The sequence below is a fragment of the Sciurus carolinensis genome, chromosome 7 (genome assembly GCF_902686445.1).
Source record: "Sciurus carolinensis chromosome 7, mSciCar1.2, whole genome shotgun sequence".
Taxonomy (NCBI): Eukaryota; Metazoa; Chordata; class Mammalia; order Rodentia; family Sciuridae; genus Sciurus; species Sciurus carolinensis.
Window position 1 is genome coordinate 131767592 of NC_062219.1, and position 288358 is coordinate 132055949.

The 288358-nt window shown below is 36.0% G+C and overlaps 2 protein-coding genes and 2 pseudogenes across 6 annotated transcripts; 2 read left to right on the plus strand and 2 right to left on the minus strand.

Annotated features, from left to right (window-relative positions):
• Positions 1-13741: 13741 nt before the first annotated feature.
• Positions 13742-219328, minus strand: Exoc2 (exocyst complex component 2). 5 transcript variants are annotated; one of them, XM_047557923.1, is made up of 29 exons: positions 219198-219299; positions 196085-196500; positions 172974-173137; positions 169270-169446; positions 166088-166214; positions 154104-154217; positions 152534-152658; positions 142843-142923; positions 132750-132895; positions 132534-132615; positions 131699-131801; positions 127439-127557; positions 111150-111275; positions 97184-97308; positions 88823-88888; positions 88508-88665; positions 87982-88103; positions 86780-86841; positions 81232-81312; positions 80716-80775; positions 79984-80045; positions 76632-76698; positions 73365-73481; positions 60401-60542; positions 24430-24485; positions 22538-22660; positions 17404-17465; positions 14655-14714; positions 13742-14113 (listed from the first exon to the last, which is right to left on the minus strand). In XM_047557923.1, the coding sequence occupies exons 3-29, from the start codon at positions 173089-173091 to the stop codon at positions 14020-14022; spliced, it is 2775 nt and encodes a 924-aa protein (XP_047413879.1). In that variant the 5' UTR covers positions 173092-173137; positions 196085-196500; positions 219198-219299; the 3' UTR covers positions 13742-14019. The 5 variants fall into 5 exon arrangements, with proteins under 5 accessions (XP_047413879.1, XP_047413877.1, XP_047413878.1 ...); XM_047557921.1 differs by lacking the exon at positions 196085-196500 and having other exon boundaries at positions 219198-219328; XM_047557922.1 differs by lacking the exon at positions 196085-196500 and having other exon boundaries at positions 172974-173134; positions 219198-219304.
• LOC124988453 (ras-related protein Rab-7a-like) lies at positions 62329-62987 on the plus strand (annotated as a pseudogene).
• On the plus strand, positions 105347-106305 carry LOC124988429 (mortality factor 4-like protein 1; annotated as a pseudogene).
• On the minus strand, positions 191176-194877 carry Hus1b (HUS1 checkpoint clamp component B). The gene has a single exon (XM_047557928.1). It carries the CDS (start codon positions 192210-192212, stop codon positions 191376-191378), a length of 837 nt encoding a protein of 278 aa, XP_047413884.1. The 5' UTR covers positions 192213-194877; the 3' UTR covers positions 191176-191375.
• Positions 219329-288358: the final 69030 nt, after the last annotated feature.

The following is a 288358-nucleotide window of genomic DNA, read 5'->3' on the forward strand; positions in this document are numbered from 1 at the left end:
AGCAATAAAAGGCACACATTTCTCTTCAAGTGTTTAGCTACATCCCACATTTCAATGTGAAAATTTTCATTATTAATCAGTTCTCGATTTTTCTCATTTTTGTGATGGTTTCTTTTTTGACTGGCGTGTTATTCAGAAGTCTGTTTAAAAATTTCCAAATATATGCAGCGTTTTAAAAGTTATCTTCTTGTTACTGATTTCTAGTATAATTTTATTGTGGTCAGAGAACTGATAACAGTTGTTATTTCTTGAGACGTGCTTTGTGGCTAGTAGTAGACAATTCCCTAGTTAAATGTTGAAAGGTTCTATAAATTTCTGCCCGATTAAAGTTGCTAATTGTTTTTCAAATTTTCTTTCAGTTTGATAACTATTTTGCTGGCTTAATCCATCAATTCTTAGAAAAGTATATTAAAACTGTAAGTATGATTATGGACTGTAAATTCAAACAATTTAAAAATTCTATATCTGGAGACTATATTATTAATTATATCTCTCTTTAGAATAATTTTATCTTTCTGGAAAATTATTACTTTTCTATAAAATTATTTTTATTATATTGTATGGTAAGTATTTATTCCTAAATGCTTTTTGCCTTCAGTTGTCTTCTGTGAATTATCAGTCCAGGACCCTCAGATTTCTTTGCATGAATATTGCCCTGGCATACTATTTCGTGTGTGTGACATGGGGGACCAGGGGCTGGCATTGTTTTGCTTCCAATCTTTCTGAGTTGTTATATGTTAGGACCCAGAAATAACATAAAATACCAGAAAGATGGACTTTTTTTTCTTTTTTTCTGGGAAGGGGTTATCTAATCTGAGGATCTATTTGGTCTGAAAACATTAATTTATTTGACATTTATTGTGCCAATTTACTTTAAAATATTTTTTATCCTCTGAATTTGCATTTTCCGCTTACTTTCTTTTTTATTTTTACTATACTTCACATCAATTACTTCTATTGTTTTAGTGTTTCTTTTAGTTAACCAATACATTCTGATTTGAAAGTTTTCTATCCCACACCTATTCTTTTTAAAACATCAAAACACAACTTTTCACTTTAAATTGACCTAAAAAAGTTTCAATAGTTAAAAGAATCTCCACATTCCTTCTCTTTCCCCCAAGTTTCTCCAAATATAAATATCTCACATAGCCACAGCACAATGATCAAAACTAGGAAATTTCATTAATACATTATGAATTAACCTGCAAATTTCATTCCAGTTTCACCAACTGTCTCACTGATGTCCTTTGCCAGTGTGTCCAGTGCCACACTGAACGTCATGTCCCTGATCCACTTCTCCTTGTCTCCAGGATAGTTCCTTCTTCAAGTCTGTCTCCTGTGACCTTGGCAGTTCTGAAGAGTACTGGTCAGGTATTTTGTAGAATATCCCTCAATTGCACTTGCCTAGTGTCTGTGATTAAATTCAAGTTGTGAGCATTACTTGATGTTTTTGCCAAAAAAAATAGTAAGTTAACATTCCCTGTTCCAGAAGTGTGAAATATCAGCAAATCAGAAATGTTTCAGTTACAACTGCTTCCTCCTCCAGGTAATGTTTTCATCAAACACTGTCTATCCCAACCTCCTAATTTAATTAATGGACAGGAGAGTATTTACTTAGGTCCAGGTGCCTGCTGAACTTCAAGAGGTAGTACAAGATGGTCAATAAGCCCAAAGGAAGTTCCCTTGACGGCTGTTGGGGACGGCAAAGTGTGAGGGCATATTTCGATACTATTTAGAAGGAATAGTGATTTATTTATTCACTTCAAAGCATAGGATTTTAATGAGGTGTTCCTCCTGGATGTAAATTGTCATTTTAAGAATCCAAGTAACTTTTAGAAAGAAACCTATTTTCACAAAGGTAATGGGTAAATCAAGGATGCTTTTTTTATAGTAGTCTTACCAGAACTTGTTTTGTGGCAGAAAACAATTTGGCTTTGCTCAGTGTCTGACTTTTTTTTTTTTTGTATCAGGAATTGAACCCAGGATGCTCAAACACTGAGCCATATCCCCAGCCATTTTTTTTAATATATATTTTATTTTGAAAGAGGGTCTTGCTAAGTCATTCAGGGCCTGCCTCATCAAGTTGCTGAGGATGGCTTTGAATTTCCTATCCTTCTGCCTTAGCCTCCTAAGCCACAGGGATTATAGGTGTGCAACACCACGGCCCCACAACTGTGACGGAATCTTAAAAATAATGCAGATCACTCATATGGAGAAAACAGACCTGCAAAGATCATGATTTTCCAAAGACCTCAGGAGCAAGTCAAACAAAAACCAAGCTTGGGACTTCTAACCTCTGGTTTGTAGTCTACCTACCTGAATATATTCCCCCTTGCTTGATAAAGAACACTAATTTTTTGAGTTACATCTTTGTTTATAGTATATATTCTTTTGAGCATTAAAACAATACAAATTAATCAGTGTTATAGATTGCAAAAATAAATACTTGGATAAGTGACCATGTCTTCTTTGGGCTTCATTTATTCAGCACATTTATGGAATAATTGCCAGGACAAGTTTATTTTTAAAATTCCAGTATTTTTGCTCTTCTGCTTCTACAAGCAACAATTTGAGCTCTCTGCACCATCAGAGTCCAACTGTCCTTATCATACAGATGAGTAAACAGAAGCAGCAAGAGGCTCAGGGATTTGCTAGCATTATGAAGAAGAGATGAGAAAGTTCATGAGAGAAATCCAGCACAGCACCTTTGGATTTCATTTTCTTTATTGTTTATGCATTTTCTAGTTCATTGACTTCTTCCCTATTTTTGTTATTTCTTTCATTCTCCCTTAGGTAGACCTGGGGTTCAATTCCCCCATCTTTATTAAGTTCTTAAAGAGGAACCACTTAATCGTGGATCTGTTTTCTTTCTGACACAAGTGCACAAGGTTACAAATTTCCCTCCAAGCACCCATTATCCACATCCTTCAAATTTTGATATGCCATTTTACTTTTCATTCAGTTCAAATATTTTCTATTTTTTCCTGGTGTTTTCCTCTTTGATTCATGGTTTTATTTATTTTTGTGGTGCTGAGAATGGAACCAAGAGCCTCATGTATGTCTGGTTAATGCTCTACCATTAAGCTTATTATCCAGCCTACATGGATATCTGAGTGTGATGTTTAATTTCCAAACATTTGAGTTGTCTAGATACTTTATTGTTATGAACTTCTAATTGTTCTCAGTGATCTCTTGTCTGTAGTGTACAGTTGGGTCATATTTTTTATCCATTCTGACAACCTCTACCATTTAACTGAATTGATGTTTAATGAAATTACTCCTATGGTTAGATCTATCATTTTAATATTCATTTTCTATTTGTTCTGTTTTCTAGTTTTCTTTTCATGCCTTTTAAGAATCATATAGCTATTTGAAAAATCAATCATAATTTTCCTATTGTTTTTTTAATTACACTTCTCTGCTATTGTCTTGGTGATCGGTCTGGCAATTACAATATATATAATTAACTTTTCACAGTCTGTCTGCAGTTAATATACCACTTCATGTAAAATGTACAAACCTTGTAATCAGGTCCATTTCTGTCATGCCTTCTGTTACATATGTGTATGCTACAGGGCAATACTATAATATTTGATTGAAACAATCATATATAAAAATTTAAAGAGAAAAAAAAGCAAAAAAAAAAAAGGTTCTATGTTAACCCATTGCTGTTACCTCAGTTTTGGATTCTGTGTGTTAATCCTTTTTGGTGTCCACTGAGCATCATGAATCTGTAAATTTGTCTTTCAATTAAAATTTGGGCAACTATCAGTCATTATTTCTTTTTTCTTTTCTTTCTTTTTTTTTTCTTAGTCATTACTTCTTTAAAGAGGTTTTTCTGCTTGATTCTGTCCTTGTTCTTCTCAGGCTACAGTTCCACCTGTTAGGTCATTTGATTACATCTACCAAATCCCAGTAAAAGTATATGTTCACTTTCCCCCCCAATATTTCTTTCTATTCTTCACATTAGATAATAGCCACTGATCTACCTTCAAATTCACTCACTTATTCTTTCCTCAGTAATTGTAGTCATGCTATTTGTCCATCCAATTTTTTAAAATTCAGATATTTTTCAATTAAAACTTTTGTCTATTTTTTGGCTGAGATTTGTTCTTACTTTATTGCTAACATGTTTTGATTGTGGATAGTTATAACAGGTGCATTAAAATTCTTGTCTGCTAATTCCAACATCTGGATCATCTTGTGGTTGGTCTAGGTTGATTTTCTATTCTCTTGAAAATGTGTTTCATTTTCTTTGTTCTTCAGATGTCAAGTAATTTGGGATTTTATCCTTGATATTATGAATAATAAGTGATGGATAACTGGGATCCTATTTGTTTCTTAGACTAGTAGGGAATAATCTTGCTTAGATTTTAACTGCAAACTTAGTTTCCTGAGTAGAACTTTGAATCTCAGATAAAATTATGGTCTTTGGCTGAACTGTTCTGTTTTTTGCAGGCATTCTTCAGGGCTCAGTCCAACAATTTAGGCAGAGTTTAGGGATCTAATATTCTCCCATTCTCTAGTAGCTGCAATTTCCTGGAATCAACCTTTGGTTCCCAAAGGCAAAAGGATGGCAATTTTTCCATTGATGCCCTGCCACCCTTAGCACCATGCCACTGTATTTTGTTCTAGGTTAAAAGCTACAAAAAATGAGATATCACTCATATACCTTGGTCACTGTGTTGTGGACTCTGCCTGCTCTGTTCCTGCTCAGGGTCTTCAGCCAGTTGCTTTATGTATAGGCCAGATTTTATGGTTGTTATCTGCTGAGTGTTAGTCTGACAGGATTTTACCCAGCAGAGAGAATTAGAACTCAGTTCTTTTTGAAATACTAAGCTTTACTGACTATAGTAATTATCTTCTAAAATACTAACACTCCTATTATGATTAAAGGAAAATAACTATTTTATATGTAAAAATTACCATTTTTAAAGTGATATCCTTTTTCTGGTATTTACTTGTAGAATTATCAGTGATAACAGGGAAGGGAATAAATGTGTCCTCTTCTAGGATACATTCCCTGCTGTTATAGCAATAACCATTTCCCATCCTTATTTAGGTTATCACAAGACCATAGCTATGATTTCTCATGAAGTGGTCTAAGAGCACCACAGCCTTCTGTCTCTTGTCCATGTGTGAAGCCCACTGACTCTTCATTCACCTCTTTCTAATCAAGAAATGATCTGACATTAGTTACATGCACTTGTTTAATTGACTCTAGTATATGTAAGGTGGGCTATTCAGTTACAATCATGTCATTTATAATGAATCAAAAGATAGAAGTAGAAGTCCTTCAGTATCCTGGTTCCAGAACCCCTTGCAGACATCAAAATCCACAGATGCTCAAGTCCTTTATAAAAAATGGCATAGGATTTGCGTAGAATCTATGCTCATCCTCCTGTGTACTTTAATCATCTATGAAAGACTTGCAATACCTAAAGCCATGCAAATGCTTATAGAAGCAATGGTCATACCGTATCGTTTAGGGCATGACTATAAGGAATAACATCTGTATGTGTTCAGTACATTCTAGTTCACACAATATGTCAGCAAGTCATGAGAGTGAATGATGATCAAACAAGTGCTACAGAGAGACTGAGAATCTATGAAACAGTGAGAGGCTACTGTAGGGCATGTCTTCATATTCCTTCTTCATGTGGATTCAACATAGTGCTTGGTGTATGACAAACTTTGAGTTTTGCTTTTTGGAACTTTCTGGATTTTTCTTTTTGAATATCTCCTATCTTCAGTTGGTTAAAACCTTGGATATAAAACCAGGGAATTTACAGGGCTAAAAAATTTATATATTTCCCCAGTACTTTATTTTTTAGAGAAATTTTAGGTTTACCACAAAATTGAGTGTAAAATCCAGAGTTCCCATTGATAGCCTGTCTCTACACATGCACAGACACTCCAATTGATATTCCTGACATATGGCACAATTGTTACAAAAGATGAACCCCATTCACACATCTTTAGCATTCACACTCAGAGTGTACAGGGTCCCCATTTTATGGGTTTTGACAGATATCTGATGACTTATCTCCACCACTGTGTTATCATGTAGAATAGTTTCACTGCTTTAAAAATTGTGCTCTGTCTATTCACCTTTCCCTCCACTCTAACTCCAGGAAACCACTGACTTTCTTATTGTCTTAATAGTTTGCCTTCTCTAAAATGACATAAAGTTGAAATCATGCAGTATATAGTCTTTTCATTTTGGCTTGTCAGTCAGTAATATGCATTTAAGGTTCTTCCATGTCTTTTTAAAGTCTGATAAGTGCTTTGTTTTGGGTGCTGAATAATATTCCATTATTCTAGACCTATTGAAGGTCATACTGGTTTCAACTTTTGGCAATTATAAAACAGTTGTTATTAAGTCAAAAGTCATTACTCCAACCAAGGTCATCTAGATTTTTTTCTGAAGCAGTTTTATAGTTTTTCATGCTATATTTACAACTACAATCAAGAAGGGTGAAAAGTCTATCACTAGATTCACTTTTATGCATGTGTATGCCTAGTTGTTCTAGCACCACTTTTCCCCAATGTATTGTCTTTGCTTCTTTGCCAAGGATCATTCAATAGTTGTGTGGCTCTATTTATGGGTTTTATATTCTGTTACACTGATTTATTTAGCCTTTTTTTTTGCAATGATATACCTGCAGCTTTAAAGTGACACCCTAAATGACATATCGTGTCACAATTAAAACATAATTAATCTAAACATCATAATCACATACATTTAAATATTAACAATTCCTATTACCAATGTTTAAATATTGATAGTGTTTCATATTTTTAATTATTAAAATAATATCTTGGTTTAATTAAGGATCCAAATAGCATTCATACAATGTCATTGGTTGATAGATTCTTAAAAGTATCTTGTTATATAAGATCTTCTCTGACTTCTCTCTCTTTCATTCTCCTTTTTATTTTCTCTTCAATTTCTTTCTCAAAGAAATGTGATGGTTTGCTTTAGAGTTTCCTGCGATATTAATTTTGTTTAATGTCTACAAATATGTCTTTCTACTCCTGTACTTCCTTCCTATAAATTGTTAAATAGATCTTAATGCTGAGGTTTGATTTTTGGCAAGAAGATTTCATTGGTATATTTTAAACCTAGCTTTTAATTGTGGTATGAAAGATTATTTCTGGCATGCTCAACTGGACAACTTCGGCAGCTGCAGATATGGAATGAGTTCATAACAATAAATGGCCTACCTCATTAATAATACTCTTTCTGATTTCTAAATATTGCAGTAAATTTCCCTATCTTAGGACAAATCTGAAGACTATGTACACGTAAACACTCGTGGTGTTATGAACAAGTAAAATATACAAACAAAAAGTTAATCTGAACTTTCAGTTATGGATGGCAGATTAAAACCACATATTAACCTTTGCTCTATAAAAACTCTATAAAAATGACAGTACATGGGAGGGGTGTGTGTGTGTAATATATGCAGGACGTATCTTTTATATAGTCTATACACAGTGTATACACTGTGTAACATTTATACACATACAGAAATTAACAGCTAAATATATTTAAAAGGCACACATAAAGAATAAGAGAATAGGAGAGGAATCAATGGCTAGAAGAGTCTGAAAGCTGTCAAACAGATGAATAAGTGGAAACTGATTCACAATATCTAGACAATTTAGACCCCAAATTGACAGTATTAAAAGCAAAAATGCAAGATTTGAAGTTCTCAATGCAAAATTCCCAGAAGGCTCAAGAATTTGTAATACAGAAACTTCTGGAAGTGGGGCTAAAGTTGGTGTTAAAACCAAATGATTAGGGATGGGAAATGTAGTTCATTGTTGCCTAGCATGCAGGAGGTCCTGTGTTTTGTGCTGGAGAGAAAAAAAAAGTTAGTCTGAAGGCATTTAAGAAACAGTTAGGTGTTCCAGGCTTCTTCCTCTTCCCCACACAACTGGGCACTGCCCTTGACCCTCCTACCACCATAAAAGTTACAGCCTTATTCTTGTGGCAGGTCGAATGCAGAAGGTTAAAGAATATCAGATCCAGTTGAGAGCAGGGATACTCTCTACCCAAACTGACCGCCAACTCCTTCTTCTTCCACTCGCCTCCCAGAGTGCTGTTAGCTGTTTATACCTTCGAGGAATGAGATTGGAAATACTTTGGTTAAGTGTGAGTATATAAACAAAATTCACTGGAAATATATAAGTTTATGGAATTTACTCTTATGTATAAGAATAAAGCAAACTAAAGACCATGCAACCAGAAAGAAAAACTAATAGGTTATTATTATTACCAGAGAAATAATAAGACTCTATAAATAGAAACATTCAGAGAACAAAAACCTTCTTGTGAGCTTAAAAAAATTAGCAGAAATTAAAAACTCAATAGAAAGACTGAATGGTAAATGAGAAAAAAATTTCTCAGAAAGTAGAATAAAGATAAACAGAAAACATGAAGGAAAGATTTTTAAAAATCTTGACCAAGAGGTCAAGGGAATTCAAAAAAATAATTCAAGAAAATTTCCCAGAATCCAAAGGCATTCGACTTATAACTAGGAATAAAAGGGCATCATACCCATAACAATATTATAAACTGTCAGAAACCTAGGAAAAGGATAAGATTCTATAGCAGAGAGAAAGATACAGGTAGAGAGATTGGGAGAGTAACACTACAAGGCTTTTGAATTCCGAGGGAAAAAGACTTCCAACCTAGAATTCTATATCTAACCAAGCAATCGATAAAGATTTTCTTTAGATGTTCAAGGTCTCCAAGAAATTAACCTCTTTCACTCTTTTCTCAGGAAGTTACCAGAGGCTGGGTTCAACTGAGTGCGGGAGCAAACCAAGAAAGAGGAAGACCTGAGATACAGAAGTGGTAGATCCAACACAGACAAGCAGAGGGAAATTCCAGGTTGATGACTATAAAAGGAGGGCTCAAACAAAAGGCCAGTCCAGGGAGCAACCAGCCCAGATTATGATGGGCTAGAAAGCTCGAGGGAAGTTGTAAGAAGATAAACTTGGTAAAAAACGTATGTGTGTGAATATATCATATAGACAACTGCACATTTTGGATGAAAGGAGTTTGGGGATGAAGGAAAACAACACGGAATACACAGAAAATACAAAAAGCTCCAGAGAATGCATCAAAGTCTATACTGGCTTAGCAATGAACAGCATATACACAGGAACGAGAATGTGGACAATGAACACGGACACAACCAAAATACACACGCTAGGAGTAAAATTCAGGGAAGTGTGTGTGTGTGTGTGTGTTTAAAAGAGGCAAATTTAGGGAGAGCTAAATTCTCATTTTCTATTATAGAAAGGTCATAGTGCCCAAAACTTAAGTAGCAGCATTATAAATCTGTTAAGGAATGACACAGAGGCAAATACCAGAAGACTACCTGAGTTAAAAGAACGAAAAGTGGATGGCTTTAGAGAACAGGCAGAGTGGGTAAGAGGGACAGAGGGACTGTCCACAACCAGTTCTGTGAAATCAACTGATGCTTTACATATATAATTTTAAAACATGAGAAGATTCTCTGACACATCTGCTAACAATTTCATCAATTACATTCAACAGCTATTTCCTAAGGAGTTATTCATCACCAGTTGCTGAGTTGGGACCCAAGTCCCCATATGAGGGTAGTCCAGTGATTACTGGATGTGGCACAGTGCACAGCAGTCCAGGAGAGCAGGGGATAGGAAATGTGGCTACACAGAACCCAACCCTGTGACATGCTACTGTTTGTACTCACCTAGGCACAGACTGATTCCAGGAGCTGGGCTGAGACTCAGTGAAGGGTTGAGCATGAGCATCTGTAATATTCCAAAAGACAAAGAGGCAGGGGCAGCAGGAAGTGATCTGACACCCAGGAAGAGAACCTGAGATTAGAGAAGCTAAGGAAAGACCTCAACACAGAAGTTTCACTTTGGTCCTTAAGGCCAGGATACTCTGTGACACTCAAGAAAGAGGCACTTGTCTTAAAAGCCCCTATTGTAAGATAAGAGAACTACTGCACAGCAGTATCTTCCTCTGGCCTGCTTTATTACTCTCAGTCTAATCATTTATAGTTTTCTAAATGCCAAGTTTATTGACTATTTCTCAGTACTCATCTTTTGACACCTTACTCTTTTGACCTTGCTGATGGGTCTTAGTTCTTGGGGCTCTGTGCTTAGCTACAGGGTTTATGGGCAGGTGGGACATGAACAATGGTTTAAAAATGTGAAGAGATAATAATGCTAAAACCATGACAATATCAACAGTGACCACAATAATACAATCAGTGGGACACTAGCCACTATTAAAACACAGGGAGAGGGGCTGGGGTTGTAGCTCACTGGTAGAGCACTTGCCTAGCATTGGGTGAGGTACTGGGTTCAATCTTCAGCACCACATAAAAATAAAATAAAGGTATTGTCCATCTATAACTTAAAAAAAATTATAAAAAAAAAAACCCAGGGAGATACACAGGACTGGCTCCAGTGTTCACCTTGTCCAGGGACAAGCAGAAGGACATTCTGACTTCCTTCTGGATTTCACTGGCCAACGTAAGTACAAGTACACCAAAGACCCGGGTCCTGTCCATAAGATTTTGAGGGGGTGGGGTGGGGGGTACCCGGGATTGAAATCTGAGGCACTCAACCACTGAGTCACATCTCCAGCCCTATTTTGTATTTTATTTATAGCAGGGTCTTGATGAGTTGCTTAGCACCATGCTTTTGCTGAGGCTGGCTTTGAACTCAAGATCCTCTTGCCTCAATCTCCTAAGCCACTGGGATTACAGGCATGCACCACCGTGACTGACCATAAGATATTTGTTATTTATTTATAACCTGACCAGTAAAAAAAGGCTTTCCAGAGTGATACATAGGATACAACTCAAATGTGGGTTTAGAGGAGTAAGATCAGCACACAAAAGGCAGGATGGCATATATAATATACATATGTATACATATATACATATATGTATATATATATCCTGTGTATATATATATATCTTTTTAAAAACATGTACCAGTATTTAAAGCAAAGTGAAAATCATTACAGCTGCTTCTCTAATTGAGGTACACTGTCAAGTATTCAAAATCTTCTTTAGATTTTCAGACCAGTTTATAAGCCCAAATGAAAATCTTTTACAATATACTGACAGATAAATGTTTAAGGACAAAAATGTATGCAAGTTTCAGTATTCGTAATTTCAGTATTCATAAATTTGTTAAGCATACAAATGTGAAACCTAATTATTTTAATATAATTATTCTAATTATTTTAGAAACCTAACTTGATTTAAAAACTATTTGGAATGTGTAACTTTACAGAAAACAAATTATGACACTCATAGACAACTACTAAACTATCCTACAGCATATATTCGAAAGAGAAACACATTCCACTATTTTGCACTCAAACCAGAATTAAAATATAACTATTTTTATTCATTCTTTTAAAGAAAAATTCATGCAAGGATGACAGAGAAGGGGGAATGAGTCAGTAAGCTGTGCCTACAGCAATTATGCTTGTTTTGCAATGCCCAAATCATTTCTAGAACATGCCACTTTCATGGTACACTGATATAGAAAGTCTTAGTAAAACCAAATTATTTCTAATAGTCCCTTAGTATTTAAATTGAGGCCTACTTAGCTAACTCACATGAAGCCATGCTGACCCACACAGACATGGATCTGTTAAAATAAAAATGCTACCAGAAGATGAAAGCCCTTGGATGCCTCCAATTATTTTCTCAGCTGTTTCTTTGTGAAATTGGTTGTAGGGCCTAGTTTGTCTGTCAACTTTCTTCTAACTTATGTTCCTCCATCTCCTCTTAACCACTAAATTCATCTTCTGTAACGCAAGTAGCTCTTGAAATTCCCCTTTCTTCCAAGAAGTTCCCCCCGACTACTTGGAATAGTTGTCCCTGAACCCTCATTTGGGTATGGGGTTTATATGCTACTATGGTTCTCTGAGCCATAACTTATTCCTATGTGCTTCCCTTGAACTGTGTCTCCAGTGGAAAGATGGCAGAAATCATGTTCAGCTGGGAGGAAGAACTGGGCTATTAGTAAGGCAGTAAAGAGGTTGAAGAGCCAGGAGCCAGACAATATGAGTGTGAACATGGGTCCTGCTACTAACAGTCTTGTAGTCTCAGAGAAGTCACCAACCTCTCTATGTTTAACAGGACAAAGGAGGTAACCCAGCCTATATATATCTATCATAAGCTGTTGTGAGGATCAAATGAGGTAATGTAGTACAATAACAAACACACGACAAGTTCTCAACAAAAGATTTAGTAGGGTACCTGATAAATGTTTGCTGACAATGACTTGACAAACATAGGGTAAACCAGCATTTCAATGTTTATTATTTTAAATTAAAACTAGACATATAAGCAGTTTTATAACAAATGAAAATGTTGAAATAAAGAAACTTAGGGAAAAATGTTAACTAAAGTATACCTCAGAGTGAAGATAGATTCTTTACTGGCCAAATGTACTATACTAGATATTTAACACAAACATGCAGGATTGCAGTCTTATAATTTAATTCACAGTCATGCTAGATACAATGGTTAACACACTCAGGAGAAACAACATTCTGCATACTTTTTCATGGCTTTATCAGGCCACATTTGTAAAACATTAAACTTTTAACTTCCAGTTATTGTGGGTCCCCCCAAACACCAAATTAACAAACATAACATTTACTTATTCCAAATAATACTGTATATTACTATACTATGTTCTAAAATTACTTGTATTCACAAAGACATTCATTTCAGAATTGAAAAAGAGGACTGTATATAACCCATAGAAAATTTTGAAGACCCTGGCAAATAAACTACAATTGGAAACAATTTTTTGAAACAGGATAAAATGGAGTTAGGTGAGGGAAGCTGCTTTGAGAGATGTCACAGTGACCTGAGCCTACTCTGGTAAGCCCAGTCAGTAGTGAATCACTGCTTGCTGACGCAGGGGTGTCTTGAATCTTTGGAAAACACAGACTATGCCAGAGCAGCATCCTCTCAGCTCCGGGGTTAAGATTTTTCAAAGGTTAAGAAGTGGTAGAGAAAGTAAATCACTAGAGTAGAAAGAAATAGGAGTGCCAGCTGTCCTCATGTGACTGGCTTGTTCTTTAGGTGACATTGAAGACTATGCTGTCCTGACAGTGCCTACAAGTTTGGCACGGAGTCTGGCATCCACATTCCATGAGAGATAACACAGAGGTCCTCAGGGACCAGCAACATGCTGAAGCTAAGTGACACATCACACACATCAGATCAAAAACAGTGAATGAGAACAACAAGAAGAAATTTGCAAAAGGTGCTGAATATTAAGTACTATGAAAAATAAAAGTTGGACAACAAAATGGAAAGTTAATTCATGGACCACAAAAAGATATCCTGATTACATAATATTTTAATGGAAGACCACAAATTCCCCCCAAACTCACTTGATTTAGGAGATATAGGGTCATTTGTATGAAATAAGGTTTTAAAGTACAGCTGTGCAGTTTAGGATAAAGTTCCAAAGATGTCTAGCTATAATTTTCTAAATTTCTTATCAATCTCTTCATGAGTCTTATAAACCACTGACATTAAAAGTCTAGTTAATGATACATGGAGAAATGCTTTCAGACACACCATGTACCATCTCAAAACATTCCCTAAAGAAGCTGCTCCTCCCAGAACACTCACCAGGAAACATTTAGCTCAGTGGGAAAAAAAAAAAAAAAAAAAAAAAAAAAAAAAAGCCAAATAGTCATATAGGACCTTATTAACAGAACAACAACAACCAAAAAAAAAGGTAAAAAAAAAGTACTGCTTGGGCATTTCAAATACTGTCATTTTGGTTGAGATAAAACATACATTAACATCTTTCTAAGCTTCCAAGTTGATTGGGGGGGGGGGATAAAGAAATTGCAAACTTAGTGCTTTATACACACCAAATACCTTTAGGGCACTTAGGAAAGAGAATAGTCTTATTACTTGTTATCTTTCTGAGCTGCCCTTTTTTTTTTTTTGCAGGTATTTATGTTTTCATCATGGTTGAAGAAGCAGCTTGGAAACAGGTAAGCTGCAAGTGCATACTGCTCTTGAACTTGTTCAGCAGCTCTTCCAGTAACCTGCAGGGAGGAGACACTATTTCACAGTCTGACAGTGAGGATGGCCTAGCAACCCAAGTAAACACGCAAGAAGACAGCTTGCCCAACTCTGCCTTCTGCTGTTGTTTTTAGAAAGAAGCTGAAAAAATCACTATCTATTATTCCTAAGAACAGAAACAAATCAATCAAGGAAGCTGGTATAAAGAAAAAAAATCACCAAGTTCTGCATTTTACTATTCTGCCCTCTTTATTATAGTCTTAAATATATAAGCCAATAATATATTACATAGAATAAGTAAAATAAGATTTCTTTTGACATTTTCAGTCACTTAAAACTAGAAAAAAAACTTAATTTCTAAATTATCTTAAACCTAAAATAAAATTCTTAACTTATTCCATCACTTGAAAGACAAGCAAGGTACAGGTAACTTGGTGCAGCTATTAAATACTACTCCTCCTTAAATTCATATCAGCAGCAGCATCACTTTTTAAAGGTTCTTTGGATAACAAAACCTTGTTCAATACAGCTAACTAGCTTCTGAAGACAGTACAGAGAACTTACTTCTTATCTGATCCACTTGTAATCTGAGGCAGGGCTTCCAGGGCCTGTTTAAAACTAGACCTGGAACAGAAGGATAACACTGAAGCCCAAACAATTCAGAGTTCTAAGGGAAATCAATTAAGAGGATCACTTAAAAATTCTTAAACATAGAGAAACTAATATAGGCAGTGAAGCAAGTGGAAATATGAGAAAAAGTAAAAGTGAAAAACAGAAAAGAAAAAGTGAAAGCAAAAGTGAGGCCATGGTTACTAGATGGAGGCTTTGAAGGAGCAGGGTCAGAAAGACTCAACTGGGAAATGAGACATCGCCTGAACAAAAGAACACTTCATGGGAGATGTGGGCTTAGTGTGGACATGTTCTAAAAAACTGATCTTTTTTTTTCAAAACTGAACTACAGATAAAGTAACAGGTACAAGAGGAAAGAACTACAAAGAAATGGGAATAAGCTTGTAAAATATTACACAAGCAAGGACGCTTATAGTATTGCAATGGTATAGGGCTTGATTTACAGTCAATATAATAACTAAACATGGTCTTCATAGGATTTAGCTATTATATTTAAAATCTGGAGGAACATGGAGAGATGTTTATATACTTTAAAATATAATATCATTTCTTTATGAAAAGGGTAAAAGGAATACATTTAAAACCCACCTATTTGGTGTGCTTAACTTTTTTTTTGGTATTCAGGGAATTGAACCTAGGGACACTTTACCAGAATCACACCCCCTGCCCTTTTTATTTCTTATTTTGAGACAGGGTCCCCTTAAGTTGCTGAGGCTGGTTTTGAATTTGTGATCCTCCTGCCTCAGTCTCTCAAGTCTCTGGGATTACAGGCATTGGCTACTGCACCCAGCTTGATATGCTTAACTTTTTCAAGTAGAAAATGTCAGAAAAATCACTGAACCAAATGAAAAACATGTTAGGGGAAAATATTTGGTACTAACATGTACTGTTCACTAAGGAACAGTTCTGAGGCTTTTCAAATCTCTAGTGACTAATGAGGAAATAAATTAATTGTTACTATTTTAAGGTGGTCTGTGATGTGTTATAAAACACCTCATCAATCTACCACTAAGTACGTTTTTTGAGCAACGTTTCTTAAACAAGGGGTAGGTGTTACAGAAACATGTAAAGAGAAAGAGAAGTTCCAATAAAGTCATAAAAATGGGCACTGGGAATCTTTGGTTGTAACTGGAAGAGACAGGGGTAGGGACTGGAAGGGGTGCTTATTGGCACGCTCAGTAGCCTTCCCAAAAGTTAACTGGTTCTCCTCTTTCCTTGGATGATGGGAAGGCATTGCTATTATCTCCACCATCATCTTGTTTCTTATAAACCTCTTCTAAAAAAAATTGAGAGAAATGTAATACTATTGTTCTTCATTATCACTGTGAATATAATGATGGAAAATGATAATAAAAGTTATACTACCTATTATTTGTAGAGACACTAACAGTTTCGAAGGTAACTTGATACATTTTGTTATTTAATCTTCTTAAAACTTTGCCTGGGGATGAAGGTTGAGCATCCCCAGTCCAAAAGTCTGATATTCAACATGCTCTAGAATTTGAAACTTTCAGCACCAGCGTTATGCCACAAGCGCAAAATATTAAAAAATTTATATAAAATTACTTTCAGGCTATGTTTAAGGTATATATAAAACAAATGAATATCATGTTTAGACTTGGGTCTCATCCCTATGATACCTCATTACAGATATGAAAATATTACAAATAAAAAACAATTCTAAATCCAACATGCTTCCAATCCCAAGCACTTTGGATAAAGGATACTCAACCTGTATTATCTTCTTTTTCTAGATGAGGAACTTGGCCTCTGTAATGTTTAGCTCATGGGGAAAAATAGGTACTCAAAACAAGCAGATGTGGACTAGGTGCTCTCATCTAGCACTTGGAGCAGAAAAAATGATGGTTGGGAAAAGGTGTGGTTATACATGAACATGAGAGTCTTCTAGAAATGAATTCTGGTAAGCCATGACAATCAGGAATAAGAAGCTAACTTCATTTAATAAGAAAAAAAAATTTAAGTCTTTTCAGGTATAATGATGTCAGTAAGAATGATGGCATAAGCCATCTTACCAACATGACAAATGAATTAATAAGTATATTACAGTGCTCTTAAATATTTGATTTGCATACAACTCGGTTTCTCAGTCACAGTAATCCAGTATTTCCTAGGTAATATTGCAAGTGTGGTAAATAATTTTGTAAGGGCAAATACTAGCTCTGTTTCACTTCATCTACTGATATTTCAATGGTAGGAAATCCTGACTTTCATTCAAAACAGCTAAAAATTATCATAAAATTTCCACTACAAAATTTTGCAGAGAAACCACAAGGCTTCCTCTTATGCTGATATTTACAACACTTGAGCTGTCCTTCTAATCTACTATGAATAGAAGAAACCTCAATTCTTATTCTCTTTTTTTTTAAGAAGTATGTAATTCTCTGCTATATTATTTATGATAGTAAGATTTATCAGTAATGAATGAAATGCATAAATTATTATTTAGCCCCTTCCCTTTATTTTGTACTACAAAGAAGTGACCTGGAGAGTACTTGGCTTATTGTAGGCTTATACTGTTTAGCTAAAAAATTGATCAAATATAAGCTTTATCACAAGTTTATGAGCTTTAATCAGCCATCTTTACAAAGGACATAATACACTAGTAAAACAACCTTTTTAAAAAAAAAAAAATAGAGCCACATGAGAACACTTAACATCTTACTTGCTTTCAGGTGTCAGGTAAATGGCCACAGTATCCCTCAAAGCACAGATTTCAAGTCTTGCCTAAAGATTAAAAAAGGACAGAGACACAATAGGAAGTTGTGTTGATTATCAAATATGTACAAGTACCGAGGGGAACAGTTTCTCCAGTCTACTAACCATAGGACAGGGTGGGTATGGTGATAATTAATTGCAAAAGACTTTCTAAAATCTGTATAAAGAAATTGTACAAAAAGATCTTCTTTTAGCCAAAATTAACTTGAGTCAAGTATGGTTATGTACAGACAAGGAGCTTGATACCTCACATGAAAAGTACAAACCATGCAATGATTTTCCAGCAATCAGTATTTACTATCTGACTTGTAATTTGCCTGATAGTCTGGTGGTGACAGGAAGGAAACTCTGAGACAGTGGCCCTGAGGGGCCCCTCCCCCACAGTGGGGGAAGTCATAGGGCTTGCTTCCTCAGCTTATGCCCTTCCAGGCATACTGTCTCCTCTCAAAAGTTAAGCTGCGCTCTACAGATTTAATGCAATCCCTATTAAAATCACAACGGTGCTTTCTTAAAAATGGAATTTAACAAATTGATCCTAAGATTCATATGGAAGTGTAAGGGACTAAAACAGCCAAAACAATCCTGAAAAACATTAATACATTTGGAGCACTCATACTTTCTGATTTCAAACTTACTACTGAGCTTCAGCAATCAAGTCAGTGTGGTATCAGCACATGACAGGTACAGAGATGAAAGGAACAGAACTGAGGGACTGAATAAACCATTACATTTATGAACAATTGGTTTTCAACATGGTACCAAGACCATTCAGTGGAGAAAGAAGAGTTTCTTTAACAAAGAATGCTGGGACAACTGGATATTCACATGCAAAATAATGAGGTTGAATTTCTTCTTTAGTATAAAAATTAACTAAAAATAAATGGTAGACCCAAATGTAGGAGGGAAAACTACAAAACTCGTAGAAGAAAATAGGAGTTGTTATGGTTTTGAAATGAAGTATTCCCCAAAAGCTCTTGTGTGAGACAATGCATGCCATACACATTTATATGAAATTTTCAGAACACATAAATCGTAGAGGTAGAAAGTTGTTGGCTGTCTGTGGTGGGGAAGGAGACATAAAAAAATGGTGGGAGTGATGGCTAATGGGTCTGGGGTTTTTTTGGGTGGTAATGAATATTGATTATGCTGATGACTGGGCTACTCTTCAGATACACTAAAAATCACCAAATTGTGTATTGTGTATTCTTTTCATATAATAGGTAAACTGCATGAATATATTTGCATGAAACAAAACAAAACAAAAAAAAAAGAAAGAAAGAAAAGTCAACCTAGGGTTCACTTCTATACAAAGTATAAATGTGTGACCTGACACATAAGCCAGGGTTCCCTGGAGCTCCAGAACTGTGCATCCTTGCACTGCTTTCTCTAACTTCTCTGTCTCAACAGTGGGGGTTGGGGGGCATTTAAAAGAAAAAACCCTATTCTCAGGAGTGTAAGAAATGTAAAAGGATAGCAAAAGGCATAGTTAATTTATATAAGATACATTTTATTCAGTGACTTTCTGTTTGGAAAGCACTTGTTTGGCTTCATTTTGCAGAGCTTGTAAAATTAGAATGCATTTATGATAATTTTTGTCTCTACTGCTTAAATTCTAGTATAGGCAAAAAACAACAACAACAACAAAACAAACAAACAAACAAAAAAACTACAAACAGTCCTAGAGGAAAATACCAAAGAGAAAAAAATATGGTAGAATGTTTAGCTGAATAGCTTAGGAGACAGATTAAAATGCTGTAAAACTAATCTTCAGGTAGATATTTTATTCAATCAAAGTGATAGGGTATTTCAATTAACCTATGAATTATGACAATTATAAAAGCTATAGCTATTTAAATAATACATATATAATTGTAAGCCAGAAAATGCCACACTAAAATAACAGCCAAACTCACTCTCTTCTGGCTCTGGGGAAGGTTCTGGATATTGTCCCATCCTATCTAAGATACCTGTTCCAGAGAAGGAAGGTCTAACAGTCATTCTTAACAGGAAAGGGTGAAGGGGGGAGTTTAGACTGACTTGAACTTTTTCAAAATATAAAATGCCTGGCCCACTCCCTAAGAGGGATTCATAATGTCAGAGAGTAGAACAGTTATAGTAGCCAGTAGTCTGACATGTGCATCTCAAAGAAAACTCTCCATCTGATGTTAATATCTCTCTTTCAACCTTTGCCTGCTGTATGTCTGTGGGATTTAGTCACTGAGTAAATGGACTGCAGAGGTAATTTGCACAGAGGGCAAACTTTTGTTATTATTCTAAGACTGCTGAGGGCCACAGTAGTTACTGAATCTTCCTTCAATACTACACAATTTATCTACTAATCATAATAATCCTGATCTTTCAACTTATACTATAATATCAAATGGCTGATAAATCCAATTTTTAGGGAAAATTGGTAGCAAATGTTAACGTAGTATAGGTTTTTGTAACAGATTTCCCTCTAACTAAATTAACAAGTGTTGTCTATTCTTTTCCCCAAAAATATTATGAAAATTTTCCAAATGTACTGACTTCTAAAGAATTTGATAGTGACTACTTGTACAGTCATATTAACTTTCCTTGATGTACTGAATGCAGCACAATGTTCCTGAGATTTATCAGTAGTTTTTTTCTCTTTAATGCTAATGGGCATTTGGTTGTATGAACATACTGCAGTTTGTTTATTCTGTTGATGGACACTATGGACACCTGGACAGTTTCCTGTTTAGGGTTATTTTGAATAAAACTTCTATGAGTATTAGAACATGCTTTTTAAATTTTATCTATTTATTTATTTTTTGAGACATATATTTTTAGTTCTAGTCATCATAAGGTTGAAATGGCTGGGTCATAAGGTATTCATATGTTTAGTTTTAAAAAAAATTGCAAGACCTTTCCCCGGAGTTGTAGTGATTCATACTCCCTGCAATGTGTGAGTCCCAGTTCCTCCACATTCTTGCCAACATTTGGTAATGTTACTCTTTAATTTTCTTCATCTTGGTGGATGTCTACTGGTATCTTTCTGCAATCTGAACTTTCATTTCCCTGGTCATCCTTTCAGTGCTAACTGTCCTTCAAATCTAATTACATGTATGCTGAACCTTCGACACTGTCCCAGGAATTCCTGGAGTTCTTTTTATTTTTTTCCAATTATTTTGTGTGTGCTATTCCCCTCTAGTAGATTTTTAAAAATTCATTCACTTTTATTTTTCCATTCCAAAATTTCCATTTAATTCCTTTTTTAGGGTAACTGCTGATATTTCACACCTACTGGTTCATTATGAGCATATTCTCCTTTATATCACTGCACATAGCTGCTTTAAAATTCTTGTCTGCTAATTCCAACAACTTGATTATCTTATAGTTGGTCTGTTGATTTTCTTTTCTTTGTGTTATGCTTTCCTGTTTTGTCAATTTTAATTAATTTTAAATTTGTATCCTAGACATTGTGAATGTTTTGTTATAGAAACTTTGGATTCTATAATATGTCACTAAAGAGTTGAATTTTTGTTCTAGAATGCAATTAACTTGTCTGGATTCAAACTAAGCACACTTGGCTCTTGGGTAGCAGTTTCATTCTTACTTCAGTTTTTCTAGCCTTAGCTGGGCTGGTTAGAGTTGAGTTTAACCATATATATATATATATATATATATATAGATGGCTAAACAGAATTTAGGAAATGTGAATACAGAATCTGTGGCACTTGCTTTCTTGCTCTCTGGGATACTTCCCTCACTTTCCTTTTGGTGGGGCTGCCCCAAAGCCTATTCTTTAAACCAGAAAGAGCAGATTTTGGATTGGAGTTTTTGGTAACCCTGGGCCTACTGTCAGGCTAAAATCCATAAAAATTGGAGAATTCATTTATGTGCCATTTCCTCAAGAATCTGTTCACTCACTTATAGCTGATCTATCGTGTCTTCAGGTGTTTTATTGTTAGTAAATTTTAACAAATTAGATCTTATTCGCATTTACAACATTATCTTTAAAAGGCTGGCCTGAGAGAAGCTTTCTCAGCCATTAGTAGGAGAACTGCCATTGTTTTGTTTTGTCTTTTGGTGAGTGTGCCTGTGCTGAAGATGGAATCCAGGACCCCTACCCTCAGTCACAAACCCAGCCTGCAACTGCTATTTTTTTCCTTTCAGGTTTTTAAAATTGCTTTTATTTTTTGAAAGTTAGTATGTGTATTACAGGAAACAAAAACATAAACAAACATAAAAGTAATCAGGTCACAAACAGCTCAGTAGGATGTGTCCTTCCAGGGTCCTGTGTACTCAGACACCCCATTCTCTGTGTTTGAGATCATTTTGTGTACTATGCTTTTCCACACATCAAGAATATTCACCAATTCAAAACCCCAAAGCTATAGGAGTTTTTTTGATAGCTAAGAACACACTGTTAGAACTCAATCTGTTACAAAAAAAATTGTAATCCTGTCTTTCTTGGAGACAAAAATTTCAATGAAGACAGAAATGGTAACGGGTCTCTAGACAGAAATACTCTGCCACTGTTTTTCTATAATACCCTCCCAATGCTCCAGGTACACAAAAAGCTCATAGTAGGGAGCTTCTCTCCCATATGCCTGTATATCTGATCTCCTTGAAGTTGTTTTACATGCACACCAAGAATCAACTGATTTGTTTAGAGCAGTTGTATTTGTTGTAATTATAAAATTAAACAAGTAGGACATAAATCAATGGAATATGAGACAGCTATTAGTGCTTTCTATGTATACTGCATTGAATGCTTTGAAATGACTTATAAATAGGTTGCTACAATTTTTCTATAAAATTGAATACAATGAAGACACCTATAAAATAAAAAAAATCACAAAAGTTTGAAGTGATCTGCATTCAGATAATTTTAAAACTTGATAGTGTTTAAGGTTTTGCTCTAATGACTGAAACAGAAACTTGAACTTACAAGGCCTCAATAGATATGGCTCATGTAAGAAATATGATGTATCTGCAATTAGTAAAGACATTTGAAAAAAATCTACCTGTATGTCATGAGATGGACAAGTTAAAATACATTTGCATATTTTAAATAAAAATAAAATTTCAACATGAAATTGAATTTTTGGTACCTGTAATGCTCCATTTTTGCTGAAGGAAGAAACACACTGCATCAGTCGACTTAGCTCTTCAGAAACTGCTTCTACCACCTTGGACAGTACCCGAGGCACCAATTCTTTGGAAATAGTAAACACCTGATGGGAGATTTAAAATGAGAAAAAAATAATGCACTCTGGGGATTTTCCTAGCCTGAATTTGTTAAAATCAAAGCAACATGCAAAACAACAACAAAAACCCCTAAGTTTTCTTATTTACTTATTACTTTTGGTTGTGGAATTTAAACCCAAAGGGGCTCTTACCACTGAGCTATATTCTCCAGTTCTTTCCTTATTTTTTATTTTGAGACAGGGTCTTGCTAAATCACCTAGGCTGGCATCAAACTTATAATTTTCCTGCCTCACTGAACCCAGCTCTAAGTCATATTTTTAATAATCTTATTTAAAAATATAATATAGGCAATTATAATTTTGAAAGTTATTGTTGATACTGATAAACTAAAATTTGATTTGAAGTTTTTTCTCCTCTTCCTACCCCTTTCACAAGAAATAATTTCTAAAGAAGAAATTAGAAAAATACACTCTGGATAAATATTTTGCCATAGTTTAAATAATCACTGAGCCCTATATGGTGATGCATGCCTGTAATTCCAGCTACTTGGGAGGCTGAGGTAGGAGGATCACTTATGCCAAGGAGATTAATGCCAGCCTGGATAACAGGAGTGATACCAGACTCAACAAAACAATACAAAAACAACCCTGGGTTAAACTCCTTAGAACATGACAAACAACCCTACGTGCTGGGTCCTCTATTATGCATTGGACAAGATTCCCAGCTCTATTGCTCACCTGCCACCAAAATATTTCTACAATGTTTCATTTGTTTTAATATTAAAGGAAGCTAATAAGAAGAAGAGCTTTCTTATAGTCTTCATAAAATCTCAAATGTGATAAATTCCTGCCTGTGTTATATCATATAAGCCTTAAAGTTATATTGCTTCCCTTTTTTTTTTTTTTTTTTTTTTTTAAGTTTACCTCAATGGTCTGAGAAACTTCTGGATAGAGGAGGCAAGTATAAACCTAGAAACACCTATTTAGATACATACAGGTGAGGAGGCTCTTGAGCAACAGTGGTAATTATCTAATGGTAACCTCTTTGCTTTGCCCCATTTTATCTGGCTTCCCATCAGTCTGTGAGCCATAGCCACCCTGAAAGTGTTGGTGAAGCAGTGAGTAATGGACTATGAAACGACTGAATGAGAACAGGTCGTCACAGTGGTGACAATGGTGGCAGCTGTGGTACAATGGTGGTAGCTCAATGTTCCTCAAAAGGGCTCTCTTCCACAACTAAAGATGTTAACATGAAGCTTTAGATGGCGACACTTCAAGTGAGGGCAAACTTCTGTGTGAACCAGAAGCAGCAACATCTCCAAGTACCTACACTCTTGAGACTATCTGCCTCATTCTAACATCAGATTCCCCTGGGAGTCTGTCTTTCTAACAAACTTCTGCTTTTCTGAAATCTCCAGCACTATGTGAGCTCATACTGCAACATGAATGAAACATAAATGTTTATTTTTATTTTGGCTAACAAAAGAATAATTAAATTTCCAAGTTAAGGAACTTAACATTCTTTAAAGGAAAAATACTTTTTCCATTCTATTTTTTCTGGAACTTCCAATATTACTGAATTTAGTTTTAGTTATCAGAGAAAACATATATAATTTCGAAAAAAGACACACACACACACACACACACACACACACACACAGAGCTCAGCTTTATTTTATTTATATCCAAATACCTGAAGGGGAAGAAAAGATATCACCATTAAAATCATCAAATTTTCCACTTTCTTTTTTTTCCTAGTCATCCACATTTCTTAGGAACATCTAATGATAGCTTACCTCTGCATGCACAGCAATTATATTCACCAATGCTTCTTTTAAATAGTTTCTGACACCTGAAATCAAGAAGGGGGAGGTGAAAAAGCATTTAGTGGGAACACAAGCCAGTCCTCTCCCCTGCTGGCAGGAGTGTACACTGTGCAGCATGCTGCCTTACAGTGTTCTGAAGAGAAACAGAAAGTAACACCACACTGTCAATTTCCTTTTGAGAACCAAATGGTGAAAGGATTATTTTCAAACAGGTCATTTTTAAAAAATATTAGAAGTTTTATATTAGAAGTTTTCTTTCACTGTTTTTCATTTCTATCACTATATGTTCTCTATCAACTATTGGTAATTTGACCTCAAAATTAAAATTTTTAATAAATGTCCTATTTCTTCACAAATATGAATAATAATACAGAGGACAGAAGGTAGATTTTATTAAGGCTTATAAGATATACGTTAAATATCATAGCACTTAACTTTCAAAGGTAAAATTCGAATTATTATGCAGACTGACTATTCTAATCTTAAGGAATCACTCTGAGGAGAAAATTCTCACAAAACCACATTGAATCTGATTCTGTAAAGCAAGTTTATGCCCAGACAAAATAAAGATTTCTGATTCTAGGTATAGGATCAAAGAGCACTGCTTCACTCAATAGTAGTACTCACCAGATTTATGAGTACAGGGTCTAAAGTTACTCTATTTTGAATCGAACCCAAGTTTCAACACCTAATAGCTGTGGCTTTTGGAGAGAAGACAGTGAGCTCCAGTTTTCTATCAAATGAGTATAAAAAGTGTACCCTCTCTTGTCATGCTGTAATGTGGATTAAAGGGGATAATGCATGAGACAGGTATTCACATGGCTCCTTAACAGCTTTCATGATTATTATTTTTCTAGAAAATACACAAGAACAAAATGCTATTTTATTGTAACTCCAAAAACCTTTCATTTAGATGGACTATTTTAGAATGCACACCCAGAATTAACTGCACACCCTGAGAATACTTCCACTACATAAGAAAAAATGTTCTGTATGCAAAATCATGAATATTACCAGTAATGGCATTAAGGATAATCTCTCAGAATGTTTGTTATACACACTTCTGAATATTTAGGAAAGTTGAGAAAGAGATCATGAACTAAAATCAATGTTTTGAATTGGCATTTGTAGACTTTTAATACATATCTGGATTTTGATTTTTGCCATATACTATGCTATAAAAATAAGTGCACTGTGTTTCTTTTGAAAAGCCAATTTCATATGTATTTCTGTATGAGACGAAGGTTCAGATGTTGCTGATAGGATCGCTGAAAAAGCTGAGTGAAGAGTAATTACGTGTAATCCAGAAATTAATTCTTCCTGAGAAAAAAAGGATAATTGTTAAGGGAAGAAGTTTTATGTGGGAGGTAGGACGGAAGACACAAGGAGTCTATTGTATGTGAAGGTGTAAATAAACAAACGTGGGGGACCAGATCAGCAATCTTCCTGTCAAGGAAAGTCACACCACAGAGTTTCCTTACACTGTTCCCTACTGCACTGAGGGCACCAGGGGTCCTGGCCTACTCTGATACCCACTGTCTCACAGAATTAGTATGGGGTGCATGGAAGCCCGCTCTGGCTCCAAAGTCTGTTATCACTGTCTCATGTCTATTGCCTTTTAACTGCAATTCCTGGGGAAGACTAGTTCATATATATTTATATATCTGTGTATCTAACATGTAAGTCACTAATACTATAAGCACAATACTAGGTTGGTGATGCTGTAAGGACCCAAGGGTCTCTAGACTTGATGAAAATCAGGGTCCTGTTAATGGCACTATAAGAACAAATGTCAGGAAGTTCTTGGTGTTCTAGCAATGGTGCCTAGAAATATGAAGGTAATTTTTAATTCTTAAAATTCTTAAATGTAAATGACAAGTGGGGCCACAGTGGTGACTAAAAAGTCAAAAATGAAATTCAGAATCAACCAAGAAAATATCACATGCTCTGTGACATCATATGCTATGAACTCAACTCCCACTCTGACCTTAATAGGAGAAACATTTCCTGGTAAAAACCATTAGACTAAGCATTACTAATAAAACACCCTTTAAAAGGGACAAAACTAAATTAGTCAATGCAATTCTAAAGACTTAGCTGTGAATTATAAGAATAAAAGCAAAAGAACCATATTTCTGAGAGAAAATCTGAAAAAAACCTCTTAACCAAAAGAACCATATTTCTGATAGAAAATTTTAAAAACAATCAAGCTTCCCATTTTAGGTTGACCACATGGATAATAATGTATTGTAGGAAGCACTTTGGATAAGTTAGAGAACTTTGGATTTCTTGGAGATTTTTTCATTACAGACAGGAGAGAAAAAGAGGAAATACCTTCTCCCCCCACACAAGTGACAACTGCTTCAAGGGTAAGTGGTGATATTGGGAAAAGTGAAGAGGAAATATATGGTTCCAAGAATGGACAAAACAGGGCTCCTACTCAGACTTCAGGGCAGGCCAGTAAGGGTCAGACAGCATGAAAACAAAGACCTCTAAAAAAAGGCACACCAGCTTGATGAGGAACTTCAGAAAGCATCATTTATTTCCCCCTCCCCCAGGCAATGCTGGAGTTACAACAATAAAATATTTAAAATATAAAAGATTGCCTCACTCCAAAAAACCCTACCCAATGTGTTAAATACAGAAGTATTTTTTTATTGCCTGTTGGAGTAACACTGTTGTTCATTCTAAAGGAGTGACTAAAAGTTTTCATTTATTCATTAATTGTAATTTACTGAGACTCACTACATAGTGGCACCATTAAGTACATATCAGGGGCAGTCAGGAATTAGGTCCTTCATGCAGAGGATCCCAATGTGCTCAGTTATTACAAGTTTGACTCCAATTTATTGTGTTTATATGTGTGTTTATATTGTATGTAGCAGATATGTACAAGATGGTTATAAGAATGTGCTTGACATTGCAAAAAAACTATACTCTGATTTAAAATAAGTTAAATAAAATAAGTTAATAAAATAAGTTAAGTGAAAGATCTTTACTTGCTGTCTTTATTTTGTGACATTCTTAATTGGTTAAAGAACAGTACTGGAGTAGGGGTAGATAAAGTCTAGGCAAAGGGCTAGCTAGAAAACATGCAGTATCTGTGTTTGGGAAACTCATAAGATCTCTGTACTCTTCCTTTCTTTCTACACTCCGACCACTGCTGGGTAGCAAGCAGCCTAACCAGTTGTGCCATATACTCCACTCTTTCACCTTCCTTGCACACACTCAGGAATCCACAGTGAGAAGACACAATCTTAAAATACTAACCTCTGAAAAACCTCTTGGTTTTAATTGCCCACTGAGTTGTCTGTTTTAAAAAGCTCAAAATCTGACAATGGGAGGATATCAATTCTTTCAAAGACCTGTACCTAAAAGCCAGGTGCTATTGGTCCCCTAGCTCACTTGCTCCATGTGGCACTCCACCTGGTGGTAAATATGGCTAGCAATAAGGTGGTAATGTACTTTTCCAACTGGACAAACAAAAGTACAGTTGGTCCTCTTTTTCAATAGGCTCTGCATCTACAAACTCAATCAATGGTAGATTGAAAATACCAAAAAAAAAAAAAAAAGTATATGGATGTGTACATACTTTTCATTTGTCATTATTTGTGAAGAGCGGTGACAGAAGATGGGAGAGGAGTGACTGAGATTGGGGGTCTCTGATGACCTCATGGCTGTGGCATGCCCAGGGCCTGGGAATGTTTCTGTGCCAAGGCACAGGATGCCTAGCTGCTGTGGCAATGCCCTGCATGAGCAGGCTCTGTGCAAGAGTCCTATCAGCTCTGATCTTGATCTCAGGCACACAGCTCCCAGGAAGGAAGGAATTCTTATTCTAGACAACTACAATGTTTCAGCAGCTCTGCTTCTTCAGTTTCTGCCTGTCTTATAGTAACTTTTAACAATGGACTTTCTTGAGAGCTACAAAGTTCCTAACATAGCACTTTGCAACTGTGAACTGCAACTATAGAAAAGCTACATAGGATATCCTAGTTTCTGTAACTTTCCTGAATACAAAGAATAATGGTTGCATAGTCTTTAACCTGATAATGAGAATGAGATGTATATAAAGGTTGCTGACGTAACTCTTTAGATCTGCATCTCCATTAGAGAGTAGAGCTCCACCTGATCCCAGCTTAATCTCCAAGATCTGTGTCTGTGAATCTTTATTTTCCAATCCCCCTTTGCTCCTCACTGAACCCAAGAGTTTGGTCGTGCTGGGACAATTATTCCTAAACAATACAATACAGCAACTCTCTGCATAGCATGTATTCCGTATTAGGTATTATAAGATATCTAGAGACTATTTAAAGTATATGGGCCTTGAGCATCAGTAAATGCTGTCATCTGTAGGGGATCCTAGAATCAATTCCCCCACCTCCAGAGACCAAAGGGCTATTGTATGTGCAAGCCACAGTGAAAGAATGGAAATCCAAACACTGAGAGGTGACTGAGACCACACTTGGGCTTGGGAAAGTGAGGCTGGGTCTCCACTATGGTCTCATGGGCACTAACTGACCTCTTCCTTCAATGAGAGAACTGGATGAAAAAAGAAAGACAGAAATGCTGAGGAAGATGTCACCTAAGAAAGACACAGATGATGCCAGGAAGTTGTACATGCATCTGTTATAACAAATATCCAAGGCCTAAGTAGGAGGCAGAATGAAGTGTAATGTGAATTTCAAAGGACCTTGGTTTTCACACCTGGAGACAGAACCAGAATAAGATTTTTGGTGATGGCACTATCTTCAAAGGGTCTATGATTGTGTCAGAAGGACCGTATTGTGGTTAATTTGGATGGTATACATTATTTCCCTTTCCACTGTATTTATTCTAATTGTAATATTATTAGTATTGATGTTGACAATTACCTTTAAGTTCACAGAAGTAAGTGACAGAAAGGATACTTGGAATCTAAATTCTGGCTTACTTATATACTACTTATATGACCTCAGAGAACTCAATTTACTTTCCAGACAACTGCCAACTCTGTGAAATACCAAGATTATAATATCTTGTTCTTCAATATTTGTGCATCTAATATGTGATAGGTACCTCCAGGTGGTGGTATCCCAAAGTAAGCAAAACAGATGTAACCTCCACCCTCTAGCCCTAAAGGAGCTTAGAATTCAGTGGGAAGAAACATTTTGTCATGAAAAGCAGTACACATATTACAGGGGTTAATTTTTAAAATAAAGGCATTAGTAGTTGACTAAAAGACACAGGACTAGAAAAAATACACTAACTTTTCTTTCTAAATCTCATGATCTATATGTTTGCACAATGTAATCCATTTTGACTCTCATCTACTTGTAGGTAGCACAGAAATTCCTTAGCAGTTGAATTTGCACATAATGCAGGATAGCAGCAAACAACCCAGACACAGCATCAAATGTGACTGTGGCATGATTAACTGGAACTATTTGTCTTTGACAGTACTCTAATTGTGCTGGCTTCACACAATGTTCATTAGAAGTTGGAATTTTAGTGGAACGCTTGTATGATACCTTGCACTGGCTTTGAAAAGAATAATGGAATATCACATACTAATAAGAGTCCTATGATAACATCTGAGCCATGACCTGAAAGGGGACCAGGTGGACACAGGAAGACTTACACCATGATCTCAAATGCACAAGCTACTTACTACTGTCACCTTGGGGCAAGTTCCTGATCTGATGATTTCTAACTTTCTCTTTCATTAAAAAAAAGATAACATTGATAAAATGGAATAATATTGGTAAGAGGCCAAGAACTCACTTGCCAAATAGTGGGCAGTCAGCAAATGGGAGATGCTATGATTGGTTCCAGTCACGGGCCCCACCCTGCAATTCCATGTGCACATGGATCACCTGGAACATCCTCTCAGAACACTCTGTACCTTCCTCCCACTGAAGCAGCTTTACATTTATTTTTGTGACTACTCCATTAATATCTATCTCCTGTACTGGACTATAAATTCCACAAGCATAGAGATCACACACCCTTTTTCTTATCTTTGCATCCTCAGAACCTATCACAGTGGCTGGCACACAGTAAGTGTTTGGAAAATATTCATGAATGAAGAAATAAAAGGAGGTAAAGGCCATGTCTGCTCTGCTCACTACTAAGTTCTGAGGACTAAACCATCTAAAGAAATTGATAAGTCAATGAGTGAATAAATATGTTAGAGAAAAAACTTGAATATGTGTAAAATTCAATAATGTCCACAGTGAAATGACACTTAAGTCATTCACTAAGAAGGTAAGTAATTGGCTCTGTTTATGTGTGAAGGAGGTGTTCTCTGGTAAAGTGTCTCTTACTTCTCTTAACATATAGGAAAATGAAGAAAGTCTTTGTAATTAACAGTCAGGATCTATTTGGAAAATACAATTTGACTAAAGGAAATACAGCAGAATAGAATGTAGCTGAGATTAAATCTATTTGCTTTTCAAACATGCTTTATTTTTCTAGCTATATTCTTAAGCTAATCGCTTGTTTCAAATAATAAACCATTTAAGTATTTGCTGAATGCTCACTATGTGCTAGATACTTAGGGAGATGCCTATGTATTATAATAGAACATAGTATGTGAACATTTGTCAGGAAACCTGGGTTTTAGTTTAACGTGTGGTACAGATACTATTAAGAAGGAACCATCAGTGTGGACAGAGTGTGCAGAAAAAAAGCAAATTGCCCTGCTTCTTAGAGTTATAGACAAATGTTACATTATTATGATGTAGTAATAAGTACTGTTTTTAAAAAGGTACCCTTAGATAAACCCCCACAACTTTCCATGTGATTTAAGTGAGGGAATGAGAAATAGCTTCTAAGCATTTATAATATATATCTTTCTACTCTGAATATGAAATTAGAATGTGTCATGATATTTGACAAAAAAAAGTGTCCCCACCCACACAGTATCAACCCAGACTATCACTTAGCAATTAATTTGGTAGCCCAGTGTGGAAATTCCCCATGGAGAAAACAAAGCTTATTTCTATTCTGTGCAAGGCTGCTTCTTGCAGGGTGGGCTTCCTGTAAGTCAGCCAGTACAGAGTAACATCTTCAACACCAAGAGCTGTTTTCACACATCAGAATGGAAAGAAAACCTTCTTGTTTGGTATATTTGGGTTTGTTCTTTCAATCAAATAGGGAGTCACTTGATTTTGGAATAGGTGCACTACTAAAAATATCTATTGTGTACTATTACTATTTCATGCCAGACACTATTCCAGGTGCTAGGGATATGGCAGTAACCTAAACCTACACACAACAAAGCCCCTTCCCTCATAGGGCTTACACTGGAGTGGGGACATGCCCATATTTAAAACAATAAATAACTATCTTAAATATAGAAAAAAGGAGCCCTAAACCATTCCAAAACAGCACAAGTAAGCAAGTGCATGACAAAAAATTGTTCAGGGAAATGGTAAAACCTGCACTGCCAAAGACAGGGCTTCTGTTTTATTAGACTTCTCAGTACTGTCTCTGGGGTGGGGGGAAAGCTCCATTACTTGTTGAAAAGATGTTAGTCTTCCTTTTGTGTCAGTTTTATGGAAATAATTCCTACCAATAACTTTTAACAGATAAGGTACAGCTGTGTATTAGAATGATTTGGATTTAAACCTCAGCTGGAAAATCAGTTATTTCACTTTAGCTTCAGGTTTTCCTTAATGTATGGGAAAATTCTTTGTAAACATACAAATTGAAAAGTATCATACACATTTGATTCTTATTATTAATAATTTGGACAAATTGCTAGGTATGTTGCTATAGAGGAATGTCCACATTAAAGGACAGAATATTGGCCAGGCACAGGGGCAAACGCCTGTAATCATAGTGTTGAGAGGCCAAGACAGGAGGATTGTTGAGTTCAAAGCCAGCCTCAATGAAAGCAAGGCACTAAGTAATTCAGTGAGACCCCATAACTTAATAAAACACAAAACAGGGCTGAGGATATGGCTCAGCGACTGAGTACCCCTGAGTTCAATCCCTGGTAACCAATAAAAATAATAGAATATTGAACATTTTGGGTTGACCAAGTGTTTGTTCTTAAGTTTTTAGTTTGAAAATTAAAAAACTACCCATTGAAAAGAAATTAAAAACCATTGAAGTGTAAGTTTACATAATAACGAATAAAAGTCCAATAAACTCTTCTTTCATCCTCCCCAGGAATAATCACAATTGACAGTTTGGTGTACATTCTTTCAATCTTTTCTGATGTATATAATTTTTTTCTTAAAAACTGAGATTATACTACACATTTTCTTCCTGAAACTTGATTATGTCAATCTACAATACATCACAAATATTCTTTCAAAAATATTTACACCCATTTGTTTACAATAAAAAAAAATAAAAAAAATTTACATTTTAGAGCAGTTATGTTCTCACCAATACTGAGCAGAAGGTACAGCAATACCCATGTACCCCCTTCACCCACACAAGCACAGCTGTCCTGTTATCACCATTTCCCATTAGAGTGGTACATTTGATAAAATGATGGATAAGCAGTGATACACCACAATCACCTGAAGTCCACAGTTTACATTAGGGTTCACTCCAGGTGTTCTACATTCTACAGGATCAGACAAAAGTACAGTGACATGTATCCACTACTATAAGTACATGCAGAATATTTTCACTGTCCTAAAAATCCTCTATGCTTGCTCTGCTTATTCATCTTTCTTTCTCCACTAATCCCTGGCAACCACTGGTCTTGCACTCTCCTCACAATTTTATCTTTTCTGGAATGCCATATAATTAGAATCATATGGTATGTGACCTTTTAAGTTGGCTTCTGTCACTTAATATGCATTTAAGTTTCCTTCATATCTTTTCACAGCTTGACAGTTGATCTCTTGCAGTGCTGAATGATACCCTATTATCTGGATGTACCAGTTTATTTCTCCATTCACCTACTGAGGGGCATCTCTGTTGCTTGCAAGTTTTGGCAATTATGAATAACACTGCTATAAACATCAGCCTGTAGGATTTTAGCACCTTTGGGTAAATGCCAAATGATGTCACTGCTGGATCTTATGATAACAGTATATTTAGTTTTGTAAGAAACTGTTCAACTGCCTTCCAAAATGGCTACACCATGTTGTGTTCCTACTGGCAGTGAATGAAGTTTCCTGTTACTTTCTATCTTCACCAGCATTTGGTGGTGTTGTTCAGTGTCCTTAGACTTTGGTCATTCCAATAGGTACACAGTGGTATCTCACTATTTTAATTTGCATTACCCTAATGACATAATGTGTGAGTCATCCTTTTCATAGGCTGATTGGCCATATGTAGATTCGTTGTCAAGATCTTTGGCCCATTTTAAATTGGGTTGTTTGTTCTTGTATATACATATATCTACCTGATAATTTTCAATGGCTACCTAGTATTTTATCATAGTTATATCATAATTAACCGTTTTCCTACTGTTGGATAGTTACCTTAAGTAATAATGCAGTGAACACAGACTCAAGCATTCTACTAGCATATTTATGTAAGATATCTTCCTGGAAGTGGGACTGCTGAGTTCAAAGATTTCAGTTTTGATTGATTCTCCCAAGCTGACATTCAAGAGGCCACAGAAAATTATATTTCTTTTTTATTTTACCCTGGATTCTCTGGTTGCTTTAATTAATAGTACCTCCAATATATGCTTCTCCTCACCCATGACAATCCATTGAGAATCTTCTTAAACAGTTATTTGACAAAACTTTCATTTAAACAATAAAAGAAAATTTTAAACAAATACAAAAGTCAAAAGGAACTTACTAAAAGTTACACAAGACATTCACTTAATTTGACTGTATAAAGAGTGTAAAAAAGAGTTGAAGAGGAAGAAAACTGTAATTACAGAAAATAACCGCTATGTACCATTTGAATCTATACCAAGAATGCAAACTTTTCCATGAAGCACTTCCTGTCACAAATGAACAGACGACTCCTTTAAATGCAGACTGAGTTCAAGGTACTCTGCCTAATGTTGTTTTGAAACATGACACTCTTCAGTCAATGCTATAAGAAATCAACCCTGGAAACTCTGGAGATACTGCCTACCTTATAAACCACATTTCCTGTTTTTAACCCCTGTGCCCTAAATCAGTTTTCACTCCTAGTCTACTGATAAAAATAGATTGAAAAATACTATAAATATCCCACAATGTACTTTTTTATTGTCAAACTGAAACAATACATAAAAGTATTTTCGGCTATTTCTTTTTCAAGTAAATTATCTATTCAGTTATATTCTGAAGAATGCCTATTTGAAAAAAAAAAAAAAGTAACCAGAAACCATATCAATATTAGCAGAACAGATAGACTCAAATATTTTGTAATAAAATTTGCTTTTGTTGGAAAAGAGAAGGGGTTTTAATTAACAAGTCTCCATGTTTTAATGTACTAATTTCCAAATTTATAGCTTTTGCCATGTAACAGGTTTTTAAAAATGTATATCTGAGGACAGGATACTTTCATATGTAGTATGCAAATAACTTCAGCCTCTACAATGTTCTACTTTCTATTCAAGGATTTCTTTTTCATTAATCAATATGATATCCTGTTGATCAATATGATTAATCTGAATAGGAGACCTCAATCCTTTTGAAAAAGAAAAATATCACCAGCAGTGAAAATAGCAATGAAATGATTTCATAGCTTATTTTTTCCATCTGTAATAAAAATTCATATTCCTGAGTTTAGTATTTATAAACTTCATGAACAGCTCTTAAGATTTAAATAAAGGTAAGGCAAATATAAATCCCTGTCCATTTCAAAAGTTGAAGTCCGATGTCTAAGACCATTAATTATATATACAATATTATAGAATACTTTATACATTTTACCTAGAATATCAACTTCCTCATTTATAAACTTGATACACTGAATTTCAGACTTAAAGGTAGAAAATTAGCCAATTTAATTCAAACTAACCAATTAAACTCATTTGTTCAATTTAATCTTTTGACAAAAAAACATTTTTTCTATAAGAGGGCAACTTCAGTTGAAAAAGTGAAAGTGACAATAGAATTCATTCTATAAACACAAATGAATATATTTCATGTCTACTGTATAGCATATCTTTTCTAGGTATAATGTTTCAAAAACAGATTTGGGGTAAAATGTTCAATTTTCAAACTCTCAAGGAATCTTTTAAAAAAATAAGAATGATTTCAATGAAACTGAAAGTAATGTCATGAGAGAAGTAGGGCTGTGAAGCAGGTTATTTAGCTGTGTGGCCTCTGTGAACAATGGAAAGGACTTCTATTTATTATCTGGCACTGTGTGTATGGTTCAAAAATGTTGGGTGGTCCCATTGCTATTATTGACCAGTCAGTGCATCTCTATGACTAGAATTACTACTGTGGAGCACAGGAAAGAAGTAATCAGGTATTGTCCCTATTCTTGATTTACGGCTCCAAACTCAATTTAAGAAAGAAAATCCAATCATTGTAAGTTTCAGCCACTAAACCAAAAAGAAGGACCTTGAAATTAAAAACAAGCTTGAGTCATAATAAAATTGAAGGCAGATAAAAATGTGAAAAGCCAATCGTTACCTGGGAGTCTTACTTTTAGTAACAACTCCAGGTAGAAATGCACATCTTTCAGAAGAAATTGACACATATTTGCTCAGAGTATTAAAACCATAAAGTGCTGGGCTTGTTTCCCTGTTGAAACTGATGACATTGAAGGAAGAGGTCAAGGAGAAAGGGTGGGACAGAGGCATTTGGGTGTGAGTCCCCAGCTTGGGCAAGCTGTCTACGTGCATGAGTGTGCCTTTGCATAGCTGTATTAGAAGTTCTTAAGAGTTGGTCCCAATGAGGACTGTTAACAGGAGGCACATGTCTCAAGGAAGGTGCAAAGTTCAAGGGAGCCTCATTTAATTCACGGAAGATCTCTGTAATGAGATCTTCGAATACCTAAATTCTAAATGGCTCATTATATCTCTTGATAATTTAATTAACAATTACTCAGCTGCTCTTCCATTTTCAATAAGAATGCTTGCTTTTTGTACTCTATCACATGTATTTGCTTAGTACAGATTCTTAATCCAAAAATAAATGTAAATGTAAAGGGGTTGCCCTTACTCTTCCTGGTATTTTTAATTTCCTAGAGACTTTCTGGTGGGATCCACAGGTGACTATGGTATGTTGCCTATCATTAGAAAGCACAGTCTTGGAGATGAGGCTTTAAGTTTACTGGATTGTACAAATAATAGGTAGACAAATTTTGCAACTTCTTAGTGGATACATGTGTATTTACATATAAATTTAGAAGATTATAACATGAGATAAATACAATCTCTATAAATATCATGTTAGCAAAATGTTAATACTATCTGTATATTATAAAATATATGTAACATAACAAATGTATAAAACACATGCATAAATATATTATGTATTTTATACATTATAAATGAGAAAATAAATTAGAAAGTGAAGAAATAAAGAGGAAGTAAAAATTATTTTATTAGTCTAGATAAGCTAGGTTATGCTAGTTGAAGAACCCCAAAATATCAGCAGTTTACGACAATAGACAATGTACTTCTTACTCATGTGATATGTCCAGTGTAGGTCTTGATCACTGAGATCACTTGGGTTTAGGATTATGGAGGCTCCACCTCAACATACCTTCTGTGATCATAGAAGTAGAGGAAAATGCGAGAGGTAGTCTGAGTTAGTTCTCTAGGCTCTGGCTGGAGATTATCAGGCTACCCCATAGGCCTAGCCCTGACTTCAGAGGGTAGGGCAGAAAAACCCTTTCCCTGAGAGGAAAAAAAAAGGGGGTTTTGGTGAATAGTAATACAATCTATAATTATTTAGAGTAGATTTTTACATATACAGTACAAAAAAGTATTTTAGAATTGAAATTAAAATGATTTGAAGGTCTGATTCTAAGTTCATTTTATTTTGATACTTGGATTTAATAGCTTTTGTAGTTGAGAAACTACTACATGAAAAAAATATAGATATATTGGAGAAAGTATATAATGGGCTGCATTTTAAACCGTGATCAATCAGCTGTCAGGGTCTTTATAAGTTTACAGATATGAGTGTTTCCTTCACCTTTAAAATTAAGTATAATTTACATTTAGAGAACTATGTAACTCCTATGTATAAAACATGATGATTTTAAAATTTGTGTATGTATACACACAGCCAGATCAAAATATAGAGTTATTTATTTTCAGCAAACTCTGATGTACTCCTTTCCTGTCCAAGGAGTAAACACTATTTAACCTCTATCTCCTAAGATCAGTTGTGTTTGTTTTAATACAAATGGAACACTGAAACTGGTATAGAAGCAGAGTGTTGTTTTTTTCTTTTTTTTTTTTTTTTCTGTTACCAGGGATTGAACTCAGGGACACTCAACCAGTGAGTCACATTCCCAGCCCTATTCTGTATTTTATTTAGAGACAGGATCTCACTGAGTTGCTTAGCACCTTGCTTTTGCTGATACTGGCTTAGAACTTGAGAGCCTCCTGCCTTGGCTTCTAGAGTCGCTGGGATTACAGGCGTGCACCACAGCATCTGGCAAGAATAAGGAATTTTTTTTGTGTGCTGGTTTCTGCCTTTCAATATTTGCGAGAATAATCAAGTTGTTGCATGTGGAAGGTTGGATCATTCTCATTGCTATATGAAATTTTACTGTACCACAACTGATCTATCATAAAATTTGTTTCCAATTTTTAGTTACTTCAAATAGGGTTTCTATGAATATAGTTGTTCACATGTTTTGGTAGGCATAAACAACAATTCTCTTAGAAAATCTACTAGACTGGAACTGGGTCACTGGAAACATGTATGCTGATCTTTCATGCATATGGCAAGTTCCTAGTGGGAAGTACCACAGGAAGGACTGCAGGCCACAGCAGAATATAAAAAAGCAAGCTATAGCACAAACCATAAAAGAAGGGGAAAAAAGATCAAGTATATACACCAATTTTTCTTTTCACTAATACAATCCAACTGTAGAGTACAAGAATATTAATTTATTTCATACACATCATATTTAAAGTCTATGAAGGTTGCTTTCTGTGATTTCATAAAACCTATTATTAAAGTTCTTCAATACACAAACTTGCTAAAAGTCGTATGCATTCTACATATAATTCTTAAAGCCCTTGTTACTATAATGATGGGTTGTCACATCATTTGCAATCAGAAATGACAGCAATTTCAAAAAAGAAAAATGGGTTTTCAAGTATATCATATTTATGAATTTACTTTGGTTGTCATTCAAACATTTTGATTATTAGTATGAGATATATCAGAAAATTGAAGTAAATTGATCCAAAAAATAATTCATATCCCAAGTAAATATCCTGTACCATATAAAGATTTTATTAGCATTGTCTTTAATTTGCTCAGATAGAAATAAACTGCTTCATTGATGTCTATTGCTCCAAATACTTAAAAAAACTAGACACAAACTGAGTTTTTATTCCAACTATTCTATTTTAGATTGTTAATATAGGCTAAGCACATTAATTAGATTGTGGATAAATGACATATATATGTTGAAAGTGGTTAGAAAGCAGAGAGAGAAAGAGTTCTAGATCAGTGCTCCTCCATGGTCTTAGGTAACATTTCATTTGGTCCTCGGTTTTCTCATCTATAAAAAAGGTGCATGTTACTCTCTCATCCCCATTCCATCCTTTTATTGTGGACTCCTAGGAAATACAGAAGACATTATTTTTAAAGTACTCAGAAGTTTTCCACATTGATGTTCAGAATAAATAGTAATCAAAAGGTCAACAATTAAGCTGTACTTAAAGTATTTGGGGGTTGGCTTTTGCTGCTTATTGAGAGAAAGTAGTTAAGAAAGTGGGAGTCCAACAAATATTTACTGAATGCCTCCTATTTCTGAGGTTCTAAACTGGTGTTGGAAGAGACAGATGGTGATGGCATTCTGAAGACATGCTCTGGGGTTTAGCATTCTTAACAAATTCTCTCACATGCTCAATATATATAAAAATGAGTAAATCTCTGCCTCCCTCACTCCCTGAGCACAGGATTTGAGCTCCTGGTATTCATCTGATGGTTTACTAAGGGTTGCAGGTAGATTGGTGGTGAAGATTTACTCCTCAAGGGTTCTCAGGAAACTCACCCCTGGAGAAGAAATTCCAGGGATGAAGGACACCCAGGGAGGAGTCCACAATGGACAGAAAACCAGGAAGAGAGATGGGCTAGGCACATAGGAAACTTCCATTAGAGGAGTGTGGGGTAGGAAGGGTAGAGAGAGATGTCAAGTGAGGGAAATGAGTTCTTGAAAATGTTTTAAAGGGAGCCAATAACCAGATTTGCATGTAAAAACAAAAAACAAAAAACAAAACAAAACAAAAAAACTTAAAAGAGAGGGATAAGCTGTGGAGGCTTCACTCTAAACCAACACTATTAAAACTTTTCTCTTTCAGTTCTAACCACAATAAAAGCATTTGAATGGTATTGCTTTTTGATGAAACTATGATCCTCTTCTGTTTTATAAAATAACACACCAGAAACAAATTTATAACTTTGTAATGTATAAAGGAGAGGATTCTTGGATTATATATTTTTCAGCTCAGCTCTCAGAGTTACTTTTCCCTTGCCCAAAGTTAGCAACTAGTAACTATAGTTTACTTCCACCTCACCCTACACTCAATAATACAAAGAAAAGCAAAAAAGTTTTAAAAAATAACCACAATACTAGGAAAGTAGGTTAGGGAATGTGGGGATTAGCAGTGATTGAATATAAAAATCTCTTTTCATCTTTCTATCATTTCCACAGTCTTCTGTCCTAACATTCCCTGTCATTCCTGTCATCTCTCTTGCTGTTTTTGAAGTCACAGAATGTATGTATCACAGTTGGATGCAAGGTTCTCCAGACAGCTGCCTGGTCTACCTAAGTGCCAATAAATTAGAGTTGCTATGTAGCCATTTAGACCCCAGGTGTGCTGGGAAGGATAGGGCACCACAGTCCAAGGAGGAAATACCTAGTAAGAATGATTGTAACGAAGTAACTATTTTCAATAAAAAATGAGAATGAACATACACGTACATACACACACACATACCACATGTAGGTATATGTGCTGAACACAAAGTGGCTTCCAGGGTTTCTTTTAGTCAACTTGTCTGCCCTGAGTCTCACTATTGTTACTCTAATTCCTCAGATTCTGCAAAACAGGAACTAAATTACCAAGGCACATTTGATAATGACTTTAAATTTTGTAAGAAAAGTCCAAATATAACATTTGGAAATCATCTGAACCTCACTTTCTGTTGTGATGCATGTTATAAATAACTGGAAAATCATAGTAATTGTTAGTTTTCCAGTTCAAAGTAACAGTCTGGATTGCCTACATCACTATACTATTCCAGTGCACCCCACTTATCTAAACACTAAGGCAATCCTCAAGTGTTTCATTAAATTTCACCTATAATGCAAAGTGCAGAGATATTAAAATCAGTCCAACAGTTTTGGGCTAACTGTGGACTTCAGTGCCCCATTCTGCCCAGAATATTTAGAGACACTAACTGGTTCATATCAGCTCTGAAGCTACTGTTGGCATTTATGTGGCTACTCTCCAGTCCAACAGGCTAGGACAATAAAAACTTCTACATATGAACCAAGGTTTTTGTTTAGAGGAGATATCAGAATAGAGGCAAGGTAATTCCAATGATAAACTTAAATAACATGGAGTGTATACAGTAATCTCAACAGAAATGCCCTCTGTACAAACAGCCATGTGGCATGGCTGCCTGAATTATGTTCTCTCTGTTCATTCAGTATAGGGGCAGCAGAGACTTCTAAAGGCTCCTCAGGAAGGCCTGAGTCAAAGAGATCAAAACAATGGCAGCCCAATGCCCTTCAAAGGTTTTCAGACAAAAGCATTTAAGACAAATACTTATTAAATTTAGGGCTCTCACTGACCCTAAATGTAATGAAGTTCATTAAGTAATAATAAAATTATCTGGGATAGAGAAAAGAATGCTGAAACAGTGGCATATATACAAGAATTTGTTATTTTATTACCTTGGTGTTTACCAGTATGCACAAAACTGTAGTATGAAAATGAGTTTTAGAGAAAAGTCTCAGATCTATGAACAGATGGGCAAAAGCAGGAAAAGTGAAGGGGGGGAAATCCCTTCCATAGAACTTAGAAGCTTAAGTTCCCCAGATTCATAATACAAATATAAAACAATTACAAAACACACATGCACACTTTATTCAATGCCTTACTGATTGGAAGAGAACCTTTCAGAAGTCAGGGATGCAATCCATCATTACCTGTCTGGAACAGTATGTTCTGGAATGGCTCAATGAATGTTGACTTACAAACCGAACTGATGGTATTGAAGGAATATAGGTAATGTTCCTATTGCTAATGTGGCTCATCCAATTTGAGAACAGACTTTTGGATAAGATTTTCTGGCAGTGAGAGAGATTATAAGTCACAGGGTTGATGGGGAAGACAGAGACACAGTGTGAAAGACTAAAACTGAGTTAAAGGGAAGACAGAGACACAGTGTGAAAGACTAAAACTGAGTTAAGAGAAAGGAAGATTTTCATATTCTCTCCTTCCCCTCAATGGTTCATTCCACTGGGACAAAGAAGCTACAATGAGAAAGGAAAACGGTCCTATATACCAGAGCATAACTATGCAGGGCAAGGCTGACCTATAAGACTCAAAGTTCACTCTAAGGGACTCCTTTGGCCAAGGAGGCACAATTTGATTATTAAAAAATAACAAGTACTAAAATGAACTGAAGTTTATATGTTCATATCATGAGTTCATAAAGATAATTTAAAAAATAAACAAATATCTTGTTGAGACCTTTGAGAAATGCTAGGGAACCAACTCATTTGGAAAAGTGCCAAAGAATCAAGCATTTTCCCTGTCCTTCCAATATGAACTACACTTCAAAATGAGCACACAGTTGATGAAAATAATTTTTTAACTTATTTAGTGTTCCAGGAAAGAATCAATAATTTGCAATCTCTAATAAGAAATAGATCATGGCAAAAATTTCCAGTGGTGCTAAAACTGTTAGATGAAAAGTTTATGGTCCACTTTTAAAGGGTAAATCAAGTTGATAACATTTGAATTCAATTTACATTTTAACATTACAAACAGACCAAATGTACTATATAGACTTGATGGAAGTAACTTTTTAAACCTAATACTGATAAAGCATCTTTACTAACCACAAATTTATAGAAAACAATAAAGAAAAAGGTACATGTTAAATGACGTCATGAGGAACCAATCTAAAAAACCTAGAATGTGAGAAAATCTAAAACACAAAGAACCTAATTTATTTAACAAACTCAAGAGGGGACCCTAGAGAGTTAATAAAAAACTAAAAAGATAAATAAAATAAAAACACGAGATGCATGAATAAAGAAGAACATAACTTGAATGAATCCTACACCTTGAGCAAACCTCTGTAAGAATTTCAACAGTGAGCCTATGACAAAATTAAGGAATTATTTTTCATTTTTTCCAGATCTGATAATAATATTATGATTGCTTATGTTTCTTTAAAAAAAATCAATCCTCCTGACTTGTGCATGGGTAAAAAATGATGTAATACCTGAGACTTACTTCAAATTACTAGATCCTGGAAGTAGTGGGGAGTCTGGTGGTATAGATTAAAAAAAAAAAAAAAAAAAAGATTGGGCAGGGATGATAATTATTGAAGCCAATAGGTAAATCAAGATTTGCTATGCCATTCTGTTTTACTTTGTGTCTGAAAATTTCTGTAATAAAAAGTTTTAAAAACGACTTAAGACTACACAATAGTACGTTAGTTTATCCTGATGCCAAACAGCACAGTTTACCACTATCAATTTAATACATAATAAAATAAATACTTCAGCAGATAAGACAATGCAATGAAGAAAATATGTAGGCCACAGTCCATCTCAAGGTTAATAAATTTCACATTTAAGACTATTTGAGCCAACATTTGGCTTTATTGAAAAATGTCTGGCAGACAAAGAAATTATAACCAAATGTCAAAAGCATTGTACAAATGGTTTTATAGCACGGCTCTAATATGTTAAATTGCTTATAAAAAAGGAGACAATGTCTGAAAAAACAAGAGCCTACATGACAAAACTAATTTTTAAAAAACATGACCAACTAGGATTATCCTCCAACAAATATAAGACCATTACAATCTACCTCACAATAAGTTTCAAATGAAATTAAGAACTGTCAGACATCATAACCCTATGTACATGTATGATGACATGAATGGTGTGAATTTACATTGTGTACAACCATAGAAACGAAAAGTTGTACCCCATTTGTGTACAATGAATCAAAATGCAGACTGTAAAAATAAAAAAAAGTAAAAAAAACTGTCCAAGGAGTTATAAAAGCTTTTTATTTAGAGTTTAGTAAAGGGAAGAGATTATTGACTTGGACATTTCTTCAAAGATGAAGTCCACTCAGTTGGTGTCTGTTTTGATCAAAGGGAGAATTCATAAAGTGCTGAATTACCAAGAGCTGGGGACTCTGTGAGGGGTGGAAAGGTAAAAGGGACATGCATGTTTTCAGTGAATGCTAACACAGATTCCACATCCAGAGAAGAGGAAAGATAGCACCAGGAATATGATGTTTATAATGGTGTTACATGTATTTTACAATATTTTAAGTCCTTTTAAATGAATGGTGTGTGATTTTTGTAACTGTTTTCCTATTAAATCAACCAAAATTCCATTGACATTTATTGAATAACAAGTTGACTCAATCTGACATCCTCTCAAAAATGAGACTATACACTGATATTTTAATTGCTGTTTATTTTTTCCTATCATTATTCCCGGCTTGAGGAACTTTCAACAACGTGTTTCTCATGAACTGATCAACTAATTACTTAATAAATCTGTTACTGAATGCATGCTTTGTGCCAAGTACTATTCTGTTTATCAATACAGAGAGCAGAAACAGCACAGGAGAGGGTAAAGTACAGACAAGGTAACTAGCAGGATAACCCAAGACTCACTGAATGCAAAGAGAAGCACCTGGACCAGGTGGAAGGTGTGGTCAAGGGTCCCAGGCCCTTCCCAGTGGGGAAAGTCAACTAGAGGGAACAGTGTGGACAAGGGAACCTGGGGATCAGCTCATGCCTTTTGCCTGTGTGAGGATGAGTAATGGCAGAGTGTGAACTGAATGCCAGTGACATAAACAGTTGGTATTAGGAGATGGGGTTGGAGAGCAAAGCAGGGTCAACTCATGACCAGTACTCAAATAGTTAAAACTGTATATGCCCCTAAAGACTGGGGGTGGGGGGAAGATGGTAGCTGACTGATTGTGAGGGAGAAGAACCTGAAAAAGCCCCCAAGTTCTACAGCAACAAGTTAGCAGGATTCGAGGGCAAGAGATGGAGAAGCAGAGATCAGACAGGAAAGAAATCCAGGTTAAAAGATGGACAGGAGTTACTCAGCAAGAGGTACTTACAGTCTCTGCTGGCCAGGTGGCAAGTGGGGCAGGTGAGGCAGAGGCAGCAGTGCCATGATGAAGAACAAAGGAAAACAGACAGGGTAGCGGGTTACAGAAGAGTGCTTTTCAGAAAAAGGAACTGAAGATGTGAAGATGACAATTTAGAGTGTATCATATGCAACAGGATACAAGTAACTGGAGCTCACTGAGTGTGGGATGAGCAAAGGACAAGGAAGGTATCTAGTACTGGGGGCAAGAAGAAAGTGGAACATGTCAGCCCTGGAGGCTGAGGGAAGCATGTCCCTGGAAGCTAAGGGAAGCCAGCACAGAGAGCAGGTCAGCAAGCACTCAAAGGAGGCGGGAGAGGATGTGATCTGAAGCAGTTCTTTTTTTTAAAGACTTGACTACCAGGGTAAAACACTATCTACAAGTGCAGCTGGAAGGGATGAAACAAGGTTTGCCTGTTTTCTTTTTTAAGAGACTTGAGTGACTTTCAATTTTGTTAAGAAAAAGGCTGTGGAAAAGAAGGTGTCAAAGACCTGACTAGAGAAGAGAGGTGAGGAATGAGCTTGAAGTGGGGTGTGGAAGCAAGTTTAATTAACCTCCAGAGGCTGAGGAGCACATGATGTGGGAAGGACCATGCACACAGATAGAAGGGAGGGCAGTACTGACCACTAGATTCCATCATCCAGTAAACCAGGGCTTGGTTATGAAGAGAAAAATACTTAAAAGTTATAGTTTTATAAATCTTCCTTATAGCTGATCCCTGAACTGTTGGCTGAGGAGTTTTATATGGAATAGGAAGTAAAACTGAAATAATTCTGCTTTCTTTGTATATTATTAGAACACCTCGAGTTTTATATTTGCTAGGATCAGCTCATGTCTTTTGCCTGTACACCTACACCTGGCTCTCTAGATCTATAGAAATATATATTATAATCATCATCTCATTATCATTAATTATTAATTATTATTAATCACAATTAACAGTGTATCACTAATTATAACCAATATCAATTCATAGTAACATCATTTGGAAACGGAAATGGATTAGTACCTTATAAAAGGGCTTGAGGGGGTGAATGAACCCCTTCACCCCTTCCACCATGTGAAGATGCAGGTTTGTCCACTGCAGCAACAAGGTGCCATCCTGGAAGCAGACAGCAGCCCTCACCAGACACTGACTGAATCTATTCTCACCTTGATCTTGGATGAAGATAAGCCAGAATGTGATATTGCAACAAACTTGTATAAACCCTTCCTGTGCCAGAACTTAAAATGCATTTTAGTAAATTCTCCAGAAAATTTCAGAAAAAGATTTTCCCTACGAGTTGTTAAAGTTTAATAGCTGATGAGGTTGATATTTAAATGGAAGTAAAAATGTAATGATATAAATGGGCAAATAGCATGCCTGAGTTCCATGTACAGAGTAAAGTGTAAGCAAAGTTACTGAAATACAAAAATATTTTTAAAATTACAGAATTTAGTATGAAGAGAAAAATGGTGGGGGGAAAAAAAGCATACACAAAGCCAACCTAAATAGTCTTCATAGAGGAAGTATATTTTCACTAGGTAATTGCAAAGAATGATATTATAAAACAAGATAGTATAGTAAAAAAAATAAATAAACATAGCAAGAAAGTATTTTTCACATGATTTTCCCCACAAAACTCACTGAATTTTCATTTTAATTTTGGGAAGAATTACCCAAATGGTTCAAGAAGATATGATTTTTAAAGATAAATGGATATAAAAGCATAACAACTACTTTGTTATTTAACATTTTTGCCTCATAATGCTATGATATTTTTCACCAAAACATCTGCCCTATCCCACACACACATACCTGCCACCACCACCATCACAATTAATAACAAACCAACCAAATGACAAAAAGAAAAGCATTCACCACAGATAAAGATACTAATAAGAAGTAGTTTTAGGAGTTTTCTATAGGAAAAGGCTTATTTTAAGAATATTTCAGAGCATGGAGAACATTAAGAGGCGTACTCCTGATTTTTTGAATGCTGAAAGAGAGAAGAGTCCTTACTAATTCATTTGAGAATCACAACACTGTCATCTCCTTCACAGTACTATTAGCTTCTCTACTGACACTTTAAACTTGGAAATCAAGCTGGGTGTGGTGGCACATGCCTGTAATTCCAGTCACTCAGGAGGCTGAGGCAGGAGGACCACAAGCTCAAGGCCAGCCTCAGCAACTTGTCCAGATCCTCAGCTATTAGCAAGACTCTGTCTCAAAAATGAAAATATATAAAAGCAAATGTATTTTTTATCTAACATGAGGCAAAGATTTTAAAAACTTTGCATGTACAGATTAACATACTGATTTCACTTTATTCTAGTGGATGTTTCAAATATGTATATTTCTGAGAATTAAAGTTTAAACAGGGCAATGAATGTGTAGTTTTCTCTGGTCAGTGTGCAAAGTATAATTAGGTACTTAAATTTGTATTGGTGATCTTAATGATTTTATGATTGAAATGCTGTTTTCCAAATTCCTTTTAAAAATGGAATTTAGGGGTTGGGGATATGGATCATTGGTAAAACACTTGTCTTGCATGTGCAAGGTCTTAGGTTCAATCCCCAGTACTTAAAAAAAAAAAAGTACTGTTTAGAATGAAAACTATTTTTTCTATTTACCACTAGATTTATATTCTGAATAAAGGGTTATTATTGGAACGTAATGTTAGGTATGTATATTATGAGGGTAAAACTGATCAGAACTAAGACATTGCAGTGAAAATAACTTAAATGCTTTAACCAGGGCAGAAAAGGAAGCTAGAGGAAGAGAACTTCAAGATTCATTAAGTAAAGCAGAAGGGATAACTTCGGTTATAAATTTGTTTTATTGATAAAAAAAAGTAAAAGTAATCAGTGGACAGAACAATTTCTTATAATTCTTATTCAGGCATTCACTGGGAAGAACCATTAGACTCAGCAATGGCTATAATTATGTAGAGAGGTCATCTTGTGAAAAAATTAGCATGGCTGCAGCCTTGCACATGGCCCGTAGAGCCATCTGTGACTAACAGAGCAGGCCTAATGAGGCCACTAACAGACAGTAGAGGCCCAGAGAAAGTCATTCTAAAGTGAGAATTAGCTTTCTTACTTTAACAAGCAATGTTCCTAATACACATAATTGAGCAGTGATGTCATTGAAGTGAATTGAAATAATTATGTTTTCCCCTTAATTTCTAACCACATATAAAAGATAAGTTCCTACTCTAGAAAGCAGTTTTACAAACCTCATTTTGAATTTAATTATTTCTTCTAGCAAAAAATCACAAAAAAACCCAAAAATACAAGATCCACTGCTTAATGAAATATGAAAACACTTGTCAGGCAGTTTCTCCCAAGTTGTAAATACATCTTTCTATACATAATTGTGTTAATTTTTATGAAGCACATTTTATCATAAAGGAAATACCTTTTTTTTTTTTCTGGATTCCACCCAAGTTCATAGTACACTCACCTCGCTACATGACTTTCTCTATAGCTTCCTCTCTTCAGCAGAAGGATAAAGCCCCATCTCCATTACCTAGTCTCCACTAGGCCATCTTGCCATCAGTACCTTTAACAACTTCCCTTAAAGTACCACTTCAGTTACATTAGTTTTAATTTTGTTCTGTTTTGTATTTGGTCTTTAATGTCTAGGAGCTTGGAATGCCTTACCACCTGAATTCTTGGGATGTATCCCAAATCCTATTTGTTCCTCAAGATATCTACCCTATGATTACAGGCCAGGTTAAATCATTCCCAATCAGAAAGAGTAGAATCAGGAGTTTGCAATTCTTTGGAGGCCATTTGGATCAAGTATGAGACCCTGATAACAATAAATCAGAAGGCTGGCCACTGAGCATTGATATGAACTCTGCTGATGAGGAAAAATATGTATTTCTTATAAGGCTGATCATTTTTTGAAAATTCTAATAACTACTATGTGATTTTAATTCTGCCTTCTGCAGCTGAACAGAACTACTTTCTCTTCTTAAAAATGTAGATATCAGAAGATAGCTATTAAATCCATCTTTAATCCTTTCTCTAGAATACAGTTCTGACAACCATTTTCTATATGATTTGGCTTTAAGACCACATGTGATAGCTTCAAAACACAGGAATTTGCACCTTCTACCTCTGGTTACCATACTTTAGTAATTCCAACTCTCATTTCACTGGATACTTTAAAGCAGAAACATCACAGAGCACTTAGACAGTAGACCTGCAAACAACCTACAACCTTTAGAATTCACATACTGGCTTGTATTAAGCTATACCTTTTCCTCCCTCCAGTTGTTAAAACTTGTCCATCCCATAACTATTCTTATGTAATTTATACATGTGACTTTTTTTATCTTTATGTTTCTTACTATGCCTTTTTCTTTTTTGTATGCTTTTATTCTCATAATTCAATTTTTCTTGTATGGCTTTAAATTTTTTCTAGTCAATGAACTCTTTTGAGGTAATATTCACATACAGTGAAAGCAAAGAGCTTTAGTGCACAATGCAATGGAATTTGATACAAGTGTGCAAATTCCTAATTACTACCCAATTAAGATACAGACTATTTCAATCACCCCTAATAGTTCACTCCAGCCATCATTTGGTCCACTACTACCACCTACCTCTAGCCAACCATCATGAATTAGTCAGCCTGTCCTTGAACTTCACTTAGATGGAATTCTACAGTACGTACTCTTGCACTTGAGTTTATTTGCTTATGTATCCCTTTGAGGAGAGGGACAAGTCAAAGGCTTGGGCATCAGTCTGTGGTACTATTAGGAGGTAGTGCAACCTTTAGGAAATGGGGTGTAGTTGGAGGATGCAGGTCATTGGGATTGGGTCTTTGAAGGATTTATTTTGTCCCTGTCCCCGCTCTGTTCCTGGCCACCATAAGGTGAGCAGTTTTGCTCTACCCATTCTTCTGCTATAATGTTCTGCCTCACCATAGGCCCAGAAATAATGGAGCCAGTCAACCATGGACTAAAATCTCTGAAACTGTGAGCCAATATAAGCCTTTCCTACTGTAAGCTGATTTTATCAGGTATTTTGCCACAGCAATGGAAATCTAACACAGAAAACTGGTACTAAAGATTGGGGCTGTTGCTATGGTTATACCTGGCCATGACATCTGGAAGCCTTTGTAATTGGTTTGTGGGAGGATATTGGAAACATCTGGAGAAGTGGGCTAGAAAAAGCTTAGAATGATGTAATCAGAGCCTCATGGGCAATTCTTGTGGGAGCTCAGAAGAGAATGCTGATGGGAATGCATACAGTAAAGGCTGGGCTCCTGAGGGTTCAGATGGAAATGAGGACTCTGCTGGAACTGGATCAGAGGTCATGTTACATTCTGGCAAAGAACTTGTCTACATTTTGCCAATGCCCTGAGACTGAGTAAGGGTGAGTTTAAAGGTAATGGACTAAGGGATTTAATAGAGAAAATTTAAAAGCAGCAGTTTTCAGGCTTGCTGGTTGCTTTAGTCAGATGTATTACAGTGAGAATCAGGAGCAAAAATTAGAGAAGAAAGATCTGAAAAACTTAACACTTTGACCAGAAAACAAGCGATTACAAACTTTCAGGTAAGGAGGATATGATTATTAAAGAGATCAGTAATATTAGAAAGAACCAAGTCACTTTGCACTTGGAAATGGGAAAGATGCCTTGAGAGCATCTAAGGAATAAGCAGGACTTCATTCCTCCCAGACCCAAACGTGCTAAAAGTGTGAGCCATTCATCTGAGAAGAAGCCCTTGGACACAATGCTCTCACAGGGCCACCTCAGAAGTTGTTGCTCCAGGATTGGCTTCTCCATGTTTAGCTGTCAGGCATTCAGAGGTCCTGAAGCCATCGTCCAAGCAGTCCTTTCTACTGCCCAAGCTGGTGTCAGAAATTAACATGGTCCATGTAGTGCTAGTTTTGCAGGTATTCAGAATGCAAGAGTTTTAGGATTATGTTGGCTTCTGCTGAGAATTCAAAGGAAAACCTAGGAGACCAGGCAGTATATGGCTGGGTCAAAGTTCCTACAGGCAACCCCTGAAAGCATGATACGTGAAACTATGAGAGTGAAGCCCAAAGCTGCAATGGAGACCCCAGGAAGTTAGAGATGCCAAGAATGTGAAAGATCTGCCAAGGAATCTGTAGGCAATGAGAGGTAGCTTGTGGTAGGGGCTCTCCCAGAACAAAGAAAAGGCAATGTGGCACATGCAGTATGCATGCCAACTCTGCTGCAAATCTGTTGTGCCTCTGTCATAACTCAGTTATGCATGAAGCTGCTGCAACTTTTTTGCAACTCTTCAGTATCAGAATACCCAATCAGAATGTGTATTGCCTTATATGGGAGATAAAAGAGCTTGCAAGAGGCATATAAGGGAACCTTGCTGCATTCAAGGCTCAGTCTTTGTATATTAACCCACTGGGCCAGTGTCAACACTAATAAAGCTGCTTCCTGCTGAACACCCCAATGCCCTGTTTTACTGATGATAATTCCACTACAAGCCCAAGAAAGTGACCACGTTGGGCTGTAGCTGGCAAGGCCACAGATATTCAATCCCTTTGTAGCTCACATTATGCTACCATGTGCCCTGGATGTTGAACATGGAGCTATAGGATTTAATATTTGCCCTGTTGGGTTTGGGTCTTAGTATTACTTTGGCCTAATCTTTCCTTGTTATTTTCCTATTAGTCTCATTTGAAAAGGGAACTGTGCCATTGTATGTCCCATGTACATAATTTGTTGTTTGATCTTTACAGCTAAGAGTTTCCTTGAATCTCAGAGGAGACTCTGAATTGAACTTTTGAACAATGCTGGAACTATTGAGAGTTTGGGAACTCTTAGAGATGACTAAATGCATTTTGCATTATTAGATGGACAAGAGCCATGGGAGGTCAGAGGTGGAATGTTATGCTTTGGATCTTACATTTCACATATAGACTTTGGTTGTCAGTCTATGCCCCTATTAGGAGATTGTGCAGTCTTTAGGAGATGGTGCCTAGTTGGAGGAAGAAGGTCACTGGGAGCAGACCTTTGGAGGTACATTTTCTCCCTGGTCACCACGGGTGAGAAGTTTTACTCTAATATGTCTTCTGCCATGATGTACTACCTCAGCACAGGCCCAGAAATAATGGAGCCAGTCAACCATGAACTGAAACCTTTGAAACCTTGAGTCAAAATAAACCTTTCCTGCTTTACATTGATTTTTCTCAGTTATTTTATCACAGTGATGGAAAGTTGATGAACACACTATCAATCCTAGAGTTCCAGTTGCTCCATATCCTTTGCCAACATTAGTACTGTTTTAGCCATTCTCATGGGTCTGAAGTGGTATTTCACTGTGATTTTCTTTGCCTTTCCCTGATTATAAATGTTGCTGTGTATTCTTCATTTGTTACTGGCCATTTGTGTGTCATTTTTTTTTTTTAATAAAGAGCTGTTTTTATTCACCTGTTACAATACACCTGTTAACATTTCTTTTTGCCACAGACATATTCTAATGCCTTGTCTAAGTTAACTGACTACATGTGTGTGTGTTCTTTCTGTTCCCCTGATCTATTTGTCTGTGTGCTAATGCTAAAAGTACAGTACCTCTACCAAGTCTTTACACCTAGCAATGTGAGCATACCAACTTCCTGCCCTCAATAAAAATCTCTGGGTTATTCAAAACCCCACACTTTTCCAAATACGTTTTAGAATCACCTTATAATTTCTACCCAAAAACAGTGCTGAGAATTTTGTTGGCAATGCACTGTATTTACAGATAAATTTGGGAGATCTGACTTCTTAATATTGAGAGTACCAATTCAAAAGTACAGCATTCATTTATTTTAATGAAAATAAAATATAATTTAATGAAATTAAATTCAGCAGTAATTTTCCATTTCCAGTGAAGAAGTCAGAAATGTATTTTGGTTGACTTATTCCTTATTCTTTGTGTTTTGATGATATCATTAAGTGGAATTATTAAAAATTTTACTTTCAATTTTTTGCTATACACTGTTGTATGTTAAATATAACTGAACTTTGCATGTTGATTCTATATCCTGAGATCCTATAAATTTACTCATTAATTACAATAATTTTGATGGTTCCTTAGAATAGTCCACATACACAATGAAATTGTCTTGGAATAAAAACATTTTTAACTTTGTTATGGTTTGGATATGAGATGTCTCCTAAAAGTTCTTGTGTTAATGCTGGAGTATTCAGAGGTGAAATGATTAGATTATGAGTGCTAAAACTTAATCATTTCCATCTTAGAATGGACTAACCGGATGGTAACTGTAGGCAGGTGGGGCATGACTAGAAGTGGTGTGTAACTGGGGGGGGGGGGGGATGTGTCCTATAAGGGTGCATATTTCCTGAGGCCCCTTTCTCTTTCTCCCTCTCCCTCCCTCCCTCTCTCTCTCTCTCTCTCTCTGTGCTTCACAGCTGCCATGAACACAGCAGCACTCTTTTGCCATGTCCATCTGACATGATATTCTCCCTTACTTTGGGCAGAGTGAGGGAGTAGGCTGATCATGGACTGAGACTGAACCTCTGAAATAGTGAGTCTAAAGAACTTCTCTTCCTCTAAGTGGTTCTTGTTAGGTATTTTGGTCACAATGACAAAAAGCTCATTAACACAATCTTTCCCCACCCCTGCCAATCTTACTTTTTTTCCTGCATGATGACAATAACCAGGACCTCAAAGACAATATTGAACAGAAATAAGAGTAGACACCTCTGTCTCCTTTCTGATCCTAGTGGGAAGTATTTCATGTTTCATTACATTATATTAATCACAGGATTTTTGTAGATCCTCTTATCGGGTTTAGGAAGTTTCCTTCTATATCTAGTTAGCTGAGACTTTTTATGATGAATTAATGTGAAACATTTTCTTTGCCTCTACTGAGAGGCAAAGATTACATGGCTTTTCTTTCTCAAGCTACTAATATAGCGATTAACTTTCAAATGTTACACAAGCTGTGCATATCTGAAATAAACCCTGCTTGGTCCTAATGTATTAGTTAGTACTCCATTGCATGGATAATGTAACTTTATTTGATATGCTAAAAATAACTTAAAAATTTTTGTTCATGAGGTAGATTGGTCTGTAATTTTCTTTCCTTGTAGTGCTCTTGTCAGATTTCAGTTAGGGATTATGTAGGCCTCATAAAATGAGACTGAATTATGTTTCTTCCTTCTACATTTTCTGATAAAATTGTGAAAAATTATTACTATTTCTTCCTTAGATGTTTCACAGAATTTATCAGTAAAACTGTTTAGATAAGGAATTTTCTATAAAGAAAACTTTTTGATTGTGAATTCAATTTAATGGATATATAGCTTTTTTCTTGCATCAAACAATTATTTTTTTGAAAATTAGGGAAAAAAACAAAGTTTGCCTTTTACATTTACCCATGTGTCAGTCATTTCTTTAGACTTGAGTTTCTACCTAGTGTTACTTTCTTCAGCTGTATTCCTTGTGTTACATATCTGTGGTTTTTTGCTGGAGTGCTAGCCACAGGTGCTGCAACCTAGAGAGAGCCCAAAAGGGAAGCTGTGGAAAGAATTGTTTTGGTTACAACAAATTCACTGAAGCACCCCCTTCTAGTTTCTGTTTTTGATGGCTCTTCAGTGCCAGATTTCTACATTCTGTGCAGAGTTTATAATTTAACTGTGGAAGGAGATATCTGATAAATTTCCACTACTGCTGGAACCAGAATTTCTCTGAAGCTTCTATTTTTGATTCTGAGGTAATACTAATAAAGTCTGATAAATTTTGTCATTAATCTGAGGATGCTTATATCACAAGATTGATTGTAGAAACTCTGTAAGTATAATGTAACAGTGCTACATAAGCTAATTTTACTAGGCTTTTCTTCATAGTCTTAATTTCTCTATTTTCAAATGGTTAATAAAGCGTTAAACACTGTTAATAAAGAAAATACACCTGAAGTGACTCCAGAATACCCTCTAAACTTACAGGAAGACATTCTGGCTTTAAACAGCATATACTTCCAAAAGAATATCAGGAAGCATGGTTGCATGACTTACTGAAACATAGATTCATGAGTCTGTCACTTTCATATCAAACCAAGTGTGTGTCTATGAGGAAAATAAGTTAGTGTTACATGTACCTTTTCTTCATGAGTATGCTGCCTCCATAGATAGTTCTTTTTCTTATGTATATAAATTTTATAAAAATAAGAATGTGTGCTCCTCACAAATATTCCCCAAACACTAAACTCTCCCTCTCCCTTTCCCTCTCCCCCTTTTCTACATACCCACATGCACAATCATCTCTCTGTACCCATGGGGAATTGGTTTCAGAACATTGCCCTTATGGAGAATAATACCAAATCCACAGATGTTCAAGTTCTTCATGTAAAGTGGTATGATATCTGTGTAGAACCTGCAAACATTCTTCCTATACTTTAAAATAATCTCTAGATTATTTATACTACCTACTACAAAGTAAATGCTGTGTAAATAGTTGTTAGGCTATGTTGTTTACAGAATAACAATAAGGAAAAAAGTCTGTTCAGGGTCAGTAAGTTGCAATGATATTTTCAAATAGTTTTTTGATTTGTGATTGGTTGAATCCACAGATGCAGAACCTGCAGAGACAGTGGGCCAAATGTATAAGTGTATATATGATTCACACGTACATATTACAAATATAACATTATTTTCTAGGGACCCACAAACATTTTAATGATCAATTTTCTCAGAGAGCAGTACCATACTTTGATATTGTCTAAGAGTTTAAAACTTTTTGAAAAGTCAAATAAAACTCCAATTTTTTCTTATCTCCATTTTCTAACATCTTATTCTCCAGAAATTATAAACCAGACCTAAGATTTTAATAATTTGAGTCATTAGATAATTAGGCAATAACCTAATTATACAATGTCTTTTATAGAATATATTTAAAATATTTGTAAGATAGTTCTGAAAGGTAAAAATCTCAAAACTAAAATTGTTTTGGGTACAATAAACATATAATAAGAACTATGCATTTGCCTTTGTCTCCATATCAGATTTACATTTTCTCTGACTTGCTTAAATATGCTGCCTAGCATACTAGACATATTAGACATCTAATAACTCTTGCTCACTAATGAAACTGGGCATCACAAAGACTGTGATCTGACATATTACTAATGTGTGGGAAATTATTCTGCTCTGAATTATATGCACCATTTACATAAGCAGTCAACTATGATATTATTTTTAGAATGTTAAGACATATTTGTGTCATGAATTATATAAAACGTCTTCCCCTTCCCATTACAATATCAATTATTACAATTAATATAAAAGCACTTGAATTAAAAATTCAATTTAGTACTTTACCTATATAAAATAACTAAGTTTAAATTCATTTTTAAATGCCTTTAATAAATGAATATAAATTTAAATTTATATGCCTTTTGGAGAAAAAAATTAGCTAACACCAGTATTTAAGAGAAAATTTAAAAGAAAGATTTTTAAAATATACTAAAAAGATGTGAACTCCCATGGTATGTGAAAATGGAGCTCAATAATATCCTCAGTTTAAAATTTATAGAATTCTAATACTTGGAGCTCTTCATAATTATGGATAACAGAACAATTAAAATCTTAAGAACAGTCAGTTATGTGACTCAGAACTAGCCAGAATAATCTCTACTGACATCCACAAATAAAGAGGTGACAACAAATTAAATATCGAACCACCAGGTTAAAAAAGCACATTTATGGCTTTAACAAATATTTCTTTCTGAATCACGAAATTAATCAACTGGATTTCTTTTTAATCACTACATACAGTATCAGAAACTAAATTTAATGCTAACAACAATAAGTAATCAGTTACTAACATGATTTTAAAATTCAGGATCTAGAGATAAAAACTCTAAAGATAATATTAAAGTTGTTAATTGAAATTATTTTAGGAGAGTTATAGTCAAACTTGGCTGTTCACAAGTCTCAAGTCAACTTTAAACAAACTAAAAACCACTAGATGACTGTGCAAGACTGAGGTTCAGCTGTACTCATGAAGTCAAAACTACACAAAGAACAGAACTAAATACAGTTTACAAAAGTGAAACAAACACGGACAACTGAAGTGTTTTTGGAATAAGAGAGTATATAAACTGCTGACCTTAGGGCGCCACGTGCTTATGAAACAGTTTCTTTCTAAATAATTTTTTAAAAATAACTGACCTGGGTTTTAAAAAAAAGAAAAAAAGTCATGCCACTTAATGTCATTTAACCAGCAGAATCTTAATTTTGTATAGAGAAGAAATTATCTATAAACTATTACATTTTTAGACTTCACATCAATGGCTGGTATTAATTTATTATTATGGTTGAAAAAGATAAGAAGATAACAGAGAATGGACTTTGGGTATCTTAAATAAATATGTTACAACAGAGGACTTGGAAATCAAATGTCATGTTATCCAACTAGACGCAATGGAAATCTAAGATCCCTCTTAGCCTGGCTTTGCCACTCACACACTCCTTTCCTCTTGTTAATGTGCAATGAAGTGTTGTCACAGGATCCACATGGCCAGCATTCTGACCCAACAAAGCCCTTCAGGAAATGCAAAACTTCATAAGAGTCTCTTCCCCAAAGATACCCCTTAAAGAGGTGAAATGATGAGAAAGAAGACTTGTGTTTTACTCCAAGAGGAACTGTGCACTGCTATTGATGTTTTTTATGAGAAGCGGCAAGTCTGAAAGAGGGCCAGCCAAGAAAAGACAGACTTCATGTGTGTTAGCAGCAAATAAATCCTGTTTGTCTGTAACAATTAGAGCTTTTGATGAAGACAGATATGAACCACTGTTTGTGAAGACCAAAACTTGGTCCTCAATTCCAATTTGCTGCAGTAATGGATGAAGTAGTTGTGTCGTGAGTGTTCTCTTCCCCACAGAAACACTGTAAGTAAATTAATCACCTTGGACGTACACAAAATAATGTTAAGAACTGTTTTGGTGCTAACTTTTAATGTCTAGTTCAGGTTAATCATTGAAGGAAATACGAAGTTTAACAAAACTCATTTACACTATCACTGAACAATATATTTGAAAGAAATATAAATTTTAACAAAACTCATTTACACTATCTATGAACAATATATTACTTTTACATAGTGATACCACATAGAATTGCTGATGTGTTAGATAATTAATTGTTGCATTTTAACTGAAATGCAGTTGCCCCAAATTCAAGATACTTCTTCAATACAGCTGTCGTGAGAATTTACAAAATACAAGAAAATGATCATTTACAACATTCATTTCAATTCACTTTAATAAGTATGAAAATCTCCTGTGCACAATTTATCAAAAAGCAAATAATCATGGTAACAAGAACACTGTATGATTTACTTTACTACTGAAGAAAAATTTTAGAAAAATCACTGCAAAACCATGTGTGAACAATCGGGAGATAAATTGAGGAGTAACCTGCACATGTAGAAAGATTGCATATTAATAAACTATCAATCTTCATTCACTCAACACATATGCACAAAACATCTTGTATGTCAGATCTGTGCTAAACACTGGGAGCTCAGATATAAAAATTGTCCCTGAACTAAGGCTATCCAGTAAGGACTAGATAATGATAAATACTTCACATGCAGAGCACTCAGAACAGGAAACTGCTCCAGAAGCACAAGGAGAGAGGTAGGCCAACTTCACCTAGGGGCATGTAGAAGGGGGTCAGGCAGAATGTCTGTCGAAGCATCACCTAGGAAACTGGGGAAAGGCTAGAATAAGCAGGAGAGTGGATGAAGCTAGAGGGAAGGGAATGGACACATGGCTTTCAAGCCTGCTGCCTGCAGGAGGTACATGGAGAGACAGAGGAATGGCATACTGCAAGCAAAGATGAATATAGGAAGGGCCTTGCCACTGCCTAAGAAGTATGGGGTCAGTCTGAAGAGCAACAGTCACCTGAAGAATTTAGATTAGGGGGTGGAAAGGATCCAATTTAAATTTTAGAAGGATGAGGTTTCAAAAAGGCAGAGGTAGAGGCAGCTGGATAGAGGCCTTGGGGTGAGGTGCTAAGCTGGTACAGGGGCAGAAGCCCACATAGCAAAGGTTCACAGGGCTTATTGTATGATGGGAAAATACTGCGAAAATTATAAACAAGATTCTAACTGAATCTGATTTGGACTTTAAAAAGAAATAGTTTGAGTATGAACTGTAATCCACTTTGGGCACACAAAGCATGAACATAGAAAAGTAATGGCATTTAAGGGAAAAAGATCAATTACAGGCAGATGAAGGAATAAGGCCTAATAGGACTACTATGACCATGAATTCAGAAAATTAACTCTGGTCACATAAAATATTATTCATGATTGTTTCTGGTATCAGTACATGTGAACACATTTTATCACCATCTAATGAAAAGCATTACACAATAAAAAACAAAAGAAAAATACAGTGATCAATTAAAAGAACAAAGAGTAAGTCAAACTTGTTAATAATTCCCTAGTACATCTACGTATGTATATCCAAGAAGAATTCATGTCTGGTACAAGCATGTAAGCATATAAGACCACTTCTATAAAGAAGGGTTAATAGGTAGCTTGGTTTTATGTATCCCACATTATTTTGTAAAAGGAAACAACTATTTGATCAGTCAAAAAGTTTATTTGATTCAAAGAGCAATATTTTTAAGATACATATAAAGTGATTTAAACAACTTTCTTTTTTTAAAAAAATTTTTTTAGTTGTAAATGAACACAATGCCTTTATTTTATTTATTAATTTTTATGTGGTGCTGAGGATCGAACCCAGTGCCTCGTATGTTAGGCAAGTGCTATACCACTGAGCTACAGCCCCAGTCTAATTTAAGCAACTTTTAAATAATATCACAAAGATAAGACTGTGTCAATCACTCTTGTGTAGCTCAATTTTCTTTGCTGAGTTACTAGATTAATCTTAGTCCTACACATTTTCCTTCTATCCTTCACCTTTTCAGCATCAATAATGAGGTCTTAAACAGAACTGACCAGTTTTCTTAAATAATTTTTTTGATGATGGTCACAAGGTCACTGTATGAAACTGTCACTCATAGTCACTCTATCATATCTATGCAAAAAAGAAGTATCATAGAGAGCAAGTATGTATTATTAGAATGATCAATGATTATAAGGTATAATTAATTATTCTCAAGAATTATGGAATAACCAAGCCATTGAGTATTAATAATGAAAAAATGTAGACTGGAGTGTAGTTCACCGGTAAAATACTTGCCTAGCATGTATGAGTCCCTGAGTTCAATCCCAGCACTGCAAAAAAAAAAAAGTGTGCTACATTCCAAACTATCAAAAAAAAAAAAAAAAAAATGGGTTTGAGCTAGTAACTTAAAATAAAACTCATCTCCCATCCTCAAAATGAGAAAAATATGAATAAAGAGAAAAGCATTCTAAGCATATATTACTTGACAAAGCATATCCATATCTATTATCAGTTGAAACACACTCTATTACTTTTAGGGAACTCCAGTTACTGTGTTTACTTACCTGTAGGAGGTAGGCAGTCTTTCCAGTCAAAATAGCCTGCGTAAATTCCAGGTTCCAAGGAGCCAACTATGGGATCTGCTTTCAGCTCTATGTAATTTTCAAAGAGTCTTTGGTCTAGTTCTTTCAATGAGGCCATGCTAACCTAGAAACAAAATTTAAAAATACAAAGAATAATGCATGCTGGTAAGAACATGGACCACTGGAACACTTGCTTGAGTGTTTTACAGTGGCTGAATATAAAGTAAGACACCCACTCTGGAAAACTATCCAGTTTCTAACTACCTTGTTCCATCACTAGCAATTACACTTCAAAGCATAAGTCCAAGAAAAAGTTCATGAGAAGACTTTTTGTAATGATATTCATTTACAACAACATTATTCGTAAAAGCCGAAAACTGGAAATAACCCTATATCTATGAGAACGACCAAACAAAATTTAGTTATCAATACTCAGCAACAGCAACAACAACAAAATCACTGATAGATACATAATTTGAATGACTCTCAAGACGGTATTAAGTTGAAGTAAAAAGGGACAGATACACATGAAGTTCCAAAAAGACAAAGCCACTCTGCTGACAGAAGTCAGAAAAGTCAAAAGAATAGTGCCTGGGACACAAATCCAAGATAGCGAACTAGAGGTAGGCTGTGTTCCTTGTTACTCCTTAACTGGGGATTCAAGCAGAGGAAAATCTTTCTCTGTGAGGCAGTCTTTGCTGCTCTTGGATCCCCTGCTATTTACCCCATTCATCTACCATGATCACCGCTGTCTGCCAGCATATCGCCTACTTTTTGAGTGTGGACCGTTCACTGACTGCCACCTATCATCTGCCATTTGCCCGTCTACCTGCCTCTTGCCTGGCCATCGCCTGCCTTTCACCTAACCATCAACCACTGCCCAAGGTCTACCTGCTGATCGTCCATTGTTAGCCTGAAGTCCACCTCTAGATCACCAGTGGGTCACCTGCTGCCCACTGTTGCCTGGAAGTCAATTTGTCACAGTAGCCACAGGTTTGGTTACATGTGGCTGCTGCCATTTTGAGACAACAGCCAGGACCTGCAGGACCCCCAGCCCAACCAACTGCACCCCAATCAGTACTGACAGCCCGCCTGACCTTCAGGACCCCGGCCCACCTCATGCCCCACACAGACTCAGCTCCTGCACTTGGTCAACGCCCACACTACAGCTCCCTAGTTGACAACACTTTGAAAGTCACTGCAGTCATCTTGGATTATCCCAGAAACTCCCAGCCTGACACTCCTGCTGGAGATTGGAAGCTCGTTGTCAGGTACCTTTCGTGCACTGTCTATACTGGGTGCTGCTATTATTGATCTCCCTCTTAAAGAAGAGGTTTTAGAAACCTGCAGGGTCACTCTAAGCCTATAAGGGGGAAACTGCAATACCCAAGATCCACACTGCTACACAGGAAGACACATGAACAACATGAAAAACAAGGGAAGAAAGTGTCCCAAACAAACCTAGATGCTATATCAATAGAATCCAATGATAGTACAGTAAAAGAAATGACAGGAAAGGAGTTCAGAATGTACATATTTAAAATGATCCATGAAGCAAAGAATGAGATAAGAGAGCAAATGCAGACAATGAATGACTGCTCTAATAAATAGAAAAAAAAAAAAAAAAAAAAAAAAAAGAGCAAATGCAGGAAGCAAAAGATCATTTCAATAAAGAGATAGAGATTCTGAAAAAAACAAAAACAAAAACAAATACAAAGGCGGCGGCGGTGGCAGAAGTGGGAGCCGGGCCAGAGTCTTGGCCATAAAGTCAGAGGCAGTGGCAGCAGCAGCGCTGAAGGCTGAGAGAGAGCACCCAGGGGTCCCCTGCCCTCTGTTGCGTCTCCTCCTCAGCAGGAACCCTCACAATGCACCCAGCCCAGGACCCCTAGTGCAGCGGCCACATATGAAGGATGACCTCTAGGAAGACAGTGCTGCTGAAGGTAAACATCCTGTGAGATTCGGGCGTTGGTAAGACATCACTCATGAACCAGTATGTGAACAAGAAATTCAGTAATCAGTACAAAGCCACAATAGGAGCAGACTTCCTGACCAAGGAAGTGATGGTGGATGACAGACTAGTTACCATGCAGATCTGGGACACCGCCAGTCAGCTATGCAGATCTGGGACACCACCAGTCCAGAGCAGTTCCAGTCCCTCTGCATGGCCTTCTATAGAGGCACAGGCTGCTGCATCCCAGTCTTCGATGTGACCGCCCCCAACACCTTCAAAACCCTGGACAGTTGGAGAGATAAGTTCCTCATCCAGGCCAGTCCCTGGGATCCTGAAAACTTCCCCTTCGTCATGTTGGGGAACAAGATTGACCTTGAAAACTGACAAGTGGCCACGAAGAGGGCACAGGCCTGGCGCTACAGCAAAAACAACATTCCCTACTTCAAGACCAGTGTCAAGGAGGCCATCAACATGGAGCAGGCCTTCCAGATAATCACTCAGAATGCGCTTAAACAGGAAATGGAGGTAGAGCTATACAACGAATTCCCAGAACCCATCAAACTGGACAAGAACAACCCAGCCAAGGCCTCGGCCAAGAGCTGCACTGCTGAGGGGTAGTGGGCGCAGAGCAGAGTCCTCCACCCCCAGGAGCATATCCAGGCCTTCCACACACTGCCCCCTCCTCCAGACAGAACAGCAAGGGAACAGCTGCCACTGAATCACCCACACCCACAGAGGGCACGCGCACACACACGCACACACACACAGACACACACACACACACCCTCATGTGGCACCAGGACAGGCCAGCTGAGCCAGCACTCTGTCCTGGAGTCAGCCTTGGAAGCTTCTTCTTTTTGACCACTGGAGAGAGAGAACTGTTCACATTCAATCTGTGTCTAATTAATTATCTGGTTTTTTTAAAGGTCTTGTGGTCCCCCCAATGACAAGGCTCCCCTTGGGAAGGCTGGTGCCCACGCTTCATGATAGGCTTCCGGCCAGCCTGGTCAAGCTGTTTTGTATGTATCTGTAAATGCTCGTTACTTTTAACTAATCAGATCTTTTTACAACATCCATTTATTATGTAATGCTTCTTTGAAAAAAATCCTTTAGTACATGTTAATATATGCAACCAATTAAAAAAAATGTATAAATTAGTGTAACAAATTCTTGGATTAAGTGTTGAAGTCCTGGAAGGCAAGTGTAGCAGGTCAGACCCTCTCTGGATCACAGAGTGTTAGCATCTCAGAAGCTGGAGATGCAGCTAGTGGCAGTATTCTGTACTGTAGACACGAGAAAGATGGACGCCTTTTCTCCAAGACTCAAGTCAAAAAAAGGAGATTTTCATCTCTCTAGTGGGAAAACTTGTCTAGATCCCTTCTGTGTCTAAATTTTTTTCCCAAAGAGTTGATTTGCAAAATACCATGTGCAATAAATGGCTGTTATTTCATATTAAAAAAACAAAAATCCTTGAAATGAAGGAAATAATAAACCAAATTAAAAACTCCATAGAAAGCATAACCAACAGATTAGATCGCATGGAAGACAGAACCTCAGGCGATGAAGACAAAATATTTAATCTTGAAAACAAGATGACCAAACAGAAAAGATGGTAAGAAATCATGAACGGAACCTCCAACAATTATGGGATATCATGAAAAGACCAAATTTAAACATTACTAGGATTGAGGAAGGCACAGAGATACAAACCAAAGAAATGAACAACCTATTCAATGAAATAATATCAGAAAATTTCTCAAATCAGAAGAATGAAGTGGAAAATAAAATACAACAGGCCCATAGGACAACAAATGTACAAAATTACAAGAGATTCATACCAAGGTACATTATAATGAAAATGCCTAACATCCAAAATAAACATAGAATTTTAAAGACTGTGAGAGACCAGTATCAGATTACATATAGGGGGAAACCAATATGGATTATCAGAAGATTTCTCAGCTCAGACTCTAAAAGCTAGAAGGATCTAGAACAACATATTTCAAGCTCTGAAAGAACATGGTTGCCAACCAAGAATCTTATACCCAGCAAAACTAACCTTCAGATATGACAACAAAATAAAAGCCCTCCATGATAAACAAAAGTTAAAAGATTTACAAATAGAAAGCTTACACTACAGAACTTTGTCAGCAAAATATTCCATGATGAAGAAATGAAAAACAACAATGTAAGACAGCAAAGAGAGGAACTACCATAAAGGTAAGGCCAATCAAAGGAGAAACCAAGCCAAGTTAAAAACCAAAATTAAGCCAAAATGACTGGGAATACAAATCATATCTCAATAATAACCCTGAAAGTTAATGGCCTAAACTCACCAATCGGAAGACACAGACTGGCAGATTGAATTAAAAAGAAAGGCCCAACAATATGCTGCCTTCGAAAGATTCATCTCATAGAAAAAGACACCTACAGACTAAAGGTGAAAGGATGGGGAAAAATATACCATGCACATGAACTCAGTGAAAAAGCGGGGGTTTCCATCTTCATAACAGAAAAAGCAGACTTCAAGCCAAAGTTAGTCAGAAGGGATAAAGAAGGACATTTCATACTGCTTAAGGGAAGCATAAATCATCAAGACATAACAATTGTTAATATTTATGCCCCAAACAATGGTGCATCCATGTATGTCAAACAAATCCTTCTCAATTCCAGGAACCCAAATAGACCACAACACAGTATTACATGACTTTAACACACCTCTCACCACAGGATAGATCTTCCAAACAAAAATGAACAAAGAAACCACAGAACTCAATAACATAATCAATAACTTAGACTTAACAGACCTATATAGAATATTCCATCCATTAACAAGTGATACACTTTCATCTCAGCAGTACATGGTTTCTTCTCTAAAATAGACTACATGTTATGCCACAAAGCTACTCAGAGCAAATACAGAAAAAAAAAAAAGAGAGATACTATTTTGTATCCTATCATATCATAATGGAATAAAATTAGAAGTCAATGATAAAATAAAGAACAGAAACTACTCCAACAACTGGAGTCTAAATAATAAGCTATTGAATGATGCATGGATAGTAGAAGACATCAGGGAGGAGATAAAAAAATTTGTAGAAGTAAATGAGAACAACCATACAACAAATCAAAATCTCTGGTACACTATGAAAGCAGTACTAAGAGGAAAATTCATTGCATGGAATGCATTCAATAAAAGAAGACAAGGTCAACAACTAAAAGACCTAACAACACATCTCAAAGCCCTAGAAAAAGAAGAACAGAACAATACCAAAAGTAGTAGAAGACAGGAAACAATTAAAATCAGAGCTGAAATCAATTAAATCGAAACAAAAGAAACAATTCAAAAAATTGACAAAATGAAAAGTTGGTTCTTGGGAAAAATAAAATTAATAAATCCTTAGCCATACTAATGAAGGAAAGGAGAGAGGAAAAATTCAAATTACTAAAATTTGTGATGAAAAAGGAAATGACAGACACCATTGAAATACATAACATAATTAGAGGCTACTTTGAAAATCTACACTCCAACAAAACAAAAAATCTTGAAGACATCAACAGCTTTCTAGAGACATATAACCTCCCAAACTGAATCAAGAGGACATACACATTTAAACATATCAATTTCAAGCAATGAAATAGAAGAAGCCATCAACAGCCTACCAACCAAGAGAAGTCCAGGACCAGATGGCTTCTCAGGTAAGTTCTATAAAACCTTCAAAGAGGAACTCTTTCAAAACACTCTTCGAAAATTCCATGAAATAGAAAAGGAGGGAACTCTCCCAAACTCATTCTATGAAGCTAGTATCATTCTGATAATAAAACTACACAAAGACACATCAAGGAAAGAAAACTTCAGACTAATATCCCTAATGAACATATTAAAATTAACAAAATTTTAGCAAACTACATACAAAAACGTCTTTAAAAGATAGTGTACCATGATCAAGTGGGTTTCAACCCAGGGATGCAAGGTTGGTTCAACATCTGGAAATCAATAAATGTAATTCACCACATAAACAGACTTAAAGTTAAGAATAATATGATTATTTCAATATATGCAGAAAAAGCATTGATAAAATACAGCACCCCTTCTTGCTCAAAACACTAGGAAATAAAAGGGATAGGAGGAACATACATTGACATTGTAAAGACTATCTATGCCAAGCCCATGACCAACATCATTATAAATGGAGAAAAACTAAAAGGATTCCGTCTAAAAACGGGAACAAGACAGGGATGCCCTCTTTTATCACTTCTATTCAACATCATCCTTGAAACTCTAGTCAGAGTAATAAGAGAGCAAAGAAATTAAAGGTATAAAAATTAGAAAAGAAAAACTCAAACCATTACTATTTGCCAATGGCATGATTCTATATTTAGAGGATCCAAAAAATCCCACCAGAAAACTTCTAAAACTAATAAATGAATTCAGCAAAGTAGCAGAATATAAAATCAACACTCATAAATCTAATGTATTTCTATTCGTAACTGATGAATCAACTGAAAGAGAAATTAGGAAAACTACTCCATTCACAATATCCTCAAAAAAAAAAAAATACTTGGGAATCAATCTAACGAAAGAGGTGAAAGACCTCTACAATGAAAACTACAGAACACTAAAGGAAGAAATTAAAGAAAACCTTAGAAGATGGAAAGATCTCCCATGTTCTTGGATAGGCAGAATTAATGTGGTCAAAAGGACCATACTTCTAAAGGCACTATACATATTTAATACAATTCCAATAAAATCCCAATGACATTCCTCACAGAAATAGAGCAAGCAATTATGAAATTCATCTGGAAGAATAAAAGACCCAGAATAGCCAAAGCAATCCTGGGCATGAAGAGTGATACAGGAGGTACAACAATACCAGACCTTAAACACTACTGTAGAGCAATAGTAACAAAAACAGCATGTTATTGGCACCATAAGAGACAGGTAGATCAATGGTACAGAATAGAAAACACAGACAAACCCACATAAATATAGTTGTCTTATACTAAACAAAGGTGCCAAAAACATACAATGAAGAAAAGAGCCTCTTCAACAAGTGGTGCTGGGAAAACTGGAAATCCATATGCAGTAAAATGAAATTAACCCCCTATCTCTCACCCTGTATGAAACTCAACTCAAAATGGATCAAGGACCTCAGAATAAGACCTGAGACCCTTCACCAAACAGAAGAAAAAGTAGACCTGAATCTTTACCATGTCAGTTTAGGACAAGACCTCCTTAAGAAGACTCCCAGAGTGCAAGAAATAAAAGCAGAAATCAATAAATGCAATAGATTCAAACTAAAAAAGCTTCTTCTCAGCAAAGGAAATAACTAATAATATGAAAAGAGAACCTATACAGTGAGAGAAAAATCTTCACCACACACACTTCAGATAGATCACTAATCTCCAAAATTTATAAAGAACTTAAAAAATTTTATACCAAAAATACAAAGAACCCAATCAATAAATGGGCTAAGGAACTGGGCAAGATACTTCACAGAAGAAGATATACAGGTAATCAACAAATATATGAAAAATTGCTCGTCATCTCTAGTAATTAGAGAAATGCAAATCAAAACCACCCTAAGATTTCATCTAACTCCAATCAGAATGGTGATGTGATTATCAAGAATACAAGCAATAATAAATGTTGGCGTGGATGTGGCAGGGAAGGCACACTCATATATTGCTAGTAGAGTTACAAATTGGTGCAGACAATTTGCAGTATGGGGATTTCTCAGAAAACCTGAAATGGACCCATCATTTGACCCAGCTATCCCACTCCTCGGTATATACCCAAAGGACTTAAAATCAGCATACTACAGTAGAGCAGCCACATCAATGTTTACGGTTGCTCAATTTACAATAGTCATATTGTGGAACCAACCTAGATGCCCTTCAATTGATGAATGGATAAAGAAACTGTGGTATATATAAACAACAGAATACTACTCTGCCATAAAGAAGAATAAAATTATGGCATTTGCTGGTAAATGGATGGAGTTGGAGAATAACATGCTAAGTGAAATAAGCCAATCCCAAAAAATCAAAGGCCATATGTTTTCTCTGGTAAGTGGATAATGATACATAATGGGAGTGGGGGCAGGGCAGGAAAAGAAGAATGGAGGAACTTTGGGTTGTGTAGAGGGAAATCGGGCGGGAGGGGATGGGGGAAGGAAAGATAGTGGACTGAGACAGACATTATTACCCTATATACATGTAAACACGAAAGGTGTGAATCTACATTGTGTTGAACCATAGAAATGAAAAGTTGTGCCCCATTTCTGTACAATGAATGAAAATGCAATCTGTAAATAGGAAAAAAAAAAAAAAAAAAGTAAATTTAAAGAAGAAAAAAAAAAGAAGAATGCCTGGAAGGGAATCCAAGAGAATGTTTTATATCTTCATGTAGGTGGTAGATATCAGGATGTGAACATGTGTAAAAAGTCATCAATTCATACCCTTAGTATTTGTCATTTTACTATGTGCAAATTATTCTTCAATTTCAAGAGAGAAAAATAAAGGTTGAAAATAAATGGACAAGCAAATAGATATAAGGCTAATGCAACAAAGAGAGTAGAGTGGCAGTAAAATGTGTGAACTGCTCACCTAAGTTCTGAGAATTTTTAAACAGATAAGTCATGAAACTTGCTCAGCACAATGGAAGTACTAATAAACGCTACCAGCTATTACTATTCTCACAACTGTCCCCTTTCCATTAATACCCCATTCATGCTGGCTGCTGAACACAGATGTCAACTTGATTCTGGCTCAATAGGCAAGAATGTGTTTCATCCAACATCAGATCAATACCTGAGTGTGGAATAAAGTTAAAAGAACCATCCCATGACTAAGGAAAGCAGAGTCTGATAGGGAAGAAGGAAAGGACAATATTTATAAAGGAATATACTATGGGACAGAGAGGAAGTGTACAAGGGCCACTGGTGCGAGAGTTGAGAAAGGCTATACAGAGAAGTAGAGGCCAGAGGGTAGTGTCCTGATGGACCAGGTGTCTCTAATTAAAAACAAGATGTCTTCTTTAAAAAGTGATAATTTAATATGTGTGTGTTATAAATAGACTCACTAATTTCCTATATCCTAGAACTGGAGACCATCTTTTACAGTACTTTAAAACTACTGGTAATAACTTACTGAGGTAAAGCTCATGTTAAGAGGCTACATTTCTGATTCAGGACAAATTATTATGTATGATAAAATACTGTTCTCTTTCTTAGCAGCAATACATATATGGAGCAATATACTTATCTCATGCAACCTGGCCCATGTCCCACTCAAGGGTCATAAATGGGTAGCACTGGAAAAGAGACATCTGAGTAGAGGTCACATTTAAAAAAATTTTTTAGAAGTTGTCTTTAATCAAAATGATTAAAAGGGTAAAATTAGTTTCTTGGTATTTTTAATGTTTCAACCTAAATGCTCAAATTTGGTTAAAATGTTTCTTTTTTTAATCTATTTTTAGTAAGAAAAAAATTTTAATTTTAAAGAAGATAGAAAAATTGCATTAAATTTGGTAAATGTATAGAAATAAGCCCATTAAACTTCCATCAGCACACCTTGCCCAGTGCATGTGGATAACTTGGTTCAGTCACATTAATGTTTTATTTTTAGAACTTTACAAATGAACATTAAAGACAGATGGCAAACTCACATCCTTTTATATTATTAAAACACAACTCTGGACAAAAGCCAAGTAAATAATTAACTTTTAACAATAAACTCTTAATTCTTAGTAAGAGGTGACATTATTAACAGAAAAAAAAGAAAAATATGTGGATGACAGGATACAGGCCAGAAGATGTTCCTAGGACTTGGTAGGGAAGGTCATTCTTTCCCACTTCTTAGCCTCCTGTTATGGTTGGGTCCTACTTTTATTTAGCAGAAAAACAAAGGACATTAGTAGAAAAAATATTTCTAGGCACACAGCATTTGCTGTCTGGGTTCCAAATGGCATGAAGATCCCTGAAGGTTCATCATGGGGGAACTTTGTAGGTAAGGTTTCCTTGAAAGATGATTTGGATACTCTGATCACATGAATTAACATTCAATGAATCAACAATCTGCATTTTCATATTTTCTTTTTTTGGGGGGGAGGGCGTGTTTTTTCATGAGAATAATTTCATTCTTTAAAATATATGGTGCCAGAGCAGAAAAAAACTCTGATTTGGAATGAGAAAACTTAATTTTGAGTCCTGGTTGTTCTGTTACTTTCAGGACAAGTCCTTGGCCTCTCTGAATATCATTCCCTATGAAGAATATGGGGCTAAAAATACCATCCCTTATTTATTTGCTTATTTATTTATTTACTTTTCAAGGTTATTGGTATACATATGAAAGCATTCCAGTTTCAAATGTTAAAATCCTAAAAAACATGGTTATTTGTATATTATTCCTACAATTAATTCAATTCTATTTTTGAATGTGAGAAGCAAAATGAAGGGAATTTAAAAACTGACTTTTTTCAGTCTTCTACTGGCTGAATGAAGTACCAATAAGAAACTAGAAAGGAGGCTGGGGTATAGCTCAGTGGTAGAATGCCTGCCTAGTATGCTTGAAGGTCCTGAGTTCAATCCCTAGTGTTACAATTAGGATGCGAGGTGTCTCCAAAAGTTCAAATGTGAGATAATCCAAGAAGGTTTAGAGGAGAAATGATTAGATTATGAAAGCCTTAACCCAATTAGTGAATTAATCCCCTGATGGTATTAACTGAGTGATACCTGAACATGGGTAGGGTGTGGGTGTAAGGGGTCACTGGGGGCATACCTTTGGGGTTTATATTTGGTGAGCTGAACTCAGTGTCTCTCTGTGACCTGATCATCATCATGTGAGCTGCTTCCCTCTGCGACACTTCTGCTGTAATGTTTTGTCCCACCTCAAGTCCCAAGGAATGGAGCCGGCTATCTTCATGAGAAAACCTCTGAAAACATGAGCCCCCCCAAATAAACTTTTCCTCCTCTAAAATTGTTCTTGTCAGGTCTTTTAGTCACAGCAGCAAAAAAGCTGACTAAAACACTTGAAAAAGAGAGAGAGAGAGAGAAAGAGAGAGAGAGAGAGAGAGAGAGAGAGAGAGAGGGAGAAAAGAGAGAGAGGAGAGAAAGGAGAAGAGAAGAGAAGAGAATAAGAGGAGAAAGAAGGCAGGAGGAAATAAAAACTGGAAGAAACTCCGGTCAACTACCAGATCACACCAGGAGGAGGTTTGAGAGAAAGTCAAATGTTCAGTGACACAACATGAAAAGACCTCTAATAAACCATTATCTCTAAGAGCAGAAACAGAGAATATACCCTGTGATTTTTCTAAGACACGGCTAGAGTCATCTGTCATTTGGACAGAGAACCATCTGGAAAATGATGGCAGCTGGCAACATTTTTCCTTGAATACAAGCAATAATTTACTTGGTAGGCATCATGAAAATGAGTTCAACACATAACAAACAGAATCAGGAGAAATGCTATAATATAAATCTTGTCACTATTTGTTTCAACCACAACTGAATAATTTTAAATATTTGAGATGATTAATTTGCTAAAAATTCAAAATTCAAATTCTGAGGGAGAATAAAACCTATCATTTATTCTATGATACACTCCCAGATCCTTCCTACTCTCCTGTTTTTCAAAATGAACTGGACAAAGACTAGGAAGGATATTTTTTAAAAAGTCCTTTCTTAGTCAATTTCTTTCTACTTATTAATGATATAAACTGAAGCACCAGAAAGTTTCTACTTATTGCTTCACAAAAACCTGGAGAAAAATTAATCTTAATTGCTTCTCTTATCATTTCATATATTTTTAAAATGACAAAGAAAATTTCTCCAATAAATATATTCATGTAACTAATGTATAAAAACAGAGTGACCACATTCTACAAATAATAACTTTTTATTGTAAGACAGCATATTGCAATTCTTTACACAAAAATTTCTGGAAATAAACTAGACACTTGGCCCTAAAGCCTCAAGTCACAACATTTCTCATCAGGATGATTAATCTTTACGAAAAGGCAGGAAAACAAGACAGAGCCGCCTACTCTGACATTTTCATTCTTTGAAGAAAAAAAAAAAAATCCCAATCTAGTTCATGAACTGGAACTATCATTTATAAAAAGTATGTAATCAACCAAGAGTAAACTTTGATTATATGATTAACAAGATCATTATCTTTCTTATTCTTTGCATTGAGAAAACTATACTGACATTATAAAGTGGTTCTAGCATCATTTTACCTAGAAATCTGATAAACATTTGCCCAGGAACCAAACTTTAATAACAATGTTATTTCATTTTTTCCCTTTTATGCTTACTTGAAAAAATATAAACAAGAGATAACAAAACAGATTTTTTTAAAAAACTCGCTCAAATGATTTGTATAAGACTTATTTTTGCCCACTCTTTCTAAATCCAATGATCAGAGAGTGGGGGAAAATGTATCTTTCAGCTAAGATGTTAAGTGTCCTGCAACTGCTATTGAGCTGGGCACACACGAGTGTGTGCACATATGCTTAAGAAGTACGGCAAAAGTATCATTGTGGTTACATGGAAAGGAAGAGAGGAAAGAGAGGTGTGGATCAGCAGGAAGAGGTTTATCTGCAGGCTCCGAGAGTTTGCTGTTGGTTGTATCTAAAAGCTCTACCCTAAAAGGACTCAAATGTGACATGATTCTTATAGATTTAGTTTGATGCCTTTCTCTCCTTACTTTCTTTCCTCACTTTTGAAGAGTTTAGGAGGGGAGTAAACCATCTCTAACCTTGCAGGCTTGGCTCTACAGAAAGCATCTGGCATTAAAATAAGAGTTCAAAGGGAGGTATGAGAAGGAAGGAAATCATTCAAAGATAGTATGAGAGAGTGCAAGGAAGAGGCTGTGGGAAAGGCAAGGAGAAGGAATAAGACAGGGAAGCCAAAGAAACGAAGGAGAAGAAAACAGCTTGTGAACAAAGTTCAGAAAACAATCAATTTGTTCACTTAACCTTAACTGATTTACCTGTGTTATTTTTTCTATTCCCTGGAAGTTGTGTTTTTCAAAATGTTCTGCTATATTTAAGAAAGTACGACGTTCTAGATGGCAGCAATTACTCAGGACAATCAAAAGTCGCTGTTCCTAGAAGCAAAACAAATTTTTAGAAATACATTTTTTAGTAACACTTGGCAAGTATAACAGATAAACCTTATCACTTTCTGGAGTTTAATTATAATCTCTTGCTTTTTAACCTCTATATTCCATGCTTTTCTTGACTGTTTCTTTCCTAACATTAACATAGGAAGAAACATCATATAGTTCTACAATTCCACTAATTGCTTATGATCACATAATACACTAAAGAGTCAAATGGGTTACAGGTGTGCTCAGGTGTAGGCGTTTCCCTAGCGTGGGCAAGGCCCTAAGTTCAAACCACACCACTGCCTTAAAAATAAAAAAAAATAATAAAAAAGAATAAAATAATGTTTATTTTACCAATTTCATATACACAAAAATGTTATACAAATGGATATCTTAAATAACTATTAGAAGAATATAAACTTTTATAGCTTGAAAGAGATTAATGCTGACATATTATCTGTTTGATGGGCTCCTTCAAAATCCTCATGGACTGAGGGTCACTAAGGCCAAAGGATTCTTCCACAGGAAGTGGTCAGGTCAGTTAAGGGGAGGAGTAGAGCTCCATTTGCTGGTACATTCTCCAGGGTCCTGTCCCACTTAAATAATTTCTTATAAAAATGACCAGACCCCAATGCTTATAAATGTAATATCCTACAGTTCAGAAGAATTATGTATATACAATTCTGGGAATGGCCCTTGTGGCTGCTACTGTGGTCACTGAGGCTGGGGGTCCTGTACTCCAGTTGGTGTGAGGGCATTCTCTGGAACAGCAGTGACTCATCTATGGTCTTCATTCAAGATCCTTGACTAAAACTAAGGCAAAACCACCTTGTAGGAAAAGTTCTCAACCATACTTGGCTTATTCTTTCTGTACAGAATCAGAATAATTTGCAATAATGTAGTTCGACATAGAAAAGGTAGATATGAACAGGTTCCTGTTCTTTGAGGTACATGGACCAAAGATGTACTACAGTCTTTGAACTCAATTGCCAAGCAAACCTTGCATTTCCAATAATTTCAGTTCAATCAAGTGTCCACAGACCTTCTAATTTTTTTTTGGTGGGGGTGAATTATTTTTATTTTTATTTTGACACAGGGTCTCACTAAGTTGCTTATGACCTCACTAAGTTGCTGAGGCTGGCTGTGAACTTTCGATCCTCTGCCTCAGCCTCCCAAGTCCCTCCTGGGATTACAGGCACTGCACCCAACTATATCTAAGTTTCGTTATTTAAAATGTTCTCATCTTTATTTCTGGCAGAATATAGCCTACTCTCTGCCCTTTTGGTCATTAACAAATAGAAATAAAAGGCCAAATAATTTTAAAAAGTAACTTCAAACAAATGAAAAAGTTGCTAATGGCTCTGAGTCAACTTGTGGATAGGAAGTGGAACATATTACAAGGTTAACAGGGTGATATTATGTATAAAACTTTTTCCATATTTAGTGAATAAATGGCAGAAAAGACACCAGAAAGAAAGCAATGGGTGAGTGCTGGAACTTGCACAGATGAAGCCAGGAATGGCAAGACCATCTCTCCTTCTTGTTCCGAAACCTGGTTCTGCCATTACGCAGTTCTTTTAAAGCACATGGGCATAAGTGAACAGGACTGGTATCCCCAATATTATTTTCATGTTTGGTCTTTATCTCATTCTATGAATGTACAGTCTCCTAGAACCCCCACGTTTTTACATCCTGGCTGAATGCTTTGACCTGCTGTGACCCAGTCGGCTGCAGGTCTTACTCTGCAGGTTTAAACCTGAGCTGGGCTTTATGTCTGGCCTTGAGGAAGTTGTTTGGGCTGTTGCTGAAAGGTATGCACAGATGAACTGTGCCACTTAACATGTGGAAACCAGCCCACCCTGAGCCAGATTCTTTAAACCTAAATTCCATAACACAGGTCCCTTTTTGTGGATATTCTCATTACCCACTGTCCAATGAGAGGAGATACTGTAACCTCCTCCATATGTAAGCCTTCTGATAAATGCTTTGGACTGATCACCCTGCATTTTGAAATCCCAACAGGCCCCATTTAGGACAGTAACTTGCAGGAACTCCCCTACCACCATGTCTGGGGAGACTTTAGGCACAAGTTCTGCTGGACAGAACACTAGTATTTTTCTTAGTATTTTTATCTATTCATAGGCTGTGTATATAGGGCTAATTCACAAATCTCTCTAGATTTCCTTCCTGGGATCCAGACAAGTATATCCAATCACCCAGAAGATATCTCCTACTATCATCCATTGGACAAATCTGCTCCCAAACTAAGTTTTCAATCTTTCTTTAGAAGATGTTTATCTCAGTGGCAGGTAACTTCTGAATCTAGTCATCCAAACAAGTAAAACCTAGAATAATATTTTTAACTACTTTGACTAAACAATAGTTTCCCTAATATGCCAAATCTATTATTATTTAGGAATTCATACTTAAAATTACTGTGGAAATAACAAATAAGAGGGTAGGAAATTCAAATCTTTTTTTCTTGATACACACAAACACACACACATTCAATACATCATCACAAATCAGAGAAGTTATTTTTCTTTAAGATAGCTAACTTGAGTCTGGATTCAACAGCTAAGTTTACCTACATGGTAATGTATACATGTGAATCATCCCTAAATACATGTATATATTAAAAATGTGTATGCACATGTGTATACATGTGTGCATGTATGTGTAGATATATGGTGATCTGGTTTTGTTTTTGCTGTAAAACCTGTATTCAAATAAAATGGTGACCTCACAGAAACAAAAGAAAGAAAAGAAAAGCTTCTCTGATTGAAGAGGCAACAGACATGAGGGACATCCCCTTGTCCTGTGCCTCCTTCCCAGAGGATCAAGGTAACTTTTTCAAGCACCAGAGAACTAGTAGGACATCTTTTAATGCTCACGAGCCTGCACAGATGTGGCAAGTGTGCAGGACTTTTTAGGTGCAATTGCAGCTAAAAAGTGATATGAGGTACATTTTAATTATACTTCACTAAAATTTTCACAACATAATATAGCCCCAAAGTATAGAGCACTGTCCCATACAACATGTTACAGCAATGATGCAGTAATACTCAACATAATTCAGATTGATTTATGGGCTAGTCATTAAATAATTTTAAAAGGCATGTTTTATTTTCCTTTTATTAGCTTACTTACGGAAGTCAAACTAAAGTCTTCATGAATACTTCCAAACAAATCAGGAGAAGAAATGTCTACAGAAAGACTGAATTATAGAAGAGAAGAGTTAGAATTAAAGCACTGAAATTGAAAAATGCAACAAACTATGTGTAAATTTCACTTTAAAAGGTTCTGGTATAACTATAAAGAACATTTTTTAAAAAGCTTTTTAAAAAAGGTTTCTTTGGATTAGGAAGAGGGGAGTAAGGGGAGGGGAGGGGACATGGGGTGGGGGAAGGATGGTGGAATGAGACAGACATTATTACCCTACATATATGTATGACTATACTACCAGTATGACTCTGCACTATGTGCAGCCAGAGGAACAAGAAGCTACATTCCATTTGTGTACAATGTATGTATTCTACTGTCATACAGAACAAATTAAAAAAAAAAGGTTTTGGTTAAAAAAAAAAATCAAATAACTTTCTATAAGTTTCCTAAAATATATTTTTAAATTAATAGCTCAAAGAAGGCACAGTGGGCTATCAACTAACATGGGTCATTAAAAAAACAAAAAAAAAAAACAACAAAAAAAAAAAACTGCTTTTGGATATTCTCAAAACTGACATAAATTTAAAACAAACCATCAAAGGAAAAATGTCAAGTAATTTTACTCAAAGTGTTTCTATCAGAATTTCCAGGGGGCTTTTTGAAGCTTCCTTTCATAGTAACCCACTTAAAGGTGAGGTGAATTAGGAAATTAATTGATAACCCACAAGCAACTAGAAACAAAACTGCAGAGGGAAGGACGTATCATAAAGATACCATTCCTTTTCTTTAAACCTGACTGATTTTAAAATTCCTATGGAAGATTAAAGCAATGAAAATACAAATTAACATTTCAAAACAGAGATAATAAAAGAATGCCAGTCTGAAAAACATTGAAACATAAACCAAAGATAATTAAAACAGCACTGATTTAAAATATATTTGATGAATCAACTGAAAATAAAGCTCAGAAATACATTGTACATGTATATCTAATACAATGATGTATGAAACAAATTATAACCAAGCAACAAGGAAAGGCAATCAATAATACCAAGATTCTGATTAATTACACAAATTTTGGCATAGTAATAAACTTAATAAAGAAAATCAATTCAGAAAATCTAAAAGAATTAAAAACTTATTTGGTCATCACAGATAGTTTTATATACTGGAAAACAAAAACCAATATGAGGAAATAAATAAGTAAAATTCCTTAGAAAACTTGGAATGGAAACACCATTTGACCCAGCTACCCCACTCCTTGGCCTATACCCAAAGGACTCAGCATACTACAGAGATATAGCCACATCAATGTTCATAGCTGCTCAATTCACAATAGCCAGATTGTGGAACCAACCTAGATGCCCTTCGATTGATGAATGGACGAAGAAACTGTGATATATATATATATATATATATATACATACATACACACACACACACAATGAAATATTTCTCAGCCATAAAAATAATAAAATTAGGGCATCTGCAGGCAAATGGATGAAATTGGAGAATATCATGCTAAGTGAGATAAGCCAATCTCAAAAAACCAAAGGACGAATGATCTTGCTGATAACCAGATGATGACACATAATGGGGGGCGGGAGGGGGGCAAGAATGGAGAAAGGAGGAACTCTATAGAGGAAAAAGAGGGGTGGGAGGGTTGGGGAGGGAATAACAGAATGAATCAAAAACTATTACCCTAGGTAAATGTATGATTACACAAATGGTATGCCTCTACTCCATGTACAAACAGAGAAACAAGATGTATCCCATTTGTTTACAATAAAAATAAATTAATAAAAAAATAATGAGGGAAATGCAAATGAAAATCACAATGGGATATTACCTCACACCTGTTAGGATGAGTGTTAAGAAGACAAGTTTTTTTTTGTTTTGTTTTGCTCTTTTGTTTTGGTGGTTCTGGGGTTTGAACCCAGAGCCTAATGCATGCCAGGCAATCACTGTACAACTGAGTCATGTCCTCAGAATTACACTATTATGTGTAACTATAATGCAATAAAACATAAAAAGAAAAAATGACAGGGTGAAATAAGAAACTTTTTATCTTAAAAATATATATGAATGCCAATTAATGATGAATGAAATGATATCTGAAGTGGGTAAAATCGAAAGGAAGCATTTTTTGGTTATCTATTTAATAAGGTGGCTTAAGTTAACGATTTTTCAATTAAATCAACAAAGCTCTGTGGGTTAAAATAAAAAGACAAGAGATATGTGTTGATGAGGATGTGGAGAAAAAAGGAATCTTTGTACCCTGTTGTGGACTGTCAGTGTTACATTCTTCAAAACTGGGGAAAACGGAGGAATGCTGGTTAAAGGGTACAAATTTTGAGTTATAAGAAAATAAGTTCTGGGGATGGAACATGATGTGGTTACGTTAATCCTCCATACTAACTAGAGTTAATAGGACGACTGTAATGTTTGCTTGTAATTTGCTGAGAGTAGATATTAAGAGTCCTCACCACCCACAGACAGTCCTACCCCCAGCAATGATTTTTGATGATATTAATGGTGTCAATTAATTTTATTGTGGTAACTACTTTACAATGCATATCAAATAGATGTACACCCTGACTATGTACAATTTTTACTTGTCAATTATATCTCATTAAAGCCAGAAAAAAGGAGTTATTAAAATAAACTCATTATGAGTAAGATTCTCATTCCTATTAATAAAGTCATTAAGAATAAAGTCATTAAAATTAAAAAAAAATTAAAGATTTAGGAGACTTTTTTTTCAAAATTGTTATCAGAGCAAAAATTTTAGATGCAGAGGAGTTAAATGTGTCAAGTGTCATTCAGAAAAATTAGATGTTAAAAAAACAAATAAAGCATTTTATAGTACTGTCCTATATAGCCAAACTATGAAAAAACTACCTCATGAATTTGGAAATATCAAGTCAGGAAGTATTCTCTGGAGCTCAAATAACTGACCCAGGCTCAACTCTTCCCAGATGCTCAATTTCTAACAAGAGAACTGGTGCAGTCTCCTAACACCAGGAGTATAAAAATAATAACCGGGAGCTATACAATTAAATTTCCCACCATTTTATTATTTATAAAACCTATTCTTTTGGACAATTAGTAAGCTAATTATGTTTTCAATTTGTTTAATATGTCTGTAATAAGATTACAATGAATTCAGAAGATAAAAAACTTATGGAAAAGGCATAGGTAATATACAACTATGACTTTAATATGAACAATTTACCTCTCCCTGGAACTCTCAGAATATAAAACCAAATATGTAACTTCAGTCTACATTTTTAATTCTCTTAAATGCACAGATGAAAATAACTTCACTTTTACTTACTGTGTAGTATCTATATCAGCATCAGGTTTGGTGCTCAACTGTTCCAGACAGTATATAAAAACCTAAGTCAAAGATAAGTTTCAGTGACATAAACTGTGACAGTCATCTATTTGGACATGAAAATTATTTAACATGAAATAGAACTATCTATACCATCAGTGGTATGTTGTGGGAGTGTATTAAGTATATTTATATGTGTGTATGTGTGTTCCTGTGTGACAGATAAGTTGCTTCAATGTATACCACATAAGTGACAAAAAAATAAAAGCACTTATGTTTTTGACCAATTGTTTTTGAATATATTTTAGGAAAAAAAAACCTTTTTTCTTTCCCTTGTTCATTCACTAACATTTTTCAACTTTGTTAACACAATGTGCCTACACAGAACTGATCCCAATCACAAAACTTTATAGTTTAGATAAAATGTAAACAAGTAATTATCATTTAATTTACTCTAGAATGATCTAATGGAAATACAAATAAAGTATCATGAGAACACAAAAATGAAAAAGTTAACAAATTAAATATTCAGGTATTATTAAAATGAGCAAGAATTAATCCTAGATTAAATATTATTTTGTTACCCTACTTACTCTAAACTATTACATACACAGATAAGATTCAAATATGAATCCATATTTAACAAGTTATACATATTATATAAACAGAAGGGCTGACTGCTAAACGCATGCATGATCCCAGGTTTTGGGCATCACTGCTGTCAAACATTACCTGCATGATATTGATGCTTAACTGGCAAACCTCTTCCTGTGTTTTAGGTTGTTGAAAGACCTGTGAGGAAGAATTATGATTGAAACTTTTAGACTTTGCTAAGGAAATAAACTATTTATGGAGTTAGACACAGTTAAAACATGAGAAACTGCTTCAGGTATGGACATGCTTGCTCTGAAGAGCCGATTCATAGGTGATTTCCTACTTAGGGGTAGTTCTGGTCCCAAGCTGGCTGACAATACCCAGGTCAATCATTCACTTTGTATTCAAAGTATTGCCTACATCCCCTGGACTCATATTTTAACTCTTATCATCCCACCTTAGAACCAGCAATCAGCATATCTCTATAGTTGAACTTAAAAACACACACACACACACACACACAAGTAAATATGCAAAATAAGTTCTTGTATTCAGAAATTCAGTTCTTTGTATTCAGAAATTGAAAACCATAATTCCTGAGAAAGGGTTCCTCAAGAAATTCTGAAATGGAGATGGAATTGAGCAGAAACTTACACTGGCTTCTCCAGGCTTGCACTCGAGAACGCCCTTCAGGGACTGCAGGGAGTGCACGATGCACTGTTCAAACTGGCATGGCTGAAGGAAAAAAATACCTATCTTAAATGTTTAAAAGAGCACAGGCTACGAAGACATACTTAACTAAGTGAATACGGCCAAAAATTCCAACTTTTCCAGGATTTTGGAAAGGAAGACAGACACAAATAATCTGACCAATAATATCCTAATCACCAAGTTTTAGATTTTCTTTTTGCACTTAATATTTGTAAAGTGGGTCAATCTTAAAACTAAAGTACATCTCATTCTACTAGAAGAGAACTCAAATATCACTAAAATTTGTCTTCAATATTTTACTGTTCTGAGAGACAAATGATGCACAAAGGACCAAATATAATGAGCATATGTTACTTTTTTTTTTTTCAGTATTGGGATTTGAACCCAGGAGTATAGCTACACCCCCAGTCCTTTATTTTCAGACAGTGTCTCTAAGTTGCTTAGGGCCTTAAGTTGCTGAGACTGACCTGAAACCTGTGATCCTTCTGCCTCAAGCTCCTGAGTTGCTGGGATTACAGGTATTTGCCACTGCAACCAATTTTAGCTTATATTTGAAACACTATGTCCCAGGTACATTCTGAGATAAGTTTAGTTCCCTAGATGTTCCACATCTCTGGCACTGTTCAACAAAATCTAATGCTAATAAAAATGAGCTGTAAGTGAAAGAAATTATTGTAGTTGTTAGGTATAAAGCAACCTTTCTCTCCCGCTACAGGAACCCAGCCTCCCAAACCACCTGTCAATCTGCCGTTATGCCTGCCTCTCCCGTTACAGGAATTTCCAGTTTACGTCGCCGTAACCTTCCTGCCTCCCACATTATGTTCCAATATGTCATTGGTCCATCAGTCAGTCTGTAATAATTCTCCTCCGCGATTGGTTCCTCCCAGCCCGCGAAATTCCAATATCTGACAAGAAACCCTGCGCCATCTTTCTTCTTTCCCTTTCCCCTTTCCCCCCGATCGGGCACATTTTGTCTGCTTAGAACAAAAGTTCCTCGTGTGGGACCTGTATCTGCGGAGCGTTTTTTCTGGGAGTTATCGACGAACCAAAACTGCCCCGTACATCTAACTAACAGTAGTCACATATATATTAAGTGAAAAAAAAAAGTTGAAAATATATCTAATCAATGGCAACCAATAAGCTTTAATGAATTCTAATACCTTAAGCTCCAATGTGTGAAGTTTTACTCTGGATGATAGTGACACAAGAGTAAAACAGAATTCTCATGAAAAGCTTATTTTGGCCAGGACATACCACCATGAAAGTTACAGTCAAAAATGATTTTCTAAAAAAGTATAGAAATATAAATTTTCAACTGCATAATAAAATAAGCATCATGAACAAAACAAGTAGAACTCAGAGAAAAATGGTGCTGGAGTGAAGTCTGATCTAAATAGGACAGTCAAAGAAGGTCCCCTGAGATGGCAAGAACACTGAGGCTGAGAAGTGAAAAGCAAGAGGGGAAGAAAGCAAGTTTTTTGGAGGAAAACAGTATGCACACAGGAAGAGGAGGGGGCAAGGAATACCAGCACTGAGGGACCAAGGGAAGGGCAGTGGATCATAACCTCCAAGTGTGAACACAGGCACCACAGATAGGGTTAGGAGTTTAGATTTATTCAAGGGACGCTGAGTCAGGGCAGGATCAATGCTCAACTAACCAGCTTTGTGCAAAAAATCTGGCATGAACCTCTCCTCAAAATACACATTGATTTTTCAAAAGTGTTTGGGGAAAAACAGTAACAAAAGAAAGGAAGTGACAAATGTATACATATTTTAAAAAGACAAGTTTACTTTCTTACAAAAATAGCCCTGACAATGAAAGTTAAAATAGTGCCACAGCTTTAATGATTTTACTACTCTTTGAAACCACCAGAGGGCACCATAAAGAATATTTAAAAGTAGAAGTGGGAAAAAAGGGGGATATAGGATGACTGCACAGAAAGCATTTAAAGAGTCAAAACGTGTATTAGTGCCTAGCATGTGTGACAATTGGGGTTTAACCCCCAACACCATAAAAAAAAAAAAGTTTATTAGATGAACTGACCTTAAACTTTGACCACCTATCTCAGGAGACATGAAAATTTAAGTTGTTAAAACAATGATAACAATCTGATATTGAAAATAAAATAAAAAATTGAACTTCAGACAGTTAAATAGTGACACTCATGTGTGCTCACTTAGATTTCTTGTGTTAAGATTTAAACTATGCTTTTTAAATTTTTGCATTTATATTATACAATAAATGGACAGGGAGTAATAGAAAGCTCAGTGTGCAGTTTCAGTTAAATTGGGAGTAAATGACAGTCTAAACAATTGCCTTTTCTCTAAAAAAAAAAAAATGAAATAGAGCTATCTCTTGTATCGTCAGTGAATCATCCAACATAGTTGACTACTCTACAAGAAGTTATCACAAATCATTCCAGTTCCTCTGAAAGAAGAAAATTCTCAGAATTATCCAAACTGAAAAAAGACAGAAACCATTTTCAACATGAGAAGAAAACAGGATGCTTTCAAGTGAGCTGTAAAGGAGCACTGAAGGGAAGTTCTAATTAAAGACAATACTTCGGCAGAAATAGCAGTCATAAGTGGCAAAACTCAGTATTCATTTCTTTAACACGATAAGGAATGTTTCCCTATAACAGTCACAGGAAAAGAAACAAATGGGATTGGTAGTATGGAAATGTTTAGAAAATATAACTTAGAGGTATGTGACAGGATTTGAAAGAACTAAGTCATTGTTCAAAGTCTAAGAATTTTACACACACACATAAGGTTACACTATTTTAAATTGGAATCTAGACTTGTGCTCTAGACTTTTTCTCCTGAGAGAGACCCATGCTGAATGGCTAAAACCTTGGTCAGCATTATCAAATCCAGTCTGTTAGCTTAATTCTTCAAAGACATTTGACCAGAAAATGTCTGCTGACTCTCAATGTGCTCCTTCTCATTGGTCATTCATTTCAAGGCCCACTGGGGTTTAGATCTTCCCTACACTACTTACATGGCTTGTGTGTGTCAAGTCAAACAAGGAATTAGCTATTTATTTATTTTATAATTGCACTAGGGTAGTCAAACTTTAAAGATAGACTACAAACACATTTCTGTAGCAACTATCCCAGGTCATTGTCACAAAGGCTGATTATAATAATCAAGTAAACCAACCATCCTAGGTTACAGCAGCTGTCAGTGAGGTACACACGGGGCTGACCACATATGCTATAAACACTAACCTGAAGAAGGACCTAAAGCCAATACCTATTTTAAGGCTGAGGATCAAATTTACATCATTTTTTAAAACATGAAACAGAACCATGAAAACTGAGACTTTATTTTCTCAAACTGAACATATAACCCTCCCCCAATTTTTTTCTTTCCAGAAAACTAATTTCAGGCAGGTATCACAAACTAGGAATTAAGGTGACTTGATGTTTAATTTGGTCACACCTATTTCATTTGGGGCAAGTTATTCAGTGGATGATGGTCCAATGATCTCTTTTGGACCTATCCTTCAAGCTTGCTATGATAATTAGGACAGGGTTGTATGAAACAGTTTTGAAAATATAGTAAGGAATAATGTAAACTTAAGGAATTGCCATGGAGGCCCCAGTCATTACACATTTTAAATTAACAAATAAAGATTCTTTATGTTTACCTAAAGCTTTACAGTTTACAAAGAGCTTCAATCCACAGTATATCATGTAATCCTAACCCAAAACACTGTGAAGAATTATTCTATTCCTTTCCTAATTAAAGCATAGGGATCAGTCAGGTAACATGGCTTCTTTAGGATAAGTTGTGGTTCTAAACTGAATGCAGTACATTTTCTTCCATACCAGTGCTGTCTAACAGAAGTATAATATAAGCCACAAGGACAAGGTAGAGATATAATTTTAGATTTTCCAGTAGCCACATTAAAAAAATTAAAACCAAAAAATTTTAACATAGTTTATTTAATTCAAAATATACAAATATCATAACTTCAAAATGTAATCAACATAAAATGTTGAAAGATTTTACATTCAATCATTTTAGTATCTTGAGAGGCAATACTAGTTGCTACACAACTTTCTCTAACAATTTAGTGTGAGGTGAAATAAGGTACAGAATAGTTTTTATTTAAATACAAACAACTGTGACAAATAGAGTAAATCCAATTAAGATATTTTTATTCTAAAGATCTTTGAAATTAGATAATCAATTTATTAAAAACAATAAACTTTTCTAACTCATTTCAAGCATGAGTTAATAAAAAATTGGAAGTAAGCATTCCTTTTCTAAAGTATGTTGTTACTTAACATAAGGAACACTTGCATATATTTAAATCACATTAATATAGAACCTTCAATTTTGGAAAAATAAAACAAGACCCAATTTCCCCAATTCTCAAAGGAACGTTGTTGATAAGAAGTTCAGAACTTCAAGGAAAAGAAGAAATATGTGGGAGCTTTGTCCCTCAACAGCATCACTCCTCATTGGTTTATCAATTTGAACTGGTAAAAACCATTTTATTCTTGTTTCCTTATCTGAAGCAGAAACTGGAAGTTTTCTTCCCACAATTTAATTTCTCCCTTTTTCTCACTAAGGTAAGACTAAAATTGGGAGTAGCCACAAACTCTGCTGAAAAGCTCCACTTCCCTGCCTCTGCTGCTGAGGATGTACATACATAAAAGTGTTCTGCCAACTACACATGAAAAGACCTGTCAGTCATGGCTCCTAGGAGAGTGCTAGACATTTTTCCTAGAAGGAGTGATGCTGTGAGTTATCATGGGGCCATCCTGTGCAGAAGCCACTACAAAGTAACACAGAGAAGAAAGGCAAAGGGCATCTGGGTATTGGACACTTGGGTTATCTGGCCAATGTGTGAGAAAAAGGAAATTTCTTGTCTTGTGTAAGTCACTAGGTTGTTTCTTTGGCAAATGTCAATCTTACACATCCACATGCAAGATTTTTAGGGGGATTTGTAAGTCAGTTGTGAGAGCACAAAAAATTATGAAAACTATATTCAAAGATATTTTGAAACCCATCTGAAAAGAACAGACCATAGTTGTAGTTGCTGCCTGACCTGTGAACTTATCTGCAGAGGTTTGGGCTTGTTGTTATTGTTTTCTTAAATTTTAGGGGCCAGAAAGAACCCCTGTTCTGCTTTTCTGAAAATTTGAAGTTGCTGAGTAATATGGAATTAAGAATAAACTGTTTTTTAAAAACTAATACAAACAAAAATAGTGAAACAGGATGAAAAGAAGCCACTCTAAAAGAAACCCACTGTTTTCATTAATTGTTAAATAAATAAAAGTGATTAGCATTAAGAAAAAATTACTCAGAAAAATTTAAACAAGTGCAATTTTTCTATTTTCAGAAAACTATTTAGAGTTGCAATGCAGACAGCATACACACCTTATGAATATAATGATTTTAACATAATAAACAATATGTAATACTGTTTAATGTTATAAACAATAAGGACTAATGATGAAATAGAATTTAAACTTACTAGGGAAGTCAGTCCTTCATTATCAACAATCCAGTCCTCCTTTTCAGCTAATCTCTTTATTTCTACAAGGAAAACAAGCATACAGTCCTTTTCATTATAATTATCTCACTGATATTTATACAGATAAAAATCTACAAAGGGTATGGTTTTACTTATTTTATATAGATTTGTAAAAATCTGATGAAAGTAGGAATAGATGTAATTTTTGTAGACTTAAAGATCTAAATATGTATTATTTACTGAATTTTTCTAATAAAATACTAATATAAATAAACATTTTTTAATACATAGCCTAATTTGGAAAATATTAGGTTAGGCTTAATGATCCCTTGAGATGAGGATTACTTATTTTAATTATTCAGTACCCAAAACTGGACAGACAAGCACAAAATCAGCCCTACAATTTTTTTCCCTATAACTTCTGATGAATACTTTGGATTCTGTTTGAATGTTATACATTCTTGACAATGGCAGCATGATTCTCACTTGGCTAAAGGAATGCCAACTGCCAAAACTCCAACACTGCAGGCTGGTACAGGTTCCTGGGGAGAAAGGGTGAAGTGATAAATTAAGAGGGGAATGTTCAGCTGCACAATGTATTAACTACCAAGTCTGCAGTGATGTGACTTCCCCACTTAAAAGCCCAATGGCAGATAGTAATGGTCTGTGTTATTTCTAACAATGTTCTTGATTGTTTTCGATAACATTTAATACCGAAAAGGCTGCTTTATAAAGATTAACCTTACTGATTTTTATGATTCTCTCTGGAAGATCCTGAGAAAATTAAAAAGTATCTATAAAAAATTTCTAGTATTCATAATACCATTGCTAATGGCCTTTTCTCAGATTTTACATTGTTTTGTCTAGATTAAAAAGTTTGAATATACACATTTTTTAAAACAAATTCCTATTTTATACACTACATTTTCTACTTAACATTTGCTCTAAGGATGTTCTTATATTCTGAAATATTTTCAAGTATATCTGTCTCAATTTCTGCATGGTCCTGCATCTCAACTAAATTGATTTGAAAAGAAACCAAAATGGAAAAACCTCTATTAAACAGCTAGAAATGAGGTGAATATATTCAAATTACCATAAGAGTACTTTTCTCTTGTTTTCAAGGATTTGGAAGCTGGAAGAAGGGGGCAAATTCAGATAACTATTGTCCAAGTAAGTGTTATCAATTTTTCTTAACACACCTTCTGCTGTATGTTGTAATGTGACCATTACACAACGTACACGGAGATCCAAAATGAGATCCTGGATAGTCTGTAACATGTCATTAGGAATTTCAAGGGCAGTCAATGATTCATAAGTAAGCCTAGGAAACAAACACAACAAAACAAAAGTGAGCAGAAGGGATCTTGAAGTAATTCCTTGCTATTGCTTTCACCATCTGCACGTGTGCCTCATTGAGCTTACGAGCTATACCATTAGGAGGAAAAAAGGGAGAATAAGACCAAGACCGTGGTATAACAATAATACTGAATTAAGCAACAGAAAAGATATACATACAGTATGGTTTTCTCATCCAACATAAATACCAGGAATGTTTAAGAGTTTCACTATTAGATGATAAGTGAGAAATAGTGGAGGAAACAGGACAGAGAAAGAGGAAAGTAAAATTTCTTCTTGTTGACAATATTAAAATGGTCATATCCCATAATGAAGTCCCTCCCCTCCTTACTCCCCCAAAAAACAAGGTGTGTTTGTGTATATATTTACCTTATGGTCTGGATGACATGAGCAAGCCACTGCCCAGAGAGCTCAGATTTCACCTCCCAGCCTCCATACTGCCTCATTTCTCCCTCTCGGATGCTGAGTGGGAGCAAAGCTCCACGGATCAGCTTCACGAGAGAATGCATTACTTCCTGAATCATTTTCTAGAAATGGACAAGAAAAAATGTATTTAAATGTTATCAGGTTGGTTAAATAAAAGAATGAGTCTGATCAATAACAAATACTTTCATTGTAAAATCTTCTAGTAACCTCAGATGAGAAAGTCCTACCCTGTAGTCTACATACTTATCCTTAACTTACCTTGAAATCATTTTGTCTTTGCCTTACATTCTTTGATCTTTCAATTTGACCTGACTTCTCAGCAGTCTAAAAAAATTTAAAACAAAATAAAACATATTAGTTGTCTTTTAGAAACAATTTATAAAAATAAATGTTTTAATAGTTGTACATGAGAACATGAGATATAACTTGATTTGAGTGGATGCTTAAGAAATTAAGTTTCTGGTTATAAGATGATTAATTAGAAATCCTTTCTTATGCCAACAAGAAGTTACATACCTTTATAAAACCTTTAGGTACAATTCCCATAAATAAAATAAAAATTAAGTTGAAACTATCAATCTCATAGGAGAATTTCATATGGTATTTCAACAATTCTATATGATTAAACTATGATGTACCATATCCATGATAACATTTTTTAAAATACTTTTTTTAGTTGTTGTTGGACCTTTATTTTATTTATTTATTTTTATGTGGTGCTGAGAATCAAACCCAGTGCCTCACACATGCTAGTGCCTCACTCTGCCACTAAGCCACAACCCCAGCCCCATGATAACATTTTTAACATGATTTCTCATTAGATAGTACAGAAGTAAAAGGAAGAGTAAACTCTAAATTAAGTACAGCAATCCTAGGATATCCATTCTATTTCCTTGGTAAATACTTATAAGCATTATGTCATTTTACTTAAATAGATTATAAATCACTGCTCTTCTTTCAGGGATTTTACAATGTAATTTAGAAAAAATACATTCTACTATTCTAGAATAATTTTTTTGTTTACTGACATAGCCCACCTTTTCCTTAAGTAATGTGTAGAAGACATCATATTGATTAAAAGAGATCTGTTCAACTGGATTTCAGTTAGCATTTTATTATCAAATTTCTCACAACCAAGTACTAGAAAGGCAAGCTTAAGGAACCTTACAAATAAAGAAGCAACAACAAAATTATACCATGAAAGGAAAATTCTGACATTTCACTGATATAATGTAAAAATTATTTCTTAAAGTTAAAACCCTCACATATTATTTGTTAAATGGTAAAGAAATGTCTAGAGACCTTTTAAGTTAAAAAGTCACATTATCAATGATTATGTTACGAACTTCATATTAACTTTAAAATACAAGCAATGTTTATATATTTATACATAATATATATACACACATTGGATAAGCTAAAGAAACAGTGTATAGAGTTTGTTTATATAATGAACATTATTGAGTGAGTAAATAAAGGATTAGATTGTTGGTTGTTTCCAACAATAATGTCCAACATGCCTGATAAAAAGTAGTCAGCACAAACATAAATATGTATCCTTCAAACTCTAATTTATACTTATTTTTAATTGTATATTAAACTATGGAGTTGTCTTCAGTTTTTTTTCTTTGAAGGAACTCACTTTTGCTTTGAAAGGATTAAAGATATAAATAAAAACACTAAACTCAAAATTCACCTCAAAATAACCATTCAAAAAAGCTAACTCCTGTGTTCACTGGTCAACGATTCTTGAAAATCTTAGTACAACAGAATGGGTAAAAGTTTTCCTTCATTTTTAAGATGCATGAAAAGTGAAGTGAAGTGTATTAAGTATGAAAGAGATGTGATTAGGTCTCAAGTGAGGAGGAGGGAACAAAGAAGGACAGTGTAGAGGTGCCAGCCAGCAGAATGCTAGAGTGATCCAGGTGAGCAATGGATGTACCTGAAGGTAGATGGAGGAGCCCACAAATATAATATATACAATATATATAAAGCCTGACCACCCTGGGCACTGCAGTGAGGAAGGTGACATGCCAAGAGGCCTCCTGTCTGAGTCATGTCCACTCAGGCAAGCCCAAATGGCTCTAAGAGTCTGCTAGCCTGCTTTCTGTTCTTGTCCAGTATAGTGCTCAGTCAAAATCCCACTGCTGGGTTACAAAGCACAAATGAGACTCTGGGTTAGATTCCCAGTACTGCACCTGCTTACCCAGCTAAATCACACTGCTGGTAATACAGAGCCTCGGTGTAGAAAAATTTGCAAACACATGTTCTGCTCACTAAGGGGCTAGCGCTATTCTCTGAATGTTGTAGACACAATTTTCCCTTTTTTCTTTCTTTATTCTCCCACTAATTTGTTCCCACAGTTTCAAAGATCATTTCTATCTATAGCCTTCCAAGAGATATCTCCAGTGCAAATGTCTTCTCTGAGACCCATATTTGAATCTCAAATTGCCTACTTGCTATCTCTTCTTGAGTCTACTATCTTAGAAACTTGGTATGTTTCCTCCCAAGTACATTCTTCCTCAAGTCTTTCAGGCTCTGTAATGGCAAACATGTTCACTCAGGAGTCTGTTGCAGGGCTATATCTGAAAACCTGTCCTCATCTCTCTCATCTAATCCACCAGCATGACCAATCAACACTATCACCAAAATACAAGTCATGCCTATCAATTTCTCTCCAATTCTGCTGGTAAAACCTTCACCCAAACCACTCTTGCCTGCCTATACCACATTCATGGCTTCCCCACTTGTGTTCTCTGACAATTTATTTAGACTAGGCAACTAAAGCGGCCTTTTTTTTAACACAGGATGGTCAGCCCAGCCAGCTCCTCCTAACGTGTGCATGCCTGCTAGGGATAGTCTGGGTCTTCCTGTTTTTTCAGATGCCACATGACACATGTGCCATTCATCATATAGAGCATGTTGATTCCTCCTGTGTTGTTTCCTTTTCATATGCCAAGTATCAACTTAAATATGCACAGAGAGACCTTACCTCCATTCCATTCCACTACTAGAATTTTTATCTTAGGATAAAAGATAAAGGTTTTTGTTTCTTTTACAGTCTTTTGCAGGACTTAGGGTGACTTTTTAAAAATTATATTTTGGTCCTACCTCTCTGGGAGGGAAAAGAGTCAGGTTTACTCTCTTTCTTCAGCTCCAAAGAGTTTTTTTTTTTTTTTTTTCCCCGTCTTCTTTTTTCTCCTCTGAGGCAGCGGGGATTTGAACCATGGCCCTTGTGCATGTTAGGTAAGCACTCTCCAAACTGAGCTATTTCTTCAGCTCCAGGTTTACTCTTGACATTGCTTTATTTATACTGTATACTTCTATTTTAGAATTTATGTCTGTATATATATTCTGTGTGCATGTTTGCATGTATATGCATGTTGCAGGTACACATAATGTGTGCATGCATGTATGTGTATACTCTATGTCATGTGTATGTACACAAATGTATTTCTATAATATTGGTAGGTACATGTTTGTGTGTGTGTGTGTGTGTGTCAGTACCTGGCACACAGATGGTTTCCAGTGTATTCAATAAATATCTGGTGAAGGAATTATCACTGGACCTTCCTGCACATACTTCAAAAACTATGACTGCCCTAAACACTGGGATACTCTGAAGGCCTTTTTGAAAAATCTGAAGTCCTAGGTCTCAAGGAGACAGATTAAACTCTTGGAAGGAGATCTGCCAAGCATAAATACTATGATATGCTCCTGAAGAACTCAAGAGACTCAGTTCTTCCTAGAGATTTAAGTTGTCCACAAAAAGTATGAGCAGAAGTCTGAAAGTTTTGTAAGAAGACTAGGGATTGGGAGTACTACTGCTGGTGTTGAAATCAGATGTTGTAGAGGATCCAGCTCCTACTGGAATGTCAGGAGGCACACAATGACACTGGATACTGAACTGCTAAAGATTTAAGAATCTTACAATAATTAATTTTATGTGGCAATTTGAATAGGCCACAGGGTGCCCAGGCATTTGTTCAGATATTATTCTATGTGTGTCTGTGAGAGTGTTCTAGATGAAATTAACATTTAAATCAGTAGACTGAGTAAAGCGGGTGGTCCTCCTCTATGTGGTGGGTCTTATCTGATCAGTTGAAGGTCTGGATACAACAAAAAGTCTGTTTCATTGTCTCTGAGTAAGAAGGAACTCTTCCCGCTTGAATGTCTTCATCTTGGGGTATTCACCTTTATTTTTGCTTTGATACTTGAACTGAAACATTTGCTTCTTTTGGATCTCGAGCTTGATGGCATTCACACTGTAACTTATATCAGTTCTCCTGGGTCTCCAGCTTGCTGCCTCACCTTGCAGACCTTTGACTTATCAGTTTTCACAATCACATGAGCCAATTCTCTGTGTGTGTGTGTGTGTGTGTATGAGAGAGAGAGAGAGAGAGTGTGTGTGTGTTATGCATACCTATACATATCCGATTTGATCCGTTTCTCTGGAGAACCCTGATTCACACAGACCTAGTCTGATACGCTGCAGAGGAAGGAAGGGACGTGCCAGCATAAGACTGTCAGAGGGAGTCTTCTCTAATTGTGTCCTCCACAGGGAACTGACTATTCAATGGGAAGATTATTTCAAAGTCATTTGTTCTGTAAATACTTTTAAATGAAAGAAAAAGAGAGAAAATGTGTAGTTAAGAAGTATCAAGGGCTGGGAATATGGTTCCATGGTAGGGCACCTGCCAGGCATGTATGAGGCCCTGGGTTTGGTGCCCCATCATCCCACAACTCAACAAATGTATCAAATTAAGGCTATGTTTTTGTCACAATTTTGTTTACAAAACAGATGCTTGTTAATGTATGATGACATCTACTGGACAATAATTTTGTAAAATTTAGGAACTTATCTCCAAATACACACAGAGTAGAAGGGAAAGAGGAGTTAAGTCTAATGCATGCAGTTGCTAATAAAACAACAGTGACATATTGTTTTAATCTGATGAGGAGATGAACATTCCCAACACAAGAAATTTCCTTAGTTTTGCCCTACTTTACAAAAAGAAAAAAAAAATCCAGTGGTGAAATCTACAGTACATTTTAATTGACATGAGCTGTACAACTTTTTAAGATAGCAATTCCCAACAATGAACAAATAATGGAATACTTAAAAAAATTTCATTCAAAAATACACTACATTTAAAATATATCTAAAGGTGAGATCTTAATCTATTATTAACCATTTCGTTAACTAAAAACCTTAACTCTTTCCTGCATACACAGACCAAAACTACTTTGTGGTAAGACCAACGGCTAGATTTCACTGTTTTGATTCACATTATGTTACTTCACATGGACTAACTGGTTTGAAGAACTGACTATTTCTTTAAACTGTTGGAAACTTCATCTAAATCTTTAACGGATGGGCTCTTAATAAAACAAGACAGTTCTATAACAACTCAATATGAAAATTTAAGCAAATTGTATTTAAATACTGTAAAGCTCTCTGGTATGAAATTAACCCTTAAGAACCCAAGTTTTCAATTCTGAGAACATAATAATCATTTCCACAGTAGTATACTTGTTGCTCAATTTAAGCTTTTATAGGTGTTCTACATCTGAAACAATGGGACAAAATGGGTTAAATATCAACGATCGGAAACTTCAAAATTCTTCCCAATATTAAGTTTCTAGATTTCTCTCATACATTGACAGGGTGGACACACGTTCAACTCTTCCACTCCTTGCTACTTCCCTTTGTTACTTTTTGAGATTTACAATAGATGGTTAAAGAGTTTTAAAACATGCTTTAATCTATAGAATGAATTACACTTAACTAATAATCTTACTATAAACTTAAAATGAACATTTATGAACGTAAGTATACAGAAATATATTCAATTCAGTAGAAAAATTAAAATCATCTTTTTGTGTCAACAAAAATGTTGTCTATGAGATCTGAAGTAGGTCATTTATTTTTCATCTACAGTCAAATATCTCATATTTTTACCATACATAGGTAACCTACAAGGAAGGAAAATATATTCCCTTTCACTAAAATATTCCAAATCAAAAGCTCTTAGAAACTTTATGACTAAAAAGAGTCTAAATAAAACAAGTTACTGACTGTGTTGTGTGGTTCACATTTAGGAACTGATTCAAATGAGAGAAAAAACTCTTGACTAGAAACAAATAATATGGCTTATAATCCATTTCCTAAGGGACTAATTCTTCAGGTGAATTAATCTACCTTGACATCATTCAATTCTATTCTAACTGTTTAGCACTCTAATTTTCTTTTGCTCTTTTTTTGGTGGTACTGCAAATCACATCCAGGGACCATACGCATGCTGTGCAAGTGTTCTTCCTCTGAGTCACATTCTCAGCCCTGGCATATATTTTATTCCAAATAATAAGAACTCTTATTTATCTGCCAGACACTGTCATAAGCACTTTACTTACTTTAACTCACTGAATTCTCAAACCAGCCCTATGGAAGAAGACATAAAGAAGTAAAGGTCAAGGGCAGTAAGTGCTGGATGTTTCTGTTTATAACACTAGTTTTGTGAGAAGATTTTTGAAAACCATCTGTGAAAAGACATGGTATGGAAGCACCTAACCTCTACTGTCCAAACAAATGAGCTAGTTTAGAGATGGAGCAGATTATGAAGAGGAAGCTGTACTGTGAGAGATACAGCTCTTCTCCACTGTGGTAGAGGACAAAGTGCCCAAAGCCTGTTCCCAGCACAGTGAGCTGACCACAATGCAGCTGAGATCCATGGAAATACAAATCAACTTGTGAAACATATGAAAGCAGAGCACTCAGAAAATTTTTCTCAGCTGACCTGCGAAACTGAAGTTTTGCAGCAATAAGCAGCATTATATTTATGAAACCCCACTTTATTTTATAGGATTCCCTCTATTAGAGTTCACTCTTCAAGAGTTTTCCTATAACCAGGTGATACAAAAAAAGAAAGGAAGTTGTTAATTATTGGTTTAATATTTAAAATTGCCCCTGTATAGTAATTATTACTGCTGAGTTAATTAAATAAAAATTGCATTGGTAAGTCATGCTTAAGAGATTGGTTTTATGGCACTAAGGACCTGGGTTTTCACGTACCACCATTTTTATGGTTTTCACACATGAAATAAATTTTATGGGTTAGATAACAGTCAATCATATAAAAAAAAGAATCCTAGGGATCTAGTAGACAGAAAAGACATCATGGTCAAGGAGTTTTAATATGCAAAGGGAAAAAAAAAAAAAACCTCCAGAGGATGATTCTATTTCTTTAACACCTGAGTGATTTATGCTCATGGTCAAAGGAGACTCAACAGAACCCTAGAGCATCCAGATACTCATCTACTTCTATAACCATTTCAGATTGAGAAGGAGGGGTCTAGAACATCAAAGATGTGACATCTTGTGGGAGGTTTTGGTTTTTTGCCAATAAAAAAGGTGTAGCTCTTGTTCATGTTTACTTTCAATGTTGCCAAGTTCAAAAGAAGTAGGAAATAGCTCCTACCTTCATGAAGACCCCCACACCTCTTATAGCTCTCCTGGGGCTATACAGAGTTCTCCCATTGAGACAAGAAACAGAACCACCTTCTCAATCCTACAGGTGGGTCCAGGTAGCAACTAGAGGCAAAGGATGTTAAGAGTCTACATTCCAAGAAATGGAGACCTTTTGTGAAGTATCTGAGGTGAGATCATAAAGTGATAAGTCTGATTTCCAAGTGTAACACACAAAAGTCAAAATCATAACTTTATGCTCATACTTTCCACACTACCAACTACTGATACTTCTCAACTCGCAATGTCATTATGTACTGATAAATCCACCACATATTAGAAATATCCTAAGTTGAAAATGCATTTAACATATAATCTATAGATAATCATAACTTAGCAACACAGTAGAGTGTGGGCTGTTTTCCTGCTCACTGCTGCCACCCAGCATCACAAGAGATGATTACACCACATGTACCTAGTTTGGGAAACAAAATTCAATGTGATGTCTCCATTGATGTTTATCACTTTCACACCATTGTAAAGTTGAACCATCATAAATCAGAGACATCTGTACATTGCAATTAAGACATTAAGTAAATGTGTGACTCATTAAAATGTAAAGGCTCATAAGAACTCAAGTAGGCTGAAAAAATGGGGTTATGTGACATGATTTTTAAATTTGTTCCCATTAGGAAATTCTAGTTATGTGGATTATTTCAGACCTGTATACAAACTGCAAACCTTTTATTTTTGCTTTATTGTTTGTTCATAGTCTACCAGACACAATAATTTCATTCACAACTTGTTCTGATTGACATATTTGTATCTGAATCCTTGAAAATACTTCCATGTTCTTCTTAATTTAGTTGCTTTCCTCATTTAATCCTTATAACCACTTGCTGAGAGGAATAACTTACTATTCTCTTTCCAACAGATGAAGAAAGTGAGTCCTGGAACAATCAAGTAATTGGATCAATGCCATGTGGCCACCAAGTATCAGTGCTTTATATTTATAACACTTTTAAGTAAACCTTAAGATATAAAATAATACTTACAGGGGTCAGGCCTCTAAGGTTTCAAAATCTAAAATAAATATTTAAGAACAGAAATTCACAGTGACTTAGCTCCACCTATAGTCAATTTCCTTTACATACCTCACTGAAAAGGCTTCCATTAACATAGGAAATCCAGAGTTTCCAGAAGTTAGGCAGCTGACTTAAAACAAGCTTAGTTAATTTTTCAACAAATGCCACTCTGTAGGGAGTTTTGTATCTCCATGCTAAGGGAAAGAAGAATAAAATACTATGAATACTCTTTTGAATCAAGAATATAATGTATTTGAATATATGATTTTCTATCCACACCCACACCTAAAAATCAAATGCATAGGAGAAATAGCCTAAATATGGGTAAAAACTTGTGTTGGCCCACGTTGGCTATGGAACTTTAGTTTAGTGACACAGCAATATTTCTTAACTCACATCACACTCCAGAGCACAGTAGTCACCAAGTCACTTTTCTTGTTTCCCTCTGGTAATGAGAAGCACCCTCTAAAGCATTGCAGCCCGGATAGGCAGGGGCCAGGATGACAGGTCAGGACATCAGCTGGGAGGGCTTGAGGAGAAGGGTACTTTGGCTGTTCAACGTTATCCTCAAAATAGTATAGTTTTCTTCAAAAAAGCCATGCCTTCAACCAACAAAGAAAAGCCAAGGCAGGAGCTTGCTCCACCAACAATAATGAAACTCAAGGCTAATTTACAACCTTTTAGAAAAGTCATATACCCCAGATGGTGAAAATTCAGTCAAGAATCTAGTTTTCATAGAAGAGCACATTCAAGGAGGTGTTTCAAGATGGCGGACTAGAGGGTGGCTGCATTTCATGTTGCTCCAGGACTCAGGATTCAAAAAGAGGAGATATTGAGAGACTTGGAACCAACTCAAAGCCGCCAGGTGAGTCTCTCCCATTGGGGAGGCGTCACGGAGGGGGCGGTAGTCCCGGAACGCAGGGAACTTTGTGAAGTAGAGTTGCCCAACGAGACACCTCTACCCCCGCTGGAGCAGTGAACTCCGACAACTGGGAGGCAGCTCAGCACAGCGCTTGGACTCGGAGCGACCACTGGGGCTCCGGGAGGCTGCCCAGAGGAGGAGTTGTGTGGCGAGCTGTTAGGACTCGGAGCAACCGCTCCTGAACACCAGGGGGGCCGCCCAGAGGAGGAGGAGGAGGAGCGCGGCGTATTGCTTGGACTCAGAGTGACTGCAACAGGGCTATGGGCGGCTGCCCGAAGGATGAGGCACGCGGTGAGTTGTTTGGACTCAGAGCGACTGCTCCTGAACACCCGGGGGGCTGCCCGGAGGAGGAGGAGGAGCGCAGTGGGTCATTTGGACTCGGAATGATGCACTAGGGCTACAGGCGGTTGTCGGGAGGAGGAGGTGCGCAGTGAGTTGCTTGGACTCCTGGCGAACGCACCGGAACACAGTCGCTGGGACTCGGAGCGACTGTACGGGGCTCCAGGTGGCTGCTCAGAGGAGGGGCCGCATAGCCAGGCGATTAGGTGCAGAGCAGGGCCCCAGGACCTAGGAGGCTTCTTGGTGGAAGAGGTGCACAGAGACAAGCTGAGGGTGGAGCGAAGGTTCCAGGACTGCGAGCAGATTCTCTGAGGAGAGGCAGCCTAAGGAGACTCGTCTGGGAAGGGTGAGGCTCCCAGGCCCAGGAGGTAGGTCCAGACCCCTGGGAACGTTGCAGAGGAAGGCAGCCCAGCCCAGGTGGTAGTTGTGGATTGAGGGGAACCTCTAGGAGGGGAACTGACCAGCGAGACCTCCCCTCTGGGTGAGTCTTCCCCGCCGGGTGAGGTTTTCCCACAAGGATGGTAAAACCAGAGACACAGGCACAAACAGGCCTTGCCTCAGCCCGCAGCCTAGATCCCCTTTGGATGACCATTGGTCAACAAGTGGAGGCACCTCTGCCCACTAGCAGGGAATATACCGCACCTGAGGGTCACCACTCCGAGAGAGGCAGCTTCCTTGTGGAACACTGCATTATCAACTTCCTCCAAAACTTCAGGCTACTGAAGGCTAAGAGGGAATATACCAGAAATCTTCAGAGACATTATAAGTCAATAGAGGAAATCTGCAATATCTCAGTGTTCCACTGATACCTGAACAATATGAAAAACAAGGGAAGAAAATGCCCCAAACAAATCTAGATGTTACATCAATAAAATCCAATGACAGCATGGCACAAGAAATGACAGAAAGGGAGTTCAGAATGTATATAATTAAAATGATCAGGTGTCGGGGTTTCCGGGACCCCCAGCCTTGAGCACGGTCAAGATGGCGCCTGGCACTGAGCCAAAAGCGGCCAGCTATACAGTAAACAACCAGCGAATTCCAATGATTGGCTAGTTAACGATGTGATTAGAGCATGCCCCCCTCGTGTACCTATTCTATACCTGCAGCTGTCCGCGCGTTTACCTCGTGTACTCTCCCCTGATTGGTTGAAGTGTATATAAGCCTGGTGGGTGGGAGAGTAAGCGGAAGCTGAAGCTGAGAGTAAGAGGGCAGAAGCTGAAGCTGAGAGTAAGAAGAAGCTGGGAGTAAGAGGCAGAAGCTGAAGCTGGGAGGGCGCGGAAGCTGGGAGTAAGAAGAAGCTGGGAGTAGGAGCAGATGTTGAGAGCAGGAGCTGAGGGCAGAAGCTGAGAGAAGAAGCTGAGAGCAGAAGCTGAGAAAAGAAGCTGAGAGAGAAAGAGGCTGAGAGTAGGGGTAGAAGCGGAGAAGCGGAACGACCGGCGCAGGCGAGAGTTAAGCGGAGGGAAAGAGAGCAAGAGAAAGAAAAGAGAGAAGAAACTGAGAGTAGGAGTAGAAGCTGCGAGTATAGGCGTGCAAGCGGGCGTGAGCCGAGCGGGAAAAACGAAGCGGCCGGAGCAGGCGAGAGCCGAGCGGGAGAAGAGTGAAGTGCAGGAGAGGGAAAGAGAACGAGAGAAAGGGATAGATAAGAAGGAAAGAAAGGAAGACTGTACACAGTAAACTCCCAAAGCTTCAGACGTTTGTCGTGTCTCTCTCTGCGGGCAGAGGGAACGCGATAATCAGAGAAGCAAACGATGAGATGAAAGAGCAAATGCAGGCATTGAAGGATGAGATGAAAGAGCAAATGCAGGCATTGAATGATCACAGCAATTGACAAAAGAGCAAATACAGGAAGCAAAAGATCATTTCAATAAAGAGTTAGAGATATTGAAAAAAAAAACCAAACAGAAATCCTTGAAATGAAGGAAACAATAAACCAAATTAAGAACTCCATAGAAAGCACAACCAATAGGATAGAACACCTGGAAGACAGAACCTCAGATACTGAAGACAAAATATTTAACCTTGAAAACAAAGTTGAACAAACAGAGAAGATGGTAAGAAATCATGAACAGAATCTCCAAGAACTATGGGGTATCATGAAAAGGCCAAATTTGAGAATTATTGGGATTGAGGAAGGCTTAGAGAAACAAACCAAAGAAATGAACAATCTATTCAATGAGATAATTTCAGAAAATACCTAACATACAAAATAAAGACGGAATTTTAGAGGCTGTGAGAGAAAAGAACCAAATTACATTCAGGGGAAACCAATACGGATATCAGCAGATTTTTCAATCCAGACCCTAAAAGCTGGAAGGGCCTGGAACAACATTTTTCAAGCCCTGAAAGAAAATGGATGTCAACCAAGAATCTTATACCCAGAAAAACTTACCTTCAAATTTGACGATGAAATAAAATCCTTCCATGATAAACAAAAGCTAAAAAAATTTACAAAAAGAAAGCCAGCATTACAGAACATTCTCAGCAAAATATTCCATGAGGAAGAGATGAAAAACAAAGAAGCAAATCAGCAAAGGGAGGAATTATCCTAAAGGAATTGTCAAATAAAGGAGGAACCAAGTCATGTCAAAATAAAAAAATAAATAAAATTTAAAAAATGAGCCAAATGACTGGGAATACAAATCATATCTCAATAATAACCCTGAATGTTAATGGCCTGAACTCATCAATCAAAAGACATAGACTGGCAGGTTGGATTAAAAAGAAAGATCCAACAATATGTTGCCAGCAAGAGACTCACCTCATAGAAAGAGATACCTATAGACTAAAGGTGAAAGGATGGGGAAAAACATACCATGCACATGGACTCAGCAAAAAAGCTGGGGTATCCATCCTCATTTCACATAATGTGGACTTTAATCCGAAGTTAGTCAGAAGGACATTTCATACAGCTTAAGGGAAGCATGAATCAGCAAGTCATAACAATCATAAACATCTATGCCCCAAACAGTGGCTCATCCATGTATGTCAAACAAATCCTTCTCAATTTCAGAAACCATATAGACCATAACACAATAATACTAGGTGATTTTAACACGTCTCTCTCACCACTGGACAGATCTTCCAAACAAAAATTGAACAAAGAAACCATAGATCTCAATAACACAATCAATAATCTAGACTTAACGGACATTTATAGAATATACCATCCAACAAAGAGCGAATACACTTTCTTCTCAGCAGCACATGGATCCATCTCTAAAATAGACCATATATTATGCCACAAAGCTAATGTTAGCAAATACAAGAAGATAGAGACACTACCTTGTATTCTATCAGATCATAATGGATTGAAATTAGAAATAAATGAAAGAATAAAAAACAGAAACTACTCCAACACCTGGAGATTAAACAATATGCTATTATATGATGAATGGATAACAGAAGATATTAGGAAGGAAATTAAAAAATTCTTAGAAGTAAATGAGAAAAAAGAATCATCATATCAAAATCTCTGGGACACTATGAAAGCAGTACTTAGAGGAAAATTTATTTCATGGAGCGCATTCAATAAAAGAAGTAAAACTCAACAAATAAATGACCTAACACTACAGCTCAAAGCCCTAGAAAAAGAAGAACAGACCAACACCAAAAATAGTAGAAGACAGGAAATAGTTAAACTCAGAGCTGAAATCAATGAAACTGAAACAAAAGAAACAATACAAAAAATTGACAAAATAAATAGTTGGTTCTTCGAAAAAATAAACAAAATTGATAAACCTTTAGCCACACTAACAAAGAGAAGACGAGAGAAAACCCAAATCACGAAAATTCGGAATGAACAAGGAAATATCACAAGAGTCACAATTGAAATACAAAACATAATTAGAAGGTATTTTGAAAATCTATACTCCAACAAAATAGAAAATTTCGAAGACATCAACAGGTTTCTAGAGACATGAATTGCCTAAACTGAACGAGGAGGACATACACAATTTAAATAGGCCAATTTCAAGTAATGAAATAGAAGAAGTCATCAAAAGCCTACCAACAAAGGAAAGTCCAGGACCAGAAGGGTTCTCAGCCGAGTTCTACAAAACCTTTAAAGAAGAGCTCATTCCAATACTTCTCAAAGTATTCCATGAAATAGAAGAGGGAACCCTCCCAAACTCATTCTATGAAGCCAATATGACCCTGATACCTAAACCAGACAGAGACAAATCAAGGAAAGAAAATTTCACACCAGTATCCTTAATGAACATCGAGGCAAAAATTCTCAACAAAATTTTAGCAAATCGATACAAAAACATATTAAAAAGATAGTGTACCATGATCAAGTGGGTTTCATCAGGAAATCAATAAATGTAATTCATCATATCAATAGACTTAAAGTCAAGAATCACATGATTATTTCAATAGATGCAGAGAAAGCATTTGATAAAATACAGCACCCCTTCATGCCCAAAACACTAGAAAAAATAGGGATAGTGGGAACATTCCTTAACATTGTAAAGGCCATCTATGCTAAAACCATGGCTAATATCATTCTAAATGGTGAAAAACTGAAAGCATTCCCCCTAAAAACTGGAAAAAGGCAGGGATGCCCTCTTTCACCACTTCTATTCAATATCGTCCTTGAAACTCTAGCCAGAGCAATTAGACAGACCAAAGAAATTAAAGGGATACAAATAGGAAAAGAAGAACTCAAACTATCCCTATTTGCTGATGATATGATTATATACTTAGAGGAACCAGGAAATTCCACCAGAAAACTTTTAGGTCTCATAAGTGAATTCAGTAATGTAGTGGGATATAAGATCAATGCACAAAAATCTAATGCACTTTTATACATAAGTGATGAATCTTTGGAAAGAATAATTAGGAAAACTACCCCATTCACAATAGCATCAAAAAAAATAAAATACTTGGGAATCAATCTCACAAAAGAGGTGAAAGACCTCTATAATGAGAACTACAGAACACTAAAGAAATTAAAGAAAACCTTAGAAGATGGAAAGATCTCCCATGTTCTTGGATAGACAGAATTAATATTGTCAAAATGGCCATACTACCAAAAGTGCTATACAGATTCAATACAATTCCAATTAAAATCCCAATGACGTACCTTACAGAAATAGAGCGAGCAATTATGAAATTCATCTGGAAGAATAAGAAACCCAGAATAGCTAAAGCAATCCTCAGCAGAAAGAGCGAAGCAGGGGGTATCACAATACCAGATCTTCAACTCTACTACAAAGCAATAGTAACAAAAACGGCATGGTATTGGTACCAAAATAGACAGGTAGATCAATGGTACAGAATAGAGGACATGGACACAAACCCAAATAAATACAATTTTTTCATACTAGACAAAGGGCCAAAAATATGCAATGGAGAAAAGATAGCATCTTCAACAAATGGTGCTGGGAAAACTGGAAATCCATATGCAACAGAATGAAACTAAACCCATATCTCTCACCATGCACGAAACTAAATTCAAAATGGATTAAGGACCTCGGAATCAGACCAAAGACCCTGCAGATTATAGAAGAAAAAGTAGGTCCAGATCTTCAACATGCCAGCTTAGGACCAGACTTCCTCAACAGGACTCCCCATAGCACAAGAAATAAAAGCAAGAATCAATCACTGGGATAGATTCAAATTAAAAAGCTTTCTCTCAGCAAAGGAAACTATCAGCAATGCGAAGAAAGAGCCTACAGAGTGGGAGAAAATTTTTGCCAATCATACTTCAGATAGAGCACTAATCTTCAGAATCTATAAAGAACTCAAAAAACTACACCAAGAATGCAAATAACCCAATCGACAAATGGCCTGAGGAAAAGAACAGACATTTCACAGAAGATCTACAAGCAATCAACAAACATATGGAAAAATGTTCAACATCTCTAGTAATAAGAGAAATGCAAATCAAAACCACCCTAAGATTCCATCTCACCCTAATTAGAATGGCGATTATCAAGAATAGAAGCAACAACAGGTGTTGGCGAGGATGTGGGGGAAAAGGTACACTCATACATTGCTGGTGGGTTTGCAAATTAGTGCAGCCACTCTGGAAAGCAGTGTGAAGTTTTCTTAGAAAACTTGGAATGGGCCTACCATTTGACCCAGCTATCCCACTCCTCAGCCTATACCCAAAGGACTTAAAATCAGTATACTACAGAGATACAGCCACATCAATGTTCATAGCTGCTCAATTCACAATAGCCAGATTGTGGAACCAACCTAGATGTCCTTCAATTGATGAATGGATAAAGAAACTGTGGTATATATATACAATGGAATATTACTCAGTCATAAAGAATGATAAAATTATGGCATTTGCCCACAAATGGATGAAATTGGAGAATATCATGCTAAGTGAGATAAGCCAATCTCAAAAAACCAAAGGATGAATGATCTCACTGATAAGTGGATGATGACACATAATGGGGGGTGGGAGGGGTTAGTTTTAGGGTTAGAGTTAGGATTAGGGAGGGGGGCAAGAATGGAGGAAGGAAGGACTGTATAGAGGGAAAAGAGGGGTGGGAGGGGTGGGGAGAAGGGAAAGAATAACAGATTGAATCAAACAACATTACCCTATGTAAATTTATGGTTACACAAATGGTATGCCTTTACTCCACGTACAAACAGAGAAACAACATGTATCCCATTTGTTTACGATAAAAAAAATAAAAAAAGAAGGGCACATTCAAGTGCAATAACTGAATAATTCTTCCCACAACACAGAAATTCTAGAGAAAAAACGTATTGTAACCTCTTTGGTTCTATATTATTTAATACAGTTTTAGTAGTAACTGGGAAATAAAGCCTTAGAGTTCTCTGGGGAAAAGTAAGTTTTGGGGAATAAAAACAAACAAAGAGAAATCGGGCCTAGGATGTAGAGCTGGCTGTGCCTGATTGTGTGTGTGACATGAAGTTGGGTGGGGTAGAGAGTAGGGGGCGGTAGTCGTGGGTGGTGGGAGAAGGAGGAGGTGGCGAATCACTTATAAATGGCGCCCAAATAGGACCCAAAACTGAAATTCCAGGAGGGTGAGCGAGTACTGTGTTTTCATGGGCCTCTCCTTTATGAAGCAAAGTGTGTTAAAGTTGCCATAAAGGACAAACAAGTGAAATACTTTATACATTACAGTGGTTGGAATAAAAATTGGGATGAATGGGTCCAGAGAGCAGAATATTCAAGTATGTGGACACCAATCTGCAGAAACAGCAAGAACTCCAAAGAGACAATCAGGAGCAGTATGCAGAGGGAAAGATGAGAGGGGCTGCTCCAGAAAGAAGACATCTAGTCTACAACAGAAAAATGTTGCAGTGAAAACAAAAAAGAACAAACCGAAAACACCTGGAAATGGAGATGGTGACAGTAACAGTGAGACACCTCAGTGTCCTCGGAAGGTCCCGGGTAGATCCTACTGTTGAAAATGAAGAAACATTCATGAATAGAATTGAAGTCAAAGTAAAGATTCCTGAAGAACTAAAACCATGGCTTGCTGAGGACTGGGATTTAATTACCAGACAAAAACAGCTGTTTTATCTTCCTGCCAAGAAGAATGTGGATTCATTCTAGAGGATCATGCAAATTACAAGAAATCTCAAGGAAACACAGATAGTAAGGAGTATGCTGTTAATGAAGTTGTGGCAGGAATAAAAGAGTGCTTCAATGTAACGTTGGGCACTCAACTGCTCTACAAATAAACGACGGTATGCTGAAATCCTTGCAGATCATCCTGATGCACCCACGGCCCAGGTGTACGGAGCACCACATCTACTGAGATTATTTGTGGGAATTGGAGCAATGCTGGCCTATACTCCTCTGGATGAGAAGAGTCTTGCTTTATTACTGAATGATCTTCACAGTTTCCTCAAGTACCTGGTAAAGAACTCTGCAACTTTGTTTAGTTCCAGCGATTATGAAGTGGCCCTTCCTGAATACCATGCGAAAGCAGTGTGAGGAGGCGTTCTTTGCTCACTTGTGTTTGGATCTCTGTAAATACATTTTTGTTCTTAGTTCTTCTCTTGTACAAATGATGTACTTTGAAGATGTTAGTGTATAACAGAACTGATGTTTGTTTTCTGTTTGAATTTAAACAGAGAAAATAAACGGGGTCACTGCTCCTTTTTCCTTTTTTTTTTTGTTTAAATTTCATTTCAAAGTTGCTACCAGTGTATTCAATGATGGACAACAGAGAGACATGCTGTAGAGTGTTTGCCTAGTTGACAAAGCTGCTTTTGAATGCTGGTGGTTCCATTCCTTTGACACTATGCACTTTTATAACACGTGTTAATGCTATATGACAAAATGCTCTGATTCCTAGTGCCAAAGTTTCAATTCAGTGTATATAACTTAACATACTCATCCATTTGTGCTCCTTTTTTTTTTTTTAATGGTGCTTAAAGTAAAGAGCTCATCCTTCGCAAGTCATCAGTGTTGTTCCTTAGGCATTATATCTTTGCTCAAATTGTTGAAGAATGGTGGCTTGTTTCATGGTTTTTGTATTTGAGTCTTATGCACGTTTTAACATGATAGATGCAATGCATTATGTAGCTAGTTTTCTGGAAAAGTCAATCTTTTAGGAATTGTTTTTCAAATCTTCAATAAATTTTTTCTTTAAATTTGAAAAAGCAAAAAAACAAAAAAAATGTAGAAATTTAGGCATCTGTAGTGATTTTCAGGCTCCCCCTTTCTTTAACACAGGGATTACTGCGTGGCTACTTGACTCAGGATTCCTTCCTGTCTCCCTTGCTCCTAAACTACTCCTTGGCTGCTCACGTGGGAGCTACTGCAAGCTCCCACACAGTCCTCCCCCTAGTCCCAGTTCACAGAGATTATCAGAAATGCTGGATAGGGGGTGGAGGGAAGTTAAGATCTAACTGTTATTTAGCAACCTCAAAGACAGGTCAGCCTCCAACTAGGATTTCCATTAACTCCATGATCAACCACTAACTTCCTTTTAAAATATCCCTAGGCAAAAAGTGCTGTTCTTGTTGGTATTCCAGGGAGGGAGGTATAAATTGTATGTATTTTAAAATGTCTGATAATACATGGCTAGAAAATAAAACTTAAATGATACACAGTGGAAAGTATACTGCCTGTCACCACCCCCATTTGTCCAGTCCTCAGTTCAGCTATAAGAAACCACTGTCACAAGTAATTTGTGATTCTTTGCTAAAAGCTTTTCGTATATGCAAATGTAAATATGTGCTCTCTGTCTCCCAACTGCCACTTTAAACAAGTTTTTTTGGGGGGTTACACAAATGAAAGCATAATAAGTATACTCTTTTGATGCTTGGCTTTTCTCAGTTAACAATGATTCCTATCTTCCACATTCATACTTAACATGTTCCTCCTTTTTCTTTCCATAGATACAGAAGACACAGCAAAGGAAACTATCAGCAATGCGAAGAGAGAGCCTACAGAGTGGGAGAAAATCTTTGCCAATCATACTTCAGATAGAGTACTAATTTCCAGAATATATAAAGAAGTCAAAAATCTCTACACCAAGAACACAAATAACCCAATCAACAAATGGGCTAAGGAAATGAACAGATACTTCACAGAAGAAGAGCTACAAGCAATATATGAAAAAACGTTCAACATCTCTAGTAGTAAGAGAAATGCAAATCAAAACTACCCTAAGATTCCATCTCACCCCAATTAGAATAGCGATTATCAAGAATACTAGCTATCTGCCTACAGGCCTTTCATGAATACATTAGCCATTGGTAATCTGCCTATATACATGGCACTTGTTTGAGCTCTCATGCTTTGAAAACTTGTCTGCTCTTCCAGAAGACAGCATTGGAAGTACCACATTTCACCTCTGTGTGACCTCTGCCAGTAGCACTCTGGAATTGTTTTAGTTAAGTCTTTTAGATATAAAATGTATTATTACCATGGATCCATTGCCAGGTATTGTTATCAATTTTGAAGAAATAAATTTTGAGGAGATATAAGAAAAGAATGCATCTTATAAAATGTTACAATGAAGCCTACTGTTGACCTTTGACTATTAGCGTTAAGTGTGTTAAAATCTGTAATGGACACTTAAGGGAATTAACCAGAGAGTTGTGAGCTCACCAAACAGATTTCAGTATAGATTTTATCTTTATCAAATGAACTTAAAGAACAGGTTACAGTTTGAGTGGAGAACCCGCCATTGTTCCACATCTGGTTGTTGCTGTTTACATTCCTTTGTTGAGCCTACATCTTCATAAGCCTACACCTTCATTTTAGCAGGTAAATGTTGAACACTTCTGCTTCATGGTCAAGACAGAGTCAGAGGCTGTTGATAGGGGCAACTTGTCTGTTTTCTTTTTCCATGACTATACTGCCTCATCTTGATTTATAAGCAAAACCTGGAAAACCTACAAAATAAATGTTTTGCGGTTTATCTAGAAAAAAAAAAGAATACTAGCAACAATAGGTGTTGGCGAGGATGTGGGGAAAAAGGTACACTCATACATTGCTGGTGGGTTGGCAAATTAGTGCAGCCACTCTGGAAAGCAGTGTAGAGATTCCTGAGAAAACTTGGAATGGAACCACCATTTGACCCAGCTATCCCACTCCTTGGCCTATACCCAAAGGACTTAAAATCAGCATACTACAGTGATGCAGCCACATCAATGTTCATAGCTGCTCAATTCACAATAGCCAGATTGTGGAACCAACCTAGATGTCCTTCAATTGATGAATGGATAAAGAAACTGTGGTATATATATATAATGGAATATTACTCAGCCATAAAGAATGATAAAATTATGGCATTTGCAGGCAAATGGATGAAACTGGAGAATATCATGCTAAGTGAGATAAACCAATCTCAAAAATCCAAAAGATGAATGATCTCACTGATAAGCGGATGATGACACATAATGGGGGTTGGGAGGGGGGCAAGAATGGAGGAAGGAGGGACTGTATAATGGGAAAAGAGGTATGGGAGGGGGCGAAGGAAAAAAATAACAGAATGAATCAAAAACTATTTGGATTTTCTTTTCTTACTGAACTAACAAGTCTTTGTTAAAAGTCACATGATATATGACTAGCAGAATAACATCAGGAGTAATTTCCTAAGAATAAAAAAAGGAACTAAAAGGATATGGCATGAACATCCATTTTTTTTTTTTTTCCAAAAGAAATCACAAAACATGTAGGTTCATGAATCTCATTTTGATCACAAAGTTGAGAAAGAACCTATTCAGAGGCTGGGGATATAGCTCAATCGGTATTGTCTCACATGCACAAGGCCCTGGGTTCAATCACCAGTACCACAAAAACAAAAACAAAAACAAAAACAAAAACCAAACAAAAAAAACCTATTCAAACTTATTCATATCCATGGTTTACTATAAGCAATCTTTCATAATGCTACAATTTCAAGTGATAACTTTAAGGAAATTAAACTTTATTTCTTTGACTTTCATTTCTAGTCATGCTGGAGTAACAAGATTTGAACTTAACCTCCAGTCATAAATAACCAGACCAGGGTGAGGGCAGTGGGCCTCTATGAAATAACTGTTTTCAGTACTGACAGCAGCAACACAGGTCTGTGTTCCCTGAGGTGGGAATACATGTAGTGAGCCCATCATCAGTGAGTCTTTCTGTCTATAGAAAGTTTCTGGAACACAGAGGCAAAGCTTGGTGGACTAAGTTGTAGAACAAAGTTTAAGGAGGTCAGGGTAACTAGAAATTGTAGGGAAGAGTTCAGGAAAGAAAGGGGCTAGGTATTTTAAAAAAAAAAAAAGCTTCAGATCTGAATGGGGATTCCCTTTAGTTTTTTGCTGAGGCTGGGCATATATATATGGAGTGACACTTCACAAAGCCAGGCAAAGACACATCAGGAAATTATAAGCTCAACAATTCCGAGAAATCAAATAGGGCTTGATGGACTGAACTGATCTTAACTGAACCTGCCTGGCTAGCATTCTTTAAAAGAAGACAACAAAACCCAGACACTCAACACTGAACATTCAGTGTGTGAGAAACAACAACAAAATCATCACAACAACAACAACAACAAAAATCATTATAAATATCCAAAAGCAAGGGAATGGAAACCATAACTAGAAGTCAGAAGAAAAATTAGTTGATAGTAATAGATCTAGAAATTATACACATGATAAAATCAACAGATATTAACAGATAACTTCATACTATATCTATAACATATATTATACTATCTATAATATATTCATATTATAATATGTTGAAGATACAACTATCTTCAAATACTTAAGGGAAAACATGAAAATAACAAAGAAAAGGAAGACATTAAAAAGACCAGCTAGGGGTATAGCTCAGTGGTAGGGCGTATGCTTAGCCCTGGGTTCAATTTACAGAAAAACACAAAAACAAACAAAAATGGAATTTGTACAGATGAAAAATACAGCACATGACATTTTGAGGTTTAACATTAATTAAAATGATCAGAAAAGTTGGGCTGGAATGTAGCTGGAATAATACTTGCTGGGGGTTCAATCCACAGTACCACCAAAAAGTGGGAAGAAAAAAAGGTCAGAAAAGTTGCAAGTTGAAATTGACTCTATCTATAATGAAGTGAGTGAGTGAACCACAAGGAAAGGAAAAAACAAAAACAAAAACAAAGAGCCTTAGCAATTAAATTTAATTACTTCATAATTAGTAAGCACAAGAGATGAGAGTTGATAATACCTAGCACCAGTAACATCACTAAATCACGAAATTTTCCAAGAGAAGAAAGAAAGTTTGAAATCACATGAGTGTAAATTTGAAAGACCAAAATATGTGTGTGTTGGGGAGGGAAGCGGGTGGATACCTACTGTCATCTCGACCAGACTGAAAGCTGCTGCCCCTCTTCAGTGATGCTGTCTGACTGAGGTGGCCCAACACAGAGGGTCGAATGTCATTATCCAGATCCAACATGGGACTGTGCAGGCCAGGGTTACCTGGAAGAGAGAGGTGGTATTCCCATATATTCCATATATTCTTACTTCATTGATTTAATACACTGCTTCTCTGAGGCTATTTCTTGCTCAGTTGTTCTACTCTTCAAATAAAGTATTTGCTAAGTAAACTAAAAAATATTTTCTCTAAATAGCTTTCAAAAATCATTCCCATTATGACACATTTGGAAGATTTGATCTATCATTTTGAAACCATGTGGTAGAAACTTATGTATCATTTTAGATAGCAAACATCAAAACTGGGTAGGTAATGCTATAAACATTATAATTAGAAGGAGAAATCATTTTTTTACAAAACAACTCACCGACACTTGGAAAGGAAGTCATGGAGGTCTGACTAATTTTTACACCATGAATCTTCTCTGACTTCTTTACAATTTATATTTAAATCTCCAAATCTTATCCTTTCTTTCTTTGGGATATGAGATTTAATTCCATTTCTATTCCTGATACAGGCCACCTAATTTGGATCCTTTTTATTTTTTTTATTTTTATTTATTTATTTATTTATTTATTTTTGGATCCTTTTTAATCTCACACTGCTAATATTCCAGAAACTGAACATTCTGCTACTGTCAAAGTTTTTTCTTTCTTTTCCTAGGTTAATTACACACAAAAATACTGTTTTCTTGATTCTCTTCCCAGAAGTGTTCCAGAAACCCTCAGGATAAAAGGGCTCACCAGTTTTTTCCATTCCAAATTATCCTGAGAATCGGGAAACAATTTTTCTAAAATGGATCTCAAGAATTATAGGAATGGTACCCCCATGATACTAAGAGAGTTTGTAAAGACATTGATTTTAAGTGGTAGATTTTGCTTTGCTGCTCTGCAGAGGACCCTATAAAAACCACTTTGAACTCTATAGTGGAGAATTCAAAAATCTCCAAAATAAACAGAATTCAATGAGCATTTACAGAGTATTTACTATCCATAGGACAAAAATTTAAAAATAGTTTAGGAGCTGGGGATGTTGCTCAATGTTTGAGCACTTGTGGGTACTTGCCCTAAAATGCATGAAGCCTTGGGTTTGATCCCCAGAGATGAAAAACAAAAACAGAACAAAAGCACCTTACATTTTCTTGCCTTATTTACTATCCTCTCCAACTTGAAAGGCCTTACTCATGTTTCCTCTTCATCCATTTAAACCCTTGTCCTTAAAGATTCATCTTAAATTTCAGTTACTGCATAGTCACCTCTAACTGTAACAGGTAAAAGGGTAATCTATCTTCTTTACCCTCTGACAGCAGTCATTTAGAATGTACACAATTTATCAACTTCACATTCTACCTTCTGTTCATTAATTATATGTTGCCCAGTCCCAAACCAGACCATTGGGTTCTTAGGAATAAGAACTAAATATTATATCTCCATATTGCCATAGTCATTGACCTTCCACAAATAACACCCTCGACATATAATGAGTGGTGAATTTCAAACTACTTACTGAAAATTGTATTCCTTGTTCTATATAGCTTAAAAATTTGTGGATTTGTGTTCAGGTCAGGTGCTAAAGATATAACACATTTATAAATAAAACAATTTACCATTTTAGTAAGGTGATTCCCTTATCTTAATAAGAGAACAAGGTAATGATTTTATGTCACCAATGCCAGCTATTCAATTACATTCAACAAGTTATTTATTGGGCTCATCCTGTGTGCCAGGAATCACAGGCCCTGGGAAAAGGTGATAAATAAAGAGATAAGGCCTAGCTCTCAAGGACTTTACCTTATGAAGGTGGAGGTAAAAAACAGAACAGTAAATAAAAAATAAAAAACTAGTAAGAGTGCTATGCAGAGAATCTAAAGGAGTAATGGAGCAGCGTGATTGGGTGATCAGAGAAACCCTGATTTCACGAGCACTTGCTATCATGAGCCATTGTACATGGTACAGAACCAGCTAAATGCTACCTGGAAGGTTCTACAGAAATAGAAATTAAGTTATTTGGACAGATTTTTAGTGGGATACAAGTTTTTGAAGACTATTTTTGGACTACTGTGTTAGATATATACCTAATTTGGAAAATATTACATCTAACACAAAGCTTATATAATTCAAAATGTTCAAACCAAAAAAAAAAAAAGGCATGTGATGCAGAGTTTAAAAACATACAGTATTTTTGTAATTGATTTTTTTCTATATTAAATAGGAAGTTTAAGGAAATTTTAATGATTTATGACATTTTACTTTTAAGTTTATATAGTTAATACTATTAATAGAATTCAGGAAATTAATATCAAAATATTAATTTTCTGACACTTTAAAAGGAAACTCAAAAGAAGGATCTCAAACAGCATCACATTAAACATATAAATTTTTATTTTGTATTTAAAAATGTATATTAAAAAGTATAAGAGAATGCTTTAATTTAAAATGTTATTTTTGCAGGTTCCAGGACTATAAATTTATGACAAAGAAGTCAAATCCTTCCTGGTTTCCTGAAAAACATGCTATATAACATTTTACAAATAATGTAATTATCATTGCTTAAACAGATCCTCAGAAAATGTTTCTCCCCATAACTGATATTTTGACAACCTTAATTTAAATGTTTAATATTATATCATTTATGTAGTTTAAGTAAGTCTTGAATTTTGAAACTGTTAAAAGACTGATTTATCTTTTCCTTTAATAACAGAAACTGTGTTAAGAATATGCTTTTGTTCTATTAGAAACCACATCATCAGTTTTCTGTGATATCGGAGAAAGAACATTAAACTAATTTCTTAACTGATAGCTCAGCATTACTAGCAAGTATAATAGCACTGCATTCCCCCAGAGGACAAATCAGCATCTGGAACATATTTGTAAGACTTATTTATGCTGAGTAACCAGAAGGTAGCGCTGCACCATTGCACCTAAATGCATAAGCCTTGCAAACCAAGCGGTAGGCACAGACATAGACTTGCCATTTCTCTCCCTAACATTGACTTCTTTTCTCTGTCAAAAAAGAAGAAGAGATAAGAGAAGAAAGAAAAGGAGAAGGAGAAGGAGGAGGAGGAGGAAAGAAGAAAAAGAAAGAAGAAAGAACAAAAAGAACAAGAACTTACAATGCATTATTGTACAGGGAATTAGAAGAATTGTGCTTTGAAGAAAAATTGATGCAAACATTTTAAATATCATTTGTTACAAATTATTTACTATCAAGTGTTCAAACAATATTTGAGGATTATGACACTTCTTTTTAACTTAAACTACAAGACTCAGTATTTTTATCTCACAAAATTATTACAAATATTAAGTGGTTTTGACAATAAATAAGCATTACTATAAAAGAACAAGGTGAAAAAAACATAATTTTTATAAAATATAAAATCACAAAGGCTTTAAAATATTTCATGCCTGGCATGGGGGCACACGCCTATAATACCAACAGCTCTGTAGGCTAAAGCAGGAGGATCAGATTGCAGGTAAGCCAGCCTCAGCAACTTAGCAGGACCTTGTCTCAAAATAAAAAAGTAAAAAGGGGTAGGATGTAGCTCAGGGTTAAGCGCCCCTGAGTTCAATCCCGGACCACAAAAAAAATTTTTGTAATTAAGTAAAATATTTCACAAGAAATTAGCCTATTTCATCTTGCTTGTTTTACCTTACAATATGATAGCAATGTGTTTAAGAGAAACATATACACAATATAAAGCAAATGGTTGTAAGAGTATCATATGCAACTAAAAATAATGTTATTTTTTGTATTTTCCCTGGAAACCTAAATCTTCTTCCCATTGACAGTGTTCAACTATATCCATACTACTTCAATTTTTCATTAGAATGCTTATTTGCAATAGAACCTTGTGTAGGTGACTGAAGATAATAAAGTTTTTGTAAAGGTGTGTTTGACTTTCCTTTTCAAACTAATACTTTGTTAATATGAAATTTGAAGGGTAATTTGTTTTCTTGGCAGTAAATTCGTCTACTATATTTTTTTAACAGAAAAACAAAAACTCTTTATTTTTTTCTTCAGTGCTAGGGATCCAACCTAAGGGCCTCACACATACTAGACAAGTGCTCTACCACTGAGCTATACATCCCATCAGATGAAAACTTTAAAGACTTTGTCAAATAGAAAGTTATTACTTTTACCCTTAATGAAAATGTTTATGTTATGTCTTCATTTGAGCCAATACTAATTGTTCCCTACAATTACATAAGAAAGTAAGGCAGGGATTAATTCTATGAAGAAGTCTCATGGCTATATAGTTGGTGTGGGGTTCTAGAGCACTTAGTCACAGGCCTGTGCTGCAAAACATACCTACAAAAATTAGTGCTTTAAACCATGCATTTTGGAAAAGCTTCTTTAGCAATAAATTCTGATCCTAAGATTCAAAGTTTGAATAGGAAATTTTAGATCACCAATAAGAACAAAAACAGAAAAAAAAAATGCTTATTCTGCTCACTATTCCTACATCTAGGAAACTGGGATCACTGGTATCATCTAATAGTATAAAAAGTTTGCCTCTACACCTAGAGCAAATGTGAAAATTATGCCTTAAAACGAAATTATATCACACAAATATTAAAGGCAATAAAAACTTAATTAGAATTTTATGATTTTTTATGGATTTCAGAGCTTGACTAATTTTAAAGACACTAAGCACAGTAACCAGTAAGTTATTCTCAAATGAATAAATGTAAAATCAAAAGTACTCACTGCAGTCTGTCAAAATTATCTGAGAAATAATAACTACTGGTCAAGACTACTCTGGAGTAATTTCAAATAGGCATAAAACTCTATGGCATGAGAAATTTTCATATAGCATTTCTAGTTCTAAAATTTTACAATGTAGTATTTATAAGAAAAATGGTACAAACAAAATTCTAAACATGTTCTTAGGGTCTGGCTCTATCTTTTAACTTCCACAACTAGTGTTAGAATAGTTAGGATTTTACCAAAATAAACGATCCATCTCATCTACAAACAGTTGGAAGAAAAAAAAATCCTCTAAGTAATTAAGATTAACACATAGACACACAAACTATACTTGGTAATTAATGGCAGTTAAGAGTCAATCTAATTTCTCCAGTTAAGTAAGTTTCTATAACATATAATAGCAACATTCTCAAAAGGATTCTCGGGCTGTGGATGTAGCCCAGTGGTAGAGTGCTTGCTTCACATGTGTAAGATCCTGGTTCAATGTCCAGTAAAGGGGATATATATATATATATATATATATATATATAGAAGAGAGTTTGCTTTTATATATATACATATATATATGTATATATATATATATACACATATATACATGTATATGTATATTTGAAAGGAATTATTTTTATAATTGCAACTATGGGATATATTTGACAAATTATAAACAAGCACAAAATTAGAAAAATATTTTTGAATACTGTATAAATACAAAACAAATTTGGCTTTAACAAGAGAAAAACAGCTGGAAAATTTGTTTAAAAGTTGCAGGAGTTACTTTCTTCAGAATAATACTAGCCACTTCATTTTACCAGTAAGTGTATGGTCCTGGTTTCTACCTCCAGAACCATCAAGAAAAGACTAAGTTGAAATGTGCTATTTTTTCCAGCAACTATGACACTTCTACTAGGTTAAAAATACTAGCTGGGCATGGTAGTGCACACCTGTAATCCTAGCAGCTTGGGAGGCCGAGACAGGAGGATCCTGAGATCAAAGTCAGACTCAACAAAAAGTGAGGAGCTAAGCAACTTAGTGAGATCCAATCTCTAAATAAAATACAAAATAGGGCTGGGGATGCCCCTGAGTTCAATCCCTAGTACCAAAAAACAAAAACTTCAGTTTTATGCTTATCTCTAAATCAGGAAAGATCTCTCACTAAGCTCACAAACCCAAGGATTTATACTAAAACTCTGAATCCTACAATAATCAGTTTTTTTAAGAAAAAAACTGATGATTTTAAGAAGACTATAGAAAATGTTTATTATACCTAGAATTACATGAAACCTCAGGAATCTCATCACGCATTGGTCAAACCCTTTCAACTCAAGCTGTGCAAAGTTTTTTCTATTTTAAATGCAAATAATTGTCAATATTTGTTTAACAGGGTTCTATACAACATAAAGTGCAGAAGAGATATTCTTAAGGCAAGCCTGCAGATATGGAGCCAGGTGAATAAGTTTACTATATTTTCTCATCCTTTATGCATGTATAGCAAGTTTCTCACAGTCTACAATAGACTGATCTATAGCCCTGGGACTCTCAGAAGGGCGGCTGACTTCCTCACTGCCCTTAAACACCTTTGAACACATTTTCCTGTGCACAGCAGGTCCTTGTCCTGTGCTGCAGCCTGACCACCCACTGTTGCTTGTTGACCAAACACCCAGGGCCAGAAGCCTCCACAGACAAGCAGGATGGGATTCCTTTCAAGCACACCATGCAGAAGAATTTCAATGCCAAAGCTGTGGTGGGGGTAGGGTGTATTAAGGCAGAATTACAAATTCCTTACAAATTAGACCTGTGTCAGCAGATAAAAGTGCTCTTTTTGATCTTCTGATCCTCTATATATTTAAAGCTTTAACAGGGACATTTCCTCAATTTAAAAAATCATTTAATCCAAATTAAACCAAGGGAGTCATAGTTAATACACCCTGCTTTACACCATTTTGGATAATCCTTAGCAGGTCCCAGGCACATTCTGATGTACATTTCAACACAACTTAAAACAATAGTACAAAAAAGTAAATGTACTTCAAAAGAAAAACTGTTAAGTATGAATTTTCAAGAAGACTTTATTAGCTAACTGGCTAGTTAAGCAAGAACCTTATATTTGTAATATGTAAAATGGGTGAGTAACCAAACAAAAATTTTTAGGCTTTTATTAAGTTCCTATGCTTTTTAGCAGTTATATATAGATTACATAGAGAAAATGTATCTAGAATATATAAGTAAAATAATTGTTACAAAAATGGAAGAATACAAAATTAAAATACTTGTAATGATCAATATTTTAAAATTACCAAGCACTGTTAGAATTCAGTGTTTACTTGACATTCATTGTCAAACTTTTCTTTCCATTAAGAAGAGAGGATGGGGTTAGACATGAAATGGCAACCAGCTGCATAAAGTCTTCCTCCAGATGTACAGTAAGCCAAGGCTGTAGAAAAGAACCAGCTGCTAGGATAACCCACTGAAAAGATCCTTTGACATCAATTTTTTGGCCAGTCTCATCTAAAAGAGATCACTCATTGTAAAGTGAATAGAATATATAATAAAACAGAAGATACAAGAGACCTTAACCTAATTCTCACCCATGATATTCAACAGCTGTTATTTTACCACAGGGGATCCAAAATGCTATTCCAAAAGTAAATCAAATTCTTAGATCCTAGGTTATTGACTTTAGGGGGAGGAAAAGTACCTAAATTACTAGTATTATTAATCATAATTTGAAACTGGAGAGTAAAATTATTTTTTCAAATTAGATTTTAAAACAATCTACAATCATTATGCTAAAAAAAAAAACCTTGCTGATCTGCATTTTGGCAATTAAAACCATTTATACAGATTTGAACTACTTACTATGGGAGTGATGATTTCTGATGGTATGCATTTCAAATCTAATTCATGGTATATTAAATATCAACTTTTTTTTTCTTCTTCTTCTCTTTCTCTCTCTTTGAAAAAAAGACCAAAAGAGAAAGGAAACTCAGACTCTCGTTTTGCTAAAAAAATAAAAAATAAAATTTTGACTGTAATCAAAAAATGGTATTTTCCCTTTATTAAATTCCCTACCCTGAATCTACTTCTCCCTGTATAGCTTCTAAATCTTCAAGCAGGTAAATAAAATTCCACTAAGCATTTCATATTCTGAAGCCAATTTTTAAAAGAATGTCATCACAACATGCAAAAGAACAAGTATATAGATGAATCTTGTCAGTCCAACTCAGTCCTCAATGTAGGATAAAACTTAGTTGCAAGAAGTAGCAGACAGAAATCAAATTAATATCCCACATCTGTACTTACTACAATTTTGCTTTTATTTGTTTTTTGTTTTGTTTTGTTTTCTTTTGTTTTATAAATGGAAGTTTATCATCATTCATGTAATAAACATTCAGGACAGAAACTACTTTTTAAATCTCCAGAAATTAAACTTACATAACGGAAACTTCCTAATCTACAACCTCATTATATCAGCTTTAACAAATTACATTAAAAGTTTTAATATATGTATAATAACACCCTTTTGCTGTCTTTTTGACTATAGAAATATGTTTATAGTTTCACAGAAAATTCTATGAATCTGCCGACAGTTTCCTAATGGAGGCTGCCGTTTAATCCAGCATACAGGAAGTCTACCTAAACCTGCACTAGAGCAATACCAGAATTATATGTATTAACCCCACTAATTCAAAAAATATATTTGTACATATACATATATAATATGTATAACAAGTACATACAGATCACAGCTTTATTTTTTAAATATCACAAAAAATATAGTCTAGTTTTGCTGTGTAAATTCACAAAATTGTAGGCAAATTACAATAATATAACTTATGTACATATTTTATGAGCTTCAGTTGAAAATATGGCCTTTTTATTTCTTAAGGTCCTTGAAAAAAAATTACCATTTTTATTTCTTTCAGCAAGTATTTAACAATCTGTTGAATGTTTGAAATCAAAGAAAAACTGAGTCTTGTATAAATGTATTTCCTTCTGATGTGAGGTTATTTTTAAGAATCCATTGCTTACTTAAGTTATGGCTCCTATTCTAAATGTCCCCTCTTTTGAGATCCAATTCTAAGATGCCTTTGGCAAGCTTAGTTAAGCATATTTCTGAAAGAGGGGAATTACTTACTCTATGAGAAGGCTGATGGCTTTTTCCTCAAGTTATTAAGACATAGCCAGTCTATATCTGAAAAGTTAAGCTCAAACTTGCTTTCAGAACAAAGGAAAAAATACCTTTGAAGGCCACCTTTAAAAATCCTGTTTGAGAATGCCAGTAGGGGGTTAACCAAAGGGCTTTTCCTGGCAGGAAACCTAAAGACTTACTCTAATTTTGGACCTATTTCACAGGAATTTCAAGAGACAATTGACACTTCTTATAAGGTGGTTAAGTTTAATGTGTAACAATGATTCAGGGCACAGGGCTGCTTTGAATGCAAGGAACCAGAAGCAAAATGGTTACCCAGTTCAGGCTGGAAAAAACACAGTAATCAAACTCTTCCATCAACATTTAAGCTTTCAAACTGGGTTTTTAAAATGTTCTCATTAGTTTTATTTTTGTTTTGTTTTCTTTTATTTTGCTTTTTTCCCATCTTTTCCTCCAGTAGAAAAATCAGAGGATCACATTTGGGCTAAAGTTACCAGGTCCCAGAAGAGGAGAGAGAAATATTTGGGGATGATGGCCAGGTGTGTTGGAAGGTACAGGGGCAACCTCCTGCTCTGCTTTCCCAGACTGTAACCTGAAGAGCACCATCTGCTAGGGTGGATGTATATTATTACTGTAAAAACTGGAATCTGGAGAAGGGTCTAATGCAGTACTCATAGGAATATCCACCTTACAGCTACCACTGATGCCAAATGCTTCATCTACAAGAGAGTCTTTCTTACAAAAAGGCAGCTTTCTACGTAGGGCTGCGGTCTCTGAACATCTATCATCATCTTTGCTCATGAAATTTTCTCTTAAGACCACAAGACTAAATACAATTAACATTTCTCCCCAAACCACATGCAAAGACTTTTTTAAAAAATATTTATATGTTAATTAGAATTTCTTAGATTTGTGCATAAGACTAGCTTTACTTTAAAAGACACCAAGAATTCTTTTCCTGATGGAAATACTTAAAATTTATCCATTTAGAATTGGGTGGGTTTTATTTCACAAAATTGTCTCAGTTTTTAATCACTGTTCTACCTATGGGTTTACTTAAGCAATTACGACCATTTCATTCCTTCAGTGTTAATAGTCCAAGTACAGTTATTATGATAAAAGTATGAAGACATACTTACTTTAGATTTAGAAACCAATAGGCTTTCATTTTCAAAGTATACTCCTGAGACTAACCTAATAAAACCAACACAGCTTTACAACAAAGTATAGATGAAATGCAGGCACTGTCATTTTAGGGACAACCATCTCTAAAGAATTCCTGACAGAATATGAATCACCTTTTCAAAATGCTTGAGACTTCAGTGCACAGCTACAGTCAGTTCAAAGAAACCAGCAAGTACCAAGCAAACAAATAAGTAAATACTCTGTCACTGAGCAGTGGGGGTCAGATCAAGTCACAAAAGTGGCATGAACTGGGAAATGCTGGCCCTATATCTTTCCATCCCTGTCCCCATAAATCTTTGCAACTCTGGTGGGAAGATAGTAGGCCTTCCCAAACATATCTTTAATATTTCCTAGGATGACTTCTAGGTCACTGGATACTTTCTCATTCAACTCCATTTTCTCAACATGTTGACTCTTGGAATGTTTATTTATACTGGATATATAATTTTTAGAGGTTACTAATTAGGTTTACATAAAATTTCTCCAATAGACTTTAACTAGGTATAAGCATAATAGCACCAAAAGTAACAGAAATTAGAAGCAGCTCATCTAGCTTGGAGAGTTTCAGGCATAGCTCTTCATGATTAACCAAATATCAGTTTATCTTACCTGCCAGAAAAATGCCAGTTTGTTTTGAAATCATGTTCAGAATCCTGTATGATAAAACATTTGCTCCAATAATGTAACACAGATAAGTATTGTGTCATTTGCACACTTGCTAGTTCTGCCCTCACTCAAGATACACAGAACTTGGGTTTGTCACCTGGCTTCTCTAGGATACCTTCATCACACATGAAAGGAATCTACAGTCATCTATTGAACCAGACAATTTCCCTGGTTTCTTCCCTTGGAAAGTCCAAATGATATTTTGGGTATCTTCCTCCATATTGTCTTACGTTTACATTATATGTAATTAGGATAACCATAAAATATCTATTAAAATATCTATACAAGGGCTGGGGGTATAGCTCAGCAGTAGAGCACTTGCCTAGCATGTGTGAGGCACTGGGTTCAATTCTTAGCACCACATAAAAATAAAAGAATAAAATAAAGGACTATCAACATTAAAAAATATATTTAAAAAATCTATACAACAGTTATAGATTATATGAAAGAAAAATTGTATTTATTCTCAGCATACTTATGACTAAGGCAAATATTTAGGTAAACACAACATAACATATATATACATACACCATACATAATTACATTACCTGTGTAAATGTACATTAAGTGTATACTGGAGAGATAACATCTGTCCAATGATACATACATATATCAATCATGACAAACAAAAGCATCTAAGTGCAAACTGGTCAAAGTCAAAACACAATTTAACAATGACCAATTCCTCTTCCATTCTAGGAAAGAGTCTACCTACATTTATGACACATTCATCAATTGGTTTTTGACAAGTATAAGTCAAAAAGTGATGGTATCAAAGTACTTGAGGGGCTGGGGAGATAGCTCAGTCGGTAGAGCGCTTGCCTTGCAAGCACAAGGCCCTGGGTTCGATCCCCAGCACCCAAAAAAAAAAAAAAAAGTACTTGAAAAGAGAGGTGAACAAAAAAATTAATAACTCAATCAATAAATGGGCAAAGGAACTGAACAGACACTTCACAGAAGAAATACAAATGATCAACAAGTATCTGAAAAATGTTCAACATCACTAGCATTTAGAGAAATGCAAATTAAAGTTACACTGAGATTTCATCTCACCCCAGTCAGAATGGCAACTATCAAAAATACAAGTAACAATAAAAGTTGGTGAGGACTAGGGGGAAAAGGTACACTCATACATTACTGGTGCATATTGGTGCAACCACTCTGGAAAGCTGTATGGAGATTCCTCAGAAAACTTGGAACGGAACCACCATCTGAACAGTTATCCCACTTCTTGGCATATACCTAAAGGACTTAAAATCAGCATACTACAGTAATGCAGCTACATCAATGTTTATAGCAGGTCAATTCACAATAGCTAGATTATGGGACCAACCTAGATGCCCTTCAATAGACGAATGAATAAAGAAAATGTGGTACATATACATAGTGGAATACTACTCAGCCATAAAGAAGAATGAAATTATAGCATTTGCAGGTAAATTAACAGAACTGGAGGCTATCATGCTAAGTGAAATAAGCCAATCCCCAAACACCAAAGGCTGAATATTCTCTCTCATATGTGGATGCTGACTCACAATAAGCAGGGGGTGGGGGGAGGAGTGGAGGTTCACTGGATTAGATGGGGTAATGGGGAGAAGGATAGGGGGATAGGAATGGACAGTAGAATGAATCAGACATAACTTTCCTATGTTTATATATGAATACATGACCAGTGTAACTCCACATTATGTAATCCACAAGAATGGGAGGTCATATTCCATGTAGATATGATATGTCAAAATATATTCTACTGTCATGTATAACTAAAAAGAACAAATAAAAAATTACCAAAAAAAAGATAGAGGTGAAATTAAACTGTTTCTGAGTTTAAAATTAAATGAACATTTTATAATAGCAAATTGGATGATAATATTGGATGACAATTTTTTCTAAATTGGACAATTTTAAAATTATATGACAATTTTGAGAAGACTCCTTATCTCTGAAAAGTAAATACTGAATTAGCTATGGATGAAATGATGTGACCCACTTCAACATAATCCAGAATGAGATAGCTCATAACTGTTGAAGTTATGGTGGGTTCACAGAAAATTATTCTATTATCTCTTTTGCTTTTTAAGGAAGTTTGGGAGTCTAAGCATATATAGGTCAGTGGTACAGCACTTGCTAGCATGTGCAAAGCCCTGAACCCAGTTCTCAGCACCAGGTAAAACACATATATACACATACAGAATTTGAGAACCTCCAGAATGAAACTATTAAACTGCTTCTGACCTGAACACAAAAGACCACACTATTCTTCCAATTAAAAGGTTCTTATATATTAGGGTTACCTAAATTATTTCTATTAGTAGCATTTATTAATAATGAAAAAGGGAACAGTTAAGCATGAACATCAAAATAAAATTAAATTAAAATATAACAAAAACTGACCAATTAATTTGGGAAATCTACCCTGTATTGTCATGAAATTTACAGAATAAAATCAAAGTGCTGGAACTTACTATGTTTTACTTTCAAGGCAAAAGACTAACTTATGAAAATAATTTCAGGTACAGGTGTAATAATAACATACGTAAAACTTCCTGGGATTTTTCTAATTTCAAAAAGTCTATATGTTGTCTTTCATAAATAACAGACATATCCCAGAAATTCAAATATTTTCATACCAAATTATGTATTCAGAATGTTTCCTATATGCATAAGAGGAAAATTCCTTGTCAGATCACATATCCTGTGAACACAGTTGCCATATTTATCACCAACTTTGATGGAGCGGGATAGCACTTACTGAGATGTAGGGGAATCTGTAATACTTCTCTACCCACAATCTAGAGAGCAAACACTAGTCATTTGAGTTCAACTGAGGTAGCATGCCCTGTAAGGACACTTCTTTGTACTACCTGCCAGTCAGTCTGTATTCCTGTAATATGATTTCACAAAATTCTGCACTCTACACTTCATAACCCTTTTTACAATTATAATTAAACATATACCTATATGATTTCAAAAATCATCTTAGGCTATAAGATCTAAGAAGCTTCCTCACCATAGCACTTCTAGCCCCTAGCACAAAAACCAGTGCACCAATGATCAACTGTGGCTGCAGCTGACTCACCAGGAAGCTTGAAAAATACTGCCACCTGGTCTCACCTTCAGAATCTAATGCAATTGGTATGGAATTGATGGGTGCTGGATTCTGGAAATCTAGGAATTCTGATGTATAGTCAAGGTTGAAAGCCTACTGAACAAGTAGACTAAAAAATTACTTGTTAAATCTACAGAGAAATGAATGTGTTAAGTCAGTCTTAAGTATTCCCAAAGACTAAGGTCTCTGTGTCTCACTTGCTGTCATTTTCCTTCACTACAAATGTAAAATAATTAATGATATTAATAAAAATTTTGACATGGCATCAGCATATTCATTTTTTCTGAAATATAAACTTAAAAAAGAACAAGAATCAAAACTGAAAAGTACTTGAATCCAAGTCAAATAATTCATGACAAAATGATGCTACAAATAAATACAGGCAACCTCACTGTTACTGTCTTTCTGGGTCAGGACTGTTATGTTATTTCACCTAACTCTTCTGGGACCTGAAGATCACTACTCTTCCTCATTTGATGTCATCTACTCAGGAGCTCAGACTGCTGACACTACACTTGCCAAGGTCACCAACAGCAGCCTTGGTGCTCAATCTAGAGGACACTTTACTCTTACCTTCCACTTCAACTTAAAAACCTCAATAACTCCCTCCTTTTGGTTTTGTGACTCTATGCCCTCCTTTTTCCATCCTGCCCTGCCTGATAACCAACCTTTCATCATCTCCTTTCCAGGTTTCTCTTCTACTAGCACCTCAGGATTCTAGTCTTGGTTTTCTTTTTTATTTTTTTATTTTTTTTTTTGAATGAGTACATCAACTCTTAAGCACCATCCATGTGTAACCACACCCAAATCCCTAGCTCCCTAAGTACAAATACCTTCTAAGTATCTCTACTTGCATGACAGACAATTCCAAATCCACTTATCCAAATCCAAGGGGTGAAAAATCACTTCTTTCCCCTAAATTCCCTAACTCAATGGCACCTCCATACTAGTAAGTTACCATAGTCGGATGTCTGAGTTATCCTTCATCCCCTCCTCCTCATTCTTCCAGCACCTAGTCCTATCTATCTACTTTCTAAACAGTCCTGGAGCCCACACACTTCACATTTTCACCACCTCCATGCTAGGTCAGATGCCAGAATTGTCACACTAGGCTTTAACCAGCTTCCCTGATTTGGTCTTACCACTCATCATCACCTCTTTAAAAATAGGTTTAATCATGTCTTTCCCCGCTTGAAGTCCTTCAATGTCTTCAGCACTGCCCTCTGTATAAAGCCCAAACCCCTCAAAGCAGTTAATAAAGTCCATTATCTGTTACGTCCTAACTCCAGTCTCAGTTTCTCCAATTTAATCACATTCTTAGCTCGAGTCATGCAAAATTCAGTGGCTTTCCCTTGTCCAAAATTTGGTACTCTTTCTGGAATGCTCTTTAACTCTTTCTTCTTCTATTTGAAATCACTAACACAGGAAGCCTTCAGATCTCCAAGTTGATGTCATTTCTTTCATATCTTAGAATATCATTTCCCTAACCTCAAAAACCCTGGATTAGAGTCTATTCCTAAGTACTAAGACAGCACTAAAAACTTCCCCAATCTTAAAATGTGGCACAGTGCACAGTATGGTAATAGTCAACCAGAATGTCTCCTCCATGATGTTGTAAACCTGGATGAATTAGGCCCTTGTCGGTTATATTGACCATCACAATATCTAGAGCATGGTAGGCATTCAATATATTTAATATTTGTTGAATGCCAGGATTATACAAATAAGTCGATATAAATCTCTTCAAACTTGCCTGAGGGACTTTGCTCAAGTGGTTCCCTCTCTCAGGTTGGATGAAGTCTCTCTAGTAAGCCTCTTCCAATTCTTATATAATATGGACCATTCCAGAGACACTTTCCCAAACCTGCCATCTGAAGCATTTTCCTCAGTTACTCCCCCTCAGAATACCCTGTTGTTTTCCTTTTTATCACTTGTCTCAATGTTTTTAATAAGTTATAGGTTTAATACCTTTCCCTTCCTCTATCAGTGAAATCAATGATGCATGGCTTGGGTCTTATTCATCACTATCTAGTACTTGGAATTTGTCTGGTACACTTACTGATCAGCATGTATCTAATGAAACAATAAGTGAGACTAACATTTATCTAGAATTAATGTCATTTCTAAAGCATTATGCTGCCTCTGATGAAATTTTAAATGTTCCTTATAACAAACCTTTGTCAATACTGTTAATTGGCCACAAAAACAAACATAGTAAAAGACTTTTGCCCTTCCCTGTTCTGTTCTATAATGTGGGGAGGGGCTGACAACAAGAAGACAGGTACACATACCAAGAAAAGCAGGTAATCATTGCCTTAATCATTCAGTATCCTGAAGAGTATTAAAGTGACATAAAGAAATAGTATATAAATCAGAAAAGAAACCCTTGCCTTTCAGGTCTTTCACATAGCCTTCTTTGCAGTTGTGCATGAGCTGAATGATCCACTTGTGCTGGGCTCCAATGCATTGCCAGGCAGGGTCTCCAGATGCATGAAGGTCAGAGAGATACCTGAAAAAAGCAAGCCCAAGGTTTTCCCTGTTATAAGTGAGGGCAAAAAGAAAATCAAGCATATTTTAAAATCATTACCTTCTTTTAAAGAAAAACTAAAATTTTATTAATGAGTAAAGCATTTCTCAATATTAGTCTTTAATGTCTAGTTCTCAAATAAGATCAAATTTCTCTTAATACAATAATAATAACAAAACTAATTTTAATTGGCTCTTTGTATAAAGATAACTAAAAAGACAAAGACAACTTGACAAAGGCCAAGTGATCCTATGAACATGGTGAGAATTTTTCTTTACATCTACATTTAGTTCTCAGAGTGTTCTTATTCAGTTTGAAGTCATTACATTAAACACAGGGGAAGCAAGTAGAGAACTCGGTGAATAAACTGCAGTTTGTTTTTTTTAATTCCTTTCTGGTATTAAATACAGCCACTAGGTGGCAGTGTGACACTGCTTACTAAGAGTAGCTAAAACAACACTGCTTTCTATAGAAGGTATTTGGTGACAACTAATTCAGGACCAAGAAAGTATTTTTCTAGAATATATAATATAGATGAATATTTTCTTATTTTTAGTAATTTTAAAATATTAATGTCTTTGCGTATAATATACCCAAACCCATATAGACACTTTAAATATATTTCAGTTGAAATTTTTCTGTCAAACAGTATTTAAGATATGGCATTCATACCTCACAAATTATATGAATATAACAAGTTAAATCCAATCAAAACAAGTCAAAAAGCATGTCTGAATGAATTTATTATCTTAAAATTATCCTTAAATGATAAGATTGTCCTTTGTCTTGGGGTTAAAGATTTTTGGTCAATGGTGAATGTTCATTAAGAGTTACAAGCTGTGACCTCCAGCCAAATTTCAATCACTCAGGAACATGCCTGATGCTCCTTCTCCATTTTTTCAGTAGCTGGTACTCATTACTCAGACATCTCAATTAGCAGCTAATTAAAGGAGAAACAAATCAATTTTGTAATAAGTTAGCAAAGAAGATGCTGAGAAGAAATCTGACATGGCATTTAGAAACTATCCACACCAACCCTAACCTTCACAAGCTAATAGATTCCTGTTTCTCAGGAGGTATGGGCATTTGATCATCTGCAGAAGGGCCACTTGACAACAAAGAACACACTGCACTTGACAGGCTGCCTGCCCCTCTCCTCTGTATGACTGTGGATAGGCTGCAAACAGGCTGTGTGTCAGAGTTGACAAAGAGACAAGTCAATTAAAAGGAAGAACTTTACTAAGACATCACCCAAGACTCCTTATCTGAGAATAACCTCCTAACAATCTAACAAATTAAATTTAGCTTAGCACAGAGAATTCATTCCAAAGCTTTCAAAAACCAATCTGTTTCTTCCTCTCACACAGGCTTTCCTCTTTTATTATTTGGAATACGAATAAAACAAACAATATATTGTGTATATTCTTCCCAAAGAGCATGTGCTTCTTTCTTGGGGGGAGTAATTTATTTCAACAAGCTCCCTAAATAGGCTTGTTATGCCTCTATATATTTCTGCAAAACTCACTTCTAATGCTTTTTACTCACGTACCCCTCAAATTTGATGTTAATAGCAATATTCTTTTAGATAAATGGCTTCCATCTAATTTTTAAACTGAACAGGAATGCAGATGGCCCATTATTAGGGCTATTTCTCCAGCAACACAGCAATAAAAATCAACAAGCTTGTCTACATATAGTAACTTTTAAAATTGTAAGTCTCCTTAGCATGTTGACCATGTCCTTATAAAATTTAATCATAATCCTCTCTCTCATCTCATTGATAAGTATATTAAAGGAGTTTAGAAGCATTTTGTTAAAAAAAGATAAAACTGTTCTCTCAGAAATTCTAGAGAATATTTCAGTTCAGAGGACAAGAGTTTGTTTCACCCTCTTCCAGTAAGTTTCTTGTCTTTCAGTATGAAGCTTAAAACTAATAGTTTCATTACAAAAATCTTTTGTTTAGAATTATGATGTTTAAAACTACACAGGAAAAGAGACTTTGTATGAAGGTTTTTGAGGGAAAACATTCCAAAGATGATGAACATAGGCTTAATATTTTAAAATTTAAGTTAAAGTTTTAAATTCTATATTCTGATTTGATTTTTTACCAATTACAAGGAACAGGATCACAGTTACATGGGAAGGAGTAAAAGGAGCTCAGTTCTTGCTAAGGTTAATAAGTTCCCTACCAGATCAAGACAGAACGAGAAGTGAAAACAATCAGGAAGTCTTTCATTTGATAAAATAATGAATACAAAAGTAAGACAATCCAGCATTAATCTGATTTTTACTTCTACTATGCATAACATGAATCATGTAATACTAACACCCTCTATTTGTGTTGATGATAAAGCTTTCTCCATTCCCACCTGTGCTCACAGCACTGTTTTATACAACTCAACAGATACTTGACCTGGTTCTGATTTTATTTTCTACTTATTAATAGCTAAAATTTTAATTAGAAAAAAGTAACCAAATTGCTTAGTATCTTCTCAAAGCATCAGGAATAAAATAATGATTAAAATGGGTCAACTATTGTTGACATTCTTGTTTTTCCTTTAAAATGACAAGGAAAAAAAGCAGTGAAATACACCATCTAAAAGCATCTCTTTTGACACTATCATCTTTTAAATGATGTTCAGTAATTAAAACCTGGTCATGTGAACTGCACATCTGTTATCCATATAGACAGTAATTTACCTATAAAGAAACTGCATACTCAGTAAAGTTTAATATATTACTGTAGGCAAATTTAACATAACAGATGAACAACTAAGTGAATCTATAGAGAACAACCAGTGAAGTAGCAGAAGGAACACAGAAAGTAAGAATCAGGGACCTGCCACTCGTCAGCGTATGTCCTGGACAAGATTCTACACCTTACCAAAATTATTTTTTATATGTAGAAAATAAAGCAATTGGATAACTAACATGTAATTTATTTCCAACTTTAAATTTCTACAGTTACATAAGCCAGGAAAGTCCGCTGTATACATTCTTTCCTTAAGGAGACAGCATGGAATAAAGCCAGCATAGGCTTTGAAACCAGACCAACAGTAGAAATATCCTGTGTGTGCTAGATGTGCTGTGTATGCTGGGCAAGATTTGGTTTCTTGACCTGTGTAACAGGGACAATGCAAGTACCCTTTAGTTAAAGAGGAAACACAGAATGCACCCTGTGCAGCAGCCAGGCACAGGGCACACGTTCTGTAGTGGCAGTACTGGAACAGTATAGTAATGTTCCCTCTGTCCTATTCCCCAAGCCTCTACTCACCTTCCTACTGGACAGCACTAGTGACACTGGCTCATGATCCCATGGTCTCCCTCATCATTAGGACAAGGTCTGAGTGTAGACTCTTGACCTCTCCACAACTGCATACACAGCAGCTTTTAGACCAGATCCTTTTCCTATGCCTGGAGATTATTTTCAATGGTCACATGATGATCATAGCCAAAGGCACAAATGCCTAGAGTTAACAACAGTGAACAGCTAGTTCCCATCATGAGATACCGTTTCCTCCTGAGTATTCTTCATATCCTTGTGACATCCATCTCTTTTAATATTATTTCTATTCTTTGAAAAGTACTTCTATTTAGTAACTTTATTCCTCTTACTGATCATTAAAAGACTGTAATCAGATAGATATACAAGGAAAAAATCTTTCAGAACTTTCTTCACTATTGAGTCACGGGATACTCCTGTGGCATGAATAATTTCTCACACAGTGTAAAACAATATTCTCTTTAAACCATATGTGGAGCCCCTACTTCAGGAACTATGGTATTCACAGGGCATGGCCCCATACCATCCCACAAGGTTAGGTAACCCACAGGAATAAGAGGTGACTAAGCAGTTGGGTTACTTTTCCTTTGCCAAACCGGCAGGATTTTCTAGCGCTAAAAAAAAAAAGTGAGTACTATACAACTACTCCCAATTTGTTATTATTTAAAAGAATCTTGGTGTCCTATACCAAATATCCCTAAATTTCTGCTATTTGGCTTCCCTTTCACTATTTCATCAGCAGTCCACTAATTTCCCCCAAATTAGTTTTACAGGTTACACAACATATCCAATAACAAAACAGATTAAGGTGATTCCTCAGAATTCTTGAAAAAGTTTTACCTTATATAGCGTTTCTGATCATGTAAAGTTGATGGTGTCTCAAGCAATTTATCCAGAAGTAATTCTCGTAAAGCTTCTATTCGTGTTTCTACTTCAGCATAATCTATTTTTAAAAAGAATATACAAGATTTGCAGAATTAAAATTTAAAATCAAATTTCAGAAAGCAGAATAGTGGTTCCTTTTGACTTTTGAGAAGAAGCACTTTGGAAGTGATCAAAACACCATCTTAAGTGTGTACATGGGCATGTGTATTTGTCAGAATTAAATGATATATAATATACAGTCTATACACTTTGGTAAACATAAATTTTACCACAGTAAAGAAATAAACATGATTTCTGAATCCTTATGAATTTCATTTTTTAATTTAATAAACCCTATAATATTTCTAATTGATAAAGAGTTTAACTATAGGACATTTTAAACTTTTCTTTCTGTAAATACAGTATTAGAAATAATTTCAAAAGGTGTTGTTGGGTTTGCTCTAAACAAATAATTAGGATTCATAAATAGCTTGTTCTTGCCACAGAGAAAAGACTGAAATGTGACTTTATGTCTATAAAATAATACCTGTCATTGCTTCTTTCTGGTAAGAAAGAGTTTTAATAGAACTGTGATTAGCAGCAAAGAATGTCCAAGAATCATCAGGTTGCTCATTTTCATTGCATCACAGGAAGAAAATCCATAATGTTATTTTTTAAGTAATTGTTTTACATTTTAAAAGAACATCATATAAACAAAATCTAAAATGCACGTAACATTCTTTATAGAACACATTCCTCATTCTTCCTGTAAAAGGAAAGTAGAAGATGTAGAAGTAATAAACAATCTTACATTTCTTGAAAACTTGCACCTCCGTTTTCCCAAAGAGTGACTTGGCCTTTTCATAATCATTAATAACCACATCATAGTCTCCCTTTAAAATAAAGAAACATTTTGGAGACCGTCAATAAAGCAAAATGAAGACATTTGGTTAACATTAAAACATATTAACAAACTTTTAAAATTTATGACATTTATTAACTGTTAGTACATAAATATTTTCTCTACCTTTTGAATATTCCTTTCAATATTCAGAGGAAGATTGAAGAGAAACTTAAATCGTTGAAGTACATTGAGTGCATTTCTAGTGGAATCTGCCTTGTCCTTACGACCTAACACTTCTTGAAATAATGTATCCGCAGTATTACTTGCTCCTGTTTTTAAAGGAGAAAAAGAAACTTATATAAAAGCTAATTTGAATCAGAAAATGTGTAACTGAGCACTAGAAACAAAATCTGAGATAGCTATTGTAACTTTACAGTAAAACACAATAGACTATTTTTTAAAAGTTAGCTATATTGGAAATCTTTTACAGTTTTTTAAAGTAAAATTTCCATTTTGCCTGCTAAGTCTTTTCATATGTTAAAAATGGTACCTAATTAAAAACAACTATACTTGCCATGCCCAAATAAATTCTCCCACATGAACCTGTATTTATTTTAGTTACTCTTTTAAATGTTATTGCAATTATGGGCCCTTAGGTTATATCATTATTTCAGACAATAAGAGTAAAACACACATACAGATGTGTGCACATACACATGCACACTAGTGAAATTCTATGAATTCAGCATCTACATATGGGATGATAAACAAAACAAGGAAAATATTTTTCAGAAAAGTTGTTCAAAAGAAGTAATTTTAAAACTAATCTTATTTCTTGATAGAATTATCTCCTTATGTAGCAAGCACAGAAAATTATATACTCAACTTAAAATGACAAACTTTAATACAGTATTGTTAATATTTCTTAAATCAGCTAATTCTTATAAAGTTATACATGAACATTTCATGAGGGTTTTTTTTTTCCCCTAAAAGACTTCAAATTATATGGATCTCTGTAATAAAGAGCTGCTTTAGCTAAAGCAAAATTTGCAAATATAAAAATCAGTTTAAATTTTGCAACTTGTGAATTATTTTTAATTAGCCACAAGGAAAGGAGAGAGAAAGGATAAACTGTTTTTGGCTGTTTGATTGCTGCTTGTAAAAAGTTTCTACATTATCTGGTCTAGTGACTATACTTTAAGCAAAGATGAAAAAATTACCTCAGTCTCACTGGGTGGCTTGCATGCCATATCCTCTGGTCCACACTGTGGGTGGCCTGATCGTGTTAAAAGTCGTCTTTGTAACATGATTGTTTTATCTAAATAATGTTTAAATTCTGTTGAAATTTTAAAGGCCTGATATAAAAACTTTGTTTGGTCAAGATAGCTGTTTTCACCACATGCTATTTTAATGTAGACTGCTAAATTTCTACTATAAGATGAAGAAAAATACATTTTCTTCTCACCACCAAACCACATAATAGAGACTAAATGAATATCTGAAATCCGATGAGGGTTAAAACTTTCTGTCTTCAAGGGAAATTATTCTAAAGTATTTGCTTATCATTTAAAAAATATAAACCTAAGTTGAGGCTTCATAAGTGAATAGATGCAAGTGGAAATGAATCTTTTTTTAAAGGTTGCTTACTTATATGTAGGTTTTAAATATTAAGTAACCAAGCATTTTTTTTTTCCTGTTCAATGAGTGGAAGAATTTAGACAAACAGGGTAGAGTTCAAAATTTGATTTTTCTCATTTTATTTTTAAAGTAATAAAAAATTACCAACTTGGGTTCAATCCCCAGCGCTGCAAAAACAAATAAACAAACAAAAAAAACCTAATAATTAAGTTAACCCCTAAAAAAAGTATGAAAACAAAAATATGAAAAAACACTACTTTTAATTAAATAAAACAAAAGCATCTTACACAGAAAAGTTCATAGACAGAAATTGTAAGCTTAACATCATAATTTATATGGAAATGTATGCATTTATATATGAAGGATTTTAATTTGTGAGATACTGAGAAGTTAGGTAGACAACTTGTCAATAAATATTATTCTGCTGTGAATTTTACTGCATTCACAGTAAAACAGTAGTTCATGACTCTGATAACTGAAAGATACATCCAGTAACAAAATACTGGTGTGACAAATACAGTGTAACCAAGATTTGCACAACAGATAAAAATCACCAGCAGCTCACAAAATGAATTGTTATGTCTTTCTTCCCTAGGGCTACTAATAAGAAAACAAAACTACTACACAAAAGGGGCACACTTCATATGTGGGCTGTTGTTACAAATAACACCATCAGAAGAGCATCCCCAGACATCCAGCAAATATTCCCTGTGTATAATGACCCATACACACCTCACTCCACGTTCTCACACCAAGAACATCCAATTTTAAGGCAGTTGGTAGTATCCAGTGTGTGACCACAGAACAAATCTTAACAGAATCTGATGGTCATGAGAACCATGACTTTGGCCTTACAAGTCAAAGAACAAGTTTTGATCCTATACCTGAAAAGGTCTTTCTCTTCACCCAGGGATGATGTCAATACCAGCTAAACAGGACAGTAACCATCACTGTCTCCGTTACACACAATTCCCAGCTGCCACTATTATGGTTGGGTTCACTGAACAGTAAAACTTTTCCACAGGGTAACATGGAAAGAAAAATCACTTTCCCATTGCATACTAACTTCATACTCAGACCTGCCCAATGATCTATCCCTAATACACATAAAAAAAAATTTAATTGTGTCAGACACTCCTGTCATCTACAAAATCTAGTCCTGTAATTCCAAGGTGTCTTGTAATTTCAAGCATATTTATTTAAAGTAAACATGATGCTTTCTCTTATTTCAAAGTGACCTTATCAGTCCCTTTTTCGGTATTGACACTTGAGACAGTAGATCTTCGAAGTGATTTTTAATCTGTGTTTTCCCCTTCCTGGAACTTGCAGGGGTCGAAGCAGGATGGAAGGAGTGCCCCCACCACAGCACAATTTATCCCAGGAATAGGTAAACCAAATGAGACTAGAAAATGAAACTTGCAGACACTCAGGAAGATTAAGGTAACCCTAAAGTGTATATTCACATTTATAGCAAAATCAGGCCCACAGAGAGAGATCTAACAACCTGCTTTGGTTGTCTCATTTTAACAGATTCTGGAAAATCACTAGATAGGCACCTGCCTAACATAATGTTATTACGCGAGCAGCATCATAAACAATATTTAATGCATGTTTACAACACCATGTAACAGCCACTACAGCTCTAAAAAAAAGGACACACAACTAGAACCCTGGGGATGAAAAAGAGTTGCAGTGGGTGCATACATTCTCAAGAGTAACCTGCTCACATCTCTCCCCGCTTCTTTTCAAGTCAAGTTTGGGAAATGCTAAAATTGAGGTTGGTTTTCTTTTTCCTTTTTGAATGTCACTTGTTAAATATTTACAAGCCAACCACTAAATAGACATCAGTTTCTTTTTTACAGACTTGACTCTTACATATATTCTTTAGTTTCCTAACAACCTGACCTGGTTATTTTAATTTTACACATAGTTCTTTAGTTAAATCATTCAATCCTATTACTTTAACCACCATCCCTATGCTAGTGACAAATCTGTATCTCAAAATGTGTCTGTAAACTTAAGACTAAGCTTTAAAAATATTTTCACTAGACATAAAATAATGACAATTAATCACTGAATACTTGCTCTATGCTAGGTGCTATTCTTAAAATTTTACACGTATTTTACATTACATTTATTTATATTTATCCAAGACCGGCACTATTTTTACCCCCATTTTATTTTTTTATTTTTTTTATTATTATTGTACACAAATGGGATACATGTTGTTTCTCTGTTTATACATGGCGTAAAGGCATACCATTTGTGTAATCATATATTTACATAGGGTAATGTTGTTTGATTCATTCTGTTATTTTTCCCTTCCCCCCCACCCCTCCCACCCCTCTTTTCCTTCTATACAGTCCTTTCTTCTTCCATTCTTGCCCCCCTCCCTAACTTTACCCCCATTTTAAAGTAGAGGCAATTGACATAGGTTCTTCCACTTGTCCCATATGACAGTGGTGAGAGCTAAAAAGATACTCACTGATGTGACCCTTAACATCTCAGACTTTTATGTTATAAATTTATGTTATAAATTAAACTGAATTTTTTTCCTCTCTACTTCCTTCCTCATGCCCCGAACCTGCTCCTCCTTCCTCCAGAAGGCCAGAAAACAAGTCATCACTAATCACTTCCTTTTTCTTACTTCCCAACTCAAACCAGAGACCAAATACTGCCATCCTTATCTCTTTAATGTTTCTCCCCTGCTGCTGGCTCTACTTTACCCACCTGTTTTGGTGGGGAGTCCTCATAAGGTCACAACCTTACCTTACTGTTATGGACTCTCCCTGCCTTCAGTGCAGCTCCCTCTACAGATGGCAAACTGCTCTTCCAAAAATCTTGTCACATCAATCCCTTATTAAATTCCTCTAATCACTCACCATTAGTCTTCGGGATAGAGACAAATTCCACACTAAGGTACAGAGAGATTATATTGAGCAAGCCCCGTCTGCCTCATAGCACTACACAGCAGGCATTACACATACTGCATCCCACCTCCTTTCTGAAGTCACTACCTTCTCCCTCATGCTGCTAGTCCTTCTAGGATCTGTAACCATCTCTGCTGAGCTTCCCACTCATCAACCTCTGCCGGTCTGGCTACTTCCTACTCCCCTTTTAAGGTGCACATGACCAACATGATATTCTCTCCACTTCACTCTACTATTTTCCCCCCAGGGCTGGGGATAGAACCCAGGGCCCTCCACTTTTCACATGTACACTCCAGATATACCCCAGGATTACTACCAGCAGAGTATTATTACTTCAGAGTACTGTCACATTATAATCCAATCACCTGCTTTAGTGTCTGTATTTGTCTATATTTTCCAAGATGTTATAAACTTTTAGAAGAAAAATACAAGTTTTATCTTTATCCCTGGGATAAAACAAAAGTATGCTCAATAAATGCTTACAGAGCAAGAATTAAAATATCAGTCTGAATCAATGAGCAGTATTGTTTTTACCCAGAGAGGTAGCACAGTGAAGTATAGAAAAGTCACGTTTTACACAATGTGGGGGACCATGATAGTGGCTGGTATGCTGAAACCCAACAAAGTGATCTAAACAATGGGAAAATCACAGTCCCCCCAACTTAACAATGGTTCCCCTTAGGATTTTTCAACTCTACCATGGTATGAAATTGATAAGTGTTCTATAGAAACTATACTTGAAATTTTAAATTTGGATGTTTTCCCAGGCTAGCAATATGCAATCAGATGCTCTCTTGAGATGAATGGGTGGTAGCACTGAGATGTAGCTCCTAGTCTGTCCTACCATCATGAAGTTGTTAGGTGCAATAAATGCACATTTAACTTAATAATGAGCTTATGAGAACATGAACACATCTTAGGTCAAAGAGCATCTATACAATTCTCTATGACATCTAAAAATGTTCGCTTAAACATTAAAACTTACATGCCATTAATTACAAATGAATAGGAAAAATAAAAATTATAAAACTAACTTGCTTATTAGTATCCAGTTTAAAATATTAGAAACAATGAGAAGTGTTTTATTTCTTTTTAGAACTTATAAGACTTCATGCTTTTTTTGGTCCTAAAATTTACAATATATATCAAACATCTTTTTAATACTTTGACAAATTATCTTCTTTCCAAGTGTAAATCAGTTTCCAACATTTTAACCTTTGCACTTTTAATCTTGTGAAATATCTCTGAGGGTGCTTTTAAGCATCACTTCCCTTGGGACATTTCCTTTGCTTCACAAGCACTTCTCATAGTTATGTTGGTAAGATCACCTTTACTGAGTTCCTCCAGAGACACATCTCCAGTCCTGAACAGCAGCAGGGTCATTCCCACTGTCACCATCTTCCATAACTCCAATTATGTTGGATCTGAATTTCACTTACAGTGTCATCACATTTTGTTGTTTGATACATTTTCTTCTTATGAACCAATTACACAATTTCAGTGAATATACTGCAGTAACCAAAACCTGAACTATGTTGTTGTTTGTCAGGTGTTTATTTAACCAAACTTTAATAACTGAGACACACAATATCAAACAATTATTCCAGAAATCTGGCTCCAAACTTGTGCATTAATATTATAATTCCTAGTTTTTCCACCTGCTATTTGTATGAATTTATGTAGCTAATTTAATTTTCTGTGCTTCAATTTTTCCATCAATAAAAATGGACAGTTGGGCACAGCAGTACACACATGTAATCCCAGCAACTCAGGAGGCTTATAAATTCCAGGCTAGCTTCTGCTATTCAGCAGCATCCTGTCTCAAAAAAAATAAATAAATAAAAATAGGCTGGGGATGTAGTTCAGTGGTACAGCACCTCTGGGTTCAAGTGCCAGCACTGCAAAAAATAAAATAAAGTAAAATAAAATAAAACAAAACAAGATGGCTAGAAGAGGTGGGTCACTAGGATGTGCCCTAGATGGGTTCAACCTTCCTGTGGTCCCTTTCCCCTCTCCTTTCCTCTTTCTGCTTCTTGACCCCACCATGAGCTAAGTGTTTCTTCCACTGGGTCCTTTCTCCATGATATGCTGCCTCACCTAGGGCCTAGAGCGAGGGAGCTAGCTGTCTAAGGACTAAGACATCTGAAATTGTGAGCCAAATAAACTTTTCCTACTTTAAGTGTTATTGTCAAGTGCTTTGGTCACAGTGTTGAAAAAGCTAACTAAAACAGCTATTATTACCATAACCACTACAAATACTTACCTACAAATACTTACACTGTACTATCTGTATCTGCACTGTAATCCAGTAGCTGCTAGCCACCTAAGGCTACTGGGTGTGGTGGTACACATCTATAATCCCAGTGACTCAGGAGACTGAATCCAACCTTGGCAACTTTGTGAGACACTGACTCACCAAAAAAAAAAAAAAAAAAAAACCCAGTACAAGACTTACAAGACTTAATTGGTGCTATAGTTTGCATCTTGAATGGTCCCTAAAAGCCCATGTTCTGAAGATTTGGTCACCTGCCTATTGTGCTACTAGGAGATGGTGGAACCTTTAGGAAGTTGGGCCTAGTGAGAGGAAGTTAGGTAATTAGTAGTGTGTCCCTGAAGGGGTTATGGGGACCTGGCCCCTTCTTCTCTCTTCATAGCTATCATGAGGTAAGTAGCTTTGCTCCACCAAGCACTCCCTGCCATATTATTTTGCCTTATCACAAGCCCCAAAACAATGGAGACAACTGACCATATTAGATTGAAACCTCTGAAACCACAGGCCAAAATAAACCTTTCCTCCTTTTAAACTGATTTTCTCAGATATTTTGTCATAGTGATAAACACAGCTAAATTAATTAAAATTAAATAACAATTGAAAATTCAGGGTTGGAGATATTATTCAGTGGTAGAGTGCATACCTAGCATTTAACAAGTTCCTGGGTTCATCTCCAGAGCTTGGGGATAAAAAAAAACCCAATTCCTCAGTTATTCAAGCCACATCGGAAGTGTTTAATAACTTTGTTTCATCATTGTAGAATTTCTATTGGACAGTACTGTTCTATACTTTGGGAAGAAGTAAAAATAGATAAGTGACTTTTTTGTGGAGGGGTGGGGGGGTGGGTACTGGGGACTAAACCCAGACATGCTTTACCAGTGAGCTATCTTCCCTTTCCTTTTCATTTTTTATTTTCAGACAGGGTCTCACTAAGTTGCTCAGTCACCCAAGTCACTGGGATTATAGGCACGCACCACAATGCATGCCAAATAAATGAATTTGATATAAATGAATAAAATTCAACACTGACTTGAAATCAAGAAAACAATTTTAAGTTCAAGTAAATATGAGAAGCATGTGTCAATGAAAATCGAAAACAATTTCAACAAAAGTTGTCAACATTGAAAAAAAGGTGTTAAAAAATTGAAAAAGAAAGTTCCATTTAAGTAAGCATATTCTTATATGTAAGATAAAAGCATTAGTAATAATTTAAGCAAACTAATGATATTCACACTCATATATTCCTTCCATACTCATTTATTCCTTCTACCCTTTTCAAAAGAAAAGCAATTAAATGTTCAGTAGTACTCCTATAATTATTATTTTTTTTTCAGTTCTCTGTGTTTTCACTGCTTCTACAACACTTGAATCCCTGACTACCTAAAATACTCTCATCCACACAGAAGACACTCTTGCAACACTGCAGCCACATCTCTTTTGATTAGCAGGCTTAGCCCAAGACTTTACACAGCTAATGTGAAATAAACGTTTGTCATGCTGACCTGAATTAGCAAAACCTTATACGAAGATAGCAAACATCAACATCATTTTGACAAAGAATTTTTCTGGAAAAAAGGAAATTATTATAAATTGCTATATTTTAAGAATATTTTTTCCTTTAAAAAACCCTGAGAGTCTTATAAAGAAGTGACTAATTTATGTCAGTCAAGCCTAACTTTATCCCAAAAGAGCAAACTTCAGTAGAGAATTACTGTGACACATTTTTAGAAAAAGTTTATGGTAGAAAACAGAATAAAACAATTTCCCCTACAACTTCTATACTCCAATTCCCAAGAGATTATTTCCAAACTATACCCTACGAGAAGAAAACTGTGTTACCACATATTGCTAAATCTAACAAATAAAAGGAACCTTAAGTCAAACTTTAACAAGTACCTCTTCTACTGACACAATGCTGTGCTGAATGTCAGCTATACCTATGTCACCTTTTACAAGTTAATGGAGTGATCTCAGTTTTTTTATAATAGATATCATGGTTTGATGACAATGTCTACAGCGCAAATAACATCCCTAAGTACAAAACATCCTTCCAAAACCTTAAAATGTCTGACTACATTATTTATTTGGGTAGAATTCATAATACACATATTTTAACAAAGTTGGTGACTTAATTGTAAGACACAAAAGCAAGGCAAAATCTTAGGGCAAAAAAATAACAATACTAATAACGAAACTCATCAGAAGAGAAGATTTCTAAGTGCTTTCAAATTCACAAATTTAGAATAAAATCCAAGTATTCAGATTCTAACACCAAGGAAAGCTAACACCAAATTAACCCCCATTCCCAACTCCTAGAAGTACAGAGGACTACACCCAAGGGCACTTTTACCACTGAGCTGCATAGTAGCCCTTTTAATTTACAGAGTCTTATTAAATTGCAAAAGCCAGCCTCAGACTTACAGTCCTCCTGCCTTAGGCTCCAGATTAGTTGGGCTTACAGGCATGTACCACCACACCCATCGAAGCTTTTTTTTTTTCAAGTAAATACTTTCTTATTAAGAATTCCCCAAGTTTGTGAACAGATACTTACATCCATAAATTCTGCTCATGGAACCAAATTAATCCAAAAGTGCAAAACTAGTTTCATATCACAGTCCTATATGCATAGAATGTTTAAAAACTCAAAGTGAGGTTTTTAAATTTTTTTTATTAACCCTTCTTTATAAGGAAATCATATATGCTATATTATATTTAAAAACAAGGAGATTCCCATGCAAATTATCACTTCATATCAAATGTTAACTACATGTGTAAAACAGGACAATGTAATTTTAAGCCACTAATAAAACAACAAGGACTAATTCAATTGCTAAGCTTCTTCTAAATCAGTTGGATAAGTAGCTGGGGCCCAAGATGTCTTAAAAAGGAGAAAAGAGGAGGTGGACAGAACACAAATTTTTACATATAGCATTTTCTCCTGGACCTACAGTTCTTAGAAAATGTCTCAGAGTTAGACTCACTCTTAAACAGACAGTTGCCCAAATTCCTTTTGAAGAAATGCAAGGTGTAAACAAGCAATTCCTTAAGCATCTGTTGTTCTTACACCTGAGGTTACCTGCATTAAACACTGGTAGATGCTTAAAGATGACTTTTCAGGTTTTTGGTCAATGACAAACCCAGCTACTGCCTCAGTGCATTTCACTCTGGTCTGTTTTAAGGTAGCAAATTTTATTTCTTAAGAAGTAAAATGGCTTGCTTTCAAGTTAGGATTTCTCATAAATAAAGTAAAAACAGAAACAGGACCTTCATTTCCAATGTTTGTTTGGAATACCCCTTTATGTTTGTTAAATCACTACTATTTAGAAATGAATACTAAATGCAACTCCCCACCCTGTCCTCTGAAATCAGGTCTAAAAACTATATTAAAGCTTGTATAAAGCCCATAAATACTTTCAGGTAGTAAGACAAAACTTACTGTTCAGAACATTCTCCAGTTTCTGCGTCATGGATCCTTCTACTTTTTCCGTTCCATCAGCCTCTAATTTTTGATGGATGGCTAGAAGAAGGAAAAAAAAATCTAGTTAAAATGCAGGCCATTTTAATGGGTAGGAAGATATTACATCCAGATGACATTTTTAAACAGCTTTAAAAAATGGTAATATTATTTTCACTGCTGGAAAGGAGCACAAACATGTAATATTTTATAAAGTCCCCAGCAGACACCATCTGAGTTATTCATAGTTTAACATTATTAAAATAGTACATAATATACATACTCAATCATCTGATCTTCTAGACTGGGTGATAAAAACAGATGAATGAAAAAAGAAAAGAAAAAAAGATGAGCAGACACTTCACAGAAGAAGATGTACAAGCAATCAACCAATCAACAGATATATGAAAAAATGTTCAACATCTCTAGTAATAAGAGAAATGCAAATCAAAACTACCCTAAGATTCCATCTCACCCCAATTAGAATGACGATTATCAAGAACAAAAGCAACAATAGGTGTTGGCGAGGATGTGGGGAAAAAGGTACACTCATAGATTGCTGGTGGGATTGCAAATTCGTGCAGCCACTCTGGAAAGCAGTATGGAGATTCCTCAGACAGCTTGGAATGGAACCACCATTTGACCCAGCTATCCCACTCCTTGGCCTATACCCAAAGGACTTAAAATCAGCATACTACAGAGATACAGCCACATTAATGTTCACTGCTGCTCAATTCACCATAGCCAGATTGTGGAACCAACCTAGATGTCCTTCAATTGATGAATGGATAAAGAAACTGTGGTATATATATACAATGGAATATTACTCAGCCATAAAGAATGATAAAATTATGGCATTTGCAGGTAAATGGATGAAATTGGAGAATATCATGCTAAGTGAGATAAGTCAATCTCAAAAAACTAAAGGACAAATGATCTCGCTGATAAGCGGATGAGGACATATAATGGGGGGTGGGAGAGGTTAGCGTTAGGGTTAGGGTTAGGTTTAGGGTTAGGGTTAAGGAGGGTGGCAAGAATGGAGGAAGGACTGTACAGAGGGAAAAGAGGGGTGGGAGGGGTGGGGGGGAAGGAAAGAAAATAACAGAATGAATCAAACAACATTACCCTATGTAAATTTATGATTACACAAATGGTATGCCTTGACTCCATGTACAAACAGAGAAACAACATGTATCCCATTTGTTTACAATAAAAAAAAAAAAAGAAAAGTGAGATCTGGGTCTGGGTCTTATACTAATATATTTGATATTTGGTCATGATTTTTATTTCTGTTTCACCATTTGCAAAACAGAAATGCTACTATTTGAAGTATGACAACACCAACAAAAAAGTTAATATCAGCCTTGGGATACAACATGGCAAAATATATATATATTTTTGTTTGTTTGTTTGTTTTGTTTTGTTTTATTCACAATAAATCACCTGTAGGTTCCAAGGAAGTATCTAGCAACATCTACCAAATATGTCAACTCTGGATGTATAAATTTCATGGGAGTTTTATTTGCTTTTATTGATTTAGCTCTCTGATTCCAATAAAGATTATCAGGAAATTACTTTATAATACATATTTAGCTATTAACTATTGAAGAGATGAGGTTTTGAACAGTAAATCAGGCTTATATAGGTGAAGAACTAAGAAATATGTCAAAACAAATGTAATTTCACATTCAGAATTGTGAAAAAAATAATACATCCAGAAACACTAATTGAGCCTTGACACTAAGCTAATCACTATAAATTTCCAACCTGTTTTTCATCTTGTAAGAAGCCAAGGATGTATGTTCTAACATCATTTCTATGTTACAATACAAAAAAACACAGATTCATGAAATTAAACAACTTGACCTAGGTCACAAAGTCAAACTCATAAAACTGAACCCAGGCAGTCTAATCCCAGTGCTTAAAACCTTGCCCTACACTCCCAGCCTGAACAAGCAATTTAGATTGTCTGTTTTCATTTTTGTAAAATGAAAACAATAAATTTAATATGTTAGTTGGGAACTGCATTCAGTTCAAATACAAGAGTCTCATCTCCTCAAAATAATAGATGCTAAAACACCTAGGATTTCTATTCTGTTACATAACTTGCTCTAGAGAAACCCAAATACAAGACATCTAACTCCACAGTTTTTCACATAGTATACTAAAATGAATATCACTTAAATATTAGCTATTCTCTGACATTCAAACAGTGATTAAAACTCTTTCTTAAAAAGGAATTTTTCAGGTTCTGCTTTAGCCTTCTAGTCATAGATGGTAGATTTATGCTGAAAAAAAGAAATCCACAAACAAAAACATTTGTATATGTAAATGTGTGTGTGTTGTATTTCTTTTATGAGCCCTATACAATTCAATGTATTTCCTCTGGCTAACTGGTCAGAAAATTCTGAGTCAAATTTAGTGCCCAAACAGACTATGAACATATTTTCAAAGCCTGATAACATCTACTTCTCTGCTCCTTTTCTTGTAGAGAGGAGCGATACTGGGGATTGAAACCAGGGGCGCTTAACCACTGAACCACATCCCCAAACCTTTTTATTTTTTGAGACAGGGTCTCCCTAAGTTGCTTAGGGCCTCACTAAGTTACTGAGGCTGGCTTTGAACTTGTAATCCTCCTGACTCCATTTCTGCTTCTTTTAGTTACTTTTTAATCCCAATTCTATTTTAATACTTTTTTCCTAATAAAGTCACCTCAAATTTCATTTGAATTCTAAAATAAACAGATTCCTCCTCTGTTGACGAAAAAGAAATACATTTAGAAAAACAAGTAGCCACTATTTTTTAATTGTCTTGTTGGATTCAGAAGTGAAAAGAAAGTAATTTCTCTAATGTTTCAAATTTGGGTTATATAGTAAAAGTGTCACAAAACGTTCTATATGTCAAAGCTTATATTTCAGTTTGACTTGTGAAGTCAAAAGGAAAAGAACTTCCTTCCCTATTTTTAAGAAAAGGAGACAAACTATATACCTAAGTATTAAAGAGCATAACTAGAAAGATTTCCATGCTCTGCGTGAGCAAATCAGATCACACTATTTAAAAGCCACTGTGGTTTTCTGACAATCCTGGTTGTAAAAGAACATTTGGCACACACTAAGGAGGCACTGCATGTAGTTTGTCCTGAGCAATAAGACATTACACCTTAGCACTGCATTGAATGTTATTCTCTAAGTCAAAATCAGCATTAAAGAAAATCATGCAGTCACATTTTCTGATGCTGACATAACCCTTACTGATCAGCAGGTCAAGATGAGGTGACCTTGGTTCTACAGCTCAGTTTACAATCCTTTTTGCTGACAAAGCAACTTCCTCCCACCCATCTCCACTACAGCAGAGCCACTGTCAAGCTGTCAGCCAAGCATGAGGACCAAGAGACACTAGGATCTGATAAAGGCAATCCGATTTTCCAGAAAATTAAGCCAAATAACCAAATGTCTGGTTCTTTTGACCTTTTATTTTCTCAGAAAACATTTTTAAATAAAATAACTCAATAAGCAAATCAGTACATGATCACAGGTTTGTTATTGTTTCTAATCTATTAAAACTTAAATATGTGAGACAGTTGAACATCGTAAATTATTTGGGAAACCAAAAATGGTAGGTATAAAAGTACTATTCAAATAAAAAACAGGGTTATACAAAGATTGCCTACTGATTCACTGAAATTAGTTAATCATTTTATTTAACTTGAGTAAAATATGGATGTGAAACTTGCAATTTAAATCAAAAATTTTTCAAAATATCTGTCCTTACATTTATATAAATACCAATATTAAATGAGGCACTAGGAATGACATGTGTATGAGCAACATCTACAAGAATCCAGGTGTGAGGTACAGTTCTATATATACTATAACCATTTTATGTTAGATAGCAAATATTTCACATAGCCTCTATTATGAATTCATCATCACTGTTATCAATCCTAGCGATGATAAACAAAAGCAAACTTAACTCCTGGCCCTTATAAAGACAGGTTGCTGCTTAATTTGGCTAGCATGTCAGGCTGTGGGGGGATTATACTTACTAAAGAGGCAATGAGAAAGGGTTAAAAAATATGCACTATTAATTTAAATTCATAGATGTCTCTCACACATTTAGTTTTTACTTATTCTACTGAATTTTAACACAGACGCCCATGTGAAAGGTTTGCTGCTCAGGGTGACACTAGTGGAAGGTGCTATGATTCTCTGAGAGGAGAGAGGACAGTCTTGTAGGAGATTCTTGGTTTACTGGGGGTGTACCCATGAGGGAGACTGTGGGATGCTGGTACTTTCCTTTCCTTCTTCTTTGCTTTCTGAGGTGAGAGTTTGTTCCACCACATATTCCCACTACCATGTGCTGTTTTGTTAGAGGCCCAAAGCCATGCCCTCATCCTCCTCTTCCTGGACTGGAACATCCAGAATCTAGATCTAAAATAAACTTTTATTCTTAAATGTTAATTATCTCAGGTATGTCGTTATAGTAGTAGAAAGCTGACTAGCACAGAGTGGCTAAATCATATATAAATTACATTTAAATTAAGTAATCTGTGATTCCTTTCCTTCCTCAGTTATACTAAAGAAAAACAATAAATTATAATTTCAACTACTTTCTAGAAGACTAAAAAAATGACTCATTTAGAAATCTGGGTCCTAGAAAACCAAACCTGCCTGGATCATCTTCATATATCTATCAATAGACACTAACAACAAAATGTTCTTTTTTTCCTTCCTTTTTTTTTTCTTAATTAAAGGCTAAGCATATACATCTTCTAAGCATATAAACTGAAATAAAAACAAATAATTTACTTACACATTATAAAGATTGTGTTGGTTAAAGATTTCTTCTAATACTAAAGGTAAACAGATCAAAACCTTCACAAAATAATTCTTGTATAGTACATAGGTTGTTAATGTATAAAGGCAAGACACATTATCAGACATTTAAGAATTCAAAAGATACAACATGAAAGATATACCCATTGCTTAAAATAAAAAATTCAAAGACAGGGAAGATGAAATAGGAAAGGACTGGTGATACATATTAAGATCAATTAAATTTACAGGTATCAGTAAATTTTATATAATTGTGGTAAAATTAAATGCAAAAGACAAAATAAATCTAAACAACACTGAAATGAAAAAGAAAAACTAAAATAAGAAACTGGGTTTATAACTTTAACTTATTAAAACCAGGAAAAAGCATAGGAAACAAAGTTATGCTAAAATGTTGTCACACACAACAAAAATCAAAAGACAATTTTGTAAGAATTTAAAAACATTTTTCCCAATCTGTAAACAATACAATTTATAGAGGAAAGAGAAAAATGAAGAACCAAAAGCAATAATAGAACATGACCACAGGATAAAATTTTCAGTTATGATAAATGGCTTAAATTCTATTAAAAGGAAAAAGTTCTCAGAATACCATTTAAAAAATAAAAATCCTGCCTCATGTTGCTCATAAGACATCTTCCCAAATCTAAACTTCTGAAAGTTCGCAAAGAATACTATGGATAGGTTTGGGTGCACAAAGCCCTGGGTTCCATCCCTAACACTGCTTTAAAAAAAAAAAAAAAAAAGATAATATTTCAAGCAAATGCTTTCAAAAGGAAAAATATAAAATGTTAACATGTTCAGCAAAGAATTAATCTTGCCACCTCCTCAAAAAAGATTTGGCCTTTTCCTTCAATTACTGGGAGGTAATCATGAAGTTCTTGGAATATTCTACCTGATAAAAATGTTTACCTAGAATACTTGGGTCATAGCAGATAATTTAACAATGTGATTTATGGTGAGGGCTTTGAATCACTCAGTAGCACCTTGACCTTTCAGGGGCCTGGAGACTGGAATCAGCTAAAATGGTCATTGATTCTATGTGTGCAATGAACATTCAATACTGACAGGAAATAGCTCCCTCACTGGCTGTGTGTCTATTTCACACATTATACCCAGGAAAGTCAGTGTTGTCCATGCTTCCAAGAGACAAAAACTGAAAGCACCCCACATGAACTTCCTAGATCCTGCCCCATTTGACTTCCTTTGGCTAACTATTATCTGTATCTTTTCCTAATAATAAACCAAAAATGTGAACACATCAGCTTTCAGTGAGTTCTGTGAGTCCTTCTAATATATTACCAAACCTGAGGGTGACCCTGGGCACTGTCCTTCTCTTTGGATGTTGTTACTGTATTATTGCAGTAATAACATCAAGAGAGCACAAGTCATCAAATAACACAGGTTTCACATATAAAGAAAAACTGACAATCAAAATTAAAGAGGGAGATTTGTCTATTACCTTTATTATAAATATCCAAGTTTTAAATAATGCAATTAACCAGGCATTGGTAACATATCAGTGTGCCCTGAAGAGAACATGCCCCACTCTTCTTTTTGGTTTCTGTTTTGTTTTTGGTTTTGGTTTTGTTTTTGTTTTTCCTTTCCTTTTCTTTTTCTTCTAGTACTGGGATCAAACCAGGGCCTCATGCTTAGACAAGCACCCTACCACTCAGTTACATTCCCAGCCCCTCTTCTCTTTAGCAGAAAATTGACATAGATTAAGAAATATATGCTTTGTTAGAAACCAGCTTTAAAAACAAAAAAATTCTACAAACTATAACATCTAATGAGAACATTTAAATTACAAATTTTAAAAACACAAAAAAGGTATCACTGAAGAATTGACATTTTTGAAAAGTATAATACACAAATTAACTGAATAGATTATGAAAAGGGCCTATAACATGAATTTTAAATGATTTACAAATTATAATACTATGCTGAAAAACATGAAAATTTTAATGAAACAATTTCTAGGGAAGACAAAACCAAAATAAACAAAACACAGAGAAATTTTAAAAGTAAATTTAAATGTGTGTGTATGTGTGTGTGTGTGTGTGTGTGTGTGTATGTGTATGTGTGTGTGTGTGTTTCAGGATTGGGGTGTAGCTCAGTGGTATAGCACTCACTTGCCTACCATGCCCAGGCCATGGGTTCAATTCCCAACACTCCCAAAACTAAATAAAAGTATATAAACATATATCAACTGCTGGTACCTAACTCCACCACCTCCACCACAGAAACTTCTGATTCACTGTGGTGTCCCAACCAAACACTAAAGGATACCTGGTATGATAGAATAGGAAGCACACAGTACTATCCCTGGTCAAAAATGTTGACATTGAATCTTATCTAAGGTTCAAACAATGAAACAAAGTTAAATGACAAGATGGGGAAGTACTCAGTCCAGTGTGTGGTATCCAAAAGAACAAATGACCTCTATCTTCAAAGGGATGGGAAAAAAATAATAAGAAGGCAGGGAAGGGCTGGGGATATAGCTCAGTTGGTAGAGTGTTTGCCTCGCATGGCCCTGGGTTCAATTCCCAGCACCACAAAAAAAAATATGATGAGATTGTTGCAGTTTAAAAGAGGTTTAGGAAATTTAAAATAAAATGAAATGCCTAAATATTATATTTATCTTGATTTGAACAAATTATACAAAGGAAGTTGAGGGTAATTATAGACATCTGAATATAAGCTGAGAATGAGTCAATATTCAAGACTTCACTAATTTTGTTAGCTGTTATATTGGTACTGGGTTATGTACATAAATGTTCTTATTTGGGGGAATTCATACTAAGGTTTATAGTAGAGAAACATCACGTTGCTTGAGATTTGCTTTAAAAATCACAGCAAAATGCAAACCAACCAACCTCAAAAACACTGATAAAGCAAGTATGGAAAAATATTCATAACTATAAAATCTAGGTGATACGTATAAAGGGATTGATTACATTATCATCTGTACTTTTAGCATTTTTGAAAATTTTCATAGTAGCAAAGTAAAACAATTTACCTGAGCAACTTTCAAATTTCAAAGAATTCTGAATATTCATACTTAGCCCAATAGAGATCCACCAACATGCAGAGATCCATATGATTCTGTACAATATAACACTAAAGCCAGAACAAACAAGCATTTTTTAAAAACTACGGATCAATTTCACTTAAAACTATCACTGGAAAAGGTACAAAGAAATTAAATGTAATGACAAGCTACAAACAAATTAAATGCTATGGTAAACATCACACAAAGTGTGGCAGGTTTTATCTAAAGAACACAAAAGATTTCCAGTAAACACAACTTTATAAACAATATCCAATTTTGTCATATACACTTGTTTAAGCTAAGAAAAAAAAAAAAGCCCCAAAGGACATCACAATGTTATTATCTCTACAATGGAAGTAGTTCTTGTTATGTAATCTGTTAAAATGTTTTCTATAAAATATTTCTTTTTCATCAAAACGTAAAAAAAAAAAAAAAACTAGATATACCTGAATGTATCTAAAGTTTTTAAATTTATTATTATAATCATTTTCTATATACCATAAAGTCATTTGTTTATTAGTAGTTGGTTGGCACTTTGCTGAATTTTAAGTTACTAACATATTTCTAAGGCAAATTTCTAATAAATGAGACTATATAAATTTAGTGCACCAAATAAAAGTTCTTGAAATCTACCAAGAAGGACACCATTTATAAAAAGAAAAACTATGAGGAAATATGAACATATATGAATGCTTAAGAGTGGAAGAAAAAAGTAAAACATTTATCTTTGCTAAGTGAAATCATATCAATTATGATAATTTATGGAAAGCACTTCTGTAGCAACTGAACATATGAACAACCACATTTACTTAATAACACAAAACTGATAACTAAGAAAAAGCAGCAACAGGAACAATGAAAGAAAGGCAAAACATCAAGAAATAGGGCACGGTATCTATCCAAAAAGTGCACCTCGTTGCTCTATTCATTTCTAGGCATTCACATTTCAGCCCTTCAAAATCCTAACCTCTACCTGCAAGAAAGGGACTGCATCAAATATATAATTAATGAGAGGGTTTTAAAAACAATAAAAGGGGTCCATACTTTGAGAACAAATTAATTTTAAAATTTTATCTGAGTTGAAGAAGGTACAGTCTCATAATATACAATTAGGTACTGATACTTAGGTACCTTCACTTTTAAAAAGATTTGGGTTAACTTTTATTAATATACTTTTCATTTTACTAGATAAACAATAATTAATTTTTTTATTAATTAAATGTAGTTAAAAAAAAACCTACCCTACATTTTCATTGAAATGTCTAAAGCTCTATTTCTCCTTAATATAATTTTCCTTACATATGAAGATAATGGCAGATAGTAGACAGCTAACTTTGTGTATGAGTGTTGGGGGCTGGAAGGATGATGGCTACAAAAAACAACGCGTTATCATCAGTCCTTTCCAAGTTGAACACACAATGAGTCCAACATCTTTATAGAATTTGGCACATGTGTAAGATATTGATGGCTACATAAGGATTTTAAGAATTCTAGAATTTTACCCATTGGGATTTAATTTCTTATCAGTCCCAAAGATTGGGCATCATCGAGAGGTAAAGGAGTCTCCCATTTCACACATGTAAGATGGGTCAACAAAGGCTCAGAGACAAATATTTAAAGTACCAGGCCTTCAAAGAGATTCCAGCCTAGTCTGCAACAAATATTTATGGTACATTTTAGATCTCTACTTTTATAAATACAGACTGAATGTCGCACCCTGTAAACACTCTGCAAGCACAGTGTCAGGTTTCCATGGGGGAAGCTCCCAACAGATGGATCAGCTTACCTGAGAGGGCATCCTGTGCTTCAAAGAATGTACTGAGACCTCCTTTCACATATGCCAGACTGCCCTCACTCTTCTTGTTGGCCTGTCTTTTGAGGGTGGTGACTGCTGTTTTGAGCTGTTCAAAGCTGAAACAAAATTAAGAAATCAAATGTTTGAGACTAGTAACAAGAAAAAAGAAATAAGATCATTCATTAAGTGTAAAATACTAGAAATGCTGAAATCTATGTTAAGAAGCAGCACACAGATTAATATGAAAACAAAAAGCTTTCAAATTCTTATCTAGCTCTAAACCTTTCCTTTATAAAGATGCTTAAATTACAATAACAATAAAGAGCTTTGTAGCCCTCAAATGGTAATTTTAAATATATCCAATCCCTAAGAAGTAAATACATATGATAAACATGATTTACCAGATAAAGGGTTTTGAGTATATCTTCTACCTGACAGAAAGACAAATATTTCCAAGGTGGGACTCCTACATTCGTTCAAGTACTTTGGAACGTTGAGCATAATGGTAATCTTACCATGTTGATACACAATTCTTAATAATAGCTACATAAAATCTGTGGGTCAATTCACAATTTAAATAATTGAGATCAAGATATTTTATCTCTATATCTCAAGAAGAGGGAACAAAAAGGTAGGTCTCTATATTTAGATTTGATTTCCATTTGAGCTACGAAAATCTAGCTATAAAATTTTGAAAATATTCTTGAATGCCATTATAATTCTACACAGAAAACAGACTAATTATTCTGAGTTATAATAAAAAAAGTATGTCCATAAAATTAGAATCATTTTCTACAATGAAAGAATTATTTCAGACATTTATCAAGCCAAATGTGTTAAAATACTAACTTTTTATTAAAATACTAACTTTTCCTTATGTTCTCCAGTAATGGTTTTCATCCTAATAAGTGAATGAAAAATTTATATTAAGGTATATTTTAACAAGTTGACTTACCAAGAATATAAATTTTAAGCAATAAAGCATTCATTCATCCATATGTTTTCACTAAACTTGTTTTAAATCAATCTTATAAAGAAGTTATAAATCTCTTATAGAGAATAGATAAAACATAATTAGTACAAAAAGAGAAAACTGTAACTTGGACATAAAACTAATTTTGAGTTAATTTTAAGCCAAGTATTTACATAATTATACTGTAACTCATGTTCCTTTGCTCTATGGTCAACAAAGGCAGTGTGCTCTGTATTTCACAGTAGAACTTAAAATTTGTCAAAATTTGAGTAGGGCAATATATCACATGTACTTACAACAGCTTAGGTCCCCAGCTAAAACTCCACAAAATTTTAATGAGTTGCACAAATGTAGATATACAAATTTATACAAAATTATAGTAAAGAATAAGAGACTTCTAATAATCTCACCTTACAAATAAGGAAGTTGATATACAGATGTTCACAGACTCACCCAAGTCAAAGAACTCATATACATAAAACTGTTACCACATGCAGAGGCAAACCTAAAACTCAAGTTACTATACTCAAATTCCCATCATTAGCATCGGAGCAGAAGCTCTCAGAGTTCAGTCTGACATTCACTAACCTGGTGGTTGAATGGTTCTCTATAAGATACCATGCAGCTGAAAAATTCTCACTTGTAAAATCAGCACTCATTCCATGGAACAGCATTTCTAATTCCTTCTGAGGAAATTTACTTCTAAGGAGAAAAAGATTTAAAATATATTACAACTATTACTGCTACAAAAATGTGACAAAAATGTGAATATAAACAATCACAATTACATGTAATGTTATCAAGAACATCTTTGTATAAATTTATTAAATATATTTCCTATACCACAATTGATTTTCTATCATGTAAAAATCATGCGCACCTGTGTGCACAATATAGGAAAATAGCTGAAATACAGAAATAACATCAATTGAAGAACATAAGATTTAAAAGAAAACTTAAAACATCAGGTTGAATTGCTCATTTTATAAAATCTACCAAAACATATAATCATTCCCCATTCAATGGATAAAAATCAAAATTTGGAAACAGTGAAATTTTAAAACATCAAATTACTTTGTTAAAAAGTTTTTTGTTAAAGACCTATAGAAAAGTTATTTTAAGACATTCTAAAGCCTAAGAAATTATCCGAATACTAGTAAACCTACATCTTACTCTACAGCACTCATATTTCCATATCCATGTCTAGAAAAACCTCAAGAAAATATTGTAATAACAGGCTATACATTATCTGCAGCTCCCTATCTTGCCTACATTTTTTTTGTTCTAATTAGTTACACGTGACAGCAGAATGCATTTTGATTCAATGTACACAAATGGAGCACAACTTCTCATTTCTCTGGTTGTACCATTAGTGCTATCGTACAAGTACCTAGAGTAATGATGTCAATCTGATTCCACCATCTTTCTCACTCCCCTATCTCCTTCCCAACCCTCTCACCCCTCTGCCCAATCCAAAGTTCCTCCATTCATCCCCCCGCCAATTATGGATCAGCATCCACATATCAGAGAAAACATTTGGCCTTTGGTTTTCTGGGATTGGTTTATTTTGCTTAGCATGATATTTTCCAGCTCCATTCATTTACCTGCAAATGCCATAATTTTATTCTCCTTTAAGGCTGAGTAATATTCCATTGTGTATATATGCCACAGTTTCTTGATCCATTCATCTATTGGAGGGCACCTAGGTTGGTTCCATAGATTAGCTATTGTGAATTAAGCTGCTATAAACATTGATGTGGCTATATTACTTTAGTATGCTGATTTCAAGTCTTTTAGGTATAGACTGAGGAGTGGGATAGCTGGGTCAAATGGTGGTTCCATTCCAAGTTTTCTAAGAAATCTCCATACTGCTTTCCAAAATGGCTACACTAATTTGCAGTTCCTACCAGCAATGTGTAAGCATACCTTTTTCCCCACATCCTTGCCAATCCTTATTGTTGCTTATATTTTTGATCACTGCCATTCTGATTGTAGTGAGAAGATATCTTAGAGTAGTTTTGATTTGCATTTCTTTAATTACCGGAAATATTGAACATTTCTTCATATATTTGTTAATAGATTATATATCTTCTTCTGTGAAGTGTCTGCTCAGTTCCTTAGCCCATTTATTGATGATTATTTGTTTTTCTTGGTGTTAGGTTTTTTGAGTTCTTTATATATCTTGGAGATTAGTGCTCTATCTGATGTGCATGTAGTAAAGATTTTCTCCCACTCCGTAGGCTGTCTCTTCATGTTATTGTTTCCTTTGCTGAGAAGAAGCTTTATAGTTTGAATTCATCCCATTTATTTTGACTTTATTTTTTATATCTTGCATTTTATTCATTTACATATTCATTCAAACACTAATATCTATTAAAGGTCAGGCTCCATGCTGAGACATCGAATATGTCTGAGAGCAAATATACCGTAGCCAGATTCTGCAACCCACCCCCCAGGCTCATAACTTCATACACAGGCTTTGCTGCTGTCACACCTCCCTATTTGGAGGATGAAGTCCATGCTCCACTGTTAAATGTCTTCTGCTTATTTCTTGGGAATCATTTCTGCCATTCTAATCCTTAAACTCAAAGCTTCAGCAGCTTCTAAAGGATTATACTCTTCTGTACAACCATGTTCATTTTTACTTTTTTCCTCTGATTTGCTGTCCCCTCTAACTGATGTGTCCCTAACCCTGATACACTAGAAAAGTCCAACCCATAAGGTATAAGAAAGACACAACATTATTTTATAGTCCAGGATCTTCAAAGTTTATTCAGTAAGGGAATTATTCCCCACCTGAGAAGCAAATTGGTGGACAGATCCAATGATGTCTTCTACTTACTCCTACCTGGGAGAGTTTTGATTTCCCAGTACTACAAATAGCCTAAATCCAGAAACACAGTAGCCCAGCCAATATCAACACTCAATCTATATCTAAAGGTAATATTTTTCTTTCCTTCTCCACAGCTAAGATCAATGATTGAGGAGCTGCTCAGTTTGAGGGATAAGTAAGCCTTTGACCCCTTCCTCTGGTAGTCACTGTCTCAACTGTAGTGGGATGGAAAGAGAGGAATGAATACAAAGTCCTTCCAGGCTATCACTGGTGGGTCTCTGCTCACTGGTCAGTAAAACCTATATCAGTCTGGTGGACATTTTCACAGGTTCCCTGAAGGGTGCTCTGGGAGAACCCTCTAGATATATCTCTTGAATCCATTTGCTTCCTACTGCCTTTCCTCAGCCTCTAGTTGTCCTGCAGTCTTTTGCACACAACTTATTATACACATCTCCCTGCTAAAACCCCACAACACTTAGGGGCCTGTCCTCTAGACACAACTTCCTGGGGCCCACTCATTTGATCACAGGGAACACCTCTCCCAAAAAGCCACCCCTACTGTCTACATGTGCTCTGTATTCTACAGCTTCTGCAAGCACTGTCACCTGGGTGCCCAAGGGAAGTCCCACTTGACAGGCCTTATTAGAGAAGTTTGCATGTCCTCATTCTACCCCTTCAGAGTCTAGCACAGTTCTTCCCAAGGAAACCTCCCGTAAGTCCTATCTGCCTGGACTCTCCCTTCATGTTCCCCAGAAGGCCAACAAGTTCAAGTAGCAGAAATAGGTCTCAAGGATTTCTCTTGAAAATCTGCCTAGTGAAATACCACACCACCTTCCCCGAAATATGTGCTGTGTGAGAGTCTCACTCTACATCCTGTTAAATGGATTTTCTTCTGCATGAAGAATCATTCTTATTGTCATTAGAGGGGAAAGAAAGCCCTGCTAAATCTCTGGTAACCAAAGACAACCAGTGAGATTTTAGGAGGGTTCATGTCACCTCAGTTTAGAAACTGAGACTGAATTTAACCTTGTACTTTTCCTTACTAATAGCTTCAAAAGTTCAAAGATCTATAGTTAGAACCTTCTTGAAGTGTATATGTGGCATTCATTAGCTTACTGGTCATTTTCTCTAGTCAGTGGTCTCTGACAGGGATGTAGAGAACTCTGCTTTTATTTTTTTTTTTTTCCGACACTTTACAGAAGACGACATACAGGTGATTAATAAATACATGAAAAAGTGTTCAACATCTCTAGAAATTAGAGAAATGCAAATTAGAACTCTGCTTTTTTAAGTTTATTTTGGTGTGGATTCTTCATGCTAATTCTGGTACTTAGTAAGAAAACCCTGTCACTTCTAAAACTTGAGAATCTCATTTTTTTGTATACCATGCCTGTAATTTAGAACTTTTGGGGAACAAAATGACTAAGTAGAGACTTAAGCTAAGCCACAACATGCTGGACTCCAGCTAACTAATTCAGAAACACTTCCTTCTGACAGGGCCTGGATTTCAGGGCCTTGACTAAGTAGTCCTGCCTTCTAACTGATAGGGAGTGTCTCTCTAGACTACTGTATGAAGGATCAATTGGCTTTGTTTAAACACGATCGGTTACCAGTGTGGCATGCAGACCACATTTGGTCAACCTTGCTTCTATGTGCAGGCATTCTATATATTCATTCACTCAGAAAGTTAAATAATCATAACAAACAAAAATGTCCTACAGAATTGCCTGATATTAACTAAATCCCTAATTATAATAGTGGTTATTAACTATTCAACTATAAAAAAAAGCCTCAATTCCAAACTCACATATTAAAGACACAATTGAGAAAAGAGAAGCAAAATGAGACACTCAGAAGTCAAAGTAAGCATCTGTATTCCTTACGCCAGCCCTGCATAATTTTAGTTTAGTTGTGTGTTTCCCTGCCCATCATCAAAGTAGTGGGTAAAAAAGAATTGTTTGTGTCAAGAAATGATTTTGATGAAGCTAGGTATTGCCCAGTGGTATAGTGTTTGCCGCACAAGGTCCTGAATTTAAACCCTAGCACTACAAATGAAAAAATAAAATGACTTCAAGAAAGAACCTATAACACAATGATATCAAGTAAAGCAAAAGAGTACAAAATTTAGACATAAAAAACTCAAAACTAGAGCAGTTGTGTGCTATGGTAACATGGCTAAGACTCTCCAGTTCTTACAAGCTTATAAACCCTTATCAACATAGCAAAAAAAATTTAATGGGATGAATATGGTATATTAAAAAAGTTTATGTCCTAAACAATAAAATGCTTAAACTGCTGGGACCCAAAAATGTAAGTCTACAGCTCTCCAGAACTTCTCATTTCCATATTCAATATTTAAAATTCACCTCATTCCTAAACTTTAATAACATTTTACTTACAGTATACTAAATTGTTATTTTTACGAACAAAATCAATTATATCGAAACAGAAAGTTTTAATGTCTAGTGAGGACTCTAGAACAAGAGTTATTACGAAACTCTCCTACCCCAGAGGAGTCCCTCCCCACCTACCTCACCCTCAGAGAGAGAGCAAGAATGGGTCTGGTCATACTGACTGGCAGTAAAGAGACACCCATGGACATGGCAAGGCCCCCACAGGTTCAGCACCCTCATCTCACATCATGTTCACGCCATGGCTGCTAGAAGGACAAGTATGGGAGAAAGGAGAATGGCAGATCCTAAAACTGAGCTTCGGCATGAATGGTGACAAGACTCTGTGCTCCCACCAGAGAGCTTTAGGCTGAGATTTGAAGTATCAACTCACCTTAGTTTTTTTGTCTTGGGTTTTTTGTTGTTTGATTGTTTTTTTCTTGTTGTTATTGTTTGTTGTTTTTGTGTGTGTGTGTGTGGTACTGGGGATTGGGCCCAGGGGTGCACCACCACTGATCTATGTCCCCAATTCTTCTTATTTTTCTTTTGAGAGATCTTGCTAAATTTCCCAGGCTGGTCTCAAACTTACAATCCTCCTGCCTCAGTCTCCCAAGTTGCTGAAATTATAGGCATGCATCACAGCACCTGGCCCACCTACTAGTATCTTACCCACCACAAACATTGCTCCTTCAGGCTCCCAAATGAGCCAGGCAGAATTTGAAAGTACTGGATTTCTTGGTCCAAATGCCCAAACCCTCATAATCACCCCTCAGATTGAATTTATTCTTCAGTGATTTCTTTCTAAAGACCTTAAAACTATTTCACCAAACTTAACTACAACAATTTGAGTTGGAAGAAGTGCTGAGATCTAAATCAGAAATTGGATGTACAGGAATAAGACAAATTATTTTCAAGACAGTGAAATTCTAATACAGAGATGTCAAGTCGTTTTGTCCAAATCATACAATTAAAGTCCAGGACTAATCATGCATAGAAATGCAGCTGCATTATCAGTAGACACTATTGGCTAGTAACCTGACAATTATTCTAGGCTCTCTCTGGTAGAAGAATTCCATACAGTCTGGCATTTGTGCCTTTAATGGGTGAGATAAACTATCCCAAGCCAACCCTGTCACTTTCCCCTTGTTCTTTATTGAGTGACACTGTTTTGACCAGTGCTATCTGAGGAAAGATCAACTAGAGTCTTTTTGGGAAATGTCTCCACACTTGAAGGAGAACCCAGAAGAAACAGTGTCTTTCTGCCTCTGGGTATTATGTGTTTAGTTTCAACACTAGGAATTGCTAAAGTCATTTTGCAATTATGAAGAAAATCAGTTTTTGCTAAGGGCGGCAGAACAAGAAACCCAGGTTCCTCAAAACATGACTGTGTCACTGCCTCAACCAATCTTGGAGTCTGTCATCTCTTAAATATACTGTTATTTTATGCATATACCCCAAAAATGTGAAATAGATGATCTGAAAAAAAGAGAGAAATGACAATGCCGAGAATCAACAAAGCTGACTGCAAATGTACCGACGACTCTACTCAGTATTTACAATGGGAGGCAGCAGTGATAAGAGTGGCTAAGAGGATAGGCTCTGCATTCAATTTCCAAGTTTGCTCCATCTGTCTGCATAACTGTGGGGAAGTTATTTAACTTCTCTTAGGTTTCCTTTATTCATGAGGATCATAACACCTCCCTTTTAGGAATGTTTTGAGGATTAAAGTAGATAATGAAGGCTTAGCAGTCTCTGGCACACAGTGAATGCTCAAAAATGTTATTTGCTGTTACTATTATTTTTATACGTCTTAGTTTTTATATTTTACAGGTTATTTTTATCATTACATTTAATTTTCATCACAAGTGAGTCAAATGCTCTCATATTACAGATGAGTAAACATCCTCAGAGAGATTACATGTCAATAATAAAGACTGAACTCTAGTGCTTCTACTGTCAAAGTACCAGAGAATCTTAAGATAGGAAATAAAACCATAACTATAAATCTGTGAAGATAAAAAACCAGGGGAAGAATGGAAGGGATAGTTTTTTTAAATCAAAAACAAAGGAAAATATTAATTATTTAATAACGACCATAGGAAAGGAAGAAGCACTATGTCAACATGATTTATGAAGCACAGACAGTTAAAACTTAATGTGTAAAACTTAATGGATTTTGGATACTAGCTTCTAAATGAAATGACATTTCAACAAGTCAGTAAAAGCAAGATATATACTTATACTTTAAAACTACTGGAGTTAGAGATCAAAAGTAACATATACTCCACTACAAAAACCCATGAAATATTTTCATTAAGGAATCAAAACACAGTTTCAGTGGTAGACAACTCTTTCTACCCTTAAAAAAATGTTTTCCATTAGATGGCAGTGTAAACTCAGATTTAAACTTTCTAAAAATGGGTAGCCCAAGCATGCGTATTGAGGAACAGACATAAAATTAACAGGAATGTGCATAACATAACAGCATTTGCTTTCCAGTATGAGAACAATCTTCAGTGATAACCAGTGTAGCATGCAAAGCAACGACATTTGTTGTGAGAACATTCTAGTCACCCACATACATCGAAGTCTGGCTGCAGTTTTGATATTCTGTTTGCATTGAAGACAACACATTTCCTTCATGTGGCAGATGGAAGATGGAAGGGTAGGGGGTTAATAATAAAAGTTGGCTTATGTAGTTCTTTGAATGTGTAAATGTTATGCTTAATTCTTTAGCTTTAAATTTTTTAAATATTTCTATTTTTAGTTGTTGATGGACCTTTATTTTATTTATTTATATGTGGTGCTGACAATTGAACCCAGTGCCTCACACATGCTAGGCAAGTGCTCTACCGCTGAGTTACAAAATTTTTAGCAACACTGTTTACATCCTGTTATATTAAAGATCATAAATTCTCTGTGGTTGTCTCATTTATTTTTTTAATCTGATAGTTTCTGGACTTAGGCACCATATCATAGCCCACAAATCTATTTTACAAAATTCTAAAAGATACATTTATCCAAGGTTCTTCTCCTCTACACTCCTAGTAAGATTTATCTTGCCATCACTTTTCCTCTCTTTTAACATATAGCTTTCTAAATGTAGTGGGGAAACTGGTCAAGTTTTCTTTCCATTAGAAAGCTAAACTGATTAGAAGAATATGAGATATGCATTGCCTATAAAACCAGTGTAGAGATAAAACAGACATTAGTGGTATATCAACTTAGTAGATAGCTTTCCACATAGTAATTCATAAAAAAAGTTATGAGGCAAAATTCCATTTTTCTACTCCCACTCCAATAGGTGTACTGTCTCCAAACACTGCCTATAAATATTCTCTTATTAGACTAATAAGTATTCTTTTAAGAAACAAAACTTAATGAAGATTCTCACTTAACATGAACCTGGTTTTACTTTCTTTTTTCGGTTTAAATAGTTTGTCTCCATTACAATTGAAGCCATGCAGAGAACATAATCTGTGACAATAACCATAATAAATCAGAAATATGGACCTTTTACAAGCAAATCCTAGTCTCAATTCAAAGTGAAGTTAGTTTTTCTGAGCAATTAGTAACATTTTTATAAGTATCAAGGCACCATGTGTACAAAAACATCAGTTAAAAATTTAGGAATATTAAGGATTTTAACAGTCAAAGGCGACCAATAAATGCCAGTTGTTAAACTTGTGGCCTGAAAGACGACAGCATGCATGTTGGGTCAGCCAATAAAATATTTATTAAACTCTGACTCACACCAAAAAGCAACAAGAAAACTATATTGTATTACTCTCACTTTGCTTTTTCATATTCAGATGAACCAACCACAGCACCACAGGATGCCTCATTGTTCCTTTGTACACTGGGCTGTTAGCTGTAGAAAATTTCCATAAACATTCACATTGCAATTACCAGGAGCTGATTCATCTTCCAAAGGCTGCCACCCCACTTTAATCTGATAATTCATCAGGACCACAGTTGAGTATTTTATAATAAGCATTTATAATTCTTCAAACCTTCTAAATCAATACCTTTTAATCAGCAAATAATATTAAAACCCTGTTGTTCCTATTCAATGATGTTTAAAGAAAATAGGTCTTCAGTTTTTAGATTATAAAAGAAACTCCTAAATGACATTAATAAAGAGAAATAAAGGAAAATAAGGTTTCTGATCTGAATGAAATGCTCTTCTTTACAGAGACCAAAGCTTTTATCTAAAAAATATTGAGTTAGGAAAATAAAACTTATACCAGCATTTTACAATATGTCTTTCCCTTCCTTTTCTTTTCTTTTTTTTTTTTTTTTTTTTTTCTCTAAAACAAGATTTCTCCATCTAGGCTGTGGTTAGCTCAGTGGTAGAGTGTACACTTAGCCATCGATGGGCAAAGCCCTGGGTTTGATTCTCGACACTACCAAAAAATAAATATTTCTCTATCTGAAGTAAAAAGAGTTCAATAAACCAATGTGGCTTTCTTGGCGGTATTTTAAAAAGAAAAAGAAAGGGAAGGCTGTAAAGCACTTTTCTGATCAAAAACATTCTCTCCTTTTGGTTTCTATACTCTCTCTCTCTACTTTCCTACTTTCATTTTCTTGCTTCCTGGCACCTCTAGCCTCTCTTTTGGCAAGAAAAGAAAAGAAAAAAAAAAAAAAAGGCAAAAGATTCTTAAACAAAAAAATTACTGGATGCCCTTTTCTAGTCAGGAGCTCGGCAGTGCTTTCCTAATGCTCTCTCTGATGCTATGGGGATCTTTGTATTTCTCTGTAACTGACAAATTTACATCTCTGTTAGACAGACAGAGGCGAGGGGAGGGCTGACAGTGACAGGAGGGATTTCATCCACAGAAACAGGGCAGATGAGGATATAACTGGTTAGCAGCAGAACTAGATTGTTTTACACCTTTTAGTATTCCTCACTGCCTACTATATCTCTTCCAAGACATTCCTTTGAAATGTTTTTTGCATTTTATTGGTTCTCCCACTAATTAATGATTTAAATAAGAGCTCACTATTCATTTTATGTAAGAGTTGCGATTTTACCTGTTTCAAAAATTATTCTTTAATATTTTACATTATCTAATGGTTGAGCAAATTATACTGAAACTTGAGCAGTACCTTAAAATAAAAATCTGTTAATATTGCCCCCACTTAAGTCCTTCTTCAATACATGTGCAAGAGATTATTTAAGACTTTAATATAATTTATTATCCTATCATTTTTATCCTATCATCTTAAGTCATTAAAGAAAGGTTCTTAGGCTGGGGAGTGGCCTATTTGGAAGACTGAGGCAAAAGGATTGCTAGAGCCCAAGAACTCAAGGCCAGTCTAAGCAACAGAGTCAGAATCCCTCTTTTCCTAAGCAAAGAAGAGTATATGTGCAAGAAGACAGTAATAATGACTGACATTTGCCAGGTACCTGCTATATTCTACATGTTTACCTGCATCTATTCACTGAAGGTTCACAACAGTCTGAATCAGGTACACCATTGTGCACCTAAGGAAACCAAGGCAAAGAGAAGCTGAATAACTTCTTTAAAATCATCCTACTAGTAACTGGTGGAGCCCAGTTTCAAGTCAAGGAAGTCTGGCTCCAGACCAAACTAGACTACCTCTCAAAGAAAGAAAAGAAAATTTTAAGCAAGCTCAAATTTGTAGTGCCATAATTCCTCACTCTGTTGTTACCAACCTTACCAAAAGATTATCTTAGAACATATTAAGAAAGTGTCATTAGAGACAGACAGTTCAAGCCAAACCTCTTTGTAGGTAGCATCATATTAGTAAGATAGTCAAAGGTAAGAGGACATGAGACAATAGAACAAATAAGGGAAGTCTATATGCCAAAATAAAAGGGGAGGACCTCAATTTTATGAAAGTGAACATTCAATTTAAACCTAACTTTGCTCATTGGTTGAGTCTCATGTAAAATGCGTGTAGTGCCTCTGTACTCCTTTGGGTCACATTACAAAGCTGCCTCTTGGTCAAACAAGAAAGAGAAGTCAGAAGGGTCCTTCTGCTCTACACTTTCTGTAGCAGTCTTGGAAAGAACCTGAATTTCATAATTGTTTAAGCAAGGACTTCATGGATTTACTATCAACTACAAAGTCTATTTATGCTTGAAAATGTGCTCAAATACATACCTGGACCAAAAAAAAAGAAAAGAAAAAAAAGGTTCCTATCATTCTTCTCTGGACTGTCTCAATCTTTAAACTCTTAATTTCCAGGGTACTGAAATCCTTAAAACAGCTCTAGAATGACCCATACTGCCTAAATGCTTCCAAGATGTTACCTATGGGAAATTCAAGCTCACTAAAGCTGCCAGTGCCCATGGTTTATCACATGATGTGTCCCCAAGATAAATGCCCTGCCTCCCTCTTATAGGACAAACCTAGTAATGAAAAAGCAGTTTGCTGTTTAATTACTAATGATCTTCAAGTGTGTAGACTTAAAGGTTGAATATTTTACAGATTAGTGGAGAATCTTCCCCAATCTTAGAAAAACATAATGGTTAAAGTATTAATAGAACAAACTTGCTGCCTTCCCAGAGTGTTTATGAAACAACACTAAAACATTGTACTAGGGAGTAAGTAAAACAAAATCCCAGATTTGGTTATAAAATACCATGAAAGAGATTATTTACCTGGTACAATTCGGATGATTGAAGTTAAGTAAGTCTAGAATAAGTAAGAATTATGGCAGAGATTATTATGCAGGCTAGTGTTGTGGCGCAGTATAAAGCACTTGCCTAACATATGTGAGGCACTGGGTTTAATCCTCAGTATCATATAAAAATAAATAAATAAAACAAAGGTATTGTGTCTGTCCACAACTAAAAATTTTTAAAAAACCATTTTGGCTCTAATTATTCTAAAATATTTCTAGAAACATCAAGCAAATGGACAGATTACAAACTCTATCTTCACTTCAAATACCATCTAAATATTTAAATTTACCAACTCTAGATAATACTCACATCATTAAAAATATCAGTTAGGAGCTGGGGATATAGTTCAATGGAGTTTGCCTAGGTAGCTTACAAGCTAGGTAGAGCTAGGTTAGATATCTTGCCTATGATATGCAAGGCCCTGACTTCAATTCCTAGTACCACAAAAAAAGGCATTAGTTATTAAGATGTCAAGACTTTTGTTGGCACAAAATTCAAATTCAAAAAAATTAAAGAGGTAGATAGTTTTGCCAAAAGTTTAAACTAACTATAACATTTACTCTAGCAAAGCTGACCTAATTTCAGTTGTCTTTGAGTGTGCTTCCAGGACATTTCTGGAATTTGACTCTCCTTAAATACATAAAACTTTTAGCAAATGAAGAATAAAGAAAACCAAAGGTAAGACAATACTCACTTTTCAATTTCAATGCCAAGAGGATTTGCAGGACGGAGGGACAAGGGAGGAATTCCTTTATTCCTGTCGGTGCGCATATCATAATAATTCATTTCATCAACCCACACAGCAGACTGATCCAAAATGCCTACAAATATGAGGAACGCAGCCTTAATACAATAAAGACTCCCCCAGGTATTTTTAGGTCTTGCCCTATTGCTTTAGTTTTTAAAGACCTAATATCAAATGTCTAATAGATCAAATTTAAAAGATTTGAAGGCCCTATAGCTTGGATTATTTTTAATGGCTAGTGGCTTAATTAAAAATACTAAGAACTTATAAAAAGGCAAAAATAGCACCGTGGTTTACAGTTTAATTGTATATTTTTCAATAGAGAATACAAATTAAAATTAAGCCTCTGAGAAAAATATTCTGCAAAAACAAATGTATTTTACAAATAACAAATGCTACAATTATTTATACATTGCTAAATATTATTGTTTTTATTCAAGAGAATATTCTGGAAAATGGCTGAGAAATACCTAAACAGAAAACATTCAAATTAAGCATTATTAATACAATGAAAAGTTTCTTGGTTAAGATAATTCAAAAAGTCATAATATATAAATAAATACATGATGTTATACTTAATATTTGAGTTTCTTCTGAGTTCTACAAGCTACCTAAGGACGTATCACTGCAGATGAAATCCAAAATATTTCTTAAAAGGTTCTTAAAAACTTTCAAAAAAATGTCTTTTATATTCTCTTTTCCTCTATAAACATGGCCATGTTCTCATAAATAGTTATGCAAAAACAACATATTCTATGGGTATTTTTGTTTTGTTTTGTTTTGTTTTTTGTACCAGGGATTGAATCCAGGGACACTTAACCGCTGAGCCACATTTACAGTCCTTTTAATTTTTTTTTTTTTTTTAATTTTGAGACAGGTCTCACTAAAGTTGCTTTGTGGTTTCATAAGTTGCTGAGGCTTGCTTTGAACTTGCAATCCCCCTCCCTTGGCCTCCAGAGTTGCTGAGATTACAGGTATGCACCATCATGCCGGGCTCCAGGTTATTTTTCATTCTTTTTACTATTATTAATGTTGCAAATGTACCAGATGATAAAAACATTAGGTTTTTTCTATACTATGCTAAAACCAATTAGTTAAATGCAACAAAATATCAACAATTAAATCAGTCATTTGACATTCAAAGAACACATGGCTTATGTAATGGAAATGATTAGGTTATTCAGGGAAAACTAACTGGACATGAACCCTGTGAACAAGATTTAATTCTGAAAATACCATTTTCCTTTATGTGACTAAGCTCTTCAATCATTCATCTCAGCACAGGACTTACCAGTTACCACCCCAAGAACCCTGGGCTTAACAAAGCAGAAGCAAAAATCCAGGCACACAGAGCAAGCTGCCCCCAACTCTACAGAGGGAGGTTGGGGAGGGTGGGGAGGACTTTTTGGAAAGGCTGCTTAAATACCAGGCTATTTGTAGCTGCATGACTCTTTGTGAACCTACTAATTCAGCACTCACAGTTCTGCCTGGGCATAATGGGGACTCTGAGATTATGCTCAAGTCCAGTCACACTGGAGTACAGGTCAATAGATAATTACACCTTCTATGTGCTTGGTCTTGGGCTGGGCAGTCTAGAATAAAATTAGTGTTTTCACCTAAATTTCTTTTATCTGCTATATAAACATGCTATAAAATAATGGTGAATTTTATCAAAATGTTACGTTCCTCTAAAAAACCGTGAAACAAGTTCCTTCCTGCTTTAATTTCACAGGTCAGCATTTAAAGATGTTAAATAAATAAATACATAAAAATAGAACTACATTTTATATGACACACATATGTACCTGAACATAGGTAAATATATACAGATCCAATGTTAAAAATTTCTTTAAATTCCTGTAAGGAATTTTTATTCATTAAAATAAGAATTTGTGGAGGATAATACTATAGAAAGGTTTTATGATTTAAGAGAGAAAACAAAAACAACTTGCAAAATTGTTTACTTTTATACAGAGAGAACTACTGCATGGTTTTAATTATGCCTATGATGTTCTTACTTTATATAAATATTTGTGTATTAATGCAAAACATTAACAGTGTTACAAATCAGAATCTGACATTACTCTAATTTTAGCAGGGGCAATGGATAAATACATAACTATGAGAACAGTAACTTAACATTACTAATTTGCTGTGTAAGGAACTAGGCTAAGCACTTTACATATATTTATATTCTAACATCCAATCCTATGAAGTAGGTAATATTTTCATTATATTTTTTCTTTTTTTTTTTGCAGTGCTGGGGATCAAACCCAGGGTCTCATGCTTGCAAGGCAAGCACTCTATACCAACTGAGCTATCTCCCTAGCCCTTTTCATTACATTTTTACCCACAAAGAAACTAGGCACTGAAGTTAGCTAGTAGCTAGTGGTAATAAAATCCCATTTTAGAATTCAAGTCTGTCTCCTCAGACTAAGTTCTTAACCACCACTAATGTGCAGAAGGAAGAGATGAGTGTGTTAAAAAGGATTTTGTGAAGTGCCATATGATACAAAGAAGAGGAATTGTTATTAGTTTGGAGGGCTAAAAACCGATCCAAATCAGGCAATATTTCTTCTGGGCCTGGAAGGTAGGGAAAATGAAGGGAAAGGAAATATTATTCAGAAAACACTATTGCTAATTTGGCCAAATCAGAAGCAATTTCACCTTGTAGTATCATTGTATTCATAATCTAAGAACCAAAACTGGTATGTTAAAATATAAAATGAACAGATTTTGTTAATAACAGAACAGTATTTCTCTTTGAGTCTTAGATTTTATTGACTTTGAGCTCAGCAAATGGCCAATTTTTACCAAAAATTACAGTTTTTTAAAAAAATATATTTTTAGTTACAGATGAACACAATACCCTTATTTTGTTTATATTTTTTATGTGGTGCTGAGAATCAAACCCAGTGCTTCACATGTGATAGTCAAGTGCTCTACCACTGAGCCACAACCACAGCCCCCAAAATTAGTTTTTACCAAGATCCCTTTCCTAACAAAATTAACATATATTGAATTGATGAGATATGAAAGTAGGTAAATTTTAAACTAAACTACCATTTAAATTTTAAAAGATAAACTAATTTTTATTTTCATCTTTAGAATAAAATCACTAAAAGTTTTACCTATTTTTTCAGGTTTTAATAGCTTGAAAGAGACTGTTGAGGTTCCTTTGCCACCTGTCTTGGTTGTGACAATAATGTCCCCTTTGTCATTTTTGGCTTGTCCCACTCGACATACTATTTTACTTGCAGACATCCATTCCGCTGTCAAAAGGCAATTATGTCCACAAATTGTCAATCCTGCAAATAAAGGAATAAACAGAACAATGATAAAACCTTAAACATGTCTTACATGAAAAATAAAGAAATAGCCTTTCCTGTTCAATAGTTATTTTTATTATTAAATATACCTGATGTTATTTGTAAGTTTACTGCTGTATAGATTTTTTTCCAATTTGTTTTTTCTCTAGTATTTAAGACTTCTTTTAGACTATGTTTAAGTTTCGTGCAATATCATAATAATGGACCATAATTATGGCCAGGCATTCCAGATTACTTAAGACTGTGATAATGTTAAATTATTTTCAGAAGTGTTAAAAGGAAAATTATTACTACTATTGAAGTTTAATGATTAGTATAGGCTTTTCACATGTTTTAATAAATTTGTAGATCATTCCATAAAACATTCTATATTTATTCATCTTCCTGAAAAGAATCAGTAAGTACTTTTTCTAGTGTTCAATTATACCTGGTGTTAAAGAATAAACTAAAGTGAATATTTTATTTACTTGAGGATAGCAAAAAGTATTATAAACCTGGTGAAGTGTTTCAGGCATTACTGGATTATATCATTTCATAAATTTGCATAGCGGTTCCTATCCTGGCAGTTTATGCTGCCTTGGTATTTTCCTAATAAAACTCTAACTAAATTACTGTTCCATTATTCTACTCTTCCAGTTAACCAACATCTTCAAAACATTAACTCATATCTATCACCTCCTTCACTGATAGTATATTAATTAAAAATTTGGCAATAACCAAATAATACTGTCTACTGAAAGACTGCAGTAAGACATGTCCCCTAGGCAGAACACCAATACTGGTCAGTCAATTTTCTAACTTTCTTCCTTTACATTTTCCATTTCCACAATGAAAGAAGGAGGTAATAAATATTTATGGAAAAAATAAACCAGAATATATGTGGTACAAACCCAGCAATTTCACATTTTTTTTCTTCTTTATTTAACTTTGTATATTGCTCAGCAGGCCAATTTGGCAATTGTTAGGTTTATTTTTGCTTTTTTTTTCCCCCTCCTCATATACCAGGAACACCTCAACCAATGGCAAATTTGGTTTTAAAAATGAAGGGAGAGGGCTGGGGTTGTAGTTCCGTGGCAGAGTGCATGCCTAGCACCTGCAAGGCACTCGGTTCAATTCTTAGTACTGCATATAAATAAATAAAATAAAGATCCATTACCAAAAATACATTTTAAAAAATGGAGAGATTCAAGTCATCTTTTCTTATAACTTAAATGACTATTTAGTAAGAAGGTTATATTAACCTTAAAGAAATTTTAAAAGATACATTTTTAAGACATTTATATTGCTTGAAATAATGAATTTTGGGTATTCCCCTAAAATATTTATTATTTAAATATTATTATTATTAAATATTTATTATTTATTCATGTATATAGAAACTTGTTTTCCTAATAATGACATTTAAAGGTTCCTTTTAGGACAAAATTTTCTAAAACTACTTTTTAAAACACTCATAATTCAAAACTGTGTTTTCAAAATGGGAATACCCTTGATATCTTTCCTGATAATCAATTTTTTGTTATGAAAATTTTAAATGATTTAAAAGATTGAACATTTCTTCAAAACCAACTTCCCAAGATAAATAGAATATACATTTTGCTCGAGTAATTTTATATATGTGTAAATCAGTCTATATATTTTTCAAAACAAGCAGGAACTGTTTTCATTTATAATGTACTTACAAATATGGTGGTTATTTTGATGTCACATCAACTCAATATATAACAACATTTTAAAATTTTATAATATCAAAAATATTCTTATGATTTTAAACTAACTTTTCAGAAAAGAAAATAACTCAATAATAAGTGCCAGAGCATAAATAAAAACACAAATAGCATCTTTATTTTTTTAAAAATGGTCATTCCTGATATAAGTTCCCTGCCAGAGAACTATCCCATTATTAAAACTAAGGAAGGCAGCAGATTTCAGATATCCTATACACATGAAGTCTCAAAAACCACTCAAATGAGCAAACATAAATGGTAGGCATGAAGAATGAGGTGGCACAAAACTATCCCTAAAGTAACAGCTTATTCACCGGCTCATAAATGTTTTCAAGGTTCCTCTGATTTAATATCTGAATTGTTGTTTTACTCCAAAGATTAATAATCAGCAAAGAATTTAAACATGAATTCCAATAGATTATTTTCAATGTTATGAAATTAAAAATGATGACAAGATCTTTAAGTTTCATTCTTAAGCATATTTTTGCTAACCTAAAGAAAATTAAAAAGTCTGCTTCATGAACTAAATTAAAATAGCATTTAAAAAAACAAAGCAACTTGTAGAATTCCAAGTAAAGTATTTTTATAATGTTTTACTTGGCTAGTGTAGAAATCATCTGAGTTAAAAACACTTAAATTATTTAGCAGGTTAAGTTTGCCTTTTTAAAAAAATGATTTCTTGGCAATACATGAAGCAGGTTGAAAGCTCAACTAGCAAGGTTTATAAAAGTAATACACACTTGATCAAATAAGAATAGCATTGCCAGAAGCTAAAGCAAGATTAAAATTTACATAGGCTAGTAACTATCATGTTTTGGTCTTCACCAAGAGTGCCAGTTAAAATTTTAGACATAACCTCCTTCTATGTGGTATATTTCCATACATTCTGGGGATTTTTTTCTACTTGAGTAAAGAAATATCTGGATTGAGTTATGTTAAAAAATAAATAAAGTCATGGGATTAGACAATCTTTGTTAAGAAAAAACTGAAGTAATCTTTAATAAAGAATCAAAATCTATCACTAGAGAAAACAATATAAATGAGATGTATTTAAATAACACTAGCAAAAGGAATTAGCTGGAAGTATAAAACTCAGTTATTATTTTACAGTGCTGAGCTCTGATTAACTTTCTTTTTAAAGGGTTTTCCAGATGACCAAAAACCAGTCCATTAACAAGAAGTTACAATGCAGAAAAGTTAAGTTCCAACTCAATCTCCAGTACTTTATCAGTAGGTCCCTGTTCGGTTAAAAACTTAGTCCAGAGAATGCTTGAGTCTAGAATAATTTTATGTGGCAAGTCAGTATATATATTCAGTAGTAAATAGTGGGGTGCTTTCGTTCCTCATTCTGAATGCATCTCTATACCCTCATCTGAAATTCATAGATAATAAATGTTAACTGACCATAAATCATATTTAAAATTTGCTCTCTACCCTGACTATCCCTGATACCCATTTGTATTTTTATAAAACCATAGTTTGGTTCTATCCTTTAGCAATCTAAGCACAAGAGATGGAAGTTGAAGCAACAAGCAAAATCTCAGCTGTGGAAAACTTTTTTCAAGGACTTGAAAGCCAATACAGTTAAGCTTTGATAAAATAATGATTTTCATAGAAAAATCAGAAAACCAAATATTCTTTAATTTTTATTTAGATTGCTCTACAGAGATCAAATGATGTTTTCTTGTCACCTTCACTATTTTAAAATAACATATCCTGCTTTAATAGCACAACATAAAAATTGATCTACCATATATAGCATGGAATCCTTGCCCTTACCTATAAGGTCAGTGGGGCCAGTCCCCAGGTTTTCTCCTCTGATGGTGACCTTTGTCCATGGTATTCCTTCATTTGGAGAGATGCCTGTCACCAGAGGGGGCTGTCGAGATCGAGACATTATGCTTTGTATAACTAATTGGTGACCCAGTTACAGAAGTAATCTGCTAAAAGAAAAAATGATTGTGTCAACTGAAATAAGCATAGACTAAAAATGTAAGAATGCTAGACAGTCAGTACTTACATATAAAAAGCAGTCTAAAAACATGTAGTTCTGAATTTTTTAGCTATCATTAAGTCTATCAGCTCATATCTAATGAACATTAATGTTCCTAAGGACTCTAATTAATACACCAAGATATGTAACAGAAAATTAAGTCCTTAGTTCTAAGCATTTTAAATATAATGGCAGACAGAACCTAAATGTCACTATGTAGTTCTATACCCCTGAATTTCAAATATATATCGTAGGAATTGTTCATGTTCTACTTTCCATTCTCAAAGTTGTTTAAGGAAGATATTCTGATTAATTATAGTCATAAAAATTAAAATACATTTATACTACCGTAAGTGTATTGAATTTAACTTTATTTTGTATTATATGCAGTACAGCAACACTTTTTTAATGTGCTCAAATTCGTATATTGACATTTTTACAAAACAGATAGTGTAGATGTATAGGCAGAAGCATATATTTGCTAAATACAGTCAGAGTTGGTAAAAATGCAGTTTGTAGGGTCAAATACTCTATTCCAATACTGATACTTCTTCAATTTACTAATTCTGTTCTAATTGTGAGCAAAAAGAAGCAAACAACTGAACCCATTTCATAAAAATATTGTAAAGATTAGGTAGAATAATCACTGAGAACTCCCTTGTTATGTTTATTATGATAGGCTATGAAGTCAGACATTCTTGCCCTTGCCTTCATCCTGCACAAACAGGCAGAGGATCAGAAGTTTAGTCTTGAAGAAAACAAGTAAGACAACCAGGGCTGAGGGACCACTAGCACGAGGAGTGGGTGTAGGGTGGCACAAGCTAATAAAAGGACTTAAGTATGAGTTTGTGCAGCAAACTGGAGGACTCCTCAGGACACAGCACTACCATCAGGTATGTGAGCGCTCTACATGCAGTTGTACCCTGTTTAGAGAACAGAGTCCTAATTTTAAAAAAGACCCAAAGATCCTAACATGTAAGAAAGGATCTCTTGCCCTCGTACCTCTTAAGGGAAAAGCCCCTTATGGGAAAACTCTGCCCACACACACACTAAATAAAATCAGTTATCAACAATCACATTCTAAAATATGGAAGGACAACCAAAGGCAAGATAGAGATTCAAGATATACACTTAAGGTAGAGATGGAAGACAGAAAAACAAGAACAAGATCTAGAACTGTCATCCCTACCTGCCAAGAATTCATTATGTTGAAATCCTAACTCCCCCTTATATCTCAGAATATGACTATATTTACAGAGAGGTCCTTAAAGAGGTAATAAAGGTAAAAAGTGGTCATCAGGGTGGATAACAATCAAATCTGACTGGTGTCTTTATAAGAAAATGGAACTAACACACAGATACACACAGAGTGAGGACACAGGGAGAAGATGGTCATCTAGAAGTCATAGAAACAGGCCTCAGGAATCACAACCCTGAACATTCCTTGATATTGAATTTCTAACTTTCAGAAATGTGAGAGAATACATTTATTTAAGCTAGCTCTAGCTAGCCTATGGTCCATTGGTATGACAGTCCTAGTGAAACTAATGCAGCAGGTAACAGGGAAAAAAACTACAGAAGTATTGCAGAATTTGATCAAAAATTAATTAATGTCTGGTGACAGAGAAATTTTTGATATCATGAAGAGGAAACAATATAGAACTAACAGCTCTTTAAACTATAGGAACTGACCATTTGTTTAACCAAAGTTGTAATAAGGCCACAATCAGCAGATGTGTGTTTGGGAACAGGAGAGGGTAGTGAAGAGGGAAAGGAAGTGATCAGATTTTATCTACTATAAAGAGAGAGTGATAGCTAATGTCTAAAATTAACTATCAAGAAATGGCAGATTAGACAAAAAATATAGAAATGAGAAGATAAATGTCAGAAGAGAGCTAAATGAGTTTGGGTTATGTTATATAATTAGATATTTGGCCTTTATTCCTGTTTCTAGGAGGGAGACTTTTAAATCCTTGGAATTTTCAAGAAATGGGAACATCTTTGTTATTCATAAGCCCTCAGACCATAGCTGTATTTGACCCAATAAGATTTGACTCTGTCCATGCCAGAATGACCATGTGATTAGAAGGCTGGGACTCTGAGCAAAGTGAAAGCACCCAACTTCCTCTGGAGAAAGGGCTCAGGATAAAGTTCAATCACATAGCCAATAACAATCATGCCAATTTCTTTAGCTCAAATGAAACAACAGCAATTCTTTAGCTCAAATGAAACAACAGCAAAAGAAAGAGGCCCCAGAAAGACATTGTCATTCACCCAATAAACTAAATGAGACAATTCAAGGTTCTCTTGAGTTCTTTCCTTCCCCACAGTAGTTCACCAAATCAAAAAGTCAGAATCAAAAATAAATCATTTGGGGCTGGGGTTGTGGCTCAGTGGTAGAGTGCTCACTTAGCATGTAAGAGGCACTGGGTTCAATCCTCAACACAACATAAAAATAAATAAACCAAATAAAGGTATTGTGTCCATCTACAACTCACAAAAAAATTTTTTAAAAAGCCAACTATTGTTCTAAATTCTATTTTTGTTCCTCCAATTAAGACCTTCATATTTTCCCCTGAATACAGGTCCTGACTTTTAACTGGTTACTCTTCCTTTTATCTCTCTACTGCAATCCATCCTCAGCAAACAGTAGTTAGTTCTCCAAAAAATTATCTTATCAATTTATTCCTCTCTTTAAAAAAAAAAAAAAGAAAAGAAAACCCTTCTATGGTACCCACTGTTCTATTTTTGCCAGTGCCCACAAAATGTTTCCAAAGTCTCTTCTACTTTTCTGACTTCATCCTCAACTACTTCACTCACCACATAAGCCCATTCATACTGATGAATTTGCCAAGTATTCTTATTCATGATTTCATTTGCCCTCTATCCACTAAATGGAAAATCTCTCCAAGTTTGTCAAACCCTTAAACAACATTTTGAGTCAAGCTTAAATGTTATCTTCTCTAACAGAGTCCCTCCTAGACTCCGTCCATTGTACTGCTAAATAATTATAATAGTCACTAGGTTAAATCTGAGATGATGTGTTTGTGTCTTTTTGACAACACAAAATGTTTAATCAATTTGCATTCCCAGTGCCTGTCATAGAGTTCCTGACACAAAATAAGCATGCTGTATGTCAAGAAAGAAGTCAAAATTTTCTAAGCATTTCATGCTATCAAAGGAACACTGGAATTAGAACAGGATAAGGAACAAAAGTAACAAAATAGCATAGAGGATCTCAGGATAAGAGGGGAGAGAGGAAACAGAGAAAAGATTAGGATTGTGATAAAAAGTCATGAGGAGAAACATACAAATACTACAGCATTAAAATGAATAAAATATTCAGGATTAAATTTTACAGAAGAAATATAAATCATTGTTCAAAGAATTAAAGATCTAATAAATGAAAAGGCATGGATAGGAGAACTTAATATTATTATTTTATGTCTCCTGTGGAGAAATGTTTGTTTGATCCTTTGCCAACATCTAAATCAGACATTTCTCCACAGGAGACATAGAAATGGCCAAAAAGCACAGGAAAAGATTCCAATGTAATTAGCAATTGGGGAAATGCAAATCAAAACTACAATAAGATACCACTTCATACCCACACTGTTATGACTATAATCAAAAAGTCTAAGTAATAATGAATTGGTAAGGATATGGAAAAATTGGAAGCTTTATATTGCTGGTGGGAATGTAAAATGTGCAACCACTTTGGAAAACAGTTGGCAGTTCCTTAAAAGGCTAAACACAGAGTTACTATAATCTCATCAATTCTACTCCTAGGTTTATATTCTAGAGGGGAAAAAAATGTATGTCCAAATAAAAACTTGTATTTGAATGTTCTTAGCAGAATTAATAATAGCCAAAAAGCAGAATCAACCCAACAGTCCACTGTTTGACAAAAGGATAAATAAATGTGGAACACTCATACAATGGAATATTATTTGCCATTAAAAAAGGAATGAAATCACTGATACAAGCTACAAAATAGATGAACCTTAAAAAATTATGCAGATTAAAAAAACAGTTGTAAAAGACCACATATTGTATGATTCCACTGACATACAAATATCTGGAATGGCAAATCCATAGAGACAGAAAGATTAGTGGTTGCCAAGGGCAAAAAAAAAGTGGAGGTGGGAAATGGGGAGTAAGTGCTTATGACTATGGGACTTCTTCATGTGGAGATAAAGTTTTAAAATTTATTGTGGTGATAGCTGCACAACTTTGTTGAACTAAAAAGCAATGAACCATACACTTTAAATGAATGAATTTCACGGTATGTGAATAAAGCTGTTTAAAAAAAAAAGGTGGGGGGAGAATTCTCAGAAAAGTTTCAAGATGAATATAAAGGTTACAGTGCTACTCCAGAGAACTTCAAAAGCACTCAACTGAACATTCAATTTTCATCTAAAAGAATACCCAGTCCAATAAGCCAAGGGCAGCTGAAACACAAATCAGAAAACAAAAGTACTAATCTTATGGTTCAGGGAGTTAGGGTAGGGAGTTTGGGGCTAAGAAACTAGCTAGAGAGAAAGAAAGGAAATCCTGGTGAGGAGGAAGCCACAGGAGCAGAAAGAATATTACAGACATCCTTAGCTGACCCTGAACTGCATGTGCACAGGATGAATAAGCAAAGACTCCAAAGAGCACAGTGGAGAGTAACATCTTAAAGTATGAAAGACAGGAGCAGTGATTTCAGCTGCTACCCACCACAAGGAAGATAAAGAGATTAAAATTTGAATCAAATCATGTTAACAATGCCTATGGAAAAAATTAGTCAACACAATTTAGAATAACGGAACAAAATCCAAAATCCCTAAAATGTCTTAGTCACATATTTAGAATAAAAATAAAAATTATCAGACACATGTAAACTGAAAAGAAAGCTGCTTTGTTATGGTCAAGCAAGTGTGATCCTACAAAATATATATTTGGTTTTCATCACAGTTTCTTAAAATACAGATCCTAAAACCCTTGGAATCTCTAGATCCATAAAAGTGCCTTTAGCATGTATGTTAGTGATATGACTGATGGCTTGAAGATAGCTTCAGGATGGGGGCTGGTACCGGAAAGCACAGGCGAAAGTCCCAGCTCCCCAACTTCCAATTCAGGTGGAGGGGCTGAAGGCTAAGTTGACGATCGATGGTCAATAACTTAACCAATTATGCCTATGTAAGGAAGCCTCCATTAAAAAAAAAAAACAAAAGCATGGTGGCTCATCCCAGATATTTGGGTGGCTGTGGCAGGAGGATCACAAGTTCCAGGCCAGTCTGGGCAATTAGCAATACCCTGACTCAAAATAAAATTTTTAAAAAGGGATAGGGATATAGTCCAGTGGTACAGCACTTGCCTAGCATTTCCAAGTTCCAAGGTTCAATCCCCAGTACCAAAAAATTAAAAAAAAATAAAAGGGGATTGGGTTCAGAGAGCTCCTACAGAGCTGAACACATGAAGGTATGAAGGTTCCAGAAGGGTGGTGAGCCTAGAAATGGCATGAAAGTTTCATAGCACTTCTCGTATACCTTGCCTATGTGTCTCTTCCATCTAAGTGTTCATCTATATTCTTTGTAATATCCTTTTATAATAAATTGGAAAATGTTAATGAAGTATGTCTAAGTTCTAGGATACCAATTAACTGATTTAAAGGATAAGGGAACGGCAATTGCTGGTGGATCGGTCACAATCTGGGGAATTGAGATTCACATTTGAAGTAGGATGCACTTGATGTCCCTTAGAGGACTTCTCAGTTGCTGTGTTGGGGGAACCTTCACAAATACCTGCTTTTGGACATATTGTATTGAATCAGTAGCCATGTGACAACAGAGAACTCTTGGCTATTTTTTCTTTCTTAAATAGCAGACGAGGCCAGGCAAAGTGTTGCATGCCTGTAATTCTAGCTACTCAGAGGCTGAGACAGAAGGATCACAAATCCAAAGCCAGTCTTGGCAATTTAGCAAGACCCTGTCTCAAAGTAAAATAAAAAGGGTTGGGGAAGTAGTTCAATGGTAGAACACTTGGCTACCATGTGTGAGATCCTGGGTTTAATCCCCAATGCCACAAAATTTTTAAGAAGTAGATAACAGAGACCCAGATGAGCCAAATACTACTTACTACTCACTTGTCTTAGTAGCCAAGAACTTGCAAGAGTCTATAATCAACATTATTGAGGAAACATATAAACATAATGAATAAACAGTTATTCCAAACAGGAATTGAAATTATAAAAAGAAAATGGAAATTCTATTATAGAAAGATATACTATCTGAAATAAAAATACACTGATTGGGTTGAACTGCAGATAAGAGATACGTAGAGAAACAGTGAATATGAATACAGATCAAAAATACAGTCATAGAAATCAATCTATCAATATATCTATATCTATGGGATATAGTTTTTAAAGCACCAAAGAAGAAACACATGTCAGAAATAAAGGTTTTAAAAGGCATTTTTCAAATAAAAGAAAACCCACTGTGAACAAATCTATATGACAAGAAATACTAAAGGAAGTTCTTCAATCTGAAGGGGAAGTGATACCACATGGCAACTTGGAAGGAGATCTTATAATGATGAAAGGATGAGTTCATCAGAAAGATACAATAATCCAAACTGCCAAAATATGTATCTCACAAAAGAGCTTCAAAAGGCATGAAACAAAAGCTGAGAGGGAACTAGGTACAGTGGTGGAGACTTTTAATCCCAGAGACTCATGAGGCTGATACAGAAGGATATTAATTGCAGGCCAGCTTGGGAAACTTGGCAATATTTCACCCATCAACGAGCAAATACACTTTTTTCTCAGCAGCATATGGATCCTTCTCTAAAACAGACCACATGTTTATGCCACAAAGCAACTCTTAGTAAATACAAAAAAATAGATACTACCTTGTATTCTATCAGATCATAATGGAATGAAATTAGAAATCAACAATAAAATAAAAAACAGAAACTACACCTGGAGACTAAATAATATGCTACTGAATGATGCATGGATAGCAGAGGACATCAGCGAGGAGATGAAAAGTTATTAGAGGTAAAGGAGAATGACAATCTAACGTATCAAAATCTCTGGGACACTATGAAAGCAGTACTAAGAGGAAAATTCATTGCATGAAGTGCATTCAATAAAAGAATAAAAAGTCAACAAATAAATTACCTAACATTACATCTCAAAGCCCTAGAAAAAGAAGAACAGATCAACATCCAAAGTAGTAGAAGACAGGAAATAACTAAAATGAGAGCTGAAATCAATGAAATTGAAACAAAAGAAACAATTTTAAAAACTGCAAAACAAAAAGTTGATTCTTTGAAAAAGTAAACAAAGATGATAAGCCCTTAGCCATATTAATGAAGAGGAGAAAGAAAACTCAAATTACTAAAATTTGTAATGAAAAAGGAAATATCACAATAAGCACCACTGAAATACAAAATAATTGGAAGTTATTTTGAAAATCCATACTCCAACAAAATAAAAATTCTCCAAGATAGCAACAAATTTCTAGAGACATAGGATCCCCCCAAACAGAATCAGGAGGACAGACACAATTTAAACAGATCAATTTCAAGCAAAAGAAATTGAAGAAACCATCAAAAGCCTACCAACCAAGAAAAGTCCAGGACCAGATGGAGTCTCAGCTGAGTTCTATAAGACCTTCAAAGAAGAACTAATACCAATACTCCTCAAAGTATTCCAGGAAATAGAAAAGGAGGGAACCCTTCCAAACCCATTCTATGAAGCCAGTAGCACCCTGATACCAAAAACAGACAAAGACACATCAAGAGGAAAAAAACATCAGACCAATATCCCTGATGAACACAGATGCAAAAATCCTTAACAAAATTCTAGCAAACCATATACAAAAACATATTAAAAAGATAGTGCACCATGATCAAATGGGGTTTGTCCCAGGGATGCAAGGTTGGTTCAACATCCAGAAATCAATAAATGTAATTCATCACATCAATAGAATTAAAGTTAAGAATCATATTATTATTACAATAGATGCAGAAAAAGCATTTGATAAAATACAGCACCCCTTCATACTCAAAACACTAGAAAAAACAGGGATACTAGGAACATACCTCAACATTGTAAAGGTGATCTATGCTAAGCCCATGGCCAACATCATTCTAAATGGAGAAAAACTGAAAATGTTCCCTCTAAAAACTGGATCAAGACAGGGATGCCCTCTTTCACCACTTCTACTCAGCACTGTCCTTGAAACATGAGCCAGAGCAATTAGAAACACCATAGGAATTAAAGGCATACAAACAGGAAAAAAAGAACTCTGTCAACAACATGATTCTATATTTAGAGGATCCAAAAAACTCCACCAGAATACTAATAAATGAATTCAGCAAAGTATCAAGATATACACACATAAATCTAATGCATTTCTCTTCATAAATGATGAATCCTCTGAAAGAGAGATTAAGAAAACTATCACATTCACAATAGCCTCAAAAAAATAAAATACTTGGGAATCAATCTCACAAAAGAGGTGAAAGACCTCTACAATGAGAACTACAGAACACTAAAGAAAGAAATTAAAGAAAACCTTAGAAGATGGAAAGATCTCCCATGTTCTTGGATAGGCAGAACTAATACTGTCAAAATGGCCATACTACCAAAAGCGCTATACAAATTCAATGCAATTCCAATTAAAATCTCAATGACGTACCTCATAGAAATAGAGCAAGCAATCATGGAATTCATTTGAAAGAATAAGAGACCCAGAATAGCTAAAGAAATCCTTAGCAGAAGAGTGAAGCAGGGGGTATAACAATACCAGACCTTCAATTATACTACAGAGCAATAGTAGCAAAAACGGCATGGTATTGGCACCAAAATAGACAGGTAGATCAATGGTACAGAACAGAGGACAGAGACAAACCCACATATTCATCTCAAAATGGATCAAGGACCTCGGAATTATACCAGAGACACTGCACCTAATAGAAGAAAAAGTAGGTCCAAATCTTCATCATGTTGGCTTAAGACCAGACTTCCTTAACATGACTCTCAAAGCACAAGAAATAAAAGCAGGAATCAATAATTGGGGTAGATTCAAACTGAAAAGTTTTTTCTCAGCAAAGGAAACAATCAATAATGTGAAGAGAGAGCCTACAGGGTGGAAGAAAATATTTCCCACATATACTTCAGACAGAGCACTAATCTCCAAAATTTATAAAGAACTTAAAAAACTTTACACCAAAAATACAAATAACCCAATCAATAAATGGGCTAAGGAACTGGGCAGACACTTCACAGAAGAACATATACAAGTGATCAACAAATACAGGAAAAAATGTTCAACATCTTTAGTAATCAGAGAAATGCAAATCAAAACCACCATAAGATTTTATCTCACCCCAATTAGAATGGCTACTATCAAGAATACAAGGAATAATAAGTGTTGGCGAGGATATGGGGGAAAAGGCATACTCATACATTGCTGGTGGAATTGCAAATTTGTGCAGCCACTCTGGAAAGCAGTATGGAGATTCCTCAGAAAACTGGGAACAGACCCACCATTTGACCTAACAGTCCCACTCCTGGTTTTATATCCAAAGGACTTAAAATTAGCATACTGCAGTGATGCAACCACATCAATGTTTATAGCAGCTCAATTCACAATAGCTAGATTGTGGAACCAACCTGAATGCCCTTCAATAGATGAATGGATAAAGAAACTGTGGTATATATGCACAATGGAATATTATATAGTCAAAAAGAACAAAATTATGACATTTGCAGGAAAATGGATGGAGTTGGAGAATATCAAGATAAGTGAAATAAGTCAATCCCCAAAAAAAGAAAGGCCAAATGTTTTCTCTGATAAGTAGATACTAATACATAACAGGGTGGCAAGGTTGGGGGCGGAGGGAAGAAAGGAGGAGCGTTGGATTGTGTAGAGGGAAATGAGGTGAGGGGAGGGAGCACAGAAAGGAAAGATAGTGGTATGAGACAAATAATATTACCCTATGTACATGTATGAATACACGAATGGTGTACAATCTTAGAAATGAAAAGTTGTACCCCATTTGTATAATGAATCAAAATGCATTCTGTAAAAATAAAATTTAAAAAAAATTTTAAAGAAAAGGCTAGGATGTAGCTCAGAGGTAGAGCACTTGGCTTGAATACAAGAGGCCCTAGGTTCAAGCAATCCCCAGTAGCACTTTAAAAAAAAAGAAAAGAAGGCTAATAAGGAAAAAGGGATAAATCCAAAGTAAGAGGTTTTAATACCTTTCAATATGGATTAAATAAGAAACAGTAAGACTATTCCAAAAAATATATGAATGCTATTGATCATCTTTTGACCTACCTACCATCTATGAAATTGCCTTTTAAGAGACTAGAGAACGTTTACCAAAATATACCATAACCTGGACATGAATCACAATATATTCCCAAAGACTACACGCAAATTAAGTGAGCAAAAGCAATACAGCTAAAAAAGTATCTAAGTATTTGCAAATTAAATAATATATTTCTAAATAATGGTCAAAGAAGAACTCAAGAGGAAAATTTAAAAATTATTTTAACTTGAATACCAAAATTTTGAATATCAAAATTTGTGGGACACCAAAAAAAAAAAAAAAAGTGGTTTTAAAACTTCTTTAAAGAAACTAGAAATAAAATCAAAGCAAGTGGATAAGGGACAGCAGTAAAGGGAAGCAGAAAAAGCAGAATAAGTAAAATAATACATAGAGGAAATCGATAAAATAGAAAATAAAAGGAATAGAGAAAAAAATTTAAAGTTAAAAGTTAATCACCAAAAATTAATATAATTGATAAGCTGTTGTAAAACTTTAAAAAACAAGATAATCACCAATGTCAGAATGGAAGCAGGGACAACTATAGATATAAAAGATATTTAAAGAAAAATAAAGGAATATTATGAACAATTTTATACCAATGAATTTCCCAATAATTTTTAGATGAACTTAAAAAATTCCTTGAAGGACAAGTCATCAGAACCAAACAAAATGAAACAGAAAATCTCAGTAACTTCATATTTATTAAACAAACTAAATTCATCATCAAAATTGACTTACAAAGAAAACCATATGGTTTCAGTGATGAATTCCAACCAACATTTAAGAAAGAAATAATTTTAAAAAACCTACATAAATTATTTCAGAAAATGAACCACAGGGTTTTTCCCAGCTATGAAAGGACAGTTTTAACTTTCTGAAATGAATCACTGTAAGTCACCACATTAAAAGCAAAAAGATCATATGCTTATCTAAAGAGAGGTAGAAGACTTTGACAAAACCCAACACCTATTCGTGATTATAAAGACTTCACAGTGGCGAGGGTGCATGCCTATAATCGTGACTGGAGGAAGGTGAGAGACTGAGGCAGGAGGAACAGTAGTTCAAGGCCAGCCTCATCAATTTAGTGAGGTGCTAAGCATCTTAGCGATACCCTGTCTCTAATAAAATACAAAAAGGGGTTCGGGAAGTGGCTCAATGGTTAAGTGCCCCTGAGTTCAATTCCCAGTACTAAAAAAAGAAATCCTCACAGGCGCAGTGGCATACACCTGTAATCCCAACAGTGGGGGCAAGAGGATCACAAGTCGAAAGCCAGCCTCAACAACTTAGTGAGTCCCTAAACAACTTAGTGAGAACCTATCTCAAAATAAAAAATAAAATAAAAAAGGACTGGGGATTTAGCTCAGTGATTGAGCACCTCTGGTTTACACACATAAACAATATACACACATCCCCCCTCAACTACAATTGGATGTGATCTCCTCAATCCAATAAAAATAAGGGTGGAAGGAGACTGAACATGGGAAAATCATACTTAATGGTGAAATACAGAATGCTTTCCTCCCTAGACCCTTAAAAGAAAGGATGCCTCTCCATAAAAAAAAAAAAACTCTTCAAAATTTTTCGAAGTAACACATATCTTCCACCAGCATCTACGCTAGCCCCCGTATACCTCTTAGTAGCATCCCTAGAATTTACTACCCTCATTCAGATATGATTTGTCCTATCACTTCTCCACAAATTTACTGTTCTGTCTAAAATGCATATAAACATCAAGTGTTGGTCATTTCTTTTGACTTCACTGTTCTGTACATGCAAAATTAATAAAACTTGTTATGTTTTCCTCTTGCTAATAAATTACTGTGATTTGTAATTATTATAATTTGGTTAATCCAACCAAAGAGCCCAGTTAAGAACCAAGAGTGGTTGGAAGGTGGGGATAAGTACATCTCTCCTTCCCCTACTATAAACCTACAGATTTGTTTGATAGATGTAGGGGAGTAGTTATTTCCAACTCTACACTGAGAGAAACAAGAAGCAATAATACAACAAGAGTAATGAGTACACCTAACTTTTAATCACTATCATCCGTTAAAAAGAGCCCTGGAGAAATGGCTGACCCCAGGGGTAAGGCAGGACATATAAAAGTTAAGCATGAAATACTGTGTTGCCCCAGTAAGGAAGTACTCAAGGAATAATGAAGACCTGTCAAAAGAGTATAGGAGTCAGATTTTAAGGCCTCCTCCCACTGTTGAAATATGATACAATTTGAGTAAAAAAAAATTAATGGTAGCAATAGATGACAATCTATTAAAGTTTGATAACTATACTTAGTAATATGTACTCTGCTCTTTTCTTAATGTATTTACTTATTTTTGCAGTGCTAGTGATCAATTTGGGGTCTCACCCATGCTGGGCACTTGACACTAAGCCACATCCCCAGTCCTGCTCTGTTCTTAGTGAAGAAGTGATGTTTGTACCTCACTTTTGAGTCTTCAGAAAAAAACTACACAGATAGATCAATGGAGTAAAGCAAATGGGACAAAAAGTAAACAACTGATGGGTGTTTTAGTCAGTTTTTGAGTGGCTGTGACCAAAAAGCAGACAAGAACAATGTAGAGAAGAAAAAGTTTATTTTGGCTTATGGTTTCAGAGGTTCAGTCCTTGGTCTGTCAACTACATGGCTGTGGGTCTGAGTGAGATAGAACTCAGGGAGGAAGGGTGAGGTAGAGGAAAGCAACTCAGAACACGGCAACTATGAAGCAGAAAGCTGAACTCATTAGAGACAAAATATAAACCCCACAGGCTCGCCCCAGTGATCTACTTCTTCCAGCCACACCCTACCTGCATGGGTACTGCCCAGTTAATCCCTATCAGTGGATAAATCCACCAATCAGGTTAAACTTCTTATAATCATTTCACCTCTGAAAATTCTTGCACTGTCTCACATACGAGCTTTTAGGGGATAACTCATGTCTGCACTATAACAATGGGCCTGATTAAAGGGTTTTCAAGGGTTATTACTTATCAATATTAAAGAGTTTACAGGAGTTTACTTTTAATATTCCTAAATGTTTTCTGTAATTCTTAAGTTATATCAAAATAGAAAGTTATCAAAAATAATCCTTTGGTATTCTTTAAATCATGAATATATCATATTAATATTCTACTAATCAACACAGAAGGTCCACTATTAATCAAAAATCATAAGACAATATTTTTACATTTGATAACAAAATGCACAAGTAATCAATAAACCAATTTTAAATAATAGAAATATTAGATGATTTAATAGTTAATCTTACATAAAGTCTTAGAAATAAATATTCCTTTAAGGAGACATGCTATTGTTATTCCTTTAAACATGTTTGTAAATAAAGACAAGAGTGGAATGTATGTTTTGAGTACATGCTTGAGAACTATTATAAATTGATTAATGTGAAATTCAGGATGGTAACAAATTATTAATAAAAATTCAAGAAACTGAAAAGACATATTTGGCCTCAAAGTTCTAGCAACCATTTAAACAAACAGATACTAGGTTACCCAAAAGATACTATAACACTGCAGGGAAATAATAAGGAAAGATTGGATAATTAACCTGATTCAATTTGAATTATACAATTGAGGTCACAGCTTAATAGTGTCAGCAAGATAATTAAATCACAGATTTTCTAAATGTAATAAAACAATGGTCTTTTAAAATATGTCATAATTAAATAAATACATTGAACAGAAGTTTATAATGTTGGATATTGAAAAAGTCAAAACCCAAAATAATGTGACCCAGGGAGAAGGAATGAGGGAGTCACTGTCTTTCCTAGTGACAAGACAGGCCCTGGGGAGGAAATTTCCATCAGGTCTGAAATGACAGTTTCTGAGAAGAGGTCAAAGCATTGATCCCACTCTAAAACTGACCCACATCCTCCATCTGGCCCAGTAAAGATAGCCCAAACTGACATGCTCATTAATTGAGTCACCTCTCAGTGTAACCTATATAAGCCTAACCCCGCTCCCCACCTTATGGCTGGTGGCTCACTTTCCACCAGGAAAATGAGTCCAATCAGAGTTGTCACTCCATTCCCAGATAAAAGCTGTGCTGAGCTGATTCATAGTTTGCATCCAGCCAGGCGCTTTTGCACTAACAAATAAAAAAGTCTGACTTTTCCTGTCATAAACCTCATTTGTTTAATTAAGGCAATATACATAGTCTTTTCATTACACAGTCATTTAATACAATGAGAAAAGAACTAAGGAATAGAGTCAATGAGCCTACCTAAAAATACATACCACAAGCTAATTTTATCTTTTGAAAGCACACTGATAAAGAGACAAAGTAGCTATCATTACTCAAGTAAGGAAGACAGCATATGTAGAACCAGCCACTTTTATCAGGCAGTACTCTTAGTGACATAAAAAGGACTAAATTTTACAAATGGACAAATGATAAAGGCCTACTTTATTGGAGTACTTATTGGGAATTCCATATATATGCATTGGTATGTGAAGATAAGCTGCAAATTATTACATTTTGACTTTTCACCTAAAAACTACAGTACACATCCGTCCTGCCAGTTATCAAAAGGGTTATGGGTTTGCTAAAAAGGAAATTGAAATACTGATGTGTCTCCAGACTCATTTTAATTTACCAAGTATTTTTCAACTGCTTCACTTGGATAGGAATAAACAGAACTAGGAGCTTTCTTATAGGAATTAACCAGCTAACAGACACTTGTCCGATTTCTTTTGATATTGGTAACCTATTCACTTACTAAACAGACACTCAAGAACGATTAAAAAGAAGTACAAGTCTGTTATGTAGATAAGCCTACTACAGATTTTAACAAATGATATTTAATAGGACAATAAAAATTATATTGATACATCCATTTTGGGATACAAAGACTTATTTTCTTTAGACAGAATGAAACATAAAAGGCGAAGTGCTTCCTTACTTCTCAGTAGTGTCTTCTTTGAAAGATATAAATGAAAGAAGTTGAAGTAATTTATAAACCTGATGCCTTGACTTTTTTTTTTTTTAAACATGAGACTAGTTTTCCAAAGAAGTATCTTCCCCCCCAACTCCTGCTTTGGTACCAGGAATTAAACCCAAAGGTACTTAACCACTAAGTCACATCCCCAGTCCATTTTATTTTTTATTTTGAGACAGAGTCTCCCTAAATTGCTTAAGGCCTCACTTAATTACTGAGGCTGGCTTTGAACTTGCAAACCTCCTGCCTCAGCCTCCCAAGCCACTGAGATTACATGTGTGCACCACCACAACCCTCTAGAAGTACCATTTTGTGGCAAATAATTTCATTCTTCCCTGCAGCAACAATGACATCACTGCACAAAAGCAATGCAACAATGCTCTTCAAAAACATTTGAGATTGTTTAGTGTAAATTTTAATTTTTTTAGGTAAAGTACTCTAGATTCATTTTAATATAAGTATATCCAAACTATAAATCTCTGAATTAACCTTGATATTTCTATTTTTATTTTATTATTTATTATTTTATTATTATTATTATTTTATTACTTATTTCTATTAAGTAGAAATTTTAAAATTTCTATTTTAAAAATTTTTGACTATCATTTGAACAATGTGAACTTTCAAGAGATATTTAGATGACCTGTTGCTATTTCTATAATAGCATCTTATCTCAAAGTTGGTAAATAACCCAAGTAGAGAAAAAACTTATCCTTTGCTTTTTCAAAAAGTACACTGCAAAGACTAGGCTATAGAACTTCTGATACTTTCTGTTAATGAATTACTAAACTATAATAATTCACTGAAAAAACTGTAAGGTTTCTCATTTTCCTCAGTTTAATACATAAAAAGGAGGAAAAAGAGAGACATAGTCTAGTGGAAAAACAGAGGAGAGAGAGGATGAAACAGTCAAATAAAAAAAGACAACTAAGGCTTGAACACTTTATTTTAAAAAAAGGAAAGAAAGAAGAGATGCCACAAATAAATACAAGTCATAAATACAAGTCATGTCTGGTACAGAAAAAAACTTAAGATCTTAGAATTTTCTGTGTTAAAAGATGTTTTTTACTTTCACATTTAAAGTCTGATGAAGGCAGATAATTTTTTAATGGCTTTTTAACAATTTTTTCACAGTTTAACCCTTAATAAGCTCAAGTGATTTGCCTACATCCAATGTTTGTGTTCCTTCCATAACAACACAAATGGAATCAGCAAAACAAATTAACAAATTTAATTGTCTTATCACCAAAAACTAATGGCAAAATATTTACTATTGATTAAAATAGTCAGGAATTTACTGGTTATGCAAAAATAAAGACTTCCAATGTATACAGGATCTTACTGAACAAGTCATTAAAAAATCAAATTAAAATTTAAGCCAGGTGTGGTAGCACACACCTGTAATCCCAGTGGTTCAGGAGGCTGAGGCAGGAGGATCTCAAGTTCAAAGTCAGCCTCAGCAAAAGCAAGATGCTAAGCAATTCAGTGAGACTGGTCTCTAAAAAACAAAATACATTTTAGAGCTGGGGATGTGTCTCAGTGGTCAAGTGCCCTTGTAACCCCCCTAGTAAATCCCTAGTAACCCCCCAAAAAAACCCTAAAATTTAATATAAAAGAATATGACCTATTATGTGAGATTTTTTATCAATATACGAGACTTTTATAACCTCTCCTTCTTTTTCTCAAAATAATTTAGGATGAAGAATTATTTCCTGGACTGGGGTTGTGGTTCAGTGGTAGAGCACTTGCCTAGCATGTATGAGGCACTGTGTTCGATTCTCAGCACCACATATAAATAAATGAATAAAATAAAGGTCCGTCAACATTTTTTAAACATTAAATTAAAAAAGAAACCACATTTTTAAAAAATTATTATTTCCTAAGTGGAGTAATGAAATTCTATGAGGGAGAAAATTGAAACTTGGTTTATCCAAAAGTTACATAAGCAACATCTTGGTTCACATAAATTGAACTATTTCCTTGATTCCTTACATGAATACAATACATATGAAAAATTAACCTAACAAAAAGCAATTCCAACTGTGGAAATGATAAATCTGAAAGTTATATACACTTAACTTTTAACCAATGTGGGGGTTATCAGTGTCAACCCCTGCAGAGTTGAAAATCAGTGTATAACTTTCAGTTTCCCACAATAGAAAAAGGAGGTTGCTATGAAATTGACAGTAGTACAGAATGTACTACGGCTGATTTTATGAAGTTTCTACACTGCAGCTTTATATTTTTATCAACCACGAATGGTACCATGCATGGTATCTGTGTATATAAGTCTGATTCATTTTAACTAATAACTTATCTACATATATTTTATGTATTTATGAATTTTTTTCCTCATTTTTTTTATATTTCTAGGATACACAGTTCCTCTGTGAATTTTTCAAATTGTTGCAAATCTACACACACAAAAAATCTGCATTTAAGTGGACCCACACAGTTACTGCTCAAGGGCCAACCATACACTAATATCTCCTTTCACAAAACACAAGGTTTCTTACAAAGAATGTGATGTACACAACTGCTGGATGAATACCCTGCATTTTTTCAAATATTCTGACCTCTCTGAATTAAGCAAAGTCTCTCAAAAAATGTTTACATTTATTTCAAAAGGAGAAAATTCTAATTCTTCATATTAGTATTTTATAATAAAATAATGACAAAAGTGTTTCAGGATTCAGAGGTATTTTCATTTATTTTGTTACAATTCCCTTTCCAACTATTTCACCAGTGTTTTTTTAATATCAGTTCTGCAAAGGTCTCAATGAAACATACACCCTCATAACCCATTGAGGTTGCAGACTCTCAATCCAATTAATTCAAGGTCTGTTTCAGTTATGAAAAGATCCTAAGGTTTGTGTTTCTGTTTTTAATCCAGGCTGGTTGAATTTTTTATAAGGCAGGAATGAAATACTGAAGAGAGACATCTTCATGAACCAAAACAAGATGAAGAAGAGTATTGCTCAAAATATTGCATAAGGTCATTGTGGGATTTATTTGCTGTCCCTCAAAAAACTGCAGAAGTTTCCTGTTCTCTACCCATACTTGTACCATGCTCTCTGGGTCTCTGTCTTGGGTAACGCTCAGAGCAGACTTTGGAGGATTTCCAAGATTTTTAAAATAAGTTTTAATAGACACTACATCAGTTTCTACACTCAAGTTCATTTTACCATTTAGATTTGCTTCCACCAGCACGTTTTCACCCATGTTGGCCATCCTTTCCACAATGCTCTTCAGGGTCCTCAGACCTGGCAGATAAACACTCACATCGGAGACTTGAACGTTGGGCTCTGGGTACTCTTTCCACCATCTTCTGGGAAGGACCCTCACAGGTAGATCGTGGACCATCAGATGGGTGTGACCAGTGCGCGATGCCAGCTCTACCGCCACTGTGAGGCAGGGTCGACGCTTGTTGGTCAGCTGAAGTTTCAGGGACGCAGCATTTCCTGCGTTTCTCACAGCTCTGGACAAATGCTCTGAGGTCAACTCTAGATAAATCTCATTGAGCTCTTCTGAAACGCCTTCCATATTAAACTGGTAGAAGGCTCCCCGCGACACTTCGCACCACAGCCTGGCCTCTCGAGTAGCCCTGGGGCCTGTGGGGCCAAAGCACAGTTTGTCCTGGCACACACGGAGCACACAGACCTTTGTCAGTTTCGCTATGGTGACACTGACCTGGATGAATAGCTCTACAAACCCCTTGTTGATGATCTTAGCACGAAACTTCATGGTGCCACAATAATGGTAGCCGCGGCACTTTCCAAAGAGAGACACCTAGGCTGCACGCTTTTCCGGTCCCCGCGGTGCACCCACTCACCTGCTCTCCCTCCTGCCCCTGGCAGAGCATGCATTGGGTTCCGCCTGCCTACAGGCCCCTCAGGTCCAAGGCCACCAGAGGGGGCCTTGTTAACCATTCTCAACTGTCCTCCGCTGCCTCTCTTTACAAAAAATCTCACTGTTTCCACTCTGATTATAAAAAGGATAAGTGTTCCACTGCAGAAACTTTGAATATTCTATTCAGTACGAGGAGAATTAAAAGCAGCACTCATAACTCATAACTTCTGATCTTTCTGGTGTACACACAGGTACTGTCTTCTTCAATCAAGACACAAATGCATAGGTGTATGTTTCTTATAAAAATTGTAGCATACTAGACACACACTTTACAACCTGATTTTTACATAAAATATACAATGGGCATCTTTCCATGTTGTTAAACACAAATTTACATCATTTTCAAGGCTGTTTGGTTTTTCCTTGGATGATCACTTAATCTACAACTGACATTTAGATGATTTTCAATTTTTTCCCTATATGTCACAAAACAATAACATTTTTGTACAAAATATTTGGGTCAATTTACCCAACTATTTCCTTGCATTAAATTCAAAGAGGAACTACTGGTTAAAAGATACATATTTAAAATTTAATTATTCACCAAAATGGCCTGTAGAATGCTCTATGAAACAATCTCCCATCAGTGACAATAGGTATAAGCAATTCATTTTATATATAATAATGTCAATGGTAAAATAAAATGGGTTCATTCTGCATTATAAGTGTGTGGATTCTACTTTAATGGTCTTTGCATCTTTTTATGGAGCTTATGTTTCTTGATGTTTAAGATCTCCCATAAGAATATTAGCCCTCTGTCCCTGTAAATATCTTCCCCAGTTTTTCATTGTTTATTGTGCTCTTTACCCTTTGGAAATAATGAAATAATGACTCTTTATACGTAAAACCTTTTGGACTTTTCTTCACTACTCCTAGAGTATCCGTGGATGAAGATGGTCCTCCTGCCTGTCCTGGTTACTGTGAAAGAAAGAAGCTAGCGGTATGCCTTCCAGAAAGTTCTACTGGTTCTGATCAGAGCTGACCAGCATGGAAGAGGTTTCTCTTGAAAGATAAATCTTGGGGCTGGGGTTGTAGCTCAGTGGTAGAGTGCTTACTAGCACATGTGAGGCACTGGATTAGATCCTCAGCACCACATAAAAATAAATAAATAAAATAAAGGTATCCATCTATAAGTAAAAACATATAAATAAAGAAAAAATAAACCTTGAGCATAACTGGTACTACCTAAGGTTCCACCAATGCTGCTGGTTCTATGGGTGGAGGGGACAGTCACAGGGGATATGCTGGGAGACTGTTGGGGGTAGATAGTCTTCATCAGGAACTCTGTGATGTTGACCTTCTGCCTTAACACCTGGTTCTCTCCGAGATGCTAATTTCCTGTTACAGAACAAACTAAAGGTTGGGATGGCAAGCTTGATGCTTGGGGCTACCTTGAATGTAAGGAAGAACTGTAGCAATTTTGAAGATCAGCAGAAGGCAGATGCTTCATGGTGTAGTGTGCCACTCCAGCTAGGGTGTCACATTCCCAGAGCTGAGAGTCGGCTTCATCTTATTCCTGACCCACAAATGAGTCCTGAATCTCATTCCATTCATAACCCATGCACAGCATCATCTCAGTTAGGCTGGAGGTCATGGTAGTCAGGGAGTGCCTTGATATAAAGTTTTAGTTTCTCTTTATGGCCCATATCTACCCACAGGTCCCTCAGGATTTCCCCAAAAGGGCTCTCTCAAGCAGGGTATGATAGACATGCCTATACTTCAAGCAACTCAGAAGAGTGAAGAAGGAAAGTGCAAGTTCAAGGACAGCCTCAGCAACTTAGTGAGACAATATCTCAAAAAGTAAAAAAGGATTAAGGATATATCTCCGTGATAAAGCAACCTGGGTATAATCTCCAATACAAAATAAATAAATAAGCTGCCTCTCTCACTGGGGTTAAATATTAGGAATTTCACAGACACATAAAAAGTAATGTGGTATAATCCTCTTATACCTCCTTCTGCAGTGTTCTATCCATTAAAAAGCAAAATTCAGTGACCTTTACATACAGGAGAACTCCTAGGTTCTCTACGTCTACCATAGGGTCATTGTACTTCTGGACTTCGAATAATTCTGGGGTAGCATAAGAAGGACTTCCATAAAAGGTATTGAGCTTGTTTGCATAAGTAAACAGACGACTGATGCCAAAGTCTTACAATTTTTATGTTCAGGCTAGCATCTTCTACAGTTTGAATGTTAAGTGTCCCCTAAGATCCCATGTGCTAAAGGCTCCCAGGGTGGTGCTACTGGGAGGTACTATGGACCTTTAAAAGATGGGGGCCTAGTGAGAGACCCTAGAACATTGAGGATATAACCTCAAAGGGGATGTGAGGCCCAGGCATCTTCCTCTCTTTTTTGCTCCCAGGTGCATTTTGCTCTGCCATGTGCTGTGTTCATTTAGTTAAAAAGAGGACGAGACTCTTTTTGGTTTAAAAATCAAAAATTTTTAAAAAGGAAGAAAGGAGGGTTGGAGCTGGTGACCAGTGGCAGAGCACTTGCCTAGCACACATGAGGAACCTGGTTGGATACTTAGCACCACATACAAAAATAAGCAAATAAAATAAAAGCATGCTGTCTATCTATAATTACAAAAAATAAAATAAAATAAAATACACATATTTTAAAAAAGGAAGGAAGGAAACCCCAAAGGGATTCTTGTTTATTTACTAATTAACACTTATCAATAAGGTAAATTAAACCTATAGGATGCTTCAGTAGCCTTCTCGTCTTTTAGTTTGAAACTACAATAATTTTTGGTTTTTAAAGAGCTCAAAATGTTTATAATTGAAATATGCAATTCATTTTTTTTAATTTCTGAAGGATTATTCTCAAAATAATTTGAAAACTGGCATCACAATAATATATTTTGTTGCATAAGACACAATAAAGTATGTTAATAACATCCATAAAGCAGAGGGGAAGATAGAGCTTTCATCATATTTTCATTGCTTACTTACAATTTTGCCTATTCTTTTTTTTTGTTGGGAGGGTGACTGGGGTTGAACTCAGGGGCACTCCACCACTGAGCCACATCCCCAGCCCTATTTTATATTTTATTTAGAGACAGGGTCTCACCGAGTTGCTTAATGCCTCACTGAGTTACTTAGTGCCTCACTGTTACTCAGGCTGGCTTTGAACTTGAGATTCTCCTGTCTTAGCCTCCAGAGCCACTGGGATTACAGGTGGGCACCACCACGCCCAGTCCAATTTTGCCCATTCTTTGGGGTAGATTCCTTCCTTGAATAAGCCACAGAACTCACTATGCCCATTGTGGCATCCTGCTGTAGTTGTGAGTCAAAAAAGAAAAAAAAAAAAAAAAAAAAGCTTCTATTTTTTGTACAGCAAAAAATACATTATGCTCTGTGTCTTTATTATTTAGCAATGGTGATGGGGTTCTGAGTAGTGGGCCAGTACCTCAAGGGAAAGAACTGAGAAGTTCTGTCTCTTATTCTTTCTCTAATACTCTTAATGTAGAACAAATTTCTGACCTATACCATTTCCTTTCTTTCTAAACTTTTATGATTTTAACTTTTCTTTTTTAATATGTAAGTCAAATTCATTGATGACAAATTTCCTCCATTTTGTTTGTCTGAGGAAGTCTTTCTCCTTCAAATTTAATAACCATCAAAGGTATTCTTCATTTCTGTGATTTTACTTCTAATATTTTTATTCTTTCTTAAAGTTTCTACAGTCTACTTATTTTACTTACCTGTTATATATGATCTACTTTTTCCATTAGAGCCCTTAGCATATAATCGTAGTGGTTTGAAATTTCTAGATTGCTAATTCTCCCACCCCTGCCATATTTGGGTGTGGTTCTAATGCTTGCTGTATTTCTTCAAACTGTGTTTTTAGTCTTTTAGTATGCCTTGTAATGTTGTTTTGAAAGTCGGACATGAAATACTGGTTAAAGCAAGTCAATACTGAGTTCCCTCAGAGACTTACACCCTGGGCATCTGCACTGATCATTTGTGATTCTCTCTATGTGCCTATGTTTAGAGGCAGCAGTGACCTTAATTATCTAATGGATATAAGAAAAGCTGTTGATTTCCAATTTCTTCAACTTTTTCTTCTTGGGGGAACAGGAGTGGTGACCTCCAGGTTCTTTAGATGCCAGTCCAGAAACTGCAAGAGATTTTTGTTTTAATATTTACATTAGTAAACTGCATGATTATAAAACTAAAGAAGTAATCCTTACAGTTTACTCAAGCTTTGGTATTTAAAAATATTCTAAAAACTAAGGTTATTCTAATGAAATATACATCTAGTAAGGTTAAAATCAGAAAAATATACAGTTTTAAAATTCATATTTATCAAATAAAATTAACCGATAACAAGAAATATAACTATATTTTATTTGTATTTGTTAGTTTTCTATTTAAAGCAGTATAACCTAAGCCTAAGCCATAACAGTACAAGGCTTTGGCTAACATAGCAGTTGAGCTATGAAACTGCATTACTGTACTGTTGCTATGTCTATTCAGAAATGTAAAAAGAAATTTAAGTAGTTAGAAGGAGAAAAGATTTTTATTTCTTGGGTCTACAGAACCCTTAGTGTGAGGAAGAGCAGAAACTTTTCTAGTAGTATAATCTTTTAGAGATGTTTGCAAAAGTGCAACATAATATAGCAAGGCTTCATTCACTAGATGCAATTAGTAAGATATTCTTCATAAAGGAAACTTCCAAATAAGTAGGCTTTATACTTTAAAATTTAAAAAAAAATTTTAAATCCTATGTAATTCTTAACTATTTTGGCAGGAATCATCCTGATCTATATTTGCCTTTCCAGTGGTATATGGAACACAATTTATCTTTAAAAAATTCATTCGTGGCAATTATCATGGTCATTAATGACTGCTCTGGGTATGTTTCTGGGTTACTGCTTTAGACTGCAGGGTTTTATGGGCATACTTTTTATAGTCACTTGATGTCAGACTAATATCTGACTTGATGTCTGATTCTTATTAGGTCATGGTGCCAGTCTCTGATAAGTCTATTGTCTTTTCCTTCTTATTTGCTGCTTCTAAACTGCTGCACTGCTTCTAGATGATCACTGTTCTCATCAACCCTCCTGTTTTAACTTGTTCAATTCAGTTCTTAAGCATTCCTACAAAACAGAAATCATATGGCAGAGTCATGAGGTACCCAGAAGCTCCTAGCTGCATTTAATTAAGCCTCTCTCAAGTCAGGAAGAGCCCCAAGCTTCTTGTTATCTTCCTCCAAGGCTGGGGTTCTCCACTGTGGCACTACTCACAGTGTTATGGTCGAGACATTAGTTGTCCCCCAAAAGTTCATATGAGATAATGCAAGAAAATTCAGAATTGAAATCATAGTTATGAGAGCCACTGATAGGGATTAACTGAGCAGTACCTATAGGTAGGTAGGGTGTGGATGGAGGAGGTAGGTGACTGGGGGTGTGGGCCTTTGGGGTAAATATTTTGTCCCTGGTGAGGAGAGCTCTTTGCTTCCTGATTGTCATGTCTTAAGCTGCTTTTCTTCATCACACCCTCTGCCCTGATGCTCTGCCTCAGCTGGAGCCCAGAGCAATGAAATCAGTCATCTATGAACTGAGACCTCTGAATCCGAGAGCGCCAAATAAACTTCTCCTACTAAAATCGTTCTTGTCAGGTCTTTTGGTCATAGTGGAGAAAAAGCTAACCAAAACACAGTTTGGATATGACCATTCTTTATGATGAAAACTATCCTCTGTGTGTTGCAAAATGCTGAACAACATACCTACCCTTAACCGACTAAGTGCTAGCAGCTCCCCTCGATCAAAACTATCTCCAGACAATTCCAAATGACCTCATTCTGAAGGAAAGGGAGACACCTTCAGTTAGGAATCAGTGCTCCAGGGATTAAAATGCACCCAGAAATCTAGATGCTTAGAATAAGACTACCTCTTCTGGTGCAACTACACCACCACTGGCAAGAATGAAGAGCAAGGCCCAGATCTCAGTATATGCTCAGGAAGACTCCACTTTCCCTTAAACTCACAACCTCACCACCATGATCATCCTTAATTATTATGTCCTATTTGTTTACCTTGGTCATGGGAATGTCACTGAAGGAGTTCTCAAAGAGGGGGTCCTCAACCCAGAACAAATGGGGTCATAGGTATACATGAGGAAAAAAAAAAATTCAGCATGCACCAGTTAGAGTCACAGATTTAAGAAAGCAGATAAACAGTGAAAGGAGAATGTGGATTATCTCAAGGGAGAGACATTTTTTGGAATAAAGTAAGAAATACAGATTCAAGGGAGAATGCCAGCCATCTTCAGTGAGAAGGAGTGGGGGTAAAGCAAGGAATACACATTCAAAGGAGAATGAAGGTAATCTCTCCAGAGGGAAAAAGCAACTCCTTGGTGTGGAGTTAATATCCATAAAGGGACAGTTGCTAGGGGCTGGGCTAGAGGGTGAGCCAGGGAGGAGTTACACAATTTCCTGCTTGTTTTCCCTGCACTTGCATATCACCCTTATGTTACTTTTTACAGGCAAGGGTACTGGTTAAATGATCTGGCCAAGGGCACAGACTGAGGACATGAGCTAAGTTGCTCATGAATGCATGTTTTGCATTTCAAATATTCATGGGTGTTTCTGCATTCCAATGGTTCTTGGGTGCTTCTCTTTTGAGACTCACTGGGTCTTTCCTGTATCCCCAAATTCAACTCTTGGATATCCTGCACAACCAGACTCTAACCCCTGTAAAATCTGACCATCCTTTTCTTGACTACTGTCTAAAATAACAACAAGCAGACAGACTTTGGGGGAGGGTCTCTGGTTGTGATGCCTTTCACTCCAATATTTGCATTAGCTCTCTACAGCTCCAAACAGGTAGGTGTGATGTCAAAAAATGACCAAAAAGTATATTTTTAAAAACAGGTTAGAGTGGCTTCCTGTAACTTCCTTAATACAAAAATAGGAAACTGAGTACTTCCCACAATATAAAAATGGAAAGCTGAGAACTATCATTACTTTTAATTAAGTCTTAAACTGCTATGCTGGGTTCAAAGAGTAACAGAAGTAACAAAGTCTAAGCTAGAATTAAGCAAAAATACCAAATTGATCATAATTCACATGCAATTAGCCAAATTTGAATCATTATAACTAAACAGATAACTCTAAGGTCAAAATGAGTAAGTGTCATGATAATTACAGAACAAATGGTACCAAATGATTGATAAAGATTGCTAACATGATTACTTCCTTTCCTTAAATAATTCCATTAAAAAAAATAAAGAATTTGTTTAGCCTTGGAAATAACTTATTTATTTATTCTTTTAACTGGCTAAAATTGGGGCCATGTTTTAACATAAGAGTTCGTACATCCTGTTCAAAAAAAAAAAAAAAAATTACCTTCTGAAAGCCTAACAGTAAAAAATGAGACTGGGTCATGGTAAAAACAAAGAAAATCTGCAAAACATAACAATAACTTCAAAAATAATTTGGAGAAATGAGGTAGCCACCATGAATGTTTTCATATATTCTATTCTACGTCAAATGCATGCCTTCTGCTGAAGGCAATAAGAATCACTAACTGCTCTACTGATCTTTTCTTCTCTCTGCTACTAAATCCCAAAGTTGTGGTTCCAAGTCCTGAACCCCATATATTAAAGATGTTTTTAATTTTCAGTACTTTATGATGCTTTGTCATCTTAAGGCCTTGGGGACCTAGGAAGGGAATGCCCCTCTGAGGGCCACCTATTTCCCAGAGACAACAAAAAACTTCCTGGGAAACACGCCTTTGATATGCAACCAGTCAAAGTAGAATCCAAATGCTTTCACCAGGTTCTCTAGCAGTCAGGGATACTATTCCTCAACCCTAAACACCCTAGGTACCAGACAACTAGAGACTACCTCTATATCCCTGAACCCCTGGAAATCATTCAAACTATCCAATCCTAAATTTGCTCAGCTTGCCCACTCTGCCTTACCCATTCACTCCTGTGAAAACTACAACAAAGGCTCTGACCCATGCCCTTCCAATCCCAGCTCCCTCTGTTCCTGGTGCTTCCCTGATGACCCTATGTGTCCTATGTGGCAAGGGATGGCTCCTCCTCTTAGAAACAATGAACAATCAACTACCTATTGATCTGTTGATCTCACCATAACTAGAAAATATGAGCAACATTTAAAACAGCCTTCAAGGTTCAGCCTTTCCTGGGTCATTGCAAGTCAATGAATAAAGAGAGTCTCAAGATTGAGGATGTGGGGAGGCAGGAAAAAAGCAAAATACATTTAGAAATTCTTAATTCCTTAAGTGTTCTAGGGGAATCTGGCTATAGTAATAGCAATTTTTGTTTGGTCACTGTTATGATTTAGGTGTGAGGTGTCCCACAAAAGTTTCTGCATTAATGCAAGAATGTGAAATGAATAGATTGAGAATGCTATAACGTAACCGAATCAGTCTATCCGAGCTTAAATGGACTGAGTTAACTATAAGCAGGTGGAACATGGCTGGTGGAGGTGGGTCATTAAGGGCATGCCCTGGAAGAGTACATTACATCTTCCCTATGGCTCTGTTTAAGTCAGCCTTTTCACTGCTGTGACTAAATGATCTGACCAGCAGAATTATAGAGGAAAGGTTTACTTGAGAGCTCACAGTTTCAGAGGTCTTGGTCCATAGAAGGCCAGTTCCATTCCTCAGGGTTTGATGTGAGGCACAACATCATGGTGGGAGAGCATGGCAGAGGGAAGCAGCTTGCATCATCAGAAAGCAGAGAGAGACTCCACTCTCCAGATGCAAAATATATACTCCATAGCCATGCCCCAATTCACACCTCCTCCAGTCATATCCTACCACTTCAATTAATCCCACCAGGGATTAATTCACTGATTGGGTTAAGACTCTTACAACCCATTCATCTCCTCTGAACCGCCGTGCATTGTCTCACATGTGAGCTTTGCGGGGACACCTCACATCTAAATCATAACAGGCTCCATCCCTGCCCTCTGCCTTCTGATCCCACAATGAGCTGAGCTGCTTTCCTCTGGTGGACCCATTTTCCCATGATATGCTGCCTCACCTTGGGCTCAGAGCAGTGGAGTAGGACCTCTATGGACTGAGTCCTCTAAAACTATGAACCCCAAATAAATTTTTCCTCATTTAAACTTTTCTTGTTGGGTATTTTGATCACAGTGATAAAAACAAAAAGCTAATTAGAAATTGGTACTGAGAGTGGGGTCACTGCTATCACTAACCTGACCATGTGGTTTAGAAGCCTTTGGAGCTGGTTAGCAGGAGGAATTTTGAAAAGTTTAGAAATGCAGGTTAGAAAAGCTTTAGAATATTGAGCAGAGATTAATGGGTGAAGACCAGAATGCCAAAAAGAATGCAGACTGTGCTCATGAGGTTTCAGAGGGAAACGAGGACTTTATTAGGAATTAGACTAGAGTCCAAACATGTTGTATTCTGGCAAACAATTGGGCTAGATTTTACCCATGTCCTTAGATTTTGTGTGGGACTGAATCTAAAAGTGACAGACTAATTAATCTGGCAGAAGAAATACCAAGGCATCACAGCTTTCCATCAGTGGTAAAGATATTGCTAAAGTTTTTAACCAGGATTACTGTGAGCATTAGAAGCAAAAAGCAGAGTTGAAAGATTTTTTTAAACTTACAGATTGGCCAGAAAAGTGCATGTAAAGCTCTTTACATGGTCAAGGAACATGTCCTTGTTGAAGAGATTACAACCCCTAAACATATGCTATGTTGAAGAGATTACACCCATTAAAGAGATGCTAAGTACTTTGCACAGAGACAATGAAGGGCATCTCAAGTATTTTACAAGACCACACCAACTACAGGCTTCAGGGTATAGAAGAGTAAGTTCCTTAAAGAAGAGATCACAGAGGTGTACTGATAGCACAGGGAGCCTAAGGCATTGTTTCATCATGCTGAGCAACTTAGGCACTCTGAGGCCACTTGCAGCTATGATTCCAGGGATCCCAGATACTGCAAACTATTAGCACACCTTGGCATAATCCAGGTGGTGCTGGTTCTGCAAGAATGTAGGATCCTCAAGTTAAGGGGCCATGGAGGTTTCCACTAAGGTTTCAAAGGAAGGCCTAAGAGGCCAGGCAAAGTGTAACAGGGTTAGAGTTTCTGTAGGCTGCCCCTGAGAGGGCAATGCATGATATGTGAAGATGAAGATGAAACTTGAATGGAGATTCCAAGAATTAAGAGATGAGAGTAATGTGGACAGTCTGCCAAGGAAAACTGTTGGCTGTAGAGAGTGTCAGACTACAAGGGAGACCACATGGACTGCAACTGGCAATATCAGAGGCACAGGGTTTTCCAAATCATTTGGAAATAACACTTGACAGTCATGTGTCCTGGATGCAGTACACAGTAACAGGGACCTGTTTGCCTGGGTTTCAGTCTTGCTTTTGGCACCCTCCCTTCTTCCTATCACTTCATTCCTCCCTTTCAAAATGGGTATGTTCCTCTGTATGACTATACATTGGATATATGTTAACTTGTTTTTGATATTTACAGGGGCTCAGAGCCAAGAGTTTGCTCACAAGAATGTGAAATGACTGGACTGTGAGAGCTGTAACCTAATCAATCCATCTTAGTTTAAACCAAAATAGTCATTAATACAAAACAGATTAATGACAGAAGACAGATAAGAGGATTCAGCATACATGATCCCTCATTTTCAAAGAGTACAATTGACTCTAGCACCACATTACCCATAACTTCTGAAATTTGGGACTTTGCATAAAGGACATGTTTTTATGGTGATTCTGCAAATCCCCACATTACACTTTTCAGGGATCTTAATTCCTTACTTAGTAGGCTAAAGTTTTCATGTATACTATAGAATTAATATTTGAGCTATGTATTTAGGAATAAACAAGACTCATGCCTTTATGTACAACATTTTTCTGGGTAAGGGTATAGTTCTGTGGTTGAAAATTTAACATGTGTGAGGCCTCCAGCACCAAGTCAAAGAAAGAGAAATTGTTTTTCAACTGAAAATAAGAAATAATAAAAAATTAGTAAAGGATACAAGTGGCCATTAATCAAGAGATAACCAATCTTAGACATTATGCAAACATCAACCAATAATAACAATAGCAATTTTACTTACTGAATCATTATTATGTCCAGGAATGTTTCTACAGTCTCCCCATGTGATGTGATAACTTTTAATCTTCACAATTCCTCTATGAGATTAGCCCACTAAATACTTTGTCTAATACCCCATTACTAGCAACTGGCAGAGCAGGATTCACACCTGACAATTTGGCTCCAGCAGCTGAGTTTGTAAAATCACACACACACACACACACACACACACACACACACACACACCCTTCATGTTGTCCTTCATGTGTGAAGTATTTGTCTGACACTGTCATGCTTGAAGCCTGGGTTCAACTCCCAGGACTGGGAGTGGGGGTGGGGAGGAAGGGGGCCACAAAAAAAGAAGTTTGAATGGTTACCTGCCTAGAATGAGAGATACTAACTGGCATTAACGACACTACCAAGTTTTTTAATCAGTGCAAAGTCAGATGACTTATATGGGGTAAAGAACACTAGTATTGCCAATACCACACTTTGGCCACACAAACCAACTTGTTCAGCTATGAAGACACACAAGACACTTAATCTGGAGTCAACAGACATAAATTCAAATCCTAGCTATACAACATAGCCAGGCTCCTTTAATCTCTTATCAGTTTTCTCATCTGAAAATAGGAATAACAAATAACTTCAGAAGTATTCTGAGATCATATAATATTGGTATTATGCATATGTCAAAAGCCAACTGTAAGTGCATTCAGGGACTAGATGAATCATTAAAGGTACTTTCATTCTGGAAGATTGGATGAGAAATGCTATAGGAGAATGGTTTTAATCTGGCTTAAGACAGAAAATATTCTAAGCAAGAATAGAGAAAATATGGGATTCTTGCCACATAACTTGATTAAGAATGACCCAAGAAGCAGGGCAGAACAGACTGGAAACAATATAGCAACCATAAGAAGTCACCATTATCTCCCAGGAAATTTGGTGTGTAGGCTCTGCAGCAAATGGGTAAACTACTTTAAAGCTACAGTAAGGCTCTTCATCATGTGATAGGAAAATTCCACTTAGTATGAGACATAGGATGGCCAAAAATTAAGAATAACTTCATTCTAAACAAATGCTTTATTTCTTGTATCTTATTTTCTGTATATTAACTTCAACCCCCAAAATACTTCAGTTATAGTGAAAAGCATAATTTTCTTGCTTACTGATATAGTTTGGATCTGGAATGTCTCCCAAAGGCTAATGTATGGAATGCTTGGTTCCCAGCTGGTGGTGCTACTGGGAAGGGATGGAAACATTAGGAGGTGGGCCTAGTTAGAGGAAACAAGCTCCTGGGTATATGCCTCTGAAGGGTTTATTTTGTTTCCAGCACCTTCACCTTCCTCCACCCACCCCCAGTTCTGCTTCCTGGCCACCAAAACATGAGTAGCTTTGCTCTACCATACCCTCCCCACTATGATGTTCTGCCTGACAAGACTTCAGCAATGGGGCCAAGTGACCATGGACTAAAATTCCTGAAACTATGGACCTTTAATTTTTTATGGATCTTTATTTTTTATGGATCTTTAATTTTTTTTCCTCATGTATTTTGTCACAGCAATGGAAAGCTGACAAACACACATATCTCCTAATATTTATAAAATTAAAGAATTTCTGGTTATTTGAAAGTCAAATATAAATATAATCTTAATTAAACCAAAAGACCTAGACAAACATGACATAAATGTATATTACAGCTTTCATAGTAGGAGAACTACCTCCAGATTTGATGGAAGAATCACAACTGTGAACACACTGATTTCTCAGTCATACAGAAAAGCACATCTTCTTTATGTTAATAAAAGAGAGACAACCAAACTTGAAAAGCCAAATAGGAAGTTTGAGAAAATATTCAAAATGATAAAATATGAATAGCTCTATACATGAACAGCTCACAAAATTCAATAAAATATAAGGCCAGAAAAGAAAAGAAAAGAAAAAGAAAAAGAAAAGAAACAGAAGGCAGAGCAAACAATTCACAATGAAGGAAATGCAAGCAATAAGCAAACGTGAGAAACAAACAAAAACTGAGATTCCATATTTTCCTATTACCACAAGATATTTAAGACAATCAATCATGTGTATATGCTAGATCTGTGTGGTGTTTCTATGTAACAAATCATTCTAACACTGAAAAATAACAATTTGGCAAAATGTGTCAAAGTCTTAGATAAACTTCTGTATTGACTTGAAATATTCCTGAAAGGTGAACGATGATTCAAATAACCCAAGCCATGGTCATTATCAGGCATGAATCCCCACAGCTGTAGAAATTTTCTATAACAAGTGGTGGGAGGCATCCCAAACAACTAGAAAATGAGTTAGGTAAAACTGAAGGGCCAATCAAGGAAATACTAAGGCAGAAGTGAAATATTATTAAAAATATATGCAAGATCAGAAAATACTTACAACAAATTACAAAAAAAAAAGACAAATTTAGTTGGACATATAGGTAGGGGGAGAGAGAGAGAGAGAGAAGACAAGAAAGACATAGAGAGGTAGAAAGGTCCTGGAAGAAAACATTCTAAAATGCTAAGTGATTTTATTAATCACATATCAAAGATTAAATAGCTTGGGCTGGGGTTGTTGCTAAGTGGTAGAACGCTTGCCTAGCACATGTGAGGCACTGGGTTTGATCCTCTACCCTCAGTATCACATTAAAAAAAAAAAATCAATGAAGTTATTATGTCCATTCACAACTAAAAAAAAAAAAATGTTGGTAGTCAGATGTGACAGCATGCATCTCTAGTCGAGTTACTGAAGAGGCTGAGGCACATTCATAGTTAAAAGTGGTAGAGTTGGGATTCAAAATCAGGCTCCAGCTCTATGCTAGTCTGATTTTCTCAGTGATTTTTTTTTAACTTTCTAATATGGAAATCATAAACATACAAGAAGAAAGACTAGCATACTGAACTTCCATGTTTCCATCAATCAGCTTTTAGAATCAAGTCTCCTATTTCAACCACTCCACCTCCTCAAATCCTTTTTATATTTTTGAAGAAGTACTTTAAAGTCAACTACAAACACGTCATATCATTCACAAATATTTTTGTTTGTATCTCTACAAAGGACCTTATACTCAGTCCAAGTTAAATTTTTCCATCCTGTCTCAAAAATTAGTTGATATAAGCCAGGTGTGGTGGTGCACGTCTGTAATCCCAGCTACTGGAGAGGCTGAGGCAGGAGGATAGTGAGTCCAAAGCCAGACTCAGCAACTTAGCAAGGCACTTGGCAACTCAGCAAGACCCTGTCTCTAAATATAATATTAAAAAGGGCTGGGGATGTGGTTCAGTGGTTAAGCGCCCCTGGGTTCAATCCTCAGTACCAAAATTAATTAATTAGTTAATTAATTTTAAAAATTAGTTGATGTGTTAGAAATAGGCTACAACCAATGCTATTTTTAAAAAGAAGACTAACAGTACAAAAACTACCTTTATACAAATATATACATCTGATGAACCCAGAGAAAGGATGAAAAAGATGCATAATATTAAGAAAGGGCTAACATTGAGACAATAATACTAGAGAAGGGTAGAGGCATCAGGGAAAATATGTTTAGATAAATTTCTAGAAGTATTGTTCCCTATGTCAATTTTTAGAATATGAATATAATTTTTAGAAAGGTAGATTGGTTGTAGACTACACAGAAAGGTCTAATCCCAGAGCACCATGTGGAGCAGCCCTTCTGGAAGAGGATGTAAGGCAAGTAGATGACTTCCTTAGGAACACTAACCAAATGATGGTTCCTCTTGGCAGTTCTGCCTCATTCTGGGTTTTTTGTTTGTTCGTTTGTTTTTGAACTTGCTCCTTTCTTCAAGTTAATTACCTAAGAAAGGGATCATAGCAACTACACCATCCCTTACATTAAAGAAAAAGGTAGGGGAATGGATAAAAAGAATTACTCTACCAAACTCCCTGACAAAGTCATCCTCAGTGGGTATGGCTAAGACTGTCATCATATGTGTGCTTCTCTAACATCTAGACATTGTTGGACACTCAGTTAAAACAGTGGTTAAACTATACAGATCTCAGAACACATCAACTGTCTGGTTTGACTCTTCTTTAGGTTCCTCAATCACAGAAGCAGAGAACTCAAAGGCCACGTGAAAGTCCAGCGATGAGAAATCATGAGATGTGTCCTTTCAGAGGGATGTCAGCTAGATTTCTTCGACTTCAGGACAAACGTTATTCCTTGATTCTGTACTATGTCCCACACAGTTTCTTAAACCAATAAATCTGTGCCACAATAGTTACCATCAAAACTATTACAGAAATTGGGGGTCCCCTAATTACATCCTGGAAGATCAATCATACCAAGTTAGCTCTTCTTGATTCTCAATACCAAACATGCCACAGAAAAGAATTAGATGAATCCAAATTAAAAACAAAGATCTGAGCAGAATAACTCCTTTTCTATGGGCCACCTTTGGATGAAAACGGTTCAAGCCCACTTTAATGGTAAGGTTCAAAAGGTGAAAAGATTGATAATCTATTAATACTTCTATACAAAATTACCTAAAAATAAGAAATTCTAATTGGTAGGCCCAGATCTTTGAAGTATGCGTCTTTTTACCAAAGAAAAATGTAAAATGTTTCAACTATAATAATTTTACCCCTTCATAAACCTTTATATAGATTCATTTTAACTATTCTTTATTCCTATAAGAACTAAGCCTAAACTGTTTAGTTTGCTTTTCAAATTTAAAACATCCACACATAAAAGAGAAAGAGTCAATGCTAAGAACATATAAAAAGATTCTCAATTTTCAGTTCTAAATAATGAAATGTTCAGATAGTGGTTTTTTTTTTCTTAGATTCAAAGATAAACTTGTCTTCAGAAATGCATGTAAATTTATGATTACACAAATGATATGCCTTTATTCTATGTACAAACAGAGAAACAACATGTATCCCATTTGTTTACAATTAAAAAAAAAAACTAAAAAAAAAAAAGACATGCGCATTGACAAATCTTAAAAAAAAAAAAAAAACAGAAATGCACTTGGAAATACTGTCATTTGCGAGGTTGCCCAACCGCTATGGTTTTACAGTTTCTCTATTTCCATGAGAATCAGTTGTACTGGAGGACAGTTTGATATCCACAAAGCAAAAGCCTGATCCATTTCAGGCTTATTGTTCATTCTTGGAGAATGCAATCCAGTAAAGAGTTAAGGTATTGGAGGGATTCAGCTCAATCAGGTTTTATTAATTTAGTTATACATCAAATTCTATACAACCAGTTTGTACTAACACTGGTGAAACTCAAAAAAAGTTAGGAGTAGGTACCAACTACGCTGCCTAAAGTGCTCAGAGACTAACAGACCATACACATGTCATTTCTATCAAACACAAGCCTAGAGCATTTCACACTTCAGAGTTTCCAAAATACAAGTACATTTCTATTTATGATTATTTAACCATAACCATCATTTATCAAAATTTTCTCTTTATAGAGACAGAATCTTTACTTCTTAGGTAAACATCATAGGGTAATGACTACATTTTGTCATAATTGACATAACAGGCACATATTTATGATTCCACTTATGTGAAAGTTCAGAAAAAATAAAACCATAGACACAGAAAGTAAATCAGGGTTGTCTAGAGGGAGGGTAAATAGAAAAGAATTGATAATGGGTTCAGGGTTTTCTTTTGGAGTAATGAAATGTTCTGGAATTAACACAGAGGTGATAACTGTACAACTTTGTGGATATACTGTGTTTCAAAATTTTTGTGAGCATCAGATTAACATTGTTACCACCACAAATACAGAAACTACTCCACAAACACACACACACACACACACACACACACACACACACACACGCAAAGAAATCTGAGATGATAGCATTTTTAAAAAATCAGGTATTCAATACTACTAAATTCTGGATCAGTTGAAGCTAACAAACCACAGTCATTTCTGAAGAGAGGCAAGGACAGAGGAGGCTTACCCTCTCATTGATGGAAACTGAGTTCATGTTTGAAACTCAGAATTAAAGATAACAAAACAAAACAAAACAAAAAAAGGCAGCAGAAGTAAAAAACTACATATTTGACTTCTTTGGAAGATGAAGATGTCAATGGCCCAGACTTTCTAGTTCTGGTTAGACAAGGTATCAATACCACAACTCCGGCAAGACTACCCTGGAAGAAAAAGAAGTGAAGAAGCTAAACAGTGCCAAATTCCAACTGATATTAAAAGTCTAAAGATGTTTATTCAAATAACAAAATACTTGACAATCTCAACAAAAATGTTCAGGAATGAGAGGAACAAAATCAAGAAAATATTACTAAGCTATTCATAATGAAAGAATTAGGGGAAAAAAAGATTCTGTCCAAATTTATATTATGACATAAAAACAAAATTCACTTGTCTCAACTTGCCAAATCTTTTATAATGAAATAAGCCAATATCACTGCTGACAAACATAATAACTACAGTAAACGGGGGTGCCAAAATCAATGTGGATTTTCCAAAAAGGTCAAGGAATCAGCTGTCAGCTTAAATTGGTTAATTTCATTAAAATTGTTAAACATGACAGATGTCACCTAATTCCAAGATTCTTTTATATGAGCACAGTTGGATTAATTTGATCCGAATTTTGTATAATAGCTTTCCTAATTTCTAAAAATACATCAAAACTTTGTCACTTATCTTACAACTTCTGCATTATTTCTCTAGTTTTAGAGAAATTTCTTTAAAGCCATACATCTTGACATAGTGAAAGCAAAATAATCACAGCACTCAGCAGTGCCATTAACATTTCTGAGCCACAAGGGATTAAATAGGCAGATGCTATGGAAAGTGCCTGTCAGGAGAGGCCAGCATAGAGTTCAGACTGCATCACAGCTGTGAGGGATTGAAGCTGCTAGCTGTGGAATCAAGCTTAGGAGAAACCCTGGGCACAATTCCGGCATCCGAAATAAATTAAAGTAAACAATATTGCTCTCTCTCATCCACCCTGTTAGCAGCCTCTCGGCTGAGTTGGAGACCACACACTCAGACCACACAGCGCCAGCTGAACTGCCTCGCACGCAACATCTACAAGCTGTCACTCCACAGAAGCAGAGAGGTAGGGAGGGAGGGAGGAAGGGATAAAAGGATGGAGGGAAGAGAAGAGGGGAAGAGGAGGGGGAGGGGACAAAGGAAAGTTTCTACTTATAGCTGGAATAGTGTGTGGTTTGGAGGAGCGGGGGAGGGGTGGAATACATAAACCTCCCTAAGAAAACAAGCTGGTCATGGCCTTGTGTAGTCTTGACCTGTTCCCCTGTACCAATTTAGTAGCTGATGAAGGATTAACAAAGCATCCATTTAACATCAATTAACCTCCTATCCATCACAGGTCAAAAGAGAAAATTACATTATAAAAGCATTTCATTAAAATAAAGACAAAAGGTGACATCTTCTTATAATTTATAATGTTTACTTAATAACTGCATTTTCTTCATAGATTTATCTTAGTTTCAAACCATCCAACCTCTTAATTTAATGAAGCACATGGAGATGAACTGAAAATGTTTCTGCAATTGAAACCATAAAATTTTAATTTTATAATTTTCCCATACTGCATTGTCATATAATCTTAATTTTCCAAAATATTTATTGGTAGAAGTAAAGACAGTAAAGTGTTCTTTCTTTACAAAACTTCAAACTAAAAATATATAAACAAATTAACTAGTGGCAATAATATTAAGAAAAAAATCAGAAAATGAAACCACAACCAACAAAGAGTTTTAGAATCATAAAAGTAATATTTTTTACTTTTAATATTTTAATATTTGGTAAAGAAGAGTTCTGATGATTTAAATAACAGAGGAAAAATCTGAACAAAAGAAGAGGTGAGGCAACTATAGGGAAAATACAAGTTCTGATTCACTTAAAACTTGAACAATCTTCACTAAATAGGCCAAGAAAAGTCTCAGATGTTAAAGCACTATGTTCTTAACAGATTAGGCCATGAAAATGGGAATATTTCCCCCTAAAGACACTCAAAAAAACTTCCATTAGTCTACCTACTCTACCCCATTTCCCAATATGATACGCATACTAGCAATATCAGCATCACCATGGAACAAAACAGAATGTGGGTAGAATCTCAGACCCTAGCTCCACCCTAGCCATCTGTGTGCACATCCATGTTTAAGAAGCACTAAGTAGTCTAACCCTGTCCCAAGTCATTTTAGATGCAGAAAGATCTGGTAGGAGAGCTGCCTATTGACTTTCAACACAAAATTAGACTTGAAGGATTATGGAAAATAATATTCCTATAAGACAGCTCCCCAAGAAAAACTGAGGGACAGTGTGGCTCGGGAGGAGGGAGGGAAAATTGGCCAAACATTAAACCTCTCCCAGTGCACCCTTTCCCAATAACAATGGATCCTGGAGGGGGGAAAAAAGGGGGGGGGGCAAGATTTGAGTACTCATCCCTAAGAATCTGGACTCCTATCTCCCCAATTAATAATGAGTTTCAACCTTTTACAACTACCTTCCTAAGGTAAAGTTCTAACCTGTACAACTAGCCCCTGACTGTTCAAACTGCACGACTGCAGTCTCCGATGAAGCTATAAAAACCCATATTACTCCTGTAATTCAGAGACCCTCCCTCCCATGTCTGATCAATGGACTTCACTGCAGAATAAAGGAAAGCTTGCTGATCCAAGGTTTGCTTCACATCTCCTGCCTCCATCATTTGTGGGCCATGAGCTTACAAGACTCAGCCAGACTTTCAGGACATTCATAACAGAACCGAACTGCAGAATTTACATCTTCCTTGAGTCACATCTAATCTCCCATAGAATAGATCTGTCACCACTAGGCTGAGCTAGACTCAAAGGAATCTCCCAGAAATATTGGGGAAAGAGTTCAAAGGAATGGTTTTCCTTTCTTCAGTACTTTGTAAACTCAAGTCTCCACTCTTATTGAGGAGGGTCAAGGTCAAGTTATATCAGCATCATCACAAATTTTACAGGGAGAGACAAGTTCAGAATCAAGGTCACGAACTCTGGGGTCCAGTTTTCTAAATTAATCCTTTCTCTTCCTGCTTCAAGGCAAAAATCATGGTTAACAAAAACAATCATGAAGGAACCTGGAAGAATCCAGGGGGTCCAAACTGTATCCCATGTAAGGTCCTCATTAAGAAGACTCAAGACCTCAGAAGGGAAATTTACAGAAAAGGGGTGAACTGACAAGAGATAATGCATCCTGCTTTCCTAGCCCTCTCTTCAGACCTCTTTTCCTTCTTTACCTCTACAAAAAAAAAAAAAAATTGAAAGCACAGGTGTTTATATTTTAACCTCTTGGGGAAAATCTAGTAATTTAAACAATATATTAAATAGATTATTTAATAATTATTTGCCTATTTTATCTATTATAATTAATTAGTGTATTTATTTATGGATGAGGAAAAAAATAACTCCTACAACAATGTCTGGAGGTACAGATTTAAGGGAAAGAGAATGTGCCTGAGGTGACCAAGAAACAATACTGGTGACATGGTAGAATATAGGATAAGCCTGGGCATTTCAAGATGGTAGAACAAAGGAGGTCGCTTACCTGGCTGCTCCATGGCATGAAACCAAGAAAGCAGACAGGTAGCTTCCCCACAAGTGAGATACTGGAAAACTTCAGGGACACACAAACAACATGAAAGAGCAAGGGAACAAATCACCCCCAAACAAACCAAGATACTCTAGTAACAGAATCCATCAACACCACAGTGGAAGAAATGTCAGAGAAGGAGTTCAGAATGTACCTAAGTTAAGCTCATCTACAAAGTAAAGGACGGTATAAGCAATGAAATCAGAGAGAAAATACAGGAAGTGAAAGATCATTTCAATAAAGAGGCTGAGATTCTGAAAAAGAAAAAAAGCAGAAATCCTCAAAATGAAGAAAACAATAAAGCAAATAAAAAATTCAATGGAAAGTATCACTAACAAACTAGACCACTTGGAAGACAATGAAGCACAATGAAGACAAAAGATAATCTTGAAAATAGAGTTGACCACAGAAAGATGTTAAGAAACCATAAATAGAACTTCCAAGAACTATAGTATAACATGAAAAGTCCAAATTTAAGATTTATCAGGATAGATGAAGGCATGGAGATACAAACCAAAGGAATGAACAATTTTTTCAATGAAATAATATCAAAATTTTCCTAATTAAAGAACAAAATAGAAAATCAAATAAGAGAGGCCCACAGGACCCCAAATGTACAAAATTACAACAGACCCACACCAAGGCACATTATAATGAAAATGCCTAGCATTCAGAATAAGGATAGAATTTTAAAGGCCCTGAGAAAAATGTATCTGCTGATTTCTCAACCCAGACCCTCAAAGCTAGGAGGTCCTGGAACAACATATACCAAGGTCTGAAAGAAAAATGGATGCCAACCAAAAATTTTATATCCAGCACAATTAAGCTTCAGATTTGAAGACTAAATACTTTCCATGATAAACCTGGAAAAAATGGGCCCTCAGTGGCCCCACATAACTGATCTATTAAATACTATATGAGTCAGCTATTCTCATAAAATTAAAGCATAGATTTCATCTTAATCAGAAAAGTTGCTTCGGTTCTCTGCCTCAATAGTTAAGCCTCTTCCTAGAGGACACTGACCTTCAGCCAAAAGTTGAGGTCTGAAGGTAGCTGGTCCTCTAACTAATGCCATGGGGACATTGATGACACATCAAAAACTAAATAGGCCAGTGAAAAAATCCCCCTCCATACATTCACCCCCCCAAAAAAACAAAAATCCCAAATATACACTAATTTTGGAAGGAAGAATAAAGGGTAGTTTCAAAAAAAGTACAGCATTATTCAATCAAAATATATATATACACACACACATATACACATACATATCGCCAAATGTACCCAATTTCCCTAATGATTTTCTTTTATTAGGTCTATATAAACAAACAAAACATTAATTCCTGGTATTTTAGAAAATGTGCTCTTTCGGGAAATAAAAAATCCATGTGGGTTCCTCCCTAACCCAGAAAGATAAATCACCCAGACAAGACAGAAGAGACATTACCAAATAAAATTCATTTCTACCTTTACTTAGATCATTGAGAAGATTTGCTGTATACACCGAGAACAGTCACCCTGAACCTCAAAAGGTTGGACTCCTATATATCTCAAAAAAATAGAGATACAAATGAAAACTAGGACTGTGGAAAGGAAATACCATCATATTTGTTTAGTCAGAACAAATACTTATTAATCACTTTCAATGAACCAGGCACTATGGGGAACCAATAGGAACAAAATTTTATAAACAGGAGGTCATACATGACTTTCAGCAGTGTCATGGATACAAAACCAGATGGCAGTGGGATAGGTGAGCAGAAGCTATTTCAGAAAACTTGAGTGGGAACAGAAGAATGTGAAATCAAGAGAGGATTCTACTTTTTCACTGTAGTTGATTTTCTGGTTTGCTTTATTGTTACTATCTCTAAGCATGTGTAAAGGCTGAAAGGAAGGAGCCTTTAGCAAAACATGAAGAGTTAACTGAAGTCCTCACAAAGGCAAGAGCAGATAAGATCCAGAGTCCAGGTATAGGGATTGTGATCTCAGCACTGAGTACATTCTCTTTCCCTGTAACTGAAGAAGGAATGTTTTTGGCAGAAAAACCATGGGATTCTACTCTGACAGCTCCATTATTATTTCTGAAACAGGTGGCAAGAACATGTTCTAAGTAGATGATGTGAATGGATGAAAGATTTGAAAAGTGTTTTAAAAAATGCTAAAATTAAATTCTACAGAGATTAGAAACAGGTGCTGATGAGAACAACAGGATTCCTTGATGGTCCACTTGTAACTGGGGACCAAAGCTATACAGGGACACAAATCTAGATACAATGATTTTCCCCAGCTGGTCCTAGCAAACCAGGACCCAAACATTACAGAAGGAAAGGAGATGAGATCATCCAGGACTGAGAACTTGTCAGACAACTGTTATACAAGGACAATGATACAACTGAGCATGCTGGCAATGAGAGTGACTGAAGATCATGGAACCTCCTAAAGAGGTAAAGTACAACAGAGGTGGGAACGTGGGAGATAAAAAGATAAGACTATAAGCAAAGAGTGGGAGGGCTGGCTTTTGGATTTCTGAAGGGGACCAGTTTCAAGGCCCGTACATTTCATTGCTGCTCCCCGAGCCTCCAGCACCACATCCAGTCAACCGCCATACCCACCTCCACATCTCTAGCTCTCAATGTGCTCTATACTTTCTCCTTTTGTCGCTGCCAGTTGTTAGTTTCTCTTTGAGATTCACTTCATTTTCTAATCCTTCCCACATCTCTGTGAGTAGTCCCTTTATTAAAGCCTCCTCTTTGAACATTCTGGCATGAATTCTGATTCCTCCTAAGACCTTCACTTATACAGACATAAATCATGTTACATAGGACTTTCATTAAAATTAAACTGAAGACATATAATCTTGGCTTTTTGTCTTATTTTATTTTCATTAAAATTATAATTAAAGTTAAATTAATAACCTCCAAAATTACAGAATTTTAAAAACTGGAAAAGTCCTCTAAAAATTCATCCTTTCCAGGTACAGTGGTAAATGCCTGTAATCCCACCTCCTCAGGAGGCTGAGGCAGGAGGATCTCTGAGTTCAAAGACAATCTCAGCAACTTAGTAAGGCCCTAAGCAACTCTGCAAGTCCCTGTCTCTAAATGAAATATAAAAAGGGCTGGGAATGTGGCTCAGTGGTTAAATATTCCTGGGTTCAATTTCCCATACCCAAAAAAAAAAAAAAAAAAAAAATCAGTCAAGTCATGCTTACAGTCATACAGTCATGCCAACGCAAGTATTTCCAGCAGTAGAAAATGGAGAGTCCTTCAACGCTGTGCACTTATCCCTGAGTGCTAACTATATGCCAAGCACCATTGTAGATACTCTCTGGATCCAGCCTGGATAGCTGACATTCTCATAAATGAAAATCCAGGCTTCCCAAGTCCAGATATCCAGTGTTCTTTTCATTATTAGCACCAAAATTTACTATGGATGGAAAATATTAAGAAGGAATTGCTAAATCTAAAAATAAAAATAAAGCAAAATATTACCATCAATATTAAAGAATGTTCAAGAAGCTATTGAGCTGATTTTCAAGATAATTTTCAAGATAAAAACACTACCTAACAAATCAGTTCCAAATGCTTCTGCCTTGACCTTCAAGGCATTCTATAACCCAAAATTCACTCACTCAACAGCCTCTGGGCCTCTGCTCCTGGTGTAGAGCCCAGATAGTCACACACCTTCCCCCATCATGCTCTTAGTTCCTAGAGTATTCCCAGATCCTTCCCTTCTCTGAATTCCTGCTACACTTATACTCAGTTTAGTTCTATGCTAGTATTTAATTGAGAGGACAAAAATGCCCATTCTAAATCCAGGCTAATATTATTTTTAATGTGTGTATCACACACATGCTGAGACTGAGAAGGACAAAAATGACTGAAACTAATCCCTGTCCACCAAGAGTATGTCTACCACATACTAGTCTTTTGACTAGTATGTAAATACCAACAATAGTTATAGCCCCTAACACAAAATAGAAATAAGAAACGTACTAAATGATTATAAGATTCACTGAGAATTGGAAATTTTCAAAGCAGGAAGGATTCTCAAGATAAGAGGATCTAGTCTTACATAGTCTCTGGATACACACAAAAAAAGGAATCAGGGGCCCAAAGAGATTAAGGAACTCAGCCAGTGCTATCAACCAGGCCCAAGAACCAGTGATTGGCTGCTTTAACTCCTAAAACAAAAAGACTTTGACTCTGTAATTTTCAAACAGATCCAAGAATGCCTATGGGCATGTACACAGCTTCAAGATCCATAATTTCTCTCCAATTAATTCAAGTGTGTATATTTGGTTCAAATAATTACTCTTTTAATTAACATAAACATACTCTAAAGCCTAAGATTAGAAGGGAACACTCCCTACCATACAATTCAGGAGCAGCCCAGGGGGGTCCAAGAGCATATTCCTCAGGGTCTAAGATCATTATGCAACATTTTAACATACTGCTTGGCAGAATGATCAATGTTATCTCCTATTTCAGTCAATTTCAAAATCTGCCCTACTCAATATCAGCCTAAAACTCATCCATTCAATAAACATTTAAGAACCCCTATGTTCCACTATGTCCCAGCAGCAAAGGAGGCTGAGGCAGGAGGATTGCAAATTCAAAGCCATCCTTGGCAATTTAGTGAGGCCTTAAAGCAACTTAGTGAAACACTGTGTCAAAATAAAAAGGGCTGGGTAAGTGACTCATCCCCAGGTTCCAGAAAAATGTGGGCAACACAATGAGACTCTTGTCTCAAAAGGAAAAAACATGTAAGTGGAAAAGTAATCGAGAGACAATTTTGTAATTAATACTTCCTATATGGCCTGACTGTACTGCTTGCTACCTGACACTTAGGAACTGTTCCAAGTCCTTCACTAGAAGACTACCTGTGTACGAGTACCAATTTCATTTTGTTAGGATTTGCAAATAATGGGTTCCCAAATACTTGTGGAATGAACAGAAATGAACAGGTAAACAATCATCTTTTAGAAAAGTAATAGTTCAAAAGTATATCTAGTACTGGAAACTAAATTTCTGACCCAAAAAAAAAAAAAAAAATTATTTTCGAAACTTCCAAGAGTTGTTCCTTGTTGTACTGAAGGATTCTCTGTTTTTCGGCATAACATTAATGCTTCTACTTAATCAAACAGAAAAGAACATGTAAATACTAAGCATACATCATCTTCTCTCTCTCAACCCCTGTGATTCACTAACTTTTCACACAGAGATCATCCTTGGGAAGCCTTTGGTTTACAATTCCTTTGTCATTAAAGGAGTGTGCTACACACAGACTGGGCCAGCATATACTAAGAGTTATGAGCAAAATATTATTAAGCATTAGGAGATGGATCCACAAACTCTCTGTACTAGCTTTTCAATAAAGGATACCCAAATGCTTTAATTAAGGCGTGGCTGACTTGTTTTACAATGTGAAGACTAACAGTTTCATAAATATAACAAACTTAAAATTTCCCATACATATTAGTATGTTGATTTTTAGCAGATTAAAAATAACTTACTTCATTTAAAACAAATTCTCTCAACCACAGTTGCTTGGAATTAAAAAAAGTGTCTATTTATAAAAATCTTGAGATACTAGGTCACACATCACCAGGCTTTCAGACAGGATGTGGAGGTCTGGTGCCTCCCTGCATTGTCTCAACAATAGTTTTATCACTGGAGGAACTATACGACTTCAGGCTCCTTACTTAACCGGAGTCTCCATTCCCCATCTGTAAAATGGGATAAGCCAACATCATCTACCCATCTCTTGTAAGGATCAAATCGGTGCCAACGCGGAGACCATGGCAGACGCCTAGCAAGCGCCCTAGAGCCCTAAGTGGATGCATACTTGACCAAACAGGTAGAACATGCGTCGCGTTCACTTTTCACGAGTCCTCAGACCTGCCAGTGACAACTACACAGAGGCACAAGGGAACAGGTGGGTCCGCGGCAACCAGGCCGGTGGGGTCAGTGCTGTGGAGCCCAGGGGTTGGGTGGCGCGGGGCCTGGCGGCAGGTGCCCTCCGCGGGTGGGCCAGGGCCGCCCTGCGCAGCCAAGGCCCGGACCCACGCCCGCTGGCCGTGAATTCCACGCGGCCTCGCAGTGCGAACCGCTGCTCGTCTTCCACCAGGGCCTCTTAGGCCCACACGTACCTCCCGTCGGTCTGTCGCCGCCGACTACAGCCGCAACGACAGAGGTCCGAGCAGTTCCCACCAATCCCTCTAGGCCGCTGCCGCCCAACTGCCGGCGCCACACTTCCGCTCGCCGCGAGCGCGGAGCATGTCGATCCGCCGAGTAGTTGAGCGCCGAGTCTTCGATGGACTGAACCTCTTCTAGAGAGGAGGGGCGGGGCGGCGGCCACAGTGAGCGTTGAAAGCTGGACTGCTTTGCATTCCGAGGGACCCAGCTGCCTGCTTACATGCGAACTGGCACTTGTGTGGACAGGACCGTGCCTCACATAATCTCAAAGAGCGTGCCCTGAGCACCTTTCATTTCCTTCCCCTATTGTATTGTCAAAGAGGATATGGCATGACGGGCCATTTATGGACCCGAAATTCATGAAGATGGGCCCTGAATGGAGTAGTAGCAGATCAGGGGCAGCACAGGGTCAAAGAACTGCACTGAGTCAGAGTGCTGCGAGAGTCAAGGGGTACATAAAGGGACTACACCCCCTCAGGACAATATACCAGGTCAAAGAACTACTGCACGTCCATCTGTCCCATTAGTCTGGAGGATCCGCCAAGTCAGTAGGCCTCACAGGGTCAGAACTCTATGGCTCCTGCTGAAGCTTTAAGAGACAAGATGACATACAGACATCATAATACCATGGAAATTACAGAGGTGACTCCATCTACTGCCTGGAACCCGAGTACTGAGTGATCACTTCCTTAGACCTGGTGCTGTACAGGCCTAGAGCTAGCACAATCACTTCCCCCTTGGTTCCTTGGCTAAAGATAATAATGGAGTGGTGAGAGGAAAAGTAGCATCCCTTGGGAGTGACTGCAGCAATCTAGGCAAGAAAGGACAATGAGGACAATCTAGGGGACAATGAGGCAGATAAAGCATAGTGATCAAGCTAGGAATTTGTTGACTGTAGAATTGACAGGACTTGCAAGGACTGCAAAAAGAAAAACTGAAAGATACTAATCTGCGTACCTGGGGAATGGTAGTTTCACTAACTAAAACAGGAAAAACCAAAAGAGAGGGAAATGCAGCCATCATAGCTGGACAAAGGCAAATTAACCAGACTCCACAGGGAAGAGGTCTGGGTCATTTCATGAAGCTCGCAACGTGGACCTCAGAAATGCTAGTCGCAGGTGAAGAGATTCTAGATGGGCAATCAAGGAGAAACACAGTCATAGTCTGTGCCCTCAGGACCGCAGCAGTGGGACCTAAGGTCGAACCTCTTAACTCTCCTGAAGTAAGTCCTTTTTTCCCCAGTAAATTGTGACTATATGCCACCATGAGAAATCAGAAACAGGACCCAGCACACTGGTAGACAGTAATAGAGGCTGTCAGTGCCATTCATATCCCCTCAACTGAAAGCTGCTTTCTGGTAACACCTGCACCTTTCTTTGTGCCTGAAGGCTTTCTCTTTGGAACAGAGCAGTTGAGAGCACTAGAGAGTTCATTCACCCAGAAGCAAGCCTCAACCAACAGCTGCTCCTAGCAGGCTCCCTCCAGGTATGTAGCTTAAAGGCATATTGTCCATCGCACTGCACAGTCCCCAAGGAGACTGTGCTCCAGCTGCCCTCAGTGAAGGACCTTCTAACACACCTTGACTGGCTTCCCAACTCCTGGCTTGCTATCTCCCATTGTCACTACCCACATCAAATACTAGTCCTGGAAACCTCATCTCTGGTTCAACTCCTGAGAGAACCAACCAAGATTGCCATTGCTGTAAACCAGAAAATAACCTATGTTTCTTACAGTTTAAATATCATTGTGTGCTGAATTGTACATTTATTCCAGATATACATCCAGGGACAAAAAGATGATATTATGTACAGAAGCCTTGAGTCATGGGATTTAGCATAACTTCATTTTTATCTCTTTTTTTCTCAGAGGATGTGTCAAAGTGTTGTTCCTTTATTCAATAACTTGACTGCCCCCAGGATTATTCATTTTAAAGAACAAGAGGAAGGCTCTTTAAATGTGAATCAGAAATTTGGCAGCAGAGGTCGAAAGGAAATAAAGTGAAAACTCCCTGGCAGCATTATACCCCCTCCACAGTGAAACCAAATCCTTTGGGTCTCAGTGACATGCCATTTCTCAAGTTAGGCAATTCCTGCCATTAAGTCAGGATGTATAGGTCTTGAGAACTCACAGATTTTTCCTGGATTAAAAAGAAAATGTGTGTGTGTGTGTGTGTGTGTGTGTGTGTGTATTCCTGGAGGGAGAAAAACACTCAAAAGAGGAAATGGACTCTTTTGTTACTATTAGTGCCATTTTCTTTCTTTTTTCTTAAGTTTCAGGTTCTAACTCTGAACCCAACTAGTAAATGTTAGTACAGTATAGGTAGAACTTGTCAGGAAATAAAATCATTAAACCTAAAATTGAAATAGTAGCTATTGGGGCAATTAAGTATGGTTGTATAGCTCTGTGTTTTCAATTCTGTGACAGATTTCATTGGACCTAGAGAGAAAGAATAACTTTGAAGCATGAAATCCCTTTGAAAACAGTCTTAGGAAATACCATGAATGATACAATGCTCTGTTCTTTAGATACTTTATTTATGTATTCATTTTACATTAAATCAACATGTTAAGTGTTCTGTACTGCATGGCATACCAGTTTGAAATGGACCATAATTAGAATACAACCTAATCCTGCTATTATAACTGCAGTTTGCCATATCGGAATGACCTTTATACCAAAATTGAAATTTGGTCTTCTGTTAACTCGTAAACTCTATGCTCCTTGCTGGAAGATTCCTGCCTTATTCATTGTTGTACATTCTACAGAGCTGTACCTGTTATTAGATAGACCTGACTGACCATCTTGTAATAGCATTAGCATATATGTAAATAGATTATTATCTCTTTGCTTACCTCCTCCCACTAGAGTATAAATTTGAGGGAAGGGACTTTACGTTGTTCACTAATGCTGCATACATAATATATACTCAATAAATATGTGTTGAATGAAAAATTAAAATTAAAATCAGGCTACATTATGATATTAGCAAACTTAGGGGACAGTCCTGTTTCTAAATGTCTATTTTAAAATATGCTGAATGGTCACTTAAAGGCACAAAAAGTAATCCTCACTTGACATATAATCTTGATAATATATAGATGTGTGGGATGTTTCATCAAATACCACCAGCTTTGTCATCCTTTGTGTTTTAAAGTGACAAGAATGATTTGAAATCCTGCATGACTGGAACAATTACAAACCCTGATTTAGTAATCCCTGGATTGTGCTTTTTAGTCAAGGAAGCCACTTGTCTGGTTTTGTTTTTACCTTTGTCTTAGCTATTGTGTGTTCCTAGTTTATGAGGACTTACCCATATACATTTCTTATTGACCTCAGAACTCTGTATATGAAGAGTCCTCAACATCAAACAGCAAAATAGACCTCTGTAGTTTTTGATATTTACTTTCAATTTGCATATCTTAATTTTAAAAATTGTAAATAAAGTTGGCTCTACAGAAAGGGTATGGTGTTACAATAGTGTTATTCCCACCATATGGCCATTGCTGCCATCCAGTGCAATAATGCAGATGTGTTTAACACCTGTGTTTATATCTGGGGGTCTCTGGCAGTAAGCTGTGTCTGTAGGTGGTCCAGAAGGGAAAGGAGAAATTGAGGAAAGGCACTCACTGCCAGAAAGATATGAGAGCCATATCTAGAGAAAAGAAACCAGGTCAGAAGATAAAAATAGTTCATTTGTGCAACCTACAAGTGTACTCTTTTGTCCCTGCCAGTCCTACTTTACATTGCAGAGGATACAAATAACCTAATTCTGTGCTTTTCTGTAAATAGGAATTAAGACTCTTCGTGTTCTAAATGAAAAATTTCTAACTGAACATAAGATATAATTTTACTTTTAATGACTAGTTAGGCATGGGTGGTTGGGTTTGTTGTTATTATTGTTGTTGTTTGGTGGGGCAGAGTTTTTTTTTTTTATATTTTGAAATTCTCCACTTGAAGGTCCTCTATAGCTTGTTCAATGGCAATAAGACCAATTTGCATTTTGTCAATAATGTCACTTGTCATAGAAAATGACTTCGTTTTCCCAGTTTATTTCATGGATGTGGTAGTGCCCATAAAGACAAGCCTAGGGCAGAGTCTGGGGCTTTCACTTTGCAACTCAGCGGCCAAGGCCTATCATCCTATTGGGAGCAGAAGTACCAGCTCCAGTTTCATGATGGCAGGGAACATTGTGTATGAGATTTGACTGGTACCAACACTCCTTTAACAAGGCTTTGCATGGTCCCAGGGGTTACCTTGTATACTATTTGCCAGTCTGTCTTCAGATCTCATTTGTTTTAAATTCTAATATGACACAAATTTTATCTGAGTCCTTTCAAAAGATTTTAAATTACTTAAAAATAGGTCTCTAACCCTCTGTGTTCAGTAGGGTTCCCTCAAATTTTTAGGTGTTCCCCCTTAGGAATTGACCATAGTTTCCAAAGGTTTTTAAAGGTGATGACAGGCATTACTGTGCATGACACTGGTGCACTTGTGCACCACAGTTGTGTCCTGGTTACTTAGGCTAAGTCCTCAAGTACTTGACCTGCACCTGCAGGAAGCTGCCTCTTGTCCATTCATCTGTACTTTCCGTGGTACTAAAGGATAGGAGCATGTGCAAAATTAGAAACCAAAGATAATTTCCAAGTCACACTTTATTTAACCAAGAGGTCTGAACCTTTGCTCTCAGTGACTGAACCCTTATAACAGAGATACATGACCAGTTGGTTTGAATAGTAATTGATTTCTTCATCCCTAGAGAAAAACTACTAAAAATGTTTAACAGTGAAATACCAAAAATTAAAGAAATGAAAATATCCTTAGACTCTGAAAAATAAAGAGTTGACTATAGATTATCAATTAAAAGAAAAATTACTTTGGAAATTCAAAATCTTCCCCCTGAATCCTGCATATTGACTCTGATTATTCCATCTCTTGAGAGTTCCAGTTATCTTATTTCAAAACAAGGTGGTTGAATAGGAGTGCACTTTTCAGTAAACAGCTATTCTGTGGCAAGTTTGACTGAACTGCAGGGCCCTCTCTTCTGGTGACTTTATCTGGCCACCTGCACACAATAGGACATATGGGTGGCATTAGTGGAGTTTTTCCAAATAATGCTAATATGCCAATAGTAGTGGATCACACTACTTGTTTTGCTATTCAATTAAAGGATTTTCCCCCTCCTAGATGTTTTGTCCTTTAAATTTGTTACCTGTAAGACAATTCATTTGAAAAAGAATTTCGTGGTTGCTCTTTCTGAACTTGAAACAGAATGTTGGTCCTTTTCTGTTTCTATAACTTTTTGCTTCTCTGTCTTGAATCACTTCTACACCTTCCCAACAGCCCCCTGCCCTGTGAATTGCTTTTTTTTTTTTTTTTTTTTTTTTGTCCTGGCTGAAGCCCAACCACAGTAGGTTAGCTGTGAAGTAAAGTAGCAAAGAGGAAAACAATATAATGTTAAATATGTGGATTGCATTTTCAATTTTGCATTTTTATTGAATTCCTACTTTTCCATTAAGCAATTCCCTTTACGCTTGGCCATGTTTTTCAGATCCGGGGTATTTGAGTCTATGTCACTTTGCATTATTCTTATATTTTATATCTATTTAACAAGATGTGTATTCATGTCACTAACAGATCAGAAGCTCAAATCAATGCACAGAATTGAATGGTAGATTTAAACACATATGTATGATTTCCTTCTGATAAACAACAGCTTTTCAGGACTCTGTAGACATGTAGGGATTCCTAACAAACTTTTATTTAAGAACTAACAGAGAATATCTCTCCAACTATACAATTAAAATTATATCCTAGAAAGTAATATACCCCTGATGACCAACTGTTAAGCCTTTTTGCAGGCATCATTATGTGAAAGAAAATGTTCATGATTATTATTTGTTTCTTCACATCTTCTGTGTTTTAGATATGTTTAAATATAATTGCTACTGCTGTTAAGCAGCCTATATGCAAGCATATATTTGTTAAATCACATTCAGAAAGGAAGTTTTCATTCTTTAGGAAAATCACTTTTGAACTAGAATTTATTGACTATGTTTTCCTTGGTTACAATGCTGGCTTGCTTTGAAGTGCCAATCTCTTCCACTGCCTAATGGAAAAACAATTAGCCATGGTGTGACAAAGCACAATGTTGATTAATATCCAGGAAAAAATATTAAATACCAGCCAGCTTTCTAAATTCTTGCTTTACATAAATATGCTAGTAACTACTGACTCTTGGTTTGGCAGCAATTTTTCTAGTAAATATAATTTCAGGCCAGAAACTCTATAATGTCAAGTAGAATACTACTCAAAGGAAAAAGAGAATGAAATGCATTGGTATATTCACTCTTGCTCCCCAAATGAGTCTTGGCATGCTTTAAGAGAAATGAAGTATAAATTAATTCTCAAAGAATTTAGGATGCTTCTGTAGAATGAGACGAGTCAGTGTCCCACATCAAACAAGGAAGGAAGCCTTTTGGATATTCAGTTGATCTTCTATATTTACAGAATTTTCACATTGCTTTCCTTTCTTGAATTATAGCAACACAATAATTCTTTCCTTTAAAGATTTCTTAGAAATCTGTGTTTAGTTGATTCCAGAGGCAGTGCAGTTTTAGAACGCACTTACAAAATAACTTTATTTTCTGCACAAACTGTCTAGTCACTAATGTGTAGAGATCTTCTGTACATATACAGCAATGCAAGTTGAACTTTTTTCAGTTCTACAAATATTGACACAATGTCTCATACATGCAGAGAATTGTTCGTTTTTCTGCATATTATCTCTTGCCTTCTCTAAGCTAATATACCATTAAGATAAAGATATAATAGTAATAGTAGTATTAGATGTACCAGTAGTAGTAATTGCTGTATTAATTATTAATTTTCCAGAAGAAAAATGTATTTTGGGTAGCAGGAGGTAAGAAGAATAAATGAAAAACTTAGTTTGATTTTATTTATTTATTTATTTATTTATTTATTTATTGTGAGTCCCAGTCTTGTTTGGTTGGTGTTTCTGATTAGGGCTAATATAAATCAGTTGCCTATGAAAATCTGCTGTAGAAAAATCTTTAACAAATAAGAAAATAGCCACTAAAACTCTAAAGAATCTGCTTGCTTTTCAAGCATACTCTAACATGTTTAAATCAGCAAATTTTGAGTGGAACCAAATAAAAGACTATTCTCCTAGTTAGGTTTATGTGTAACCATGATTATGTAAGCAGTATTTGAGGGTGGAAATTGTCCCCAGCTCAAGGCTACTGTCACAACTAATCTCTTCAGAATGTAAACATGAATAAACTCCTTACTCCAAAAAGTTTATTGCCCATAGTCTATTAATCTTTTAATTTTTAATGTGAATTTATATTGAAAGTTATATGTCACTGTATGTGTGCATTTTCATATGCATTTTTGAGACTTCTAATGAAATATACAATGGTACGCATTTGTAACTTCACATGAAGATAATATACTATTAAATACATGTTATGACTGTCTTTGAAAAATGACGATAACAAATTATTTAAATGTGTTTTAAAACTGCATACACATCCTTATTAGAAATCTAGTAACTACATATTAGTTGCAAATTGTCAAAAATGTTATAAATTTCATGACATTTAATGAACCTAAATAATTTACAATACTGATCTTTCTTATAAAATATAATTATAGAATGCAGGTAGTTCTTTCATGGAATTGAACTTTCTACTTTACCCAGTAAGAGTTCATGTTTTCATAGCATATAGACTAATAGCAACATCAAATTACTTTTTTTTTTTTCCTGTAGCAGGGATTGAACCCAGTTGGCACTTTACAGCTGAGCTAACATCTCTACCCCTTTTTATTTTGAGATAGGATCTTGCTAGGTTTCTGAGAGTCTTGCTAATTTCCTGAGGCTGGCCTCAATCTCGTGATACTCTTGCCTTAGCCTCCTGAGTTACTGGGATTACAAGTGTGCACTGCCATGCCCTGCTTAAATTAACTTTTATAAACCTAAGAGTACTTACATTTTTAAAGTGGAAATTAGAATATTTCTCATTGTAAAAGCATTTCATGAAGTAAAAATGTAGCATTTAATGAATACTCTTTCACCAAGTCTTAACAATTTACTTAAAGGTGAAATAACTAAATGTAAATAATTTTGTAACTCTGATCAAAAATAAGCTGTTTCATTGTCCTCTCAGAGTCTCTGTAATGCTACTACTAATAGCATTGATATTAATATTAATAATTAATAATCATCTGTAATTTCTGAGAAACATTTAGGAAAAAAGCCTTCTCTCAAGTAAACAAATATATGGAGTCCCAGGAGTTAAAAATCTCTATCTAGTTTGGGTCACTGCTGCCCCCCAAGTTCATTTCAGTTCATGCTAAACATAATGCACACAGACATCTCCTAATGGCTAGTATAGAAGCACTATGGTCCAGTAGCAGTCAATGGAGGGTGGCCACTGGAACAGTCCACAAGATTGAAACAAGCATTTCAGTCTATGGGTAAAGGTAGGAAATATCACCTTCTTATTTCTTTTGCATAAAAACAATTGTATTCACTTTATAGGGACTAAGTATTATTCCTGTGCCTTTTATTTCCTGAAGGTCATACTACAATATTAAGGGAGAAAATGTGGTTACAAAAACAAAACTGGCCGGCAATGGGCAAGTTGGAACTATTAGCTAACTGGTGTCCCCTCCTCACAAACCCCTCTCCCCTACTCCCACAAAAGTAGAAGCAGACAGAGAAGAAAATGGTGTCAGTAGACTGACTACAAGAGTTCCTCCCCACCTGCCTTACTCCTTCTCCATGTCCCTTCCTCTTCTCATCCCTCCTTTACTTCTTTTCTTTCTTTTTTGGTGAAAAAAACTATTTGTCCTGAGAAAATGTTAAGTCCTTTCTTCTTACACAGGACACATACACAGATGCACACATCAATGCACAAGTGAACAATCCACATACATACAAGTTTACCCACGTGCACAGCTGCAAACATACACACATCCATACACCCTTGCACACATGTATATAAGCACATATACATCTACACATATGCAAACACCTCACACACATGTGCCAATGCACACATACACAGGTGCACCCACATGCACACAACCACAAAATTATACATACCCACATACATATACACATGCACACACATCCAGACCCATACACACATGCACCCACACACACTATTAAGATGGAAAATTTAAACTTAATTTGGAGGTGGCAACTACTGAGAAGAGATGCAATGGGGTGACAGTAAGTGGGGGCTCAGGAACTATGGCAGAAGCAGCTGTGAGGGCTCCAGATCTCTAGATGTTTAGACTGTATTTTTTCTTATCCTCCTTTTAACTCACCTTGCATCCTTCTGTCTCATCAATCATGGTTTGACTATTTATTTTCCAACATCGCTTTGGTCTTTTCTGTAAATGGAGATCTTCAGCAGATATCCATGTAAAAAGAATGCTGACAGTGGTGTTCTAGTCTTTTTAAAATTCTTTGATTAACACATTTCTCTTTTGTGGCTGAACCACTCATCATAGGAAGATTGTTCACTGGTACTTGGCTTTCAACAGCTTTTCGGCTTATTCAAGGAGTGTGTAACTGGAGAATTGTGTTTGGGTGGGTTTGGGCTTCCTAGCCACAAGGCGTCTTCTCTCCCTTCTTGAAGTGAGTTGACAGTCTGCACTGACCGATCTGTAGGCCTGGAGATCTGTTGGATTCCTTGCGCTCTTAGTTACATTACCTCTTTTTGCCCCCATTATAAGAATATGTTCAGAAGAACCAACTTACTTTCTCAAGAAAAGAAATCAGAAACCTGGTTTATTTTGCCTTGTGCTTTGGATAAACTAATCCAAATCAGGTGAGTTGTCAGTTGTTTACAGTTGAGTGTCAGATGTAGAAAGTCGATACATAGATCCAATAATTCCATTATCCAACATTATACATATACCCCAGTTTTCTGTCTAAGTCATTAAATTTCAAGAGAGAGCAAAGATGGGAAGATAGTTCATACTTAGGCTTTCGTGTTTTGTTTTGCTTTGTTTTGTGCATACTATTTGGCAATCTTGTTCCCTTCTCAGTGTGCTCTGCAGATGATGGCCTGTCCTCTGTAATATAAATCCTCCAGCCCAAACTTTGCATTTTTATTAGGCATAGTTTTGAAATTTTAGGAATTAATTTCTTTTGGGCAATTCCTAAATCATCTGCAAATCGTGTCTGTGTATATCGTAAAATTATACTCTGAAGTGATCCATCTCTGTTAAAATGAAATGGCAGCTCTTGGCTAAACCCAGGGAAGGGTAAGTCACGAGAAGTGGTTTTTGCTTTTGTTTATTCTGTAAAATACATGTCTTTGAAAAACATTTTAGATTTGCTATTTGACACCCAGGGGGGAACTCTCAGCCATGCTAAAATTTATCATTAATCCTAGGAAAATAGAAATGATCGTGAGAAATACTTAAAATGTATAATTTTTATTTAGAAGACTGTACCAATAGGAAAACACACCTTTCTCCATCTCTGTTCAGACTTACCTACAAAAGCCCAGCAATCATATGGTCTATACCTTGGTGCCATGTGTTTCCTCAAGGTCTAATTTAACATAATAAGACAGACATAGTGAGAGGTCAGCTCATTACTAGGAAAAAAAACCATACAGATGTGAATAGTGACCAGGGTAGATTTAATTTTAACGTTTTATTTTTAAAAGGCCAAATGAAAAGTAAAACTGTTAAATAAAATACATTTGAATTTATCAAGTGAATGTTTTTGAACTTGTTTTCTGAGTGGAAAAACTTCAATAACTTTACATTAGATTAAATAATCATCACAGCCATTCAAAGTTAAGTATCTCCTTTATTTAAACTGCAACATATTTCCTGTTTCATACTTGATTCTGTTGCTATATACACACTTTCAAAAAAACAGATTGATTTTTCTTTACATTTTTTCTCATTGAGTTTAATACACTTTTAAAACAAGTTGGTCTCAGAGAATTAAGAAACTCAATTATACATGTTGAAAAATAATTGTATAGTCCATGAAAAGCTATGTGAACATAAAATATTACTATTATTATATACACAACATATCTTACAGAGATAGGCTCAAATATGTAATCAGTATCATGTGAAAAACTATATTATTCTGCTCACATATGTATATTCAAATTAAGTACTTTGGCTATTTTGTTTGCATAACCTGAGCAGATTTCTCCCCCTCATTACCCCTTTAATTTTAAGACAAGATACAGTGGATGGTTGATGTAGCTCAGTAGCAGAGCATACATGATTAGCATACACAAGGCTCTAGGTTCAACCCCCAGCACCACAAAAAAGAAAAAATAAAGAAGGAAAATTATATATATATATATATATATATATATATATATATACACATATGGAAAAGAAATCCTATTCATGAATTATAAAAAAGGCATTAATAAGTTTTTTTTCACTCAAATCAGGCAATTTTACATAATTATTTTATGTAAAGATATTATTTGATTTTTTAATAATTTAAAACTATGTCCAATTTATAAGAAATAACTCATTTAATACCATTAATTTTTGTAGCTAGACAAGGTTTTTGTATTTCTCAAAATCCATTGCCAAAACAAAAATTGGACCAATGTTTTTCAAGATTTTACTTTTAGTTCATATATATAGGGTAACTCTTTGCTCCACAGAAAGTTCTTATTTTTCATTTTGAGTTACATTGATGTATGCTTAGTATGCCTGTCAATTTCACCAGTGGCAGAAATGTGTATTAAAAAAACAAAGGAAGTTAGCTCTCAAGATTAAGAAAAGGACTTAGATCCAGTCCCATTTTAAAAACAGAAAAATGGAAATGTATTTGCCTCTCAACTGGAACTCTTTCAGAAAGTAGAATTAAAGTAATCATCTTTGATAACAATCTATTAAACATGTATAAATATTTTCAAACACTTTACATTTTTCTTTTAATATATTTTACACATAGGGTAACACATGCTAAAAATTCACTCTATTTTCTTTTAGTTTAGAAATCAAAGATTCACCTATCCAGAATGAAATCAAAAGTCCGTTTTAAAGTGAAAATTCTCTAAGTCCTATATATAAATTTAATTTTTGCCAAAATTGTGTTTTTATACAAATCCATTGTAATAGAGACCTCTTTGAATGTTAGGCAATAGAAAATTTACTGCAGGGGTAGATTATTAGAACAGCATGGTTTAGCATCTTGAGAAAATTAAAAATTCACCGTTAGCTTTCATATTCCTACAGAAAAATTCTTTCGCAGCATGTGCGTTCTATAATGTGTATAACCCCAGTGAGTGTGACGGTATGGTGAAACAAGTTGGTTTTTTTAATTGAAAATTAGAAAATTAGAGCTAATCTGTTTTGTGATGATTTAGATATGAGGAAAACAATTTTTGAGTTGTACCAAATAATTTTCAGTGGTACCTCCTATTTATTCTTTGTCTTTCATAGTATCTAAGCAGATCACTGTGTTTGCTCCTTTTCCACAAGAAAGTAAACTTGTCTTTTTCATTTCACAAAAGAAGCGGGCATCTCTGGATGGCTTACATTTAGTTACAATTTACAGAAGCAGGACTACAAAGTCAAATCTCGATACCGTCTTCTGCTGTGTGTCTGCGTGCTGACGGGGACTGGCTTTTCTTCTCATTGTTGTAGTTTGAAATTGAAACGCTGTACTGCTGAGAAAATGCCATGAAAATATAACCCACTGCATTCCAGGAAAATAAATAAGCAAGGCCACCCAAATTTTCAATTAGTGCTCCTGCAGAATGCAGGAAATGGCAAGAGATCCGTCCAAGGCGCCCTAGGCCGGGTTGTGGATGGGGAGCAGGGACAGGAAGGCTGGGAGGGGATGGCAGGCGCAGTGTGAAGATGGCCCGTCTCCAAGGAAAACTGCATACTAATAGGCTATTGCCGGCTTCCTGAATCAGACCCTGGTCTTCCATTCTGACCAGGGAGACTGCTAAGCTTCAACACTGGGACTCTTCATGGTGAAGCAACACTTGAATGTTCTAGTGGCATTTCCTATTTTATACCATAAGCTTAATAAACATTCCCAGTATCCCTCACATGTGGCATATTAGGCACCTGAAATAGCAATATTCTGGACAGTTGATGAAACTCATAAGATCTTTTGATTAGAGTGTCAGGTCTAAGGGTCTTCTACTTGGTGGTGATTGCTTACTTGCTAAATAAGCCATTACCAGCTAGGTGAAGCCTCTGGCTTTGAGGCAAAGAGGTACTGCATGTGTCTTCCTGACTTAGGATGAATGCCATTCTTCCACGAGTCAGCAAGAGATGGAAGAATATCAATTCCAGAGGGAGGTAAAAAGTTAGTGTTTAGAAACTCCTTTCCTTGATTGTTTTTCTCTGAAAAATTCAAATCACTAGTTCGAAGGTAATACTTAGAAGCCCAAAAGAGAAAGACAAAAACAGGATTCTTCACCAACCCTGTATACCCAGGCTCCTGCTTTCTCATTCTTTGACTTGCTTTCTGTTTCACTTCTCATATCTTCGCTACAGCATTTAGAATTTTCCAACTCAATCATATTGAAATTGGTTGGGAGAGGAGGGGGAGAAAGGGTTGACATTTCAGCAGCATGGTGTTGTTCTTGTTTATAAAACAGATGACCCTGATTATTCTGGATGAATTTTATCTGTGTTGTGGGTCTAATTGTTTTAAATTTATTAAACAAGGTTAAATTTTTTGATTCCCTTCTCACTGCATTGATAAACAAAAAGTAAATCTACCTATTCTGTTTACTCCTATAACCAAGCAGTAAAATAATTGAGTAGCTACTATGGACCACCGTAGTTAAGAAAGAAAACTAAAATAATCTCTTTAAGCTACAATTACTGTATGTGGGCAGGAAAAATGGTATGGGTGAGGAGAAGACAAAAATTCATCACTTCATCTGAAGATTAAGTATGAAATTCAAATTGTGCTTTGTAATTATTTAAATAATTATGCTGGGTATTTGTGGTAATCACAGGAGAATTTCTTTTTAAAGCTTGATCCCTGCACAAAGATAGAGTAAGTGGAAACAAAAGCATTCATTGTATATTTCTTCTTAGCTAGTTTCTTCAAGTTGACAGCATATTCTTGGCAAATCAACTATTTTGTTAGGTCAGAAAGGCTATCATTTCCTTTTTCACATTAAAATCAGGAATTTCATTTTTGTATAAGACTGGCATTTCCTTTCATTGAATTCTTAAGGTTTGGGAATGTGTTCTTCACCAAGTTTTCCTATACAAAATAAGGAGCAGGCAGGGAAAAAAACCTCTTTCCATTTGCAATAATTTAGAAATATACATGCTTTATGATTTAGTAAGTTATGTGATTTTCAACCACAAGGAAATCAAAATCTGGGTCCTGTCATAATATATGCTGTCCAAGGAACTTTCCCTGAGAGAAATCACCCCGGGGTGGAGCAGTGCCTAACTCGGCTTCACAGTATGCGTCCCCCACACACCTGAAATACTTGTTTCACTTGTTCTCTTTCTTCTCCCTTCACCACCACATCCGTGGCTCTCAGTTTTAACTAACACATTCCATCCACTGAACCTGCTTCCAGGAAATTATTTAATGAATTCATACCAAAGTGTAAGTTTTTCATAGGATTTAACTTATTCAACCAATGTGTCCAGCAGCATACTGGGTGACGTCTCTGAGAAGTATAGAAATGTTGCTGGCATTTGTCCTTTGGACAAGATTCCAAAATAAATAACCATAAGGCAAACTCTGGGCTCCATATCAGAACTGGAGGGGACCGTAACACCCTATAGACCAAACTTCTGATTTAATAGATGAAAAAGTTAGGCTGAGAATAAGCCAATTGACATAATAACATTTCCACTACAACTCGTTAGAAACCTGCTGCTCTATCGGGTGCTCTTTCTGGAATGCTTCAATATCCAAATTGTTCTCACATGTTACAGTAGATGAAATTATTGTTGATGTATTCACTGCCCCTCTAAAGGCTTCTTCCTCAAGGAAATTATATACCCTTATATACTTATATCAGCCTGGGATGGACTTGTTTTGACAGAGGAAAAATTGCCATAGTTTGCCCTCTTTTAGAACAACCCATTGTTCTGGATAAAGGATACTTCTTCAGCCAAGACCTGGGATAATGAATATATAAAATGAAGTCACGGTCAAGATGGATGTAACAGGAATGAGAGAAATTTCGGTTGCAAGCCCCTGAGATTTCATAACTATTTGTTATTGCAGCAGAATACAGCCTCAGCAGACTGACCCATAGTAAAAGTGCCAAAACAGAGTGGTTACCTATTTCATTCTGTATACTCTAACCTTAATCAGGGTGATTATGGATATCGAGACCCTATTTTGTGTGTGTGTGTGTGTGTGTGTGTGTGTGTGCGCGCGCGCGCGTGGTGTGGGATCAAGCCCAGGGTCATATGCATCCCGGCAAGCACTCTGCCACTGAGCTATAGTGATTCAAATTTTATACAAGGATCAAAAAGGGGATTCATGAAGGGAAGGTACCCACCTACTGTCCTCTAGGGCTCCGTGAAATTGTCTGGTCTCCTTGGAATCCAGAGTTGGGAATAGAAAAGCCCACCTGGAAGGCCATGGATTCTCCTGCCCATATAGCCAGGTTCACACACATCTGGAAGTGCTTTCATTTGACAGACTTTTGGCCTTACCAGCTTAGCTGCCTTAAAGGGAAAGATTCTCCAGGGGAAAAAATAGGAAGAAGATGTGCTTTCTCTCTTTCATAACACCAGATGCCCTCAACCTGAGTCATGTGTCCCTTATGGCAAAAATTAGTGGGGGGAAAGCCATGTTATAGGTCAGAAAGTGGTAAGTTTATGAGAAAACAGGCAAGTAGGACCAGAACAAATCCTGGGATCTAGGAAGTCTTCTCAGAGATGACTTTTCTTTGAAGAATGAATAGGAATCTGACATTCTGAGATAGTAGGAAATGGCTAATTGGCAATAAAGGGTCATTGTGATCAGATGCATTGACATAGGAAGACCTAGAATGTGGGCTGAGGCTGTAGCTCAGTGGTAGATTGCTTGCCTGGCATGAACAGGGCCCTGAGTTCAGTCCCCAGTATTGTAAAAAAAGGGAAAAAAAAGACCCTAATATGTTTTGAAAATTTTGTAGTTCAGTTTTTATTACTTCTTCGAGGAACATGTGCCTTTTAATAAAGAATGCAACTTTACCACAAACAATTTAATTGTTAATCATACAATTACATTTACTAGATTAGGACAAGTATTTTGTTTTTATTTTTCAGGGGAGAGCAGTTTGCTCTGAATCACCACACAAGTGTATGCCTGATCTTTGATGTCTTATAGCATTTTGCTGAATGCTTTTGTACCAATTGTGCATTAGGATGATTTCTCTGTGTTTATCGGTATTCTGTACCCTGAACACTGAGCTAGATAAGGGCAGGGAGTGTGTTTTGCTGAGCTGTTATCCTGAAACCTGGCACAGTTCCTGACACAAATAAGCATACAGCAAACACCTATAGAAGAATAAATTGATAAATATCTGTCCTCCCATTCTTCTTATGTAGAGTATGCTCACTTTTCAAAGTGAAGAAATTATATGCCTGTCTTTAACATGTAGGAAAAAAAACCCAGAATTGTCAAGATTTGTCCATCTGTGTCTCTTTTAGGTCATAGTTCATAGCTGTGCTACATGTCTTCCTATTTATTTGTTTATTTAGGGGTACTGGGAGTTGAATCATGGGTCACTTTACTACTCAGCTACATCCCTAGCACTTTTTATTTTTTATTTTGAGACATTGTCTTGCTAAATTGTTTAGAGCCTTACTAAGTTGCTGAGGCTGGCCTTGAACCTGTGATCCTCCTGCCTCAGCCTCCCAAGTCACTGGGATTATAGGTGTGAGCCACCATGCCCAAATGTCTTCCTATTTTATGTATAACCATATACACCTTTCCAAATTCAGTGGTGATTAAAATTGGAAAAAAACAACATATAATTGTCCTTTGAAATTAATTTACAAACAATTTCTTATTCCAGTGCCATGTTTACAAAATATTCACAATAACCTGAATATTTCTTCCTTCTGGGCTCTGGGTAGGCATCTGAAGCACAGACCTATGATCTTTTGACACCAGGGACAGCTTTGCATTGGAAGGACATACTCTTCTGAAAGGATCTCACCAGTGGGCAGTGTACAGCTGGGGGGAATTATTGAAGTCACCACAGCATGGAAGAAACTCACACCATTAAGTTGCTGTGACTATGTGTTTTGTTAAGAGGTAACTAATTTATCAGAAAAAAATGGCCAGAATGATTTATATAAACAAAATAAACATACACTGAGTATAAATAGGTGTCTCATTGCTCTCGTCATTGGAGGCAGCGTAGATACCCATAAACAGAAGGAAAATGGATTTTGGAATCCAAGAGGCTGCTGCTTAGATCCTGATTCTGCATTGCATCGCCTTGGGCAAATTAACCACTCTGGGCTTCAGTTTTCTAATGAGCCTAATGGACATAATGGTTTCAACTTCTCAAGATTATGGTGCTTGGCACAAAGCAAATGCTCCTTAAGTATTTGTTTCCTTCTCTTTTCTCATTATAAATAAGTATTTAGCATGCACCATTATATGATAAATTATTCCTGCTTTCAATTATTACTGTATTTGGCAAATACAGAATATTTCTCATTCTTTCTGCATGCAAGGCTGAGGGATCAGTGCTAATTGGGCAGGGGCACAGCACCCATCGAGAGCTCTAATTTTTCTTTCCAGCCCTAGATCTCCCTCCCACCGTCCTCCTGATGAATTACACACCCAAATCATAACCTATTTAGAGGTTGTGGCACATAGCCATCTTCAATATAGCAGTCCACTCTGAATTTAAATTTGTCACCATTCTCCTCAGAGGGAATGAGAGGGAAAATGAATTTAATTTAGTATAAAAAATAAACATTTCTGGGCTCTGGAAACGTCTGTGGTGTTTTAAGAGCTGTTATCATTAATCAGTCAAGCATGTTTACCCAGACCCAGGATTGCTTATGAAACTGAACCGCATGCCCTGAGCCCTTCAATGAGAGATGGCCACCAACATCCGAGGTAAAGGGTACATGTTCACGGTAATGGTTATATACCCTGACTGGCTCATGAATGTGGCCTCTTTCAGAGTGTTCATGGTTAGAAGGAGGTGACATAAAACACAGGACTATCGAGAAGCACTGCTTGGACTATTGTTACCTTGTGGCTCTCTGGTTTTGGCTAAAGCACTGTCTCATGGTTGTGTTTTTTAATAGTTTATCCTCTTATAATTTTGAAAGGCAACATCTTCTGCATGAATTCTATTTGCCGTGGTTGTAAAATGGTCATGGAAATTATTATCACTAGTGGATTCTTACCACAGAAAAGGAAGCCTTCACCTGCCTGTGAGGGGCAGGTAATTTACTTGAGTGAACAAGCCCAGGAACCTGGAATGGTGGGAGTAGGGAAGCAGGGAGAACTTGTGAGCATGTATCTTGAGAATGCTCCTTTGTCAGTGCTCACAAGAAACCTTCCCAAGAAACCAAGGCAAAAGGTGGCCCAACACAGAAAATGCAACCTTGCCAGGTGCGGTGGTACATGTCTGCATTTTCATCTGCTCAGGAGGCTGAAGCTGGAGAAGCACAAGTTTGAGGTCAGCCTTGGCAATTTAGTGAGACCCTGTATTAAAAAGAAAAATAAAAAGGCCTGGAGATGAAGCTTAGTAGTAGAGCATTTGCCTAGTATGTGTAAGTCCTCTGAGTTAATCTCTAGCACAAAAAAGAAAAAGAAGAAGAAGAGAAAGAAAGAAAAAACTTGAGTACTGAAGCCTCATTCATTCATTCATGTATGCAATCAATAGTTACTGAATTCTAATTATGCACTTGACCAAGTTCTAGACTAGTAATAAACCAATGAACAGGCAAAGTTCTTTACTACTCACATGGTACATATAACCTAGAGAGATAGCAATAATTCACCAGCATACATTTAACATAATATCCAATGCTGATTTCTATCTTGAAAAACAAGGAAAGGAGATGAAGATTGACAGGATGGGTAAAGAGACCTATTTTACATGGAGTGGTCCAGGAAAACTCATAAGGAGGTAACACTTGACAGTGATCTGAATGAAATAAGTGAGCCATGAGAATTTCAAAGGTAAGGTATGGGGAGAGTTCTAAGAAGAAAGGAAGAAGTAAAAAAGGGCTACGGCATGAAAGACTATGGTCAATGAAGAGTGAAGCAGTCCATATGGCATTTACCAAGGAGAGCTGCCAAGAGTGGTGGGAGTTGAGTTGGATGAGGTTGAGAAATGTAGGGAGTGGGTCATGCTAGGCCTCAGAGACTATGTGGTAAGGAGTTTGGATGGAATTCTGAGAATGACCGGGAACCACTGAAGGTGGTAGGCATCATATGATTCATGTTTATAAAGATTTGATTATAGGTTTGCAAGAGTCCAAGATGGTAAGAATGATTGGGAGGCTTCTGTGATAGCCTTGGCATACAGTGGTGATGACTCAAACGAGTGAATGCAGAGCAGATGGGACAAGTGACTGCACTTGAGTCCTACTTTGTAAATAGAGTTGAGAGGACTTGCTGATGAATGAATGTGGGGATGGTGAGGAAAAAAACATTAACCAAAATTTTTTGATGTAGTGCTTAATAGCAAAAACTTTGGAGAACACACTCTACATTCAGCCTGTATTTGTTCAAATTCTGTCTTTGCTCCTTACCAGCTATGTAACTTTGGATAATTTCTCTAACTTGTCTGTGCTCAGCGGTAAAGTGAAGATGAAAATAGGAAGAGGATAATAGAATCTCATCCATTTCTCTTTCTACCTTTTGTCACTGCTGTTGTTGAAATGGGGTCTTGCCATGTTGCCTAGGCTAGTTCTGAACTTGTGAGCTCAGGTGACTCTCTCCTCTCAGTCTCCTGAGTTGCTGAGACTACTGACATGTGCCACCATGCCTGGCAAAAAAAGGATCTCTTTCAACTGGGGTATTGTGAGAATTAGATGTGTGTATATATGTACTGTGATTTAGATATGGTTTGGGTGTGTCCCCCTAAGTTTTGTGTTGGGAGCTTGATGACCATTGTGACAATGTTAGGAGGTGGTGAGACCTTTATGAGGTGGAGTCTAGTGGGCATTGGTTGGTTAGGTCACTGGGGGAGCTGCACTCAGAAGAGATTAAGTAGTTCTCATGGAGTTTACACAAGAGCTACTTGTTAAAAGAGTGAGCTTGGGTCTGAGTCTCACTCTGACTTTCTGTCTCTCCTTATGATCACTCCCTATCACCCATGTTCCTACCAGCATATCATCTACCATGAGGCTGTCACAAGAATGGAACCAATGCCAGGGTTCTGCCCTTGAATTTCCCAAACTGTGAGCTATATAAACCTCTTTTCTTTATAAAGTAATTACTCAATATCAGGTATTTTGTTATAGTAACTTGAAAATGGACTAATAGCATATGTACAGTATTTATAATATAATTTGACCTTCATTAAGCATATATATTTTAGTAATTATTAAGAGCAAATTTAGCAACTAGGTGAATTTGGTCCCATTTACTGAGACAGTGAAGACTGGAGGAGTAATTTTGGGGGAAAGTGTCAGGAAACTACTCTGGAACTGTTAAGTTTAAGTTGTTTGTTAAAATTCTAAGCAGAAGTGTTGAGTGGAACATAGAAATCTGGAATTCTCAGGGAGATGTCAGAGCTAGAGATACAGATTTGATCTTCAAAGCATGAAACAGATCATGAACATTGAGAAGCTGGAGAAAAGAGAGTCAGAAAGGGGGATTAAAGAAGGACACAGCAGTGTCAGAGGGAAATAGAAGTCTGTTTTCCAAGGGAAATGGTGCTTTGAGAAACGGGTGTGATTGTTCTGTGTTCCACTCCACTAAGAAGTCAAGTAAGTGTGTTTGGTGTGTTGGCCATGGAACAAGTTAATTGGAGGCAAATGGAAGTTGGATGAAAGGAGCTCAGTGTTGTGGTGAGATCAGAGGCTGCATGGTGGAGTGAGCCATGGAGGACAGGAAGGTAAAGAAATGCGAGAGTTCATTGAAAAGTCATCCTCCAGACACGGACTCCAACCCTCTTGTCCTCCATCTGGGTGTGTGCAAGTTCAAGCTCTGCACACCCTTATTTTACATTGGCACCACTGTAAGGCCCATGGGATCCTCAGTTCCTTCCTATTTCAGGAAGAAATGAGAATCAGGGTAATAGTTCTGTTGCTTAACACTAGCCATGCTAACAGACATGTCCACCTACATGTGCATATATTGGCACAAAGCAATTTGTGGGTATACTTAGAGGTAGAGGAATTCTCCTAAACCCAATCTATAGATTGTGGTCTTTGAGTAATAGCAGGTACCTGACCTCCAAATGATCATAGTGTACTTAAAATGAACATGCAGAATAAAGAAGACATCTATAATACCAGTTGGACAAACCATGTAATTTTGGAAGTTGTCACTGATGCTTCTTAATCTGTTATGAACTGAATTGTTATCATTATCAAATTAATATGTTGAAGCCCTGACCCCCACAATGTGATTATATTTGGAGATAGGGACTATATGGACGTAACTGAGGTTAAATGATGTCACAAGTGTTCAACTGGATTGTTGTCTTTATAAGAAGAGAGAGAGGCACTAGGAATATTTTTGCACAAAAAGAATGACATGAGAGGACACAGAGAGAAGTTCCATCTATGAGCTAAGAAGAGAGGACTCAAGTAGCACCAACCCAGCTGATACCCTGATGTCAGATTTCTAGTATCCAGAACTGTGAGGAAATAAATAAATGTCATTTAATCGTCCTGCATGTGATACCTTGTTGTAGTAACTTGAACTAATTAATAATCTTTCCATCCCCATGTGCTGAGTTTGACAACTCTACTACTATCAAATTCCTTGAACCTCTTCCCTCCTAGAAACCCCATTTTTGGTACCCTAAAGTGCTCATAACTCTCTTCCCAGATTATTAAAAGAATCTTTGTGCCTGTCTCCTGACTACCCCAATCTACCTGCCTGCTTTCCTCTGTTCAATGCTTCTGTCAAGAATGTATTGAGCACTTAAAGTGGTTGGGGGACTGAAGAAAATGTGAAGAAGATGCTCCCCAGTGTGCAGACTCACAGCATCTCAAGAGTACAAGGAAGGCAGAAATAAGCCCACAGATGTCTTGGGAGGTGACCTCCACAGCTGCCGTGGTAGTGAGTTAGGTATTTCACCAGGCATGGGAAGAGGAATTTACTCATTCATTGATTTTTTTGGTGAATTTGTTATGTAGTTAACACCCGACACCCAAAATTCTGCGAGAAATAAATAAGAAGAAATCCCTGACTTTGTCAAACTTCTATTCTGGTAGGTGGAAGCACTTAACAGATACATAAATCAATGAGATATGATGTAAGATAGGTCAAGGTGCTATGAAAATTATGAAAAAGAGCAGTGGATTGGTGGGAAGGGGCCACTTCTGGTAGACTGGTCAGAGAAGCATTCATCTGGTATATGAAAGACAAAAGACAGGGGAATGACATCTCAAGTACAGGAAACTGCTCTTGCAAAAGCAGAGGAGAGGAGATTTAGACATGTAAGACACGCAGAAGCTAGTGAAGTAGTAGCATCTTGTTGGCCATTCTAATTAGACTGTCCAGCCTGGTGGGTCAGGGGTTGTAAACTTGGAGACGATAAGCTGTTATCTCTGTTTTAAGAGGTCTTCCCAGCTGTTGTGTGGAGAGAATCTGCAGATGGTAAGCCATGGGGAGGCATTCAGGTGAGAGTTCCTGAAAGGTGCGCTAGGAGCACTAGCTGTAGAAATCCTATGGAGATGTGAGGTTCAGAATACATTTCGGTGGTATAACTGCCAGGACATGCAGCTGGATGGGATGTCTGTGGGTAAAAGAGAGGAGTAGAAGGTCAAGCAGGATAGTGTGCCATAAACAAGGAAATAAAAACAGGGAGGAGCTGGGTTGGAGGAACAATCTGGGGCTAACATTTATGGTATTTTATAGGATATTATGGAAAAAAGGACTGGTAAAATGTAAAAATAAATACCACTTAGGAAGTAAGTAGAGAGCACAGAAGGGAGCACTGGATTTGGCCAGATGAAAATTTATCAGTGTTTTTGATAAGAGCCATCTTAGCTGAGTTGTGGGGGTGAGAACTGCTTGCACCAGAGCAAGTTCAAGAGATTATGTAGAGCAAGATGTAGAAAAGTTTAGCAGTAGAGGATTAGAGGAAGAGGAGTGAAGAAGGAGCTATTCATGATGGGTCAGAATTAGGTTTACTTATATGCTGTTGGCAATGACTTGTTCAGACTGAGTAGGCAGGAGGCAGGGGCTACTTGAAGGATCTAAATTCTCAGGTGGCTGGATGAGATGGGGCATGGAAGAAATAATAACACTGAAAAAACTGGAGTTAGAGAATTGAAGTTTTTTCCCAGTTTGAATATTTCTCTTGTAAAGAACACGTACGTTTGAAAAGTTGAATATATTTTAGTCCATTTAAAGATAAATGCTTCTAAGTCTATAGACAGTCTATTAATTTTTGTAGAATGAAAAATTCACAGTGAAAGCGTTGGATTGGGCTGGGGATAAGCTCAGTTGGTTGACTGCTTGCCTCGCAGGCACAAGGCCATGGGTTCAATCCCCAGCACCGGAAAAAAAAAAAAAAAAAAAAAAAAAAAAAAAGAAAAGAAAGTGTTGGATTTTGTCTGTACATGCTATGTGTATTAAATATTTTTTGTCTTGGGTAGTAACATGTATAAATAACTTAGAATATAAGTACTACCATGCTCATTTAAAGAATAATTTAATAACTATTCATGTATTTTACTAGAAATTTACCAAAAAGTGACAACTCTTTGATATATTTATAGTAGATTAAGAAAAATCTGCTAGCTGGATGTGATGGTGCCCACCAGCTACTACTTAGGAGGCTGGGGCAGGAGGATCAGTTAAGAGTCCAGGAATTCGAGACCAGTCTGGGCAACAGGGCAAGACCCCATATTAGGAGAAAAAGAAAGAAAAAAGAGAAAAGAAAATAAAGAAAATAAAAAGGTACTTTTAGGGAATGGAGGGTAATAACAATAAACCAAGCTTTGGGTTTGAAAATTAGCATTGAATTTTGTGTGGTAGACTTTTTAAAAGCCCCGTTGCTCTGGAGCTCCAAGAAACCACCACTAGAGGGAGCTCACAAAAGTCTTTACATGAATGGCAACGCCAGGACAGGATCCTTGGGAGGGAAAGGTTAAATGAAATTTAAACGAATTTTGCTTCATAATAGTTATTGTTGACTAGTTCCTACCGATCTTCTAGGTATCAGATTTAGTAGCATTGATCAAAAAGCTAAATTTGAAGAATTGAAGTTTTCTTCTTTTTTGAATATTTTTCTTGCATACTACAAAAAAAAGTTGAATATTTTTCAACATTGCAAAGATGTAAATTCCTGAAATCTGTAGAGGTTAAAAAATGAAACCAAAATATAAAGTGAAATAATGAGATTCTGAAATAAACCCCTCTGTTATATTCTGACTGTAATTAACCAGCTGTGTGGCAAATGAATATATTGTCCAACTGCCATTTCTTTGTGGAAATAAAGCCAAGGAGATCACCTTCCCTTTCTTACCAGTCTGTTCTCTGATATTAAACATTCAATAAGTTCCCAGCCAAAGAATGCATTTTTCTTCCTTTTGATGCTTTTCTTTCGTTCCTTGTGATCATTTGTAGACTATATGCTGGTTCTGTTTACCTCTGCCTGCAGTTTCCAGACCGTTGTGGCTTCCTCTACAGCTGCGGGTGTTTTTCATGTGAAACCACAGGTCACTTCAGAACCACAGAACTGAACTTGACAATTAGAATTTTAGCCACTGTCCTGTGGGATTTTTGGAGCCACAATGGGCTCCATATTTTAAATCCAGATCTTAAATTACTACCATCTGATGCCCGAAATATTCTTGGTTTCTCTGTAGAATCCTAGGTCAGTCTTTATCAATGTTATTGAAAGTTGGTGTGAACCCATCTCATAAATATTTTTCACAAATACCTTCATAAGAGAGTAAGATCATGAGAATGAGAATTTGGCCTTTCCTGTGTGTTCTTGTGTCTACTCCTGTTCCCTAGTAAATATCCTCCTCCCACCCCCTGCAACACTTATCTCCTGGGGATGTGTTTGAAGACTCTCAGTGCATGCCTGAAACCATGGATAGAACCCAACCCTATATATACTGTTTTATCATATACATACATATGATAAAGTTTAATTTATAAATTAGGCATGGTACAAGATTAACAAGAATAACTTACTGTGGATTTTAGCAACATCAGCATATGATTTTTCCTTTTATTAAGTCAAGAACTTTCACTTTTTTTGCTTCGAGGAAACCCTTTCCTTTTCTCTTTGGCACCACTGCCAGCGTCACTACTTGTGTTAGTCAACTTTTCATCACTGTGGCCTAAACACTGACATGAACAACTTGGAGGAGGAAAGATTTATTTAGGTTCAAGGTTTCCGAGGTTGAGTCTATGGTCAGCTGGTTGCAAGGCAGAACATCATGGCGGAAGGGCATGGCAGAGGAAAACTGCTCAGCTAATGGAAGCTGGGAAGGAGAGAGAGGTGGGGGGAAAGGAAGAGGGGGAGGGTCTCATTGGGGAAAAGGGCACACCTCCAGTGACCTCCTCCAAGTAGGTACTACCTCCCTGTGGACATCCAGCTATCAATAGGTAAATCACTGATCATGTCAGAGACACTCATGATCCAATCATTACCTAAAATCCCAACCTCTGAACCTTGCTGTATCAGGGACCATGCTTTCAACACATGAGCTTTTGGGGGAACATGCCAAACAATAACACTCTGTCCCTGACCCAAACCATATCACTACTCTTGCACTTTGTCACTATTAAGTAAAATAAGACTTAAACATAAGCACAGAAATACCACAACCATTTGTCTGATAAATGAGATGGCTGCTTAGGTGACCAATGGGTGGGTAGTATATACAACATAGGTACTCTGAACAAAGAGAAGATTCATGTCCCAGAATGGCTAAAGTGAGATGATTGTAAGATTTCATCACACTACTGAGAAGGGCATGCAATTCAAAACTTATGAATTGTTTATTTCTGGAAATTTCTATTTAGTAATTTTGGATTGAGATTGACCACAGGTGACAGAAGCCTCAGAAAGTGAAACTCTGGATGAGGGAGGACTATCTTCCTAGTCTTTATAGAATGACTGAATCTTTTATTGAGAGCAGGGAGTCTCAATCTTTAGCTTGTAACAGAATCTGCTGAAGGGCTTGATAAAACACAGATTGCTGGGCACTACCCATAGAGTCTCTGACTCAGTAAGTCTGGGGAATAGAGGAGAATTTGTATTTATAACAAATTTGAAGGTGATGCTGATGTTTTTGGCCTGGGAATCAAGTTTGGAGACCCACAGATTTAGAACATTGTGAGTTCCATCAGAAAGAAGAAAAGGAGGCTTAATAGTATGACAGAGTTCAATTCAGACTGAAAGGGCCCTGGTCTGGTTCACTTTTTGGCTAGCCTACTTATGGAAAAAAGAGGCCTAGTTAGAGTCAGCATTGAGCTTTGAGCCAAGTAAAACATGTAATGTGTGTCCATTTAATGGGACCTCTGGGTGTGGAGAGAGGATGGTATGGAGACAGCCAACTTGTTTGTTTAGAACCAAGTACACAGTCACTTTTCATTGATCCCTTGTGCTATTAATACCATGACAGTGTATAAAGTGTGAATTATTAACTATGTTATTTAACAAGAAAAGCATTTTTTTCAATGATATCTTCAAGGTGGGTATTCATTTCTCCATTATTTTTTTGGTTCTGACTTTGAAAAGCAAGCAGGGACAAATAGAAAAATTGATGTTCAGTTCCCAAGGCCATATGCTGGTCTCTCAAAGGTCACCTCGCTCTCCCCAGGTGAAGTCCACCTGGCCCCTCCTTCACTCAGCCTGGGCTCCTGGAACTGTATCTGGACTGAATTAGCTTCTACATAAGATTGAAACTTTTTTAACCTGTTTGTCACTTGAAAGAATCTTACATACACAGCTACTAAGCTGATGCCTCTAAACAGGTGTATATACCATGTGCTAGGGGACATGAGAGAGCACGCAGCAAGGAACTTCCTGGATCAGTGGTTTCAGAATTACCAACACTGGAGATCTTTGGTGGAACTATTATGCTATTTGAGCCCTGCATCATGTCACCTCTGCTGTGCCATGGTAGATGGTCTCTGTATACAACCCACTCCTAGGTTCCAGGTGTCTCTCAGGTCCTTTCCTATGGGCCTTTCTTCAAAGCAGAGGTTTCTCCTCAGCCAGCAGTTAGACATCCTGGAGGTGCTGAGAGAGTTAATGCTCCTGGAAGCTTCTCTTATCACAAGAGTCAAGATACATATTCCCTGCCTTTCAGTCCTTTCAAGAGACAATTCTCTGAAGTGCCTTCTGCTTGTTTCCTAAAGTTTCCCAGGGATACTCAGTTGTGGTGGCCTGCAGTGGCAGCCAGCTCAATGATTCCCTCTGTATGACCTTCCCTCTTCCTTTCTCATTCTGCCTACTGCTTCCTCCCTCTCAAATAAATGGCCCACACCTCATTCTTTCCTCAGGCTCTGCAAAAATGGAGAAAAATCAAGATGAAGACACAGAATACTCCATAACATTCAAGTGTGAAGTAAGTGGAGTGAAAGATTCACACTAAGTTTCAAGATGTGTAGTAATGCTTGAAGCACAGAATAGTGCACAAGGCATTATTTTTCCTTCTACGGGGAAAAAAAAATGGAAAACAATCATTCTAAGTTCTAAGAAAAAGATTCTTATAGTTGCTGTCTCTTTACTTTCTGCACATTCACAAATTTCTCCACTGAAACTCCTGATCAGTAAATTCTTATTGGCCAGATTTCGTGGACAGTTTTGAATTCTCATTTATTAGATGTCTGATCTGCATCTGACAATGACAATGCTTTTGTTCACTCTAAGACTCACTTCGTTCTTGATTCTGTTTGGTACTACACTTTGCCATCTCTATTAACCTCTTTGACTGCTTTTCATTTTCATGCTTAGGAGGGGTGGGGGGAAGGGAAAAAATAACAGAATGAATCAAACAACATTACCCTATGTAAATTTATGACTACACAAATGGTATGCCTTTACGCCATGTACAAACAGAGAAACAACATGTATCCCATTTGTTTACAATATAAAAAAAATTAGAATATTCAATAAAGCAAAAAAAAAAATTCATTGAAGTATGGCTTTTTCTGTTCATTTTGCTTTCTATGTGCTGCTTTTGCCTGTTGCACTAATTTGGGCTATTTATCTTCAGTGGCCTTATTTTAGAATAAAAATTAAAAGGCAAATATTTAAAAATAAATTTTCTTTTTAAAAATTTTATTCTTTTTAATTACATATGACTGTAGAGTTTATTTTGACATACATACATGGATTATAACTTCCCATTCTTGTGGTTGTACATGATGTGGAGTTACACTGGTGGTGTATTCATATATAAACATGGGAACGTTATGTCTGATTCATTCTACTGTCTTTCCTATTCACATCTCTTATCCCTTCCCTTCATTCCCCTTTGTTGAATCCAATGAACTTCTTTCTTCCCCTTCTCCCCTTATTGTGTGTTAGCATCTGAATATCAGAGAGAACATTTGGCCTTTTGTTTTTTGGGATTAGCTTATAAAAATAAATTTTCTTAATCCATACTGTTTTCACTTGTATCAGAATAGAGATACAACACTTAAAACACCTAGAAAATTCATTTTTGACCCTAGACATGCTATCACACTTCCTGCAACACCCTAAGGACAGCATATGTAATTAATGTGTGAATGAATATAATTTGTCCTTTTGAACCACATATAAAATGTGACCTGTTTGACACCAGTAAATCTCATTGAAGATGATTATATGATGTAATCCTGGGTCAAATTTATAACAAAGTGTTCTTAAATTTGAGAAAAATAATGGAGAGAACATTTGGTACTCTAGAAATGAGACTTAGAGGTCTTAATAATATTGTATGTAATATTGTTTTTCTGAAATTTATTTGATATAATGATATGCATCTTCAACAATGTAATTTCTATCCAAGGCGGTCAAAAGATATATTTTTGACATAATACTGCAAAGCAGGTTGAATTTTCATGCCAGAAATTCCTAAGAATGAAAATGTAGATGTTTTTAAAGTTTGTAAGATATTTTTTAAAAAGTTTTAAAAAGTACTTACCACAGCAACATCATTATTGCTCATGTTTTTGTTTAAATTTTTTAAAATATTGAGATGTTATTACTTTGTTGGAATATGTATTTCCTTCCACATATCTATTTTAATTATCATTGAAAATACTTATTCTAGAGTAATCAGGAATATCTCCATCTTTTTTCTCTATAGTTTACCTGTCATAGTTGAGTCACTCTTCATTTTTTCATAAACAAGGTCACTCATTATTTCATGTGCATTTGTTTTCCTAAATTATCTGGTGGTGCTCACTCCTCTCTTCCACCCTCCTCCCTTTCTTCTCTCCTCTCCGGCCCTCCTTTTCTTTTTCCTTCTCTTCATTAGATTCGAATACTTGTATCAGTTAACTGTTTAGACTCTTCTTTCTTATAAACATAGTGGTTTTCTTTTTAGCTCATGACTGAGTTCCTTGGCAAAATGCTTTATGGAAGTGCAGGGAATAGAAATGTCACATAAAAATAGAATGAGTTGCGAAAACAGGCAGTTTCCATCTCCCCCAAGACAGGCAAAAGCTTTTAATGACCTCCCTGGGAGCAGGTAACCCAGGGCATATTCAGATTTTATGGCACCATGGATTAGGATATTGAATGAAATCGTTATTTCATGTTCGAAAATAAAGTGCACTTCAGAAAATCTTTAAATATACAACTTCGCAAAGATAAATCTTACTGTATTCATGACTATTTCATTTCCATATTTCTCTTTCCTGTTATTCACTATGGGTCCTTTGCAAACCATGTGGCGGATAGAAGTACCATTTCAGCTTTCAAAACAGTTCAGTTAATACATTCAAAGCTATTGTCATTTTCCTCCTCAAAGATGGCATTGTTGGAGTGAGCATATATAAACTTTCTTTCCTGCTGAGTAGACCACGTGGAAAAACGCTTATTTTGTTTTTTCTTGTAAGAATAAAATTGCAATCTTTCAACAGAACATGTTGATTATGCCATCTGGCACATAATTTCTATGCTTAAATTAAGCTGAGAAATCAATTCAGTGTTGAAAGATATTATCCGTTTAACATTTTTTCACCTCCAAGCAATTTGAGAAAGTAGGGCAAAAAATAAGTTGTTTTCATTTCTAAGTATGTGAATTATATAAGTCTTGAATATTTTCCTCTACATAGGGGAAAATTATAATTTATAAGTAGATAGCTATGATCTTCTGGGATTTCTCTTCCTGAAATCATGCCAGAAATATACTGTATTACCAGAACCTTCTACCCGGGAAGACCAGGTGATTGTTAGTTGAAGATTAGCATCAGTTAATGGATGGTGTGATAAAATGAGTACAAAGAACTGCCCTAAGGAGTGTTCAAGTGTTAGTGCTCTAACATTGTGTTCAAATTTGTTTTTTTCGGGTGATACTGGGGGTTGAAACCAGGACCTTCTGCATATGAAGCACATGCTCTAGCACTGAGCTATGCCTCTGGCTCTCAGATTCTTCTTTGTTAAGCTGTTTGTGGGTTCATATTGTCACCAACAATAAAGGCACTACACAAGTCAGACTGCACTTTGAGCTACCTAGCAAAGCTAAGTAACCAACAGGTGGGGGAACTCAGAAGAATGGAGTAAATATAAGTAGCTTTTTTTTTTTTTGCAGTATTGGAACTTGAACCTAGGACCTCACACAAGTGCTCTAGACGAATGCTCTACCACTTTTTATTTTTATAATTATTTTTATTTTTTAAATTATTTATTATTATTATTAATTATTGGTACTGGGGATTGAACCCAGGGGCACTTTACCACTAAACCACATCCCCAGCTCTTTTTTTTGTTTTTTAATTCAATTTTGAAACAGGGTCTTGCTAAATTGAACAGGCTGGTTTCAAATTTGAGATCCTCTTGCCTTAGCTTCTCACACATAGCTGGCATTACAGGTGTATACCACTGTGCCCTGCTTGGACGTGAGCACTTTTGAACTTGAAAAAGGAGAATCAACAGGATCCCTTTGACAGTTTTTCCTTTCTGTCTTGTCTACTGCACATATGGACATATAAATCAGATTTTAGTCACTGAAGAACTTCCAGGTGAAAAGTGTGAGTCAGTGATAGCTTTTGACCAGTCCATGGCTTCTAAGTCAGAGTAGAATTGATTCATGAGGGCTGGTTCTGGGAAAGCTCAAACAGATGCAACGCATTTCCAGAAATAAAGAACTTCGAACTAAGTATTCATATGGTAGGAAAAGCAGGAAAAAAAGATAAAAATTAGTTAGAATTTATGCTTTCTTTAATGTATTTCAAAAAGTCATCTTAAAATAATGGTTAGACTTAAAGTTTTGCTATGTAAGTAGAGAGTTTTAAAATTAAGAAAAAAAGAATGGGAAATTCTCATTTTGGCAGGTGGGGGTTCATCCAGAAATCAACCATCTGGAGTCTCACAAAAACACACCTCTCCTCAGACTTTGATGCCCACCTGCTTGTTGATGTCACAACACACCTGTTGACTGCCTGGGGTGCTTGGAAGAAAAGAAAACCTAAGTGCTTTCATACCAAAGGAAATTTAAGAATGCATGCGAGCATCAGAAATGAAGTTTTAAAAAAGTCCAGATTCTAACTGCAATAGATTCCAAATATATTTGGTGGAAAAGATAACTAATTTTTGCTAGCAACATAGCAACAATAATCCTTCTCGTGGCACTGAGCATCTTTCAAAATACTTGTGAATTGTGCCTACTGCTCATTAACTTGCTATCAGCTTATAGATACAGGACTTTATGGTCAAGATGCTGAGTTGGAATGAGATCAAAGGTTTTGGAGAGGAGCAAAACTGAAGTTCTATGGCATATCACAGCTGGCACACATGCTTAGAAAGTGCTCTTTCACCATGTACCCATTTAAAGTTTTGGTTAACTGCTTACGTTATTGAAATGAGGGCAGAGTATCCTGGAGTCTGGCAGCAGTGCTCTCATGTGCTATTCTCTGTGTCACAGAGCCTGAGAAAGAATTTAAGAGCAGGTGGGCAGAAGCTGCCTGATTGATGGTTGTCCTGAGGTCTGGGCTCCCATGCTCTTATTCACCTGGCTAGCAACCCCAGAACAAGCTTCCTGACCATGACTTTGCCCTTCATAGGAAACTGTTTCCATACCCTTGTGCCTCAAACAAACAGAGAGAGGAGAGAGACAGACATGGAGAGAGACAGAGACAGACAGAAACACATACCCACACACACACGTGCAAGGAGAGAAAGAGAGAAATAGAGACAGAGAGAGAGATCAGGCAAGAGTAGAAAAGATCAAAGGCACATCAACCAGAAAAGATGAAATTGGCAAGAATGATTTCAAAGTATGACTTACTACTCCTATTGGAAAAGACCACTTTCTGACATATTTCAAAAGGATTTACATATAAGTCCACCTGGGAAAGAATTTCTCTGGCACCTTAGCTTTCACATCCTTCTAGCAGTGAACTAACAAGTCCTATTGGTGGAAAGATGAAAGCTAACACAAGGGGCCATCAAAGCACCAGCCTAGAAGAGCCCACAACTCATTACTGTAGAGAAGCCGGCTGCACCCTCCAGGGCCAGGTCCAGCCCTAACTCCAGGGCTCAGAATCATTGTAGCCACCAGGGGGCCGCTATGGGTTTTCCATTTGCTCAACAGAAACATATGGAAAATTCAGAAGCACAAGAAATTAATTTAAGAATGTTGAATCGGAAGACTATTAAGTCCAAGCTCAATTTGCTCCATCTCTTCACTGTGGTTTATGATTCTGGCAATGCCTCTGGGCTCTCCCGACCACCTTTGTTGATTGACTGTAAATGCTACAAGATACAAGAATGGAGAGAAAATGGATTGCCCACATTTTCAAGGCTAGGGAAAGTCCTGAGTTGAAGAATTTCTAATAAAATTCTGACTCTTGCACATTTGAACTCCCTGCCTTTGCAATATGAAATGTACATTTTATGTACAATTTCCATGGCAATTTATGGGTGTTAAATTAGGAACAGGAGTACAGACAAGGGGGACGATGTAATGTAACAGCTACAGAGTTCAAACAAAGTGTGTTTCCTATTTTTTTAAAAAAATATATTATCATCTGGGTGTCTGCAAAATTTCATGCAAATCAATCTTAATTTACTATATAAAGAGCCCAAATATGGGCTCTTTCATAAAATATTCTGACTGTGCTATTTCTACATTTTGGCTATAAAATTCTCCATAAATTGGTCACTTATTACATTTTTTAAAATGTGGAATGATTCAGTTAGCACAAGAGTTCAGATGAAGAAATACACCAGATAGAGAAATTTAGTTTTTTTTTCCAATTCCCCAAAGCTTTACTAAGTCCACATGTCACACATAGTGGGACAAGCTTGAATATTGCTAGACTGCACTGTTCTTAGTGTTTCCCTTGTGTCTTTAGTATCACAAATCCACATTAGCTTTGGCCTATCTGTGCAGAGCTATGTGTTGTCAAATGAAGTAAGCACTTTGCAAACTCAGTAAGCACTTTCAGGCTGAAATGAAAGGTTTTGTTGGTAACCTTGGTAACCCAATGGCGTGCCTTGAAGAACTGGGGCTCTGTGCTCTTCTGAAATTTCTCTCTTCACCTTCAGATTGGAGGATGAGTGAGCAGAGACCATCCTTGTTCCAGGGATTGAGGGAAAGTGAAGTATGAAGCATGGGAGGTTGAATTCAGATGGTGGTTTAGATTGGTTAAGGAAATATCAACTCAGGAAAAGCCTAGGGAAACCTAATATTTGGTATTATGGAGTCAAGGTTTGGAAATATAGAGGACTCTTAAATGAGTTGGAAGAATTGGAGGAGCTGCACAGATTCCTTGGAAGGCCTCCTCTGAGAAGTTGTGCGTGCGTGTGTGTGTGTGTGTGTGTGTGTGCGCGTGTGCCCTTGTTTTTACAAGATGATCATCCTCCAGACCACCCATCTGTCTCACTCAGCAGAGCGCGTCAGGGATCCTGTCTCCTAACCACAAGTTTAACATTATTGGGGCTTTTGCTATTCTATTGACTTGTGGCTAAGAGAGATCAGTATGGTGTTATTTGGATTTAGTATCTTCAAACTCATTTCTTTTCCACATTCCAAGAGGATTTCTTCCCTGAAAAAATAAAAAAAAGGAAGGATAGGAAAGTAAGTTCCAGTATTTTTATTCAAACATAATCCCTAATATCCTTTATACCCCCCACCCCCAAGGACAGTTGTTTTTCAAAGGAAAATATCAGTTAAGACATACCATGTCACTAAAGGGACCTTTAAAAAGTCATTTGGCCTCCTGGCTGGACCACACTCAGAGCAGAGATTACAATCTAACCCTTTCTTTAAAATCTCTGAAGTGTTTTTGAAGCGGTTTATAATAATAAACGAGATAAGGGAATCCAGGTGGCATGGTCATGCGGGTACCAACTGCAGTTCCTCTATGGTAGGTGTCAGCCAATTTGCAGAACAAAGCTGACCACGTTTTATAAGTCGTATTCTAAGAAGCAAAGCATTATGTACCTTTCAGAACATGTGCTTCTATTTATTCTTCGTCAGCATGCTGGGGCACCTGTGTTAGTTTTATGCCACTGCATGCAGAGCCTTTGACGAGCATGGTTCTGGTAAGTTCCAGCTGTTATTTCACCTGTGAGAGTGGAAGCGGGGGATAAAACCCTCACAGAACTTTGTATCTGAAGCACTAAAATGATTTGGAAAACAACACATTTGCAACAGTAGGCTAATTCTGCTTACTAAAATGCACAAATAATAATAATAGTAGAAACTAAAGATGATGAAACAGGACTCGGGGGTAGGTAGCTCATGAGTGCTTGCCTAGCATGAGTGAGGCCCTGGGTTTCATCCCTAGCACAAAACAAATTAATGAAACAAAATTTTTAAAATGAGCCAACATTTTTAAGATCAAAACAACTCTGGTGTGGTTACTATGAGGAAACAGAAAAGCACTGGGTATCTCCATTAATTTTACTGTTTACACATATAAAAGAAATAATCATATTTTGTCCACCAGGCAGTGGGGGCCACTGAGTGCTTGCAGTAGCTCTATGAGAGAGCTCTCAGTCTGCATATTTATCATCTAGACAAAGAGAAGTTCTAGAAGGTGAAGTAACTTGCAGAAGGACTTAACTCTGGTCTTAAAGTCAAATGTCTGGCTCCAGAGCCTGAGTATGAACCGCTGGAATAGTGTCTCATAAAGAATGAAGTCCAAACACTGTGCATGCAATACTTTTTTTTAATTAAAAATTATTGACATTAAAATTGTACATGTTTATGAAGTACAATGTTATGTTTTGATAGAGATAAGCAGTGCATAAAGATCAAAATTCATACTCCTATCCATCACCTGTATTTCTTTATGGTGAAAACATTGAAAAACTCCTTTTCTTAGGGCTTTTTTTTTTTTTTTTTTTTTTTTGTGGTGCTGGGGATTGAACCCAGGGTCTTGTGCTTGCGAGGTGAGCACTCTACCAACTGAGCTATCTCCCCAGCCCGAAAAACTCCTTTTCTAACTATTTTAAAATATATATTATTAATTATAGTGACTCTATTGTGCGACAGGACACAAAAACTCATTGCTCCTAACTGCAACTTTTTATCCATTGACCAGCTTCTTCCCTTCCTTACTCCCCACTCTTTCCCCCCAGCCTCTGATAACACAATTCCATTTTGTTCTTCTCTGAGATCAATTTTATCATCTTGCACATCTGAGTAAGATCATGCTGTTTGTCTTTCTGTGTCTGGCTTATTTCAGTTGACATAATGTCCTTAAGGTCCATCCATGTTGTCACAAATGACAGGATTTCGTCCTTTTTTATGACTACATAGTATTCCACTATGCATATGGACCACGTTTTCTTCAACAATACTTTCAGACTGAACATGAAGTAACTTTAAGATTTTTATATTGACGTGTATTAGAAAAAAAATAATAAAGCCAGTCATCTTTCCACTTCTTTGAACGTTACCTCTGCCTCTAGTTGCCTTTTCTAGATTGTGGCAGGAACCTACTAAATGGTTTCTAGAATTGCTACTGTAAAGAGAGTTCTTCACAAAGAGGCCTGAGTGATGATGATAAATGGGAAACACTTTATGCCATTCCCCTACTGGAAATTCTCCAGTGGTTTCCTACGACACTCAAAAAGAAATTCAAACTCTTTCCTAGGAACTTCTAGGTTCTCCCTTATCTGGTCCCAGCTTGACTGAAGTGTCAGCCTCAAGTCCTCCTGTTCCGCTCTCTTCCTTCCAGCTATCCCTGCCTCTTAGTCTTTAGTAGGATGGCTTTGTTCTCGCACAGTGCCATTCGCCCTCATAGTTTCAATGCTGAGGACTTCCTGGGCTTGCACTCAAGTCTCTCTTCAAATACCACACCTTTAGAGGGCCACTTCATCTCCTTTCCTCCCTTTACTTTCCTTCATTTTCCTTGTAGCCCTTCCCTGATATTGTACTTGTAGAATGTCACGTATTTACTTGTTTGTTGACTTTCTTCTCCATTAAAATGAAACTTCTGTGAGATAGGGACTTTTTCCATCCTATTTATAGCTGTATTTCCAGCTTCCCCAAATATGTCACTAAGTACGTACTCAATAAACACTTGAATGAATGACTTAAAGTGATGATCTTACTGCTTGAAATTTAAGATAAAAGTAGGGTTGTAAAGACAAATATTAAGGGAATTTAAAGAGCACTATTAAGAAATGCAAGTTCAGATGGTGCAATGAGTAGGACCCTGTCTCCAACTGAAAAATGAAAAGGGCTGGGATGTAGCTTGTAGAGCACCCCCAGGTTCAGCTCCTAGAAAAACATACGCACACAGATAGATGGTGTGATGAAGATGGCAAAAGTGAATAGGAGGGAAATGAGAATGCCCCCAGTTTGAACAGTACTGTGTATCCTATGCTCTTTTACATATAATTAGCTAATAATGTGGTTATGGCATTTTCTGAACACTTTCACTAATGAGCAAGATTCACACAACTTCCATAAATTCAGTAAATTGTGTTGGATTAATATGGATGGAACACTTCTAAGAAACCAATGTTTTAAAGAGAAAAATATTGGTTATTCTATTTATATTCTTTTTACTATTAATTTAGTCATAGAAACTGAGTTATGGACTCAAGTTGGAGTACACAGAAATAATTATCAGTCTGAAATGTGGCATAAAACTCTATTTCTTCAAAAGTAGCACATAGAGAAAGAAAAACACACTAACATTAACTAACTAATTCATTAATTATTTTGCTGCTGTGTTGGAGATGGAACCCAGGGTCTTGTGCATGCTGAGCAGTTGCTCTACCACTGAGCTGCATCCCCAGGCTGATAAATTTATGCTAGTATTTTGACACCGAACACGTAAAGGAAGGATAATGCTGCAAATTAAGTTGTTTGATTCTTTGGGGGATTTTGAACTGATGCAAGGCTATGATGGCTATGGAGTCTGTCAATCAGCAGTAGCAGTGTGGGCTAGGGGCTCCCATCTGGGTTGCAGGGGACTGCCAACGTTCAGCGCTCACGGCTTACTGTCATCATTGCCACAGAACGCCCCAGCCCCTCTCAATCGGAATTCCAGTTGCCTTTCATCATTCCTGTAGTGAACATGTACCACTCAAAATACCAATAATCAAATCTCTCATCAGAAGAAGTGAACAGAACTTGAAGGTTCAAGCATTTTAAATGAGGAGAAAAAAAAAAAAACAAAAACGGGGCACAGAAAGGAAAGTAAGAAAGGGAGTTGCTAAGGAATTGCTCAACTGCTTGCTAGCATTGGGTTTCTTCTTCAGGGAGCTGGTGTTGAAACATTGTTAGGGTGATTTTTGACAAGATCTACTGGAAATAGGGATGTTTCTATAGTGTTTGTTGGATCCAAAAAGTGGGCAAAGGGAGAAAGCTTTTGAATGAGTATGTTTTACTCTGCACTTCTGTTTTTTTTTTCCCCAGAAAAGTAATACTTAATTTTGCTTTTTTAAAAATTTAATTGTAAACAAATGGGATACATCTTGTTTCTCTGTTTGTACATGAAGTAGAGGCATACCATTTGTGTAATCATACATTTACATAGGGTAATGGTGTTTGATTCATTCCATTATTTTTTTCCTTCCTCCCACCCCTCCCACCCCTCTTTTCCCTCTATGCAGTCCCTCCTTCCTCCATTCTTGCCTCCCTCCCACCCCCCATTATGTATCATCATCTGCTTATCAGCGAGATCATTCGTCCTTTGGTTTTTTGAGATTGGCTTGTCTCATTTAGCATGATATTCTCAATTTCATCCATTTGGGGAAAAAGGTACACTCATACATTGCTGGTGGGGTTGCAAATTAGTGCAGCCACTCTGGAAAGCAGTGTGGAGATTCCTTAGAAAACTTGGAATGGAACCACCATTTGACCCAGCTATCCCACTCCTTGGCCGATACCCAAAAGGACTTAAAATCAGCACACTACAGAGATACAGCCACATCAATGTTCATAGCTGCTCAATTCACAATAGCCAGATTGTGGAACCAACCTAGATGCCCCTCAATTGACGAATGGATAAAGAAACTGTGGTTTATATATATACTCGGCACTTCTGATTGAGCAGTATGGTAGGGAATCTAAAGGGCTGCTGGGGATAGTCCCCTAATGCCTGTGTTGGCAGAACTGAGACAACTGAATAACTTCACTCACTTTCAAAGACGCATACACACAAGTGTTCCTTTCATGATTATTTGGAACAGGTGAACTTAGGTAGTTTTCTTTCATTGATTGATTCATTCAAGTGTTTAGTACCTATGAACACTAGGTTTTCTTCTGAGGCTGGGCATAAACACATGGCATAAATAAAATGACAAAATCCCTGCCCCCACAGGGCTTAAGTTCTAGTGGAGTGAAGAGAGAAAATAACTTCTTTTTTTTAATGTACAGTATGTTAGATGAGACCAAAAGTATGTAGAAATAAAGAAGTAATGGGTGATAGAGAATGTGGGGGAAGAGGGGGAAGGGGTTCAAAGTTAAATAAGGTAGTGGGGAAGAAAAAAATCTTAAAGAGAAGAGTGGGTCTACCATGTGGCTGAAGGTGCTCCAGGCAGCAGGAATGGCAGGCACATAGATCCAGAGGCAGGAATGTGACTGATGTGTTTTGCCAAGAGTCTGACATAATGGGATAGAAATTCTCACCTTAAGAACATGAGTGTTTGGTCAGGTGAGCACCCGGTGACTAGGGAGGCAGAGACAGGAGGATCGCAAGTTCAAGGCCAGCCTCAGCAATTTAGTGAGGCTCTAAATAACTTAGTGAAAAACTGTCTCAAAATAAAAAATAAAAAAAGGGGTGGGGATGTGGCTCAGTGGTAGCGCACCCTAGGTTCAATCCCCAGCACAGTGTTTTTTGGTTGTTTGATTTTTTTTGTTTGATTGTTTTTCAGTACTGGGCTGGAACCAAGGGCTTCACACATGCAAGGCAAATGCTGTCCACTGAGCTGCATCCCTAACCTGGAAGGGAATGGTATTAACTCTTAGTTTACAGTTTTCCTTGGCTTATTAGGTATAAAGTCTACAAATCATATTTTAAATTAATCTAGTTAAAAATCACAATTTTCAACATCTATTTTGATTTCTCTAGATACTCAAATGAGAAAGTATTAACTTTAATATTTCAATGGTTGGTATTTTCGGTAACTAGTTTACGGGTTGTCAGAAACAATTATTCATTAGTAAAAGTACTATTTGGATATAATACAAATTGAAAACAATTCTTTAAGAACATGCCACAACTTTTTGACATTTGAGTGAATGTTGGTCTCTTCAAGGTTGTTCCTGGGGAAGTTGAACAGATATTTTAGTAAAGGGCCATTGCTCAAAATATTTTGCATTTCCTACTTGGAGATGATTGTTTTCGAAGATTGGAAAATTAAATCTTTTTTGATCATCCTTTGCTTTGTGTGTATAAATTTGATTTTTGAAAGCTCGCAAGTCATTCCCAGCTGGTCCTGATGATTACAGAAGTCATCTGTTAGAAATTGACAATAAAATAGAGTATGGTGACAGAGTTGAGCTTTGGCTAATTGAACAAGCCACAGTTGGGTATTTTCTCTGATTTTTTTCCAAATGATGATGAGGCAGAGGAAGTGGGCGGTTATGAAAATGACATTAAAGCATGTCCTCCCAAATGACATTAGATAGAGAGATATTTAAACATATTAGCTGTGCTTTTTATGGGCAACAAAGATTATTTTCTAAATTGAAATTAACCTTGAGATTTTGACATGGATTTGGCTTCAGCAAAGTTATGTTATATTAAACAACAACAAAAATTTATGGAAAGAATGCGTGTATAATTTACAGAATAAAAATACAATGAACCCCCATGTATCTACCACCCAACTGAATGGTAAAACGGCATGGGTACCACTGGAGTCTCCTGTGTGTTTCTTTATCATTACATTCCCTCCTGACTGGAAGCCACCACTCTTCCCTAATTTATGTTTCTATCCTCTCATCCAACCTTCTAGCCTATTCAGGTCCGGGTTTTGTCCCCTCTCTCCTAGTGGGTGGTCCCTTCTAAGCCAGGATCTAGGCGCCAGGATTGGGCAGGCAGACCCTGCCTCCAGGGAGGGCTTCCTTCTATGGATAAGAACTGTCTTGCTCTGGCTTCTGAGGAATTCTTGTACTTTCTGCCAGCTCAGTCATGCATTATACTGGATTTCCCTCCCCTTCTGCATTTTCATGTGTGATATACCAGAAGTGGTTTCTGTGAACATCTAGTTTACCATGTCTTATATTAGATTTGCAAATCACATGCTTTAAGAATAATAACCCGTTCTAAAAAGAAAGTCTCGCAACAGCTTTGGCTTCTTACTCTTTCTTCGACTACATGACTCCAATCATTTCGTGACAAGGAGGAAAAGAAAACAAGCCTCAGGACAACATCAGCTGAATGTTCTCCTTCTGTAATAAGAAAAAAACAAGAGGTTTTTAAATTCATGTTAGAATGCTGCAAGAGGAACAAGAGAGTAAGGAGAATTTAAGTGGGACTTAGACCAAAAATTTAAAAAGTAACGTGTTTCTTTCTGGTGCCAACTTAATGACAGCATCAAAGCAGGGTACTTAATTATTTGTTTTTTTCTGCTATAACAAATTATAAAGAGTCTAGGAAAGTTTCTGGTGAGAAAAAAATCCTGTATTTATTAGTCAATTTTCCACCTCCTTTTAAAACTTTGGAAACTTTAGTGGGGTGCCACGGCACCTGCCTGTAGTCCCAGCCTTTGGGAATGCTGAGGTAGGAGGATCACTGGAGCCCAACTGTCAAGGCCAGCTTAGGCAACATAATGACACCCCATTTCAAAAGACAACAGAAACAAAAACTCCAGTAACTTTGTGGTTTTCGAATGTGTCTTCCCCTTATGAAACATACTAATGAAGAACTAAAAGAGACCTCTTATTTTTTTGCAGTCCTGGGTATGGAACCCAAGGCCACACACATGTTAGGACAGATCTCCATCGCTGATCTACCTATGTATTTCTAGTCTGGAGAACATTCTTTGTGAATTTGAAGAGAGTTCAGCCTAGAAAAGTGAATTTATGCACACATTTCCATCTCTGTGTTTGAATTTTTGGTAGAAGTGTACTAATTACTGCATTTAATTATATTTCATTGGACAAGCTGTAGGACAGTCAAACTAAATTCTTGAGAATTTAAAATTGTCATTGGAAATGACCCAATGAAGTATCTACTTTCTTATCAGTATGTAGAAACCAGGTTAAAGACAAAAGCATAGTAAACATGAGTATGTGGAAATAGGGGAAATGCTTGGTTTCTTTAACATAGAGCTCTGGGATTTTGCTTTCAGTAACTAATTGCTTGTCTAAGTAGAAGCTGGATTACTCTTGTTCCTTTCTTAATGTTGAATGTACTCCTCTGGGTTATGAACAAGCACTCTATGAACTGAGCTATATCCCAAGCCCGTGAACATTTTTTTACTCAACAATTTCCCCCACTTCTTCACTTGAGCTGAGATCTGACTTTCCCTGGGAGAAATCTGAGCACTCCAAGACAGTTTACAGGACAGTCATGCAGTTCCTGTTATGTTGGAGAATGTATTGCTTTTCCCTCCTAAGGTCCAGCAGGAAATTAGGTTCTGTTTCCTACAGACAGTAATCTCTTACTTCTATACAATGAGATTGTTTCTTTCAGCCTTTAATTTTTATATTATAATTTAATATAATATCTGTACAAAATAACATATGTAACATATATGAAAACCATGACACATAATGGTAGAGCTTATGCTCACACCAAAACTGATACTGTTGCCACTAACTGACATCTCTCCCTGTGTTCATGTAGGTACCAGAAATGAGCACTAGATATTTTTATTTTTATCATTTTCTTACTTTAAAATTAATGTTCTCTTATTTGTCTACTATTTTAGCTTGATTATTATAGATTATAATTTTAAATGATCTGGGGTTTTCTTTTTATATTTATCATCATATTTCTACAAGTCTTCCATGCCATGTTAATACATTTGTTTTGGATGACAGTATAATAGTCCAGTGTGTAAATACAAAAATAAAAAGTCAATTTATCCATTTTTCTGTCATTGGATATTTGGGCTGATTCTAGTTTTTCTGTGTGTGTGTGTTTTTTTTTTTCTCCATGAATGGCTACTATGAACATTTTTGTACACATCTCATTATACACATGGGTAACAGTTTGTCTACTGTGTATTAGGCTTGATTGGGTAAATGATAAATTTTATAAGATGATACTGAGTTGTTCTCCAAAGTGGCTGTGCCATTTTTAACCTCTGGCAATCTGTAAGACTTCCCATTGGTCCACTTCTCTCCAATGTTTATTTTTCAGATTTCTTCATTCTTGCCAAATTGTGATCTTAATTCACACTTCCATGATTACTGAGGCTGCAGTCAGCATATGTGTTTCTCCTTCTGTGAAACACCTGTTTTAAGTTTGTATCCATATTTCCATTGGGTTGCTTCTTTTTCATCCTGTTTGATGTTTAGACTCTCTTCATATATTCTGGATATGATCATTTTTCAACTATCTGTGTTATCATAATGTCTTCCACTTTATTTTCCCTTTTAAAGTGTGCCATTGATTAATAAGAGTATTTAATTTTAACATATATTGTGTTTTATGGTTATAATTTGCCGCTTGTCGCCGACCAGCAGGACAAAGGACACGTACACTTCAGAAGTTCATGAAGCAGCTTTCTTTTTATTTGGATAACACCCTCAATATATAAGCAGTCTCATGCATATGCAATTGTAACCAGATATGTCCATCCAATCCTATTAAAGGGCAAGCGATCACGAGCTCAAGCATATATGTAAGATATATCTGTTCACACTCTAGACAGGTGAACTAATTATCATACAGCCAATGGTAAACGCTTCCTGTTTTTCTCAAGGTGCATTCAGCACACCGTTTGGCTCTCTGCCAGTCGCCATCTTTGGATGCATGTGGCGTAACCCTGGGCCCCGGGTCTCGCTCGCCACAATAATTTCAAATTTTTTTAGAGAATTGCTTTGCACATTTATGTTTTTAATCCACCTGGAATTGATTTCGTATATGGTGTGGAACAGTGATCCAATTTTATTTTTCCCCTTTTTGATAGTTAATTACCCTATCATCATTTATTGATTAGCTTCTAATTTTCTCACTGACAGATGTGTAATGTCACCTCCACCAACAAAGTTCCAAAAATGAACACATTTCTTTCAGGTTCTCCTCCTTTATTTTGTTAAATTTTACCTATTTTGTTAAATTTTATTTATTTTACGTCAATATTTCATTTTCTTAATTTCAGCAGCTTTATATTTATTTTTGATGTTCAGTGAGTGGGTCAGGTTCCTCTACTTTCTTCCTTTTCTTCTTTAGGAGTATTTTAAGTATTTTATTTATTCTTGGTCCTTTGTTATTCCGAATAAATTTAAGAAGTAGTTTTTTGAAATCCATTGGAAGTCCTGTTGCAGTTTTGGTTGGAATTGCTTAGAATCTTTTCCCCAAACCATGAAATTATTCAATTCTTTCTTTAATTTTTCATTCAGTCATTTATTTAACAACACCCATTGCCACTATGGTAGGTCCTTTGATTAAGGACGTGAAGGAACATAACCTCCAACTGCATCCAACTGCAGTGCAGCAGAGGTGAGCATCTAGTCATAACCATGTTTCACTAATAATAGTAAACCTTTTGTGGGATTTATCATGTGTCAGGAACTTTTTCAAGCAATTTACATATATTGATTTATTTAATTAATAGAAAACCATGTGAATTACATATTAATTTACGGACAAGGAGATCGAAGTCCACAAGTAGAAGTAGCCCAAAGAGCCATTGATGGAAATATGGAAGAATAGGTATTTAAAAATATCAACACAATGAAATATTATGTACTAGCTGGAAAAGGATGAAATATACACAATTGCATGGAAGACTCACTGAAATGTAATGGAGTTGTGTAGTCAACAAATGAGAAAAAGGAACATATTGTAGGGCAGGTTTTAATGAGGACTAGATGAGAATTAGATGTTGAAAGGAAATAAGTTGGAGGAAACTAGCTGCCCTAATTAGTAGGGGTAAGCAAACCATACCCTTATTACACTTGGTCTGTTGCTTGCTTTTGTGAATAAAGTTTTATTGGAACTCAACCATAGTTGTTCATTTATATATTATCGATGACTGAATTTGTACTGCAACAAGCAGAGGTGAATAGTTGTGACAGATTATCTGAAAAATCTCAAATATTTACTATATGACTCTTAACAGAAAAAGTTTGCCAAACTCTGAATCTGGTTTGGGTAACTGGATGAATGGAATTATCTGAGTTTGCAAATCCACAAGATACGTAGTTTACCTTCAGACAAGTTGAATTGAAGGTGTTGATGTGAATCCAGAAAAGCATTTGACTCAATAGTCTCAAGTGAGTGTGTAAACCCCTGGACCTTAGGCATTTATCAAATTCTGATACTTAGATGTCAATCCCTGCATTTACTACAACTTTAATTCCCTTTTTATTTAGGGAACCTGCAAATTTCCCCCCTTCTTACTGTTGAGATAGCTATACATTTACATTTTTTAAATAATCAAATTCAACATTGATCTTGAGTAAGCAGAGGGATCCTTCATTTGTCTCTCATATTGATTAGAAGTTTTCAAAACTTCTTATGTTTATTTTTATGCATATTCTTGATATAATTCAATATGACATTTCTTTGAGATATCCAAAATAGTTTATGGGAGCTGGGGCTAGAACTTGGGGGTAGAGTGCCTGTCTATCATACATGAGGTTCTGAATTTGATCCTTAGGACCACAAAAAGAAGAGGGAAGGGAGCAAGAGACATAGAGATAGAGACAGAGAGAATAGTGCAGATAATAGACAAGTATTTCTGTTGTTCTAACTTGAAACAATATCTGAGCTTAATGATGTAGCAGAATAAAATTAGATCTCATACTACTCTGGTATCATATGATTTCTGTCCAAAGAAGTATTGAAAGACACTGTATGTAAGTCAATAATAAATTTTCTGCTGCTGAAAGCATAAATTTATATAGCCACTTTTGAAAATGGTTTTATAATCTATCCCAAAACTAAGCATAGATATATATACATATATATATATATATGTATATATATACACATATATCCCAACTCTTAGGAAATATCAAGAAATAAGTGCTTGTGTTCACCAAAAGATATGTACTAAGCTGTTGATAGTGACTTTTTATAAAATAATAGCCCCAAGCTGGAATCTGCCCAAATGTCCAAAATAGCAATGTAAAGAAACAAATTATGGTATATTTACACAATGAAATATTACACAGCAATAAAAAATGAACAAACTATTGACACATGACAACATGATAAATCTCAAAACAATATGTTGAACCAAAGAAGCCAGATATGAAAGATTCTGCATGATAACATTTATACTGCAAGAACAGGCAAAACTTATTTGTGACAACAGAGATCAGATAGTGTTATAAGTGGGGTTGAGGGTAAAAGTGTCCAGGTAAATATGTAAGGGAAACCTTCCTGAGTGCTGCAAATGTTCTCTATCAAGGTCTTTGTGTTATTACACAGGTGCATACATATGTAGGAACACACACAGCAGTGTGTATCTAGATTTGTGCTCTTTATTTAAGTTACGCATAATTTAAAAAGAAAAGATGAGGCAAGCTAGAGTGCCTGTATTCTACATAGGCAAGAGAGGGAAGTTCACAGGGATGTTAGATACTGGACATATGAACCTAAGTTTGCAATCTTATATGGATGTGATAGGATCTGACTTTTTAAAAAAATTCTTCATTTATTTATAGTTTTTATAATTAGTGCATTATGAATATACCTAAAAGCTAAATTAACTGTGGGGTTTTCATATAGGTACATGGAAAAGTTTGGTCAGATGCATTCCATGGTTCCTTTCTCCTGTCCCTCCTCCTTTGCCCTCAATCCCTTCCTCTACTCCCCCGTAGTTTTCTATTTTCCTTGAATTCCCCATCCTTTACTTTTTTAAAATTTATTTTTGTCTAACTTCCATACACAAGAGAAAACATTTGGTCCTTGACTTTCTGGGTTTAGCTTATTTTAGTTAGCATGATGGAACTGAAAGGCCTGACTTATAATCTAACCCCAAAGAGGTTCTACTCCACCTCCTTATAAAAGTCGGCTATAGAGATGACCAAAGACAGAATCAAAGTTTTCTCAAAGAAACTCTTGGATTTCCTCACTTATTTGAGTAATTATTATTTGAGGTCATAAAATTTCATACATAGAAAACAGAAATTTACAGAGCCAGGTGTTTATAAGTTAATTCTTTAACTATAGATGAATTTGAAGGTTTGCCACTTGTGGAGCCTGATTTTCCAAAGTACCATTTTCTAATGGGCTGGCTGCAAAGTGTTTCCATGAAATCGAAGAGTTAATCTGGTTGATATATTACTTCACATATCCTATTAAATGTATTCAGATTTTTAATATTGAACTCTTCTTTCTTGTGATAATCTGACTTCTTAAGATCATTCCTAGTTCATGACTGTCAAGATGTGTCATGTATACAGTTCTTTTTTTTAAATTTATTTTATTGTAAACAAATGGGATACATCTTGTTTCTCTGTACATGAGGCATACCATTTGTGTAATCATACATTTACATAGGGTAATGATGTTTGATTCATTCTGTTATTTCCCCCCACCCTCCCACCCCTCTTTTCCCTCTATACAGTTCCTCCTTCCTCCATTCTTGCCTCCCTCCCACCCCCCATTATGTGTCATCATCCACCTAGCAGCAAATTCATTCGTCCTTTGGTTTTTTGAGATTGGCTTATATCACTTAGCATGGTATTCTCCAATTTCATCCATTTGCCTGCAAATGCCATAATTTTATTATTCTTTATGGTTGAGTAATATTCCATTGTGTATATATATATATATATATATATATATATATATATATATATATATATGGCACAGTTTCTTTATCCATTCATCAATTGAAGGGCATCTAGGTTGGTTCCACAATCTGGCTATTATGAATTGAGCAGCTATGAACATTGATGTGGCTGCACACTGTAGTATGCTGATTTTAAGTCTTTTGGGTATAGGCCAAGGAGTGGGCTAGCTGAGTCAAATGGTGGTTCCATTCCAAGTTTTCTAAGGAATCTCCACACTGCTTTCCAGAGTGGCTGCACTAATTTGCAAACCCACCAGCAATGTATGAGTGTACCTTTCTCCCCACATCCTCGCCAACACATATTGTTGCTTGTATTCTTGATAATTGCCATTCTAATTGGGGTGAGATGGAATCTTAGGGTGGTTTTGATTTGCATTTTTCTTATTACTAGAGATGTTGAACATTTTTTCATATAACTATTGATTACTTGTAGATCTTCTTCTGTGAAGTGTCTGTTCATTTCCTTAGCCCATTTGTTGATTGGGTTATTTGTATTCTTGGTATAGTTTTGAAAGTTCTTTATATATTCTGGAAATTAGTGCTGTACTGAAGTATGAGTGGCAAAGATTTTCTCCCACTCTGTAGGCTCTCTCTTCACATTACTGATAGTTTCCTTTACTGAGAGAAAGCTTTTTAGTTTGAACCTATCCAGGTTATTGATTCTTGCTTTTATTTCTTGTGCTATGGGAGTCCTGTTAAGGAAGTCTGATCCTGAGCCCAACATGTTGAAGACTTGGACCTACTTTTTCTTCTATAAGATGCAGGGTCTCTGGTCTGATTCCAAGGTCCTTGATCCATTTTGAGTTGAGTTTTGTGCAGGGTGAGAGATAGGGGTTTAGTTTCATTCTGCTGCATATGGATTTCCAGTTTTCCCAGCACCATTTTACAGTTCTACTTTTAAGTGCAGTTTATTATATGCTAAGTAGTTGAAAATTTATGTTCTGCATAAGGGCTAGATGGCAATTATCATTCAGGATATTTAACTACTGAATCTGAGTATCCAGCCTACCTACGTATCAATTTTCTAAAATTAACATGTATTACTTTTTAATCTGAATAATAATTTTTTAAAAATATGTTTATCCTAGTTATTGTTTCTGAAATCCATACCAATGTATCTACTGGGGATTTCATAAGCAACTCTGATTTCTCATATCTCAAGCCAAACTTCTCATCTTTTTCCCCACATTTAAAACTCATGAAGACAGTGACTCAAACCACGAGGGTGATGTGGTCAACCTTCCACACTACCAATCAAGGAGGCCTGTGCAGACTACCTTTCTACGATTTCTCCTATCCATTTCATCTCTTCATTCCTACATTACTATCCCTCCTATCTATGTTCCATAAAGTCATATGAATGATCTTTCTAAACCACAAAGCTGATCATATTACATACTTGCAAAAATATCCTTGCCTCTTGGATGAAATTAAAACCTTCTAGCTGCAGGGGGACTTGATTTCCTGACTCCTGCATACCTGATAGCTTTATTGCTTGTCAAATCTCTTTTCATGCAGGATTTCTGCTCCAACCATGCCAGCTTCTTACAATAATCATCACTTACTATGCTAATTTAAGTATTGTACATGCTGTTCTCTTGAATGTCTTTTCCTTCAACCTGTCACCATCCACCTACAGATCATTCAAGACTGAAAGTAACCTCCTGTCTGACTTGCTTAATCTACTCATTTTTCATCATCCTATGGTTTTCTCCATCTGTACAGTAATCTTACTTTATCAAAAGGGAATATATTCTAATATCCCCAGTGGATGCCTGAAACCACAGATAGTATTGAACCCCATGTGTACTATATTGTTTTTATACATACACACTTATGACAAAGTTTAATTTACAAATTAGGCACAGAAAGAGATTAACAATAATAACTAATAAAGAAAAAAAATTTAAAACAGTACTATAATAAAATTGCCAGTGTCACTCTTTTTGCACTTTGGAGGTCATTATTAACTAAAATATGGGTTACTTGAACATAAGTACTGTGGTACCATGACAATTGATCTAATAACCTACAAAACTACTAAATGACTAACTGGTGGGTAGTGTACACAGCATGGATACACTGAATATAGGGATGATTCATTTCCTGGGTGGAATGGAACAGAATGGTAAGAGAAGGAGCTAGAAACTTTATAGGCAGACAGGGCAGGACCTTGACTGCAACAATTCCATGTACAAAGTGTCTGATGGCCCAGCCAGTTGGTAAAGAATGTGAACAAGCACAGGAACAGCATAAGATCAACAGTATGAAGGGGGTGGGGGTGGGGGTGGGTGGGGGGGGTGCACATGATACTGAGTGTCTTTCTCTGATTGGATAAAGAAACTCTCCTCCCCCAAAGTCATTAACTAAAAGTTTTAAGGGTGACCCAACAGCAATATCTTATAAACCCTTAGACAGCAGCAACTCAGTGGCTACCCATTCTCACCCCTTTGGTGTGGGAGCTGTACTTCTTCTCTTTAAACAAAGAAATAAATTCTGACACTTTACTCCATTCTCTGTTGTCTGTGGGTCTCATTCTTTGGATCTGTGAGACAAAAATCCTATACTTTGCTGCTATGTTTCAATGGTGCAAGATTTCATTTGGAATGGGATAAAACTTAAAACTTATGAAGTGTTTATTTTTGCAATTTTTTCATTTGATATTTACAGATTTTGGGCTTGTCATAACTGAAACTATAAAAGTCAAGCTTTGGATAAGGAGGGTGGGATTATTATACTTGTGTTGATATGATTTTCCCCAATTTGAGTGTCCTTTATCAATTATCTTTACCTTTCCAGGTCTACCATATTTAAAGCTCTTGTAGTAAGTAGTTAGAGATAATTTTGATGGAAATCTTCTCCGAGAGTGTAGATTTAGGATTTTCCCTTCTACCTAGAGCTATTCTAGTACACTATAAAAATAGTGTGTAGATGAACAGAAGAGCCAGGGGCAAGATCCTTTAGTGATATTCTGTTATGCCATAACTGTATGAGAATACTTTTTAAAGTAACTGAAGCAAATAGGAAGCTGAGAAATTGGCCAACTGGGTGCATTCTTGATAACCATTTTGAATATTTAAGATGAGTGAAAACCTTCAGATCTGGCCTTAGATTAAGGGTACTGACTTGTCAACTGTTGCTTTGCTGCATAGATATAGCTATTATTAAACATTTGCACTTGATTATGTTTGACCAACTATGATGTTTAAATCTGTTTTTGACAGGGAAACCTTAAAGAACAAAAATCTGTCTTAAAAATTCTTTGTGGAGCACTCAGGGCTACATGCAACGTCTTTTTGTCTGCATACATCAAAATCTTGTCTTTAAATTAATAAGGAGTTCCTAGCAAGCAGGAGAGCCAACTTTCTGTCATTTTTTATTACACAATGGGAAATGGAAAGAGAAGAAAGAAATGTACCGGGAACATAGTGAGCCAACCACTGCGTTGATCCTTTTCCTGTGGGCTAATTACAGCTACTTTGTGGACCTTTCAATCATGTAATAGATAAAATTAAGATGTTCTTTTAACTGAACATTCTGTGTAGAAGGAAAAAACACAGAAAGCTGATACTACTATCTAGGAATTCATTTTTTTTTTTTATTTGTGGTGTCTTAGAGTTCCCCAAAACTTAGAATACAAAATAAAATATTAAGTTTGTGTACTGTTATAGCAAATGATGATATAATCTATCTATTTTAAAAATCTTTTTTTTTTTCCTTCTTTTACTACCACAATAATTGGAAATGAGTCAAGCAGCTGGCTCATTGTTTGAGGAGCAGTTGTTTCATGGCTAAATTGATCCCAACGTCAGCAGCCACCAGCTTGCTGAGGATTTACTTTGAACGTTCCAATGATAAGTGACAAAGTCCTCATGTTAAAGTATGTTCTGATGTGAGTCACATCCAGAGAACTAGGAAAGAGGGAAAGAATGAAAAAGAACACACAGATCAAGCTTTTTGTTTGTTTGTTTCAATGTTACACATAAGGTTACTGCCAGATGTTCACATTTCATCTTGCCTGAATAAAAATCTTTCTTATTTGAGAATGTCAATATCATTTAACAGCAAAAGCAATATAATTACACTATTCAATAAACATTTAACAAGACACAGACATTTTTCAACTAAGAGAGGACTTACCAACATGTACCTTTTAGCAATTTAGTAGTTAAATTAGTTTCTTAAAAAATCTTTTTTTTTTTTAACAACATCTGGTGAACAGTCTCTAATTTCTAAAGTTTTGGAATGAAAAGTCACTGAGTAAATGCGTTACTAAGAACAATTTGCCAGTTGTTTACCTTAATGCCAATCTTGTCCCCCTACCAGACAAATATATTTCAAATGTGTTTTCTGTATTAAAAAGACCCACTAAATTCAGATTTCTGGGCATAAAGTTAATGCCATTCAGTTCACCAACCATCATCTAGGCTTTTTCTCTTGGCACAGAATCAGTCACATTGTACAGGAAAACGATCTGATGGCCACACCTTCACTACGGTTTCCAGCTGCATGCAGATAGGCAACTCATGGGGAACAAGGAGAGCAGAAGGTAGAGCAGGATGAACTCCTTTACCTCAGCTGCTAGTTTCATTTTCCTCTATTCCTTCTCCATGCTGGTAGTTTGAGTGAGATTAATAAGAGTGATTTTATGAATGGGCACAAAAGCCTCAAAACTACCAACCTACATGAGTCCCCAGTTCTTCCCATGCCTGTCAAGAGTGAGAAGCACCAACAGACTGAAGTACTTAGGTTGTTTTGTATGTCAATCTGCTTGCTGAAGCCCCCTCTCCTTTCAATATTTTAAAAGAGGTTTTATGGCTGAGTTCATTTACATGCCTGGTTTACCCGGACAATATTGGACTACATTTTGCTTTGAAATATATGACATCAGTCATTGACATATATCAGAGGTCAAAACATGGAGCTTCATTAGAGAAGCACCTTGCATCAATTAGGTATTTTACTTGTAAGGAAAAAAGTTTGCATACATTCACAATATAAGTCTTCATAGAAGAAAGTGCTTGAATTTTCAAGGATAAGGTGAAACTTTGGTTTATGAATGAGAAAATACAAATGAAGGGTCTCATGCAAGCAGAAAAATTGGTCCTTACTGGTAGGCAAAGGTTTTTAGTTGGAAGAAAGCTGGCTATGTCAAAAGACGAGGTTACAGTGTAAATTGTGCCGTTTGCTATGAGATATATGATCTCTCCTTTTTTTAAAATTTTTTTAGTGTCCTTGTTTCTCTACCTGCTAGTGAAGGTAAAGATCAATGCTTTTTTTTTTTCTTTAAATATCTTCAGGACTGTAGAATCATGGTTGCAACGAATATTTAATTATGCAATTTTTATAAAAACCCATTTGAAATAAGTAGAATAACATCTGCACTGAACGGGAAACAGTATTTTCTTAGAAACAGAACTAGGCTTTGTTTTACTGGAGGTTCACTTTGACAGTCCACTTGTCTTGAGAGAGGAGTTCCTTCAGGATATTGCTTTAGAAAAAAAAAAAAGAGAGAGATATCACGGGAAGGCTCATTGGTGAGATTTAGTTTGGCTGAGTGGGCTATGCAAAGCGAGTGTTACTATAGTGCCCATCTGGAATATCCCCCAAATGCCCATGTATTAAAGGCTTGGTCCCCAGCCTGTGGCACAATTGAGAGGTGGGGTCTAGTGGGAGGATGTTAGGTCACTGGGCGTGTGTCATTGAAGGGAATATTGGAACTCCTACCCCTTCCTCTTGCTCTTTTGCTTTCTGATTGACATGAGGTGAATGGACGACTTCCTCTGCCATATGCCTCTGTCACATGTACTGCCTTGCCACAGATGCAAAAGCGCTGGGGCAAGTGACCATGGGCTGCAGCGCTGAACTGTGAATTGAAATGAGCCTTTCCTCCTTCATCTTGGGTATTTTGTCACAGTGTCAGAAAAATGACTAAAATAGGGATATAGCTTAATATGTGGATATAGTAGAAGGAATTTATACAGATCTTATATGGGGAGAGGAGGGTTGAGGTAGTTGCCAGGGAAGAGGGACTTTCAGGGAAAGAACAAAGTTCTTGAGGGGAACTTGGATTAAATTCCTTTGGGGAAATGTGCAACTTAGTCTTTTTTCACAAACCCTGGGTGCATAGCATGATCCAGTTCTTATCTGCACATTGTATGTGGGGGGAATGTTATGATTTAGATCCCTCCAAATCTCATGTTCTAAAGTCTTAGTCACCAACCTGTGGCACTTTTGGGAGATGGTGGGACCTTTAAGAAGTGGAGCGTAGTGGGAGGAAGTCAGGTCATCGAGGGCATTCCCTAGGAGGGGAATGAGGGGAACAGCTTTGCTCTATCAGGAGCTCCCCACTGCAATGTTTTACCTGACCACAGAACCCAAAGCAAAGCAATGAACCAACGGTGGGCTTGAAACCTCTGAAACTCTGAGCCAAAATAAACCTTTTCCCCTTTAAGTTTATCTTAGGTATTTTGTCAAAGCAACAGAAATCTAACATAGGGAGCAAATATCAAACAAGATGCATGGCTATAGCTGCATGGATATTGTCCTATTGCTGTGGTGGAAGGAAAAGTGATTTTTAAAATATTTGCATAGTGGGTGGGTGGGGGAAAGGAAGGTTTAACCTTTAACCCAAAGGTTGAAAAGTTTAATTGGACTGGATAAATACTTTTAGTGTTGTGTTGCACTACAGGTAACCACAGTTAATAAAGTACGTATATTTCAAAACAGCTAAAAGAACATATTTAAATATTCTCCCCACACCAAAAAAATGAGAAATTAGGGACTGGGGGGATGTAGCTTAGTGGCAGAGTACTTGCCTAGCATGCACAAAGCCCTGGATTTGTTCCCTGAAAAAAAAAGAAAAAAAAAGGAAAGAAAAGAAAGAAAAAGAAAGAAATTGGTGAGGTGATAAAAACTTTATTGAATCTTTCTATGAAATGTAGATAGATCAAAACATCACACTGTACTCTGTAAATATGCATGATTATTTTTTATCAATTAAAAATTAACTATTTTCATCATGTATTTAAGTTTTTCATAATTTAAGTTTCATGACACTGGCAGTAAACTTCATAGACAGCCTTCTTTTCAGTTGTATCTTCTTTTTGAGTGTGAACCAAAGCAATGACGGTAATTTTATCCTTTAAATTAAACATTACCTTTTGAGTAGGTTTTCCCTTATTAACAAACAAGAGAAAGAAGTATACGTGACAGAGCTGAGAGCATAGTTCTATATAAAGAAGCTGATATTTTATTATAAGTTCTATTACATAGCAAGCATTGTACCAATGTTAGCTAATATTATTATTGTCATCATTATTTGATCACAGGTTAAGCTAGCTTGTCAAAAATATGAAATAGGAGGAAGCATTTTCCAGTAATAGAAAATTCCCCTCTTAAGTAAACTAACCTTAAACTCCTACAAAGATTCTGATTTCATTGGGTGGACATTTTCAGAGCTCCCTGACAATCTGAAGTACAGTCAACATTGAAAATCATGGCCTTCCAAAGACTCATATTTGGATTTTTTATTAAAGAGAGAGAGGAGGAAAAGAGAAAAACAATATGTATAAATAATTGAAAACAGTTCTATTGGCAAAATATTTTCATTGTGATGGTCATTGTTGAGGATGGAACTTTGAATGTTAGCAGGAAATAGGGTTATTAAAATTAGTTCTGGATACTAAAATGTTTCCTTTGCTCAGTATAATACTCAGGCAGGTCTTTGGCTCACTGCTTTTCCTTACCCTGCCAGTAACTGATTGGTTAAACCGTTTTTCAGTTTAGGTTTCATTGATAAATACACTTGTCATTGCTCCATCCCCTCTTCTGGCAAATTCATACTTTAAAACACGTTATGAAAGTTCACACCTACTTTAATTCTATAGAATTGATTTATATTCCTATATTACTTTCCTAATTGTGTCAACACTAATAGTTGTAAAGCAGTATATATCTCATTATTCTTTCAATTTGTAATCCCCTGCTAACATATGATGTTGAATATCTTTTCATGTGCTTATTTGTCATCTGTACATTTTTGGGGGGAGGTGTCTGTTCAAATTTTTTGCCCATTTTGCAATTGGATTGTCTGTTTTTGTATTGTTGAGTTTTAAACAGCCTTTGTGGATTTCAGATACCAATACTTTATCAGCTGTGTGCTTTGTAAATATTTTCTCCCAATCTGTGGCTTGTCTTTTCATTTTCTTAAGTGTCTTTTTCAGAGCACAAGTATTTTTTCTTTTTTTTTTTATTTGTTCTGGTTAGTTACACATGACAGTAGAATGCATTTTGACACATCATACATAAATGGAGTATAACTTCTCATTCTTCTGGTTGTACGTGAAGTAGAACCACACCAGTCGTGTAATTACATATGCACATAGGGTCATAATGTCTGATTCATTCTATTGTCTTTCTTACTCCTATCCCCCCTCCCCTCCCCACACTCCCCTCTGTCTAATCCAAAGTACCTCTATTCTTCCTTAGCCCACCCCGCTTAATGTGAATTAGCATTTGCAGATCAGAGAAAACATTTGGCCTTTAGTTATTGGAGGTTGGCTTATTTTGTTTAGCATGATATTCTCCAGCTCCATCCATTTACTGGCAAATGCCATAATTTCATTCTTCTTTAAGGCTAATATTCCATTGTGTATATATGCCACATTTTCATTATCCATTCATCTGTTGAAATGCACCTAGCTTGGTTCCATGGTTTAGTTATTGTGAATTGAGCTGTTATAAACATTGATGTGGCTGCATCACTGTAGTATGTGAAAGCACAAGTTTTAATTATAATGAAGAGTCAATCAACTTTTTCTTTTATGATCAATCTTTTGGTGATATGTCTAAAATATCACAAAACCCAAGGTCATCTAGATTTCCTTCTGTGTTATTTTCTAGGAGTTTTGCATTTTACATTTATATCTATAATTCATTTTAAATTAATTTCTGTGAAAGTTGTAAGGTGTGTCCTAGGTTCGTTTATTTTGCATGTGAATATTTAGTCTTCCCAGCACTACTGGTGAAAATCAAGCTCCTTTCTCCATTGAATTAAGTTTACTTCTTTTTGAACGATTAGTTGACTGTTTCTGTGTGGGTTTATTTGTGGGTCTACAGTTCCGTTGATGTAGTCTATTCATCTACCAGTACTTCATTGTCTTGATTATGGTTGCTTATTATTTTTGTAGGAAGTCTTGAAAATGGGTAATGTAAGACCTCTAATTTTGTTCTTTGTCATATTTAATTACTTTTGTCCTGAAATCAATTAAATAACATATCAAATTAACAACTTTTCTTTTAGTTTATATTTGCCTAATAGTCTTTTAGTAATCCTTTTATTTTTAACAGATTATTTATAGTATTATGTTGGATTTTGGTTTGTGGTATAAACTTGTAAACCTTTTTATATTAATAAGAATGTTTCATCCGTAGGCTTTTGCTGACCTGACCACTATGTCATTCTTATAATATTTAACATTATAATTTTGAGTTTTTATTATTTCGGGACAGTTTGTGTTTACTTCATTCCTTGTCATTGTTTTTTCTAATAGTTTGGATTTTTTGTTTTACCAAAAGTTTGATCATAAAAGAAAAAGTTGATGGTTAACTTTATAAATTTCATTTTATATTTATTTAAATAATATCCTTGATTTGCTTCTATAAGAAATATAATTTGTATATAGTAGTTCCCCCTTATGCACAGTGGGTATGTTTAAAGATTCCTAGCAGATACTTGAAACCACAGATAATACCCATCTTTATATATCCTATGTTTCTTTCCTATACATCCACATGATAATATTTAATATATAAATAAGGCGTAGCAAGAGATTGACAATAATAAATAATAATAATACAGAATGATTATAATAATTTACTAAAATAAAATGACCAGTATCACTACTTTTGCACTTTGGGACCTTTATTAAGTTGAATAAGATTTACTTAAACACAACATCTGTGATATTGCAACATTTGATCTGATAACTACCAAGTGGCGAACAGGAAGGTAGTATATACATTGTGGATACTGTTGACAAAGGAATGATTCAGAACCCAGGAAAGATGGAACAGAACGACATGAAATTTCATCATGCTTTTTCGAATGGAATGCAGTTTGAAACTTATGAATTGTTTATTTCTGCAATTTTTTATTCACTATTTTTTGATTGCAGGAAATGAAACTTCAAATACAGGGGATTACTGTATTCCCCTTTCTCATCTGCTCTTTTCCTTCTACCCCATTTTATTTAAATATTTTATTCTTCTTAGTGCTTTTAATATGTGATTTACACTTATGCCTTTCTTATAGGCTTCATCACCTCTAAATGTCATTTAATTTTTTTTCTTATTTTTAAATTTTTTTGCAGTGCTGGTGATTGAATCCAAGGCTAGGCAAGTGCTTTAGCACTGAGCTATATCCTCAACCCCTAAGTGCATATTTTTATACTCAGTGTAAAAGATAAGGATGAAATCAACATATTTATTTTATACCTCTTTTTTCACATACTTTTGGATGTTATTTCTGCATTGACAAGATATATAAAATCTACTATATTCAATCCAAATTTGTTTTAATCCTAATCCTGCAGTTTAATGGATTTGATGTTCACAGTTAGGTTTGGCTGGAGTCTATTGTGAAGTGATATTTTAAATAAGGAGTTATGGTTGTGAGTTCTTGTTAGTGAAATTCTGCAGCTGACTCTTAATGTGAATGAGAGTTTGGTTGATTATAAGATTCTTGCACTTGAATTTTGTCCTCAAGAGGTATTTTTGGTTTGTTTTTTGTGGTTCTGAGGATGGAACCTGGGACTTGGTGCCTGCTAGGCAATTGCTCTACCACAGAGCTACACCCTCAACCTGAAGAGAGTTTTTCTTAATCATGCAAGTCCAATAACTTTGCAAGAATTTCTTAATGTTGATCATTCCTCGTGAGCTTTCTCTGAGACCTCATAATTGGTAAATTCAAAATGAATTTTGTATCTAAGAGGTTTTCATGAATTATGTATTTTTAACTCTAAAATAATTCAAATAAACATGGAGCTATAGAGAATAATAGGACAAATGTCCTCACCACCATCACCCAGCTTTACCAGATCTTCAGGTTTTGTCATATTTGCTTCAGTTTTGTTTTGTTTTATTGCTTTTGGAACTACAGTGTGTTTGAAGCCCAAGAACTGTGTCTAATTCCACCCATTCTTACCACTCCAGGGTAGTTATTATCCAGAAATTTGTGGTTTTCATCCTGTTGTACCTTTTCAGTTATTATAAAATATGTAAATAATGCACATGTAATATTTTGCATATTATCAAACTTCATGTGAATTCTATCATAATTCAACATCTTGTTTTCTCAACATGTTATGTTCAGATTTAGCTCTATCAATTCATATACTCTATGGCCATAATCCATCATTGCATTTTTCCATTAAAAAATACTACAATGAACATTCTTGTAAGCTTCATCATAAATACATGATTTTTTTTCTTGGTGTCAGGTAAAAAAGAATTCCTGAATTTAGGTTACCCACATGTTCTTTATTTAATAGATGTTGCCAAGTTTCTCTCTAAAACAATTTTAATTCTTAAAACTCTGTTATTTTTGTCATATAAAAGTTTAAATTAGGGTATAAAGTAATCCTTCTTTCCGGGTGTGGTGGCCTATACCCACAATCCCAGTGACTCCGGAGGCTGAGGCAGGAGGATTGTAATTTCGAGGCCAGTTTTATTAATTTAGTAAGGCCCTTTCTCAAAACAAAAAGTAAAAATGGCTAAGGATGTTAGTGGCTAAGTGCTCCTGAATTCAATACCCAGTACTGGAAAAAACAAACAAACAAACAAATAAACAAACAAACAAAAATAGCCCATTTCTTCCTTTCCTTTATAAATCGTGACTTTTAGGGGACTAGTAGAGTAACTCAGTGGTATAGCACATGCTTACCATGGGTAAGGGTCTGGGTTCAATCCCCAGTACCATCAAGTAAACAAATAATAAACAAATGAATAAATACATAGAAAAATCTGAGAATTTATTTTTTAAATATATAAATAGTAAGTTGTTGGGGAGGAGTTATGTTGAAGAAATAATACCGTACTTCAGAATTAGAAAAATAATCTTCTTGATTTTCTCTCAGAGTTTACTTTTCACATTTATGCCTTCAATTAACCTGCCATTTGTATGTATGCATGTGTGGAGTCTGTGTGTTTGATAAAGTAATGTATAATTTTCTCTTATTTTTCCATAGGATAACCTATTGTCCAGGTGCTTGTCATTAAAAAAAATTTCTCACTTCATCATTGACATTTTTTTCACCTGGTATATACTTTTAATCTTACATAAGCACATATTAACCATATTTCTGAAATAATCAAAAAATAACTTTTTATGGTGGAAAAAATTTTGGTAAAATAGACAAAATGATACTGAGTATCTAATTTCCCAACCCCAACATCATCTTGACAAGTTCAACCAGATTCAGACTCTTATCCATGCCCCCATATCTGACGGTACTTTCTAAGGAAATGCTAACTATCATATACTTAATACCAATGCTGTCTTATGTCACTTTCTATATATACATTTAATTCTATTTTTGGATTCTGTTTCTTTGCATATTAGACTATCTAAATGCCAATTCAACACTATTTTAGTTACAATAACTCCATCAGTATTCTAAGCTGCTAAAATATTTCCTTTTCCTCATTCTTCAAAAATTTCTTTTCTCTTCTGGGTCCTTAATTTTTCCATATTCATTTCAGTATCAGCTTGTCAAATTCCATAAAATCTGGTTAAAATTCTTACTTCATTAGCTTTTAATCTATGTTTTAAATAAGAGATAATTAATATTTATTCTTTTGAGTCTTTTCATCAATGAATGGAGTTTGGCGTTCTATTTATTCAAGTCTTCCAGTTGATGTTTGGTAATCATTGACCAAAAACAACAAAACAAAAGAAAACAAAACAACAACAACAAAACACCTCTCACAATTTTCATTGACTCTATAGCCATGTCAGTTCTAGTTTTTACTGCTCTTGTAAATGGGATATCATTTTTCCTATTTTTCTTTTTTCTTTTTTTTTTATTGTAAACAAATGGGATACATGTTGTTTCTCTTTCTTATTTTTCTTTTTTGACATAGATGAGGCTGACAACATATGAGTTTGGTTTTGTGGTCCTCCTGCCTCAGTCTCTTGAGTAGTTGGGATTATAGCTGTATTATTTTTTTTTCTTACTATTTTATGTGATTGAGACCTTCGGTTCAATATTGAACAGGAGTAATGATACAAGTTATCTTTAGCTGGGCATAGTGGGACATGCCTGCAATCCCAGCAGCTCAGGAGGCTGAGGCAGGAGGATTGCTAGTTCAAAGTCAGCCTCAGCAATTTAGCAAGGCCATAAGGAACTTAGCGAGACCCTATACATTTTTGTTGTTGTACATGATTTTTGCCTTACTTTTAATAACTTTTTATCAAACTAAAAGATATCTCTTATATAACTAGTAGTATATAATTATTTTACATATGTCATGTTAAAATTTAGTGTTAACTTTTTTCCACTAAAATTTGGTGAAAGTTTTTCTGCATCTGAAAAATTTTCATTTAATTGTTAATACGATGTATTGATAAGCTGACTGTAGCAATGTATGCCTGTAATTCCAGCAACTCAAGAGACAGAGCTGGGAGAATATCAAGTTCTAGGCCAACCTCAATAATTTAGCAAGACCCTTGGTAACTTAGAGAGACCCTGTCTCAAAATAAAAAATAAAAAGGCCTGAGGAGGTAGTTCACTGGCAAAGAGTGCCTGGGTTCAATCCCAACACTTCAAAAAATATATATGAATAGATTTTTTTTTCTTTTTTGGCAGTGCTGCTGATTGAACTCAGGGCTTTGTGCATGCTTAGCACATGTTCTACCCCTGAGCTACATTTCCAGACCAATGGATTTTCTTGTTTCTGGAATAAACTCTACTTGGTTGTGATGAATTAGTTCTCAATAAATATTACTCAGTTACATTTATTTAGGGTTTTTCTCATCTGTATTCATTGCTAAGTTTGGGGAATACCTTCCAAGGTAGATACTGGGCAGCTCCTTCTCAGATTTTGTGCCTAGACATGGAAGCTGTATCCTTGTTTTGCCAAAGATGGAACTTGAACTTTTACTTTTGTTTCTTTTTTATTGCTTTGAGTGATTTCTGTGGAGACCCATTCTACTGGTGTAAATGCCACATTTAGAATTTTTTGGTGTTATTTTTCCAGGTTTTGCTATCTGTATTTCACAGAATGATAAAAGGGGTGTAAAGTTTTTCTCTGTTCTGTGAGAATTGAAACACAATTCTTTGATGTGAATTACTGATGAAATGGTTTGTATCACTTATAAGGATATTGTTTCTTGAAAGCTTTCTAAATTTTTTAGTTTGTATGTTATCCATCCTGGCATTTCCCACTCTTGGCAGAGTGCTCAACCTCCCATGAGCACTAGAAAGATGCTGTGGCTGGTTGACTACCTTCAGTCATAGGAGCATCCTCTCTCTCACTATTGCCTAAATTCCACCATTGTAACAGTTTGTTCTAAAGTTTTAAAAAGATATTGTCACTTGTGAAATGGTAACAATTCCTAAAGTTGTAATAATCATGTTTACTTTTGATGTCATTAAATTGCCGAGTGCTGAGATACTTTCATGATTTTTTTTTTTTTGATACTGGTATTGAGTCCAGTGGTACTTTATCACTGAGGTGACTACCAGTCCTTTTTTTGTTTTTATGTGACAGTCTCTTGCTAAGTTGCTGAGCCTGGCTTTGAACTTGCAATCCTCCTACCTCAGACTCTCAAGTAGCAGGTATTAGAGGTATGCTACACCAGGTCAGTGGGGATACTGTTCTGATTCTTGAAATTCAAATTTTTATAGGATGGTGAGAGGTAGAATAAGCTGCCATTTTGAGGAGAGAAGGGAGAGAGATAGACCAAGAGGGTGGGAGGAAGAAAATGCAATTTCTGTGGGTCAGGAAAGGATTGTAATGGGAAAAAGAGAGCAATAAGTCATCGATTTTATTTGCTATTTCTACCCAGAATTGACCCTAATGCTATAGGGAATGGACTTGCAATTAAGACCAATATTTTTTCCAAGCATATCTCCTTTCAGCCATGTTTCTTTTTCCAAATTTCCATCCTGTGTTTCTAGTTTATAAAAATCTCCCATCATTCTGTTTCATAGTGACCAATTATTTTTTTCAATTGCTCTGTTTTATTGGAGGAAAACTATTTAACTTTCCAGGACACGACTTTTTAAAACTAAATTATTTTAATTCACAATAAAATTTAAAGCCTCCTTTGGAAGATTTTTTTAAAGGAACATAATACTGGAATTTTTAAATGTGAAAAAAGTATATTTTCATTTTATTGAATAACCTTTTGCATCAGGTTCTTGTTTTCTAAACAAAATGCTCTTGTCTTTTTATCTCTGGAAGCAGTAGACAACCATTTATGGTGCAAATAATAGTAATATTCCCAAGCAGTCAACACGAGAAATCCACTGAACAGGCCGTGGGGAGCTCCATGGAGTGTCTATCTGCTTTGTAGAACATCAACTGTGCATAAAGTCCTTAGCATGACTGACCTCATAAACTTGCACAGATTCATTGGTTTAGTCAGTTTACTGACAGTAGTGATGATTCTAAGAATTAAGAATACAAGGACACAGGAGAGGTGAAGCGCACCTTCGCTAACAATTCCTTCATTTGTAATGGAAGTGCAATGGTGTCCTTGTGGGAGCACTGGAGGGTTGTAGGAAGCTGGAGGGAAGCTGCCATGATGTCATCGTTCTTGTCACCACGTGGGACTATGTACTGGATACCTTCTCCTTAGGCCTGCAGGTTCTTGCTCCACCCTTCTCCTCTCTGCCTAGAGAGTAACCCACATGCTCTGCATCTGTGGAGGTACTGCAGGAAAAATGAGGTTCGGCTGTTGCTTCCTCTGGCTCTACCCAGGGGTCAGATTTGGCTGGTTACTCAGTCAGGGCTACACTTTTTTAGGAAGTTCTTTCCATATTCTCATAATGTTTTAATGGTATCCCTCATTGTCCCAAACGTGTTTTCCTGAACCCACCCTTCCTTCCTTCCTTTCTACCTTCATTCCTTCCTTCCTACCTTCCTTCCTTATTTTTCTTTCTTTCATCTTCTTTTTATCTACCCACCTACCTATCATCTTTTATCATTTATCTGTTATCTGCCCATCTATTATCTATCATTTCCCTATATATTATCTGTTTTTCCTTTTCTATCACTTATCTGCCATCCATTTACCATTTATTTGTGTTCTGCCCACGTATGCATCATCTGTGAACTATCATTTGTCAATAATCTTTTATCTACCTATCATCTATCATCTATTTGCTATTTATCTATTTTCTATCATGTTTTATCTATTTATCATCTATCAATTATCTGTTATGCTTTTTATCTCCATCATCCATTTATCTATATACCATATATCATCTATCAGTTATCTGTCATCTATAACCATCTGTTGTCTACCTATCAACCTATCATTTGTGTCTTTATCATCTATTTACTATTTATCAGTTATCTCCCTATCATCAAGTTAGCTAGAAAACATACTATTATCTGTCATCTAATTATCCTATACTTATAATTTATCTATCATCTATTTCTGTATATTTATGATCTATCATCTATCTTTGCTCAGATCTTTTAAAAGAATTATTTTATTAATTTTCTCAATTTTTCCATTTGAGTATAACAGCTGACTGACATAGAAATTGGTACAAAAACAGTCCCAGGAAACAAACCATCACAATGGAATTCTAGCATTGGGTTGCTCATATATTAAAGCAATATATAAATAACTTTGCCAAGAGGGGATGAGCCTCTGGTAAGCTGCCACATGTGGTAATATCAGTTACCACTAGGGATGGAGGACTAGGGATGAGATCAAATGCCTTTGGCCCTAGTTGATTTGACAGTAGTGATACAGTAAGAAGGTTTGTGGCATCAGCTGCCCATATCTGTTGGCTTTAGAAAATGTATACAAAGAAAAGGAGAAATTGTGATGGGTATTACTGTTGCTTAGAACACACTCAGACAGAAAGCCAGGAAGCGTGCTTTGTAGGAGCTCCTTGCATCCTGCACAGCAGATATGGTTGAGATACATATCCTAGGAGCCTTATATGTGGGTTGCAGAGTTCCAGGTTCAGTGAATAAGCAGACCTATGGTTCTTACTCCAAGGTGGAGGCCCTGTTGGGCAAGAAGTGGAAGACTGAGACATGGAATGAGGCCATTTGGGCAGACATGGAAGAGGCTAAGAAGTTTAACCTTCCAAATACGCCTGAACTCTCACTGTCAGGCAACCCCATTTCTCTTGTATTAAATGCCCTTTAGTGCATGCACTGAGGGAATTTGCTCATAAAAGGATGCTGATTCTCCTCAGCTGTAAACTTCTGCCAACCCTAATTGCCTCCAGGTCCATAATGAGAATCAGATACCAACAGAACCCAGATGGAGGGATGTAAGATCTAATTTTGGAGGAGATGGTCTATCCACCAAAAGAATTATAGGATCTAGCCAGCTTGTATCTGCTGGGTGCTGTGGAGCATTATGAGGTGCATTCTATGGGTGTTAGACCAATAAAAATGAGATATAAGGTTTGATTGGACTGCATGTAGTGACATGAGTGTGTACACTTAAGATCTAGAATTTAATGTGTTGACTTGGAGTCTACTGGGTTAACTAAATGAAGTCTGGACTCAGTGGAACTTCCCTACCAAATGGCCCAGGAAAATGGGAAAGTTGGGATGGACTTATGAGGTGCAACCTGCTCAGCTACCTTCTACTCATGTCTTCCCTCCTCTTTGCTTCCTTCCTACAAGGCCTGGGGGATGCTACCTTAACCAGAGTGTTAAACTGGCCAGGAAGCCTCTTCTCGGGTGAGTTCTGATAAGTCTTTCAAAGAAACACATTCTATTGTCCATTCATCTAAAATTATATTGTATTAGCATAAAGTTTTCATAATATTCCCTTATTACTAGTTCAATGTCGTAGAATTTACTGGAATGTCCACTCTCTCATTCCTGGTGTCAGAAATCTGTGTCTCCTTTGTCCTGATCAATCTAGCTAGAAGTTTATCCATTTTGATCCACTTCTGTTTTCACTGATTTTTCTCTGTTGTTTTAACATTTCCTATTTTATCAGTCTATGGTTTCTCTAAATTATTTTTTTCCCTCTGCCTACTTGGGACTACCAGGAAGCATCAGAGAAGTTTAGGAACAATGAAAGCACAGTGCCTCTTTCTGGTTACAACTCCTGTTGGATACACGTGTTCCAGCAATTTCTCCTTTCTCTTCCCCATCAGGCAAAAAATTAATAAGAATTCCCTGTTGTCATTAGCCATGAAATACATCACATATCCTTGTTGCTATTTCTAAACTGTGCCAATAGATTTGTAAATGGCCTACTCAATAACCTTTCCTTACCCATGGAGTGTATAGTTTTCTGTTGTGTCCTGTCTGATGATACAATTTATCATTTATTTCCCTATCAGAGGAATAGCTGGCAAAATGTTTCTTCTGTTCTGTAGGTTCTCTCTTCATGCTCTTAATCATTTCCTTTGTTGTGCAGAAAAGTTTTAATTTGATGCCATCCCATTTATTGACGCTTGGTTTTATTTCTAAGGCTTTAGGGATCTACTTAAGGAAGTCAGTGCCTGAACCAATATGTTGAGATGTTGACCTTATAGTTTCCGGTCTGATTTCTAGATCTTTGTTCCACTTAGATTTAAGTTTTGTGCAGGGTGAGTGACAGGGATATAATTTCATTCTTCTACCTGGGGATGCCCAGTTTTCTCGGCACCATTCATTGAAGAAGCTATCTTTTCTAAAACATTTATTCTAGGCACATTGTCAAGTATCAGATAGTGGTAACTATCTGAGTTTTTCCTCTGTGTCTTCTATTTCATTGGTCTTCATGTCTGTTTTGATACCAATACCATGCTGTTTCTGCAACTCTAGCTCTGTAGTATAATTTGAGATTAGGTATTGTGATGCATCTGGTGTTGCTCTTCTTGCTCAGGTTTGCTTTGGCTATTCTGGGTCTCTAATATTTCCAAATGAATTTTAGGACTGTTTATTTTTTCTGGTTCTGTCATTGGTATTTTGATATAGATTGCATTAAACCGTATAGCACTTTTGGTAATATGGCCATTTTGACAATATTAATTCTGCCTATCCAAGAACATGGGAGATCTTTCCATCTTTTAAGGTCTTCTTCTATTTCTTTCTTCAGTGTTCTATAGATTTCATTTTAGAAATCTTTCATCTCCTTGCTTGGATTTATTCCCAAGTATTTTATTTTATTTTTTTGAGGTTATTGTAAACAAGATAGTTTTCCTAATTTCTTTCTCAGTAGATTCATTATTGAAATATAGGAAAGGTAATGATTTATAAATGTTGATATAGTATCTTGCTACTTTGTTGAATATGTTTATCATCTCTAGAAGTCTTCTGGTAGAGTTTTTAGGGTCTTCTATATATAGGATCATGTCATGAGCAAACAGATAATTAGGCTTCTTATTTTCCTATTTGTATCCCCTTTTGAACTCAGCAGCACTGTTCTTGGTTTTGCCTTTTGAAAAGAACGGTCTGGAGAATAGCTCAGTGGCAGATCCCTTGCCCAGCACGTGTGAGGCCCTGAGTTGTATCCCCACAACTGCAAAAATAAAACAAACAACTACCACCAACAACAAAACAGTGATATTACCCAGTCTGGAGTAGATTTTAGGGAGTAATTGGAAAAGATAGATGCACTTTTCTGTTTTGCCTGAGTGATAGCTTTATGGTGAAGTTTTACTGCTCTATTTGAGTTTCCATAATAAAGGATCTATGCATATTTGTATGTGAAGCCAAGTTGTGAAAAGACATCTTCCATTTACCACACTCACTCGTTAAGGGTGAGTGTTTGGGTTATTGTCTGGTTCATTCTGGCATACTTTATCATATGTTAATATAAGTCAACTCGCTCCAAAGCCAATTTTTTGTTATTGTCTCCCAACCTGCTGTTTTGTATTATCTCTGTCTCTAGTTTCTGTCATTACTCTAAGTAAGTACAAACTGCATGATTGGCCAAATTGATTATGGAGGAGTTGGCCATTAAAATAGCAAGATATAAAAGAAAGATTAAACTAAATCTCTTCCCTTCTCCTTGCTGTGCACATTCTGAAACTAGCTCCTTCACCCAAATACTCAAGCGGCGGGGCTCTTGGCTCTGGGATAACATATGTTTGGAAAATAATATAGTATTCAAGTAAAGATATTTACTTTAAGTAAAGATATTCGGTTGTCAATCTCTGTGAAACCAGCATTGAAACTGTTTAATGTGTTGCTAACTTTATTTTGCAATGGAACCCTTTTCCTCAAAGTATATTCTGGGACTAGTGTTCCTCCAAATACTTTCTGGGAAAGGAGATGAGAAAAAAGAACACTCTTCATTGCATGGGAAAGGGGTCTCATTTCTAGACCCAATTATGACTCCAAGAAGCTCAATGACTTCAATAAAAGGCTTTGTGTTCTGGGTCCTTAGTTTTTAAGACTCTGGGAAATTAGTTCATTACCTTTAATGTTGTGATGCTTCAAAATCAAATGGAGGGGATCCAAGATGGCGGCCTAGAGGGAGACTGCACCCCCGGTCGCTCCAGAACCCAGGAGTTAAGAAGGGGAGGCATTGAGAGACTCGGACTGAAGTGGAGCCACGGGTGAGTCTGCCCACTGGGTAAAGCTCGGCCCGGGTGGCAGGCCCAGATAGAGGTGGCTTATCGGAGCCGGGCAGGGCAGCTAGAGTCATCCACAGGCAGTCCTGCGCACTCCGGCGGTGGGCCCCACCCACACAGCCAGCTTCTCCAGGTTCTCGGAACGGAACTGGCCCGCTAGTGACAGCCTGTCTGAACAGAGCACGCTCCGAGTCCCGGAGCCCCTGCAGTGCAGTGTACTCCTGCAAAGAACCAGCGGAGAGCCTCGATCTGCAGTCAGCCTCAGGGATAAGGGCAGGGCAGCCGGAGACCTCTTCAGGCGGCACTGCCCACTCCGGCTGCGGGCTCTCTTCACGGGGCGATCCAAGATGGCGGCCTAGAGGGAGACTGCACCCCCGGTCGCTCCAGAACCCAGGAGTTAAGAAGGGGAGGCATTGAGAGACTCGGACTGAAGTGGAGCCACGGGTGAGTCTGCCCACTGGGTAAAGCTCGGCCCGGGTGGCAGGCCCAGATAGAGGTGGCTTAGCAGAGCCGGGCAGGGCAGCTAGAGTCATCCACAGGCAGTCCTGCGCACTCCGGCGGTGGGCCCCACCCACACAGCCAGCTTCTCCAGGTTCTCGGAACGGAACTGGCCCGCTAGTGACAGCCTGTCTGAACAGA

Excerpts from the sequence above, each read along its gene's own strand:
- Hus1b (XM_047557928.1), bottom strand. The coding sequence starts at position 192,212 with ATGAAGTTTCGTGCTAAGATCATCAACAAGGGGTTTGTAGAGCTATTC.
- Exoc2 (XM_047557921.1), bottom strand. The coding sequence starts at position 173,091 with ATGTCTCGATCTCGACAGCCCCCTCTGGTGACAGGCATCTCTCCAAAT. Across the intron at positions 127,558-131,698 it reads GATCAGAAACGCTATATAAG|GTATCTCTCTGACCTTCATG; the intron begins GTAAAACTTTTT and ends TGCTTTTTTCAG. Across the intron at positions 73,482-76,631 it reads AAGACTTTAGTTTGACTTCC|GAACAGCGACTTTTGATTGT; the intron begins GTAAGTAAGCTA and ends TTTTGCTTCTAG.